The sequence below is a fragment of the Oncorhynchus masou genome, chromosome 17 (genome assembly GCF_036934945.1).
Source record: "Oncorhynchus masou masou isolate Uvic2021 chromosome 17, UVic_Omas_1.1, whole genome shotgun sequence".
Classification (NCBI taxonomy): Eukaryota; Metazoa; Chordata; class Actinopteri; order Salmoniformes; family Salmonidae; genus Oncorhynchus; species Oncorhynchus masou.
In genome coordinates this window covers 38,067,489-38,332,246 of record NC_088228.1, presented here as the reverse complement: position 1 = coordinate 38,332,246, position 264,758 = coordinate 38,067,489, and the positions used below count along the sequence as shown (strand labels likewise).

The 264,758-nt window shown below is 43.3% G+C and overlaps 11 protein-coding genes across 25 annotated transcripts; 5 read left to right on the top strand and 6 right to left on the bottom strand.

Annotated features, from left to right (window-relative positions):
• Positions 1-1,304: 1,304 nt before the first annotated feature.
• Positions 1,305-36,160, top strand: LOC135559002 (uncharacterized). 3 transcript variants are annotated; one of them, XM_064993292.1, is made up of 21 exons: positions 1,305-1,392; positions 21,813-21,884; positions 21,982-22,044; positions 22,130-22,201; positions 22,500-22,577; positions 22,663-22,734; positions 22,865-22,939; positions 24,511-24,588; positions 28,195-28,245; positions 28,352-28,429; positions 28,686-28,763; positions 28,853-28,912; positions 29,037-29,117; positions 29,371-29,424; positions 30,678-30,755; positions 30,973-31,032; positions 33,003-33,065; positions 33,737-33,811; positions 34,004-34,043; positions 34,124-34,175; positions 34,326-36,160. In XM_064993292.1, exons 1-21 carry the CDS (start codon positions 1,360-1,362, stop codon positions 35,290-35,292), a joined length of 2,280 nt encoding a protein of 759 aa, XP_064849364.1. In that variant the 5' UTR covers positions 1,305-1,359; the 3' UTR covers positions 35,293-36,160. The 3 variants fall into 3 exon arrangements, with proteins under 3 accessions (XP_064849364.1, XP_064849363.1, XP_064849365.1); XM_064993291.1 differs by having other exon boundaries at positions 34,001-34,043; XM_064993293.1 differs by lacking the exon at positions 29,371-29,424 and having other exon boundaries at positions 34,001-34,043.
• A 5,420-nt stretch (positions 36,161-41,580) lies between these two features.
• On the top strand, positions 41,581-70,718 carry LOC135559001 (uncharacterized). The gene is made up of 35 exons (XM_064993290.1): positions 41,581-41,698; positions 47,021-47,078; positions 47,386-47,415; positions 50,962-51,048; positions 51,223-51,282; positions 51,385-51,456; positions 51,625-51,690; positions 51,818-51,913; positions 52,040-52,111; positions 52,495-52,563; positions 52,659-52,733; positions 54,617-54,685; positions 54,798-54,869; positions 55,020-55,076; positions 55,164-55,235; positions 55,472-55,540; positions 55,618-55,689; positions 55,777-55,845; positions 55,955-56,029; positions 56,647-56,718; positions 56,810-56,878; positions 56,959-57,027; positions 65,075-65,122; positions 65,211-65,300; positions 65,395-65,463; positions 65,549-65,620; positions 66,022-66,081; positions 66,221-66,295; positions 66,482-66,541; positions 66,672-66,734; positions 66,822-66,899; positions 67,001-67,040; positions 67,167-67,218; positions 67,337-67,751; positions 67,881-70,718. The coding sequence occupies exons 2-35, from the start codon at positions 47,028-47,030 to the stop codon at positions 69,771-69,773; spliced, it is 4,458 nt and encodes a 1,485-aa protein (XP_064849362.1). The 5' UTR covers positions 41,581-41,698; positions 47,021-47,027; the 3' UTR covers positions 69,774-70,718.
• Positions 70,719-78,514: 7,796 nt separating this feature from the next.
• LOC135559000 (heterogeneous nuclear ribonucleoprotein C-like) lies at positions 78,515-95,330 on the bottom strand. 5 transcript variants are annotated; one of them, XM_064993284.1, is made up of 9 exons: positions 95,176-95,330; positions 88,504-88,664; positions 86,943-87,208; positions 86,647-86,731; positions 86,465-86,515; positions 82,428-82,594; positions 81,171-81,284; positions 80,707-80,843; positions 78,515-79,198 (listed from the first exon to the last, which is right to left on the bottom strand). In XM_064993284.1, exons 2-9 carry the CDS (start codon positions 88,506-88,508, stop codon positions 79,082-79,084), a joined length of 942 nt encoding a protein of 313 aa, XP_064849356.1. In that variant the 5' UTR covers positions 88,509-88,664; positions 95,176-95,330; the 3' UTR covers positions 78,515-79,081. The 5 variants fall into 5 exon arrangements, with proteins under 5 accessions (XP_064849356.1, XP_064849357.1, XP_064849355.1 ...); XM_064993285.1 differs by having other exon boundaries at positions 95,239-95,330; XM_064993283.1 differs by lacking the exon at positions 95,176-95,330 and adding an exon at positions 94,833-95,169.
• Positions 95,331-109,295: 13,965 nt separating this feature from the next.
• Positions 109,296-136,594, bottom strand: LOC135558998 (DDB1- and CUL4-associated factor 8-like). 2 transcript variants are annotated; one of them, XM_064993281.1, is made up of 13 exons: positions 136,369-136,594; positions 133,815-133,885; positions 118,304-118,393; positions 117,481-118,115; positions 117,165-117,305; positions 116,259-116,353; positions 115,981-116,091; positions 115,725-115,855; positions 115,491-115,598; positions 115,082-115,212; positions 114,811-114,930; positions 111,482-111,598; positions 109,296-111,370 (listed from the first exon to the last, which is right to left on the bottom strand). In XM_064993281.1, the coding sequence occupies exons 2-13, from the start codon at positions 133,849-133,851 to the stop codon at positions 111,263-111,265; spliced, it is 1,824 nt and encodes a 607-aa protein (XP_064849353.1). In that variant the 5' UTR covers positions 133,852-133,885; positions 136,369-136,594; the 3' UTR covers positions 109,296-111,262. The 2 variants fall into 2 exon arrangements, with proteins under 2 accessions (XP_064849353.1, XP_064849354.1); XM_064993282.1 differs by having other exon boundaries at positions 133,836-133,885.
• A 3,726-nt stretch (positions 136,595-140,320) lies between these two features.
• On the top strand, positions 140,321-159,319 carry LOC135558997 (calsequestrin-1-like). The gene is made up of 11 exons (XM_064993280.1): positions 140,321-140,718; positions 154,142-154,235; positions 154,730-154,830; positions 154,992-155,103; positions 155,290-155,363; positions 155,470-155,600; positions 156,903-156,948; positions 157,714-157,768; positions 157,893-157,993; positions 158,109-158,183; positions 158,308-159,319. The coding sequence occupies exons 1-11, from the start codon at positions 140,482-140,484 to the stop codon at positions 158,563-158,565; spliced, it is 1,284 nt and encodes a 427-aa protein (XP_064849352.1). The 5' UTR covers positions 140,321-140,481; the 3' UTR covers positions 158,566-159,319.
• A 304-nt stretch (positions 159,320-159,623) lies between these two features.
• LOC135558996 (zinc finger protein 773-like) lies at positions 159,624-163,131 on the top strand. 2 transcript variants are annotated; one of them, XM_064993279.1, is made up of 4 exons: positions 159,624-159,975; positions 160,418-160,443; positions 160,707-160,791; positions 160,914-163,131. In XM_064993279.1, the coding sequence occupies exons 1-4, from the start codon at positions 159,732-159,734 to the stop codon at positions 161,891-161,893; spliced, it is 1,335 nt and encodes a 444-aa protein (XP_064849351.1). In that variant the 5' UTR covers positions 159,624-159,731; the 3' UTR covers positions 161,894-163,131. The 2 variants fall into 2 exon arrangements, with proteins under 2 accessions (XP_064849351.1, XP_064849350.1); XM_064993278.1 differs by having other exon boundaries at positions 160,418-160,554.
• Positions 163,132-163,302: 171 nt separating this feature from the next.
• LOC135558995 (E3 ubiquitin/ISG15 ligase TRIM25-like) lies at positions 163,303-173,723 on the top strand. 2 transcript variants are annotated; one of them, XM_064993277.1, is made up of 8 exons: positions 163,303-163,387; positions 163,516-163,801; positions 169,167-169,484; positions 170,463-170,555; positions 170,647-170,731; positions 172,510-172,599; positions 172,836-172,895; positions 173,006-173,723. In XM_064993277.1, exons 2-8 carry the CDS (start codon positions 163,532-163,534, stop codon positions 173,536-173,538), a joined length of 1,449 nt encoding a protein of 482 aa, XP_064849349.1. In that variant the 5' UTR covers positions 163,303-163,387; positions 163,516-163,531; the 3' UTR covers positions 173,539-173,723. The 2 variants fall into 2 exon arrangements, with proteins under 2 accessions (XP_064849349.1, XP_064849348.1); XM_064993276.1 differs by having other exon boundaries at positions 163,309-163,387; positions 163,519-163,801.
• A 1,057-nt stretch (positions 173,724-174,780) lies between these two features.
• Positions 174,781-183,138, bottom strand: tox4a (TOX high mobility group box family member 4 a). Of its 5 annotated transcripts, none has more exons than XM_064993271.1 (10): positions 183,044-183,111; positions 181,646-181,705; positions 181,393-181,458; positions 180,959-181,255; positions 180,576-180,830; positions 178,190-178,540; positions 177,539-177,619; positions 176,671-177,423; positions 176,436-176,590; positions 174,781-176,265 (listed from the first exon to the last, which is right to left on the bottom strand). In XM_064993271.1, exons 1-10 carry the CDS (start codon positions 183,047-183,049, stop codon positions 176,208-176,210), a joined length of 2,082 nt encoding a protein of 693 aa, XP_064849343.1. In that variant the 5' UTR covers positions 183,050-183,111; the 3' UTR covers positions 174,781-176,207. The 5 variants fall into 5 exon arrangements, with proteins under 5 accessions (XP_064849343.1, XP_064849344.1, XP_064849346.1 ...); XM_064993272.1 differs by having other exon boundaries at positions 180,959-181,252; XM_064993274.1 differs by lacking the exon at positions 181,646-181,705 and having other exon boundaries at positions 183,044-183,138.
• A 2,451-nt stretch (positions 183,139-185,589) lies between these two features.
• Positions 185,590-213,987, bottom strand: LOC135558993 (chromodomain-helicase-DNA-binding protein 8-like). Of its 2 annotated transcripts, none has more exons than XM_064993268.1 (39): positions 213,886-213,987; positions 212,911-213,181; positions 211,790-212,820; positions 209,866-210,135; positions 209,638-209,748; positions 209,033-209,526; positions 208,829-208,943; positions 208,335-208,556; positions 208,169-208,237; positions 207,994-208,049; positions 207,727-207,844; positions 207,499-207,582; positions 205,952-206,089; positions 205,703-205,824; positions 201,713-201,956; positions 201,362-201,538; positions 200,418-200,660; positions 200,140-200,299; positions 199,710-199,920; positions 194,586-194,781; positions 194,290-194,460; positions 193,886-194,179; positions 193,576-193,796; positions 193,212-193,414; positions 192,863-193,019; positions 192,696-192,785; positions 192,508-192,611; positions 192,255-192,378; positions 192,041-192,116; positions 191,681-191,955; positions 191,259-191,488; positions 190,499-191,164; positions 190,285-190,397; positions 189,641-189,868; positions 189,335-189,430; positions 188,798-188,941; positions 188,560-188,664; positions 188,344-188,448; positions 185,590-186,688 (listed from the first exon to the last, which is right to left on the bottom strand). In XM_064993268.1, the coding sequence occupies exons 3-39, from the start codon at positions 212,717-212,719 to the stop codon at positions 186,344-186,346; spliced, it is 7,707 nt and encodes a 2,568-aa protein (XP_064849340.1). In that variant the 5' UTR covers positions 212,720-212,820; positions 212,911-213,181; positions 213,886-213,987; the 3' UTR covers positions 185,590-186,343. The 2 variants fall into 2 exon arrangements, with proteins under 2 accessions (XP_064849340.1, XP_064849341.1); XM_064993269.1 differs by having other exon boundaries at positions 211,790-212,712.
• A 13,790-nt stretch (positions 213,988-227,777) lies between these two features.
• On the bottom strand, positions 227,778-230,871 carry cbln12 (cerebellin 12). Its single transcript, XM_064993267.1, has 4 exons — positions 230,704-230,871; positions 228,992-229,864; positions 228,666-228,785; positions 227,778-228,551 (listed from the first exon to the last, which is right to left on the bottom strand). Exons 2-4 carry the CDS (start codon positions 229,280-229,282, stop codon positions 228,354-228,356), a joined length of 609 nt encoding a protein of 202 aa, XP_064849339.1. The 5' UTR covers positions 229,283-229,864; positions 230,704-230,871; the 3' UTR covers positions 227,778-228,353.
• Positions 230,872-231,724: 853 nt separating this feature from the next.
• LOC135558991 (E3 ubiquitin/ISG15 ligase TRIM25-like) lies at positions 231,725-243,305 on the bottom strand. The gene is made up of 7 exons (XM_064993266.1): positions 242,808-243,305; positions 242,635-242,730; positions 242,254-242,487; positions 239,959-239,981; positions 239,686-239,831; positions 239,298-239,569; positions 231,725-231,994 (listed from the first exon to the last, which is right to left on the bottom strand). Exons 1-7 carry the CDS (start codon positions 243,303-243,305, stop codon positions 231,725-231,727), a joined length of 1,539 nt encoding a protein of 512 aa, XP_064849338.1.
• Between the last annotated feature and the right edge of the window lie 21,453 nt (positions 243,306-264,758).

Genomic DNA, 264,758 nt, shown 5'->3' with positions numbered 1-264,758 from the left:
CCTCATTCCAAAATCATGGGCATTAATATGTAGTTGGTCCCCCTTTGTTGTGAAAACAGCCTCCACTATTCTGGGAAGGCTTTTCACTAGATGTTGGAACATTGCTGTGGGGACTTGCTTCCACTCAGCCACAAGAGCATTAGTGAGGTCTGGCACAATGTTATTGTATGCTGTAGCATTACGATTTCCCTTCACTGGAATTAAGGGGCCTAGCCCGAACCATGAAAAACAGCCCCAGCCCATTATTCCTCCTCCCTCAAACTTTACATTTGGCACTATGCATTTGGGAAGGTAGAGTTCTCCTGGCATCCGCGAAACACAGATTTGACCTTCGGACTGACAGATGTTGAATCTTGTTTCATCACTCCAGAGAACGCGTTTCCACTCCAGCCGACGCTTGGCATTGCATATTGTGATCTTAGGCTTGTGTGCGGATGCTCGGCCATAGAAACCCTTTTCAAGAAGCTCTCAACGAACTGTTCTTGTTCTGACTTTGTTTCCAGAGACAATATGTAACTCAGTAGTGAGTGTTGCAACCGAGGACAGGTGATTGTTATGCACTACGCGCTTCAGGACTCGGATGTCCCGTTCTGTGAGCTTTTGTGGTCTACCACTTCTCGCCTGAGCCGTTGTTGCTCCTTCACAATAACAGCATTTACATTTGATCGGGGCAGCTCTAGCAGGGCAGACAATTGACAAACTGACTTGTTGGAAAGGTGGCATCATATGACAGTGCCACGTTTAAAGTCACTGAGCTCGTCAGTAAGGCCATTCCACTGCCAATGTCTGTCAATGGAGATTGCATGGCTGTGTGCTCGATTTTATACACCTGTATGCAACAGGTCTGGCTGAAATAGGGTTTCTGCATACTTTTGTATATTTAGTGCATTTTTCTGACCACCATACGACCAGCTGGTCATAATTCTGACCACTATATTAAGTGCTATATTTTGTAGTCTACTGGCCATAGGGATAACGTCAGTGCTTGGACGTCCCATGGATCCCGTTTAGACTTTTCAAACAATCAAGTCCAGACAAAGAAACTATTCGGCACACCCTGCCTTTCAGCAACCACCAGCTAAGCGAGCAAATCGTATATTGCCATTAGTTCACAGACAAACAACCACTGCAGGTTGTCCGAATGGTAAGCGGCGGAGCGCTGCTCACACTTGAAACGACTCCTGTCATTTTGAATATTGGAACTATTATGGTTATACATTTAAGTGGTGTTAGCCGATGTACTATTTGTTGGGGGAAATACAATGTTTTAAATTGTAAACTGATGGTAAATTGCTCTTGAGTTCGCCTAACATTGGTTAACATTTGTGTTGACAGGATCTGAAAGGGCGATATGATGCTATGGTGGATTTGGAGTGTGAGGGAGAAGTTATGGTGAGCCTTGCACTGTTGAATAGCATAATTCTATTCTAATCTGAGTAGACTACATATGTTTTCTTTAATCCAAGACACAGGACCAATCCTTCTGTGTAATTTTATAAATCTGTGAATGAATATAGGCTACCTAGCCCAAGAATGTACTGTTAAGGAGTGTAGCCTACCCTTCCGAGTTGGTAAAACCTGACTGAATTACATAATATTCTTGTCGCAAACTGGTTGAAAATATAGATTTATTTCTTTACAGTTGGTCTTAATTGTGACCTATCTGACCAGCTGGTCATAATTCTGACCGTAATATTATGTAGGCTACTGGTCATAGTTAAGACCTCATAACCTGGTAATGACCACCTGACTACAGTTTATTACCTACTGTAAAAAGTATTGCAGAGGATAGTTGGATATTGAAAACACAATTCATTACATTTGTATTTGTTTCCATAGTCACCAATTTAAAGTTGAAATCTCCAACATTCTTACATTTAAAATAGATCAAGCAATGGCAAAAACAAATCTATACCACAATTTATGACACATCTGCATACAGTAATTGTTTCATAATTCACCCGCAGACATTACATGCATAGAAATACTGGGACACAGAGTATATAAAGGCTGATTGTTTTATTTGATTAATGATTAATAAAAGTGGTGTGATGGCGTAGATCCTCATCAAGGACCTCTGAGCACAGAAAGTGATCTGGTTTCTCTCTTGAAGAGTTGTGCATTTACAACTGTATCATCCCTGAATACATTTTTTGGACTCTGCTAAAGTATTTCCATGGTACTAGTTGAAGAAGCTTGTGGCAGTTATCACTAAGTTATATCTTCAAAAAATAGCAACTTTTTTATGCAGACTTTGCATCCTCCTCCACCACGGTGGTCAGGGGCATATTTTAGGACTTTCCAGAGGGCCTGCAACTCATTTTCTGGCTTTTCATGACACTTCAGCATACAAAGCGAAGAATATAAATTAACGAATGGCATATTGTGGGCATGCAGGACACAACAGTAACGCAGACTATAATATCTTTAAAAAGTTCAGAATCTACAAAGAAATTCTCATTGTCTATGTCAAATGTCTCAACTGCTTACATTTACTTACCAACTACAGCGGAGCACACACACGAGTGGTAGCGAAGGCATGTTTGCTCCTCTGTCCCTTCATATTGAAGTGGGACATGAATTCATTGGTCATCAATCTGAAACATTTTAAGAAAGAGGATATCAATATTAGATAGGAGTTGGATAATTATAATTTTGAACTAATCTCTACATTTAAATCTCTACAATTTGCTTATTGTAATATTCAAACAACTTTTTCTAAATGCACCACTCTGTATTCCTGAGGACATGGTCCGGGACAGAGGTTCCCCAAATTGAGGACAGCTTGGCAGTCTTAAACGGATACTTCAGGATTTTGGCAATGAGGCCCGTGATCTACTTCCCCAGAGTTAAATTAACTATTGGATACCACTTGCCTCTGTGTCCAGTATGAAGCATGTTAAGAACTAGTTTCCTGAGCCAATGTTAATTAGCGTTACCGCAATGCAAGCAGATATCCATAGACTTCCAGTCATTGAGCTATCGCTAGTCTGACTCTGGAGAAGTAGATAAAGGACCCAAAGTATCATTTAAAAAAAATAAAGGTAAAGAGGCAATAAAATACAATATTTTTCAAAAGCTATGTGACTGTCAAATCATTCCTGCAACAAACATTGTCAGGGAGAATGGGCAAGAGAAAAATGGGAGAAACTTTACATGACTCACCAAGGGAGGTGTCTGTTGAATCAGGACACAAGGGTTTTGCACCTAAAAAAAAAGGTGAGTTAAAATAGGATTTTATTTGCTTTACATAGACTTATATTATTAGAAGCAGTGCTAATTTAAGTTGGATCTACTTATACTACACTCTTAGAAAAAAGGGTCCCAAAAGAGTTCTTTGGCTGTCCCCATAGGAGAAACCTTTTTGGTTCCGCACATAACTCTTTTTTTGTTCCAGGTAGAACCCTTTTGGGTTCCATGTTGAACTTTGTGGAAAGGGTTCTACATGGAACCCAAAAGAGTACTACCTGGAACCAAAAAGGGTTATTCAAAGGGTTCTCCTACGGGGACAGCTGATGAACCCTTTTAGGTTCTAGCTAGCATCTTTATTGTTTTTGTGTAAGATCAAACAATCATGGGCAGCTGAATAGCAGGTCTCTTGGGAAATCCAGTCTCAGTGAGACCTGATGCAGAGAACATGTTCATGATCATCAGCATAGCCAGTACAACTCTACTGTAGTTTGTACAGAGCTGGTTAGTAGGAATCTATACACATTGAAGTTCATAGTATCAAACAGAAGGAAAAGAAAAGAAACAAAATTGCACAAAAAAACTTACTGCCAATACTGGATTTAAGGAGTAGTGGTGCTGCTCTCTCCTTTTGTGGCAGAATAGGTCACTAGTAATGAGTGGGCCATGCATTAGGTCATTGACATGTTTCAGGAACTGTAAAGCCCGAGAGGAATCACAATTAACCATTACCTAAGGCCTTCACTAAGTTAGCCTAGCAAGTTCATTGACTGTTGCCCCTCAGCAGTCTGGCAGACAGAGACACAGAGACACAGAGAGACAGAGAGACAGAGAGACAGAGAGACAGAGAGACAGAGACACAGAGACACAGAGAGACAGAGAGACAGAGAGACAGAGAGACAGAGAGACAGAGAGACAGAGAGACAGAGAGACAGAGAGACAGAGAGAGCAAAACAAATGCTATTTACATTTCTTAGTCAGCTGGCTGGATAACTTCTGTACTCCTTCCCTTTGTTCCCTCCTCCATCCTGGCATCCAAGCTAGAAGATTTCTGCAAAAAAAGTAACATTGGAATGAGTGTTGAGGGGGAGCAGGGATAGGAAAACTGTATCCTATTCTGTAATCATCAGGAACTCATTTTCTTATTTACAATGACTGCCTACCCTGGCCAAACCTGGACGATGCTGGGCCAATTGTGCGCCGCCCTATGGGACTCCCAATCAAGGCCGGATGTGATCTAGCCTGATATGCATACCTCCTTTATTTAGCTACTAAAATTAAAATAAAATGACTGCACGTATGTTAATTGCTTAAAAGCGTTAAATAGTCATTTTCAGGGTCAAATTCAGGTGCAATAATTTTTGACTGATTATTTATGGGAATAAATGTGATTAAAAATCTGGTTGTGTAAATCATGGTGGATTGTAGTAGGATATTGAAAGAAAAAAGACAGACCTAAGTGTTATTTGTTAAATTCTGAAAAATGTAGTTAGTCGTATTAGAACATCAAAACAGCATTCAGTGGAACAGAAGAAACATGCAGCACAATACAGTGCAATTAGCTAACACTGAAAAAAATATTACCATTAGAAGCCAACATACAGTAAGCTATCAGATATCATTAATTAAACCACCATTATTTAATTGTACTGCAGTTTTACGGCAAATAATTTTTTGTAAGGGTATCCTTTATTATTGTACATGGGGCGGCAGAGTAGCCTAGTGGTTAGAGCGTTGGACTAGTAACCGGAAGGTTGCGAGTTCAAATCCCAGAGTTGACAAGGTACAGCTCTGTCATTCTGCCACTGAACAGGCAGTTAACCCACTGTTCCTAGGCTGTCATTGAAAATAAGAATTTGTTCTTAACTGACTTGCCTGGTTAAATAAGGGTTAAAAAAAAAAAAAATTACATGCTGGTACCGAGAACAAATGTTATGGAAGTGAATGTGACCTTTCAAATTGGATGGACTGCAAACTACAAAAAACACTGCCATTGCCTGTAGTACCAGCAAAAGTTTTATAACATCAGAGATTCTCTAAATTAGGGGCCATCTCTGATAGCTATAGGACCAGAGACTGTCACAAATGTTTGCTTTTATTTTACCTAACAAATTCGCTGAATTGGAGGTGAAATATCAAATTTCTTTGATTTAAAAAAATATACACTGCTCAAAAAAATAAAGGGAACACTAAAATAACACATCCTAGATCTGAATGAATGAAATACTTTTTTCTTTACATAGTTGAATGTGCTGACAACAAAATCACACAATTATCAATTCATATCAAATGTATCAACCCATGGAGGTCTGCATTTGGAGTCACACTCAAAATTAAAGTGGGAAACCACACTACAGGCTGATCCAACTTTGATGTAATGTCCTTAAAACAAGTCAAAATGAGGCTCAGTAGTGTGTGTGGCCTCCACGTGCCTGTATTACCTCCCTACAACGCCTGGGCATGCTCCTGATGAGGTGGCGGATGGTCTCCTGAGGGATCTCCTCCCAGACCTGAACTAAAGCATCCGCCAACTCCTGGACAGTCTTTGGTGCAACGTGGCGTTGGTGGATGGAGCGAGACATGATGTCCCAGATGTGCTCAATTGGATTCAGGTCTGGGGAACGGGCGGGCCAGTCCATAGCATCAATGCCTTCCTCTTGCAGGAACTGCTGACACTCTCCAGCCACATGAGGTCTAGCATTGTCTTGCATTAGGAGGAACCCAGGGCCAACCGCACCAGCATATGGTCTCACAAGGGGTCTGAGGATCTCATCTCGGTACCTAATGGCAGTCAGGCTACCTCAGGCGAGCACATGGAGGGCTGTGCGGCCCCCCAAAGAAATGCCACCCCACACCATGACTGACCCACTGCCAAACCGGTTATGCTGGAGGATGTTGCAGGCAGTAGAACGTTCTCCACGGCGTCTTCAGACTCTGTCACGTCTGTCACATGTGCTCAGTGTGAACCTGCTTTCATCTGTGAAGAGCACAGGGCGCCAATGGCAAATTTGCCAATCTTGGTGTTCTCTGACAAATGCCAAACGTCCTGCACGGTGTTGGGCTGTAAGCACAACCCCCACCTGTGGACGTCGGGCCCTCATACCACCCTCATGGAGTCTGTTTCTGACCGTTTGAGCAGACACATGCACATTTGTGGCCTGCTGCAGGTCATTTTGCAGGGCTCTGGCAGTGCTCCTCCTTGCACAAAGGCAGAGGTAGCGGTCCTGCTGCTGGGTTGTTGCCCTCCTATGGCCTCCTCCACGTCTCCTGATGTACTGGCCTGTCTCTTGGTAGCGCCTCCATCCTCTGGACACTACGCTGACAGACAAACCTTCTTGCCACAGCTCGCATTGATGTGCCATCCTGGATGAGCTGCACTACCTGAGCCACTTGTGTGGGTTGTAGACTCAGTCTCATGCTACCACTAGAGTGAAAGCACCGCCAGCATTCAAGTGACCAAAACATCAGCCAGGAAGCATAGGAACTGAGAATTGGTCTGTGGTTATCACCTGCAGAACCACTCCTTTATTTGGGGTGTCTTGCTAATTGCCTATAATTTCCACCTGTTGTCTACTCCATTTGCACAATAGCACGTGAAATGTATTGTCAATCAGTGTTGCTTCCTAAGTGGACAGTTTGATTTCACAGAAGTGTGATTGACTTGGATTTACATTGTGTTGTATAAGTGTTCCCTTTATTTTTTTGAGCAGTGTATATATTTCATCACCTGGTGAGTAAAAACCTCAAATGGCCCTACTCCTGAAGATCTGTCTGGATAAGCTGAAGTGGACTCGGCCCGAATACCATTATCAAATAAAATTGTATTTGTCACATGCGCCAAATACAACCTTAGCGTGAAATGCTTACTTTACAAGCCATTAACCAACAATGCAGTTAAGAAAAATAAGGGTTAAGAAAATATTTACTGATTAAACTAAAGTATAGCACAAATAAGTCCCACAATAAAATAAGAATAACGAGGCAATATACAGGGGGTACTGGTATCAAGTCAATGTGCGGTGGGACATGTAGGTAGGGGTAAAGTGACTATGTATAGATAATAAACAGCGAGTAGCAGTAGCGTAAAAAAAGGGGGGTGTCATTACAAATAGTCCAGGTAGCCATTTGATGAACTTTTCAGAAATGCTACGGCCTGGGGGTAAAAGCTGTTAAGGAGCCTTTTTGACCTAGACTTTGTGCTCCAGTACTGCTTGCCGTCCGGTAGCAGAGAGAACAGTCTATGATTAGGGTGGCTGGAGTCTGACCATTTTTAGGGCCCTCCTCTGACACCGCCTGGTATAAAGGTCCCGGATGGCAGGAAGCTTAGCCCCAGTGATGTACTGGGCCATACGCATTACACTCTGTAGAGCATTGTGATCGGATGCCAAGCAGTTGCCATACCAGGCAGTGACGCAACCAGTCAGGATGCTCGATGGTGCAGCTGTAGACCCTTTTGTGGATCTGAGGACCTATGCCAAATCCTTTCAGCCTCCAAGGGGGAATGGGCAGTGTTGTGCCCTCTTTACGACTGTCTCGGTGTGTTTGGACCATGACAGTTTGCTCCACTACAGCCCCTGCTCCACTACAGCCCCATCGATGTGAATGGGGGCCGTGCTAGGTCCGCCTTCTCCTGTAGTCCATGATCATCTCCTTTGTCTTGATCACGTTGAGGGAGAAGTTGTTGTCCTGGCACCACTCTGCCAGGTCTCTGACCTCCTCCCTATAGGCTGTCTCATCTTTGTCGATTATCAGGCCTACCACCATTGTGTCATCGGCAAACTTAAGAATGGTGTTGGAGTCGTGCTTGGCCTCGCAGTCGTGGGTGAACTGTGAGTATAGGAAGGGACTAAGCACGCACCCTTAAAGCGCCTCCGTTTTGAGGATCAGCGTGGCAGATGTGTTGCTACCTACCCTCACCACCTGAGGGCGGCCCGTCAGGAAGTCCAGGATCCAGCTGCAGAGTTGTTTAGTCCCAAGCTCCTTAGTTTAATGATGAGCTTTGGAGGTCACTATGGTCTTGAATACTGAGCTGTAGTCAACGAACAACATTCTCACGTAGGTGCTCCTTTTGTCCAGGTGGGAAAGGGTAATGTGGAGACAGTGGCCCTTGTGTCTAACTGCATATCCAAGTCCTTTCCATACAAGGAATGTCTCTTTTAATGCCATTTTTCCCATTGGAGGTAGTGTAAGTTTGAACAACATAGCCTAGAGTAGTTTGAACAGCCTGTTTTAGTGCCCTGCCTGGATAAGAATATGCGTATTTATCAGATTAAGAATGAGTTGCCAATTCCTTATACAATTGCACATTTATAAAACACATACTAGACAGCTAGCACATAAGTCTGTGGCTAAAATACTGCTAGAGGTACATGGAACCGCATTGGCACACGCAACAGAAACTGAGCATTCATTTTCCACATCATGTTCATTGACACCCGTCTGCTCTGTTAAAAATGTTGGGAATTGAGACATAAAAAGGGTATCGTTAAGGTTAAGTTCTCCTTTATTACAGTAAAATAATGCCAATATGTTTCGGTGTCCATATAACCAATTATGTCACACCAACCCTCAAATGCAAATAGGGAGTTGAAACTGCTTGTCAGACAGGATAGTCTTTCATCTTTGTTGTTGTGAGTGGCAGGGGGTGGGGCTTGGTGTCTGTGTGTGAGTGGGAAGGTGCACAGATCCCACAGCACAAAAGGGGCGAAGGAGACGAGACCAAAAAGACAAAACACACATAAAAACGGAAAAAAATGAAACCTCAATTCTTGCGGTACAGGTGATTGGAACATACTGAAACATACATTTGAATTAATTCGATATATCACCCAGCAGCAAAGATTTCAAAGTAACGATAACACACCCTGACACTCAGTCCATTTTAAAGAAGGCAAGAACAGTGCTATGCGCATTGAAGGAAGCTGTGGACAACGAGATGGATATGCTCAAGGAAACAAAGATGACCAAATTCGTTCCAAAGAGTGTAACGATTATAAGACCACCATCAACCAGAGTGTGAAAGAGGCTTATCCCTTACCAAGCACAGTGAGGGACTTAAATCGCTCAACCTGCTGGATGTACATCAGTCAGCAAGTTGGATCCCTTGCACGCCTACCAGTTGGATGCAGATTCTGAGAAAAACCTGACAATCAACACTCACCTTGGGCTGTGCAAGTATCGTCGCCTTAGCCACGGTGTCTCAAGTGCTACTTACCTTTTTTTAGTTGGTCATGGACCTACAAGGAATCACTGTATGGTGTGGGCACTGATCTCCCACATCATGCACAACTGATAATAAAACCCCATTGTGTTTGCTTTGCGGACACTATTGGACACAGAAAAGAACTAGGCCCAGATTGAAAAAGAGGCCCTGCCAATCTTCGGAGTCAAGAAATTACATAAGTATCTATACGGACAAAAGTTCATGTTGATTACAGACCAAAAGCCTCTTCTGGCTATCTTGGGACGCAAGTCTGCTGTTCTAACCTTAGCAGCATTGAGAATGCAAAGATGCACCCATACTCATGCCGAACGACGACATCGAATAAAGAAAGTCATCTGTTCACAGAAACACAGACGTGTTGTCAGGACTACCAAGAGAAGACAAAGACATCACAGCTGAGGGGGGAAGCATATTATACTTCTCACATGTGGATGAGCTGCCAATTTTTGCAAAATACTGAGCAAAGTACAAGAAAAGATCCTCTACTCAGCAAAGTGTGGCTCACAGTAAATGGGTGGCCATGCTACGTGACAGGTGAAACCATACTTCGTGAGAAGACACGAGTTGTCTAAACATCCTGGCACCTGTCGTATGACGGCCTTAGCCCGTAGCTACATCTGATGGCCAGAGTTGGACAGTGACATTCGGAAGGAAGTGCAGAGTTGCCAAATCTGCCAAACAGTACAGAAGGTGCCGGCTGTCGCACCACTTCACCCTTAGAGAATTCACATTTGTTTCACTGAAAAGGACAAGCAGAACGTTTTAGAGATCATCAACAGCTATTCAAAGTGTTTGGAAGTTATTCATGTGACATCAGCAAACCTCATCAAAAAGCTACAAAGGCTGTTCGCAGCCTACAGATCGTGCAAAAAAAATCATCCCAGACAATGGACCCCAGCTGGTCTCTTCCGATCAAGAAAACAATTCCTGAAAAACAATGGCATCAAGCAGACCCTTCTTCCCACCTACCATCCCGCCTCGAACAGCCAGTACTTAATTTGTGTAACATATACACTGGGGGCCTCCCGGGTGGCGCAGTGGTTAAGGGCGCTGTACTGCAGCGCCAGCTGTGCCATCAGAGTCCCTGGGCTCGTGGCCAGGCTCTGTTGTAACCGGCCGTGACCAGGAGGTCTGTGGGGCAACGCACAATTGGCCTTGCGTTGTGCGGGTTAGGGAGGGCTTGGTCGGTAGGGGTGTCCCTGTCTCATCACGCACCAGCGACTCCTGTGGCAGGCCGGGTGCAGTGCGCACCAACCAAGGTGGTTGAGTGTTTCAAATCTCTCATCCACTCTCTCACAGAAGTCGACCACAATGTTGAAGTAGTTGACTTCAAGGTTTTTCAGTGCGTCAGTCACTGGTTCATCAGGAGCCTCATAGCTGAAATTCCTCTGGCTGTTTCTTAATCTCGTCTCTTTCAGAACAGCCTCCACGTTCATTTCTTCATAAATACTTTTGGCTGTTGTCTGGGCCTCAGAATCCAGTTATGTACTGAGGGAGGCCTTTGCATTTGAGATTAAATTCACTTCGATATCCAACTGCATTGAGGTGGATTAGAGGAGCTTGTTCACCTTGTTTGTCATTGTCAGTATCTCACCCCATACGACACAGAAAATCACGTAGCGGTAGAACCCAACTTCCTCTGCAAGTGCTTGTGCCTCCACTTTGGCTACAGGATCGTTGATCGTCTGTCTGGCTTCCAGTAATGCCTCCCGAACTTCAGAAGCCTGATACCTGTTTGCATGAACACTTTGGAGCCTATTCTCCCATCTTGTGTCACTTCCATGACTTGTGTCACTCCACACATCTGTGTGCCAGCTGAGAAGGTGAAGAGCTTTTGCACATGCCCAAAAAACCCAACTGCATCTTTTGAAGATTTGGCAGCATCTGCAATGACAAGGTTAAGAGTATGTGCTCCACATGGGATGAACATGGTTCTGGGATTTCTTTTGAGCAGTCTGGCTTGTACTCCTTGGTGATTGCCCTTCATATTGAGCCCCACTATCATAAGCTTGCCCTCTGCAATCTTCAAATGGAAACTTCAACTCGTTCAGCTTATCTAAGATGACAGTGGACAGATTCAAGCCTGTTGTAACCTCAACATTCACAATGCCGAGGAAGTGCTCCTTGATCGCTTGCTTTCCCTTTAAAGCCACGCTTCTCAGAATAATGGACATTTGCTCCTGGTGACTGTCAGGTGTACAGTCCAAGAGAGAAGTACATTGAGTCTCTTACATGAGTCACTATTGCGTCCAGAATCTTGTCACGCTCATACTGTGTGCGCTTCCCAAGGTAATGAGCATGTGTGTCTCCATCTTTAATTTTGCTGAGATGATTTTCCATAAATGAGTCATATTTTGCCAGTAATTCAACCTCTTTTAGGAAGTCTCCATTATCTGGTTGGAAGAGATTGTCTGATGAACCCCTGAATGCTAGGTTTCTTTCAGCCAGAGACTCGGTGATACTCATTAAACATGCATGGACATCCAGCCATTTCTTTCAACCTCCAAATTTGTCATTTGTATCTGGTCAAGAGTCTGTCCCCGACTTAGGCGCAGATCAAGTTCTCTCCACTTAATCATATTATCTGTGTTCAGGACTACCCTCACGGTGTTTCAGAATGACGTTGATATTTGACCAGTCATTCTCCTCTACTGACAAACTTAAGCATAGCACCTGTAAATTATAGCTGCATTAGGCCCATTCAGGCTCGCCCCATGGACTTCCCGGTCACGGCCGGCTGCGACAGAGCCTGGGCTCGAACCCAGAGTCTCTGGTGGCACAGCTATCACTGCAATGCAGTGCCTTAGCCCATTGTGCCACTGCTTTCCATCTTGCATTAGTCTAGAGTTGTAACTAAACCTTGATTGAGAGACTAGACAATCATTGCCTTGTTTTAAAATGATGTGCGTCTATGAGGAGTGCAATCACACTCATATATTGTCTGGACTGGTCCCCACAGAGGTTGCTGCTGGAAAGCGCAATTTTCATTTTGTGCACTCGCACACAGTTATCCTTTCCGTGCTGCAGTTTATAAACACCATTACCCGTTGGCGTTTATCAAAAGTAATAAATAGTTGTATTTCACTCTCACTTTTCTCAGGCATAAAGTCACAGAACACAGCCCTGGAAGTGGCTGGCAAGCAAGCGAGACACAGACAGACCAAGAGATATCACTGCCCAGCTAGGTTAGCAAGACAGACAGACTAGAGATATCACTGAGCTAGGTGCACAAGCTAGGTTCATCAAACTTGGAGAGGAGAGAACATAAGTTTACCTGATTGCTCTTTCCACAATTCCCTGGTTTTTTCTCTTTTCGTGACCAGAAGGATAGTTCTGCCTCATCCTCTCATCAAAGTTGTAAACATTGACACGAAAGGGAGACGGGGCCTTTGCGTAAATAGCAGGCCCCTACACAACTTGCGTATAGGGCCGCCCGGCTCTGTCCAACAGACCGCTCCAGTCCTGACCACTCACCAATGTTCCCACACAGCAACCTCAGCCCAAGTCAAGTTGCTCAACCAGCACTGGAAACTGGAAACTTACCAGCTCCAGTGAACTCAAAGATTGCCACGAAAGTCTGCAGAGCGCAGGTACCCTGAAAGGATCAGTATGGTTCCTAAAAAACTTGACCTATAAATAAACAGAAACAAAAGTGTGCTCAGTTAAGAGACTGAGTTCAAAGACTAGAAAATAAAAAAAACTAGACTAAAAAGGTAAAAGGAAACGTTCTTAGTTCAGTTGTTGAAGTTTATTGAAAAAAAATCTTTAAAAAGAAAATCAAAAGCATAAAAAAATAGAAATTTGTGGGGTTTTTTTTATTTTTAAATTGTATCTCAAACAGACCGTTGAGAAAATGATTGCTTTTGTCTCAGAGGATGATGTCATGAACTGGCCAATCAGCGATCAACTGTCGTTGTAAGGACAGACGCTGGAAGACGAGAAGCAAGTACAGGGAGTGAGGATTTAATGAAAAAACAGATAGGAAACAAACCACTGAGAGCGTCTGGACAAGGGAAATATAACGACATTAATGCTGACAACGGGGATCAAACTGAGGAATAGACAGATATAGAGGAGGCAATCAATAAAGTGATGGAGTCCAGGTGAGTCCAATGAAGCGCTGATGCATGTAACGATGGTGACAGGTGTGTGTAATGATGGACCGTCTAGCGCCCTCGAGTGCCAGAGAGGGGGAGTGGGAGAAGGTATGACAGTTATTGGGGTACGCCCACACCATTCCAACACACAAAAGCTGCTATTCAACATACCCAATAAAAAAAAGTTGGAAGGAAAACTATTTCTCTTTAATTGTAATGAATTATTGGTCATATTTCATAGAAATCTGGAAGGACAGTTACTGTAGGGGAAAAAGTGTAATAGATTGGTCTTTAATACCACTTTAATACCACTAATTCCACACCAGCGTAGCCTGAAAATATTTTTCCTATCACAGATTGCCAGAACAATCCTTACATATAGTACTTGAAGAAAGGAAAAACCCACACTCACTGAAATATTCTTTACGTTTTAATGTACTGTATATATTTATTTTATGGCAGGACAAATGCAAAACAAATGGACCTCGTTTCGGTGGCAGCCTTCATCAGCATTCTCACATAGTAACTTCATTGGGAGGAAGGATGTTTGACGTGCTTTTACTTTTTTTCATACCTTCATTTATTCAACATAAAGAATATTAATACTGTATTGGTATCTCAAAAGCACCCCTTTAGACATATTGTTTGTGACAATATAATCTTCAAACATGTCAAATTTTCAGTGTGGGGGCTCTGGTACTTTTAATGTATGACCCATTTTATACAGTGCCTTCAGAAAGTATTCAAACAAAAATGTCTAATTTGCATAACTATTTACACCCCTGAGTCAATACTTTGTAGAAGCACCTTTCTATTACAACTGAGTCTTTTTCGGTAAGTCTCTGAGCTTTGCACACCTGGATTGTACAATATTTGCCCTTTTTATTTTATTTTTATTCTTCAAGCTCTATCACGTTGATTGTTGATCATTGCTAGACAGCCATTCTCATGTCTTGCCATAGAGTTAAGCTGATTTAAGTTAAAACTAACTAAGCCACTCAGGAACATTCAATGTCATCTTGGTAAGCAAATCCAGTGTAGATTTGGTGTTGTGTTTTAGGTTTTTGTCCTTCTGAAAGTTGAATTAGTCTCCCAGTGTCTGTTGGAAAGCAGACTGAACTAGGTTTTCCTCTGAGCATATAGCTTTATTCGGTTTATTTCCCCCCCTAAAAAACTCCCTAGTCCTTGCTGATGACAAGCATACCCATAACATGATGCAGCCACCACCATGCTTCAAATATGAAGAGTGTAATCAGTATTGTGTTGACTTTTCCAAACATAATGCTTTGTATTCAGGATAAAAGGCTCATTTATTTGCCACTTTTTTTCAGTATTACTTAAGTGCCTTGTTGCAAATAGGATGCATGTTTTGGAATAGTTTTATTCTGCAGGCTTCCTTTCATTTAGGTTAATATTGTAGAGTAACTACAATGTTGTTGATCCATCCTCTGTTTTCTCAAATCCCTGAGCAGTTTGCTTCCTATCCAGCAACTGAGTTAGGAAGGACACCTGTATCTTTGTAGTGACTGGGTGTATTGATACACCATCCAATAGCCTAATTAATAACTTCACCATGCTGAAAGGGTTATTCAGTGTCTGCTTTTTATGTATGTAATTTTATACACACACAGTGCCTTGCGAAAGTATTCGGCCCCCTTGAACTTTGCGACCTTTTGACACATTTCAGGCTTCAAACATAAAGATATAAAACTATTTTTTTGTGAAGAATCAACAACAAGTGGGACACAATCATGAAGTGGAACGACATTTATTGGATATTTCAAACTTTTTTAACAAATCAAAAACTGAAAAATTGGGCGTGCAAAATTATTCAGCCCCCTTAAGTTAATACTTTGTAGCGCCACCTTTTGCTGCGATTACAGCTGTAAGTCGCTTGGGGTATGTCTATCAGTTTTGCACATCGAGAGACTGAAATTTTTTTCCATTCCTCCTTGCAAAACAGCTCGAGCTCAGTGAGGTTGGACGGAGAGCATTTGTGAGCAGCAGTTTTCAGTTCTTTCCACAGATTCTCAATTTGATTCAGGTCTGGACTTTGACTTGGCCATTCTAACACATGGATATGTTTATTTTTGAACCATTCCATTTTGCTTTATGTTTTGGATCATTGTCTTGTTGGAAGAAAAATCTCCGTCCCAGTCTCAGGTCTTTTGCAGACTCCATCAGGTTCTTCCAGAATGGTCCTGTATTTGGCTCCATCTTCCCATCAATTTTAACCATCTTCCCTGTCCCTGCTGAAGAAAAGCAGGCCCAAACCATGATGCTGCCACCACCATGTTTGACAGTGGGTATGGTGTGTTCAGGGTGATGAGCTGTGTTGCTTTTACGCCAAACATAACGTTTTGCATTGTTGCCAAAAAGTTCAATTTTGGTTTCATCTGACCAGAGCACCTTCTTCCACATGTTTGGTGTGTCTCCCAGGTGGCTTGTGGCAAACTTTAAACAACACTTTTTATGGATATCTTTAAGAAATGGCTTTATTCTTGCCACTCTTCCATAAAGGCCAGATTTGTGCAATATACGACTGATTGTTGTCCTATGGACAGAGTCTCCCACCTCAGCTGTAGATCTCTGCAGTTCATCCAGAGTGATCATGGGCCTCTTGGCTGCATCTCTGATCAGTCTTCTCCTTGTATGAGCTGAAAGTTTAGAGGGACGGCCAGGTCTTGGTAGATTTGCAGTGGTCTGATACTCCTTCCATTTCAATATTATCGCTTGCACAGTGCTCCTTGGGATGTTTAAAGCTTGGGAAATCTTTTTGTATCCAAATCCGGCTTTAAACTTCTTCACAACAGTATCTCGGACCTGCCTGGTGTGTTCCTTGTTCTTCATGATGCTCTCTGTGCTTTTAACGGACCTCTGAGACTATCACAGTGCAGGTGCATTTATACGGAGACTTGATTACGCACAGGTGGATTGTATTTATCATCATTAGTCATTTAGGTCAACATTGGATCATTCAGAGATCCTCACTGAACTTCTGGAGAGAGTAAAGGGGCTGAATAATTTTGCACGCCCAATTTTTCAGTTTTTGATTTGTTAAAAAAAGTTTGAAATATCCAATAAATGTCGTTCCACTTCATGATTGTGTCCCACTTGTTGTTGATTCTTCACAAAAAAATACAGTTTTATATCTTTATGTTTGAAGTCTGAAATGTGGCAAAAGGTTGCAAAGTTCAAGGGGGCCGAATACTTTCGCAAGGCACTGTACCAAACGATGCCCTTCTTTGCAAGGTATTGAAACACCTCTGGTCTTTGTGGTTGAATCTGTGCTTGAAATTCACTTCTAGATTGAGGAACCTTACAGATCATTGTATGTGTGGGGTACAAAGATGGGGTAGTTTTTCAAAAAATCATGTTAACCCTTATTATTGAACAGGAAATGAGTCCATGCAACTTAGTGCGATTTGTTAAGTATATTTTTTACTGCTGAACTTATTTAGGCTCACCATAACAAAGGGGTTGAATACTTATTGACTGAAGACATTACAGATTCTCTTTTTTATTAATTTCAAAACTGTATTGTGTGTAGATCAGTGACACAAATCTAAATGTAATCAATGTTACATTCAGGCTGTAACACAACATGTGGAAAATGTCAAAGGGTGTAAATACTTTCTGAAGACTGTACACAGGAATGGACATAATGGGCTCTATTTTTGGCTGGCGTAAGTGAGCACAATTATCAAATGCATGCTTGTTTGCAATTTCGACCTGTTACAGCAGTTCTTCTACACTGAACAAAAATATAAATGCAACATGTAAAGTGTTGGTCCCATGTTTCATGAGCTGAAATAAAAGATACCAGAAATGTTCCATATGCACAAAAAGCTTATTACTCTCAAATGTGTTTACATCCCTATTAGTGAGCATTTCTCCTTTGCCGAGATAATCCATCCACCTAACAGGTGTGGCATATCAAGAAGCTGATTAAACTTCTTATGGCTGCAATCCCGTTAACGGGAGCGATATGTCAGCCAGTGAAAGTGCAGGGCGCCAATTTCAAAATATCAAATCTCAATTAAAATTCCTCAAACATACATGTATCTCATACCATTTTAAAGCTAATCTCGTTGTTAATCCCATCACTGTCTGATTTCAAATATGCTTTACAGCAAAAGCACCACAAACAATTTAGGTCACCACATAGCTACAGAAAAACACAGCAATTTTTCCAGCAAAAGATTTTCCAGACAGAGTCACACAAACTACAAATAGAGAGAAAATGAATCACTAACCTTCGATGATCTTCATCAGTTGACACTCGTAGGACTTCATGTTACACAATACATGTATGTTTTGTTTCATAAAGTCAAAATATGAGTTTACATTGGCACATTACATTCACTAGTTCCAAAAGCATCCAGTGATTTTGCATAGCCACATCATTAAAAAGAAATACTCATCATAAATGTAGATGATAATATAAGTTATACACATGGAATGATAGATATACCTCTCCTTAATGCAACCGCTGTGTCAGAATTTAAAAAAACGGAATAAGAAACCCATGAAATAATCTGAGACGGCGCTCAGAAGTAAAAATCACAATAGCCGCAACGATGGCGCCAACATAAACAAGAAATTATGTGATAAATATTCCCTTACCTTTAATCTACATCAGAAAGCACTCCAGGTATCCCAGGTCCACAATAAATGTTTGTTTTGTTCGATAATATCCGTTATTTATGTCCAAATACCTTGTTTTGTTAGCGTGTTTGGTATACATATCCAAACGCTCATTCTGGTCAGCGTTACATCGGACAAAAACTTTAAAAAGTTATATTACAGGTCAAAGAAACATTTCAAACTAAGTACAGAATCAATCATTAGGATGTTTTTAACATATAGCTTCAATAAAGTTCCAACCGGAGTATTCCTTCGTGTCTTCATGAGCAATAGAACGCAAGTGGGTTCCATGAGGAATAAGCGTGGTCAGAAAAGGGCTGCTTGATAGACACCTGATAGATTCTGCTCTCATTCAGTCCCACAACAACGTAGAAGTCTCATTCAAATTTCTATTGATGGTTGACATCTAGTGGAACCCCTAGGCAGTGCAACATCGTTAATATCTCAAGGGGATTTCATTTTGGACTCTGGTGAATACATACTAAACTCAGATTTCTCACTTCTTGTTTTGATTTCTCCTTAGGATTTTGCCTGCTATATGAGTTCTGTTATACTCACAGACATCATTCAAACAGTTTTAGAAACGTTAGTGTTTCCTATTCAATACTAATAATAATATGCATATATTAGCAACTGAGACTGAGGAGCAGGCCGTTTACTTTGGACAACTTATTCATCCAAGCTACTCAATACTGCCCCCCAGCCATAAGAAGTTAAACAGCATGATCATTACACAGGTGCACCTTGTGCTGGGGACAATAAAAGGCTTCTCTAAAATGTGCAGTTTTGTCGCACAACACAATGCCACAGATGTCTCAAGTTTTGAGGGAGTGTGCAATTGGCATGCTGACTGCAGGAATGTCCAGCAGAGCTGCTGCCAGAGAATTTGATGTTAATTTCTCTATCATAAGCTGCTTCCAATGTCATTTTAGAGAATTTGGCAGTATGTCCAACCAGCCTCACAACCGCAGACCCACCTGTATGGTGTTGTCGGGGGAGCAGTTTGCTGATGTCCACGTTGTGAACAGAGTGCCCCATGTTTGGCGGTTGGGTCATGGCACAGTATGGGCAGGCATAAGCTACAGACAATGAACACAATTGCATTTTATTGATGGCAATTTGAATGCACAAAGATACTGTAACAAGAGGCCCATGTCATTGAGCATGTTTGGGATTATCTGCATCGACGTGTACGACAGCGTGTTCCAGTTCCCGCCATCATCCAGCAACTTTGCACAGCCATTGAAGAGGAGTGGGACAACATTCCACAGGCCACAATCAACAACCTGATCAACTTTATGCAAAGGAGATGTGTCGTAATGCATGATGCAAATGGTGGTCACACCAGATACTGACTGGTTTTCTGATCCACGCCACCACTTTTTGTTGAAGGTACTATATCTGTGACCAACAGATGCATATCTGTATTCGGTAAAATCTTTGAAAATATTGTATGTTGCGTTTTATATTTTTGTTCAGTATATTTTCAAACCCTAGCTCCAGGATTGATAATGTACCTGTTTTATATAAGCTTGCTTGCGCTAAGGTGAGAGGGGTGGCAATATCTGAGCTGTGTCCTTAAAACCGTGTGCCAAAGTTCCAATTTCAGTATTCATTGGTGGGGATATTTAAAACCAGCCTAAAGCTGGTTTTAGCAGTAACGTCGTTGATTATGGCATGGATTTTGACAACGGAAGCGTAACCTTTCCAACCGTGACGCACAGTGCCCATATGCACATGGAACAAGAGAGAGATGTGCTTTTTGTGCCTGTAAAAATTGAAAACAAATGTTTTTTTTCACAATTTTTTGTTTAATTTCATTAAAAACCAAGCATAGCTTCCCCTCCTCTCAATGAAGGCAGTTTTTTTGGTCATAGCCAATCCATTTGCCAAGTAGTCAAAACTATAGACCATAAAGTGTTTAGCTCATGATACCGCTTTGAAGTAAATCTTAATTACCAAAGCTTTATTAAAAGTTCAAGTTCGGTAGCAGCCAAACATCCCCTTTTTATCCATGTAGGCTATTACGTTATTGTAGCCAGCTCCTGTTATTATTTTGGATGTGTGTAAAAACTTCCATGTGGGCCACATGTGTCAAACTCATTCCACCAAGGTGTGTGCCTGTGGGTTTTCGCTCCTCCCTTGTACTTGATTGATGAATTAAGGTCACTAATAACTAAGGAACTCCCCTCACCTCATTGTCTAGGGCTTAATTGAAAGGAAAAGCAAAAACCCGCAGACACTAGGCCCTCCATGGAATTAGTTTGACACTCCTGATGTAGACTATATGCCCATCATGGAACGAGATATGAGATAATCTGATGACACTGGTATTTGGAAACATTGAAGTTATTTTCCTGTAACAATTGCTTGTTTTCCATGTAACTTGAAAAAAAAAACTATTACAACACTGTTGACTGTCAACACGTCAAACATATTGAGCAAACACTGCATGTTTTGTTTTGTGCTTTTGCTATCACGGTTGTTGAGCGGTACTGCAGGTATCTTTAGTGGAAAACAGGATCCCCATTATAGTGAATGGAAAAATTGCAATCTTCGTGTAAAATATATATATATATATATTCAAAGACACTCATGGTACCAATAGTTTCATGTAATACACCAGATGTATGTTCTTGAACAGATTCTTTAAAAATTGCACACAGATGAAGTTATATGGATAATTTAGTTTCTAAGGGCAGCCTGCAGTACCTCAGTCGGCCTTCAACTTCAGTTATTCAATGAGAGGGTGCAGCACTGAACTAGTCTGCAACGTCCCTTTCTGGTGTAGCTCAAACGAAGCATGTTATGTCTCCATGAGACGCAATCTTAACTGACTTAATTTGTCTTCAATGCGCTATTGGCTGCAGTCCAAACGCAAAGTAGACAGCCCTCGGCCCTTGAATGACGTTTTACATCGTCACATCTGAGTGTACTTCAAATGTCCCTTGCTCAAGCGAGGGAGAGTGATGATCGGAGAAGCAACCTAAAGCTATTAATGTACCTAGCAAGCTAACGTAGCTAGCTATCACTCCTGTCATCTAGGTAGCTACAGTTACCCATAGCTGGCTAGCTAGTTTTATAGTTTTGGTAATTTATTCCAATACATTTCAGAATTACACAAAATATGTTTATGAAGCTAGCTACGTTGTATAGGCTCCTTCCTATGAGACTAAGCCAATTTGAGTGTCATTCCCATTTGCCAACTCTAAAATCAATGTCATCTATATATTTTCTTTAGCAAGCTTTAGCAAGCTAGCGTCATAATTATGTCTCACATGCTGAAAATGCAGCCGTGTTGATTACATTTGACATTTCGTGGCCACCAGAGTTTGACACGACTACAGTTTGCATTCAACTGTGGGTCTTGTTATCAAAGTTATCAAAGTTCTTCACTCTCTAACTCGAGGGTCGAGGGGGCGATGTTTGTGAATTGGACCTCCACTTAATTAAGTTGGCAATCAAACTGCATCCAGTTTTAACGGGAATCTCTCCAAGGGAAAGTGGCGAGGGCGACGGCTGAGGGGGTAACATTAACTTGTTTGGACTGCAGCCATTGAGTCTTTAAATAGGAATGAATGGTGTCACGTGATCGATGGCTTTGTCCATTCATATATACAATCATTGATTTCTACTCTTACCCCACTCTTTCCCAGGAAAAAGGAGGAACATTCAGTGGGATGTTCAAAAGATCCTCTAAACCAGCAGAACACTCAGTACCTGTGCAGGTGATAATGATGTTAATATATTAAACTATTACAATGTATCTACATCTTGATTTGATGACGTCTGACTGTGTTGACTTAACATGCATCCTATTGATAGGATAATATGTCTGTAAACACTGAGCTCTCAGCCAGCAACGTCAGCCTCAACAACAACACTAAGGTATGTGTGAGGCTGGGGGAGACTTTCATCACTGCTCATTGATCAATGGGCAAAATTATCAACTTGCCTCCTACTTTTTTTTCAGGAGAAAGGAGGGATGTTCAAAGGAATTTTAAAGAAGTCTCCCAAGCCTTCCCAAGATGTAACACATGCTCAGGTGTGTGTGTCCATGTCTCAAGGCTTAAAAATCCTTCTTTAACCTGTCTCCTCCCCTTCAGCTACACTGATTGAAGTGGATTTAACAAGTGACATCAATAAGGGATCATACTGTAGCTTTCACTTGGATTCACCTGGTCAGTCTGTATCATGGAAAGAGGTGTCCTTAATGTTTTGTATACTCAGTGTATATTATCTTAACTGATATGTTTCAGTAATTGGAGGATATTGTATGAAAAATGTTTTTATGCACAAGTATATGTATTTTTAGAACACATGTACTGTTTACTGTGTCTCAGGATCATTTGTCAACAGACAGTGAGCTTTCATCCAGGCGAGGCAGCGATGACAGTCTCATTGTCAACATCAACACTAAGGTTAGTCTTGAGTTAACAGATTCCTCATTTGACTATTTCCAATGGCATACAGTGGGATCACCACTGACCTGCACTTATTTTACAGGAGAAGGGGGGAGTGTTCAGTGGAATGTTTAGAAAATCCCCCAAGCCCCTGGGGGATAGGACACATTCTCAGGTGAGTGTGATGTCTCTTCAGAGGTATAGTTTACCTAACAAACTGTAAACAACCTTGTAACGGAATAGTAGTTTTTCACGTGGCAACATTGATAGTCACAGGTAAACCTAAAATGCATATTGTCTTTTAGGGTAATCTGGATGACCTATCTACTCACAGTGATCTCTCAGCCAGCACTGCCAGTCTCTCGGAAAAGACCTCGAAGGCGAGTTTTACCCATAAACTTAGCATAGTCCTCATTTTACTTTTATGATTTCTGCTTCGCGTTGATTTATACTATTTGCTTGTACCTGTACTAATTCTCTGTAGAATTATTTGACTCAGTTAGTCCTACTATATGTAGGGTATCCACCCACTCTATCCAGAGACGGTGAAAATTAGCTTTGATGAAATTTTACTTCCTTATGTTAGAAAATACATTTAACCAAGACAAATATGATGATTCATGTTCTGAATTGTTCATTGGGGTCTTTCACTAACATTTGATGAATATTATATCAACAAATTCGGATTTCGTAATGTACTACATCAGATAATAAGCACCGAGCTCTGTTGACAGAGCGGTGCAGCTTTCTCGCAACTACTTTTGAGGATATTACATGTTGTGGGTGTTGTGTTCCAAAAAAAATTCAGCGGGTCACAAAAAGCTAAATTAGCTTGACACTAACTGAATTAAATGTAAAAGCATTTGAAAATAAAACGCTTGGGGTATGCTCAGTGATCCGTTGACATTTCACTGAGATACACTTGTTTTTGTGAGAAGCTTTTCATATTAATTTTGCATTACTATGAAAAGCGTATACTAAAATATGAAAATACCACATGTCATGTCCCAAATTGATATCTCTATATTGTTTTATGCCCTGCGGATTCAAGAAGACAGATTACGAGTTCAATTGGAAAGTAATGTGATCTGATTATAATAAACCAATGACTGTTCATCTGGGTAAGGGGGTGGCTCTAGACCATCCTATCAGGGCTGTGTATGTAAATATCTTCAAATTTGTTTCCTGATGCCCACACGATCAAAACTGAGCATTTCTAGGGCCAAAGGAGGCTCAGGGAAATAAAATATTGCAAATATATTTTGGAATTCTTTTCATTAAATAAACACATACGGGGATTATATTAGACATACAAAGCATTCTGAAAGTATTCAGACCCCTTTGATTTTTCCACATTTTGTTTCATTACAGCCTTGATCAAATATTTTTTTCCTCATCAATCTACAGACAATAACCCATGATGACGAAGAAAAAACAGTTTTTTATCAATTTTATGAAAATAATTTAACTGAACTATCACGGATTTCTGTTTAGTTTTTAAAATAAATGTTACAAACATTTCTAAAAACCTGTTTTTGCTTTGTCGTTATGGGAAAAGGTGAAGGGGTCTAAATACTTTCTGAATACTTTTTATTTAAAAATAAAATGACAAAAACTGCTTTGGGGTTTTAACTTTAGCTGACATAAAGCTGTGAAATTTTCCTTATTTTTGACCTGTTTTTTTTCTGTCCTCCATTGAGTTCGTCACCCTAATTTTGGCCATCCTACAAGGGTAAAAACTCTAATAGCTTTTGAACGAATTATGATAATGACATGAGGTTTGTACCATTGGTTTTCTTAGAGGATTATCTACACATTGGTCAAAATATACAGTTTTGATTGGACACCCTACTATATAAAAAGGACAACTAAACAATATCATCCAGTAGGCTTTAACTCCTCTAGATGCTTTTGATGTTGATGAGTGATGACATTTGATACTTTATTGCAGGATAAGGAAAGGGATGAAGACCTATCATGCTCTAGGGAGAAACTCACCTTTTCTGACAAACACTTTGAAGCCAAGCAGGTGAGGATTTTGGTGGGGTTTATTTTTGTACTATTTTTGGTACTCTTTATACTTCAATTGGGAACTTCAGTTCTCAAAACGTACTTAGTATTTATTTTTCATATAACAACCTTAGTGTTCAGGTCAAGTCTAAGGTACTTGTTCCCTCTCTGCGTGTGTCAGGGCGAACGTTCTACAAACAATGATCTCTCAGACAGCAATGAAAGTTTATCAGAAAAAACCTGCCCACCAACCGACACCAGTCCTTACATACACTATATATACAAAAGTATGTGGACATCCCTTTTTAAAATGGCCGATTCGACTATTTCAGCCACACGCGTTGCTGACAGGTACATAAAATCAAACACACTGCCATGCAATCTCCAAAGACAAACATTGGCAGTAAAATGGCCTTACTGAAGCGTTCAGTGACTTTCAACGTGGCACCGTCATAGGAAGCCAGCTTTCCAACAAGTCAGTTCCTCAAATTTCTGCCCTGCTAGAGCTGCCCCGGTCAACTGTAAGTGCTGTTATTGTGAAGTGGAAACGTTTAGGAGCAACAACTGCTCAGCCACGAAGTGCTAGGCCACACAATCTCACAGAATGGGACAGCCGAGTGCTGAAGTGCCTAGCGCTGTTGTCAGTTGCAACACTCACTACCAAGTTCCAAACTGGAAGCAACGTGAGCACAATAAATGTTTGTCGGGAGCTTCATGAAATGGGTTTCCATGGACGAGCAGCCACACACAAGCCTAAGATCACCATGCGCAATGCCAAGCGTCAGCTGGAGTAGTGTAAAGCTCGCCGCAATTGGACTCTGCAGCAGTGGAACTGGAGTGACAAATCATGCTTCACCATCTGGCAGTTCAACGGACTAATCTGGGTTTGTCAGATGCCAGGAGAACTCTACCTGACCGAATGCATAGTGCAACTGTAAAGTTTGGTGGATGAGGAATAATGGTCTGGAGCTGTTTTTCATCGTTCAGGCCAGGCACCTTAGTTCCACTGAAGGGAAATCTTAACGCTACAGAATACAATGACATTGTAGATGATTCTGTGCTTCCAACTTTGTGGCAACAGTTTGTGGAAGGCCCTTTCCTGTTTCAGCATGACAATGCCCTGTGCACAAAGCGAGGTACATACAGAAATGGTTGCCGACTGCGAGCCAGGCCTAATTGCACAACATCAGTGCTTGACCTCACTAATGCTCTTGTGGCTGAATCGAAGAAAGTCCCCACACAGAAGTGTTGACGCTGTTATAGCAGCAAAGGGGGGACCAATTTCATATTAATGGCCATGATTTTGGAATGAGATGTTTGACGAGCAGGTGTCCACATACTTTTTGTCATGTAATGTACCTTTTTTTATAATTAAATATTATTGATGCATCTTATTTACTTAGAGACCCATGCAGATTTGCGAAGGATATACGTGTTTATATCAAATCAAATTTTATTAGTCACATGCTCCGAATACAGCAGGTTACAGTCAAATGCTTACTTACGAGCCCCTAACCAACAATGCAGTTAAAAAAATACAGATAAGAATAAGAAATAAAAGTAGCGAGTAATTAAAGAGCAGCAGTAAAATAACAATAGTGAGACTATATACAGGGGGATATCATACCGGTACAGAGTCAATGTGTCAGAACAAATTCTTATTTTCAATGACGGCCTAGGAACGGTGGGTTAACTGCCTCGTTCAGGGGCAGAACGACAGATTTTCACCTTGTCAGCTCGGGGGATCCAATCTTGCAACCTTACAGTTAACTAGTCCAACGCAATAACGACCTGCCTCTTGTTGCACTCCACAAGGAGACTGACTGCCTGTTACTCGAATGCAGTAAGCCAAAGTAAGTTGCTAGCTAGCATTAAACTTACAATAAATCAATCATAATCACTAGTTAACTACACATGGTTGATGATATTACTAGATATTATTTAGCGTGTCATGCGTTGCGTATAATCTGACTGAGCATACAAGTATCTAAGTATCTGACTGAGCGGTGGTAGGCAGAAGCAGGCGTGTAAACATTCATTTAAACAGCACTTTCATGCGTTTTGCCAGCAGCTCTTCGTTGTGTGTCAAGCATTGCACTGTTTATGATTTCAAGCATATCAACTCCCGAGATGAGGCTGGTGTAACGAAGTGAAATGGCTGGCTAGTTAGCTCACGCTAAAAGCGTTTCAAACGTCACTCGCTTGCTCTGAGCCTTGGAGTGGTTGTTTCCCTTGCTCTGCATGGGTAACGCTGCTTCGAGGGTGGCTGTTGTCGTTGTGTTGCTGGTTCGAGCCCAGGGAGGAGCGAGGAGAGGGACGGAAGCTATACTGTTACACTGGCAATACTAAAGTGCCTATAAGAACATCCAATAGTCAAAGGTTAATGAAATACAAATGGTATAGAGAGAAATAGTCCTATAATTCCTATAATAACTACAACCTAAAACTTCTTACCTGGGAATATTGAAGACTCATGTTAAAAGGAACCACCAGCTTTCATATGTTCTCATGTTCTGAGCAAGGAACTTAAACGTTAGCCATCTTACATGGCACATATTGCACTTTTACTTTCTTCTCCAACACTTTGTATTTGCATTATTTAAACCAAATCGAACATGTTTCATTATTTCTTTGAGGCTAAATTGATTTTATTGATGTATTATATTAGGTTAAAATAAGTGTTCATTCAGTATTGTTGTAATTGTCATTATTACAAATAAAATAAAATAAATCAGCCGATTAATAGGTATCAGCTTTTTTGGTCCTCCAATAATCGGTATCGGCGTTGAAAAATCATAATCGGCCGACCTCTAGTCAGGATGCCCTCGATGGTGCAGCTATAGAACCTTTTGAGGATCTGAGAACCCATGCCAAATCTTTTCAGTCTCCTGAGGGGGAATAGGTTTTGTCGTGCCCTCTTCACAACTGTCTTGGTGTGCTTGGACCATGTTAGTTTGTTGGTGATGTGGACACAGCTCTCAACCTGCTCCACTACAGCCCTGTCGATGAGAATGGGGGTGTGCTCTGTCCTCCTTTTCCTGTAATCTACAATCATCTCCTTTGTCTTGATCATGTTGAGGGAGAGGTTGTTGTCCTGGCACCACACGCCCAGGTCTCTGACCTCCTCCCTATAGGCTGTTGCGTCGTTGTCGGTGATCTGGCCTACCACTATTGCGTCATCGGCAAACTTAATGATGGTGTTGGAGTCGTGCCTGGGCATACAGTCATGAGTGAACAGGGAGTACAGGAGGGGACTGAGCATTCACCCCTGAGGGGCCACTGTGTTGAGGATCAGCGTGGCGGATGTGTTGTTACCGACCCTTACCACCTGGGAGCGGTCTGTCAGGATGTCCAGGATCCAGTTGCAGAGGGAGGTGTTTAGTCCCAGGGTCCTTAGCTTATTGATGAGCTTTGAGGGCACTATGGTGTTGAACGCTGAGCTGTAGTCAATTAATAGCATTCTCACATTGGTGTTCCTTTTGTCCAGGTGGGACAGGACAGCTGTGCTTCCCTTTGTAGTCTGTAATGGTTTGCAAGCCCTGCCACATCCGACGAGCGTCGGAGCCGGTCTAGTACGAATCGATCTTTGCCTGTTTGATGGCTATTCAATCTTGTTTTGTTTTAGGGTGGCATAATGGGGAAGATGTTCAGGAATCCATTTAACTCCTCAACTCAGGTAATCCATTACTGTATAAAAATTACTAGACTGTCTGACCAAGTAGGCTTTCATTCTTCAAGTAATGGTATTTATGATGAGATTGATAACATTCCTTCAATCGCAGGATAAGGAGAGGACTGAAGACACATCAAGATCAAGGGACAAACTAATGTCATCTGATAAACATTCCAATGCCAAAGATGTAAGCATTTTAGTAGAATGTCTTTCAGTACTCTTCAATTGTACAATATGGTATCTCCATGCTGAATATATACTGTTACTTACCTTTGATAGAGTATATTTTTAATATGGCAACATAAATATTCAAATAAAATAAAAAACTGAGTTTGTTACTTAATTTATACAACACACACATTCCCAGCAGCCTTTGCTTCTCTCCAACTCCCACAAAAAAATACAGGACCAGAACAGTGAGTGACTGTGTGTGTCCTTGTCAGGTCAAAAGCAATCTTATCCAGAGAGATAGGAAGGAAGGAACTGAAATGCCAGCAGTTGCTCCTAGACTCACTGAAGAGGTAGGCAAAAAGATCAAACTGCTCCTCCTCACCGTATGTCTAATTGTATAACTTCTCTGCTCAGGTTGTCTGTCACTTCTCCTCAACAGGAGCTGAAGGGTACAGCCTTACATGACCGACTGAAGAAGAGAGAGATGGGCGACAATCAGGTGCGGTTTACACCAGTCATGTTAATTTGTTGATGTATGTGTAATAACATCTGTATGTAGCGTACCCGTATCTCTGTAAATTAATGCACAGGTTAGTGACTATTTGTCCTTCTTGCTAATTCAGGCTAACAGGAATATGATCCAGAGAGAGAGGACAGAGAGAACTGCTGAAACTCCTGAGGTTTCTCCCAGACCTACAGAAGAGGTAGGCGATTGATATTCATATCTAAATGATCTGTATCTATCAGTTGTCCTGTGTAATGGTGGCTCATAGGCTGCGTTTAGACAGGCAGCCCAATTCGGATATTTTTTTCACTAATTGCCATTGGTCTTTTGACCATTCAGATCTGAAGTAGGTCTGATGTGAAAAGATCTGATGTGATTGGTCAAAAGTAGATCAGAATTGGGTTGCCTGTCTAAATGCAGCAGTACAGGAGGATTTTGTCTTCTGATTCCAGGAGATTAACATACCAGCCAGACTTGGTCAGCAAAAAAATCAAAAAGACAATCAGGTACACACACACACACACACAACTACCCTTGTGGGAACCTACAATTTATTTCCATTCAAAATCCTATTTTCCTTAACCCCTAAACCTGACCTTAACCGCTAACCCTAACTCTAACTGTGATGAGGCTGCCTTTCACTGGCCTCATCACCAGTTTAAAATAGTGATGAAGTTTATATTATCTCAAATGCTTAAGTGTATACATGTGTGGTTTGGATAAAGTGCACTAGTCCATTGTCATGCATACCGTAGTTATCCACCAGTTTAGGTGTGCCTCACCCTAATTGTTTTTTAATGAGTTGATTGCTCCAGTTGAGTGCTTAGTTCACCCATGCTTTCTGAATAGTAGTTTTAATCATATTCTATTTAATGTAGCTCTGTCTTTGAAACTAAAGTGTAGTTGACCAAATATGGTCATTTAAACTAATTAATGCAATTAACTTAAATCGTGTTTTCCATAGTAGTTCCTGGTCTAATTAACAAAGTAACATTCAACTAATTAAATGTACAGTACATTCGCATTGGTTAATCATTATGGGCATTTGTGTGAATGTGTAAATGCTGTCTTTTTCTTATCAACTTGGAGTGTAACACCATTTTACAATATGCTCCATAGCAGTTTGTTTGTTGCGTCCTGTGTGTACAGTCAGTTGAATTTAGCTGTTCTGGTAGACTCTCTTTAGTCCCAGTAACGGGGAGAGTAAGGCTCTGTTTAGAGCTAGAAATGGGGTAAATCCCTAGTTATGCCACTTAGCATTTAGGCCTCGGTTTTTGCTGCAGTATGAACCCTATTGAGGGACTGAGCTATAGACTCGCCGTCATCTGTCATTTTTGTGAGTTTTCATATCCTGAATGATGCTGCTATGGACAACTGTTTGTCAAGCCATGTTTCCTAAAATCCTACATTTGCAATAAATCAAGTGCTATTTTTCTACCACCATGGCTCCTCCTCATTCCCACATATCACCTCCCTTGGCTACTCTGGGTCCACTATTCTACACTAACCCTAAACCAAACCCCTAAGCCTAAAATAGATTTTGTCCTTGTGGAAACATGGGAAATGTCCCCACAAGGGAGAAACTCTTGTTTTACTATCTTTGTGGGAATCTCCAGTACCCACGAAGATAGTAATACAAGCCCACAAGTGAAGCACACACAGAGACTCACACACACACACTCTTACTCTGTCATATTTTCTGTAATATGATTTTGCCTGACAATCTATCGGAATGACATTTGTTTGTTGGTTATTTCAGGACCAATCTGATGATCTTAAAGAGGGTGAATCTCTCCTCACTGGGGAAAAGGAGGAGGGAGAAGACAAGGATGGAGAGGTGGTGGTTAACCCTACGGATAGCACAGCTTCCACTAGACGAGTGTTCCTTACTGTGGCCATGCAATCTTGCAAATATCAGGGTTTTCGCTTGAATTTAGTTTGTTATTATTCCATTACAAAATGCTGGTATTTTCCAGATTTTCTCACAATGTTTCTCACTTCCCTTTAACTTTCCCTTTGAATTCATGTATAATGTTTTATTGTATTGTTCTTAGGCCAAGATGAAAAAACCTAGGCGACACAATCCGTTCATGCCACGCGGTGCAGGAGGCAAGGTAACATGTAAATGAGCTCCCATCATATTGTGTACACTATGTTTCACTTCCTCCCGGTGTTAACCGTAGTTTGTGTCTGGGTTTACAATATGCACAGTGCCTTCGGAAAGTATTCAAACCCCTTTACTTTTTATGTTTATAGCCTTATTCTAAAATGGATTAAATCATTTAAAAAAATCCTCAGCAATCTACACACAATACCACATAATGACAAAGTGAAAACAGTTTTTTAGAAATGTTTGCAAATGTATTAGAACTGAAAAACATATAAACCTTCTTTACATAAGTATTCAGACCATTTCCTTTGAGACTTGAAATTGAGCTCCGGTGCATCCTGTTTACATTGATCATCCTTGAGATGTTTTCACAACTTGACTGGAGTCCACCTGTGGTAAATTATATTGATTGGACATGATTTGGAAAGAAACACACCTGTCTATATAAGGTTCCCACTGGTAACAGTGCATGTCAGTGCAAAAAACCAAGCCATGAGGTCGAAGGAATTGTCCGTAGAGCTGCGAGACAGGATTGTGTCGAGGCACAGATCTGGAGAAGGGAACCAAAACATTTCTGCAGCATTGAAGGTCCCAAGAACACAGTGGCCTCCACCATTCTTGGAATTGGAAGAAGTTTGGAACCACCAAGTCTCTTACTACAGCTGGCAGCCCGGCCAAACTGAGCAATCAGGGGAGAAGGGCCTTGGTCAGGGAGGTGACCAAGAACCTGATGGTCACTCTGACAGAGCTCTAGAGTTCCTCTATGGAGATTAGAGAACCTTCCAGAAGGACAACCATCTCTGCAGCACTCTACCAATCAGGTATTTTATGGTAGAGTGGCCAGACTGAAACCCCTTCTCGGTAAAGGGCACATGACAGCCCTCTTGGAGCTTACCAAAAGGCAACTAATGACTCTCAGACCACGAGAAACAAGATTCTCTGGTCTGATGAAACAAGATTTAACTTTTTGGCCTGAATGCTGGAGGAAACCTGGCAGCATCCCTACAGTGAAGCATGGTGGTGACAAAATCATGCTGTGGGGATGTTTTTCAGTGGCAGGGACTGGAAGACTAGTCAGTATCGAGGCAAAGATGAATGGCGCAAAGTACAGAGAGATCCTTGATAGAAACCTGCTCCAGAGCTCTCAGGACCTCAGACTGGGGCGAAGGTTTACCTTCCAACAGGACAATTACCTTACCTTAAGCATACAGCCAAGACAACGCAGGAGTGGCTTTGGGACAAGTCTCTGAATGTCCTTGATTAGCCCAGCCAGAGCCCGGACTTAAACCTGATCGAACATCGCTGGAGAGGCCTGAAAATAGCTGTGCAGCATCCAACCTGACAGAGCTTGAGAGGATCTGCAGAGAGAAATGGGAGAAACTCCCCAAATACAGGTGTGCCAAGTCTGTAGTGTCATACCCAAGAGGACTCGAGGCTGTAAACGCTGCCTAAGGTGCTTCAGTACCTGAGTAAAGGTTCTGAATATACTTATGTACATTTATGTACATTTTTTTTATAAATGAGCAAAAATGTCTAAACCTGTTTTTGCTTTGTCATTATGGGGTATTGTGTGTGGATTGTTGAGGGAAAAAAACAATTGAATCAATTTTAGAATAAGGCTGTAATTTAACAAAATGTGGAAAAAGTGAAGGGTTATGAATACTTTCCAAAGGCACTATATGTTATGGTTGCGTTGTGGGAAAACTGTAGAGTAAAAGTCTTTATATTTGATTACATTTGAAACAGTGCCACTTGCCCCTAAGTGCATTTCTTATAGTTTTTGTTTTGAGGAAATGAGCATCCAACATCATTGTAAAACATCTACTACATTCTCTGCTGTTGTATCGCGCGTGCAATGATGTCCGAGGAAAAAAAATAAGTTTGTTGTTTGAGGTAACGTCTTTGTAATATAGCAAACGTACTTGGCAGTTTCACTGCTATGGATTCCACCTTTTAACAGAGTGTCTGTTTCAGGGTAAAGCCATGCCGAAGAAGGTTGAAACCCAGCCGGGAGCTACAGGCAGTGACTCAAAAGAGGTAACTCTACTCCATGATCCTCCTTCGAACGCTGTTCTTCCACATATCGGTACCGTTATAATGGATACCTAGGTTTTATTTTTGTATCTGAGGGCTTGACTGTCACGGCTGGCAGACTGAAAAGTTGTCCAGGATTGCAAAATGGCCGTCACATTGGCTGATCCATTAGATGACTCGGTTCTTTTTCTAGCCCTTTGACTCCTAACTAAGAACATTATGTTCAAGTGGTGTTCTTTTCTCTCCTGTTCTTTTTATTTCTTTCTCTACCTACCTAACTGCCACCCACACCACCACTCCCAGATTGTTGTGCCAATTCCTTTCCACTGCGGATTAGATTAGATTGCTATGTGCCCAAACTTGTTCCCTTGCTTCCTTGTTCCAGGAAGATTTTAATGTCCCACTTCTGCAAAACAGCAGAGCTAGTATGCACCATTTCCCTATTTCTGTATGTAATCTGAAATTGTCCACACATTTTCTATTTTCATTTTTGGCCTGTGAATGTGATCTCTGTATCATTCTTCTGTATCCCTCAGTACAATGTTGCTACCATGGCATGACAAACATTGTTTGCCAAGACATATTCTATGTTTCTCTAATGTGTTAAATGTATAGACAGACCTACAGTACATAACAGCATGTATTCATCACCCCCCCCCCCCTTCCTATCTCAGAATGACGGTGGAAATAAATCTTTATTCGACCAATTGGAGGAATTCCGTGTTAATCCGGCAGAGCCAGAGGAGCAGGTTGGTTGCTGTAAACAATGCTAAATAATGTCAATTTGTACTCTTTAAGATTACTTTTCAAACTTGGTTTCCTCTCACTGACTGCTAACTGCCATCGAGTTTTGCATTTGATTGAAATGGATTTTTTATTGAAAAGTATGGAGATTCTAAAGTGGCGATTCAAAGCTGACTTAGAGAAATGTCTCTCAGCAGGATATGGATGGCCTGATGGACTGGTGGGGCACAGTGGAGCGTGAGTCCAACCCACACACACACACACACACACACACACACACACTTCATCCAAATGATGCCATTTTTATTTTGCTACAGAGTGGGAAGACATGCCTCAAGATGATGACTTGACTGAAAAAGAGGAGGCCAAGTAAGTGATGCTATAGTTGGGTCTCACGTTGTGTACAGCCACACACAAGTACAGAAGAGCCTTGTTGTAAAGCCCCTGGGTAAACAGTAGTAAGCCCCTGGGTCACACTGTAGTATGCATTGATGATTGTTATATGAACTCGTTTTCCAGGGCGTTTGCAGTGACAGCTGAGAAGGTGCAGAAAGGTATCCGTGTGTTCAACAAGCTGTTCTCAGAGCGTGCAGAGAGCCTGTGGCAGCACGTCATTGACCTGAACAGCATCGCAGATGCCCTCGACTGCTTCAACAAGAAGACCAAGATCGCCCAAATCACTGGCGGCTCCACCAGCGCTGTAGGAGGCGTGTGTACCATTGTAGGCCTCGCCCTGGCCCCTGTCACCATGGGAACCTCCCTGATCATCACAGCAGTGGGACTGAGCGTGGCCACAGCGGGCGGCCTGACCTCAGCCGGAGCTGGACTCTCCAACACGGTCAACAACTCCATGGACCGTAAGAAGGTGGAGGCCATCGTGACGGACTACCAGACGAAGATGACCGACATCAACAAGTGCATGCTGTTCATCAAGCAAGGGATTGAGAGCCTGCGCAGGTTCGATCTGCTGAAGATGAAGAAGCACGCGTACAACCGTGACTTCCCGGGCCTCAACAACATCTACGAGGACGGTGCCATGGCCGGGAAGGCCATCCTCATCAACGCCAACGAGATCATGCGTGTGGTGCAGATAGCCAACGTGGCGGGCAGCACCGCGGCCAGAGCTGTCCAGATTGCCAGCATGGCCACCGGAGTGCTCACCGGCCTCTTTGTGGGCATGGACATCTACTTTGTGGCTAAGGACTCCAAGGAGCTGAAGAAGGGAGCCAAGTCAGAGTTTGCAGCCAAGATCAGGGAGGTGGCGACCCAGCTGCATGATGGACTGGTGGAACTTAATGGCATACGGGTTGAGCTGCAGTCCACAGATCCAGACAACACCAATGGCACCAACACCCCAGACAGTACCAATAATCAGAAAAAGTTGGACAGTGATGATGGCACAGACAATTATAAAACTTCTGACAGCAAAAGCATTGTTGATAACAGCAATACTGCAGATAACAGCCATAAGACCAGCAAAGCCTAAACTGTACTTCATTCCAACCCATCTCTACAACTACACAAACTATCCTGTCAGCATTAAAACGACTCGAAGCCGGAACTCTGATTTGTATGTCTCTCTTTGATGGCACAAGCACCAATGCCTGAAACGTTTTTGTTTGACATAGACTGCGCATAGGCAGGTGAAAAGATGACATCACCAGTCACCACTGGCTAGGGTGAATAATTATTATTAAAACTCTCTGTAATATCTGGGGAAATTATATGTTGTACGACAAGCCCATGTCCACATTTTGTAATTGTAGATGTGTGCATTGAGCCTGTCTTGACAACATTATCTACAGTACTTTATGAAACGTAAGGGTTGTGAGCTAAAGCAATTTGTTCGTGGAGGCAGGAAACTGTTCAGAGATGCAAATTATGAAATGAGGTTACAAAATGTTAAAAATACATTCTCAGACACATTATTGAAGTTTAGATTACTCATAGGCTATGTATTTACAGTATGAAGGGTATGGGTTTAGTCACTATTTGATTCCTAAGACTATTGCTTGTTACATTGCTTTGTTTTATTTTTAGGTTGGTAGAGGAATATTAGTTCATATTGAAACATTCAGGTTTTTATCAAGTCTAATTTGTATTTTAGATTAGGATTGTATGTTCTATTACTGTTGAGTGCCTTCCTCATTTATATGATGCCTTTCAAGCACTTTAGGATTATTCTATTTCCGTCTCGGGTTAAAACTATAATTTTGATGTCATGGATGGTCAGTCCTTGCATCTTTTGTTGTAATTTTTCATTGGCCAACTTTAGTAGTTTTTTTGTATTTATTTAAAGATATATGAAATGTAATAAGTTGCCAATAAACATACAGTTCTTTGAATTCCATGAACAGGGTTGCAGACATTTCCTTCTTTCTGCCGTGTCAATAGGCCTTTGATATTGTATTTGTTCAACAAATAGTTGAGCTCATTTGTCAAATTGACCTCCATAGTAATGTTTGCTGTGGCAAGCTGTATATTTGACCTTTATTTAACTAGGCAAGACAGTTAAGAACAAATTCTTATTTTCAATGACGGCCTAGGAACAGTGAGTTAACTGAAGGTTCAGGGGCAGAACAACAGATTTGTACTTTGTCAGCTCGGGGGTTTGAACTTGCAACCTTCCGGTTACTAGTCCAATGCTCTAACCACTAGGATTCCCTGTATGCGCTGCACTTGAAAGGCAAAGGTAAGCAATTGATTTAGTGGCTGCAGGGAAGGGGCAAAGGCAAGTGTGTTTTCATTTACTAACTCTAATTTCTCTAACAACTCTGGTTCATCCTTGGGAGCAATTTCCAAACGCCTGAAGGTACCACGTTCATCTGTACAAACAACAGTATGCAAGTATAAACACCATGGGACCACGCAGCCGTCATACTGCTCAGGAAGGAAACGCGTTCTATCTCCTAGACTTCGGTGCGAAAAGTGCAAATCAATCACAGAACAACAACAAAGGACCTTGTGAAGATGCTGGAGGAAACGGGTACAAAAGTATCTATATCCACAGTAAAAAGAGTCCTATATCACCATAACCTGAAAGGCCGCTCAGCAAGGAAGAAACCACTGCTCCAAAACTGCCATAAAAAAGCCAGACTCTGGTTTGCAACTGCACATGTGGACAAATATTGTACTTTTTGGAGAAATGTCCTCCAGTCTGATGAAACAAATATAGAACTGTTTGGTCATAATGATCATCGTTATGTTTGGAGGAAAAAGGCGGAGGCTTGCAAGTCGAAGAACACCATCCCTACCATGAAGCACGGGGGTGGCAGTATCATGTTGTTGGGGTGCTTTGCTGCAGGTGGGACTGGTGCACGTCACAAAGTAGATGGCATCATGAGGTAGGAAAATGATGTGGATATATTGGAGCAACGTTTAAAGACATCAGTCAGGAAGTTAAAGCTTGGTCGCAAATGGGTCTTCCAAATGGACAATGACTCCAAGCATACATCCAAAGTTGTGGCAAAATGGCTTAAGGACAACAAAGTCAAGGTATTGGAGTGGCCATCACAAAGCCCTGACCTCAATCCTATAGAAAATGTGTGGGCAGAGCTGAAAAAGCATGTGTGAGCAAGGAGGCCTACAAACCTGACTCAGTTACACCAGCTCTGTCAGGAGGAATGGGACAAAATTCACCCAACTTATTGTAGAAAGCTTGTGGAAGGCTACTCGAAAAGTTTGACCCAAGTTAAACAATTTAAAGGCAATGCTACTAAATACTAATTGAGTGTATGTACACTTCTGACCCAGTGGGAATGTGATGAAAGAAATAAAAGCTGAAATAAATAATTCTCTCAACTATTATTCTGACATTTCACCTTCTTAAAATAAAGTGGTGATCCTAACTGACCTCAAACAGGGAATTTTTACTAGGATTACATGTCAGGAATTGTGAAAAACTGAGTTTAGATGTATTTTGCTGAGGTGTATGTAAACTTCCGACTTCAACTGTAACATTGAAGGTTGTGCAATATAACAGCAGTATTTAGACTTAGGGTTGCCACCCGTTCGATAAAATACAGAAAGGTTCCGTATTTCACTGAAAGAATAAACGTTTTGCTTTTTCGAAATGATAGTTTCCGGATTTGACCATATTACTGACCAAAGGCTCGTATTTCTGTGTTTATTATATTATAATTAAGTCTATGATTTGATATTTGATAGAGCAGTCTGATTGAGCGGTGGTAGGCAGCAGCAGGCTCATAGGCATTCATTCAAACTTTACTGCATTTGCAAGCAGTACTAGCAAATACTAAAGCAATACTAAAGTGCCTATTAGAACATCCAAAAGTCAAAGGTATATGAAATACAAATGGTATAGAGAGAAAGTCGACAAGTCATAATTCCTATTATAACTAAAACCTAAAATGTCTTAACTGGGAATATTGAACCACCAGCTCTCATATGTTCTGAGCAAGGAACTTAAACGTTAGCTTTTTTACATGACACATATTGCACTTTTACTTACTTCTCCAACACTGTGCTTTTGCACTATTTAAATCAAATTGAGCATGTTTCATTATTTATTTGAGACTAAATAGATTTATTCATGTATTATATTTAGTTTTAAAAAAGTGTTCATTGTTCATTCAGTATTGTTGTAATTTTCATTATTACAAATATATACAGTATGTATGTGTGTGTGTGTGTATATATATATATATATATATATATATATATATATGACAGATTAATCGGTATCGGCTTTTTTTGGCCCTCCAATTATCGGTATCGTCATTAAAATCATAATCGGTTGACCTCTAGTCCACAGACCTATGTTTAACAGAACATAGGATCATAAGTACAGCAAAGTTTCTATGGCAGCATCCTCATCACCACTGACCTGGACACTACTGGACTACAGTGCCTTCGGGAAAGTATTCAGATGCCTTGACTTTTTCCACATTTTGTTAGATTACAGTCTTATTCTAAAATTGATTAAAATCGTTTTTCTTCATCAATACACACACAATACCCCATAATGACAAAGCTAAAACAGGTTTTAAGAAATATTTTTGTTGTGGAAATTTAAATCACATTTAAATAAGTATTCAAAAAGCACCTTTGGCAGCGATTACAGCCTAGAATCTTCATGGCTATGATGCTACAAGCTTGGCACACCTGTATTTGGCGAGTTTCTCCCATTCTTCTCTCAGATCCTCTCAAGCTCTGTCAGGTTGGATGGGGAGCATTGCTGCACAGCTATTTTCAGGTCTCTCCAGAGATGTTAGATCGGGTTCAAGTCCGGGCTCTGGCTGGGCAATTCAAGGACATTCAGAGACTTGTCCCGAAGCCACTCCTGCGTTGTCTTGGCTGGGGGCTTAGGGTAAACCTTCGCACCAGTCTGAGGTCCTGAGCACTCTGGAGTAGGTTCCCATCAAGGATCTCTCTGTACTTTGCTTCATTCATCTTTGCCTCGATCCTGACGAGTCTTCCCCGTCCCTGCCATTGAAAAACATCCCCCACAGCATGATGCTGCAACCACCATGCTTCACCGTAGGGATGGTACCAGGTTTCCCCCAGACATGATGATTGACATTCAGGCCAAAGAGTTCAATGTTGGTTTCATCATACCAGAGAATCTTGTTTCTCATGGTTTGAGAGTCTTTAGGTGCCTTTTTGACAAACTCCAAGATGGCTGTCGTACGCCTTTTACTGAGGCCTGATTGGTGGAGTGCTGCTGAGATGGTTGTCCTTCTGGAAGGTTCTCCCATCTCCACAGAGGAATGGTAGAGCTCTGTCAGTGTCACCTCCCTGACCAAGGCACTTCTCCCCCGATTGCTTAGTTTGGCCGTGCGGCCAGCTCTAGGAAGAGACTTGGTGGTTCCAAACTTTTTCCATTTAAGAATGATGGAGGCCACTGTGTTCTTGAGGACCTTCAATGCTGCAGAAATGTTTTGGTACCCTTCGCCAGGTCTGTGCCTCGACACAATCCTGTCTCGCAGCTCTACGGACAATTCCTGTGGGACCTTATAAAGACAGGTGTGTGTGCCTTTCCAAATCATGTCCAATCAAGTGAATTTACCACAGGTGGACTCCAATCAAGTTGCAGAAACATCTCAAGGATGATCAATGGAAACAGAATGCACCTGAGCTAAATTTCTAGTCTCATAGCAAAGGGTCTGAATACATATGTAAATAAGGTATTTCAGTTTTTTATCTTTTATAAATTTGCAACAATTTCTAAAAACCTGTATTCGCTTCATCTTTATGTGGTATAGTCTGTAGATTGCTGAGGACTTTTATTTTTAATCCATTTTAGACTAAGGATGTAAGATAACAAAATGTGGAAAAAGCCAAGGCTATGTATGGGCTTACTGGTTTGCCAACAATACTAGCATTTGATTTGAATTTTCCCAGATGGTCTCTCATCTTGGTAGCAACTATACCCAGCCCTTGAATCTAGCCAAAAAAGGTGAGGAGGATGTTTCAACTGCTGTTAATTTACTTTTAATCTTGTCTATTAAAATCTCATCTATTTATTTATTCCTGATAAGACCTTTCTTATTGCCAATGTATTTTTGAGACATAATCCATTGTTTAGATGGCAGACAGTGAAACTACAGTTATGAGTCAGAGTCACATAGGAAACCTAGCTCCTCTGTTACACTGGTCCACAGGTGACCAGGTAACCACGCCCCATTCCCCAGCCTGGTCTCATAGACTACCCGTAACATAGTAAATGTAAATCTGACACTAATTAGTATGATATGTTACATTTGGTATGGTTACAGTGAAGGAATACTCTCCTATTTTAATTGGTCAAGGGAATAAGGCAACCTCACACGTTATTGCCAAACAGGGGTATGGACATGGAAATGGTCTGAAAGGTACAGAGAATGGGAGATAATGTATATATATGGATGCAGTAAATACAACAGAATAACTATACATGTAATAACATGGATATAACAGTGCAAAGGAATGGAATAGAATATTGACTGCAATAGCACAACAGTGATAAATATACTGAACAAGAATAAAAACGCAACATGGAAAGTGTTGATCCTATGTCTCATGAGCTGAAATAAAAGATCCCAGATATTTTCCATACACACATCCCTGTTAGTGAACATTTTCCCTTTGCCAAGATAATCCATCCACCTGACAGGTGTGGCATATCAATAATCTGATTAAACAGCATGATCATTACACAGGTGCACCTTGTGCAGTTTTGTCACACAACATAATGTCGCAGATGTCTCAAGTTTTGAGGCAGCGTGCAATTGGCATGCTGACTGCAGGAATGTCCACCAGAGCTGTTGCCAGAGAATTGTTTGTTCATTTCGTTTTAGAGAATTTGGCTGGGGGAGGATGGCTCATAATAATCTCTGGAATGGAGCAAATGGAATGGCATCAAACAAATGGAACCCATATGTTTGTATTTGATACCATTCCACTTATTCCACAACCACAAGCCCGTCCTCCCAAATGAAGGTGTCACCAGCCTCCTGTGTCTCATAAAGCAAATTCATAACATATTGAATGAATTGCAATTCATAACATATTATATGAATTGTAATTTGTAAAATATTATATGAATTGTAATTTGTATCATATTATATCAATTGTAATTGGTAATATATCATATGACATGGTTGATGTACTTCCACAAATTAATATCCACCATATGAAACGCAATGTATAATACTAAATGGAGAGTTACCGATTTACGTTTACTACGTTACGTCTACCCCTGACTTCAGGTTGCAGCAGCCAGCCCAACCCATTCCCAGGTGAATTGGGGACGCAAGGCACAGAGGTAAGAAAAACAAAAAGGTGAGTTTCGTGTCTCACACCCTCATCACCAGAGAGGAACAACAAAGAAAGCGTTTTGACAAGTTTTGGACTGGGATCCCTCTTCACTGGATAGGGACCCTTTCCTGTCTGTAAGTCACTTCTAAAATAATCAAGTGTGCAGTGGTGTAAAGAACTTAAGTATAAATACCTTAAAGTACTACTTAAGTAGTTTTTTGGGGTAACTGTACTTTACTATTTATATTTTGTACAACGTTTACTTTTACTCCACTACATTCCTAAATATGTACATTTTACTCCAATACCGTTTCCCAGACACCCAAACCTACATGTTACATTCTGAATGCTCAGACAGGACAGCAATATGGTCTAATTCACACACCTACCAAGATAATGTGTTGCCATCCCCACTGCCTCTGATATGGCGGAATCATTAAACACAAATACTGAGTTTGTAAATTAGTGTTAGAGTTTGCCCCTCCGTCTGTCTGTAAAAAAAGAAAAATGAATTCATGCTGGCTGGTTTGCTTAATTAATATAAGTAATGTGATGTACAGCATTTACTTTAACTTGAAACTTTAACTCAAGTGTGAGAATTTAGTATTTTTTCGACCACTAATTAAGTACATTTAAAACCAGATACTTTTACTCAAGTAGGCTTGTATTATACTGGGTGACTCACTTCTACTTGAGTCATTTTCTATTAAGATATGTTTACTTTTATTTAAGTATGACAATTTAGTATATTTTCAACAACTGCAAATACTCTATAGTATTATGCAAAGGACTGGCTTGTTTTTCAAAGCTAGATTAGGCTATTTGACAAGGTGTTTTATTATAAGAATGTGTTGCTTGTTGCTGTGGGTTGGAACAACTTAACACAATACAGATGTGCCTGGCTGGCAGGCAGGTGCTGTTGGTATGAGCTTCTAAAAAAGATGAGTGATGCTGAAATTCTAGGAGTTGCCTCCCACTGATATATACACTGCTCGAAAAATAAAGGGAACACTAAAATAACACATCCTAGATCTGAATGAAGGACATTTTCTTATTAAATACTTTTTTCTTTACATAGTTGAATGTGCTGACAACAAAATCACACAAAAATGATCAATGGAAATCAAATTTATCAACCCATGGAGGTATGGATTTAGAGTCACACTCAAAATTAAAGTGGAAAACCACACTACAGGCTGATCCAACTTTGATGTAATGTCCTTAAAAGAAGTCCAAATAAGACTCAGTAGTGTGTGTGGCCTCCACATGCCTCTATGACCTCCCTACAACGCCTGGGCATGCTCCTGATGAGGTGGCGGATGGTCTCCTGAGGGATCTCCTCCCAGACCTGGACTAAAGCATCCGCCAACTCTTGGACAGTCTGTGGTGCAACATGGCGTTGGTGGATGGAGCGAGACATGATGTCCCAGATGTGCTCAATTGGATTCAGGTCAGGGGAACGGGCGGGCCAGTCCATAGCATCAATGCCTTCCTCTTGCAGGAACTGCTGACACACTCCAGCCACATGAGGTCTGGGCATTGTCTTGCATTAGGAGGAACCCAGGGCCAACCGCACCAGCATATGGTCTCACAAGGGGTCTGAGGATCTCATCTCAGTACCTAATGGCAGTCAGGCTACCTCTGGCGAGCACATGGAGGGCTGTGCTCCAGACTCACGTCTGTCACGTGCTCAGTGTGAACCTTCTTTAATCTGTGAAGAGCACAGGGTGCCAGTGGCGAATTTGCCAATCTTGGTGTTCTCTGGCAAATGCCAAACGTCCTGCACGGTGTTTGGCTGTAAGCACAACCCCCACCTGTGGACGTCGGGCCCTCATACCACCCTCATGGAGTCTGTTTCTGACCATTTGAGCAGACACATGCACATTTGTGGCCTGCTGGAGGCAGGGTAGCCTAGTTCTTTAGAGCGTTGGGACTAGTAACCCGGAAGGTTGCGAGTTCAAACCCCCGAGCTGACAAGGTGCAAATCTGTCGTTCTGCCCCTGAACAGGCAGTTAACCCACTGTTCCCAGGCCGTCATTGAAAATAAGAATTTGTTCTTAATTGACTTGCCTGGTTAAATAAAGGTAAAAAAAAATTAAACAAATGTTTGCAGTGCTCCTCCTGCTCCTCCTTGCACAAAGACGGAGGTAGCGGTCCTGCTGCTGGGTTGTTGCCCTCCTACGGCCTCCTTCACGTCTCCTGATGTACTGGCCTGTCTCCTGGTAGCGCCTCCATGCTCTGGACACTACGCTGACAGACACAGCAAACCTTCTTGCCACAGCTCGCATTGATGTGCCATCCTGGATGAGCGGCACTACCTGAGCCACTTGTGTGGGTTGTAGACTCCGTCTCATGCTACCACTAGAGTGAAAGCACCACCAGCATTCAAAAGTGACCAAAACATCATCCAGGAAGCATAGGAACTGAGAAGTGGTCTGTGGTCATCACCTGCAGAACCACTCCTTTATTGGGGATGTCTTGCTAATTGCCTATAATTTCCACCTGTTGTCTATTCCATTTGCACAACAGCATGTGAAATTTATTGTCAATCAGTGTTGCTTCCTAAGTGGACAGTTTGATTTCACAGAAGTGTGATTGACTTGGAGTTACATTGTGTTGTTTAAGTGTTCCCTTTATTTTTTTGAGCAGTGTATATTATTAATGTTGTAAATGACTATTGTAGCTGGAAACGGCTGATACATAGGCGTACAGAGGCCCATTATCAGCAACCATCAATCCTGTGTTCCAATGTCATGTTGTGTTAGCTAATCCAAGTTTATCATTTTATAAAGCTAATTGATCATTAGAAAACCCTTTTGCAATAATGTTAGCACAGCTGGAAACTGTTGTTCTGATTAAAGAAGCAATAAAACTGTCCTTCTTTAGACTAGTTGAGTATCTGGAGCATCAGCATTTGTGGGTTTGATAATAGGCTCACAATGGCCAGAAACAAATAACTTTCTTCTGATACTCGTCAGTCTATTCTTATTCTGAGAAATTAAGACTATTCAATGCGAGAAATTGCCAAGAAACTGAACATCTCGTACAACGCTGTGTACTACTCCCTTCACAGAACAGAGCAAACTGGCCCTAACCAGACTAGAAAGAGGAGTGGTGGGCCCTGGTGCATAACTGAGCAAGAGGACAAGTACACAAGTGTCTAGTTAAGGAAACAGATGCCTCAAGTCCTCAACTGACAGCTTCATTAAATAGTACCTGCAAAACACCAGTCTCAACATCGACAGTGAAGAGGCTACCCCGAGATGTTGGCCTTCTAGGCAGAGTTGCAAAAAAAGCCATATCTCAGACTGGCCAATAAAAAGAAAAGATTAAGATTGGCAAAAGAACATACACTGGACAGAGGAAGATTTGAAAAAAGTGTTAATGACAGACAAATCTACGTTTGAGGTGTTCGGATCACAGAGAACATTCGTGAGACGCAGAAAAAATGAAAATATGCTGGAAGAGTGCTTGATGCCATTTGTCAAGCATGGTGGGGGCAATGTGATGGTCTGGGGGTGCTTTGGTGGTGGTAAAGTGGAAGATTTGTACAGGGTAAAAGGGTTATTGAAGAAGGAATGCTAACACTCCATTTTCCAATGCCATGCCATACACAGTGGACGGCACTTAATTGGAGCCAATTTTCTCCTACAACAGGACAATGACCCAAAGGTCAGCTCCAAACTATGCAATAACTATTTAGGAAAGAAGCAGACAATTGGTATTCTGTCTATAATGGAGTGGCCAGCACAGTCACCAGATCTCAACCTTATTGAGCTGTTGTGAGAGCAGCTTGACCGTATGGTACGTAAGAAGTGCCCATCAAGCCAATCCAGTTTGTGGGAGGTGCTTCAGGAAGCATGGGGTGAAATCTCTTCAGATTACTTCAACAAATTGACAACTAGAATGCCAAAGGTCTGCAAGGCTGTAATTGCTGCAAATGGAGGATTCCTTGACTAAAGCAAAGTTTGAAGGACACAATCATTATTTCAATTACAAATCATTATTTATAACCTTGTCAACGTCTTGACTATATTTCCTATTCATTTTGCAACTCATTTCATGCATGTTTTCATGTTAAACAAGGACATTTCTAAGTGACCACAAACTTTATTTTTACTATTTTCTACATTGTAGAACAATAGTGAAGACATCAAAACTTTGAAATAACACATGTGGAATCATGTAGTAATCAAAAAAGTGTTAAACCAAATAAAAATATATTTTCTATTTGAGATTATTCAAAGTAGCCACCCTTTGCCTTGATGTCAGCTTTGCACACTCTTGGCATTCTCTCAACCAGCTTCATGAGGTAGTCACCAGGAATGCATTTCAATTAACAATTGGCTGGTACTGTATATATAGACACACTGAACAAAAATATAAATGCAACATGTAACAATTTCAAAGATTTTACTGAGTTACAGTTCATAGAAGGAAATCAGTCAATGGAAAAAAATGAATTAGGCCCTAATTTATTGATTTCACATGACTGGGCAGGGGCACAGCCATGGGGGTTCATAGGCCCACCTACTCACGAGCCAGGCCCACCCACACCCACTAGGGAGCCAGGCCCAGACAATCAGAACTAGTTTTTCTTCAGACGATCCCGCAGGTGAAGAAGCCGGATGTGGAGGTCCTGGACTGGCGTGGTTACACATGGACTGAGCTTGTGAGGCCAGTTGGATGTACTGCCAAATCCTCTAAAATGACGTTGGAGGTGGCTTATGGTAGAGAAATTAACATTCCATTATCTGACAACAGCTCTGGTGGACATTCCTGCAGTCAGCATGCCAATTGCACTTTCCCTCAAAACTTGAGACATCTGTGGCACAAAACTGCACATTTTAGAGTGTCCTTTTATTGTCCCCAACACAAGGTGCACCCTTGTGATGATAAGTATGTTTAATCAGCTTCTTGATATGCCACACCTGTCAGGTAGATTAATTATTTTGACAAAGGAGAAATACTCACTAACAGGGATGTAAACAAATGTGTACCAAAATTTTGAGAGAATTAAGCTTTTTGTGCGTATGGAAAATGTAAGGAATATTTTATTTCAGATCATGAAACATGGGAATAACACTTTACATGTTGTGTTTCATATACAGTAGGAGACAGAAATTGGGGTTCACAGCATGATCTCTCTTGGAATTGTCTCCATATCGAGACGTTATACCACTTTGTGCAGCCACAGTCTGTATTTTGTATAGTTTCAATAGTCACTGATATTTTAAAACTTCTGCTACTGTTAGGGAAGAAGTGGTCTCCGTGGGTTTCCTCTGAACTAAATTAGCATTTGTAGACACTGTTTTCGGATTGACCGACAAGATAATGATCTTGGTTCAGTTGTCTGTTGTGAGATCTGAGCGTCTTAAGCAAGCCCTATTCCCCTCCCTTTCCTTTTTGCTGCTTGCCCTGTACGATTTTACAAGCATATCACTGTGGTTTCCCAGAGGCAGGATGGAACAGTGCACGTTGAAGCCAGATGTGAAAAGAAATCAACAGAAACAGGTAAGAGCATACTACTACAGGAAAACAACTTATCTCTTATACCACACTTCTAAAACACTTCTACTTAAAAAAACAAGATTATAAAAACCTATCTGACCCTATAACACAAACCACCACATCAAAACTTTACTTGAATACATTACGAGACTCGTTACAAAACGAACACTGAAGACATAGTTCTATAAACACAATTTCAGATGAATAAACCAAGAAAGAACATTAAGCTGAACATAGGACTACTGTCAATACCGCATAGTTGAATACACTAACTCTTATCTCCTCTCTCGTTACATCCCTCTCTCCACAGCCTTTACCTCCACCGAAGCCTGCAAAGGAGGTATACTATAAAATTTAAAAGCTTTAGATTACAGAGGACTCCCCTTCCTCCTGAGTTATGTAATGTCATGTTTGAAACTTCTGTTCTGTTTGAGAAACCCTGCTGTAGGGTAGCACCATGGTGTAGGCGGAGGACAGCTAGTTTTTGTCCTCCTCTGGGTACATTGACTCAAATACAAAACCAAGGAGGCTCATGGTTCTCACCCCTTCCATATATTTACATTTGAATTAAGTCCTCCAACCTATCAGAGCTCTTGCAGCATGAACTGACATGTTGTCCACCCAATGACAGGATCTAGTACGCAAAGCATAAGCTAAAGCTAGCTAGCGCTGCAGTGCATAAAATGTGGTGAGTAGTTGACTCAAAGAGAAAGACAATAGTTGAACAGTTTTGAACAAATGTATTTCTTCAAAAATAAAGAAGCAATATTTAAAAAAAAATTCCACCCTCACTTTCTCTTATTTAGCTATCAAATGCAGCTAATGTAAGCTAGCTAGTTTAGACTACTCAAAAACCCGGTTCTAAACAGAGAGATGCTATTTATCTAGCTTGCTATGGGATATCCAACAGTGGAACTCTTCCAAGTCAAGGTAAGCTTTTGGTTTCATTAATTTATTGCCACCAGAGCCCGCCAGTGTAACTGCTAAACTACTTGCTAACTGTACACTGTACTGCCTGATTGTAGCTGGTTTACTAACCCATTATTATTATTAGCTATTATTATTATTATTAGCTATGTTGTTAACTTAAAATTAGTTAATGACAATGACAACGATATAGGCTGTATGTAGCGTTTAGTGTTTATCATATGACGGTTTGGCATGGAAAGGGTTTTCCACTTGGTCACAGACAGCTGATGTTTTGTGCACTGAACTCCACAAGTGAAGGGAAAAGTTGAGGAGAGCGCATAGATAGAATTATACAACGATCTGGCTGCTATGAAAGTGAACTGATTTTGCATGTGATCAGGGTGTATTCATTCCTCCGATTCTGTTGAAAAATGAAAGAAAGTGGATAAACGTACCTGAATGTGTCCAGTAGAACATCTTTTGCTACTGTTGGACTAATGATTACGCCCTAGATCAGCTAGATGCAGGCAAGATTGACACATTCAATACCGCTTTGCACAACGTCTGTCACATTGATTACTCAAATTTCTCTTGACCTGTGCACCTATGTTGTAAACGTTCATTCATAGGCTAGGTTATAGCAACCTCATGATGGGTATAGGTCAAGTTCGAGTATCATATAGTAAGTAGTAGGGATGTACGATATATCGGTGAACACATCAGAATCGGCCGATATTAGCTAAAAACAGTAACATCGGTATCGGCCAATGTCTAGCTTGACGCCCGATGTGCAAAACCATGTCAAAGCTGACATACATACCTATATAACATAGGTACATGCCTAATGACGGCATGTAAAATTTTGAGCTATATGTGCAACACAGCATTCCTAAACTAGCCCACAATGTCTGCTGTGTGGATCAAGCAATCAACAAGTCAAGCTGTCATTTGAAAAAGTAACAACTCAAAGGCGAAATCCATTAAAGCCAAGATAATGGAATTCATTGCCCTTGACAATCAACCTTTCTCTGTTGTGGGTGATGTTGGCTTTCGCAGACTGGTTGAGCACCGGTTAACACAACCAGGTGCGCTATTTTTCCGATGTTGCCCAACTGGAGTTACACAGTAATAGCATCACTGCTAATAGCTTCATTTGGAACGCAGTTTGGCTCTTTGTGTGTCAAAAAAGATACAGAAGCACTGTCAAAGCTGTACAAAAAGTCAGCAAACAAGCAAACACCGGCCACGACCGCAACTTCTGGGGTAGCTAGCTTTAGCTTGGTACCTAGCTAGCACCAATACAACCAGCATGAAGAGAATGGCCAGAAACTGCAGTCATTTTCATTATTCTTAGCAATGATTTAGGATTCTTTGTGAGTACATATTAGCTAGGTTGCCACTTGTTGTTCGCCTATTGAAATTGAACTTCAGTTCACGAAAATAACTAGCCTGCTAATTAACCCTGTTGCCCAATGCTACGTTATAAGCAGCCAACTCGCTTCATCTAGCAAATTGAGGCTCAACCGGACTGTGGTTATGTGTTGTGAAGCAAGCCATAATAAGGATTAGGCACACTAGTGGAATTTGCAGTTTGCCTTCAAAATAAAAGTATGTCATTGGCAGTGATACAAACGAATACAAATAGTAGCATTATGCAATACTTTTATTTTCAAGGCTAACCGCAAAGCCCACTTGTGGCCAATCCTTTTTGTGGCTAGTCTCACATAGACGGGTCCGACCACCATTAATCAAATATGAACTGTCGTATAAATTAGGGTTATTTTAGATGATGACACCTAGCTATAGCTACTGAAACAGATTATGTCGCTTTGCTATGTTCTTGGGAGGAGAACATTGTTTGCATCCATGAGCTAGCTAACTTTTTTTTATGACCATCACTGTTAAGTGTGCGAGACAACTTTAGCAGCATAGCATACATATAGATGAATCGTGACATATGAAATACGAGTGATAGTGTAATCAATGTGTAGTCACCACGTAAAAATGTATGAACGCTTTACATTATTATGTGACGTAGGTTCATATTCAGGTCCTGATTGGTCAACACATTTATTTGACAAGTCAAATAGTGTTAAATAGTATATTTTTTGACACGCAAAGACCCAAACGGCATACCATAGAAATCGTGGTTGAGAATTAAACTGAACAAATGAACAAGGAAACGGTAAGTAAGTGAAATAAATAGGTTTTGATTATGTTTTACCGGCAATGGGGACACACGTAAATGCCTTCAAAATAAGTGTTTGGTCAGTGTGGTGTGTGTGTGTGTAACGTTTAGTTAACTAGGAAGTCAGTTAAGTAAGTTAATTAAGAACTAATTCTTATTTACAAACCCGGACGACGTTGGGCAAATTGTGCGCCGCCCTATGGGACTCCCTATCACGGCTGGATGTGATACAGCCTGGATTCGAACCAGAGACTGTAGTGACGCCTCTTGCGCTGAGATGCAGTGCCTTAGACTTCTGCGTCCATGTGCGTGTGTGTTAACTATTTAACTGTACTAGAATGCTTAAAAGGCCACAATTTTGTTTTATATCAGTTATTTGTATCGTTTTTTTTGGCAAGGAAAATATCAGATATCAGCCAAAAACGCCATAATGGTGCATCACTAGTAAGTAGCCTAAACATATCCATGTTACATTGAGCTGGGTGACTGGAATATGAATGACAGTCATCGAATATGCTGTAATATAAAAAATAATCATCCTCCTCATCTTTAGGCACCGACTGCCACTGCTTGAATTCAGACATTGATTTATGTGGGATGTGTCTACCTCCTGGTTATATTTCATATATATTATATTTCATTTAGCAAAGATATAACGTTTTTTACCCGACAAAGATTTTCCTCATCAGAAATGATGAGAAAAATAATTTATCTGTGAGTGTTCAAATCAGTTGGATCGGGTATACAATTCAGCTGAAAATATAAGAACAGACTATTTTTGTCCGTCAGGCCAACAGGAACTTGATCCAGACAGAGACTAGAGGGAAACAAGCCAGAACTCCAGTGGTTCCATCCAGAGTTAGACCCACTGCAAAGGTAGGCCTATCAGCTCCCACCATAACCACCACACTACTGCATCCCTTACACACTGCTGGCATAAACTTGTACTGGCAGAGAGGTTCCATAGAGAGACATGACCAGTAAATCTCAAATGTTTCATATCTCATTGAAATTGTATCTTTTTCCGCATGGGTACGCGGGTAATATCAGGAACCAAATGTTATGGCCAGAAACGGCAGTCACAAGAGGATACAGGCAGAGCACATAAAGGTACATGCACACACACAGATTTTGACAATGACATGTCATGTTCCTCTGCCTTAGTTTGAACCTTCTCAGGCCTTTAGTCTCAAACCACTGTCTCTTCATCAGGGCTCAACAGAAATGGACATTTCACCGATTAAGGCCTCTGATCTCCGAGAAGATGAGACCGACTTCAAGCAGGTATGTTCGGTGCTTCTGGATTCATTGAAGAAAAATGTGTCATAGTATAAAACCATGTTTTCTACAGGTCTCTCTTATAAAATACATTTGATCTCAATTAGAATATCCTGTATAAATAAAGGTTGAATACAAATGCTTCCCTCTCTTTATCATGGATATCTTTTTTAGGACAAATTTGGGGGTCTTGGTGGAATGTTTCAGAAATTACAAAAAGAGCCAACCCCTACCTTTACAGTGAGTGGACAGGGCATTGTCTGACTATCTTTGTAGTGGTGTATGCAGAAACACCTGTCAGTTAGTTGGCACACCAATCACCTATGTTTTCCTTATGATTGATCTTATAGTTTCTCTTCTCTCTCAGAGCTACATGTCAGATAATGAGACGCCTGAAGAGCCCACCCCAGAAAAGGAGCAGACCTCTGAGAACACCAAGAAGAGGCTGAGTCAGGCCAAACAAGTGTGTGTGGGAGAGGAGAGCGATATCTATAGACTACTAAACATATGTGATTGCATTAGAGAAACAATGAGAGACAAAGTTTGTTATTAAATAGTGGACGATTTTCAACATATATCACTCTTTCAGGACAAAGGAGGACTGATGGGAGGAATGTTCCAGAAAGCAACTAAAGACAAACTCTCTTCTCCTTCACTGACGGTAACATTTTCTTATTTTCCACTCTTGTTTATCTGTAATTTAACTTTGCTGTTTGGGTGCTCTACTACAACTATGATTTTGAAGCGCTTACAAGGTGTCATTGTTTTCATTGGTCCTAAGTCAGTACAGTAAGTAGTGATCCCAATGACAAACAGGAGCAGACAGCTGAAAGCTATTTTGTCATCCTGAAATATGCAAATAAGTCCAACTGTATTCATGTATCTCCTCTATTGTTCTGGAGAAGGGGGGGGTTGTTCAGTGGAATCCAAAGAACCCCCCCCCAACTGCTGGAGAAGGGACACCTACACATGTGTGTAGCATATGTAGATGCCCAATTGTCCACTAATCTTTTTTTGTACTGGAATACAAATTTTCTGTTCCAGGACAATCTCTCAGTTCACAGTGAGCTTTTAGCCAGCAACAACAGTCTCTCTGACAACAACAACATCAAAGTAAGCTGGTTTAAGGAAGTTAAACTCTGCTAATTTGATCCCGCTGATAACTTCATGGTGGTGTTCTGTGTAAACGGTCCCTCTGTGTGTTTCAGGAGAAGGGAGGCATCTTCAGTGGAATGTTCAAGAAGTCTCCCAAACCTGTGGAAGAACCACCTCAAACAGAAGAGGTAAAGTAATATGGTATACTATTTACCTGTTGTAAATACAGTGCCTTGCGAAAGTATTCGGCCCCCTTGAACTTTGCGACCTTTTGCCACATTTCAGGCTTCAAACATAAAGATATAAAACTGTATTTTTTTGTGAAGAATCAACAACAAGTGGGACACAATCATGAAGTGGAACGACATTTATTGGATATTTCAAACTTTTTTAACAAATCAAAAACTGAAAAATTGGGCGTGCCAAATTATTCAGCCCTTTTAAGTTAATTAATACTTTGTAGCGCCTCCTTTTGCTGCGATTACAGCTGTAAGTCGCTTGGGGTATGTCTCTATCAGTTTTGCACATCGAGAGACTGAAATTTTTTCCCATTCCTCCTTGCAAAACAGCTCGAGCTCAGTGAGGTTGGATGGAGAGCATTTGTGAACAGCAGTTTTCAGTTCTTTCTTGTTGGAAGACAAATCTCCGTCCCAGTCTCAGGTCTTTTGCAGACTCCATCAGGTTTTCTTCCAGAATGGTCCTGTATTTGGCTCCATCCATCTTCCCACCAATTTTAACCATCTTCCCTGTCCCTGCTGAAGAAAAGCAGGCCCAAACCATGATGCTGCCACCACCATGTTTGACAGTGGGTATGGTGTGTCTTCTTCCACATGTTTGGTGTGTCTCCCAGGTGGCTTGTGGCAAACTTTAAACAACACTTTTTATGGATATCTTTAAGAAATGGCTTTCTTCTTGCGACTCTTCCATAAAGGCCAGATTTGTGCAATATACGACTGATTGTTCTCCTATGGACAGAGTCTCCCACCTCAGCTGTAGATCATGATCATGATCATGGGCCTCTTGGCTGCATCTCTGATCAGTCTTCTCCTTGTATGAGCTGAAAGTTTAGAGGGACGGCCAGGTCTTGGTAGATTTGCAGTGGTCTGATACTCCTTCCATTTCAATATTATCGCTTGCACAGTGCTCCTTGGGATGTTTAAAGCTTGGGAAATCTTTTTGTATCCAAATCCGGCTTTAAACTTCTTCACAACAGTATCTCGGACCTGCCTGGTGTGTTCCTTGTTCTTCATGATGCTCTCTGCGCTTTTAACGGACCTCTGAGACTATCACAGTGCAGGTGCATTTATACGGAGACTTGATTACACACAGGTGGATTGTATTTATCATCATTAGTCATTTAGGTCAACATTGGATCATTCAGAGATCCTCACTGAACTTCTGGAGAGAGTTTGCTGCACTGAAAGTAAGGGGCTGAATAATTTTGCACGCCCAATTTTTCAGTTTTTGATTTGTTAAAAAAGTTTAAAATATCCAATAAATGTCGTTCCACTTCATGATTGTGTCCCACTTGTTGTTGATTCTTCACAAAAAAATACAGTTTTATATCTTTATGTTTGAAGCCTGAAATATGGCAAAAGGTCGCAAAGTTCAAGGGGGCCGAATACTTTCCCAAGGCACTGTATGATGTATAAGATTTCTGTTCTCTTGACAAATCTGCAATCACAACACTTAAACTCTTAATGGCAATTTTATGTTGCCATTAAATTTGATTTAATATCAAGCAAATAGATTAAGAATTCATTTGTTCACGTATTGTCACTGTGCAGGTAACATAATTTGATGAAAAAAAGTAAACCCAAACTCTCTTCAGCCCAGCTTAAACAAAAAAGGGAATCAGGTGCTCAACTGAAGGACTTGAAAATCCCCAAAACATTCCTTACCCCAGGACACTTCAACTGGTGACTATCCAGGACAATAAAGAAAAATGATCACTCAGTTTTTGTATAAATCTGCCCGGACAAACAAACAATAGGCTTACGTTTCTGCATGGATCACCTTCTTCAGAGCATAACATCATTTCCTCTTTGTGTTGCCTGTCATTGTCATACAGGACCAGCAGTCACTACACAGTGAGCTCTCAGCCAGCAATGACAGTCTCTCTGACAACAACAACCCTAAGGTGAGGCAGAGTTGAGTACTATTCATGTGCTCAGTAAGAGGGTTATGACTAAAGTATTACGGATATTATCATAGAAATAGTTGACAACCTGATTATGTTCTGATGCCATTAGGCAAAAGGAGGACTTTTCAGTGGAATCCTCAAAAAATCCCCCAAAGCTCCTCGAGAGGGCACACTTGCAGAGGTGAGCGTTCTGGAGATCAACACGTGACTCAAAATATTATTTCCGACCTACTTGTAAATATGCTGACTTGTATAGAAAATGTACCCCATAGCAAATGTTATTATGCATTCTCGCTGGCTGAACAGATATCTTGATCTGTTTCTCAATCAGGCATTACACGGTGAACATTCAGGCAGCAATGACAGTCTTTCTAAAAACAACAGTAAAGTGAGTAAGGTTTGACAGTTCTTCACATCTGCTGAAGTGTTCTTCACAAATAGCTTCCATTGTTTATTGTAAACGATTGGGTTCCAGGAGAAAGGAGGCATATTCAGTGGAATGTTCATAAAATCCCCCAAGCCTGCTGCTGATGCTTCTCAACCTGAGGTAATATAGCGAAGTCAAGTGTTTGGCTTGGACCAGTCTTACATTTTCTATTTGTTCAGCATATTCTATGCGTACACACTACTGGTAGCTAGTTACGTAAGTGGCGTCTGCTCACATTACAACACACTTGTGAGTCCAAAACAACAATGTGTGTACAAAACAAGTGAACTAAACTAGAAGGGGTATCTTAAATTGGAGCACTGTTGTTTAAGTAACTCTTCCCCGTCATGTCTCAGGACAAGGGGTCATTACAGGGTGAGCTCTCATCCAGCAATGACAGTCTGGCTGACAACAGCAACCCTAAGGTGAGGCAGACTTACTGCATTTTGAGAAAACCACTTATTCAAATGGAAATTCAAATGACACTGTCTTCTTCTATCAGGGAAAAAAGGGGCTATTCAGTGGAATCCTTAAAAAGACCCCCAAATCATCTGGAGATGAAACACCTGCGCAGGTGAGATCAAACACGTCTGTTTGCTTCAGTTACTTCCTGTAAGAGTTTGTTACTTTTCTAAAACTACAGAACTGTGTTCTGTTCCAGGACAATCTTGCAACATGCAGTGAGCTCTCAGTCAGCAACAACAGCCTTTCTGATACCAACAACACCAGGGTGAGGAGGTTTGGTGGAGTATTATCTTCAGACAATACTACGTATCCAGATAACATTATGTCAACACAGTAAAACTAAAAAAAATCTAAACTGTCTTTTTGTATTTCAGGAGAAAGGAAGTTTATTCAGCGGAATGTTCAAGAAATCTCCTATTCCTGCCGATGAAGGCTCTCAACAAGAAGAGGTATCTAGAGATGACTATATTGGCTCTTAATTTGACAGTGGACTAATGATATTTCTAAGTCTATTATTATTAACCGTCGTTAATTGTTCTAGTAACACTTAATTGCCTCATAGGACAAGCGGCCATTACCAAGTGAGCTCTCAGCCAGTACATTTACATTTAAGTCATTTAGCAGACGCTCTTATCCAGAGCGACTTACAAATTGGTGAATTCACCTTCTGACATCCAGTGGAACAGCCACTTTACAAAAGTGCATCTAGATCATTTAAGGGGGGGGGTGAGAAGGATTACTTTATCCTATCCTAGGTATTCCTTGAAGAGGTGGGGTTTCAGGTGTCTCCGGAAGGTGGTGATTGACTCCGCTGTCCTGGCGTCGTGAGGGAGTTTGTTCCACCATTGGGGGGCCAGAGCAGCAAACAGTTTTGACTGGGCTGAGCGGGAACTGTACTTCCTCAGTGGTAGGGAGGCGAGCAGGCCAGAGGTGGATGAACGCAGTGCCCTTGTTTGGGTGTAGGGCCTGATAATGTAATGACAGCCTCTGACAGCAACACTATTGAGGTGAATAGATGTTCAGATACCTGGAGCAGGATATTACTACTATCACTTGTGTGTTTCAGGAGAGAGCTAAATTCAGTGGAATGTTCCAAAAATCACCTAAACCTGCCGATGAAGGCTGTCAACCAGAAGAGGTAACTACATTAGGTCTTAATTTGACCATGACTAGTCGGTAATATTTATAACTTTTGGTGAGTGTCACAGTAACACTCGATTGTCTCATAGGACAAGCGGTCATTACACAGTGAGCTCTCAGCCAGTAATGACAGTCTCTCTGACAACAGCAACCCAAAGGTGAGACTGAACTCCGCTAACTTGATCTCCAGGTGACATGATTTCAGTTGCTCTTTCTAAACTGCATCTGTGTGTTTCAGGGTAAAGGTATATTCAGTGGAATGTTCAAAAAGGCTCCTAAAACAGCTGAAGCCTCGCAACCAGAAGAGGTAAACATGTTAGTCCTAAGAATAATTTCTATTCAATCTCTATGGTATATACAGTGCATTCGGAAAGTATTCAGACCCCTTCCCCTTTTCCACATTTTGTTACGTTACAGCCTTATTCTAAAATAGATTCTTTAAAAATTAATCGTCATCCATTTACACACAATACCCCGTAATGACAAAGCGAAAACAGGCATGTGACATTTTTGCAAATGTATTCAAAATAAAAAACAGAAATACCTTATTTACATAAGTATTCAGACCCTTTGCTATGAGACTCAAAATTGAGATCAGGGGCATCATTGTTTCCATTGATCATCCTTGAGATGTTTCTACAACTAGATTGGAGTCCACCTGTGGTAAATTCAAATGACGACATGATTTGGAAAGGAACACACCTGTCTATATAAGGTCCCACAGTTGACAGTGCATGTCAGAGCAAAAACCAAGCCATGAGGTCGAAGGAATTATCTGTAGAGCTCCGAGACAGGATTGTGTCGAGGCACAGATTTGGGGAAGATTACCAAAACATTTATGCAGCAATTGAAGGTCCTCAAGAACACAGTAGCCTCCATCATTCTTAAAAACGGATCAAATTTGGAACCACCAAGACTCTTCCTAGAGCTGGTCAACCGGCCAAACTGAGCAATCAGCGGAGAAAGACCTTGGTCAGGGAGGTGACCAAGAACCCAATGGTCACTCAGACAGAGCTACAGAGTTCCTATGGGAGATGGGAGAACCTTCCAGAAGGTCAACCATCTCTGCAGCACTCCACCAATCACGCCTTTACGGTAGAGTATCCAGACGGAAGCCACTCCTCAGTAAAAGGCACATGACAGCCCGCTTCGAGTTTACCAAAAATACACAAAGGTATCTCAGACCATGAAAAACAAGATTATCTGGTCTGATGAAACCAAGATTGAAATCTTTGGTCTAAATGCCAAGCGTCACGTCTGGAGGAAACCTGGCACCATCCCTACGGTGAAGAATGGTGGTGGCAGCATCATGCTGTGGGGATGTTTTTCAGTTGCAGGGACTGGGAGACTTGTCAGGATTGAAGGAAAAGTGAATGGAGCAAAGTGCTGAGAGATCCTTGATGAAAACCTGCTCCAGCGCCTCAGGACCTCAGACTGCTGTGAGGGTTCCCCTTCCAACAGGACAACGACCTTAAGCACACAGCCAAGACAAAGCAGGAGTGGCTTCGGGACAAGTCTCTGAATGCCCTTGAGTGACCCAGCCAGAGCCCGGATATGAACGTGATTGAACATCTCTGGAGAGACCTGAAAATAGCTGTGCAGCAACACTCCCCATCCAACCTGACAGAGCTTGAGAGATATTTTTTTTTATTGATTTATTTAGCCTTTATTTAACTAGGCAAGCCAGTTAAGAACGGCCTACCCCGGCGAAGCCCTACCCCGGACGACGCTGGGCCAGTTGTGCGCCGCTCTATGGGACTCACAATCGCGGCTGGTTGTGATACAGCCTGCAATTGAATCAGGTCTGTAGTGACGCCTGTAGCACTGAGATGCAGTGCCTTAGAACGCTGCGCCACTCGGGAGCTCTGCAGAGAAGAATGGGAGAAACTCCCCAAATAGGATACACATGGTACTTGCAGGTTCCTTCTCGACAAGGTTATAACAATAAAAAATGATAAAATGTACGATTATGAACATGAAGTAAATGCCTCGGTAGATCATAATAAACATTTTAGCATATGTATAATACAGGGATGCACAATTTATAGTACAATATTTACACATGTATCGGGGAACGGGGGATTGGGGGGAAAGTGTTTAAATTGTGCAATATTAGCAATAGTAAATAAGAGTCTGGTAGCAGCAGTTGTGATGTCTGTGTAGCATGAATGTATATGTGTGCGTGAGTGAGTGCATGTGTGCGGAGAGTCAGTACAGGTGATCAGTCATTTTGAAGTATTCAACAGTCTGATGGCTTGTAGATAGAAACAGTTTCTGAGCCTGTTGGTACCAGACCTCATGCTCCGATACCGTCTGCTCTACGGTAAGTGAGTGAACAGCTCATGGCTGCGGGACTTCCTCAGGCACCATTTCAAGTAGATGTCCTGGATGGATGGGAGCACAGTCCCAGTGATGTACTGGACCGTCTTCAACAGGGCCTTGTGGTAGGGCCTTGCGGTCGTGGATGGAGTACCAGGCCGTGATGCAACCGGTCAGGACGCTCTCGATGGTGCAGCGGTACTATTTGGGAGGACCCGGGGTGGCATGCCAAATTTATTCAGCCGCCTTGACAAGTGTGGTGATGTTGTTGATCCATGTCAAGTCCTCTGATGTGGACACAGAGGATCTTAAACTGCTGACTCTCTCTACTGCAGTCCCGTTGATGTGGATCGGGGCGTGTTCCCCCTCCTCTGCTTCAACTCCTTTGTTTTGCTGACATTGAGGGAGAGGTTGTTGTCCTGGCACCACAATGCCAGTTCACCTACCTCCTCCCTATAGACTGACTCATGGTTTTTGGTTATCAGGCCTACAACGGTGGTGTCGTCAGAACTTGATGTGGAGTTGGTGTCGTGTAAAAACAAGGGCTGAGGACACACCCCTGAGGGGGCCCCTGTGTTAAGAGTCAGTGTGAAGAATATGTTGTTGCCGATCCTCACAGCCTGTGGTCTGCCTGTCAGGAAGTAGAGGATCCAGTTGCAGAGGATGGTGTCCAGAACCAGGGCTCTGAGCTTGGACGGAACAATAGTGTTGAATGCTGAACTGTAGTCAATGAACAGCATTCTCACATAGGTGTTCCTCTTGTCCAGATGTGTTAGGGTTGTGTGAATGGCGATGGAAATGTCATCTTCCGTGGCTCTGTTGGAGCGGTAGGCAAATTAGAGTGGATCCAGTGTGGCTGGCATGTTGGCATTGATCTCAAAGCACTTCATGGTGACAGGGGTGAGTGCGACGGGGCAACAGTCATTTGGGCATGTTGTAGTGGGCAGTAATATTTCCCATGTGTATATATGATATTATAAATACCTCACAATCGACTCATAACATGACTACACAATTATACTATTAAAATGTTTATCTGACTCCTGGGCCACCATTTACTGTAGTGGGCGGTAATATTTGATATTTGAATATATAGTATATGATATATACATCACATGCGACTCGTGATAATACTAAGCAATTGGCCTGTTCAAATGTTTATCTGACTGCATAAAGATTAGCAATATGCAAGAGACAATGGTTGAGTTACAGCAATACGCAATGAAGAAACGTCTGAGATCAGAATTCTAAATACAAGTGTATTGTAGCTTAAGTTACAAGACATTAACAAGCATTATGCAAGGCATTATTCTGAGCATGGTCAGAGAGAGAGAGAGAAATCATAACCTGAACGGCCATGCCCCAAAAGTCCATGGGGTGGAGAGAGAAAAAATAGTGAGTCTCACCATAGCAGTTCAGGATTTACAAAAAAAGAACGTTTTATAAGCATCTAAGTTATTTAGATTCAAAAACAGAGTTGTTGACCAATAGAATTACTGTAAAGTTCACCTCCAATCAGATATCAGACCTACATGATGTAACGTCTGTATCTCAGAGGTGACACAATGGAGGGTTGGGAGAGATAATACAGAGAATGCTGAATTCCTAAGACAACACAGGAAATGATTGCATACAGTTGATAAGAAGAGTCGCTTTGGATGCTGCCCTACAATGTGTCCTTGGTTTTCTTGGTCGCTGGAATGATGATAGTATCCTTGAAGCAAGTGGGGACTACAGCCTGGGACAAAGACAGGTTGAAGATGTCTGATCAGCGAACACACTAGCCTCATTTATACCTGGTGCTAACATGCTGCCTTTGTCCTCATCTTATCCACATTCTGATCTACATCGCATCTACACGTCAGTAAAATATGTATTTTATCTGTCCACAGTGTCATTATTGTGACCAAATATCCTGGTCCCTGCCTGTATGCCAATTGTTTGACAGATATTCTTTCAAAATAATATTTATTTTAAGACATTGATGCTTTAAGTCAATGGCATCACCTGTCCATGATTTTAGAGGGCGGGATAATGATGATTTAAATAGTTTCACTGTCCAGACCTGCCTACACTTCTAAGATATCCAAATAGAATGCGTGTCTGACTACCTCTAGAAAGATCTGATCACAATGAGTCTTTTTGTCATCTATACTTGCCCAAAAATGTGGGCACAATCTAAATGTGGAGAAGATCAGAACAAAGGACGTATGTTAGAACCAGGTATAAATGGGGCTTCTGAGGACATGGCCAGGATTTTTTGTTGGGGTATGTCCGGATTGTTATTGTGGGTACAACATCCTCAACACATTACCTAATGAAGCCTGTGACTGACTATGTATATTTGTCAGTGTTGATGGATGAGTTCTGGTTGGATGAATCTTTGAACATATTCCAATCAGTATTCTCAAAACACTCCTGCAGCATTGAGTCTGCCTCTTCTGTCCAGGCCCTCACTATTCTCTGTGTTAGTGGCTCCCTCTTGAGTTTGTTTGTGTACACATGGTCCAGCACGTTGTTTCCTCTCATCAAATCAAATTGTATTGGTCACATACACATATTTAGCTAATGTTATTGCGGGTGTAGCGAAATGCTTGTGTTCCTAGCTCCAACAGTGCACTAGTATCTAACAATTCACAACAATACACACAAATCTAAAAGTAAAAGATTGGAATTAAGAAATATAGAAATATTAGATTGAGCAATGTCAAAGAGGCACCTTTTATTGACCTCGCCCTCTGGATTGCAGCGGGGTAAACAGGCCGTGGCTTGCGTGGTTGATGTTCTTGATGATCTTCTTGGCCTTCCTGTGACATCGGGTGCTGTAGATGTCCTGGAGGGCAGTTAGTTTGCCCCCTGTGATGCGATGGGCAGACCACACCATCCTCTGGAGAGCCCTTCGGCTGTGGGCGGTGCGGTTGCCGTACCAGGCGGTGATAAAAGGGCCAAGCCAAATTCTCAGCCTCCTGAGGTTGAAGAGGTGTTGTTGCACCTTCTTCACCACACGGTCTGTGTGGATGGACCATTTCTGATCATTATTGATGTGTACGCCGAGGAACTTGAAGCTTTCCACCTTCTCCACTGCGGTCCCGTCTGTGGATAGGGGAGTGCTCCCTCTGCTGCTCCCTGAAGTCCACGATCAGCTCCTTTGTTTTGTTGACATTGAGTGAGAGGTTATTTTCCTGGTTATTAACCCTCACGGGGCAGGATACACGTAGGCAGAGTTGTGGAGTCTGACTCGAGTCACAAATTTGATGAATTGAGGCTCGAATTGATTGAAAATAAATTCATTTGAGACTTCACTTGGACTCGGGACTCGACTTTGACTTGAGACTGATGACTTGAAATGATCTGGCCAGGTTTTGTCATGTTTTGTCATTCATTCTATGGCACAGAGTCTCTGGATTACTCTCCACGAAGCCAAAGACAGTAGCCGCACCATCGGCCTTGCAAGAAAACATGCACAAGGATAGGGAAACGCACACTCTGCCCAATGACTGGACCAGCAAACTGTCAATCAACATAGGTTGGGTGAGCTAGCGAACAGATTGGGTGCGGCGCAAACATAAAAAATGTAGGGAGAGCTGAAAGAGAGCGACCGGGCTCCACGTATTTTACTGGTTTATTGATGACACCGCCCCCGGTTAGAGGGTAATTAAGTTGCTCAAGAGTTAATACATACAGGAACTTTATTCAAACACACGGAGGAAGATGAACATGGGGATGGTGCTGTAATGGACAAAAACTGAGAGATAATGAATATGCTATACAGGAGATAAATGCACTCGCCTGAATAGATATAGCCAGATAGGCCAATTTGACCCCCTCAATAATATACCATGATGAATTTGATGGATTGGAAATAAGTTTCCCACAAAAGCTACTGGCTTTCTGTGGCTTTACACTACACAGTACTACTCAATTCCTAATTTTATTATGCTTTTGGTTTGGCCCGGTCCTCAGAGGCCATGATTTTTTTGAAGGGAAAAAAAGTTGAGTAACGCTTGAAAGGGAAATGAAGCAATAGCTTCTCTGTAACAAATAAAGAAGTACAGTCATTAGTGTGAACAGTTTCTCAAAGCTAGTGATAATTGGTAATGTTCATATTGGGCTCAATTTGTTGAGTTCAAAGACAACTTTGGTAGTATTAAACTTTGAAACAACTTGTTTCTAGTAGGCTACATAATTAGAAAAGGCCTGTTTCTCTGAACCTCAGGCAGTAGGCTCGAGAACACCGTTCCCTCACCAGTCAAAGGCAGACAGACTCTGACCAGCAGCAGCATCCTATCCTCCTTATTTACAGTGCATTCGGAAAGTATTCAGACCCCTTCGCTTTTTCCACATTTTGTTAAGTTAACAGCAATATTCTAAAATGGATGAAAAAAAAGATCCTCAATCTACACACAATACCCCATAATGACAACGTGAAAAGGTTTTTAGAAATATTTGCAAATAAAACAGATTTAGGGGTTTCCGAATGCACCAAGATTGAATTGTTGGGCCTGAATGCCAAGCGTCACGTCTGGAGGAGACCAGGCACCGTTCATCACCTGGCCAGTCAAGATCAAGGGAAAGATGAATGAAGCAAAGTACAGAGAGATCCTTGATGAAAACCTTCTCCAGCGCGCTCAGGACCTAAGACTGGGGGTGAAGGTTCACCTTCCAACAGGACAACGACCCTAAGCACCCAGCCAAGACGATGCAGGAGTGGCTTCTGGACAAGTCTCTGAATGTCCTTGGGTGGCCCAGCCAGAGCCGGGCTGGAACCCGATCAAACTTCTCTGGAGAGACCTGAAAATAGCTGTGCAGCGACGCTCCCCATCCAACCGGACAGAGCTTGAGAGTATCTGCTGAGAAGAATGGGAGAAACTCCACAAATACAGGTGTGCCATAGCTTGTAGTGTCATATTGAAGAAGACTCGAGGCTGTAAAAGGCTGTAATCGCTGCCAAAAGTGCTTCAACAAACTACAGAGTAAAGGGTCTGAATACTTAAGTAAATGTGATACATTTATATATATATATATATATATATATATATATACATTTATATATATACATTTATATATATATATATATATATATATATATATATATATATATATATATATATATATATATATATATACACATACACACATTTGCTAAAAAAATCTAAAAACCTGTTTCTGCTTTGTCATTATGGTGTATTATGTGTAGATTGATGAGGGGGGGAAAAAACAATTTTAGACATTTTATAAGACTGTTAACGTAACAAAATGTGGAAAAAGTGAAGGGGTCTGAATACTTTCCGAATGCACTTTGTTTTAGAAAACACATTTGAAAGCCAAAATTGAGGGGGGAAAGCACTCAATGTTTATGCACCTAATGATCAACCCCTAAAAATACTTCCAGAACAACCTTTATATATTTATTTTCAAATGAGAAAATCTACAACAGAAATCAGCCCACCCTACTCGTCATTGATAGGGATGCGACATTGATAGGGATGTGACATTGATAGGGATGCGACATTGATAGGGATGTGACATTGATAGGGATGCGACATTGATAGGGATGCGACATTGATAGGGATGCGACATTGATAGGGATGCGACATTGATAGGGATGCGACATTGATAGGGATGCGACATTGTTAGGGATGCGACATTGATAGGGATGTGACATTGATAGGGATGCGACATTGATAGGGATGCGACATTGATAGGGATGCGACATTGATAGGGATGCGACATTGTTAGGGATGCGACATTGATAGGGATGCGACATTGATAGGGATGTGACATTGATAGGGATGCGACATTGATAGGGATGCGACATTGATAGGGATGCGACATTGATAGGGATGCGACATTGATAGGGATGCGACATTGATAGGAATGCGACATTGATAGGGATGTGACATTGTTAGGGATGTGACATTGCACAGCAGAAAGCTGGTTTATTTCGTTATTAGAGGGGAGAAAGAGGACTCTGCTTCAAGATATCGCTGCTTCATTCACATTGAAGGCTTACTGTGCTTTTGTTTTGAATTCAGGATTCAGATTTGGGAACAGACTGTAATGACAACTTCTCAGAAAGCAAGGTAATCTACCCTGAAAGGGTTGTCTCTTGTCTGGAACTTCTAGTGACGGTTCGTGCTAGTTTATTAACTCCCTCTGTATCTGATGTAGGAAAAAACAGGGATTTTGGGACTCACTGGGATTTTCAAAAGGTCTCCAAGACCATCGCCAAAGCCATCCCCACGCTTCACTGTTGATAAGGTAGTAAAGTTGTCACTCTCTGGTGTTCGTTGCAACAGTATCAATGTACAATCAAACAAATGTTTATAGTAACCCTGTGCTCTAAATATGTCAGGACCCTCTTACTGAGTACAAGGAACTCTCTGCCAGCAATGACAGCCTCTCAGACTTCACCACAATTAAGGTAAGATTTTGTATACTTACATTTATGTATAAATACATTTGATTTCATGTAATTATGTTTTAGAAAATGACTATTTTTGATGTAGGAAAATCTCTCTGCACAAAGAGAACTCTCAGTCAGCAATGGTAGTTTTTCCGACACTCCAACCACCAGCAAAGTGAGTCTTGCACCTTATTTTACCTACACCTAACTTTATCATCACTTTGTTAACCCACCAATGTGCCTTGTATGTTTACTGAGTATGTATTATTTGACCTACACCTAACTTTATCATCACTTTGTTAACCCACCAATGTGCCTTGTATGTTTACTGAGTATGTATTATTTGACCTACACCTAACTTTATTATCACTTTGTTAACCCACCAATGTGCCTTGTATGTTTACTGAGTATGTATTATTTGACCTACACCTAACTTTATCATCACTTTGTTAACCCACCAATGTGCCTTGTATGTTTACTGAGTATGTATTATTTGACCTACACCTAACTTTATCATCACTTTGTTAACCCACCAATGTGCCTTGTATGTTTACTGAGTATGTATTATTGACACAGGAGAAAAAAGGAGGGTTTGCAGGACTCTTCAGGAGAACTCCAAAACCTTTCGAGCAACAGGTAATTACAGTCATGTAACCTGAGCATTAGCATGTAGCATTAGCAACTGATACATGTTACTATGCAGTTTACACCCAGAACAGTAAACAATGTACACAACATGTCATGTTTACACGTCCTATCTTTCTCTCTCTATTAGGACAGTATAGACACAGAGCCACCTTTGAGAGGTAGTCAGCTGAAGCGCCGGAGGACAATCAAGAAGAAGAGACGGGTGAGTGATCAGTTATTTAGGTGAATTGACCCATGATTGACCTATGATTTCAGAGATTTCACTCACGTCGCTACTCAATATAATTACTTGTCTGGTCCCAGTTGGTTTTGAGGCCATACTTTTGTTATGTACTATGAATGATTTTGTTATTTTCATGTTGAATATTAAATCAAATTTGCTTCTCAGGTTGTGTCATTCCAAGTGAAAAGAACTCTCCCGAGGATTCCAAAACGTACTGCTGCTCGGGTATTGCTATTTCTTCTTGCGTTCCTCAACCCCTCCAACTCAGTCCATCACTTAATGCCCCTCTATGTAAAATAGTTTGTAATACAGTCGTAGTAAAATACATGCTGTGGTTTTCTGATTTCTCCCTCAGGACTCTGATAAGGAGCCTATCATTGAGGAGGCTGTGGAGCTGCAAGGGCTGGCCCCACTGCAGGTCAGCTATAGAACATGTGTATCATGTACACTGGTGCTTTATATGTTGCCTGTGTCCAGTGGTCTGATGTGTGTCTGTCTGTTCCAGGAGAGCACAGTGGAGATCCAGCCTGTGGAGATGGCAGCATACCCCACTGATGGAGTCAACCTTTTGGAGTCTGAAGAGGTATCTGTGTGTCTGTCTGTCTCTCGGTATCTGTCACTCATTCACACTCTCTGATTTGGAGATGACTCGGACATGTTTTCTCATTGTTGTTTGTTTTTCAGGAGAGCGACGGCCTGTTGGACTGGTGGAGATCAGTCGAAGGTGTGTTTCCACCTCAAACTATTTCTGTATGTCTGTGCGTGCATTTAAGTGGCTGAGGGAATATTTATGTGCTGGTGAATGTATGTGTTGGAGAAGTGTGACGACTCTTGTGTTGTGGGTTACCAGGTTGGGAGCAATGGAATGAAACATCCCATTTCCAAGAGGATGAAGCAGATATGTGAGTCATTCATCTCTCTGTGCCTTACGTTCAAATTCAAAACGTTATTGTCCATCTTCTGTTGACATGGAAAGTTCATTTTAAAATGCCTCTGTCCCTCCCTCTTTCCCTCCCTCAGGGCGGTGGAGCAGGTGGCTGACCGTGTGTTCATGGCGGCTCGGCTGTTTGTGCGTCTCTTCAACCAGCGGGGAGCGTCACTGCAGGGCCGTATCCTGGAGCTGCTGGCCCAGGCCGACGCTGCCGACCAGTTCCACAAGAGGACGGTGACGGCTGCTGTAGGGGGTGGCGTGGCCAGCGTGTGTGGCAGTGTGGCCACCATCACCGGCCTCATCCTTGCCCCCTTCACCTTCGGAGCCTCCATCATCGTCACCGCTGTAGGCATCTCCGTGGCGACCGCTGGAAGCATTGCCTCGGCAACGGCCAACATCACTGATACAGTGCACTCCAACATGGACTGTAAGAAAGTGGAGAAGATGATTCAGGGCTACCAGGAGGAGCTCAAGGACATCAGGGAGTGTATGGAGTTTGTACAGGTGGGTTACTGTTCTTTCTCTCTCGCTTACTCACTAACGGGCACACGCATGCATATTCACATCCTGTATACACATACACACTCCTCCCCCTCTGTCCCTCACGTGCCCTTTCTCTCTGTGTGTCTGCAGGAAGGTATGGAAGCTCTGCAGGAGGGGAACTTTGAAAAGTACACTGAGAGTGCAACCAAGAAGGCTCTGAACCACAACATTAAGCACGTGGTGAAGGAGGGGGGGAGGGCCGGAAAGAAACTGATGATCAACACAGACAAGCTCATCAGCACCGTGCAGGTTCTAGGCGTGGCAGGGGGGGCCGCCAAAGCAGTTAAGGCCATCAGCGTTACCACGGGCGTCATGTCCGCTCTCTTCCTCGCACTTGACGTCTTCTTCCTCGCCAAGGATTCCCATGAGCTGCGCAAGGGCGCCAAGACAAAGTTCGCCTCCGAGATCCGTGAGATGTGCAAGGACCTGCAGGATGGGCTACTGGAGCTGAACAAGGTGAAAACCCAGCTGCAGAAAACCATGGATGGGATCGAGCTGGAAGAGTACGAGGAGGAGGAGGAAGTGGAGGTGGAAGTGGATGATGACCTGGAGTCAGACCCAGTTAAACTCGCTCAGCTGGAGCAAGAGCTGGACCAGTTAGAGGAGAAGTTGGACAAGAAGGTCCAGGAGGAACATAAATGGAATAAAAGCAAGGAGGAGGCAGCTAAGAGTGAGGAAAGGGAAATGAAGGAGGAGAAGAATAGTAAAAAGAAGGATAGTAATAAAGAGGAGGGAAAGAAGGCGAGACCTAAAAGTAAAACAATTGAGTTGGGTGAGACTGAGAAAGTGGAGATGGAGAAAGAGAGGACGACTGAGAGGGGAGACACTAGTGGTAGTGTGAAAGGTGATACTAGCAGCGTCCAGAATAAAAAAGGGTCAGAGAAAGGGAAAAAGAAAGATAAAGGAATGGAGAGTAGAAACACCAATGAAAAAGGAAATGTTGAGGGCAAAAAAGAGAAAGGAAATGATAGAGGCAGTACAAATGAGGAGGGTAAAGAAAAGGCAAGAGAGACTGAAAAACAAAGAGGTAGAGGCAATAAAAATGAGGAGGGTAAAGAAAGGGCAAGAGAGACTGAAAAACAAAGAGGTAGAGGCAATAAAAATGAGGAGGGTAAAGAAAAGGCAAGAGAGACTGAAAAACAAAGAGGTAGAGGCAATAAAAATGAGGAGGGTAAAGAAAAGGCAAGAGAGACTGAAAAACAAAGAGGTAGAGGCAATAAAAATGAGCTGGCTGATACAAAGAAAGGGATTTCAAATGAAAATGTAGAGTCTGAAAGGGGGAAGAGTGAAAGATTGAAGGAACAAAAAGTAGCTGGATGGGAGACTAAGATGAGGGTGAGGGAAACTTCAGAAAGAGGAAACGCAAGCAGACATAGCAGCAAGACTGACAATGAGCAAATCCCGGAGAGGAGTCCGAGGGAGAGAGGCAGTAGAGATGAAATACCAGCGATTGCTCCAGGGAGAAGACACAGTAAAGATCTGAAGTGTGGGGGCATAACTGAAACGGGTGAGATGGAGAGAACGAGTAAGACTGAAAGGGGTGGGGTAGAGAGGGGGGTTAGGAACTGGAGAGCAGAGATGGGTAGGGGAAGTAAAGATAAGCACAGTGTTGACTTAAAGGGAGACTCAGAGAGGGGGAAGACAAAAGAGGAATCTGAGGTGAAAAGAACGAGTGGGGTTGGGAGAGGGACAGCTAAAGGGACCTCTAAGGAGGATGGAGTGATGGAGAGAATGTCCAGGAGGGAAAACAAAGACAGGGAGTTGGGGTGTAAGAGGGATAGAGCTGAGGAAAAGTGTGGGAGTAAGATTGAGAAAATGCAAAGAAAATTTGAAAGTGGTAGGGAGGGAGGCATCAGAAAGGAAGATGATGAGGTTCATCAGAGTGAAAGGGACAGGAAGGAGGGTGATGTTGAAAGGAAAAGGAGAGATGGTGGCCAAGGCGCTCATCCACGCTCCAAAGCCATCTGCCAATTTTACATCTGATGCATTATTAACTGAGTACTTAAAGAAGTATTTTAAAAGGGATTAACCTAGTGTTTGGTTTTATATTATTTACTTGGGGACAAATTGAGACAAAGACAGTCATTGTGTTTTAAATATTTGATAGAGCAATGGAACTCAAATGTGCCTTTTTATACACATTTTTCAAGACAAAGAGATTTTTTTTTTAACTGTAAAGATTGTTGTATGAAAATTAATTTCTCGTGGACAGACATACATCAACAATTGTCTGGAAGGAATGGGATGTATGGAATAACAAACAGCAGAAGTTCCGTTTTTTTTGTCACTGGTTATTTGAACAAGTCACAATTTCGCAGGTGTTAGCATGTTTAGAATTTCGGAAGTGAAGTGGACATTCGGCCATAACTTTCAAATATGGTGGAGCTCCTTGTTCCGCTCCTCATTCAAGCATCTCTTCCACCTCTTCACTTAACATGTGTGGACCTAGAAATTAATCGAGCACCTGACCAAATGCTGACGACTTTAGTTCTCGGTTAACCAACATTATATGAACAAATCGCTGTCCAAAAGCTGGTAGCAATTCATACAGATGTCAATTAACTCCATAGGAAGAGTCGCACTGACTCAAAGCACTTTATAGAGCAATGGCTGCTGCTCATTGGGCCGATTCTGACCCGAATTAAGCGCACATAAATGGAACGTAATTACTTTTTTTATGCATTTTTCTCTCTATGCGTATTCTGACCTAAACTTAAGCAAGAGAAAAGCATGCTATTCACCCACTATTTGTTCGGGGTGGAGATCTAATAAAATGGAGGTGTGGGAGAGGTGTGTTTGTAGATCCTCCATATTCTGATTTTGCCTTAATTCCCTCATAATTCCACCACCTTTATGCAAAGGAAATCATGAATAAGGTTAGAACGAACCTGCCGATTTCAAGTGGGAAAAGCATCTATGTTTATATATATATATTATATATAATATAACAGCACTGTAATACATACATTGATAAGAGCTATATAAGTGAGTAACCCGTTTGGAGAAAGTGATTGCAAATACACATAGCAATTGTTTTAGATCATTCATCGTTATGATCCCTGGAGAAGAACGTGAAACCAGTCATATGGAAGAAAACTGAAAATCATATCAACATGACATGTATTGCGGCACCTTTTCCAATGTGAAGTAGGCTCTAAAGTGCTGTACCGTTATTCTGAATTTTAATTGTGCGCCCTCATAATTTGCGTATATGAAATTTGGAGATCCAAGCTATAGGCTTCTGTAGAGCTGAACCTGACGATTTGATGCATGCGCTTTCAAATGTTTTAATGGTATGCCCGGGCATTTCTACGTTTTATTTTACAAATTGTATCATGTTAAATATGATCCACTATTGGGAACAACCACCAGTAATACCCACATACATTTACTACTGTCACTTTAATGTTCGTTTTCTTCCATTTTGCATCATTCCATTCCGTTTACGTGTCTTTCCCCTGTCACGTTTGTGGAGTTGTTCCCGAGGGTCGCTAGCGTTAGTGGTTCATATTAGGCTAATGTTGTGCAATAATTTGGGACATGTAGCCTATTTGAATCATTATGGAACTGACCACACGTAGCAGGTTAAACCTGGAGCTTGGCACACGGTTCACGACGACTGGACAGTTCCATGAGTGAGGAATAGGATAGATATAATTATTGTTCTTTCCTAATTGTGCACTTTCCTCCACCTTAAAATATTTCATGGATTGAATATGATAACTTTCAGGGTGTATTGTTTATTCATAAATGCATTCTGTGCGTAAATGTTCTCCAAACCTATTTTTTTTAATGATTCATACATACTTTAACCCTAAAATGTGTTTAAATAATCAGAGTATTTTTAAATCTACCAGTTGGTGCTGAAACGGAGACGAATATGCATATTATTTAGATGGCTTTCTTTATTGATCTCTATATTCTGAACCCATTCTCAATGTATTCTAGTCAGTCTGTTGACAGAATTTGAATTTAAAAAAAGGTACACAGTATTTAAAAGGGATGGCTTAAAATGAACGTAGGTTACTGAAAATCCTGTTGAAAGAAAACTGACCAGGAAGTGAGAGGGATTTCAGCAGTTGAATTAACCTTTTCATGGGTGAGTTCCAAATATCTTTAACGGTCCCCAGCGAGTTTTTTTTATGCACGTGATGTCAGAATGCACTCACTAGCTTGGTTTCCAACCAATTGGCAACAGATGTTCATTCAAAAATCAGTATAAAGAAAATATGGGCATTTGCCCACCAGTGGCGTTTCTACCAAATGGACTTGTGGATAAAAATCAGTGCGTGATGACGTAGTGCAGACGAAATGTACTTTTTTTTGCTTACGTTTTCATGTACGGAATAAAAATCTTAAATTCAATGTGTTTCCATTGCATTTTCTACTGTTGTGTTAAATAGCTCCATTGTGGCTACCTCGGTAGCTCTCGCTCACTAAACTCAACTTTATCGTAAATCATGGAGTTGCGAAGTGGCCCGTCTGGTTTGCTGACCAGACGGGCAACTTTGCTTTTCTAGCTAACCAGCTAGCTATAGAGTTAACAAAAGGGCTAATGTTAACCCACTGAATGATATTTCCTAAACATGTTAAGTTGAAGCCATTCTTTTTTTTGTGTGTGAGTGAGTGAGAAGTTCTGTTTTTTTTGCCACTGGTTATTTGGACAAGTCACAATTTCGCAGGTGTTAGCATGTGAGTGAGTGAGCGAGAGGAGAGAGAGCGAAAGAATGAATCTGGTGAAAATTTTGCCTATCATGGAATGTGATTATCACAATACTGTGTGCATGGCAACACAATGATGTCATGACACATTATTATGGGGTATAGTTAAGTTATCAGTTGTGTGTCTGTCTCTGTGTTATATCTTTATAGTGGCAGACACTTGAGCTAATTCCAGACCAGCTGGACAGGACATAATTCTATCAGCCTTCAAGGGGAACCCATCTTTAGCTTTTGTCAGGTCACACACAAGTTTACATACAGAGACGTGTTGTATATTTGTGTTCACCAGCCCAATCTAGTGACCACTATCCTCTGGACTCAACCAGCCTAAACGGAGAGGTATACACATCACTGGGACATTGTTGTTTCTAGGGCTGTCCTGGACTAATCTTGGTCGATCGAAAATAGTCTGTTCTTTTGACCAAATGTTTGTACAATCAACTATATGCATTGAGCTTGTCTGATGCTTTAAAGTTACGGTTTGGTGAAATAAGACACAAATGACTCAAGAGGGAGCCAGAGATCAAGATAACCAGAAGAAGAAAAAAACTTTACCTTAACCAACCATTCTCCTCCCGGCTTTCGCAAATAATGCCATTACTCTCCTAAAGTTGTCGGTAATAGGCTACAAGAAGAGTCTGCAACTTTTCTCATGTGGAATTCAAATGTATCTTACAATTTCTACCGATCTGTGTGCCAGTTATGGTTTTCATATGCACATTTTCATGGAATAGTTTAATTTAATGTATAACAGCCTAATGCCGTTTATATCTCAGTGTGATGTGATTCATCAAAATTCCATCCAAATCTAAATGAAAATGATAAACCTAAAAAGTAACTTCTATTGTCAGTCAACTATGTAATAGCCTACATAAGGAGAAAATATCCTGATGAAAATAAATATCATATAAATATATCATATAAACCATATTGGCTGCAACAAACTTGAAACATTGTATCAAGTATTAACTTGGGTCTGCCTGAAACTCAACAAATGTATAAAATATTCTGGGTTTCCTGCACCATTGAACTCAGGTCAAACACAGGTGTAGGCTATTTGCACAAGGGATAAGAAGCAGTGCTTGACATGGGCAGGAGCTCACAAGAGCAGAGTACTGACACCTCAAATGTTCTGCTGTTTGAGTTCCTGTTCCTCTTATAGAATATTATCTCTAAATAATTGTGAAGCACCTGCACATAAATATAAACAGTATCAGCACCCAAAATTAGTTCTGGAACCTATTTTAGTCAAAAATAAGCATTGATAAGAAGTAATCAGGTAGGCCTATTTTATGTTTCCACTGGATCAGAGCATGACCTTTTTCCCTTTATCGAAAGGGAGAGAGCTATAAATAGTCATACTCAATGGTTGAAAAAACACACTGTTTGCTTGCTGTTTGAGGTGAAGAAAACATTACTTTGAGAAGCTCCACAGCTCATTAGTGGTGGTGCCTTAAGCCAATCAGTAATACTATCAGATCCCCAGATGGGCACAATTACAGTGTTAATGTAAACTATTCAGACCCATTGACTTGTTCCACGTTATATTATGTTACAGCCTTATTCTAAAATGGATTAAATAAAACAAAATGTCCTCAGCAATCTACACCCAATACGCCATAATGACAAAGTGAAAACAGGTTTTCCATCATACTTAAATGGAAGAAGTTGGAAACCACCAAGACTCTTCCTAGAGTTAGCTGCCCAGTCAAACTGAGCAATCAGGGGAGAAGGGCCTTGGTCAGGGAGGTGACCAAGAACCCAATGGTCACTGACAGAGCTCCATCTGTGGAGATGGGAGAACCTTCCAGAAGGACAACCATCTCTGCAGAATTCCACCAATCAGGCCTTTATGGTAGAGTGGCCAAACGGAAGCCACTCCTCAGTAAAAAGGCACATGACAGCCCACTTGGAGTTTGCCAAAAGGCACCAAAAGATTCTCGGAACATTAGCAACAAGATTCTTTGCTTTGATGAAACAAGATGGAACTCTTTGGCCTGAATGCCAAGCGTCACGTCTAGAGGAAACCTGTCAGCATTCCTACGGTGAAGCATGGTGGTGGCAGCATCATGCTGCGAGGATGTTTTTCAGTGGCAGGGACTGGGAGACTATTCAGGATCAAGGAAAGATGAACAGAGCAACGTACAGAGACTCTTGATGAAAATCTACTCCAGAGCGCTCAGTACCTCAGACTGGGGGGGGGGCGAAGGTTCTCTTCCAATACGTCAACGACCCTAAGCACACAGCCAAGACAACGCAGGAGTGGCTTCGGGACAAGTCTCTGAATGTCCTTGGAGTGGCCCAGCCAGAGCCCGGACTTGAACCCGATCGAACATCTCTGGACAGACCTGAAAATAGCTGTGCAGTAACACTCCCCATCCAACCTGGCAGAGCTTGAGAGAATCTGCAGAGAATAATCGGATAATCTCCCCAAATACAGGTGTGCCAAGCTTGTGGTGTCATACCCAAGAAGATTCGAGGCTGTAATTGCTGCCGAATCTGCTTCAACAAAGTACTGAGTCAAGGGGTCTGAATACTTATGTAAATGTGATAGTTGAATTTGTAATAAATTAGCAACAAATTCTGCAAAACGGTTTATGCCTTGCCATTATAGGGTAATGTGTGTAGATTGAGGGGGGAAAACAATGTAATAATTTTTAGAATAAGGCTGTAACTTAAAATGTGGAAAAAGTGAAGAGGTCTGAATACTTCAGGAAGGGACTGTATATGCCTACATTTGCGTGCAGGCCTGGTAGGCGATAGGCCTACTTCTCTGCGTAATCAGGTGTGCGTCCTTACTCAACATTGATAGGAGCGCTCCAAACAAAAGACAATGACTAAATTGACAATGCAATGAAATAAACCAAAACGTGTTTCTCACAAGTGAGGCATAGGTTGTGCCGTCTGCAATGTGTCCACTCCGACATTGAGAATGATAAGACTGGAATACTAATATATTTAATGTATTAACAGAAATGTTCATAACCAAACAATGTAGATTTGGAATTATAGGAATTAACGGTAGATGTTTATTTATTTTATTTCACCTTTATTTAACCAGGTAGGCAAGTTGAGAACAAGTTCTCATTTACAATTGCGACCTGGCCAGGATAAAGCAAAGCAGTTCGACACATACTCCATGTGTAACTCTGTGTCGTTGTAAAACAAACATACAGTCAATAATACAGTATAAAACAAGTCTATATACGATGTGAGCAAATGAGGTGAGATAAGGGAGGTAAAGGCAAAAAAAGGCCATGGTGGCAAAGTAAATGCAATATAGCAAGTAAAACACGAATGGTAGATTTGCAATGGAAGAATGTGCAAAGTAGGAATACAAATAATGGGGTGCAAAGGAGCAAAATAAATAAATTAAATACAGTAGGGAAAGAGGTAGTTGTTTGGGCTAAAATATAGGTGGGCTATGTACAGGTGCAGTAATCTGTGAGCTGCTCTGACAGTTGGTGCTTAAAGCTAGTGAGGGAGATAAGTGTTTCCAGTTTCAGAGATTTTTGTAGTTCGTTCCAGTCATTGGCAGCAGAGAACTGGAAGGAGAGGCGGCCAAAGAAATAATTGGTTTTGGGGGTGACTAGAGGGATATACCTGCTGGAGCGTGTGCTACAGGTGGGAGATGCTATGGTGACCAGCGAGCTGAGATAAGGGGGGACTTTACCTAGTAGATGACATGGAGCCAGTGGGTTTGGCGACGAGTATGAAGCGAGGGCCAGCCAACGAGAGCGTACAGGTCGCAATGGTGGGTAGTATATGGGGCTTTGGTGACAAAACGGATTGCACTGTGATAGACTGCATCCAATTTGTTGAGTAGGGTATTGGAGGCTATTTTGTAAATGACATCGCCAAAGTCGAGGATTGGTAGGATGGTCAGTTTTACAAGGGTATGTTTGGCAGCATGAGTGAAGGATGCTTTGTTGCGAAATAGGAAGCCAATTCTAGATTTAACTTTGGATTGGAGATATTTGATATGGGTCTGGAAGGAGAGTTTACAGTCTAACCAGACACCTAAGTATTTGTAGTTGTCCACGTATTCTAAGTCAGAGCCGTCCAGAGTAGTGATGTTGGACAGGCGGGCAGCGATCGGTTGAAGAGCATGCATTTAGTTTTACTTGTATTTAAGAGCAATTGGAGGCCACGGAAGGAGAGTTGTATGGCATTGAAGCTTGCCTGGTAGGCTGTAGGCTACTACTGGTAGTAGGGAATAGACCCCAACAATCAAAACGCAAACAATTCACAGTGAAGTTATGAAACAATGAATGTGCACAAATTAGCGGGAGAGAGATAATTCTGTAGAGAGAAGTGCATTGTGTGCTGCATGGTCAATCTGACATCTGCATTGGCCATGCAACATTTACCGTGATATGGCCTCTGCAGAAGTCAAGGTATTCAGACTGTACTAATTGCGATTTGCGGAGCAGCACAGAGCTGTTGTGAAGGAAGTTGTCAAGGAAGTGAGTTTGATTATACAAGATGTACCGCCCCCACCTACTGTCACCAAATATGTCAATGCGGAGCTATTCAGAGCACTCATTCTTCTAACATTTGGGAGTTTGCACAGCGGTGTGGTACAGAGCTCAATTTTGCCTTTGTATGCCTCCACAATTGTCACACCTTCCATATGGACAATGGCAACCGTCATTCAGAGCAGGTGAGTCCCACCCGTTTAGCAAAAAAAATTAAATGTTTGTTTTACATGTTATTTTGTCCGTTTTTAAACAATGTATACAAATAAATTGAGTTAAAACACTTTGTTTCCTTGAGTAAGGCAACCCCAGTGTTTCGGCCAAGCACAGTGCTTTCTGTGCTGGTGGGGCAGCCAGCTGGAAAATATGAAGCGTGGGGGGTGGTATGTTCTCTAGTTGCGCCGTGATAGCCTCGGTGGTCTGTCACTCACTCAAGGAGTCATCATCATGAATCAAGTCAACAATCTACTTAGAAGGATTAACATTGACATGCCATGGACCAGGAAAGGTTGAATACATTGACCATGCTGTCAATCCAGTATAACTTCTGCCACGTCCAAAACAACTGGAAACTCTCAAAATCTCAGACTTGAGCGAGTTCAAGGCAACTGGGAACTACGGAAAGAAAAAAAAAAACACAGCACCGACTGGAAAAATAAGTTGAGTGTATAAGTCAGGAGCTCGGGCCTCTTTCTAGAGCTCCGACCTGAAGATCGCTGATGTCAGGATTCAGGCCGAAGTCCTGAACAAATAGTTATATTGACTACATCCGTCCTAGCTCACTCATTAAGGTCTTAATCGAAATTACAGATTGCCTCTTATCCGCTCGTCATTCCCGTATGCAGTTTGTACATCTCAATTGTCAGTAGAAACAACATTTGTTTAACTAAGTCAGCCATGGTTTTTTTTAAAGGCAGTGAATGAGGCTGAATGAACTGTTTCACTGCCAGACAAAGCTCTGCTGATAGCCAGGTATAGCAGTGGTAAGGATTCATTCCATGGTGCTGAAAAGAAGGCTCTGCTCTTGGGACAGCTTTATGTAGGCATTAACAGTTTGTGGGCACCTTTTGCCATATAGTGCAATTAATGCATTGTTTATTGGTTTTGCTGGCAGGCATCTAAAAATATGCATTTTAAAAATGATATGGGGAGCTTGCCCCAAGATTTACATGCTAAAATCACCACTTCATATGGAGACTCAGACCACATTTTCGGATCAAGCATAAATTGGCTTTTAGTCTAGGCTTCCGCAATGGGGACAGCCCTAGTGTACCTACTACCTATATGAACACCAACGCATCATCTGTTTGCATGCCTGGTTGAGAGGTTCTTGAAGTGGAACCATGATAAAGGATATGAGAAGGGACTGTTTAAAGTGATCTGATATCCAAACACGGTGCCCTCTGGTGATTCACAGAACATGCCAGTTATTTATTGTTGTGCTATCTTCACCCAAACACAATAATACCTGATAAATTAGGTGTGCATCTGAAAACCTGTTTAAATGAAATAAAGAAGCACTAATTAATTTGAATATTTAATTGCAATTTATTATTACAGTACAACTTAGACCGAGTAGTATAAAAGAGTAATGACATGAAAATCAGGAACATACAAACTCAAGTGGACAATTTCTTTTCTTCAAACGTTCACTCAATTTTTAAAGTTGTTGTCATTGCTTGATTACCAATGCTAGTAAAGCTAATGTGGTGGTTTGACTTGTGGCTCAGGTCAGAGAACAGCCATTTCTGCTCTCTGCTGGTCAAAAGAGCAACAGCAGCACAACAAATCACTTCATAACGCTCGCTATCTCCATCTCGTTTCAATGTACCTGGCTGCAAGACCATGCTAAATGAATAACACAATGATAGGAGTGGGATGAAACAGGGGTAAACTAAATTGCATCAAGAAAAATAAAAAGACCTGTGGGACAATGGAAGGGTGGTCGTCGGGGCAGGTGTTCTCTGAGTGTGTGCATTGACGTTCTCTCACATTTCGGAGTAGTGTGGGTATTAAAATAGGAGTCGGAGGAGCCACTGGAAGCCATGTGGATGCGTTGTCTGTACAAGGGTGCATCAGTCTGTGTGTGGTCTAAGAGTCCTCATCTCCGTTGACACTGTCACCATCGTCGTCTCCATCCACATGCTCTCCTTCCTCCTCCTCTTCATCATCATCCTCCTCCTCCTCCTCTCTTTGTTGACTCTTCACCTGCGAGAGCATATTAGGTGCTGTGCGTATAAACACTCAAATTACACTGAACAAATATAAAATGCAACATATAGTGTTGGTCCCATGTTTCATGAGCTGAAATAAAATATACCAGAAATGTTCCATACGCGTTCTCTCTCAGATTGTGTGCAAATTGGTTTAGGTCCCTGTTAGTGAGCATTTCTCCTTTGCCAAGATAATCCAGAGACCTGACAGGTAAGCTGATTAAAACAGCATGATTATTACAAAGGTGCACCTTGTCCTGGGGACAATAAAACATCACAAAAACGTGCCGTTTTGTCAACGCAATGCCACAGGTGTCTCAAGTTGAGGGAGCATGCAATTGGCATGCTGACTGCAGGAATGTCAATCAGAGCTGTTGTCAGAGAACTGAATGTTAATTTATCTACCATAAGCTGCCTTTCAACGTCGTTTCAGAGAATTTGGCAGTACGTCCAACCAGCCTCACAACCACAGACCATGTGTAACCAAGCCAGCCCAGGACCTCCACATCTGGCTTCTTCACCTGTGGGATAGTCTGAGACCAGCCACCCAGACAGCTGATGACACTGGGTTTGCACAACCAAAACATTTCTGCACAAACAGAAACCATCTAAGGAAAGCTCATCTGCGTGCTCGTTGTCCTCACCAGGGTCTTGACCTGACTGCAGATCGGGGGTCGTAAACGACTTCAGTGGGCAAATGCTCACCTTCGATGGCCACTGGACAAGTGTGCTCTTCACAGATTAATCCCAGTTTCAACTCTACCGGGGCAGATGGCGTCATGTGGGCAAGCAGTTTGCTGTGCCCATGGTGCCGGTGGTGTTATGGTTTGGGGAGGTATAAGATACTGACAATGAACACAACTGCATTTTATCAATGGCAATTTGAATGCACAGAGATACAGTGACGAGATCCTGAGGGCCATTGTCGTGCCATTCATCCGCCCCCATCATCTCATGTTTCAACATGATAATGCACGGCCACATGTCGCAAGGCCCTGTACACAATTCCCCCCGGAAGCTGAAAATGTCTCAGTTCTTCCATGGCCTGCATACTCAGACATGTCTCCCATTGAGCATGTTTGCGATCGATGTGTATGACTGTGTTCCAGTTCCCGCCAATATCCAGCGACTTCGCACAGCCATTGAAGAGGAGTGGGACAACATTCCACCGGCCAAAATCAACAGCCTGATCAACTATGCAAATGAGATGTCGCGGTGCATGAGGCTAATATTGGTCACCCCAGATATTGACTGGTTTCCTGATCCACGCCCCTACCTTTTATTAATGTATCTGTGACCAACAGTCATGTGAAATCCATAGATTAGGGCCAAATTAATTTATTGCAATTTACTGATTTCCTTATATGTACTGTAGCACAGTAAAATCTTTAAAGCTGTTGCATGTTGTGTTTACATTTTTGATCAGTGTTAAACACACTTCAACATACTGCCATTCATCAATATGTTTTCTCCTCTTCCCCTCCCTCGTTTCTTCCATCTCACCTCCTCCTCTTCCAGCAGATCCCCCTCCTCAGAGTCGTTGAGATCCTCCCTCTCCCTCTTGATGCTCTCCTCCTTCTTGATGCTGCAGTGCTGCTGTGAGGACACCTGTCCAGGCTCAGGCTTTGCACCCTTCTCATCTGCTCGCAGAAAGAGCATGATCCGGGTCAAACAAGCCAGAGAAAAAGTCGTCAAAAGTTGAAAAATGAAATCACTTATCTGTACATACAAGTCATAGGAATGCTGAGATTGCCGGTATACATACAGAGTACAAACCAGCTCATTCATGTTATAAAAGATGACTGTCCATGTAACCTGGTTCAAACATCTACCATATAACCCTGAAGGAGGCATTGTATGCCAATACATTGGTTGCTATACCCATTAAATGTTTGGGAGCATAGTGTGCGACTTTCTTTTTATAAAAGCATTGATCACATGGTTAAGGTGACACTCCTACACCCTACCTGACTTCTTCCTGTGGTCCTTCTCCATGCGTTCTAGGCTCTCCAGCAGGTAGTCTACTTTGTGTTTAATCATTGTCAGCTCCTTCTTGATGGTCTGCAGGTCATCTGTTTTCACTGAGAGAAAGAAAAGAGACGGATAAAGGTTTAAGAGATTGACCCCAATACCTTATGAAACTCTGTATGCGGTGCTGCGAGAGTAACCTTCATTAGCAACATACGATTAACCTCAAGCCCTGCACTGTGAGCATCAGGGCATAAAAAAAATATTTTTTGGTCCACCAGCCACACCTTCTTTTCTCTCTAAAATACAAAAAAAAAACGTGTATTATTTCTAAAACAAATGTATTACTAGTAAGAAGTAATGGGTTATTGTTTAATTTCATTATGTGACCTGAGTCTTAACCAAAATATCACAGATGAGACAAAACATTTCAGCTGCCCCTTAAGGACGGGAGGTTACCGTGGTAACACGACTTGTCATGTTTGTGCATGTGAGATTGAGTCTGACTAGTATAAGCATGGTCTTCTCTTCCCTAGCAGTTGAAACCCAAACATAGGTTGTTATTCTATCTTGTGAACAAAACAATGTAAATAGCCAAGAAACAAGGACAAGGTCTCACCTCAGTAGACTGGTTTCAAATAAATTAGACCAACTTTTATGCCTATTGCGCAGAGCTTCTAAAAATGAATCTGTCACTCAGCTCTTCAAATGCACACAGCCTCCAGCCAGGCAGTGATGCAGCGCGAGGAATAAGCTATTATAGGATTCGTAGAGCTTTGACTTTGTGCAATTAATTTACCAGCTATGAAGCAAAAATGGCCAGAAATACTTTATAACAGTTACTGCAGCATTTGACTATAAATGGGATCATACTGGACTTTCTATTCGCAAATGAAAGTGAAATGCTCGCACTGTGGAGCTCTTGACCACCCGCCAGGTGAAATAGTCATCTTACCCGCCAAAATCTACCCGCATTTAGCAGGTGTTAATTTTAGTCCCTGGTGAGCATTGGCAGCAGGTGTTAATTTTAGTCCCTGGTGAGCATTGGCAGCAGGTGTTAATTTTAGTCCCTGGTGAGCATTGGCAGCAGGTGTTAATTTTAGTCCCTGGTGAGCATTGGCAGCAGGTGTTAATTTTAGTCCCTGGTGAGCATTGGCAGCAGGTACTGCATGAAGGTGCTACAAATAGTCCACTGGGCAATGTGCAAGTTTACTGTGCTAGTTGAGTGGCTAGAGCAGAGGGGGCTGGGCACTGACTTGTTCTTGAGGATGCCCTCTGGCTGCTCTTGGAGGAAGAGGAGAAACTGGCCTTGCTGCGGCGGCTGCCCCCTCCAGTCATGCTGACCCGCGGGCGCTTGGACGGGATCACTGCTCGGGACAAGGGTGGAGGAGGAGGGGGCACACGGGATGGGTACGAGTACACTCTGAGAATAGAAGAGCGAGTATTGAATGAACAGACTACTGCCTTTACACTAATTCCTCTTGGATATTGAGTTATCTACACTGAACAAAAATATAAAAATGCAACGTGTTGGACCCAAATTTCACGAGCTGAAATATATCCCAGAAATTTTCCATACGCACAAAATGCTTCATTCTCTCATCTTGTGCACAAATTTGTTCACATCCCTGTTGGTGAGAATTTCTCCTTTGACAATATAATCCATCCACCTGACAGCTGTGGCATATCAAAAAGATGATTACACAGCTATGTTACACAGGTGTACCTTGTGCTAGGAACAATAAAAATCCACTAAAATGTGCAGTTGTCACATAACACAATGCCACAGATGTCTCAAGTTGAGGGAGCATGCAATTGGCATGCTGACTGCAGGAATGTCCACCAGAGCTGCTGCTAGATTTTAATGTTGTTATTTTCTCTACCAGAAGCCATGTCCAAAGTCGTTTTAGACGTCGTGTCCAACCAGCCTTACAACCGCAGACCATGTGCATGGCGTCGTGTGGGCGAGCGGTTTGCTGATGTCAATGTTGTCAACAGTGTCCCATGGTGGCGGTGGAGATATGGTATGGGCAGGCATAAGCTACTGAAAATTAAAACAATTGCATTTTATTGATGACAATTTGAATGTACAGAAATACTGTGACGGGATTGTGAGGCCCATTTTAAGGAATCTCTGAACAACAGATGTATATCTGTATTCCCAGTCAAGTGAAATCCATAGATTAGGGCCTAATTTATTTATTTCAATATATGAACTGTAACTAGGACTGCGGTGGTCACATTTCATCAGCCGGTGATTGTCAAGCAAATAACTGGTCAGTCTCACGGTAACTGACCGTTAATTAACATTAAGCATCTCCTGGCTTCCACACATAGCCTACAAGCCAATGATGCGGACCTTTGGAACATCTATATTTATAGCCTACACCTTCACAATAAATCCATTATTTATTTTAGACCAGTCTAAAGAAGAAAGATATGAAGAAAGTGTAGTCTATTTCAGAAGAACATAATGACAACTCAGAGTATGTTATGTCCTGATCTGGCTATGCCAAATGGCTGTGGGCTACACTAGTTCATTTAGCAGACAAGATTTTCTTAGAATTCCATGGCATTATTTTATAGTATGAAGAATACAATTGAACAAAGCTGAATGAAATAGAAAGGATATTTTCTCCAAACAATGAGGGAGTGCACCTCTTCTTGTTGAGAGGTTACGAAATAGCTATTCCTTTATGCTTAATTTAGAGTTCTTAATGTAACTTTAGTTGTTCTACAAACATTGCGCTATATGTTTAGATTTTTAACCCTTGTGTAGACTTATATTTCACTCAACCCCTAAAATAAAAGCAGCTTCATTGAATTTTAAACCCCAAATCTATTTTGCATCAAGAAACAACCCATCATTCATCAAACGTTGTGAATATCTGGGTTTTCCCTCTGCACAATGCAGAAAGACTGCATTTAATCAGTGGACACCACTCGTTTTTACTACAACACACCTGTCAATTATTATTATTACTGCATAGTTGTAAACAATAATATTTTAGCAAGAGATAGCACTTGTATAGCCTAAGAAAGTAGTTTAGAATGCATTTTATTGAAGGGAAACAGTCTTGAACTTTTTTTGCAACATAGTGATATATTCTTATATACTGTACAATGAGGAGCTCAACTACAAAATACTAGTCCATTTAAAAACAAAACAAAACATTGCCCCCACCCACAAGGTGTATGAACAATAAATATGATTAAAATAAGATACAAAACACAAAACAAAAATCAATAAACTCTAATCAGCACATGTAGGACAATATGCAAGTGAATGCATGGTCTTTGCAGATGTATTTCTCACATGTGCAGCACATAGTATTTATTTTACAGTCCTTCTTTGGGGGGGCAGAATTTGCATCTCCTCCTCTTGCCTGCCCCAGCTGCAGGGAGTGCCTGCCCCAGCTGAACAGCTTTCACAAGTGCTGCAGAGGCTGCTGTAGTCCAGGATAATGGCTGGCTTCCTGTCCTCACGATCACTGATCTCAGCCGTTTTGTGCAGTGTGTTTCAGGAGGACCACATTCTTGTTCCTCTTTGGGAGGTAAGAAACTAGAGTGGTGGGGGTGAAGGCAAGCTGATGAGAAGTTCTCTCTCCCCCTTGTTGCGAGGAGTGCAGGGGGAGCTCAGGCTTGTTCTTTCTAACTGTGCCAACCATGGTGATCTTCCTCTTCAGGAGCTACTGGCTGAGTTCAATCAGTAGCACACAATCTCAATTTCTCTGTGTGTGTCTTTGTGGTGTATAAATAATCAAAATTGACCCGAAGACAATCTTTATACCCTGGTGGTGTACAGCCTTCATGGAAATATGAACAAAGGCGATGTTTCACTTTTTCTAATGTTGGTCACTCTAGGAAAAGTCACCAACTGCGAGCGTCCTTATCCCGTTCCGACGTGCATATTGAAGATATTGGAAGAACAATCCACATTTACTTTGTCAGCCAACAAGATGAGTAAGCCTAACGAACAGCAAAAGCACTAGCCTGTCAATCTACTATCCCGCATAGTACATAGGTTGACCTATTCTATTCTGTGTGAGAAATAAATATTCCAAAAATAGTCTGGGACAGTTGTGGGATGCAGTAGATCCCAAATTAATACAACCATGACCATCAATTTTTTTTTTTTACATAATATGGCTGATGCAACAGATCAGAACGTTTAGCTTAAAATACTGATAAACTATTAGGCTATTTTTTCACATTATAAGTGCAGCAATGCACACAGGGTAGAAGGCTATATGCGCGCATATTCCATTAGCGGAAAACACCATTATCAAAAGTGTATTTTTATGGTGAAAATGATCTTCCCCAAACTTGAAATTCACACGCTGCATATGTATGCCAGTTAGGCTCTACACCCCTTGTAAAGCGGATTAATGTTCTTAATTTTAATAAGTTATTTTGCCACTTTAGTTGTGATACAAACCTTATTAAAACATATGGCTATGTGAAAGGTTACATGAGGTTCGGGACTATGAATCGAAAAAGGTCTCAAAAAAGGTCATTGTTTTTTATGCTGGGCATCATTCACAAGTGATAGGCTTTTATATTGTCATCTATCAGACTATTCTTGATTGAATCTGGTCTTTACATACACTAAATAATATGTGTGAAACTTGTTTTGATTTAGAATGGACCATTATCATGCACCTGTATCGAAACAGAGGCAGCGGAAAAAATACATGTAATCTATGCACTTAAATAGCGAATGGAGGATGCTTTTCCCCGTGGCTTATTTTCATGCCAGCCAGGCTATACTTCTGTTGTAAATATAAGCAACGTGCTTAATATTAGGAAAGTTGAGAAATAAATATAATAGGCCTAGCCTATAGAAAGCTGATTCTCCTATTTTTAGTAGAGGCCATCACTCCGTTTTCAGACAATTGCATAGCCTATTGAAATGTTGCGCAATATGAGCTCATGGGCTCTCATAAAGTGTTTGATTGGATTTTCGAATACATTTGTATTGATGTCAGAGTGATTAGAGGGACAGAGAGCTGAGTACCCGGCAGTTAGCAAGTTTGGTAGGCTACTAATGACCAGCATCAGAGCTTGGAGAAGCCTAATTACCGTGACTTAACGGTCACATGGAATTTGACTGCCTTCATGACTCGTGTGTGTGTGTGTGTGTGTGTGTGTGGCGGTAATACACACCGAAAACAGCCCCAACAGTAACTCTGTTAGTAAAATTTGTAAAATTGTTGCGTTTATATTTTTGTTCAGTATAGGTAAAATAGAGCTAAAACATAGGATGTGGGAACAGACAAAGCACTAGACTCACCGGTCATAGTAATCTCTGTGGAAGTCATAGTCCAGATCAAACGTGGGACTACTGTGGGAAGAAGAAAAAGAGCTGTCAAAATAAGATACACGTATGCAGTGGAGAAGAGGAATTATCAGAGTAAGATTTGGAGACCCAGAGGAGGTTCAAAATATTAGATATTTAAAAATGGGATTCTTTACATTGAATCAGACCTGTACATTTCTCCCGCCGAGCGCTTTGCGGTCTTTGACCTGTGGGGTTTGGGTTCTCCAGCCAAGTTAATGTCTGAGGAAGAGAGAGATAGTTGGCAGTTGGAAATACAATCTTTATTCATATTCAGTCTATTACAGAGGCACCTTTAAAAAAAATATATATAAAAAAATACTCTTATTCTCCACAAGCAGGTCGGGTTTGGTCAGGTCAGTTTTTCACAATACCCATAGAACCGTGAGTTTGAGGCATTGCTCACCAGCCCCAGGCTGGCATTAGTCCTTACCTAGCACCTGTCCCACGATCATGCGTCCATCCTCGGCCCCTACAGCGGCCCGGGCACATCTTTCGTTGGCGAACTGGACGAAGGCAAAGCCCTTGTGCACAGAACAGCCCACGATCTTGCCGTACTTGCTGAAGATTGCCTCCACGTCTGCCTTGGTGACCAGGAGCGTGTTGAGGTTCCCGATAAAGACCCGCGAGTTCAGCGAGCGCGGGTCCGTCTTGTTGGTCACGTTGCTGGCCATCAGGCTGCTGGTGGTGGGGGACAGACTGGTGGAGGAGGGGAGACGGGTGAAACCAATTATTAACTGTCAATACAAGATAAAACTACTCAACCATATTTATATACAAACAACACGAGTGTCAAGAAATGTTCAGAATGAACACAGTTGACCTTGTTCAGTGTAATATTATATCAACAGTATCACCAAAATATGTAAAATAGTTTAAGCATCTCATGCTCCAGCCATGTAGCTTGCACAAATGTGTTTGTGGCGTATCTTAATCAGTCTCTGATGTCCCATGTGTTGGTAATGTAACAACCATTAACCTTAAAGGGATACTTTGGATCTTGGCAATTAGACCCTATATCTACTTCCCCATAGTCAGGTTCATTTGTGGATACCATTGCTGTCTGTGTCCAGTATGAAGGAAGTTCAAGGTAGTTTTGCGAGCCAATGCTAACTAACGTTAGCCATAGACTTTGTCATTGCGCATTCTGATAGCATGTATAGTAGATACCAACGGACTTCCAGTCATTATGCTAACACTAGTTAGCATTGGTTCGGAAAACTACCTCGAACTTCCTTCATACTGGACACAGAGACATAACAATGGTATCCACAAGTTAATCTGATTCTGGGGAAGTAGATAAAGGGCCTCATTGCCAAAATCCCCAAGTATCCCTTTAATATTGGTAGTACATATGTCTAGTGTTGTGCATATGGCACAAATCCAGAAGGTCCTGCTGTAAAAAAAGATCCAGGATAAGCACAATAAGTAGTCAGACAACTTCTATTAGCATATGTGAAAAATACCATAACGTCGTATTTATGCAGACATACAGAAGCTGCACACCCCATTTCATTCACAAACCAAAACTCATTCAATAGCTTAATACAATTCACATTTCCAGGAAGAAACGGATGCACACGGGTGTCCATGACTTCAGACAACAGCAGTGTGGAAGGGGGCAATGTGTGTATTCCAATCCACCTGTAGCAGGTTGTTGCAGGGTTTGTTTCATATTGCCTGAATTGCACATCTAGGGCCATAGTTAACAAGTGTCTCAAAGTAGTAAATGGATAAGTGCTTGAACATTGAGAATGTCACGCTATGGCCTACTATTTAGCACTGTAAGCATATGGTCGGGAAAGGGCTTGAGTGTGTACAAATTAGGTGCTTATAATACTAGTGGCACATGTGGTAATTTAAGGAAAGCTGAGCAAAGGAGTTTGGGCACAATCGGACGTTAAGGAGTGAGATCTCACTGGCACTGCATACAACCTGAGTGTCAAAAAAGGAGACGTTAACAACCGTTTGGGGTTAAATAACCAATCACTCACTCCATAGCGTCTGTGTGCAGGGCGATCGTCTGTCAGTCAGTCAGTTCTGACACTGAGCGCAGGGCCAGTGTGTGCGGGCAGGTGTCTTGGGTGCTCTCAGCAAAAACTACAACTTCATCAGCACCCTCTCAGAACGCAGAACTTCGCCCCCACGACTTATACTGAGGCGGGCGACAGAGAACACACCTCAGTGACATTGTATGTACAGGGTTATTACAGTCTTACCTGGTTGGGTTTTGTACATAATTCAATTATGAGCCAAATGCAGAGAAAAACAGGGTTCAGGGCAATCCTATAGAGGAGCACATTCAGGGGACACTTTCTGCTATTGATGTGTAACTGCCTAGCCTATCAACTTGTTTAGGAGATGCAATATACTTCAAGTTATTTTAATGACAGATTATGCAACAGCAGCAATATGTTGATATATTTATTTTATTACGGGTCAGGCATCCATTGCAAGACTAAGTTCCAGCGACAGACAGTGGGCCTAGACATGCTTAGCTCTAATTGCAATTAAGGGAATAAGCAATAGGAGCTAATGTGGTAATAGCTAAGGAGTCATAAAATGTACTAGATGGGCAGTCATGTGTGATGCACACAGGGAAATAACATTGGGACATTATGTTGCATGAACACACTGAGAAGCTAAATAGTCTGAACGTAAAAGAGGACAAGCAGGCCTATGCCTACTTGAGGATTTCCCCACAGGGAATGTTCTATGCAGGGGCCACCAGAACACTCAAGCTGCTTATGGGCCTTCAGCAGGTGGTGTGCACTTCAAGGACTTGGTGTGAGTACTGTAGAGCTGAAGGTCCCGACTCCCTTATTTCAAGCAACCCAAGTGGACAATTATAACATTTGTCAGAGCAGGTATTTTGCATTTACCCCCCCCCTTGTTTTACACTGCTGCTACTCACTGGTTTGTTATCTATGCACTTTACCCCTACCTACACGTACAAATTCTCTCACCTAACCGGTACCACCCCCCCCACATCGACGCGGTACTAGTACCCCCTGTATATAGCCTTGTTATTTAAATGTTAATTTTTTTTAACCTTAGGTTTAGTAAATATTTTCTTAACTGCATTGCTGTGTGTAAAGGCTGTGTGTAAAGTCCATTTGCCCAAGGAGAGCTGCTGCATCAAAGGACATGGCCTCCACAATCACCCAACCTCAACCCAATTGAGATTGTTTGGGATGAGTTGGACCGCAGAGTGAAGGAGAAGCAGACACAAGCATTCCTGGTGAAAGTTGGTTGAGAGAATGCCAAGAGTGTGCAAAGCTGTCAAGGCAAAAGGTGGCTACTTTGAATAATATCAAATACAAAATATATTTTTGATTTGAGACACTTTTTTGGTTACTACATGATTCCATATATATGTTATTTCATAGTTTTGATGTAGCATAGACTCGTGATGTACCGATTACATTTTTGGCCGATATCTTCCTTCCCAAAAAAGAAATTGAGTGATAAAATTTTAGCAACATTTTAAGCATTCTAGAACAGTTAAATAATACACACACATAGCAGACATCACTACAGTCCATGGTTTGAATCCAGTCTATCACACCCGGCTGTGGTTGGTAGTCCCATAATTGGGATTGGGTGGTGCAAAATTTGCACAGCGTTTAGCCAGGGTAAGCCGGTGAAGAACAAATTCTTATGCCGACTTGCCTAGTTAAATAAAGGTTACACATACCAAAAAGTTATTTTGTTGGCATTTACATATGTACCCATTACTAGCAAAAAAAATCTAAACCTTTTTCACTTACTTGCTGTGTCGTTCATTTGTTCAGTCGTTTCATTCTCAACCAGGATTTCATCATACAGTACATGTCAAGCAGTGAAGCTACAGCTGTCGGTCCGTGGCCTCTTACTCGGTGCGCACTCTCACTGTGTCCGTTTCCAACTTGTCCAGCTGTGCATGTAACATTTCACATAAACCCTGTTGCTTGTCTGCGTCGACGTAGCGGTCCTTGTACATAGCATTGAGAATGGTGGCGACACAGTAGTGAGAATGCCACCGAATCGCTTGTTCACAGCCTGTGTGGACAGTTTTGCTGAGCAGGCATTTCAATGCCATGAGAGGGTATCACATCTGCTGCAAGGGCAGTTGATCTTTCGAGTCAGTTGTTCGCACATTCTTTAGCATGCAATATGGCATTCCTCAGTACGAAATCCATGATGACACACTGTGCTGTCGGACTCAGCATGCTCAGGGGGCTGATATAGCTGGTCCAAATGTCAGTCGTGAAGCTAATAGCAGCGTCGCTATTACTGTGTAACTCTGGTAGGGCAAAAAAAAAAATAGCGCACTTGGTAACGTTAAAAAGCAACGTCGGTATCGGCCCGATGTCTAGTTTAACACCGATGTGCAAAACCGATGTCCATACATATAATGTAGGTAATATAATATGACGTAATGTCCACTTAAAATGTATCCCTACACGTGCAACACAGCATTCCTAACCTAGCCCACAATGTCTGCTGTGTGGATCGAGCAGTCAACAAGTCAAGCAGTCATTTGAAAGAGTAAGAACATTTCAGCGAGACAACTCCATTAATGCCAAGATAATGGAATTCATTGCCCTTGACAATTAACCGTTCTCTGTCGTGGGTGATGTTGGCTTTCGCCGACTGGTCGAGCACCGGTACACACTAACGTTACCAAGTGCGCCATTTCAGATGTTGCCCTGCCGGAGTTACACAGGAATCGCACCACTACTATTAACTTCACAACTGGCATTTGGACCAGCGACATCAGCCCCATGAGCATGCTGAGTGACAGCACAGTGGGTCGTCGGATTTCGTACTGAGGAAAGTCATATTGCATGCTCATGAATGTGCTGGTTGACATACCGCTGCTGCCATTTCAATGGCATTTCAGAACATGAACACGCTAGCTCCATTCGAACAACTGACTCGAGAAATAAGCTCATCAACTGCGCTTGCAGCAGACGTGATACCCTTTGTTAAAGCATTGAAATGCCTGCTCAACAAAACTGTCCACACAGGCTGTGAACAAGCGAGGCAGTGGCATTCTCGCTTTACTGTGTCGCCACCATGCTCGATGCTCTGTACAAGAACCGCTACGTCGATGCAGACAAGCAACAGGGTTTATGTGAAATGTTACATGCACAGCTGGACAAGTTGGAAACGGACACAGTGAGAGTGAGCACAGAGGAAGAGAGGAGTCGGACAGACAGAAATGAAACTTCACTGCTTGACATGTCCTGTATGATAAAATCCTGGTTGAGAATAAAGCGACTGAACAACGAAACAGCACAGCAAGCAAAATAAATGGGTTTTGATTATGTTTTACTGGTAAAATGAGGACATACGTAAATGCCAACAAAATAACTATTGGGTCAGTGTGGTGTGTGTGTAACCAAGGCAAGTCAGTGAAGAACAAATGTATTAATTTATAATGACAGCCTACCCTGGCCAACGTTGGACCAATTGTGCACCGCCCTATGGGACTCCCAATCACAGACGGATGTGATACAGCCTGGTTTCGAACCAGGGTCTGTAGTGGATGCATCTGGCACCGAGTTTCAGTGTCTTAACACACATGGACGCAGTGGTCTAACTATTTAACTGTACTAGAATGCCGCTAAAATATCTGCAACTTTTTTTTGACAAGGAAAATTTTGGAATTTGACAAATTCCATCTTGGTGTTTCACTAATTTCATATCAAAGATCAAATGGATGTGGTAGGCCTCAAATCTTTTTATTCAGCTGAAGCAAGCCCACAAATTTACAGGAAATGTATATTCTAGTTTAGGCAATTTTAGCTACTTTAGAAGTGTTTACTTTTCAGACTGAGAAGCATCTATTGAGTTGCAATGCCCAACACATTGGATGCCCAACATCAGATGTTGCTCAAACGGAGTTTCACAGTATTTTTGGAAAGCACATCCATGAGCTACTTGCTATGGGTGTCACCGCTATTAGCTTCATGACTGACATCTGGACCAGCGATGTCAGCCTCGTGAGCATGCTGAGTCTGACAGCAAAGTAGGTCGACGAGGATTTCGTACTGAGGAGAGCTGTATGCATGCTCAAGAATGTGCTGGTTCTCATACCGCTGCTGCCATTTGAGAACATGAACACGCTAGCTCCATTCGAACAACTGCGTCTGCAGCAGATGCGATATCCTCTGTCATGGTATTGAAATGCCTGCTCAAAACTGCCAGTTATCACAAATTGCAAAAGTACTCTACCAGAGGCTGTGAACAAGCGATGCCGTGGCATTCTCTCAGCCTCTTTACGGTGTCGCCACCATGCTTGATGCTAGGTACAAGGACCGCTACTTCAATACAAGAAACAGGGCTTACATAAATGTTACACAGCTGGACAAGATAGAAACGGACACAGTGACACCGAGGAAGAGGCCATGGACAAACCTGAAACTTTACTGCTTCAAATCCTGGTTGCGACTGAACAACTGGACAATGAAACAGCAAGTAATTTAAATAAATAGGTTGATTATTTTACCGGTAATGGGGACATACGTAAATGCCAACAAAACAACTTTTTGATCAGAACGTTTCAACCAACTAAAATTTTAAATAAATCGGTATTGTTTTTTTGGCAAGGAAAATATTGGATATCGGTAAAAAAGAAAATATATTGGTGCTTCCCTAATGTGCAGGTAAAACAACCCAATGTTTTTCTCCCAGGACAAATTAGAATGCAACAGCAAGCTAACTAAATGTCCATGAATGTGTCTAGGGAGACAAATCAACATGCACACACAGACTGTTTAGTCATCATGTTAGAATGTTGAAGAAATAAATCCCTTTAAAAATTTGACAAAAAGCTTAGAGCAACTGCTCCTAAAACCTCTCATTTAGATAAGAGCATACGAGGAATAGATATGAGTCAGAAACACTACAAATTGACTACGTGTAAATAGGATAATTGGACATAAAGTAAAGTCTCATTCAAAACAGAGTTTTGTACCAAAGTATTTCACAAGGTAAATGAAAGTTGGGTTCATTTCAATCCTGCCCAAAGCACACAAGTAATTAAGAAAAGTATAAAATATATCAAAAAAAGTTGTCTACAAAGCACAATGATCCTGACCTCTACGCACATTTTAAAGTTCGAATTACACTTCTAGCTTAAACGTGTACGACAAATACCGCTTCAAATAACAATTAGTATGACAAATATTTAAAGTGGAACTTTTTCCTCACTTGTCCCAGTAATTAAACACCAACAACCTGATCATTCAATGCCGAGGTCTCTGGCAGGGAGGGGCCTGAGGGAAAGCACCACTTCCAAAGTAATTGTAACTACTGTGCTAGCTATTATCAAAATGGAGAGTGGACTGTCAATGTCGTTTGAGCTGCACCTACCGCACTATTTTTTAAGCCATCTGGAACAGTTTGAAAAACACACCCCTAGCCAGGAAGGTCTAAGTAAACTCACAATCTGCACACTGTAATAAAACATTAATATAAAAGCTGTGATCTAGCTAGCTATACCTTGGTTTAGGGTCCAGCAAAGTGAGACTGAGTAAGGACAGAGTACATAACTGCATTATTCATAAAGTAACGTTTAATTAGTGGTAACAAAAAGTACAAATGTCTTTGTTTTCTGCCACATTGTTAATATTATCTAAGTAAAATATAAAATGACGTAACTATGTGAAAAACGTGTCCAGAGAAAGGTGGCCAACCAGCATTTCTTGCAGAAAAAAATAATTCCCGCAAAAATAGCGTTCCTGTATCAGTCTTTCTGTGGACATCCAAGGACTCCAAAACCAGCTAATCAATCACAAAAATGTAAAAACCACCACAGGACAAAATCAAGGTTCAACAGGGAAGATTGCTAGTAAAAAATGTTAGCGTTAAAAACAGATTCCACAAGGTTAACTCGTTGGCTATGCTGCAAGCTAAAGTTAACCAGCCAAACTAACTAACGTTAGCTGCAAAACGGCTGCAGTGCAGCGTGTTATTGTCCAGACAAAGCGCGTTATTCGCAGATAGTCATAAAATTAACTAGCTCGGCTTACACAATCATGAACTCAATTTGCAAGACAAAGGAGATGGCAAAAAAGCTAGCAAAAATGTTAAGGATCCTTCTAGCCAGCATTTTGCCGGGCCAACTAGCTAGCTAGCTTGCTAAAACGCTAATGGAACCAAAGTCAGTAAGTATATCAGTATGTTTAGAAACTGTTATGGAACCATGATGAGCTAACTAAGTTAGCTAGCTAACCGCTCGCTCAAATAGAAAAATAAATGGCGTTAAAAAAATAAAATTCCAAAAGATATTGCAGTCAGAGAAAAAAAAACAGTCTTGAATCAAAATACTCACCAGGAGCTTAAAGGTTAAAATGACTTATTTCAGCAAAATGTCAATATAGTGCTGAGGTACTCTTCTTGTAGCTATAAGAAACTGGTTACACCCTGCACGAAATGGCGCCGCACATAAAGGGGAGGGAGTCAAGACATGTATTAAATCAAATATTATCTATATTGACAAGATAGTCGACTGACCGCTCTAACAATGGAATTACATGTCCGCAAAAGTAGAATGGAGGCGCGATCAGGTGGGAACATTCTAGCCAATGAGAGGGCAGATTCGCGTGTGAACGACGGTCACAACTCTGAAATAAAATCGTTTTTCTCAAAGTTACTGGAATGCCACGTGGACCCACCTATATCAGAATGTGTAACAACATAAACATTACGAAACGAGTAATCGATCAAATAAGCCTCACGTAGCGAATTCAATTCCATGTTTAGTTGACCAAATTCGACACTCTTCTCATAGTCCTCCGGTGGGGGGGACCACTTGGTCTACTTGTCGGGCGGATTTAAGCCTCTCGCTTCGCCTCTTCCTATCTGACTAAATCCGCCTTTGTAGACACCTATCTGATTGGCTACTCGTTATAAAACCCAAGCCGTTCCTGTCAGTGGTTGATTACAATGTCTGTCACCTGCTTTTTTTGTTATAACCTTGCAGCTGATAGGTCGTGTTGATCAGGGTCAAGCTTGTGTTCAAATCGCAAGACCTCTCCCAACAGAAGTGGTATTCCAATTTGGAGGACACAATTTCTTTCCAAAGGATTTCTCACGACGCACACACACAAAACATTTGCTTGAGGCGTCACTACCGACACCCTGGTTTGATTCCAGACTGTGTCACAGCCGGCTGTGATTGGGAGTCCAACAGGGCAGCGCACAATTGGCCCAGCGTCGTCTGGGTTTAGCCGGTGTAGGGCGTCATTGTAAATACGAATTTCAGAACTTACTTGCCTAATTAAATAAAGATTACATTAATAATAATAATACACAGAACTATAAACGCCACATGCAATTTTTTTTTTTTTTTTTACTGCGTTAAGGTTTATTTAACGAAATCAGTCCATTGAAATAAATACATTAGGCCTTAATTCATGGATTTTACAAGACTAGGAATACATATATGCATCTGTTGGTCACAGATACCTTTAAAAAAAGTAGGGGTGTGGATCAGAAAACCAGTCCGTATCTGGTTCGACCACCATTTGCCTCATGCAGTGCAACATAGCTGTACATAGCTCATCTGTAAATAGCCCATCCAATCTACCTCATCCCCATACAGTATTTATTTATCTTGCTCCTTTGCACCCTAGTATCTCTACTTGCACATTCATCTTCTGCACATTCTACCATTCCAGTGTTTAATTGCTATATTGTAATTACTTCGCCACCATGGCCTATTTATTGCCTTTCCTCTCCTATCCTACCTCATTTGCACATGCTGTATATACATTTTTCTATTGTATTATTGATTGTATGTGTGTTTATTCCATGTGGAACTCTATTGTTGTATGTGTCGAACTGCTTTGCTTTATCTTGGCCAGGTTGCAGTTGCAAAGGAGAACTTATTCTCAACTAGTCTACCTAGTTAAATAAAGGTGAAATAATATACAATGAAAACATATCTCCTTCACATAGAGTTGACCAAGCGGTTGATTGTGGCCTGTGGAATGTTGTCCCACTCCTCTTCAATGGCTGTGCAAAGTTACTGGATATTGGAGGGAACTGGAACATGCTGTCATACACATCGAGCCATACCATCCCAAACATGCTCACATGTCTGGTGAGTATGCAGCCCATGGAAGAACAAGGACATTTTCAGCTCCCAGGAATTGTGTACAGATCCTTGCGACATAGGGCTGAAAAATGAGGTGATCTTGTCACAGTATCTCTGTACATTCAAATTTCCATTGATAAAATGCAAACGTGTTTGTTGTCCATAGCTTATGCCTGCCCATATCATAACACCACTGCCACCATGGGGCACTCTGTTCACAAAGTTTACATCAACAAACAATGCCATACAGGCTGTTTGCCATATGCCTGGTACAGTTGAAACTGTGTTTCATCTGTGAAGACCACAATTCTCCAGCATGCCAGTGGCAATCAAAGGTGTGCATTTGCCCACTGTAGTCAGTTACGATGCCGAACTGCAGTCAGGTCAACACCCTGTAGATGAGCTTCCCTGAGACAGTTTCTGACAGTTTGTGCAAAAATTCTTTGGTTGTGCAAACCCACAGTTTCATCAGCTGTCTGGGTGGCTGGTCTAAGACAATCCCACATGTGAAGAAGCCGGGTGTGGAAATCTTGGGCTGGAGTGCTTACACGTGGTCTGCCAAAATCTCTGAAATGTCATTGGATGCGGCTTATGATAGAGAAATTAATATTAAATTCTCTGGCAACAGCACTGGTGGACATTTCCTTCAACAAAGTACTGAGTAAAGGGTCTGAATACTTATGTAAATGTGATATTTCAGTTTATTATTTTGAAAAACCTGTTTTCGCCCTGTCATTATGAGGTATGTGTGTAGATTTATTAGGAAGAACATTTATTAATTTCATTTTAGAATAAGGCTGTAATGTAATAAAATGTGGAAAAGTCAAGGGGTCTGAATACTTTCTGAATGCACTGTAAATACAGTACCAGTCAAAAGTTTGGATACACCTACTCATTCAAGGGTTTTTCTTTGTTTTTTACTATATTCTACATTGTAGAATAATAGTGATGACATAAAAACTATGAAATAACACGTGGAATCATGTACTAACCAAAAAAGGCTTAAACAAATCAAAATATATTTTATATTTCAGACTCTTCAAAGTAGCCACCCTTTGCCTTGATGACAGCTTTGCACACTTTTGGCATTCTCTCAATCAGCTTCATGATGTAGTCCCCTGAAATGCATTTCAATTAACAGGTGTCCCTTGTTAAAAGTTAATTTGTGTAATTTCTTTCCTTCTGAATGCGTTTCAACCAATCAGTTGTGTTGTGACAAGGTAGGGGTATTATACAGTAGATGACCCTATTTGGCAAATGACCAAGTCCATATTATGGCAAGAACAGCTCAACTAAACAAAGGGAAACGACAGTCCATCATAACTTTAAGACATGAAAGTCAGTCAATCCGGAAAATTTAAAAAACGTTTAAAGTTTCTTCAAGTGCATTCGCAAAAAACACGAGTGCTATGATGAAACTGGCTCTCACGAGAACTGCCACAGGAAAGGAAGACCCAGAGTTACTTCTGCTGCAGAGGATAAGTTCATTAGAGTTAACGGCACCTCTGATTGCAGCCAAAATAAATGCTTCACTGAGTTCAAGTAACAGACGCATTTTCATCATCAACTGTTCAGAGGAGACTGCGCGAATCAGGCCTTCTTGGTCTAAATGCTGCAAAGAAACCACTACTAAAGGACACTAATAATAATAAGAGACTTGCTTGGGCCAAGAAACACGAGCAATGGACATTAGACTGGTGGAAAACTGTTCTTTGGTCTGATGAGTCCAAATTTTAGATTTTTGGTTGCAACCGCCTTGTCTTTGTGAGATGCAGAATAGGTGAACGGATGATCTCCACATGTGTGGTTCCCACCATGAAGCATGGAGGAGGAGACGGTGTGATGGTGTGGGGCTGCTTTGCTGGTGACACTGTCAGTGATTTATTTAGAATTCAAGGCACAGTTAACCAGCATGGCTACCACAGCATTCTGCAGCGATATACCATCCCATCTGGTTTGCACTTAGTGGGACTATCATTTGTTTTTCAAACAGGACATTGACCCAAAACACACCTCCAGGCTGAAGGAGAGGGATGGAGTGCTGCATCAGATAACCTGACCTCTACAATAAATTGACCTCAACCCAATTGAGATGGTTTGGGATGAGTTGGACCGCAGAGTGAAGGAAAAGCAGCCAACAAGTGCTAGGCATATGTGGGAACTCCTTCAAGACTGTTGGAAAAGCATTCCTGGTGACTACCTAATGAAGCTGGTTGAGAAAATGCCAAGAGTGTGCAAAGCTGTTTTCAAGACAAAGGGTGGCTACTTTGAATTACCTCAAATATATTTGGATTTGTTTAACACTTTTTTGGTTAATAAATGATTCCATATGTTATTTCATCATTTTGATGTAGAAAAGTCAAAATTAAGAAAAAACATTGAATGAGTAGGTGTCCAAACTTTTGACTGGTACTGTAATTCATATAGGAACGGCTCAAGCTGCTTGCTATAACTAGCTAGCTAACTAGTTAGTCTGTCAGGCAAGAAAAGTTGTGTGTTTTGGTAAATTTGGGCAGCGCTCACTAAGCGTCAACTTCAGCTGTCACTTTCACTAGCTAGTAATACAGACAACCTGCTAACTAGCCACCGAAATGAAGGCTAGAGTAATTTGTGTTTATATCTGCTGAGCTTAGGTTATGGTTTGTCATGTTTACTAGGTGCAGATATTTATAGGCTATACATTGCCTAATTTTCCTTTTATTTGACAGCTTAGCTGTCGAGTTAAGGTAGATGCTCACGCAGTTTAGCTCATATGATGAGTTAGATATGTTTCCACTACCATTCTAAAGTTTGGGGTCACTAAACAATTCCCTTATTTTTTAAACGAAAGCACATTTTTTCTCCATTAAAATAACACGAAATTGATCAGAAATACAGTGTAGACATTAACATTGTAAATGACTATTGTACCTGGAAACAGCTGATTTTTAATGGAATATCTATAGGCATACAGAGGCCACATTATCAGCAACCATCACTCCTGTGTTCCAATGGCACGTTGTTAGCTAATCCAAGTTTACCATTTTAATAGGCGAATTGACCATTAGAAAACCCTTATGCAATTATGTTAGCACAGCTGAAAACTGTTGTTCTGAATAAAGAAGCAATAAAACTGGCCTTCTTCAGACTAGTTGAGTATCTGGAGAATCAGCACTTGTGGGTTGGATTACAGGCTCAAAATGGCTAGAAACAAAGACTTTCTTCTGAAACTCGTCAGTCTATCCTTGTTCTGAGAAATGAAGGCTATTCCATGCGAGAAATTGCCAAGAAACTGAAGATCTCGTACAATGCTGAATACTACTCCCTTCACAGAACAGTGCAAACTGGCGCTAACCAGACTAGAAAGAGGAGTGGGAGGCCCCGGTGTACATTAGTGTCTAGTTTGAGAAACAGACGCCTCACAAGTCCTCAACTGGCAGCTTCATTAAATAGACTCACAAAACACCAGTCTCAATGTCAACAGTGAAGAGGCGACTCCAGGATGATGGCCTTCTAAGCAGAGCTCCTCTGTCCAGTGTCTGTGTTCTTTTGCCCATCTTAATCTTTTCTTTTTATTGGCCAGTCTGAGATACGGCTTTTTCTTTACAACCCTGCCTAGAAGCCCATCATCCCGGAATCACCTCTTCACTGTCGACGTTGAGTCCCTCTTTTTAACGCATTTCATGATATATTTTATTTAACTAAATCACCAGTGCTGTGGAAAATGCCACCTCACCACAAGTTTCTGGCGGCCCAGTATGGGTGCAAATCCAATTCAAAAGTCGAACATGCACGAGATGGTGCACGTTAGCAAGATGAAACATCATTGCACATCATTGCACTGAGTCGACAGAGAAGAAATGTGGTCGAGCGAGCAGAGGACGGGTCCCACGAGTGCACATGCCAGTCGAGAGCGCTATAATTAAACTTGAGATCTTGTGTAACTTTAAGCGAGCAGAACATCATTGTCACAGATCAAAAATAAAAATGTCTTTAATAGTACATATAGAACAGTAAGCAAAGATCCGCGATTCAAATGTGTAAAACATTCATTTGGACGCATTTAATTGTCCACCAGAAAGTCACTTGCCATTGGCAAGTTTTCGCTTCAATTTCTCAAATTGCTTTCTCTAAAGTCTTGACACCTAATGGGTCACGTTCAGTGGAGTGATGGACGAACGTACAAATTCCTGCCATTGGCCAGTCCAGTGTTGTGATTGGCTATTACAGGCCTTCTGTTTGCGATGCACTGCAGAGCCGTCTATTTAGCTAGCTAGCCGGTTTGAGAAGCAAGCACCGAACATCTTGGGAAACCCAACATTCTCATAACCAAATTAACTGGGAAATAAATTCTAATGAATATACTATCCCTTGAGTGGAATCTACTTGCTGAGGGAGAGTTTACATTTACACAACAGTTCAGGGGTGCAACTTTGGTTTTAGAAGTGGGGGTACTTGTGTTTTTATATATATTTTTTTATCTGGACAGATAAACACTCCAAATATTTCCCCTGCAATATTTACCCAGAAGGAAATGGGGGAGGGTCATGCTTTTTCAATTTCAGTCAAGGGAAGGTTTTAGTATTTTGAAGCATATTTGTACTGAACTATGCATACCACAGTAAGTGATGGATATTCCAACCCTGAGCCCCGGCCTGCTCTGCTCTTGCTGATCAATTTTTTTGTGTGTGCACTGCCTAACCAATGGCTGTGCTGTGTAGGTCTACGGTGGCAGTTCAAGAGGAGTCAAAGGCTTCTTCCAAAAATAGTTTTTGATTAGGCCTTGTCCAAAACATTTATGCGGACTAGCCTACAACCTATGTTCTGTTCAATTTGAGAAGGAGAGTGTGAAGATGGGGAATATGTTTCTTGCTCATGATGTAGGCCTATTTATCAGAGTTATTGACCTCACAATAAGCCAGATTCGAGTAACTTACATTGTGGTGCTGAAACTTGAAGCAGCAGCTGGGCACAATCAATCGGAAATGGACAACTCACGGTGCTGAAAGTAGGCAAATTGCAGTAGGCATAATTAATTTAAACCCTCTTATTTTAGAGACTTACTAACAACAAGAGAGCTTTGTGTTGGAGTTTGTTTCTTCCTATTTAAGAAATAAGAGGTAAGCCTAGCTATTTGACAGATACAATTAGGCTATAGGCTGCTATATCCATAGATTTGATATAGCAGCCTGCATTCCTCCACCCACCGTAAAATAGTCTATCTCCGTGTCAGTGAAGGGCTGTTCAGTTAAAAACCAAGCCTCAAATTGAGGGAGTATGAGAGGGTATGCCATAGGCCTACTTTAGAAAATGGCAAAAAGCACAGAGCTACCCTTTGTTAGCTTACAATAAAACTGATCCAATTATATAACAGCACTTTGGTCTACAATGCTTTGTTAGAAACAAGCTGTAAAATACCTGGGAAAGACGTGACTCCGATGCATATGATGATATCATTGTTAGTTTCTTTTACATTCAGAGGCTGAGCTACAACTTTCTACAGCAGAGGAGACAAAACATTAACTTGCATGGGAAGTAATCTAATTCTGTCACTATCAATTGATTAAGATATTCACTTTCTGTACAATAGAAGATGTTTACACCCAGACAGCTTTTAGGAAAACAATTGTGACCTTCTCTTGTTGGGTTAAGCCACAGAAGCAGCCAGCAGAACTTCTTCAGGATTGGTGTCCCGTCTGCAGGAAGGTTGAGCTAATGTAGGCTAATGTGATTAGCATGAGGTTGTAAGAAACAAAAATAATTCACAGGACATAGATATATTTCTTATATGGGCAGAAAGCTTAAATTCTTCTTAATCGAACTGCACTGTCCAATTTACAGTAGCTATTAGAGTGAAAGAATACCATGCTATTGAGGAGAGTGCACAATTATGAACTTGAAAATGTATGAATCAACCAATTAGGCACATTTGGTCTTGATACAACATTTTGAATAGATATGCAAGATTTCACTGGATCACTCTAAAACTTTGCACTTACAGTGCTGCCATCTAGTGGCCAAAGTCTAAATTGCGTCTGCGCAAGAATAATTCATTTTGCCCTTTCTCTTGCATTTCAAAGATGGTACAATTATTATTCTTTTAAGTTGTTTTTTCCTTTGTATTATCTTTTACCAGATCTAATATGTTATATTCTCCTACATTCCTTTCACATTTAGACAAACTTCAAAAGTTTTTCCTTTCAAATGGTATCAATAATATGCATATCCTTACTTCAGGGCCTGAGCTTCAGGCAGTTAGATTTGGGTATGTCATTTTAGGCGAAAATTGAAAAAAAGGGGCAGATCCTTTCAAGCTTAAATATTTTTGCATCGGCAGGCCTAACTTTTGACAGTACTATTCTCAGATTCCTAATGACATCTCAGATTTCGTTGCAAACAAGACACACTGATTTGGCGTTGGAGAAAAATGATAAGATGAACACAGACCTATCTCTGTCCATTCTTAGCCTGTAATTTCTGTCATTTGTATGGCATAAAAAAAAATTGGGATATGTACAATCAAATGCAATTGCATGAAATGTTTGTAAAAGGCTAGTTTTTTTCCTCAGACCTGCAAATACAATGATAGATTCATGAAATGCTTTTACTATTAAGGAGATCTTTCCAACCCTACTCTTGTCCACACCGGTATGGGAACACACAACCTTCTGGCCCACAGCCCTGTGCGCTATCAAAATTCCTGCTTTGCTTTGCTTACAGGACAAAGAACAGTTTCTAAAACTGCAGTTCTAAGGCTCTCGTCTGTCCAAGAGGTGAGGGTAAATGGTAGAAATGTTCTCTGCTATCCATTTTATATTTTAATTATTATTTTGGGTATAGGGGAGGGTCACTTGTTTTTTTTTTCAAGCATTCAGGGACGGTTTAGGGAAAATACATTTGCTGAAGGGAGGGCCATCCATTTTCATTTCAGAGGTCAGATTTTCTCCATGTAACCCTTATTATAAATAACATTCACTCCCTCAGGTTCGGCAGGTTTTTTCTTTGCTTGCTTCTTGTTGTACTATATCTTGTAAAAATGTTCTTATTACTGTTATTAGTATTGTTATTTCAGTGAATTCAGAACAAAGTGGGACACATTTTGTATTTCTCTCTTGTTGTAACCTGTTCAGACATCTTATCCAACATATTAGCCCAACACATTTCTGAAATCCTCAAAGTTTCCTAATCACACAAAATGTAATTGACATTGAAGTCAAATTAAGACTATAATAATGTTGTCCCAGTTTATCTAATAATAATAATACATGGGACTTATGTAGTGCTTTTCAAGGACCCAAAGTCTTTTAACAATTAAAGAAATGAAACAGAAAAATAACAGAACAGGACTCAAAACAAAACACCAGACTTGACGAGACATGAATAAAAAGAGGGATGGGCTCAAAGAAGGGAAAGAGTGGGATGTATCAGTGTTTGGGGAGGTGAGGGTTGGGATTTGGATACGAACCCGGTTTCGGGTAGGGTAAGTGTTAGGTGCTGCTCAGTATGGTGCAGAGAGGAGTGTCTTTGTAGTGTATTTCTTTGCTTGCTTGTATGTGTCAAATCAAATCACATTTTATTGGTCACATACACATGGTTAGCAGATGTTAATGTGAGTGTAACGAAATGCTTGTGCTTCTAGTTCCGACAGTGCAGTAATATCTAACAAGTAATTTAACAATCTCACAACGACTACCTTATACACACAAATGTAAAGGGATGAATAAGAATATGTACATATACATATATGGATGAGCGATGGTCATGCAGTATAGGCAAGCTGCAGTAGATGGTATAGAATACAGTATATACATATGATTGACAGTCATCTGAGTCAGTTATTTCAGCTTCCTTCCACACCTGTGGACACACACTCCTTTAGTCATTGTTTAAAGACACAGCAAATAGGGTTGGCAATACAGTCTGCTACCATTCTCAATTGTTTCCTGTTAAGGTTGTCTATACCTGGTGGCTTATCATTATTGATGGACAACAACCGTTTTCCCACCTCTTCCACACAATCTTGACCAAATTCAAAACATCAATACTTCTCTTTCATTATTAGATCTTCAATACACAACTATGATGGTTCACTGTTCAATGTTGTCATTTCACTTCTCAGTTTGTCTACTTTACAGGTGAAATGATTGGCCATATCAAAAGGTTTTGTTAAAAATTACCCATCAACTTCAATGAACGATGGAATGGGTTTTCTGCCCATAATATCATTTAAGATATTCTAGTTTTTCCCCTTGTTTTTTTGTTTTGGTAATATAATTTATTTGTACAAAATTTCTCAATTTACAATGTGTCAACCAATCAGCTGAGCTGGTTGGTCACCTCCTTTGCATCACTTCTTTGAACCATACACATTTTCAATTCATCATCGGTCCAGGGGGATCTAACAGTTCTCACAGTTAGTTTCTTAACAGGTGCATGTTTGTCAACAATTGACAAGAATAATTGTACAAATACTCCAAGTGCTGCAACTGGATTCTCCTCCTTATACACATCAAACCAACAAAAATGTTTTTACATTAAATGTAATGTAAATGTACATCTTCAACAAAAGAGTCCTGAGAAATTTGATCTCTTATAGATAACTTTAGGCCCTACCTTTGGCTTTCCTTGTTATTGCCACAATGTAAGGGTCACTGCTACAGCCAGTGGGAGCTGATATTGCTTTGGAGCAAAGCTCTGCATCATTGGTGAAGACACAATCAATAGAAGAGGATGTGTCACAGATCCGACACCATGGTATAAACTAGTTGGTTGAGTGACAACCTGGGTTATGTTACAGGTATTAGTCACATTAAGAAGCTTCCTCTTGAGAGGACATCTAGATGATAACCAGTCAATGTTTAGGTCACCAAGAAAATACATTTCCTATAGCAGCACCCTAAAATAAGAGGCTTCAGATGAGGCAGGTAAACCTGCAACCACTAACAACTGTTGATGTAAAAAGGGCTTTATAATTGATTGAATTCTTGTCTTTATTCATGTCTTTATCTTGCTGATAAAAAAAAAGAGCAAGTGGTTTTCAATAGTGTGTGTGGAGTATGTTTGAGCTATTATGTGGGTAGCCTCTAGCCTAGTAGCTAGATCCTTTTGTGCATTAGCAAACTCCTTGTCCGCTCAATAAATAACAGAAGATGGCTAAAGGACACAGAGACCACCTGGGATATACATTGTTGTTTTGTTCCCAGACCTCGGACAAGTTTATACAAAAGCCACTGTTCAACCATGTGAAACGTAATGATTTGTTGGTGAATTTCTCTTATTTTTTAATGAGTTGTAATAAAACAAATGTTTTGCATCTCTGGTGGCTGAAGACTTCTATTCTAGTACATTTTAGACAAAATGTTTGACCAATGCGTGGGTCAAACGAGAACATCTGTGCTGACCTTGCTTTAAAAGAGTAAGCTCAACCTGGGGGGTATTCCTGAAAGATGGTTTAACTAATTCAGGATTCCCTGAACATATCCGGCTTTCCTTAACCAGATAAGGGAGTCCGGAATTTCTTGGTTCCAGAACGTCTGCTTCTCGTTTAAGTAATTAGGCTAAGCGAATCTCAGGTTGCATGCAACATTCAAAAAGGTAGATGATAGATATGGAGTCAAAAAAGACATAGCACCAAACAAGAAACAATTGTAACACACAACAAATATGTTCACATATTTACCAAAAAAAAAGTAATCCATCCCCTGCCGCAAAAGCCAGAGGGAGCCTGGCAGAAAATGACAGAGTAAACTTAATATCTAATAGGCCTAGCTTACACACATGACTGATTAGCAATAAAGCTTTCAATTTATAGAGAAGTGTTATTTCAACACTGGTGATATTACATGTCAAGGCTCTGGATAAATACTGTGTAAGTTGTAGTAGCCTGTCACAGTTGCAATGGTATGCCCATTCCATAGCCTATGTAGGATGAATAATAATTTTCATAACAACATGGGAAACAATGTGTACTATGTTCAGTTGTAACAACATGGGAAACAATGTGTACTATGTTCAGTTGTAACCCCATGGGAGTCGCAGACAAAAAAAGGAAGGAAGATCATTGAGTTGAATGACTGTTTCTGAAAATGACTTGGTTTGGTGAAGATGTAGGCTACACTATTCAATAGCTACCTGATTATGCTGTGAAAAGATGTTCTATTCACGTAGTCTCCATCTGGTTCAAAGGGTCTTTGACTGAGGATATGTCCCATCTATAGAACCAATGACGCTTGGAATCTGCAAGATAAATTAGGCTATTCGTCATGTTGTCTAGTCTTATCAATTTGAGATTAGCAAAGCATCACTGGCAGTCAAATGACCGGAGCCTACTGTACCTGCAATTCCGATGGCCAGGAAATGCAACAAAGACATGTCACCTGATTTGCCGCCTTTCACCCATGTGGACATAGATTACTTCGGCCCCATAGAGGTGAAGCGAGGCCGCGTTCATGTGAAGCGGTATGGTGTGATCTTTACTTTGTGAGTCGAGCTGCCCATCTAGAAGTTGCTAGTTATCTGGATGCTGATTCCTGCATCAATACCCTGCCCCCGTCGAAGGGGACCAGTAACAAGTATCAGAACAGACAATGGCACCAACTTTGTTGGAACACAGAGAGCTAGGAGAAGCTCTGAAAGAGCTGGATCACAACAAGATTCAAAATGAATTACTGAAGGAAGGAGTGATATGGTCATTCAACCCTCCCTCTGGAGCCCACCATGGGGGGGTATGGGAGAGGTTGATCCGACTGGTGAAAAAGATCCTCTATTCAGTCCTTAAAGAGCAAGTACTGGATGATGAGGCTTTGCAGACAGCCTTGTGTGAAGTTGAGGCGATTATGAACGACAGACCAATCACTACTGTAACAAATGACCCTAATGATCTAGAACCCCTGACTCCGAACCATCTGCTTCATCTGAAAGCTAAGCCAGTCCTGCCACCAGGACTATTCCAGAGAAGCTACCTATACTCATGAAGGAGATGGAAGCAAGTACAATATATCACTGACCTCTTCTGGAAGAGATGGATCAGGGAGTATCTTCCACTTATGCAGGAGCGGAACAAGTGGAACAAAACTAAGAGAAACTTCAGTCTTGGTGACCTAGTGGTCATCGTCGATGACACCGCCCCAAGGAACTCTTGGCTAATGGGGCGTGTGGTGGAGGCTTTGCCACGGGCCAAAGGTCTTTTCCGGAGAGTCATGGTTAAGACTAAGACCAATATCTTACAGAGACCTATCAATAAAGTGTCTGCTCCTTGAGGCGACGGAGTGACACACACACACACAGTGCTCCATCTTAGAATCACATGCATCTCTGATTCGTTGATGTCGTAGTCATACATTTTTGGACGTCAAACTCTTGACATTTTTGGAAGTTGAACACCTTTACACTTCAACTCAGACTGAGATCAATGGACTATTTTCCTATATGCCACCTTGTATATTTGTATATAGCTATGAACTGTAATAGTGCTCTGGTATAGAATGTTTTGTGTATTGGCTCTATGTCTGAATATTAAGTCATTGTTGTGCATTCAGGCCGTCAACAATTAGGGGCCGGTATGTTAGAGCCGATTTGGACATATTTGTGTAAAAGACTGAACATACCGAGCTCCATGTATATTTGTGTAAATATAGTAAATATTAATGTAAATGATGAAATATTAGATACGTACCTTTATGATTTATATTTACCTGATTGAGATATATTCATTTGTTGTTAGTGTAACTCAGTTTTTGCCCCCCCCCCTTGCCCATTCTTTGTATTGTGGTAAGTGTGTTAGAATAAAGGAAGGAAGTTGGGCCTTTGGGGGGGGGGTAATCTATGCTTTAAGTTGATTGGATAATGATTTCTTTGTTAGATATAAGAAGAATAAACATTTTTGTTGCACCATATCCCTGGATGTCGTTTGGCCGTTTGGAAACCTTGAGTGTGGACTGTATGCGTACCAAACAACCCCGCTTCAGGCTTGGCAGTGGCTGTGGTAAAGAGGATAGGAAGCCACTACAGGAACATCTCTACAATGCGAGGCAGACTTCTTACGGCTCTACACAGTTGCCAAATCGTTCCGCATTACCCACGTTGTACAGGAAACTTCCAGTGGATATTTTCTTTTTTAATCGCTAAGCAATACAGTTTGCGTTGCAGTCACAGCAAAACTGCTTTGGGTTACAGTGCTACTGGTTGAGTATGTTGGCCAGATATGATTAATTCTGCGGAAAAAAATATATAACGTTCCTAAAGAAAACCTTCTGAATGATCTAACGTAGTGGTTCCCAACCTATAGTATCGTGAGTCTTTTCAAGAACACCCAGGGGTCCTAGCACCCCTGGTTGAGAGCCACTGATCTAAAGGATCTACTCGAGGTCCAAGTAATTCCCTTTGTAATGCATTGGGGACAATGCAGGCTCCGATGTAATTTGGATTTTCCGCAAATGGACAGTCCATAGGGACGGACAAGAATCTGTGGCCGAGAGCCCTGTCTTTATTCACCAGGCCAGGCTAAGATCAAGTTAACCTAGTAGGTAGCATGCTTGCTTACAGAGCATTTGTTGCTATGGATTCTGATCAGGCTATACGTCAAGCTCTCTTTCTGGAAACAGGAAATTCTGAGTATGCTCAAATTCTGGTTTGACAGATCTCGCTAACTCATTAATCTGGCTTTCTGGAATAACCCTCTGATGCCTGAAACAACCAATGTCAAAATAACACAAGGGACACGGTCTTCTGTTTATTGCACAAATCGTACATGTTTCCAACTGCACCAGTAGAACACAATATTAGGCAGCAGTGGAATAACTCATTGATCAAAAGCCTAAAAGATGCATACAAGAACAAAGAAAAATAGGTCAAGATCTTGAAGGGAGAAAATTGAAAATGAAAAGGAACCAAACTCAATTCACTGTTCAACTGAATCCTGCCGATTTAGGCTAATGTAACAATTGGAGAGATAATTTACAAAAAAAGAAAAAACAAATTACGTCATCTTTGTCTCTTCATTTTAAAAGTACTTTGTCCTCATATATAATATAAACCTCTGCATCGATACCAATCAAATATTTTGACAAATTATTTCTTAAGTCAAACATAATTAGCTAAAGATGATTTCTTTACAGTTTTAATATATGTACATATCAATTGATCCAACTTTTATAATTCTCATACAAAATGAGAAAAAAGCTGGACTTTATCGCTTCCAGAAAAAAAAAAAAATGGCAAGCAGATCTATCCTCCCTTCTTCTGTCCCCCTGGCCTGAATGCTATAACAGACCCAGAGGCCTGAATGGGCAGATGGGCCCAGATATAGAGAATAATGGCTTCTGAAAGCCCACACAGGTCAAAAAGAGTGCCAAACAGCAGTCTCTACATCTGATCTCCAGAGCCTGATCAAACCTCGTTCCTTCTTTATGGAGTCTGATCTCTGGCAGAGGCTGACGGCTGGCATGAGCCGTGGATGTAGGTAGCAGGACCCGAGGCTTAGGGCCTCATCATCAGGGTTCCTTAAACAGAAAAGTGAGAAACCTTTTGGATGTATATACTGTATGCATTTTGCAATGAGACCATCCAGGTAGTCCTCAGTAGCCCTCCAGCTCACCGTCTCAGCGAAATGTACTCTCAACGGAAGAGAGGAGCTGAGGTCAGGGTGCTCGTCCAGGAGGAGTGTAAAGGAGAAGGATGGGGGAGGAATCTTTCTTTCTCTTTGCTCCAGCCGGAGCTGTTTCAGACATTCCCGCCAAGTGCAAATTCCAAACTAAACAACTAGAGTCAAATGTACTCTCAGAGAAAGAAAGTACACCTTGACGTCACTGAGGTTGTTCCGGGGGCCAATGTAGCCAATGTTTCATAACATCGCATGGTTGGCCGCCAAACGAACACTTTGTCTAAGAAACTCACACCATATATTCCTGATTAAAGTGCACTCAGTAGCGTGGTGGGGGTTGGGCTGAGGGATACGAAAAGCAACACAGCAGAGTGGAAGGGAAGAAGTCACCTGGTATAAGCCATCTGGAGGCTAAACTGATTGGCCACGTGCTGATGTTCTGAAACTAACTTCGAGAAGAAGAGGGTGTAGAAAGTGTAAAGGGCTCGGGTTTCAAATCTATGGAGTGAATCACATTTGGGGGATGATCAGAGGTTAGAAGGTGTATTTCCCATCCCTCCATTTCTGCCATCACCAACAGAAAAGTACGAGGGTGAGGGGTTGTTAAGGAGAGTGGGGTAAATGTGTGCTCTGATGTTCAGCAGATTGTAAAATGTGTGTGTTGTTGAAGTGGGTAAGTTCTTAGGGGCTTGGCAGAGCACATGTATGGGTGTATGAGTCCACGTGGTTGTCTAGGGATGTGAGCATTCATCAGCCTCCCTCTATTACAGATCAGAACAAAATCAGGGTTGAGACTATTTGCATCAGCAGACTGCATGAACAAAAATGTCTACAATTCAGTCCCTGTCGGATAAGAAATTCGATTTTGTGTCTTGGTTTATACGAGTCACCCTCCCTACCCCTTAGCTGTGTGTATGTACTTATGTCTGCCTGTGTGTGTATGCTGTGTGTGTATATGTGAATACCTTTACTGTTACTTATGGTCTCTCAGTGTTCATGTGTGTCAATAGTGCCTGCCTATGTGGATAAATTCTAGGGCAATAAAGAGTGTGTGTGTGTGTGTACTCTCACATGTCTCTTTGGCTCAAGAGGACATGCACTGGACGTGGTCTGGCCCTCCGTCCTCTTCATCAGAGGAATCTGGAGAGCTCCACGATTCATCAGTGTCTCCCTCTGCACCCTCGCGACGTGTCTGGAAAAGAAAAGGGAGGGAGAGAGGGAAAGCGAGAGCGCGGGGTGTAGTGATTTGATTACTGGAATAGAGATGACACATGGTGGGTGGGTTGTGGTGTGTTCAACTTACCCTCTGGGGCCGTCTGTTTCTCATGTGCCTCATGAGGAACCACAGGAGCTGTGTGTCGTACTGGTCTCCATGGCGAACACTGTCCTCATCACGCTCACGCTTGTTCTTCTTCATCACCTGAACGACCACAACAAGTCACATCAAAACTCACAGCTTTGGTATGCAGTATTCAAATCAAACTTTGTCACTTGCGCCGAATACAACAAGTGTAGACTTTACCGTGAAATGCCTACTTACAAGCTCTTAACCAACAGTGCAGTTCAAGAAGAGTTAAGAAATTATTTACAAAATAAAGTAAAAAGTAATCAAAAATAACACAATAAGAATAACGAGGCTATATACTGGGGGCACCAGTACCGAGTCAGTGTACAGACTAATTGAGGTAATCTGTACATGTAGGTGGGGGCAAATTGACTATGCATAGATAAACAGTGAGTAGCAGCAGTGTACAAAAGGGAGGGGGGGGGGGTCAATGTAAATTGTACGGTGGCGATTTTATTAATAGTTCAGCAGTCTTATGGCTTGGGGGTAGAAGCTGTTGAGGAGCCTTTTGGTCCCAGACTTGGCGCTCCGGTACCGCTTGCCGTGCTGTAGCAGAGAGAACAGTCAATGACTTGGGTGACTGGAGTCTCTGACAATTTTATGGGCTTTCCTCTGACACTGCCTATTATATAGATCTTGGATGGCAGAAAGCTTGGCCCAGTGATGTACTGGACCATTCGCACTACCCTCTGTAGCGCCTTGCGGTCAGATGCCGAGCAGTTGCCATGCCAGGTCGGTGATGCAACCAGTCAGGATGCTCTCGATGGTGCAGCTGTAGAACCTTTTGAGGATCTGGGGACCCATGCCAAATCTTTTAAGTCTTCTGAGGGGGAAAAGGTTTTGTCATGCCCTCTTCACGACTGTCTTGGTATGTTTGGACCATGATAGTTCATTGGTGATGTGGACACCAAGGAACTTGAAACACTCGACCCGCTCCACTACAGCCCCGTCGATGGTAATGGGGGCCTGTTCGGTCCACCTTTTCCTGTAGTCCACGATCAGCTCCTTTGTCTTGCTCACATTGAGGGAGAGGTTGTTGTCCTGGCACCACACTGCCAGTTCTCTGAACTCCTGCCTATAGGGCGTCTCATCGTTGTTGGTGATCAAGCATACCACTGTTGTGTCATCAGCAAACTTAATGATGGTGTTGGAGTCGTGTTTGGCCACAAAGTCATGGGTGAACAGGGAATACAGGAGGGAACTAAGTACACACCCCGAGGGGCCCCAGAGATAAGGATCAGCGTGGCAGATGTGTTGTTACCACCTGGGGTCGGCCCGTCAGGAAGTCCAGGGTCCAGTTGCAGAGGGAGGTGTTTAGTCCCAGAATCCTTAGCTTAGTGATGAGATTCGTGGGCACTATGGTGTTGAACGCTGAGCTGTAGTCAATGAACAGCATTCTCGCATATGTGTTCCTTTTGTCCAGGTTAGAAAGGGCAGTGTTGAGTGCGATTGAGATTGCATCATCTGTCGATTTGTTGGGGCGGTATTCGAATTAGAGTTGGTCTAGGTTTTCCGGGAGGATGCTGTTGATGTGAGCCATGACCAGCCTTTCAAAGCACTTCATGGCTACCGACGTGAGTGCCATGGGGCGGTAATCATCTAGGCAGGTTACCTTTGCTTCCTTGGGCACAGGGACTATGATGGTCTGCTTGAAACATGTAGGTATTACAGACTCGGTCAGGGAGAGGTTGAAAATATCAGTGAAGACACTTGACAGTTGGTCCGCGCATGCTTTGAGTACACGTCCTGGTAATCCATCTGGCCTCGCGGCTTTGTGAATGTTGACCTGTTTAAAGGTTTTGTCCACATGGGCTACCGAGAGCGTTATCACCCAGTCATCCAGAACAGCTGGTTCTTTTGTGCATGCTTCAGTGTTGCTTGCCTTGAAGCGAGCGTAAAAGGCATTTAGCTCATCTGGTAGGCCCACGTCACTGGGCAGCTTGCGTCTGGGTTTCCTTTTGTAGTCCGTAATAGTTTTCAAGCCCTGCCACATCCGACGGGCGTCAGAGATGGTGTAGTAGGATTTAATCTTAATCCTGCATTGACGCTTTTCTTGTTTGATGGTTCGTCAGAGGGCATAGCGGAATTTCTTATAAGAGTGCGGATTAGTCTCCCGCTCATTGAAAAAACGGCAGCCCTAGCCTTTAGCTCGATGTGGATGTTGCCAGTAGTCCATGGCTTCTAGTTGGGATATGTACATACAGTCACTGTGGGGACGACGTCGTCGATGCACTTATTGATGAAGCCGATGACTGAGGTGGTGTACTCCTCAATGTAATTGGATGAATCCTGGAACATATTCCAGTCTGTGCTAGCAAAACAGTCCTGTAGTGTAGCATCTGACCACTTTCGTATTGAGCGAGACACTGGTACTTGCTGCTTTAGTTTTTGCTTGTAATCAGGAGGATCAGATTTGCCAAATGGAGGTTGTACATGTGACATGCTGGTAAAAATGTTGTAAAACTGATTTAAGTTTGTCTGCATTAAAGTCCCCGGCCACCAGGAGCGCCACTCCACTTCTGGGTGAGCCTTTTCTTCTTTGCTTATTGCCTAGAGTTGGTTGAGAGCAGTCTTAGTGCCAGCTTCGTTCTGTGGTGGTAAATAGACGGCTACAAATAATAGATGAGAACTCTTGGTAGATAGTGTGGTCTACAGCTTATCATAAGGTACTCTACCTCATACCTCGAGACTTCATTCATTTGTAGACGTCGCGCACCAGCTGTTATTGACACACCACCACCCCTCGTCTTACCAGAGGTAGTGTCTCTGTTCTGCCGGTGTATGGAAAATCCTGCTAGCTCTATATTGTCCGTATCGTCTCGGTGAAACATAAGAGGTTACAGTTTTTATTGTCCCGTTGGTAGGATAATCGTAAATCATCAATTTTATTTTCCAATGATTGCACATTAACAAGAAGAACAGATGTCAGTGGGAGTTTCCTCGCTCGCCTACGGATTCTCAGAAGGCTGCCCGATCTGCAGCACCTTTTCAGGCGTCTTTTCACGCAAAAGGCGGGAATCTGGGCCTGTTCCAGTGAAAGCAGGATATCCTTCTCGTTGGACTTGTTAAAGGATCATAAGAGATGGTAGCAGCAACATTATGTACACAATAAGAAAAAAAAAAAGTTACACAAAACGCAAAATAAATAACTAAACTAGCACAATTGTTTGGGAGACTGTAAAACGTCAGCCATGTTCTTCGGCGCCATCAAGCCTATATGTCGTGGGAATGTTTGGGATATTGGTGACATGTTGTGGTTTGTGTGGATAGTATGGTATGAACCGTACGTCTTTGAGGCCCTTGAGCCCTGTGAGATTCTCGGCAGTGGGGGACCACAGTTTAACGTCATGATCCAGACCACTGGTGGCCAGACCTGGGAGGTGAGGGTGGGGCTCCAGGCAGTTGACCTGGGAACAGAGGATGACACAAAGTGTGAAGTGACAGATTGAGATGAATGAGTGAAACTGACACTGTACAATTTTGTTTGAGAGTGTTGCTTGCGCTCGCCAGCTTCTTCAAGCACCGCACACAGCTTCCCACCCACCATCCCTCTCTCACCACTCCTCCTCGGTCTCCCTCCATGAACTGGACAATGCGAGCGGAGACCTTGTCCCACAGGTAGATGTGTCCACAGTCACTGCCACTGATTACAAACTCACTGCTAGGGCCATAGAAGTTCACCCCTTTCACTGTGAAACGGAGAAATAGAGAGGTCCAGAGGTTAGAGCGTTGGGCCAGTAAGCAAAAGGTCGCTGGTGCGAATACCTGAGCCGACAAGATGAAAAATCTGTCAATGTGCCCTAGAGCGAGGCACATAGATCTAATTTGCACCAGGGGCGCCGTACTACAATGGCTGACCAGTAAAAATAACAAATTTCACTGCACCTATCCGGTGTATGTGTTTCTGTTTTCTTTACTTATAATTGACTAGTTCATAATCATTCCTTCCCCTTTTGTCCCCCAGTACCTGTAGCGTTGTTGCGATGGCCCTTGTATCTCCTGCGGTAGTCTGCACCGTCACTGTGGCTGGAGTCAAACAAGTAGATATCCTCATCGTTGTAACTAGTCAGGAGCTCTGAACAGACAGACCGAGAGAGACATGGTCACTGATGGGGAGAACAGACATGAGGACAGTCATAACAGCAAGAGTCAGAGGACCTCAGAGTTGTGAATAAAAATGTGTTTGAGTCATGTGCTTTACCTGTGCCATCATGACTGTACACTAAGCAGGTAATGTTCGTTTTGGACTCGCTGGATACCAGGTGAGATGGACAGAACTTCTTCAGTACGCCATTATTTTCATTCTCATTAATCTTCCTCTGGTCATATATCCTAAAAATGTTGAAGATGAGGAGAGGTAAGAGAGAGAACATAGTAAGAATGTGCAGAATCCAAAGAATGCACTTTGCACTTCCTCTGCTGTACGATACACCTATAAAAAGGGATTTGAGTCTTACCTAACATACTGATCTCTCCCACCCACAGCAAAGTGGTGTGTGTTGACAGGGTTCACAAATATGGTGTACAACCCCACTTTCTTATCCCCCTCCTTCACCACCACCAGTTTACTGAGAGAAAAGGAAAAGAGTAAAACAAAGTGGGTAAAGGGTTAAACGGCTGTTATGTTATACATTGGGCCTGGAGTTATTCCTGGTCTGGTCACATGGTCAAGGAAAACGAATGACCTTAGTACAGTAATGTCCAAGTGATCTTGCATTAAGGCGTTATCACTCACTTGGCAGGCCGGTCGAGGCGCAGGTCGATGGCAAACACTATGGCGTCCTCCCCAGCCGACAGGAAGGAGCAGGGAGAGTCTGGCTCCAGGGCCAGCTGACACACAGACAGAATAAACACAACACACTTAAATCACCTCAGGTCTCCGCTTAAAAAGGCTTAGAACTACTGCATCTCAAATGACAACCAGTTCCCCACATTGTGCCCTACTTTTGACCAAAGCTGCCATACACTGAGTGTACAAAACATTAAGAATACCTGCTCTTTCCATGACATAGACTGACCAGGTGAATCCAGGTGAAAGCTATGATCCATCTTGATGTCACTTGTTAAACCCACTTCAATCAGTATAGTTGAAGGGAGGAGACAGGTTAAAGAAGGATTTTTAAGCCTTGAAACAATTGAGAAATTGATTGTGTATGTGTGCCATTCAGAGGGTGAATGGGCAAGACAAAAGATGTGCCTTTTGAACAGGGTTTGGTAGTAGGTGCCAGGCGCACCGGTTTGTGTCAAGAACTGCAACGCTGCTGGGTTTTTCGAGCTCAACAGTTTCCCGTGTGTATCAAGAATGTTCTACCACCCAAAGGACATCCAGTCAACTGTGGAAAGCATTGGAGTCAACATGGGCCAGCATCCCTGTGGAATGCTTTTGATACCTTTAGAGTCCACGTCCTGACGAATTGAGGCTGTTCTGAGGGCAAGGGTGGGAACAACTCTATATTAGAAAGGTGTTCTTAGTAATGTTTTGTACACTCCTTGTAGGGTTCTGGTGGTCGAAAGTTATGCAATATACGTAGAATAGGGTTTCATTTGAGCCGCAAACTGAAGTCTGGCTTCTTGGACAAATGTTGAAACTCATTATCACGAATACAACCACACTCCTGAGGTATACACATGGTCTCCATACCTTGTGTGCTGCCCCTTTATGCTGAGCCACTCTCTTGGTGTTCTTGCAGCGCTGAGTGGCAGAGAGCTCAGCCACTCTGATCTGACCGTCCCGGGCACACATGGCCAGGGTGGAGTCTCCACTGTGTGGCAGGAACTTTGCCTGGGGAGGAAGAAAGGTACATTTCAACATCTCTCAAAAGTCCCCTACCACATTTATAGCTTACCTTTCTCAATTTACAATGACTTGTTAAAATGGCTGTCTGTCAACAACACAAGAAATGTTGCACTTTTCTACAATCCCATCCTATCCTAGCCTGATTGTCCTCTCCCCTAACCTGAAAGACGTTGCTCTTATGCCCGCTGTCAAACTCGAGCTCAGCACGGCGACGTGCCCAGTCCCACACTACCACCCGCAGGTCATCACTGCCGGAGGCCAGGCGTGTGCCTGAGGGGTTGAAGTGCAGGGTGTTCACACAGCCAGTGTGTCTCTCCAGGCGCCCCTGGAGCTCCAGCCTCTGGACCAAGCCTCGTGCACCACACACACGCCTCACAAACTGGTGCGAGCCCCGGCCAATCTCCCTTGATTTCAGGGAGGGCACCGCCCGCCATGACGGCCTGCTGAGGTCACGCAGCTCCGCCCCCAACCACGAGTCCATGGCCTGCTCGTCCTCTTCCTCCTCTTGATCTTCCTCCTCTTCCTCATCATCGTCATCCTCGTCAGAGCTGGAGGAGTGGTGGGCGGTGCCACCACTCGGGCGGTTCCTCTTTCTGGCGGCCCGCTTTCCTGCATCCCTCTCATTCACTCTCTCTCTTCTACCTCCCTCACTCTCTCGCTCCCCTTCCTCGGTCAGCGAGTAGAGGCCACTGCCGTCCATGCTGTCTGTGTCCTCCTCCTCCTCTCCAGGCACCCTTGCAACCTTAGCATCTGGCATTGGCTTGTTCTTAGCCTCGTCTCCTGCCTCTCTGGGAGCTAAGGGAAGCATTTGGGCAAGAGAGCAAGTTGTCACACATTGAGTAAAAAGAGTTACTGTCAAGAAGTTGAGGAAACTCATCCATTGTAAAACAAATATTAAGTGTATAATGTCAAAGTCATGGTGTCCTGTGTCGTGGCTAGATGTTGAACTATGACAGCTATTTGCTATAGTCCTCTCCTACTACCTGCTTGAGAGCCAGAGTGTCCCTCTGTGGCTGCGGAAGAATCTCCCTCCCTTCGCTGGTCTTCTCCTGGATCTGGCTCCTCAGACCCATCTGAAAAACAAACGTACAGAGATGCCCACATTAGTTTTACGTAGCAGGCTCTGGTGGAGTTAGTATTTCCAGTCAGCCAAAAGCAGAACATGGAGTAGCCAGCCAAATAGAAAAAGTAGCCAGCAAGGGAATTCCGGGCTTGGGCCAGAGGATGTGAATGGAGTGGAGCGGGCCGAGCGTCTGCCTTCTCTTTCGCTCCGGTACTGCTCAGCCACGAGCTCTGGGCATGCTCTGCACAGCATTTTTCATTTCCTTCATCATTGTTCTTTTAAATTAGATCTATTCTGTTGTATTTATTTAAAAAAATAGTTTAGCAGTTTCTAAGTTGTCTATCAACTGTAAGTTGGAAATCGCCACAGAGCAAGTTACATTTGTACATATTTGTTTTTTTAACACAGTGGCCGCATCTCACAAGGTAGGTCCTTGTTTAACAGCCTACGACATGAGGTTGAAATGTTGAAGCTTCTTACAATAGCCTACTTCAAAACCAAATGGTACATAGTCACAAAAGTAGATGGGGTGATTGTTAAATTATCTTTTCAAGCACCAACAAAAAAATGAATGGAGCTAATTTAGAGCTGCATTTTTCTTTCCTGTGAGCGCTGAGCTATTTTTGGGGAAGTGGAAAAGGACGTTGAGCGCCGGAGAGGTGCGCAAAGACCACTCCGTGAGCGATGAGTGTGTTTTCCAACAATTCCTCTGCTCTCATATTCTGGCTCAGAGGTCCGGGGGGGCATGCCCCCACAATAAACTGTAGTCTCTGGTACATTATGATGCCTAGATTCCATCTTAAACACACAGCTATTGAATACTTTAACTTTACCTCCCAAATTGGTACAATTAGTTGTGGTATTGAGTAGAAAGAGATGACTTTGCAATTAAAATGACTGAACATTTATGAATTCAGTGTGTTAGTTGTTTTGGATTACATCTAGGCCTATAACCGAACAAAAATATAAATGCAACAATTTCAACAATTTTACTGAGTTACAGTTCATATAAGGAACTCAGTCAATTGAAATTAATTAATTAGGCCCTAATCTATGGATTTCACACGACTGTGCTGGGGCCCAGCCATGCGTGTGCCTGGGAGGGCATAGTCCCACACACTGGGGAGCCAGGCCCGGCCAATCAGAATTAGTTTTTCCCCACAAAAGGGCTTAATTACAGACAGAAATACTCCTCCATTTCATCTGCTGTCCGTGTGGCTGGTCTCAGACGATCCCGCAGGTAAAGAAGCCAGATGTGGAGGTCCTGGACTGGTGTGTTTATAGATGGTCAGAGATTGTTAGGCCGGTAGGCCGTATTGCCAAATTCTCAAATTGTGTAGAGTGACAAAACTGCACATTTTAGAGTGTCCTTTTATTGTCCACAGCACAAGGCGCACCTGTGTAATGATAAAGCTGCTTAATCAGCTTCTAGATAAATCGATCCACCTGACAGGTGTGGCATATCTTGGCAAAGGAGAAATGCTCACTTACAGGGATGTAAACAAATGTGTGCGTACGGAACATTTCTGCTATCTTTTATTTCAGGTCATGAAAGATGGGGCGTTGCGTTTATATTTTTGTTCAGTATATATGATCAGGACTATTTTCTAAGTAAGACAGATTTAATGTTTTAAAAAAGTGATCTTCAAATCAAATCAAATTGTATTTGTCACATACACATGGTTAGCAGATGTTAATGCGAGTGTAGCGAAATGCTTGTGCTTCTAGTTCCGACAATGCAGTAATAACCAACAAGTAATCTAACTAACAATTCCTAAACTACTGTCTTATACACAGTGTAAGGGGATAAAGAATATGTACATAAGGATATATGAATGAGTGATGGTACAGAGCAGCATAGGCAAGATACAGTAGATGGTATCGAGTACAGTATATACATATGAGATGAGTATGTAAACAAAGTGGCATAGTTAAAGTGGCTAGTGATACATGTATTACATAAGGATGCAGTCGATGATATAGAGTACAGTATATACGTATGCATATGAGATGAATAATGTAGGGTAAGTAACATTATATAAGGTAGCATTGTTTAAAGTGGCTAGTGATATATTTACATCATTTCCCATCAATTCCCATTATTAAAGTGGCTGGAGTTGAGTCAATGTCAGTGTGTTGGCAGCAGCCACTCAATGTTAGTGGTGGCTGTTTAACAGTCTGATGGCCTTGAGATAGAAGCTGTTTTTCAGTCTCTCGGTCCCAGCTTTGATGCACCTGTACTGACATCGCCTTCTGGATGATAGCGGGGTGAACAGGCAGTGGCTCGGGTGGTTGATGTCCTTGATGATCTTTATGGCCTTCCTGTAACATCGGGTGGTGTAGGTGTCCTGGAGGGCAGGTAGTTTGCTTGTGCAGACCTCACTACCCTCTGGAGAGCCTTACGGTTGAGGGCGGAGCAGTTGCCGTACCAGGCGGTGATACAGCCCGACAGGATGCTCTCGATTGTGCATCTGTAGAAGTTTGTGAGTGCTTTTGGTGACAAGCCGAATTTCTTCAGCCTCCTGAGGTTGAAAAGGCGCTGCTGCGCCTTCTTCACGATGCTGTCTGTGTGAGTGTTCCAATTCAGTTTATCTGCGATGTGTATGCCGAGGAACTTAAAACTTGCTACTCTCTCCACTACTGTTCCATCGATGTGGATAGGGGGGTGTTCCCTCTGCTGTTTCCTGAAGTCCACAATCATCTCCTTAGTTTTGTTGACATTGAGTGTGAGGTTATTTTCCTGACACCACACTCCGAGGGCCCTCACCTCCTCCCTGTAGGCCGTCTTGTCGTTGTTGGTAATCAAGCCTACCACTGTTGTGTCGTCCGCAAACTTGATGATTGAGTTGGAGGCGTGCGTGGCCACGCAGTCGTGGGTGAACAGGGAGTACAGGAGAGGGCTCAGAACGCACCCTTGTGGGGCCCCAGTGTTGAGGATCAGCGGGGAGGAGATGTTGTTACCTACCCTCACCACCTGGGGGCGGCCCGTCAGGAAGTCCAGTACCCAGTTGCACAGGGCGGGGTCGAGACCCAGGGTCTCGAGCTTGATGACGAGCTTGGAGGGTACTATGGTGTTGAATGCCGAGCTGTAGTCGATGAACAGCATTCTCACATAGGTATTCCTCTTGTCCAGATGGGTTAGGGCAGTGTGCAGTGTGGTTGAGATTGCATCGTCTGTGGACCTATTTGGGCGGTAAGCAAATTGGAGTGGGTCTAGGGTGTCAGGTAGGGTGGAGGTGATATGGTCCTTGACTAGTCTCTCAAAGCACTTCATGATGACGGAAGTGAGTGCTACGGGGCGGTAGTCGTTTAGCTCAGTTACCTTAGCTTTCTTGGGAACAGGAACAATGGTGGCCCTCTTGAAGCATGTGGGAACAGCAGACTGGTATAGGGATTGATTGAATATGTCCATAAACACACCAGCCAGCTGGTCTGCGCATGCTCTGAGGGCGCGGCTGGGGATGCCGTCTGGGCCTGCAGCCTTGCGAGGGTTAACACGTTTAAATGTTTTACTCACCTCGGCTGCAGTGAAGGAGAGACCGCATGTTTCCGTTGCAGGCCGTGTCAGTGGCACTGTATTGTCCTCAAAGCGGGCAAAAAAGTTATTTAGTCTGCCTGGGAGCAAGACATCCTGGTCCGTGACTGGGCTGGATTTCTTCCTGTAGTCCGTGATTGACTGTAGACCCTGCCACATGCCTCTTGTGTCTGAGCCGTTGAATTGAGATTCTACTTTGTCTCTGTACTGACGCTTAGCTTGTTTGATAGCCTTACGGAGGGAATAGCTGCACTGTTTGTATTCAGTCATGTTACCAGACACCTTGCCCTGATTAAAAGCAGTGGTTCGCGCTTTCAGTTTCACGCGAATGCTGCCATCAATCCACGGTTTCTGGTTAGGGAATGTTTTAATCGTTGCTATGGGAACGACATCTTCAACGCACATTCTAATGAACTCGCACACCGAATCAGCGTATTCGTCAATGTTGTTATCTGACGCAATACGAAACATGTCCCAGTCCACGTGATGGAAGCAGTCTTAGAGTGTGGAGTCAGCTTGGTCGGACCAGCGTTGGACAGACCTCAGCGTGGGAGCTTCTTGTTTTAGTTTTTGTCTGTAGGCAGGTATCAGCAAAATGGAGTCGTGGTCAGCTTTTCCGAAAGGGGGTGGGGCAGGGCTTTATATGCGTCATGGAAGTTAGAGTAACAGTGATCCAAGGTTTTTCCACCCCTGGTTGCGCAATCGATATGCTGATAAAATTTAGGGAGTCTTGTTTTCAGATTAGCCTTGTTAAAATCCCCAGCAACAATGAATGCAGCCTCCGGATAAATGGTTTCCAGTTTGCAAAGAGTTAAATAAAGTTCGTTCAGAGCCATCGATGTGTCTGCTTGGGGGGTATATATACGGCTGTGATTATAATCGAAGAGAATTCTCTTGGTAGATAATGCGGTCTACATTTGATTGCGAGGAATTCTAAATCAGGTGAACAGAAGGATTTGAGTTCCTGTATGTTTCTTTCATTGCACCATGCCTCGTTAGCCATAAGGCATACGCCCCCACCCCTCTTCTTACCAGAAAGGTGTTTGTTTCTGTCGGCGCGATGCGTGGAGAAACCCGTTGGCTGCACCGCTTCGGATAGCGTCTCTCCAGTGAGCCATGTTTCCGTGAAGCACAGAACGTTACAGTCTCTGATGTCCCTCTGGAATGCTACCCTTGCTCGGATTTCATCAACCTTGTTGTCAAGAGACTGGACATTGGCAAGAAGAATGCTAGGAAGTGGGGCACGATGTGCCCGTCTCCGTAGTCTGACCAGAAGACCGCCTCGTTTCCCTCTTTTTCGGAGTTCGCTGCATGCGATCCATTCCGTTGTCCTGTTAGTAAGGCAGAACACAGGATCCGCGTCGCGAAAAACATATTCTTGATGGTGAGTTGACGCTGATCTTATATACAGTAGTTCTTCTCGACTGTATGTAATGAAACCTAAGATGACCTGGGGTACTAATGTAAGAAATAACACGTAAAAAAAACAAAAAACTGCATAGTTTCTCGAGGAACGCGAAGCGAGGCGGCCATCTCTGTCGGCGCCGGAAGTCTTCTCTTGAGATTCAAGTCATATTTACAGTTGGTAGGGTTTTAGACCGGTCAATCAATCACTGTGGGTGGAAGGTGGTAGATTAGTAATCTAGTCAGAAAAACTAATCTAATCTACCCTTTCAATTGTATTTATTGTGGCAAAGACTAAATCTTGTTTACTCTTTCAATTTAGTTTATTGTGGCATAAACCTAAAAAAAAGGGCTATGTTCTGTCAACTAAACATGGATTCCCTGTTGCGAAACAATATAGAATTGCAGGAAAATGGTTTGTGCAACACCACTTTTACACAAAGTCTGGCACCCATGAATAAACCTACAGGTAGGATGGAAGAATGAGGCAGGTGTTAAACATGAGCTTTGCTACACAGAAAGCAGCAGTTGACTACTCCATTGTCAACACTTTACTCAAATCAGTAGGCCTAGAGTAGCCAGCCAAATAAAAAAACTACAGGGTTCTACATATTTTTGCTGAAGGAGCTCTATTTTGGTGGCCTCTAGTACACAGCGAAATGACTAAATACTGTCATAACTGTCCTGTGAGGATCTGAAAGGGTCAGATCAGACAGTAACCAGACCCTCTCTCACCAACAGAAAAGTGGAGGGAGCTGGTGGGGGGTTGACACCTCACACCCTGTTGTAAATCAAGGAGAGAGAACATCCCTCTCCAAATTTCACAGAGGAATGTGCTTTGTCCACACAAAGGTTTCCCACCGAAACTAAGACGCTTTAAAGCGAATAATGGAAAAATATTCCTAACAGAGAATGTGAGGAATGGTCAGTAGTGAGCTATACAGTGTTTCCTCCTTTAAAAGTTGCATCATACTGCCACACACCTTGCAGGCTGCTGCAGCATTCTATAGCATGTTATTTAATTGTCAGCCATTTTTTACGTTAATGCAAGTTGGTGCTAGTTTGACCACCAGAGGGCATCTTTGAGAAACATTTTGATAGTCTCCCATATTGGCATTACTAGAGAATTTCAAACCTTTTTTGTAATAACATAGTACATGGGATTGATTAAGAAATTTGGCTTAATACATTTTATTAATATTATGGTCTCTCTATTTAGAGAAAAACGAAACCCTCGGGACCCTCTGGGTTTCCTTTAGGATGGAGTGGAAAACATGGCGCTGTACAACACGGCGGTCGGGAGTAGGCTACAGCACAAGAGGATTGGAGGATTCTAAATTGTTTGCCTTCATTAGACAACTTTGTTCCAATATTTCTGTAAATCAATGATATTTATTCGCATAGTAATTTGTTATGAATCCATAACTAAAATCAACATCTGCATTTTGAAAGAGTATTTTTATCATTATTTTATTGACGAAAGCATAAAGATGAAGAAATACAGTACTGTACAGTTTATGCTTTTATATTTGGATAATAAAGCATTGAAAGCATTTTGAAGATATAAACCACCTGCATTTGTTTATTAGGCTACTGTGCAGTCTGACAAGTAATCATAGTAAACATGCTTGTCTCAGAGCAGCGCGAAACGGTGCTGAAATAGACATCCACAGCGGGAAGGCATATATATATGCCATATATATAACAATATTTTGGAGATTATTTTGTTTAAAAAAAAGTGAGCTATTGTAATCTGAATAAAGGCCAAAATAATATTTATAAAGGCCATAATATAGCCCTTCTAATAGCCATAATGTGTAGTTTCGAACCAATGAATAATCTGACAAAGAATTTTGCGTCCTGCAGGCCTAGGCATGGATCAAAGCTGGCGAGACATTCAATGACTATAAACTAATCAAAATAAAGAAAGTCGCACACTCCATGTGTAATCTCCCAGCAATTTAATGGGTATTTACCAACGTTTTGGCATCACTGTGCCTTCCTCAGGGTAATGTCATGAATACTTGAACCAGGTTATGTAGAACCACAGTGCAATTAGTGTAACCAATGACAGTAGTGATGGGTGTGTCATAATGATTAAGTTAATTCAAATTAATTTGTGAAACTGTTTAAAAATAGTATATGACATTAAATATATTCTCCTGTTGTTACATAGAAACATAATAGAATATTGTACATCATATTAACATCAACATACATTATTGTTTCATTCAATTTCACATAATTCACATTTGTATTGAATTTTGTTACATGTAATCTTTTGGTTCAACAATATATATAATGAACATCATCAACAGAGGGAACATATTAGGTGTACACTAATCAGCTGTAAAAGTATTTTAGAAGAAAAAAGTGTTCATAAGAAGGGCGTGAGATCAAAGTCAATATTCAGACCACTAGGGGTCAATAGTTTTAGGATAGGATATCCAGTAAGTCTCCCTTTGTAGTAGTAGGATCTCGATGTTACCTCCTCTCCTTGGTAGGGGAACATGCTCAACGCCTGTGTGTTTGAGGGAGGAGATGGAATTGTTAGCTTCAACAAAGTGAGCTGCTACTGGATAGTCAATGTTCTTACACCTGATTGAGCTGCGTTGTTTTGTCTTTTCGTTTGTCCTACATAGGCTTTTCCACATGAACAGGTGATGATAGATTACTCCCTTGGTCTTGCATGAGATGATACCCCTAACAGTGATCTTTCTACCTGTATGTGGTTGTCTGAAGAAAGACATATCCTGCCTGTTTGGCCCTGTCTGGGGGTACCGTCGGACAGGGCCACAGTGTCTCCTGACCCCTCCTGTCTCAGCCTCCAGTATTTATGCTGCAGTAGTTTGTGTCGGCGGGGCTAGGGTCAGTCTGTTATATGTGGAGTATTTCTCCTGTCTTATCCGGTGTCCTGTGTGAATTTAAGTATGCTCTCTCTAATTATTTCTCTCTCCCTCTCTCTCAGGACCATGCCTCAGGACCACCTGGCCTGATGACTCCTTGCTGAACCCAGTCCACCCGGCTGTGCTGCTGCTCCAGTTAACTGTTCTGCCTGCGGCTATGGAACCCTGACCTGTTCACCGGATGTGCTACCTGTCCCAGACCTGCTGTTTTCAGTGGTAGAGATACTCTGAATGATTGGCTATGAAAAGCCAACTGACATTTACTGCTGAGGTGCTCATCTGTTGCACCCTCGACAACCACTGTGATTATTATTATTTGACCCTACTGGTCATCTATGAATATTTGAACATCTTGGTCATGTTCTGTTATAATCTCCACCTGGCACAGCCAGAAGAGGACTGGCCACCCCTCATAGCCTGGTTCCTCAAGGTTTCTTCCTAGGTTCTGGCCTTTCTGGGGAGTTTTTCCTAGCCACCGTGCTTCTACACCTGCATTGCTTGCTGTTTGGTGTTTTAGGCTGGGTTTCTGTACAGCACTTAGTGACATCAGCTGATGTAAGAAGGGATTTATAAATAAATACATTTGATTGATAGTGATATCGCTCTGTGCGCATGAGCCACATTTGTAGTTCCCATTTGGGATAGGTGTCAAGAGTGTCTCAGTGGGCATGTCAGATCTCACCAAACTATTTCCAATATTGTGACCACGCTTATAGACTACCATTGGGGGTTCCTTGAAGGGTTGTGCGATTTTTTGGTCTGATTGCAGAATATGCCACTGCTTTTTCAGGATTGCTTTCATTTTCTCCGAACCCTTGGTGTACCTAGTGCATGAGACGGTTGCGTTGTTTTTCTTCTTTGGTTGAGTTTAGTAATTCCACTCTTTTCGATATATTTTCATCATTGCAGCATCAAAGGTTTTGTCCTTGTGCCTCTTTTTTTTAGCATTGCTGTCACAATCTGACTGGTGGCCACAGATTCGTTTAACCCTGCATAACTGGCTATATGGTAGACCATTCTTGAGGGGAAGGGGATGCATACTATCCGCACATAGCAAGGTATTGCAATCTGTGGGCTTTGTGTACGAGAGTGTGTAATGCATCATTATATTTGATGATCCATAAGTCCAGGTAGTTTATTTCTCTCTCATCAGTCTGCATGGTGAATTTGAGGTATTCAGAGCTCTCGTTAAGTAGAGTTTGGAATTAATTTAGTTCCTGCTGACTTCCTTCCCAGAGCACAAAGACATCATCTATGTATCTCTTCCATAGAAGTATTTTAGAAAGTAAGGGGCATGTCTCTGTTTTAAAAAGGAATGCTTCTTCAAATTGTCCCACATACAGGTTTGAATAGTTGGGGGAAAAGGGGAGCCCATGGCTACACCCCGAATTTGAAGGAAAAAGTCTGACTCAAAGACAAAAGTAGTTATGGGATAATACCAGTTCAGTAAGTTGTAAGATGCAATCATTGGATGGAGCAAGGGTAGAGTCTCTCTGCTGAAGGAAGTGTTGCAGCGCCTGCAAGCCACAAGTGTATAGGATGTTAGTGTACAAGCTCTCCACATCAAGTGGCCAGCAGGGTGCCCCCTGGTATCCTTCCTAAGCCCTCTATCAATGAGATCATGTGACTAGTGTCTGACTTAAGATGGGAGATTCTCAACCATTGGTTTAATGTGGTACTCCACAAATGTAGAAATGTTGGATTTTAGACATTCAATGACGTCATCTTCACCGACTAATCAACCGTGGACATTGAGCAATTTGCTCAAAATTGCTACAGAAAAAAAGATCAAGCAAGCCGAGTCCCAAGCATCCGCTCACACTCCATGTGTGGGGGGGGGAATTTCTCGCCAGGGACCAGTCCCATATTTGATTTTTGATGGTAAGTTTGGCAATTTACAAAGCAAAAGGTACATAAAATATTGTAGCCTACACCTCACGGACTGTTATGTGTTCCACAATAATTTACTCTGGCCTCCTTTTTCAGGTATCATGGCTCAAGATTTCTTTGAGGAAGAAATCATCAAGAGATATGCTGGACCCTATGTCAGAGGTGTTTCTGGGACCACAGTTTCTATCAAGGTAGGATTATAGCGATATTTTGTTACGTTTAGGCCCATTTACATGTATATTTCTATTATTGTACCTAATGTTGGCTGTTAGGCTAAAGGTATTTTTTTCTTCTCCAAATGCAGACAATGACCCAAAACACACTGCCGGCCCCGGGTTTGCGTTGCAAACGAGGACATAAACGTGGTCAAGACGCCAGCAGAGTAAGTAGACCTTTATGTAGTAAAATAAAGGTTAAATTAAATGACAGACAACACCTTTGGTAGTCCTACAGTATATGTAAAAATATTTTTTCTCATCTCTACATGTAGGTCTCCTGATTTAAACCCGATCGAACTTGTTTGGCATCAACTGAAAACATTCATCCGTAACTTTGCCAAGCCGACAAGCAAAGATGAACTGGTCAAGGCCATCAAGATGTTTTGTTTAGAAAAATTGACAATACCGTAACTTTGCCAAGCCGACAAGCAAAGATGAACTGGTCAAGGCCATCAAGATGTTTTGTTTAGAAAAATTGACAATACAATGCAACAAATGCATTTGTAAATCCCAAACTCTAAATGTGCGCTTTTCATTATTAGCTACATTGCACATTCGAACGTGCAGACTTTTTTTCTTTAAATGATTGTTTTATGTAGGATTCTACATTATTGACCAGTTGCAATTGTAAGTAGGCCTAATATAGAAGTAGGATTTTTTTTAGGCTGTTAAGCCTACCTACCTAGATATTTTATATAGGTCTAGGCTCCGAGTAGACTCCAATTAAGCCCTCTTGTTGTTTGTAAAATCAAATTAAAATGAAGATTATTGTTGAAATGAATTACTCAACTGGTGTAGGTTCTCTCAATCTGTTGGTGTGCAACACTTACATAACAAGTTAGCTATATTTTCAGCACCAACCACTGTTTCCCTCCTATTGATTGCGCTAAGGTTGCCGCCAGTTGTTTTTTGAATTGAACCTTTATTTAACTAGGCAAGTCAGGTAAGAACAAATTCTTATTTACAATGACGGCCTACCCCGGCCAAACCCGGATGACGCTGGGTCAATTGTGCACCGCCCTATGGCACTCCCAATAATGGTCGGATGTGATAGAGCAGTGGTTCTTAACCTGGGTTCGATCGAACCCCAGGGGTTCGCTGAGTCAGTCTCAGGGGTCCGGCGGAGGTCAAGACACACATCCGACTCATGATGACATGCCCCGCTTGGCCATCATTGGCTGCAGGTGATCACGCTACATCGCTTGGCCTATCTGTGCTGCAGGGAATTTGGTGCGCTCAGTAGTCGACTTGTGACTGTCGTGATGGTACGTCTTGTGATTTCTTTCTTAATATTTTAATCCCTTCATACTTACTATGTCGAGCAAAAAAATAAAGTCGGACGAATATGTACAATATGGATTCACATGTATAACGGAACGTGATGGGAGTCAGCGTCCTAACTGCATGATTTGCAATGCCAAAATGAGCAATTCTAGTCTAGCACCGGCAAAACTAAGAGAACACTTCCTTAGAAGCTACATGGAGATGGAAAATACAAGAACACAACGCTCAAGGTGAAGAGAGCCAGATTCGATGAAAAGGCTACTCTGCCTGTTCTCGGCTTTGTACCCATCAACAAACTGATCCTCACAGCATCGTACGAAGTTGCTTACCTGATCGCAAAGCAGGGCAAACCACACACCATTGGTGAAACACTCATAAAACCAGCTGTGTTGAAGATGGCAAATATCATGCTGGGAAAAGAGGCTGAAGTTAAGTTATCCCAAATTCCTCTTTCAAATGCCACCATCAGTGACAGAATAGAGGACATGAGCAAAGACATCTTGGCATCTTCTCAATCTAAGCCAGCTTGCTGTATTCGTGCGCTATGTGATTTTTTATTTTGTAAGCCTCTTACAACAACAACTAAGGCAGCCAATGTGAAGAAACTTGTGGATGACTTCTTCAAAGACAACAATCTTTCGTGGGATATGGTTTCTGCAGTTTGTTCGGACGGAGCTCCAGTCATGCTGGCAAGAAAGTCTGGTTTTGGTGCGCTAGTGAAAGCCGATGCACCACACATCATTGTTACGCATTGTATTCTGCACAGGCATGCGTTGGCAACAAAAACCTTACCTCCAAAACTGGCAGAAGTATTAAAAATTGTAGTGGAATGCGTGAACTATGTGCGAACTAGTGCTCTGTGGCATCGCATCTTCAGTGAGCTGTGTAAAGAAATGGGCTCTGAATTCGAGGTACTTCTGTAACATTCTAACGTTCGGTGGTTATCCCGGGGACAGGTGCTGAATCGTGTTTTTGCCGTGCGTGTGGAATTAGCCCTGTTTTTGCAAGAGCACCAACATTGTCACGCAGATTGCTTCAAAAATTCTGAGTTCATTCTCATTTTAGCGTACATGGCCGATATCTTCGCAGCTCTCAATCAAAAGATGCAGAGCGGTGGAGTAAACATCAGAAGGCTTTTCCAAAAAAAAAAAATTCATTATTATGTTTTTGTTTTTGTGTGAATATCATGTTTTGATGATTTTGTTCTTTGAACACAGTGATGTTGATGCACGGTTCATTTTGTGCACCAGTAAAATATATACATATGTTTTGAATTTGAAAAAAATCATATTTTATTTTTCCAATTAAGAAGGGTTCAGTGAATGCGCATATGAAACTGGTGGGGTTCAGTACCTCCAACAAGGTTAAGAACCACTGTGATAGAGCCTGTATTCAAACCAGGGTCTGTAGTAAAGCCTCTTGCACCGAGATGCAGTGCCTTAGATCACTGCACCACTCGGGAGCCATATACAGTGGGGTAAAAAAGTATTTCGTCAGCCACCAATTGTGCAAGTTCTCCCACTTAAATAGATGAGAGGCCTTTAATTTTCATCATAGGTACACTTCAACTATGACAGACAAAATGAGAAAAAAAATCCAGAAAATCACATTGTAGGATTTTTCATGAATTTATTTGCAAATTATGGTGGAAAATAAGTATTTGGTCACCTCAAACAAAAAAGATTTCTGGCTCTCACAGACCTGTAACTTCTTCTTTAAGAGGCTTCTCTGTCCTCCACTCGTTATCTGTATTAATGGCACCTGTTTGAACTTGCTATCAGTATACAAGACACCTGTCCACAACCTCAAACAGTCACACTCCAAACTCCACTATGGCCAAGACCAAAGAGCTGTCAAAGGACACCAGACACAAAATTGTAGACCTGCACCAGGCTGGGAAGAATGAATCTGCAATAGGTAAGCAGCTTGGTTTGAAGAAATCAACTGTGGGAGCAATTAGGAAATGGAAGACATACAAGACCACTGATAATCTCCCTCGATCTGGGGCTCCACGCAAGATCTCACCCTATGGGGTCAAAATGATCACAAGAATGATGAGCAAAAATCCCAGAACCACACGGGGGGACCTAGTGAATGACCTGCAGAGAGCTGGGACCAAAGTAACAAAGCCTACCATCAGTAACACACTACGCCGCCAGGGACTCAAATCCTGCAGTGCCAGAAGTGTCCCCCTGCTTAAACCAGTACATGTCCAGGCCCGTCTGAAGTTTGCTAGAGAGCATTTGGATGATCCAGAAGAAGATTGGGAGAAGGCCATATGGTCAGATGAAACCAAAATAGAACGTTTTGGTAAAAACTCAACTCGTCGTGTTTGGAGGACAAAGAATGCTGAGTTGCATCCAAAGAACACCATACCTACTGAGAAGCATGGGGGTGGAAACATCAGGCTTTGGGGCTGTTTTTCTGCAAAGGGACCAGGACGACTGATCCGTGTAAAGGAAAGAATGAATCGGGCAATGTATCGTGAGATTTTGAGCGAAAACCTCCTTCCATCAGCAAGGGCATTGAAGATGAAACGTGGCTGGGTCTTTCAGCATGACAAAGATCCCAAACACACCATCCAGGCAATAAAGGATTGGCTTCGTAAGAAGCATTTCAAGGTTCTGGAGTGGCCTAGCCAGTCTCCAGATCTCAACCCCATAGAAAATCTTTGGAGGGAGTTGAAAGTCCGTGTTGCCCAGCAACAGCCCCAAAACATCACTGCTCTAGAAGAGATCTGCATGGAGGAATGGGCCGAAACACCAGCAACAGTGTGTGAAAACCTTGTGAAGACTTACAGAAAACATTTGACCTCTGTCATTGCCAACAAAGGGTATATAACAAAGTAATGAGAGAAACTTTTGTTATTAACCAAATACTTATTTTCCACCATCATTTGCAAATAAATTCCTTAAAAATCCTACAATGTGATTTTCTGGATTTTTTTCCCTCATTTTGTCTGTCATAGTTGAAGTGTACCTATGATAAATTACAGGCCTCTCATCTTTTTAAGTGGGAGAACTTGCACAATTGGTGGCTGACTAAATACTTTTTTGCCCCACTGTAGCTCGGCTATTAGACAATTCTTTAGTAAAGGTTGAATAGTCTATTGTTCAGCTAATAGCCCATCCTAGAAATGTTGTGAGCAGAATTCGCTTGTGAAAAACAAATAATATTTTTCTCCATTTTCACTCAGACAATGAGAAGACTGGAATAACAATATTGAATGCATTAAAATAATTACCATAACCAAAAGAAAAACATTGTAGGTTAGAAATTATAGGAGTTAACGGTAAATGTACTACAGGTGATCTATTAATGGGGAATTGATATACACTAACAATCAAACGCAAACAATTCACACAATGAAGTTATGAAACAATGAATGTGCACAAATTGGCGGAAGAGAGCACATTCTGGAGAGAGAAGTGCTTTGTGCATCTGGGTGCATGGTCAATCCGACGTCTGCATTGGCCATGCAGCATTTACGGTGATATGGCCTCAACAGAATTCAGGGCATTCATAAACTCAGAGGAAGAAAAAAAATCCCTTTTTCCAGGACCCTGTCTTTCAAAGATAATTCGTAACAAATCTTCACTAAAGGGTTTCCCATGCTTGTTCAATTAACCATAAACAATTAATGAACATGCACCTGTGGAACGGTCATTAAGACACTAACGGCTTACTGTTTGGTCATCAATCAAAGCACAGTAAATAGCCTATGGGTCCCGACTCAGTGGAATGCTATATGAATCTGCCACAAAACAATAATTAAGTGGATTTCAACTCATCGTTACCACTTACATTACACGGGACGTTTAAATTCACTCACAGGAGACTCATGCTCTCCCTCTGTGAAAATACATTTGACTACAGCCAACCACAGCGTACAAAAATAACTGGTAGCGAGAGGCGGGACAGACAGCAGACTGACAAACCAGCTGTGTTTCCTTGTTGCCGCTCGCTTTGTGACTGACAGGCGCCTGTCCCATCTATAGATCAGTAAAATATGTATATAGTTTATTCTAGCGGAAGACTTTTCTGACTGGCGAATTGAAACAATTTTATGAAATGATGCCTAGTTAATAAAGTGGCAAAAGTACCCGACTGACAATGGTTCTGTTACCGGCTGTTTAGCCGACAGCCAGCGCTTATGGAAAACTATGCAACAGTGAGGCCTGTGTGATCCCTCACCGTTAAGCACACTGGATTTACCATCTGCCTCTGCCATCCTGTTTCTTTCTTCCTGTGGACAGGAGGAGAGCCTGGAATGAACAGAGAGACAGGGTCAAGTGAATTACATTGTTGGCTGCTTTTGAAGACACCTAATTATATTGATTGTCATTGCAATATGTCCAAACAACTGACTTGACCTTCTAAGTTATAGCAATGTAGCAAGACATCACTCAAGACAGCTAGCCAGTTTTGTCAGCTAGCTAAGGTGACTAATGAACAAATTAAGCTATCATATGATTGAAATCTTGCAAAGTAGCTAGCTAAATACATCAGCAACTAGGCCTTAAAGGAAAATTCCACACAAAAACTATTTTGGTATTTGTTTCCATTGTTGATATAGTCTGAAAATGTTTTACATGTCAGCAATCAAGTTAAGATATATTTCCGTTTCAAAATGCAGACAGCAAAATGCATTATACCGGCTGTATTTCCGTACTTTGAAAGTTATTTATCTTGAAGACTTGATTGCTGACATGCAAAACATTTTGGGACTATATCAACAATGGACTAATTAAACAAATATCAAACGATAGATTTAGAGTGAAGTTTTCCATTAATGAAATCAAGTGTGCACTTACCTATAGACTGGCAGTTAGTTTCATGTGTATCTAACTTTGCAGCCAGTAGCTTGGAGTAAGCTAGCTGATTTAACGCCACTCCACAGTGAAGGAAGTTTCTGATGAAATCCACCAACGGACTAGAACAGAGACCAGGCTTTGTGTAATCTAGCTAAGACAACATTGATTCGCCCATGATCACTACTTAACGCTAACCTTGTACCTATGTTTGTCCTCTGTAATCTGTGTTAGATGAAATCCATACTTTTTCAATAAAACATTAATGAAAATGGCCCGCTGTTTCCTATTTGAGATTAAATTAGCACCTGCGCATTTGCAAAGGCACAACTACAGAGGACAAACATAGGTACACGGTTTGCGTTTCATAATTACAATGTTTTGAAGTATTGATCTGGGGTGAATCGTTGTAGTCTGAGCTAGATTCCACAAAGCCTGGTCTCTGCTCCATTTTGTTGGTGGTTCATCAGAAACTTCCCTCACCATGGAGTGGTTTAGTCCACTATGAGTAAGCTAGGCTGTAATAGACAATTATTTGGTATATACAGTCTGGAACTGCCTGCAAAATCGTGTAAATGTTCCTTACAAGTCAGAATGTTGAATACAATTACATTTGAATGTACTCTCCCGGTTATCTGTGCAGTTTACCCTTCAGATGCTCATAATTTGACACAAAATATCCACAAGAAATTATTGTTGACCCATTTCTATCACATGCACAAAACCATGTAAATACCTGCTGACTTCAGTTACTATGTATGCATCGCGTGCACTAGGACTGGGAATTTCCAGGGACCTCACGATATGATATTATCATGATACTATATATATTGCGATTCTCATGATTATATATGTATTGCGACTCAATGTGATTTTTATTGCAATTAGTTGTTCCAAACACATTGCTCATGTCTGCTGTAGAGGGACAAGAAAGAACCATGAGAAAACAAAAAAAAAATGACTTAAAAAAACAAGTTTTGGTCAGTCGAAATAAGTGCTAAAAACAAATTGGCTCACTATTTAAAAAGAAGATGGAGAAAAGCGTATGATGATGATGATGATTGGTGCAGGTACAGCCAATTTGAGCAAAATAATATTGTCAAGAAGATACATCCTCGAAAAAGAATATCCCGATAAGTAACTGTATGGATTGTTCCCCCGCTTGAACGTTTGCTACGTTGCTGAACAGTTTGTACTGAATGGCACCTTTTCCCAAAACGTTATTGTAGTTCTTGAACTGACAGGCTGTGGCTTGAAGCAATGAGTGACGTTTTACAAGGGTAGCGGTGCATTTTGAATCTACAACCCAACCCCTCCCCGTTTTTCAACTGCATCGTTTCCATTAATTGAACGTTCTATTACCTTTTAAATGTACTTAACGCTGCCTTGAAGTCGTTTAGATGGTTTTGCGCATGTGCCAGGTGATAGAAATGTCAACTTCAGTACTGGCGCTCTAAAAAGTCGGGTAATCATTGCTTTCCTGTCGATATTTTGTTTAAAACATGTCTACCATCTGAAGGACTAACACCACGGACAAACGATAGAGTACGTTAAAATGCAATTTTATAAAACATTCTGGCTTGTAAGGAACATTTATTTACACGATGTTGCAGTCATTAGTTTCAGGCTGTACATGCATACCAATGAATTATGTATTACAGCCTGATTAATCAGACGGAGTAAGCTAACGAAAAGTAACTATCAAACTAATCTTAGCTACTTGCTGCAGCAACACTGACATTTAACAAAACAGCTGACAGGCCATGTTACTTCAAATTAACCAGAAATAGCTAGCTAAGTATTAGCACGAAGTATTCTGTTGGTTGATTTGAAACGCTAATCTACACATGTTGGTACATTTAGTTAAATGTTGTTCAGGACTTTGACCAATTTCACGGTAGTTACCACATATAAACATGCTAGCTAGCTAATGTTACCTCTAGTCGTAGGCCCAACGAGGCGCACGTCGTTTAGTCCTAATCTTCGGTGTAATGTATTGTCTTCAAGCTATTACTTAGCTAGCTATAGCATATTGGGTACAAAATCTAGGAAAAACACACGACATGAGGAATGTGTGTATAAAGAGACAGTCAAATTAAAGACGACGCGTGTTTGCTCTGTTTATGTTTTGACGTTCAGCTTGTTTTTTTCATCATTCCTTTTCCGGCGAAAGACTTTTTTTCACCGGAAGTTTGTGTGTACAACAATGCACCGTTCTTATTGTACAGTGCAATGCACCGTTTAATCTAATCTAAATATTTTGACTATTTATACAATGTACTTTCTGTAATCGATCATATTTGTCCTACACATAACAATAAGTGAAGTGAAAATGGTTTCCCACCTGTAGTCCATAAACATGGCATCTTGATGCGCATAATAGCTGATATTATTACAATTTAATAACCTTTAGCGATGGGGAGGTCGAGCAGAGGGGTTTACTACAAAGCAGAATCAATGAGTTAGTCAGCTAACTTGTCTAAATATTCTGAAATACCTTTTTATGTTTTACAAGGATACGCTTGAAATGGGCATGGTTTAATTGACTCAACAACCAAAAACACATAACTAAGTTAAGCTTTCTTAATTAATCAGAACATCTATAGTTACAGTGCCTTCAGAAAGTATTCTTACCCTTTAATTTATTCCACATTTTATTGTGTTAAAGCCTAAATTAAAAAAAATAAGTCTCACCCATCTACACACATTACCCCAAAAAGTGAAAACGTATTTTATTTTAGCACATTTTTTGAAATGGTTGCGTTTATATTTTTTGTTCAGTGTGTGTATATATCCGACTCGCTCCCAGATAAATAACTAGTACTGATAGGTTTTACACGGTCAAATGTAACGAATCCCTACATTTTTTCTATAGTAATGTACAAATGATACGTGACATCAATATTTAATCAAAAGGGGACCTTCGCCCTCTCCCAGAAGTTTGGTTGGTGCGTAAAACCCGTAAATTTAGATAAGCAAAAAGGTTTGATGGGTCCACACTTAAAAAGATGTGGCATAAAGCTGAATTCATTTTTCCATTTTATTTAACTCAGGAGGAGATTGACATCGATCTGGAGGCCTCTGAAACGAAGGTTGCTTCCCTGGCCATACAGAACAAGTTCAGACATTTCCAAATGAAAAAGTAGTAGAGAAAGCTTTATATAGGAGAAAATTGTATGCTAATGAGAAACAGAAAGACTGAAAGGGAATGAGAGGGTCAAGATTAAATAGTAGGAATTACATTTCAGGTTTATCATCATGACCAAATAATAGTGATTCAGTTCCCCATGCTGAGATGCTGGTTAAAGATTAGGGATAAATGGAGGGTGATTGAATAATGCACATGACTTGAGTTTTTACTGCTTTTTCACAATTCACTATTATGTACTACTTTATCACTGAACTCACTTTCCTTGAAGAGTCAAGTGTAATTTCTGGTAGTTGTTTTAATAGGGATTTTTTGTCCCAAAATCCATTTACATTGACCAGTGGTGTTCTATATTAGTTGCTGACCAAAATAAAAGTTATTACAATTAATTCAAGTCTTGAGTTTATATTGGTTACATTTAAACTGCGTAGGTCTCACACATTATATCAAGTCAAAATATCAACGCAATCAAATTGTATCTGATTGAATTGTAAATGCATTTGGAAACAACAGTTCACTGGCTGAAGAAGATGAGCAACCATGGGAGACTGCCTCGTTGACGCGACTCTCGTGGTACAGAGCGAAGGAGAGCTATGACACATTGGTCTGGACAAGAGTCAGTTTGTTGGTGCAATATTTTCAGAAATTCTGACATAGATAAATGTAGTATATTTAATTCAACTGCTAATAATACTAGGTAAATTTCGTATTCACAAATGCAAATGGTCTAATTCAAAACCTAACTTTTTTTCACTTTATAAATTAGTTTAAACAATATGGCACTACTTTAACTAAAATGAAAAACAAAAAGACAATTAAAACTTGTTGTATTATTAATGAATATGATTGGTTTGTTTAGGATTCCTGGCAATGTTAATCGTTTGTTTGTATGCTTGTTTGCATGTGACTATTCCTCTTTTGTTTGTTGATATTTGTTAATAAAAAGTCAAATAAAAAATGTTGGTGCAATATTCGCGTAAACATTTACTCAACTTTGATTGGTTTTTATCTCAAACGTTTATTTTTTTTCAGGGGGTTGAGAACTCTTGTTGTTTGGATTTGAAAAAACATCAGTTGTGTTGAAAGCGGAGGATTCCAGAGGCTGTGTGTGCTTGTCCGTGTGGGTGTTTGAGTGAGAAAGACACAGAGGATAACCAATCAGTAAAAAAAGAACAGCCCCGTTTATTATCAACGCTTTGTGCCTACAACATCAAGGAGCCTTTCCAGGCTCTGAAGTCAGGAAGACTTCGAGTTTGGAGTCAGCCAGACTATGGGAGACTGCTTGGCTCCAAATTACTGCACATATTTTCTGCCATGTCATATCATGCCACTAGAGGCTGCTGTTGTCTAGACGTGGGCAATGCATTTCAGTAGCATGAATTTACATCAATCACAGTGGATATCACAGAAGGACCATGTAGCTGCTGAAATGTTGTGTTTTTCTCCTCTACAACTAACACCAATGAGGACACATTAGGATACACAGTTGTTTGAAATACACAAGGCTTACAAAAGCCATATTGTGTGAGTTTTCAAAGGACCTCCCCCCAAAATAACACTCCTTTCCCTTTATTTCTCTCAGATACAGTAACAAACGAAGCGTAACAGGACATGGGTTAAGCAAACGGCCTTCATTTTCTACAGTCAACCAGATATGCTTGGCATCCCAGTCAACACTCCTCCTGTCTCCCTGTCCCCTTACAGTACACATTCCCCATCTCTACATTCCGTTCCCCCTCATATCCCTCTCCACAAGGGCCGGAGGTGGCTAAATAGGAATTAGCACTGCTAGCCACTGAATACCTAAGGAGTGGGGAGTTAGTATGAGATCATGTAGCAGACTTGTATTTATAACTCACCTCTCCCCTTTCAATTTGTAAACTTATCTCACAGGCAACACACACACACATACACACAGACAGACACTTGCAAGTCGACAAATTCACAGAGCACAGACAAAATAAAAATGCTTTTACCATAGTAAAACTATCTGTTGGTTATCACGGAGTCAAGACTGATTAGCCCCCAGGGCAGGCTAACTGACCTATGTATTTTATGTCTAGTGACGCCAAACCAGAAGCGTCACCCTTACCTCTAAACCCCTGTCCCTGTGTATCCTAGTGCCACATTGTAGTGCCGGGCCAGTGCCAAGAGAAGCAAACTGGATACCAGCACCCCTGCCAACATGTCCCTCATCGTCCTACATCTATTATTTTTAGCCAGGATCGGAGCCCATCTTAACTAAATATGGGAAAAGTGTCTCTGATCTCCAGGACTATCTCTGACCATCCCACTGCCCATCATTCCTAGTCTCTCTTCATTTGTCTCCCTCTAGGTAGTGGACTGTCATTCAATCACTTCTTTCTATTTCAAACGCTCCGTCTTTCACAATCCTCTTCTTTATTGAAGAAGGGGAGGGGGGGCTGTTCCTCCTCTCTTATGCCACCTACTTTTAATCTGCCACACAAACACGCAGATGCAGGCACACGCACGCACACACACACTCATGCACGCATGCAGGATCGGTCCCTTACTCTCGCCAGCCCTGTCAGCCCTGTCACCTCAGCAGCCGCTCTAATCCCCTCCCACCTTATTTCACACACACACACACACACACACACACACACACACACACACACACACACACACACACACACACACACACACACACACACACACACACACACACATCCAGAATTAAGCCCACCCCCTCTCGCTCACTCTTCCCTGTCTCCAGCTCCCTGTGTCAGGGGGTTTAATAAGGGGGGCTCAAGAGTTGGTCTTGCTCTGTTCTGGGTGGTGGGGATTGGACGTCCTTCCTCATTTTTATCAAATTATTTATTTATTTATTCTTTTTTTTAACTAATTGAAACTATATTAATTCCCAAATAAGTAAGGAAACATGAATTGGAGCTGGGTGGTTGTGGCAGTCCTTCTGTCTTGCGGGGGACCGTCATGGGGTGAGGAGGGTTTGGACTTCCCTGAGTACGATGGCACGGACCGGGTCATCGAGCTGACTACCAAGAACTACAAGTCTGAGATGAAGAAGTATGATGTGATGGTTCTGTACTACCATGAGCATCCCGGAACAGACACCGTTTCCCAGAAACAGTTTGAGATCGAGGAACTGGCCCTAGAGGTTGGTCAGGGGACTGGGAGAACCTGATCAGGGGGCTGGGAGGGCTTGGTCAGAGGGCTGGGAGGACTTGGTCAGGGGACTGGGATAACAGGGTCAGGGGACTGGGAGAACCTGATCAGGGGCTGGGAGGGCTTGGTCAGATGGCTGGGAGGACTTGGTCAGGGGACTGGGAGGACTGGATCAGGGGACTGGGATAGAGGGCTGGGAGGACTTGGTCAGGGGACTGGGAGAACCTGATCAGGGGGCTGGGAGGGCTTGGTCAGAGGGCTGGGAGGACTTGGTCAGAGGGCTGGGAGGACTTGGTCAGGGGACTGGGATAACAGGGTCAGGGGACTGGGAGAACCTGATCAGGGGGCTGGGAGGGCTTGGTCAGAGGGCTGGGAGGACTTGGTCAGAGGGCTGGGAGGACTTGGTCAGAGGGCTGGGAGGACTTGGTCAGAGGGACTGGGATAACAGGGTCAGGGGCTGGGAGAACCTGGTCAGGGGGCTGGGAGGACTTGGTCAGAGGGCTGGGAGGACTTGGTCAGAGGGCTGGGAGGACTTGGTCAGAGGGCTGGGAGGACTTGGTCAGGGGGCTGGGAGGACTTGGTCAGAGGGCTGGGAGGACTTGGTCAGAGGGCTGGGAGGACTTGGTCAGAGGGCTGGGAGTACTTGGTCAGAGGGCTGGGAGGACTGGATCAGGGGGCTGGGACTTGGTCAGAGGGCTGGGAGGGGTCAGAGGGCTGGGAGTACTTGGTCAGAGGGCTGGGAGGACTTGGTCAGAGGGCTGGGAGGACTTGGTCAGGGGACTGGGAGGACTGGATCAGGGGACTGGGATAACAGGGTCAGGGGACTGGGACTGGGAGGACTGGATCAGGGGCTGGGAGGACTTGGTCAGAGGGCTGGGAAAACAGGGCCAGGGGACTAGAGGTTGGTCAGGGGACTGGGAGAACCTGATCAGGGGGCTGGGAGGGCTTGGTCAGAGGGATGGGAGGACTTGGTCAGAGGGCTGGGAGGACTTGGTCAGAGGGCTGGGAGGGCTTGGTCAGAGGGCTGGGAGGACTTGGTCAGGGGACTGGGAGGACTGGATCAGGGGACTGGGATAACAGGGTCAGGGGACTGGGACTGGGAGGACTGGATCAGGGGCTGGGAGGACTTGGTCAGAGGGCTGGGAAAACAGGGCCAGGGGACTGGGTCAGGGGGCTGGGAAAACAGGGTAAGTGGACTGGGTCAGGGGGCTGGGAAAACAGGGTAAGTGGACTGGGATAACAGGGTCAGGGGACTGGGACTGGGAGGACTGGATCAGGGGCTGGGAGGACTTGGTCAGAGGGCTGGGAAAACAGGGCCAGGGGACTGGGTCAGGGGGCTGGGAAAACAGGGTAAGTGGACTGGGAAAACAGGGTCAGGGGGCTGGGAGGATTGGATCAGGGGCTGGGAGGACTGGGTCAGAGGGCTGGGAAGACAGGGTCAGGTGTTTGCGAGGACTCGGGCAACTGGGTGGGGGATGGTGAGGAGAGGGAAGGGAAGGGGTAACTGGGAGGTAGAAGTGGGACACAGTGCCTGGGTAGGGATGCACCATCTCTGCTATAATTGATCAATGCGTTGAGGCATTATGGACTGTGAAAGAAGTGTGTAATAAGGGCTAGGTGGATACAGACAGCATTGACAGGTAACTAAGTGTTGTTGTTAAGGGCATAACAATTCAAATGTGACCTTTGCGACAATTTTCACAACAAAGAAGATGATTGAAATTAAGATGTTCAAGGCAAGAGATCAGAAGCAACAGTTGCAAGGGTCAGACTATTAAATTGATTTGGACAAAGTTAATTACATTTTAAAGGCTGTTTAGATGCTGAATTTAGTCATCAAGGTAGATGTGTAGAGGCAGACGAGATATAGTCCATGGGCCTGCAGAAACATTCATCCACTTTGGGGTGGCAAAGGTTTGATGGCATTAAATTGTTCTCCACAAGCCCCTGATCAAATTTATATATGATAGCCACTCCAAAATAGTATATTTTTTAGTTTTTCACACTTGTATATTGTTGCTGATAAAGGAATGTTCACATGCTTATTGAAAACGACTGTGTCAAACACCAATGACATTCTATTGGGTGGATCTCATCTTAAAAACCATGGAATTTGGTTCATTTTTGCTAACATATCTAATGATTTACCTAGACTGGCACATCATTGAAACAATGTTACAAAGTACGACAGATCAAAATCTAGTAGCGTATTGGTTTTATAGTTGCCACCTGTAATAGTACTCAGCATTACTCAGCTAAAATAAAAGGCGTGCACTGTCATTTGCTGAGTTGTCCCAGCAAGTTAACACAAATATTTTGGTAAACACAATCATCTCTAAAAAAGGAGCATTGGTGATTATAATCTCTTCTGTCCCTGACCATCAAGATTTTAAAATGATGCTCTCTGACCTTCAACTTTACAAGTTATTTAATGAAATACAGTGAGCTCCTTTTTTTGGCTCTGTACTCCAGCACTTTAGATTTGAAATGACACAATGACTATGAGGTTAAAGTGCAGACTGTCAGCTTTATTTTGAGGGTATTTTCGTCCATGTCAGGCGAATCGTTTAGAAATTACAGAACTTTCGGAACATTGTCTCCACATTTTAGAGGACCAAAAGTATTGGGACAAATTCCCTTCTATATTTTTTTAAGTAGTAAAAAGTGAAGTATTTGGCCCCATATTCATAACACACAATCACTAAATCAAGCGTACACATTTGTAGGGTGCTTTTGCTGTTTGTTTTAGTTGTGTTTCAGATTATTTTGTGCCCAATAGAAATGAATGGTAAATAATGTATGATATTTGTGCATCTGTAACTTTCTCTCTCATCATTATTCACAATTCATTTACGATTATCCGTAATCAGATTAGCATCCACATGAATGTAGAAGTGTTTGCAAACCCATTCTTTTCTTATTTACAATTAAAGTGATTCCAAAATGACACAATACATTATTTACCATTCATTTTTATTGGGCACAAAATAATACTTTTTGGAGCTTACTTTATGTTAGCTAATCATTTTGGAGCCATTAGTTCAGTGGCTGGTAGATGAATTTAATAGAAATGAGAAAAAATCCAGCTTTTTAGCAATTGGGCCATTGCTGATACCCTCGACAACCCTTAGCAGCCACTAATAATGCATATTTCAGTAGACCCTATACTACAATATACATGTTTTGCATAAATAGTGTAACAAGACACCATCTATAAACGGCTGTGAACCTAAGGCTTTAATACTTCACCAGCTATGTAAGTTGATGCCCTTATCCGGCAGTTTGTTAGAATGTTATGTTGGAATACAGTGTATATGACAGGATTCAAGACATAGATTTTATATTTAACTATATACAGCACCAGTCAAAAGTTTGGACACACCTACTCATTCAAGGGTTCTTTATTTTTACTATTTTCTACATTGTAGAATAATAGTGAAGACAACTATGAAATAACACAAGGAATCATGTAGCATCCAAAAAAGTGTTAAACAAATCAAAATATATTTAACATTTTAGATTATTCAAAGTAGCCACCCTTTGCCTTGATGACAGCTATGCACACTCTTGGCATTCTCTCAACCAGCTTCACCTGGAATGCTTTTCCAAAAGTCTTGAAGGAGTTCCCACAAATAAGCAAAGAAAAATGACAGTCCATCGTTACTTTAAGACATGAAGGTCAGACAATGTGGAACATTTCTTGAACTTTGAAAGTTTCTTCAATTGCAGTTGCAAAAACCATCAAGCGCTATGATGAAACTGGCTCTCACGAGGACTGCCACAGGATAGGAAGACCCAGAGATACCTCTGCTGCAGAGGATAAGTTCATTAGAGTTACCAGCCTTAGAAATTGCAGCCCAAATAAATGCATCACGGGGTTCAAGTAACAGACACATCTCAACATCAACTGTTCAGAGGTGACTGCATGAATTGCTGCAAAGAAACCACTACTAAAAGACACCAATAAGAAGAAGACGAGACTTGCTTGGGCCAAGAAACACGAGCAATGGACATTGGACAGGTGAAAATCTGTCCTTTGGTCTGATGAGTCCAAATTTGAGATTTTTGGTTCAACCCGCCATGTCTTTATGAGAACCAGAGTAGGTGAACGGATGATCTCCGCTTGTGTGGTTTCCACCGTGAAGCATGGAGGAGGTGTGATGGTGTGGAGGTGCTTTGCTGGTGACACTTTCTGTGATTTATTTATAATTTAAAGCACCCTTAACCAGTATGGCTACCACAGCATTTGCGCTTAGTGGGACTATCATTTGTTTTTCAACAAGGCAATGACCCAACACACCTCTAGGCTGTGTAAGGGTTATTTGACCAAGAAGTAGAGTGATGGAGTTGACCTGGCCTCCAAAATCACCTGACCTCAACCCAATTGAGATGGTTTGGGATGAGTTGGACCACAGAGTGAAGGAAAAGCAGCCAACAAGGGCTCAGCATATGTGGGAAGTCCTTCAAGACTTGGAAAAGCATTCCAGGTGAAGCTGGTTGAGAGAATGCCTAGCGTGTACAAAGCTGTCATCAAGGCAAAGGGGTGGCTACTTTGAAGATTCTCAAATATAAATATATTTTATATTTGGTTACAACATGATTCCATATGTGTTATTTCAAAGTTTTAGTGTCTTCACTATTATTCTACAATGTAAAAATAAAGAAAAAGCCTTGAAAGAGTAGGTGTGTCCAAACTTTTGACTGGTACTGTATATGTGTGTGTGTATATATATATATATTATTTCATACGCTATATATAATCATTAATACAAACCAGTGAATGATCATGTTATGAGTAATATAGACACATTTTTTAATGTTTTTTTATAAAATATCGATAAATTAGGAAACCAAATACTGACCTAAACGATCTCATGAATAGTGTTTTTGGCAAATTTTGAGAAAACGTTTGCTAATATTTTACAAATATCATATATTTTGCAAACCTGGCTAAATTGGTTGTGTCATCTGCATATCTATAATATACTTTTTATTATCATTAACCATATTCCACCTATTATTGAAAGAATTGTGGCAATGACAGACCAATCTCATTTAAACCAATGGAGCTAGTTGGCGGCCATATTGGAAAATGTGTACCCTATGGTTAAATTAGCAATAGCTTGGCATCATTGTTTAGACTTTTCCTAGCTTTATGTATTGTTTGGTGCTTAGCACAATTTATAGAATCATAATGCGTATTGTTTTAATTATTAGACATCAGTGAATGCTTCTAGAACATTTTCTACGTGTTTTAATCTAATGTACTTTAAGCGGATACAAAACTCGGCAACTCTGACAGGTTTTTTGGCATGTTTTTACCACTATTCTGGTAATAATTTTCTAAATACATTTAACTGACATACTTGGGACATCCTCATTGTAACACACATTTTAAGCCATTATTGGTCTTATTGCATCAATCATTAAGTTATGGCCATGCAAAATGTTACCTTTTATTAACTAGGCAAGTCAGTTCAGAACAAACTCTTATTTTACGATGACGGCCTACCGGGGAACAGTGGGTTAACTGCCTTGTTCAGTGGCAGAACAACAGATTTTTACCTTTTCAGCTCGGGGATTAGATTCAGCAACCACTAGGCTACCTGCCACCCCAAAATGCAGTTCCTTTCCATTGAAATGAATGGCGGCCATCTTGAAAATAGGCTCCTGGGACTGATCATTGACAAAATCTATGACGGCTCTATAAACCTAAAAAATAAATAAAAAATGTCTCTCCTTGTTCTGTGTGTAATCTGGTGTAGTTATCATCTAGGGTACCATGTGATAATAGAGCAAATCCCAATACTGTCCATTCTGGCTCAAAACTCCCCAAAATGAATACATGTATGACATTTGACCCCACCCCCGCACCAGGTGGGCCCATAGATATGTCATTACCATTCCAATTGTTTCATACCTTATGAAGGTAATAACATGTTAATTGCCTTGGATTCAGAAGATTGTTCCCTGATAATAGAAAATTACATTTCATACCCTCAATCCTGTTGGCCCAACTAACCGCATAAGGGTCATAACATATAATGTAGTGATAGCCACATTTAGCTACCTCCAACACATGGCTGTCATACCAAAATATAACCAACAGACATGGACCTTAATAATGAAAATCATCATTAAACTTTGTCCCCTCCAAAGTGGACCAATTTGTGGCCCTCTAGCCCATGGACTAATAGTAACAGGAATGAATAATCAGCTGATACTATACATTTCCAATTGAGTGCTACTGCCTGATGGGAAATGTTGGGGGTAGCATATTGACCCACCTGCTGATCCAGGAATCTCTTGGTTGCTGGAAATGTCCCTGAGATGTATTGTTTTAAGATTGACTCATGGTTTTGTGGTCTTAGATGAAATGGGATAATGGTAGGGATGGGCATGTCTTTGAGGAATGGTCAAACTGTCTTTGTCTCAAACATGACACGGACAGAAGTAGCAGGACCTCAAGTCATCAGCTGATCTGACATCTATCAGAAATGTGCATTACTGAATATTCTGTACATATTGGTATGTTGAGTTGACCCAGATGTGTGTACATGGGCATATTTCTATGTTGATATGTGTGTGTTGTATGACCGTGTGTGTGCATGTGTGTGTGAGTGTGAGTGTAAGTGTGTGTCTCCTTATGTGACCATGTTCTTTGAAGTACGCCCCTCACTACATATACTACATATACATATATCATATATCATATACCCTGGGGCGGCAGGGTAGCCTAGTGGTTAGAGCGTTGGACAAGTAACCAAAAGGTTGCAAGATCGAATCCCTGAGCTGACAATGTAAAAATCTGTTGTTCTGCCCCTGAACAAGGCAGTTAACCCACTGTCCCTAGGCCATCATTGAAAATAAAAATTGGTTCTTAACTGACTTGCCTAGTAAAATAAATAAAACATTCCTCACGTCTGTGGGTGGCAGGTAGTCTAGCGGTTAGAGGTGAACCAGCAACTGAAGGGTTGTCATTTCAAATCCCGGGTCTGATGGGAAAAATCTGTCAAGTGAGTTGGCAACCTTAGGGTTGCTGGTATCAAAACCTTGATTGCAGTGCCCTAAGCAAGGCACTTAACCACCCACAACAACAGCACCCTGGAAGCCCAATGTGGCACCCTCTCCAAAACCTGTATATGTACAGTGTCTATCTATGTATGTATATATGTGCACAAAACATTAGGAACACTGGCATTTTCCATGACATAGACTGACCAGGTGAACGCAATCAAGTGTAGTTAAAGGGGAGGGGACCAGTTAAAGAAGGAATTTTAGGCCTTGAGACAATTGAGACATTGATTGTATAAGCTTGCCATTTGCAGGGTGAATGGCAAGACAAAATATTTAAGTGCCTTTGAATGGGGTATGATAGTAGGTGCCAGGCGCACCGGTTTGAGTGTGTCAAGAACTGCAACGCTACTGGGTTTTTCGCACTCAACAGCTTTCTGTGTGTACCAAGAATGGTCCACCACCCAAAGGACATCCAGCCAACTTGACACAACTATGGGAAGCATTGGAGTCAATATGGGCCAGCATCCCTGTGGAATGCTTTGGACCCCTTGTTGAGTCCATGCCATGACAAGTTGAGGCTGTTCTGAAAGCAAAAGAGGGTGGAACTCAATATTAGGAAGGTGTTCCTAATGTTCTGTCCACTTTCAGAGGGGTTGGGTTAAAAGCAAAGTCAAATTTAGGTTGGAGTAATCTTCATCTGAGCAATACGGGGGACAAGAATATAAGGCATGAAACATTACCTCATTCAGCAGTGAGACCCATAGGCCCCCTGGATGCTGGGAAACTGAGAGGTGTGAAACTGAGAAGAAAAGGCTGTTATGGCGCTCCCGTGTGGCGCAACGGTCTAAGTTACTGCATCTCAATGATAGAGAGTTCACTACACCCTGGTTCGATTCCAGGCTGTATCACACCCGGCTGTGATTGAGAGTCCCATAGGGCGGTGTACAATTGGCCCAGCGTCGTCCGGGTTAGGATTTGGCTGGGGTAGGTCGCCATTGTAAATAAGAATTTGTTCTTAACTGACTTGCCTAGTTAAATAAAGGTTAAATAAAAATATATAAATAAAATATTGACTGGTGGCAATCAGTACATTTCTTAAAGAAGTGTATCTCTTAGGACTTTTGACATACAGGGCCTACCGTAGAGGCTGCCATTTTCTTTTGTCATGCTGGCCAATGAGCTAATCCTCTCAAATCCAGCTCTGCCAGGACTGGACCAGCTTTATAGGACTGCAATTTGACTACTTTGGACTACAACTCCCATCATTCCTGAAAGAGAAACACAACACAGCTCTGATGGTGGAGAATCTATTTTGAGACTGTTGCCTCTTAAGGAGTTGTATGGTTTTGCTTTCCTTGGGCTCATTTAATCAACAGGAGATTGAATAGTCAACAAATAGAGCAAAGTCTGGCGGAGATATAAAACACCTTTTGGAAATGGTGCCATGACAAGGTGCCACAGTTGGAAACAAACTTCAGGGAACAAACACGTGCATGTGTGGGTGTGTGTATTTGCATGTACGCAGGTGCGTGTGCGTGTGAGACATATGCCTACTCATCAGGTTGTTTTGATTAATGATATGTTAATCATCATCTGAGAATGCGTGTCCACCCCCCCCCCACCCCCCCTTCCTCTTTATGTTATAGACATTGAGGCCTAGCCCAAGGTTGGGGGCAGTACAGCAGGATTTGGCCTCAGTAATGCGGTGTCGGCTAACTGGGCTGGCTGACTGACAGATGCATTACTGTAACTGTCAGCAGATCCTAGAGACTTGAGCGTCACCAGCACCTTGCCAAAATAGTCCTGGGTCGGTGTGGCTTTGGGTCTATATTTATCCAGTGCTGCTGTTGTGGCTGTTTGTGCGTTCTGAGTATTCAGACCCCTTCCCTTTTTGCACATTTTCTTACATTACAGCCTTATTCTAAAATAGATTAAATATCGGAAATTGACAAAGTAAAAACAGGTTTTTACATAAGTATTCAGACCCTTTGCTATGAGACTCAAAATTGAGCTCAGGTGCATCCTGTTTCCATTGATCATCATTGAGATGTTTCTACAACTGGATTGGAGTCCACCTGTGGTAAATTCAATTGCTTGGACATGATTTGGAAAAGCACACACCTCTCTATATTTGGTCCCCCAGTTGACAGTGGATGTCAGAGCAAAAACCAAGCCATGAGGTCGAAGGAATTATCCATAGAGCCCGAGCCCGGATTGTGTCGAGGCACAGATCTGGGGAAGTGTACCAAAAAATGTCTGCTGCATTGAAGGTCCCCAAGAACACAATGGCCTCCATCATTCTTAAATGGAAGAAGTTTGGAACCACCAAGACTCTTCCTAGAGCTGGCCACCCAGCCAAACTGAGCATTCGGGGGCGAAGGGCCTTGGTCAGGGCGGTGACCAAAAACCTGATGGTCACTCTGACAGAGCTCCAGAGTTCCTCTGTGGAGATGGGAGAACCTTCCAGAAGGACAACCATCTCTGCAGCATTCCACCAATCAGGCCTCTATGTTAGAGTGGCCAGATGGAAGCCACTCCTCAGTAAAAGGCACACGACAGCCCGCTTTGACTTTGCCAAAAGGTACCTAAAGGACTCTCAGACCATGAGAAACAAGATTCTCTTGTCTGATGTAACCAAGATTGATCTCTTTGGTCTGAATGCCAAGTGTCACGTCTGGAGGAAACCTGGCACCATCCCTACGTTGAAGCAGGTGGTGTCAGCATCATGCTGTGGGGATGTTTTTCCGCGGCAGGGACTGGGAGACTATTCAGGATCGAGAGAATGCACGGAGCCAAATACAAAGAGCTTCTTGATGAAAACCTGCTCCAGAGCACTCATGACCTCAAACTGGGGCAAAGGTTCACCTTCAAACAGGACAACTACACTAAGCACACAGCCAAGACAACGCAGGACTTTATTCGGGACAAGTCTCTGAATGTCTTTGTGTGGCCCAGCCAGAGCCCGGACTTGAACCCGATCTAACATCTCTGTAGAGACTTGAAAATTGTTGTGCAGCGGCGCACCCCATCCAACCTGACAGAGCTTGAGGAGATCTGCAGATGAATGGGAGAAACTCCCCAAATACAGGTGTGCCAAGCTTGTAGCATCATACCCAAGAAGACTCGAAGCTGTAATCGCTGCCAACGAAGTACTGAGTAAAGGGTCTGAATACTTATGTGAATGTGACATTTCAGTTGTTCTTTTAATACATTTGCAAACATTTCTAATCCTGTTTTTGCTTTCCCATTATGGGGTATTGTGTGTAGATTGATGAGGGAAAAAAGCAATTGAATCAATTTTAGAATAAGGCTGTAACGTAACAAAATGTGGAAAGAGTCAAGGGGTCTGAATACATTCCAAATGCACTGTATACTGCTGTGTTGCTTCTTACAGAGTACATACACAATCTGGAGCATCTAGAGTCAACTCGGATTGCTGTTTGTTTGAGCACTAGTATGCTGTGTATCTTTTATATGTATATAGGGTAGATAGAACATTGTTAGCTGGGCCTGGGATCTTTTGCCCTGATTCCCCCCTATGGGGAATAGTGTTGTAAGCTAGATAGTAGTGTCATGACATTCTGTGAAACTAATGTGCTGTGCACTCTGTTTTGGTCTAATTGCTGAGAGAGAGAGAGTGTACTCTAGGTCAGTCAACGGGAATAGAAGAGGAGAAAGAGCATGTCAGCTCTTTTAGATCCCTTCCCTGATTTGTCATAAAGCGAACTCTCCCCTTGCAGTCAGGCATGAAATCTGTCCTCTTGTCAACTCATGGCCCCACACAGCAACCTTATATAGCTGTAGTAATCTGTTTGGCTAAAAGCCATTAGCTGAGTTTAGCCCTCAATCTGTTTATCAGGCATATCTAGGCCCTGACCCCCTTAGGACCTCTTCATTTGAATACCCCTCCCCATGACAAATATGGACAGATAACCCACTGGGCAGAGACGTCAGTTCAATGTCTAGTTTTGATTTATTTTTGATTTGAGTGGTCAACTAATGTGAAATCAACAGCAAAAATCGAACCATGTCATTGGATTTAGGTCAAAGGTTGGGTGAAAGGTTGATGACTTTTCCACGTTGATTCAACGTCATGAGATATGTTCATGCTGTTGAAATGACATAGGAACAACGTTGATTCAACCAGTTTGTGAGAAGTAAATAGTGTGGATAAACGTTGATTCAACGTCATGAGATATGTTCATGCTGTTGAAATGACATAGGAACAACGTTGATTCGACCAGTTTGTGCCCAGTGGGACGTGTCTACAGGGTAAAACCTATTAATCTGAGAAGTAAATAGTGTGGATACTGAAAATCAACTTTCCCGGGACAGTCTGCTATTTTACTATTATAACACTGTATAATAATTCAGCTCTGATATTCGGGCCACTGTTTTCTATCTACTCAGAACTAAAGATACATAATATCTTTAATATAATATCAAAACAGGTACATAATATCAAACTGCATAAAAAGACATAAAGCATGAGCAACTATTGCTTGCATCCTGTGGTTACTGGCTAGGATCTGTAGGCCTACAGTCGGTGCCAGGCCAGCTATTATCATTGTCCTGCGGTTACTGGCTAGGATCTATAGGCCTACAGTCGGTGCCAGGCCAGCTATTATCATTGTCCTGCGGTTACTGGCTAGGATCTGGCCTAGGCCAGGCCAGCTACAGTCCTGCGGTTACTGGCCAGGCCAGCTGCCAGGCCAGCTTATCATTGTCCTGCGGTTACTGGCTAGGATCTGTAGGCCTACAGTCGGTGCCAGGCCAGCTATTATCATTGTCCTGCGGTTACTGGCTAGGATCTGTAGGCCTACAGTCGGTGCCAGGCCAGCTATTATCATTGTCCTGCGGTTACTGGCTAGGATCTGTAGGCCTACAGTCGGTGCCAGGCCAGCTATTATCATTGTCCTGCGGTTACTGGCTAGGATCTGTAGGCCTACAGTCGGTGCCAGGCCAGCTATTATCATTGTCCTGCGGTTACTGGCTAGGATCTGTAGGCCTACAGTCGGTGCCAGGCCAGCTATTATCATTGTCCTGCGGTTACTGGCTAGGATCTGTAGGCCTACAGTCGGTGCCAGGCCAGCTATTATCATTGTCCTGCGGTTACTGGCTAGGATCTGTAGGCCTACAGTCGGTGCCAGGCCAGCTATTATCATTGTCCTGCGGTTACTGGCTAGGATCTGTAGGCCTACAGTCGGTGCCAGGCCAGCTATTATCATTGTCCTGCGGTTACTGGCTAGGATCTGTAGGCCTACAGTCGGTGCCAGGCCAGCTATTATCATTGTCCTGCGGTTACTGGCTAGGATCTGTAGGCCTACAGTCGGTGCCAGGCCAGCTATTATCATTGTCCTGCGGTTACTGGCTAGGATCTGTAGGCCTACAGTCGGTGCCAGGCCAGCTATTATCATTGTCCTGCGGTTACTGGCTAGGATCTGTAGGCCTACAGTCGGTGCCAGGCCAGCTATTATCATTGTCCTGCGGTTACTGGCTAGGATCTGTAGGCCTACAGTCGGTGCCAGGCCAGCTATTATCATTGTCCTGCGGTTACTGTGGATCTGTAGGCCTACAGTCGACCAGGCCAGCTACATTGCCTGGTTATGGCTAGGATCTTTAGGCTATGCCAGGCCAGCTAAATTGTCATGTAACATGACAGGAACATGCCTGGTCATGGAACTTTGCTATGCAATAAAAGTAACTGCACAGAAGCACTGATAAATTGTCCTTTGTGTGTGTGTGTGTGTGTGTGTGTGTGTGTGTGTGTGTGTGTGTGTGTGTGTGTGTGTGTGTGTGTGTGTGTGTGTGTGTGTGTGTGTGTGTGTGTGTGTGTGTGTGTGTTTGGGTGCCTGCACCTCCTTTATGAAGTGTGAGGAGAGGTCTGTGAAAGTAGGTTTGCACCTGTTGCTATCCGAACACCAAGTTACCCCAACACAGTCTGCAGAACTGTTATCCCGCCCCCTCTGTATGCATGCCACAGATGTGGCAACATCATTGGTTGAACTGGTTGTCAGACACAACGGTCAAGTTTCACACAGATTTAGAAAGTGCACGGACAGCGCTCTGAGTCCCAGGCTTTTATGGTGGTGGAACTGGAGGGAAATATGTGTGAAATAAGACCAGACATAAGAGAAGACAGCAACATGTTTGTTTACTTTAGTGTGTACACAGTAAACGGAGTACAACACCTATCCCTCCAGCAAACCCACAAAACTGAGGGCGTGGAAGTGAACGCATATATACATGTCCATACAGAACACTGATAAATAATCCTTGAAAACACTCCCCATAAGTCCTTATAAGTTGTCCACACACGACACAGAAGATATTCCTGCTCAGGTTTAAGGGTGCCACTGTATGTCTTCAGTTATATGACATGTTATCTTATTTCACAGCTTGCAGCTCAGGTCCTTGACGACCTTGACGATGAGGAAATTGGATTCTGCCTTGTTGATGAAAAGAAGGGCAGTATTGTTGCTAAGAAACTAGGTAAATACACACTGAAATGGACACTATTACCTTTATTCAGGATTGGTTTGACCATTTAAAGTTCTGAGGTCAGTTATGATGAAATGTTACCATCTTTCAACACGATCCATCTAAGCATCACCACTGACCAGGTGGACAAAACTACCTAATAAACTAAACTACCTGACCTGTCTCACTGGATGCATCTCAATAGTCATAAGTGGATTCCTCTCTGCGTCTTGCCTCTTTCATCTGCACCGACCAGGAAACATACTTTAAGAGAAAGGAATATGGTGGACGTCTGTCACCCACCGAGACATCACCTTTTTAATTATGTCATCTCCGTGATGATGAAGGAAAGGAAACAACGAATTTAAGCCACAAGACTATTGAGATGCACCCCTTGAGATGCACCCCTTGTGTCACTGTGCTAAGGCAGCCCATAAGAAAGCCTGACCTCTAGTGGATTTAAGGGTATATGTAACCCCTGAGTTGAACTTCTGTTTTCTCCTCAGGACTGGAGGAGGTCGACAGCATCTATATCTTCACCGAGGACGAGATCATTGAGTACGATGGGGAGCTTGCTGCAGACACAATTGTGGAGTTCATATTTGATGTACGTGAGAATAATGTCACCCAGGGATGCCCTCTTTTACCTAGCTGCAACTTGTAGAAACAGACTATTTGTCCACTTCTGATATATCCTGTACTGTTTATTTCTCTTTCCCATCACCATTATCTCCCTCCACCATGCATCTCCCTTTTACTCTGTTCTAGGTTCTTGAAGACCCCGTTGAGATCATTGAGAAAGATGGGGAAGTTAAAGGTTTCCACAACAATGAGGAGGACATCAAACTGGTGGGCTACTTTAAGAGTGAAAAGTCCGAACGTAAGAATCTATAATCTATTCCTTTGACATTGTAATTTCGCACATGTTTTTACTGTGTGGTATACGTCTGCTCATGTGTATAATATTTTATGGATAAAACAATGTATTTATAGTGTATTTGTCAAATAAATATTGGCATTATCAAGATATTTAATAGGGTCTTAACAGGTACCTGTAACATTTCAGATTATTTGGCCTATGTGGACGCGGCTGAGGAGTTCCATCCACACATCAAGTTCTTTGCTACATTCACTCCCAAGGTGAACAACCTTACCCACTAACAACTACATCCTCAAAATACAATGGAGCTGCACTCCACTCAAAAAGTAGCCCATTGCTCTTTCTGACCAATCCTCTGTGTTCCAGGTTGCCAAAGATCTGGGCCTGAAGGTGAATGAAGTGGACTTCTATGAGCCCTTCATAGATGAACCCATAGTCATCCCTGGAAAACCCTACACAGAGGAGGAACTTGTTGCATACATTGAGGATCATGACAGGTGGGATTCATGAACACGGTGGCCAGAATGGCACAATATACACTACTTGACCAGATGTGTGTGGACACCTGCTCGTCAAACATCTCATTCCAGAATCATGGGCATTCATATGGAGTTTGTCCCCCCCTATGCTGCTATAACAGCCTCCACTATTCTGGGAAGGCTTTCCACTAGATGTTGGAACATTGCTGCAGGGACTTGCTTCCATTCTGCCGCAAGAGCATTAGTGAGGTTGGGCACTGGTGTTGGTCGATTAGGCCTGGCTCGTAGTCGGCTTTCCAATACATCCCAAAGGTGTTGGAAGGAGTTGCGGTCAGGGCTCTGTGCAGGCCAGTCAAGTTCTTCCACACTGATCTCGACAAACCATTCCTGTATGGACCTCGCTTTGTGCATTGGGGCATTGTCATGCTGAAACAGGAAAACGCCTTCCCCAAACGGTTGCCAAAAAGTTGGAAACACAGAATGATCTAGAATGTCATTGTATGCTGTATCGTAAAGATTTCCCTTCACTGCAACTAAGGGGCCGAGTCCGAACAATAAAAAACAGCCCCAGACCATTATTCCTCCATCAAATTATACAGTTGTCACTATGCATTGGGGCAGGTAGTGTTCTCCTGGCATCCGCCAAACTCAGAATAGTCCATCAGACATTGCATGGCTGTGTGCTCGATTATGTTCACCTGTCAGCAACAGGTGTGGCTGAAATTGCCGAAACCACTCAAGGGGTGTCCACTTCCTTTTGAATATATAGTGTATGATGTGGAGAGCCAAGCATTTAGTCCTGGCTGTGTGATTTGACCTGTAAAAACCCCAGGTCCTATAACTAGGTGTAAAAGGAATTCTTAGGTGAACCAAAAGGCGAGCAGTCGTTGATAATATCAATCAAAATCAACAGTTGCAACTGAGAGACACCTCCAGGAAAAATGTCTAACGGGCTTCTTGGAGACAGTACTAAATGTTCTCTAAACATCAACCCGAGAGGTTTGTACGAAGTCAAAACAAAAGACAGTGACTTTGCCAGCTGCTACAGAATCACAGTGTGTCCTTGGTCCTTGTACCTTAAGTAGCTCTGGCGTCAATCATTGCCAAACGATAGGAGAATAATCCATAACATTCAGCAACAAGTCCAGCGACCACCAACCCATACACAACTTGTGTGTCACAAATAGAGCACTGGAAATCATGTACATTGCAGAAAAGGAAAACTTTGAAAATATGCTAATATGCTAATATGCAAATTTTAAAAGTGTAAACTTCCTCAATGAACAATAAAAAAATATCTTGCGTCCTATTTCTTTGCAGACCAACCATGAGGAAGATGGAACCAGATAACATGTATGATATCTGGGTAAGCTATACAAACTATTCCCATAAAAATCACCCTACAAAACAAAATGGAAGCATACCTCCCCAATTGTAATTGATAAGCTAAGCTAAGTATTTATGTGGCCTAAATGTGCAGATACTGATGGAAATATACTTGTAGGTACTCACTGGGCACAAACAGGTTGAATCAGTGTTGTTTACATCTGTGGCCAGTGGGTAGTCTATATGCATTTATCATGGATCCCCATTAGCTGCTGCCAAGGCAGTAGCTATTCTTCCTGGGGTCCAAACATATTAAGGTACTTACATTACATATAAAACAGTACATCATATAACATTATTACACCACTACATATCTACAATACAAATAGTATAATACCACCATACAACAATATTACAATGTACTGTATGTGTGTGTAAAGTGCGTGTGCTAGCGCTTGTGTGCGTATGCGTGTGTCTGTACCTTCGTGTTTGTCTCTTCACAGTTCCAGCTGTTCCATAAGGTATATTTTTAATCTTGATTTTTAAATCTGATTCTACTGCTTGCATCAGTTATCTGATGTGGAATAGAGTTCCATGTAGTCATGGCTGTATGTAGTGCTGTGCACCTCCCATAGTCTTTTCTGGACTTGGGGATTGTGAAGAGACCTCTGTTTTGTGGGGTATGCATGTCTTGTGGGGTATGCATGGGTGTCCGAGCTGTGTGCTAGTAGTTTAAACAGACAGCTCGGTGGATTCAGCTCGATGCATTCTATATTCCCCATCTCCCTTTGCATACTTTTCTTAGGAGGACGACATTGATGGCGAGCACATCATTGCATTCGCAGAGGAGGATGACCCAGGTACAGAACCAAAGGAGCAACTAATGAGTCAATAGGACTGGGTAGGGGAGGAATGAACCATTTTCAGCAAGAGGGGTTTCACAAGGCTGAATGTGCATTTAACCCTTGACCTTTGACTTCCCAGATGGTTTTGAGTTTCTGGAAATCCTGAAGGAAGTAGCAGAGGAGCACAATGATAATCCCAACCTCAGCATTGTCTGGATTGATCCAGATGATTTCCCCCTGGTAAGATCATGGTCATGGTTGGTCACTTATCAATACAATAAGATCCATCTATCCAAAGATATGAGATTCTAATTGCTGTTGCTTTCTTCCTGAAATATTTTCCTCCCTCTTTAAGCTTGTCCCATACTGGGAGAAGACCTTTGGAATTGACCTGGGCTCTCCCCAGATTGGTGTTGTGGATGTTGAAGATGTGAGTGACGTTCCTGTTATGATCCAAATTGTCATGTACGAGGAGCCATGTGGTTCCACTAGCTTTAAAAAAAAATCCAATAGTCTATTTTTGGCACCGAATTACTTTGTGTCTCTCTCTATAGGCTGACAGTGTATGGATGGAAATTGACGATGATGACGACCTGCCAAGCGCAGATGAGCTTGAGGAATGGATCGAAGATGTTCTGTCCAATGAAATTGATCCAGATGATGATGACGATGAAGATGATGATGATGATGATGAGGATGATGATGACGATGATGATAATGACGACGACGATGATGACGACGACGATGATGACGACGACGATGATGACGACGATGAGGATGACGACGACGATGATGATGATGATGATGAGTAAATTGTTGACGTCATCAATGTATAAATCTGGCCAATATAACATAATCTGGCCAATCAACATCATCACCTTCCTCAAAACTTCCTTGTTCTCTGTTGAAATAAGTCATTAGGTTAAATCTGTCAGCTCATATGGACATCTTCATGTTTTCAACATCCTCACTCGGAGCATCTTTCAAAAAGATTGTTCCATTTCCCAAGCTATCCTAAACTCCCTTTGCTTTGAATTCATAAAATACAGTACTTTCTCAAACTCCCAGTCAATTTTTTATTCACACCTGTAACTTTGCCATCAGTACAATATGAAAAGTGAAAACATAAAACATTGATTTAGAAAATAATATTTTCACAACTGAATTATTGTATATTCACTAGCACTTACCCTAAAAACACCTAATGCTTCTGATTTTATATTTCAGACAAATAGAAGGGTTAACTCTGTTAATGCATTTTAAGTCTAAGGCCATCTGTAAACTTGTTGTTTGGATGTATTTTATTTTTGTTTTATTTTCTCTGGAATAAATGTTCGCCCCTCTCCCAACTTGTAAAATCCAAGGGTGCAAGCCGGCTTTTCCTGCAGGTCAAAGGTCATACCAGCCTACTCAGTTAAATTATTGTAACTTTACTTGAAAAGGGCAGTTAGCTTTTTTTCTTCTTGTGCACTGAAAAGTGCTGTAAATCACATGGATGTTTTCTACTGATAAAGAAATATAACAACAACAGTATTCTATTTTTTTAAACAAGAAAACTTAAACATACTGTAAAGTCTTAAAATAAATGACAGCTTGGAAAAAGATACAAAAATGACTGGTGTTCTGGATTCTTGTGCGCATGTGTGCGAGAGAGACAGAGAGAATAAACCGTAATTTCTATTATTTGTCATGCATTGAAACTGTACCATAAAACGATAAAAGATCGAAGCAATATGTCTCACTATTAGAATTATTTTATTTTATATGACATGATGACATATGACCATATTACGCACCACGCTTTCCCGGAAATAAAGTGAATTTGGCGCGAGACGCTGAGCGAACTTGGTGAGAGACACGTCAGAGACACGCCCCCAGCTTCTCCTACCATGTGGTTGATATAAACACAGTTCACTTTCGTGACAAGCTTTTTGGCTTCAACATTTTCTTAACTGTGCGCTCATTAACAGCTGTCAGCATGTCTGTGTCCGTCGACGTGAATTTTCAAACCCAGATTGTGTCTGTTTTGGATTCCCTTACAAAGGTGGCCGTCGTGGAAATAACAAAACTGTTCGAGTGTCACTTCCGTGCTAAAGGAACCACGGTTCTCATTGAAGGACGGACAGAGCAAAATGAAATCCTGCAAACGTTGGACTCTGTCAAAAAGTCAGGCAAGAAATGTCTTCGCAGTATCGGAGTTCAAGTGGATGAGGAGTTAACTGGTATATGAAAGTGTTACTTCATCACACTTAACGTTGTTGCTGTTAAGATCCCAGTGAAACATAGTTTACAATCTCATCCAACGGATCTTGCTGCTTGATACTTTGATGCAACTAGCAAGTAGTACAATCATGTTCTCGGGGTAGCCATATATAAAATTGTGTCACATATGGATAAATAAACACGGGTTAGTTTGCGTGATGACTCAGTCTTATTATTCTCGCTGAATGTGACTGAAATGCAGTTTTTTTATGACATGTTGGAAGGAATTGGGATACTGCAAAATATAGATGACTGACAAATTGTCAACAAACATTTGAAGCAAAAAAAAAAGTTATGCACAATTTATGATTTATTTAACCTCTACATTGTTATGCATGTCAGTGCTGATCAAACCAATGGAATGTTTGTGTGCTTTTCTCTCCCCCCTTCCATTCCCTCTAGCCCCAAAACAGTGCTCTGTCTCAAAGGTGAGCAGTGAGGAGGGTCCTGCACATCATATCACCCTGCTGGAGGCTAATCAGCCTGCTGACCTAAAGTGCTATGTTCTAGAACACAAGATCAGTGAATCAGTGCTTGAGGTTAATGTGATTTGTGAACCATAATATGTATTTGGTGTTTGTTAAAATAACCCATGGTGTTTTGACCTGTAGTGTAGGCTAATTTGAGTTGCTGACACCTGTATTACAAGAGCTAAGTAGTTATATTTTTTGGCTTGTCATCCATCTGCCAGGATGTGGAGATGGTGAAGGGGAGCAGTCTGGAACCAGAATCCCCAACAACCACTGAGCCAGAAGGAGAACAAGTTATCTATTCCAGTAAACACATTAATTCTAGGTGGCGGTGAAGCTATAGATACATAAATATGTTTGTTAGAAAGACTTTGTATATAAAGGGTTGAGGTTACCATCTAACAACTATTTAATTTTCTGTCCTCTAGCCCCTAAGTATCCAAACCACCTCTCTGGTACTGTTCAAAGCTCCCCAACTAAGCAGAAACTCCAGCCCCTCAAGACAGAATCAGAGAATGGAATGAACACAGAATGGGTGACTAAAGTCATCTGTCAAATGGTCCCAAAGGCAGAAGAGCAGTATTCAACACCACAGGCAAATTGTAAAGAAAAGCCTATCCAGGTAGAGCCCCAGCAGGCCAGTGTCAGCACCGCAAAGGAGACAGCCTATAGCCCGTCCACCTCAGGTGGGGCTTTGGCTCCTGAACAGGCTAAGAGAAAGTTGACATCTATGGGTGCATTGGACCCTCCCTCTGCGGTGAAGAATAAAAAGGTGGACTTCAAGCTAGACCAGATGATGATGATGAAGAAGATGGATTTCAAGCTGGACCAGACCTCCCTGGAGCACAAATTGACGAGGGCCTGCTCAGTGCTGCTGGTGAACCTGCTTTTGGTGCCTGGAGGGAAGAAGGCTAATGGGAGCTACTGTCACAACAGCAAGAGGTTCCCCATGCCCAAGGACCTCAAGACCCACCAGGGCCTCCACACAGGCCGGCGCCTTTGCTGCTTCACTCAGTGTGGGAACGATGTCTGGCGGCTTCAAAGCGTCCTCTCCCCGAGCCACTCCTACGGTTGCAAGATCTGCGGGAAGAGTTTCAAACGCAGGAAGATCTTGAGGAGGCACGAGCGCTTCCACAACGGGGAGAAGCCCTATACATGCTACCAGTGCTCAAAGATGTTCGCCCTGCGGAAAAGCCTCCGCAGGCATGAGAGGTTCCACACGGGGGACAAGCCTCACAGCTGCCTCCAGTGTGGGAAAAGCTTCCGGCTTAGGGACAATCTGAAGGCTCACCTGCGCTTTCACACAGGTGAGAGACCTTTCACCTGCTCCTTCTGCTCCAAGAGCTTCAGAATCCTCAGGAACCTTGAGGAACACAGCGTTGATCACTTGGGAGTGACAGCGAAGTAGCTCACTTTCCGACAAAGAGAGCTGTTCCTAAGCATTAGCACCTAGCAGCCTTTATCGGCTGGTTGTGTAAGCCGCATTACAAAGCTTATCTACCTCTAACTGAAACTACTAAATGTCCATTCCTCATTTATAACCTATCGTTCAGCATTGGTTGTTTTTGAACGATACTATAATTGTAAATAACCATTATGACGGAAGATGGGGACAGTGGAAAGATCTGAAATGAGGCAGTCAACCATCCTGCGTAGGTTTGGATTGTCCAGACTGATCATCTGAGTAAAGATTTAGTGGACACTGATGTCATTAATAGCCATAATGTTTTTCCAGGCACCGATTTATGCCTACTCCTAAACCAAAAAGTTAATTGCAATGGAGATTTTCTATTGAGCATGCTGGACTAAGCTTAATCTGGGTCTGGAAAACTGGCCCTAGGTCTTTACACTATTTCTTTGGCCAAAACACTATGGACATGGAACTGTTGCATGTCTCTTTGAAGAATACATAGCGTTGTACATTGGCCAGGGCTGAGATTAGTGTGAGGTCTTTCTCAGACAATCTGCTTTCATGATACATCCTTTCACTTTGTAGTAAATACAAACAGATTGTTCCTTTGTCTATTTTGGTTTGTAAGTAGTTGTAAAGGTAGGCTTAAATTGTTTGTTTTATACTTTTATCTTGAACCATTATGCCAAATACTATAGTAATGCAGCAACTGTCTCTCCTTATCTTTGTTCATAGTGCTGTTTTTGTCAGGAAAACACCATCCTTAAACTTCCCTGACGTCTACACAGGAAAAAGTATCTAAAGACACATGACTTAGTTTAAAATTAAAAGAATAGGAAGTATGATGCAGCCTTTAATTTTGCAAATACACATTTGAATGTTATCTGTAGAGAGAAGTTATTTCATATTTTTTGATTGAAGCTGATGTCTGACTTGTGATTTGCTGAAGATATAACAAATATGACTACATGACTTTTATTTTTAATCCAAAATTGTTTGGGGGGAGTGTTCATCCATTTTAGAATAAGGCTGTAAACATAAGATGTGGAAAAGTCCAGGGTTCTGAAAACTTTCCAAATGCACTGTAATTCCCTGCGTTATCGTGAAAATGTCTGTTTTAAGGTATGTACTGTGGTTGGCCCTTTTGTCTGGCAATAAAAAAAACACCACTTGTATTATTGGTTTCACTAATGCCTTATAAAAATGGACACATCAGAAGTGTCTGGTTGTGTGAATCTCGTCTCTTTTGTTACAGATGTTAATGTATGTTACAGTAGTTTATTTTATAGCTTATTAAAGCTCATTATTAAAAAAGTAGCTCAAAAGATATACCTGCAGACTACTTCCCTGTTGTGAAGTGGCTCCAATGACAGTTGAGTCTAGCCCCGCCTCCAAAGGAAGTATACACAGAGAGCTTTGCTTTCACTTTTGAATGTTTGCACTGTATACAGTGAAGTACACACAGGCAAGGACCGAAAGCTGACTTTACAGGTAAATTATTGCATTTTGTGTGATTTAGCGGCAGTGCAGTCCTTCCCATGTCTATTTGCCTACTACGCTAACATGCCATTCACTTCAGCAGCTGGCTATTTTAACCTTATACTCCAACCTTTGAACAGCAGGAAAGGGAGCAAGATGGACGAAGACTGTACCATTCCTCTGTCAAGCAAAACCCAGCTTGAGGTGTTGCTGACATGCCCAGTGTGCCATGACATATTTAAAGACCCGCACCAGCTGTCCTGTGGGCACAGCTACTGTATGGTGTGTCTGGAGGGCATAATAGACTTCGGTTCAAACATGCCCTTCCGCTGCCCAGACTGCAGGGCCTACTTTGGATCCACGGTTGACGTCCAGAAGAGCTATACCCTGGCTAACATCGCAGAGGACTTCAGAGAAAACCTAAAGGTGCTCCTCTGAATTGGTTCACTGATCTGGTTTATTACTTTTGCCAAGACTTCTGTTCCATTTATCATAATTTGTGTCTCTATCGATCTGTCAGACCCGAGGCCAGTATGAATCACTACGCCGGGCAGACATTTGATTTCCATAGGCTGGCCAGCTATTTGTGAACGATTTTTAAAACGGGTGTTATAGTAAAGACCATAGGCAGTTCATGTGTTTCAAAGTTTTGGAAGCTTACCATTTATCCTACCATTTCTACTGATATGCACATGCTCGTGGAACAGTTTCCTTTTCTCTCAAAATCATTGTCACGTGGTGAATCATACAAATGACATCTAAAAGTTCAAATTCAACTATGGTGAGAGCACCAGCCTCTGACACATTGATACACTGATCCATTGGCGGCTAAATAAGTGAGAGCATAATAAGTGAGAGCATAGAACTCAAGAGAGAACTTCAATTATCAACTAATTAAAATACATAATAAAAACAGGTGAAAATATCCTGATGAAAATTCCGGTTGTTTCAATCACATTCATCTCTCTTCTCCGCCTGTCTGCCTCACTTTCTATCTGTCTAGATTTGAGTTTTTGCTAGTGAAGTTTTCACGTGGTCAGACCAGAAGCTGTAACGAACGAATTTGGAACAGTGGATCAATTCGCCTATTCCGGGAGCTCAACGTTTCCTTCGCCAGTGAGCTGCTTCTTCCTCGGTGGGGTTTATCGGGGTTGGCATCCAACGTTGTGGTGCATTACCGCCACCTACTGCAATGGAGTGTGGGCCAGCATGAGAAACTAAATCCAGCCCCGTTGGTCTTAAAAAAAGAACCACATATTTGAGACTATATCTAATGACGTTCTACTCGGTATTCTCTTTAAACTACTTCCCTGTATACCCTTCTGGTGAGCTTGGGAAAGAAAGCTGTTTTTATGGCATTTCCACTGGATATATGGGATCACCAGTTATTTTGCTCTTTCACACACTGGCTTGGTGATTATTGAGGCCGGGAGTGTTGGAATGATTTTCAAATAATGAGGATCATTCCCAATAGCTGTAAAATAAATTAAATAATAAAAAAAAAAGCTTTGTTGACTTGTGTGAGGCAAAGAAAACAGTGATGAGTTCGGACCAGTGGCAATTTTAGCATGTAATTCTTGGTGGGGCAAGCTCAACATATATTTTGTTTATATACAGGCCAGCAAAGCCAATAAACAATGCTAAATAATGCATTAATTGCACTATAACGGTGACAAACGGTGCCTACAAACTGTTAGGGCCTACATAAAGCTGTGCCAACAGCAGAGATTTCTTTTCAGCATCGTGGAGTGAATCCTTACCCCTTCTACACCTGGCTATCAACAGAACCTTGTCTAGCAGCGAAACAGTTCATTCAGCCTTGTTTACTGCCTTTAAAAAAAACATAGCTGATATGGCTGACTTGCTTAAACAAATGTGGTTTCTACTGACAATTGAGATGTAAAAACTATGGCATAAGGGAATGTTGAGCGGATAAGAAGCTATCTGTAACTTCGATTAAGACATTAATGAGCGAGCTAAGACCGGCGTAGTCAATATAACTATGTGTTGAGCACTTTTGAAATGTACAGCGACAGAATTCAGAATCCGTGGGCCTTGCTTACAGTATTCTCCCTGTACAAGTCAGAACCGTAGAATAAATAGAGGGGGCATGTCTTACAATATTCAATGATGGCATTTCTCTAAAACAGGCTATAGGCTACATGTGCACCACCAAGTCAGAACAGGCTTCAAACAGGCTTCAGGCTTCAAACATAAAGATATAAAACTGTATTTTTTTTGTGAAGAATCAACAACAAGTGGGACACAATCATGAAGTGGAACGACATTTATTGGATATTTCAAACTTTTTTAACAAATCAAAAACTGAAAAATTGGGCATGCAAAATTATTCAGCCCCCTTAAGTTAATACTTTGTAGCGCCACCTTTTGCTGCGAGTACAGCTGTAATTTGCTTGGGGTATGTCTCTTATCAGTTTTGCACATCGAGAGACAAATTTTTTCCCATTCCTCCTTGCAAAACAGCTCGAGCTCAGTGAGGTTGGATGGAGAGCATTTGTGAACAGCAGTTTTCAGTTATTTCCACAGATTCTCGATTGGATTCAGGTCTGGACTTTGACTTGGCCATTCTAACACCTGGATATGTTTATTTTTGAACCATTCCATTGTAGATTTTGCTTTATGTTTTGGATCATTGTCTTGTTGGAAGACAAATCTCTGTCCCAGTCTCAGGTCTTTTGCAGACTCCATCAGGTTTTCTTCCAGAATGGTCCTGTATTTGGCTCCATCCATCTTCCCATCAATTTTAACCATCTTCCCTGTCCCTGCTGAAGAAAAGCAGGCCCAAACCATGATGCTGCCGCCACCATGTTTGACAGTGGGGATGGTGTGTTCAGGGTGATGAGCTGTGTTGCTTTTACGCCAAACATAACGTTTTGCATTGTTGCCAAAAAGTTCAATTTTGGTTTCATCTGACCAGAGCACCTTCTTCCACATGTTTGGTGTGTCTCCCAGGTGGCTTGTGGCAAACTTTAAGACACTTTTTATGGATATTTTTAAGAAATGGCTTTCTTCTTGCCACTCTTCCATAAAGGCCAGATTTGTGCAATATACGACTGATTGTTGTCCTATGGACAGAGTCTCCCACCTCAGCTGTAGATCTCTGCAGTTCATCCAGAGTGATCATGGGCCTCTTGGCTGCATCTCTGATCAGTCTTCTCCTTGTATGAGCTGAAAGTTTAGAGGGACGGCCAGGTCTTGGTAGATTTGCAGTGGTCTGATACTCCTTCCATTTCAATATTATCGCTTGCACAGTGCTCCTTGGGATGTTTAAAGCTTGGGAAATCTTTTTGTATCCAAATCCGGCTTTAAACTTCTTCACAACAGTATCTCGGACCTGCCTGGTGTGTTCCTTGTTCTTCATGATGCTCTCTGCTCTTTTAACGGACCTCTTGAGACTATCACAGTGCAGGTGCATTTATACGGAGACTTGATTACACACAGGTGGATTGTATTTATCATCATTAGTCATTTAGGTCAACATTGGATCATTCAGAGATCCTCACTGAACTTCTGGAGAGAGTTTGCTGCACTGAAAGTAAAGGGGCTGAATAATTTTGCTCTGCCAATTTTTCAGTTTTTGATTTGTTAAAAAAGTTTGAAATATCCAATAAATGTTGTTCCACTTCATGATTGTGTCCCACTTGTTGTTGATTCTTCACAAAAAACATACAGTTTTATATCTTTATGTTTGAAGCCTGAAATGTGGCAAAAGGTCGCAAAGTTCAAGGGGGCCGAATATTTTCGCAAGGCACTGTAAATTATAAGGGGGAAAGTGCCCAAATTATTAGGGTGAGTCACATGGGCTACTAACAGCTTTCTACACAACATACAATTAGTATTACTTTCTTAACTACAATATAGATATCTCCCTGGCATATTACATACTTTATGCAGCAGCATATAATATATTTTTGCACTCACGGTTGTGCTGTGCTCACTTGAACAGGAAGGCGGAGCGGCTGTCCTTCTTGTGGGCAAAGTTTGTCATGGAACTCTGGCATTCTCTGTATTGATGGTGCTTTAAAGAAAACTGGTAACTCGGATAAAAACAAGGTCGAATCATGACGTCAGTGATCTTCAGGTCAGCGCTTCAAAGAGGCCAGAGTTCCCGACTTGGAATTCTGAGTTGGATGACCGTTCAAAATTTATTTTCCTAGACAGAGCTCGTTTTTTTCAGAGTTCTCAGTTGTCTTTAACATACTGAACTCTGAGATTTCCCAGTTCTGAGGTTCCAATTGTTTTGAACGCTGCAGAAGTCATGCTGGATTGACAGCATGGCCAATGTATTCAACATTTTCTGGAAATAGACCCTTAAACCCAGACTTGGACCACTACCCTCTCCACTGAATAGCAGGCAGAGGAAGCAAAATAGTGATTGCTTTGCAACGCTTGTAGTTAGCCACTGATTCCTTCCAAACCACTCAAACCACTGCGATTTCAAACTTGTTGTGTAATATTTATGTCCAATGGCCGATGAGCACTGATACCTTTTATCTCTAATTTCTCTTCATATGACAAGGACTGAAATGGATTTGCCAGTAGATTGTCGACGTGATTCCTGATGACTGCATGCTAGTTAAGACTTTGAAAGTATGATGTTGGCATGATCAGTCAAATCAAAGCTACGTTAGATATAACTTGATTTGTCATTTTATTTGTGGCCAATGACCTTGAGCCTTCTTGTATGGGCACTTCTAATGTAAATCTATGACAGCACCCAAGGGGCTTGAACTTTCTAGCTCTCCCTGTAGTTTTTGCGGTGACGTATTGTCCCCATGAGTGACAGAACACTGAGCCAATCCCGGACGTAATTAGAGAAGATTACCAACCTCTACGCTCTGTATTTTCCTCTGGCTGCCCCTCCACCACAGACAGCACTGAGCGAGGCTGCAACACCTGCAGCTTTATTAATTTATTTATTAACTTAGAAACTGATATTTGACACACATTAATGCCAAAATAACATGCAGAATAGGCACAACCTTTTTTGGAATTATTGTATACATTTTTATTTGAGCTAAACCGAAAGGACAAGGTAAAAATCTGTTGTCTACCCTTGAGCAAGGCGATTAACCCACTGTTCCCCGGGCGCCGAAGATGTGGATGTTGATTAAGTCAGCCCCCCGCACCTCTCTGATTCAGAGGGGTTGGGTTAAATGCGGAAGACACATTTCAGTTGAAGGCATTCAGTTGTACAACTGACTAGGTATCCCCCCTTTCCTAAACAGATGGGACTCAAAACCGAGATGCTCATGTCTCCGCCCTAACAATGGGAGTCTTTGTCCCAAAGGCGGGAAGACGGGCAACAAGCTTAGGTCTGCATATTATTCCCGTAGAAACACATTAGGCTTATACTGGACAGATTTTGCGAGCCCTCTCGCTTCGCCTCTTCCTCTCTGCTGAAACTAGATCACCGGAGAAAGCACTCGAGCGAGAGAAACAGCGCCCCCTATATATAGCCCATGTATCTGATGCTGTCTGGACAGAAATCGCATGACGTGCCATACTCTTTTGATTCAGACAGCATCAAATACATGGTCTACACATACTGAGACAGAGGGAACTTGCTTCGCTTGCTTGGATGCTTTAACTGAGATTGATGCGTCTCTCAGTCAAATAATTTATAAATATTTCAATATCTCATTTGGGAGGGCAAGGAAGTACGGTAGGGCGGGCCCATAACTCTGGCCCTGCTACCTGTCACTAGATTGGTTTTGCTGACTTATAAATTAACCATGATTAACTGATTGATTTTCTGATTTAATTGAAGGCTAAGAAGACAGAGAGTGCGTATTGTGACTGCTGTCCAGAGAAACAGAGCCTGGCAGTGAAGACGTGTCTGAAGTGTGAGGTGTCACTGTGTCAGGAGCATGTCCAGGATCACCTGCAACTCCCTGCCTACATGGGACACCCTCTGGTCAAACCCCTGGGGGACCTGAGCAGGAGGAGGTGCCCTGAGCATGACGATGAGGTGCTGAGGTACTACTGCTCCATGTCGAAAACCTACATCTGTAATATCTGTGCCATGGACAAGAAGCAGATGAACCTCACCGTTGACACCACCAACGTTCTGGGCAGAAAACTGACTGTGAGTTTTTCCCCTCTCTTCTTAAGGATAGCCATAGGAGAAATATATACAATGCTAGTTTTACATTCTTGATTTATTTTCTGTTACCCTCCTTCAACCAGAGTAAATGGGGTGTTGTGGCGGGGTAGGATTTGGGGGGCAGAGAGTTTCTCATACACATAGTACACTTCCAGGCAGGTACTGTAGAAATCCCGGGTTTGAGAATGAAGTGAGGTTCTTCCGGTCTTAATCCAAAAAATGTTGTCTCTCAAAAAACTATATCGACTTCATTATCCCACCAGGGGGAAATTTGTTTGTTCATGTGCTTAAAAGACACAAATAAATAAACCATAAAACACAGTGATACACACACCACCCAGAGACACTGCCCATGCAGAATGATTGGGACAATATTGTAATGTATATTATCGCTGACCATCAAACACATCGGTATAATAGCACTATTTAAGCACAAGTACATATACACGGAGTATACCAAACATTAAGAACATTTACCCTCAGAACAGCCTCAATTCGTCGGGACAAGAACTCTAAAAGGTGTTGAAAGTGTTCCACAGGGATGCTGGCCCATGTTGACTCCAATGCTTCCTACAGTTGTGTCAAGTTGGCTGGATGTCCTTTGGGTGGTGGACCATTCTTGATACACACGGGAAATTGTTGTGTGGAAAACCCAGCAGCGTTGCAGTTCTTAATAAAAGCCTGGCACCCACTACCATACCCCGTTCAAAGGCACTTCAATTATTTGTCTTGCCACTTCACCCTCTGAATGGCACACATACACAATCCATGTCTCAATTGTCTCAAGACTTAGAAATCCTTTAACCTTGTCTCCTCCCCTGATTGAAGGGGATTTAACAAATTACATCAATAAGGGATCATAGCTTTCACCCGGTCAGTCTGCCATGGAACAGAGCAGGTGTTCTTAATGTTTTGTATACAAGGTGTACAGCTGTGAGTACGTGTGTAAATGGGTTTCAGGCATTTATGGAGCAGCAGTTCCAGGTGCTAGAGGGAAAGCTCCAGGAATGCAAGGACTCTGTCAGCAAGTTGAAAGAAGACTTCAAAAATGAAGTTAGTCCTGCATTTGTGCACTCTACTGTAATGCTTTGATTTGTTTTTTTGATTTCTTGTGAGATTCATAGTTTTATTTCTCTGTGCACAGAGGCAGAACTCTAATTCCAAAGACTCCCGCATTAACAGTGTAACTGTGGTGTTGCTGTGCCTCTGGTTCATTGTCCTTTATTATGGTGAGTAGATCTGATAATGACGCAGTCAGTCACGACTTGGATTTCTTTTATATAGTATTAAATGAGTCATTTACTCTCTTACTTGCCCCAAATAACATTGTCAATCATTGACCTGCATACACTTGGACTTCAGCAAGGTGTATGTGTGGGTGTATCAAATCAAATTCTATGGGTCACATACATGTGATTAGCAGATGTTATTGCGGGTATAGCGAAATGCTTGTGCTTCTAGCTCCGACAGTGCAGTAATATCTAACAAGTAATGTCTAACAAAGTACACCACATATACCCAATACACAGAAATCTAAGTAGGAATGAATTAAGACTATATACATATGGACGAGCAATGTCAGAATGGAACGGACAAAGGTACAGTAGAATAGTATAGAAAAAACAGTATATACATATGAGATGAGTAATGTAAGATATGTAAGCATTATTAAGTGAATGAGGTACCGTATAATAGTATAGAAAACAGTATATAGACATGAGATGAGTAATGCCACATATGTAAACATTACTAAAGTGACTAGTGTTCCATACCTTAAAGTAGCCAATAATTCCTAGTCTATGCCTATAGGCAGCAGCCTCTAATGTGCTAGTGATGGATGTTTAACAGTCTGATGGCCTTGAGATAGAAGCTGTTTTTCAGTCTCTCTGTCCCAGCTTTGATGCACCTGTACTGACCTCGCCTTCTGTATGATAGCTGGCTGAACAGGCAGTGGCTTGGGTGGTTGTTGTCCTTGATGATCTTTTTGGCCTTCCTGTGACATCGGGTGCTGTAGGTGTCCTGGAGGTTGGGTAGTTTGACCCCGGTAATGCGTTGGGCAGACCGCACCACCCACTTTCAATTGTGCATCTGTAAAAATTTGTGAGGGTTTTAGGTGACAAGCCACATTTATTTAGCCTCCTGAGGTTGAAGAGGCTTTGTGCACCTTCTTCACCACACCGTCTGTGTGGGTGATCCATTTCAGTTTGTCAGTGATGTGTGCCTCAAGGAACTTGAAGCTTTCCACCTTCTCCACTGCGGTCCCTTCGATGTAGATCGGGGGGTGCACCCTCTGCTGTTTCTTGAAGTCCACGATCATCTCCTTTTTGTTTTGTTGACGTTGAGCACCACCCTCCAAGAGCTCACACCTCCTCCCTGTAGGTTGTCTCGTCATCGTTGGTAATCAAGCCTACTACTGTTGTGTCGTCTGCAAACTTGATGATTGAATTGGAGGCGTGCTTGGCCACGTAGTCATGGGTGAACAGGGACTACAGGAGGGGCTGAGCACGCACCCTTGTAGGGCCCCAGTGTTGAGGATTAGCGGAGTGGGGGTGATGTTTCCTACCTTCACCACCTGGGGGCGGCCCGTCAGGATGTCCAGGATCCAGTTGCACAGGGCGGGGTTCAGTCCCAGAGTCTTGAGTTTAATGATGAGCTTGGAGGGTACTATGGTGTTGAATGCTGAGCTATAGTCAGTGAACTGCATTCTTACATAGGTATTCCTCTTGTCCAGATGGGACAGGGCAATGTGCAGAGTGATGGCGATTGCATCGTCTGTGGATCTATTGGGGCGGTAATCAAACTGTAGTGTGTCTAGGGTGACAGGTAAGGTAGAGGTGATATGATCATTGACTGGTCTCTCAAAGCATTCATGATGACAGAAGTGAGTGCTGCGGGGCGATAGTCATTAAGCAGTTACCTTTGCATTCTTGGGCACAGGCATAATGGTGGCCATCTTGCCTGAGTGTGTGGGTGCATGTGTCTGATGAACATTTTGTCTCCATCACAGCATATAGTTCCTCTCTGGAAAATCAAAACCTCACAGACACACTGAAGAAACAGGAGACTCTCTTGCACGATGTCTACTCCTCCGTGGCAGGTGAGAAGCAAATAAATAACTTTTGTTCTTTGCGGATGATCAAACTTGAAGATTCCTGTACTGTAGAAATAAGTATAGCTGCACGATGTCTACTTCTCCGTGGCAGGTGAGAAGCAAATAAATAACTTTTGTTCTTTGCGGATGATCAAACTTGAAGATTCCTGTACTGTAGAAATAAGTATAGCAATACATCTTTGTTGCTGTGGTAATAAGCGATGTGATGTATTTGTTTACAGAATTCATAGTTGACAATCCACCAAAGGGCTACAGAAATGCAGACACCAGAGAAGCCCAACGTAAGCAGTGATACAGTGGGTCTATAGTGAGTGTGTGCGTCAGTCTTTCACTGATCTGATGTGCTTGTATGTGTGTCCCCCTGATCTGTGTCCCCATTTGTCTTTCTTAGGTGCGCTGACTCTGGACGTAGACTCGGCCAGCCCTTATCTCAAAGTGTCCCTTGATCTCCAGTCTGTGGAGAGAGTGGAGGACAAACTGTCCCTCCCCAGCCACCCCTCCCGCTTTGACAAAGCCCCCCAGGTTCTCACCACCCAGTGCTACTCCTCTGGGAGACATTACTGGGAGGTGGAGGCCAAGGGCTACTGGGACATCGCTGTGTCCTACCAGAGCATTAAGCGCAAGGGGACTGAGGGCCCTGTTTTTGGCCTCAACAAGGAATCCTGGAGCATCACACACAATGCAAAGGGAAATCTGTTTGCCTACCACAACAAGATGAAGAGGGAAATTGCCAATTCATTGAAAGGAAACAGAGTGACAGTGGTGGTAGACTTTGCAGAGGGAACCATCACTTTTTCTGAGGTGAATATCAACCTGACCAAGCTGCACCAGTTCAATGCTCAGCTCAGTCAGCCTGTGTGCCTGGGATTTGGCCTGTACCGCGTAGATCCTCCCAGTAGAGTCACCATTATAAAGACCCAGTAGTGGCCCTCCACGGCACCTTCATCACAAAGCACTGGACTGTAGAGAATAACCAAGTATTGTCTCTGTTGAAACAAATATGTAAATGTTTTACTACAATTCCCGTTGTCTCAGGTTTCTATTATACAAATCATGTTGACATGATTCTATTGCATCTTGATTAAATAAAAGTTTAAATGATTGTTTTACCTGATGTGTCCATCAACTTATTTTTTTTTACATTATAGTTGTTTAGCAGACGCTCTTATCCACAGCGACTTAAAGTTAGTGTATTCATCTTAGGATAGCTAGGTGGGACTACCACATCAGTCATAGTAGGTACATTTGTTTTCTCTCAAAGTAGCTATCAGTGAAATCTGTGCTAGTAGTAAAAAAAAATATTGCTCTATTCAACCGCATGGCGGAAGTTCAGCTTTACAGCTTGATTGCAGTTTAAAGGCAAAGTTCCGCTTTAGCGGAGACCCCATTCAAGATAAACGTGCCATTTGTCAGTTCAATCTCACAAAATCTGTAACTCTTTAGCTTTACAGATTAAAGTCAAGTGAGAGTTAAACAAAAAATAAAATCCTTACCTTTTCTAATGTACTTTTTGTGGGTGTTTTAATTAAGATACTCTTTGAAGAGGTAGGGTTTCAGATGTTTTCAGAAGATGGGCAGGGACTCTGCTGTCCGAGCGTCAGAGGGAAGCTTGTTCCACCATTGGGGTGACAGAACAGAAAAGGGCTTTGACTGGGACAAGATGGATATGCCCTCCCATAGGGGTGGGAGGGCCAGCAGACCCGAGGTGTTAAAACTAAGTACTCAGGGGTGTAGGGTGAGCATAGCCTGAAGGTAGGGAGGGGCAGTTCCCCTTGCTGCTCTTTGTAGTAGATGCATCAACTGGAAGCCAGTGGAGTGTGCGGAGGAGAGGATTGACATGGGAGAATTTAGGAAGGTTGAACACCAGGTGTGCTGGGCATTGATGACACAAGTGTGGAGCCCAGACAACAGCGAGTTGCAGTAGTCCAAACAGGAAATGACTAGGACCTGTGCTGTTTCCTGTGTGCATACCCATGGGAAGTAGCAACCCAATTAAAAAAAAAATAGGCCTTTATTACTCCTGTATGAGTGGAGAATATTTTTGTTTATTGTAAAGGATGTATTAAGTAAATTCAGTGAGAGGCTCATTAATTACTGTTTGTCTGTCGCAGCCATCCCTTTTAGCACAAACATTCACTGCTACTCACAGTAAATGAAACACCAGAGTTTGAGCTCTTTATCTTCATTTCTCTTTTATTTAAAAATAATGGAATAACATGAAAGTCAAATTGACCTTGATTTCTAGTCATTTATTCACACCGGACTAGACACAGTGGACTTTTATTTTACAATAATGAAAAGTAAGAAAGTCTCTAGAGCCCACTAAACTATATGTGAACAGAAACCAAGAGCCTAGCATGATACACCACTTTCCTCAATCTGATATTTTCACTATATCCTGACAGTTACTTAAAAAAGACGCTGAGAATTTTTTTCCGAGAACCTAAAGGCAACCAACAAAAGAAAGGTGGGTATCAAATATTTATCCAAATAGATAAGAATAAAGATGGAAAAATTTTATGAAGCTTTTGGCTGTCAAAACTGACTTCAAAAATAAAAAGTATGCGGACACCCCTTCAAATTAGTGTATTCGGCAATTTCATCCACACCGTTGCTGACCGGTGTATAAAATCGAGCACACAGTCATGTAATCTTCATAGACAAACATTGGCAGTAGGTTGGCCTTACTGAGCTCAGTGATTTTAAACGTGGCACTGTCATAAGATGCCACCTTCCCAACAAGTCAGGTTGTGAAATTTCAACCCTGCTAGAGCTGCCCTGGTCAAATGGAAGTGCTGTTATTGTGAAGTGGAAATGGTCTAGGAGCAACAACGGCTCAGACGTGAAGTGGTAGGCCACACAAGCTCACAGAACGGGACAGACGTATGCTGAAGTGCACAGAGCCCTGATCTCAACTCCATCGAACACCTTTGGGATGAATTGGAACGCCGACCGCGAGCCAGGCCTAATCGCCAAACATCAGTGCCCGACCTCACAAATGCTTTTGTGGCTGAATGGAAGCTCGTCCCTGCAACAATGTTCAAACATCTAATGGAAAACATTCCCAGAATAGTGAAGGCTGTTATTGCAGGAAAAGGGAGGACCAACTCCATATAAATGCCTATGACTTTGGAATGAATGTGTCAATGAGCAGGTGTCCACATACTTTTGGTCATGTAGTGTATGTCAACATGTGACAGCACTATGATCCAATGTACCGTCTGGAATAGAGCCCTTTAGAACCCCACTATGATTTCAGGTTCCTTCATATGGTATACATCCTCTCATAACACCATCATTGTGAATGGACCCGTTGAAAAAGTATGCACGTCCAAACAATACAACACACAAAAAAATATATACTTCACGCCCTGTCCGCGCACATTTTTATCTCGGCCACTGTCCATCTCTAAATGAATCCCATGTGTTATGTTGATCATTTCCTTCCACTGGATCGCTTGGTGGTACATGGCACTCTTCTCCAAACGCCATTTCTTCCTCTCATCCCACTCAGTCTACCTTAGGCCTGTTATCACCCCTGACCCAACAAGACGCAAATCACAATTCTCCTCTTGTCTGGGTGTGGCCGGTCTTTACTTGACAACCATGGTGTTGTGATTCCTGATGGAGCACCAGGCCATGAAGATATCCCTGAAGGAGAGAAAGGGGGGAAAAAAGACTTGAATTTTACATTTTTAAGTCAACATAATCAATCACGTTCCTTTTTCTATTCCAACAACTTCTACTTAAACTTCCCAAAAAAACGACAAACTTCTCACAGAGAGAAAGGAACACATAAGTTGATATCCAAACCCACAAACCTGCAGTGAGTGGCGACACATTCACTGCTGCAGTACTCTTTGTCCCAGTCCGTGCTCTCTATCGCAGGGTTGGTGCATCCTACTCGTACACAGAGAGTCAGGGGGCCAGAAGTAGCGTCAGTGGCACGTGGAGACACATTGAACTCCATTTCCATCTGAAGAAAAAGAGGTGAAAGTTGAGCAAGAAGCCGAGAGGAATATCATATTTAACAGTGGGTCAGAAACCACAGCTCACCTCTCCCGAAGTGAACTCTTCCGTAACCAAATCCTCATCCGCACTCGCCGTCAAGTCAGTGGACTTCGCCAACTGCAGAGCCACTGTAGGGGTACAGTAGGCCGATGCAGGCACAGCGGAAGTGGTGACACCAATTGAGTGGGCGGTTGCTGTTGTCGTAACAATAATAGGCAAGGATGAGTCTGCCTGCAAAGAGGCCGGGACTATCTTGATCTGTAGTGGAGGGGGAGGTGTGGCGGTGATGGACACAGGAAGCCCCGGCCCGGCATTCCCTCCTCGGGGCTTGGCCTGTAGGGGAGGCGGGGCTGGGGAGTGTACCATCTGCTGGAGCCGCGGGGGAGGAGGGGCGTGCTGCATTTGCAGCAGAGGTGGGGGCTGGCGTGGGGCTGAGGGCAGCAGGGTGCGCACGCCGCCAGGGAGCACCGTCACCATGGAGTTGGGTATCTGATGGAGCTTAGCCCCAGCCTGGAGCATCTGTTTGGAGATGATGATCTTGGTGATGGTGGGGGTCAGGGTCGGGGTGGCTGTGGGACCCAGGGTGGGTGGCTTGCAAGCTCCTGTGCGGGAACGCGTGGTGACTTGGGGGACGTCCAGAATAATGTTGGAGGCGCAGATGTTGGTGATGGTATTCTGGTCTGCAATGTGTTGGGGGAGACGGGGGGGGCGGGCGGGAGCCAGGGGGGCCAAAGGCACTGGCTCAGGTATTGGAGGGGGTGATGGTGAAGAAGCTGTGTCCATCACATCAATGGAGGCCTGGGGAAATGAGCACATTTATTGAAGAGGTAACAATACCTTCTAGACATTTACAGTAAAATATTGTCAGCGCTAGTCACGGTTTCCAAGCAAAGACAGGCCAAGAGCTTCTTACCTGTGAGAGCTGGTTGGCTCTGTAAGCTGCTAGTGCCTTCAGGTACTCTTTTTTCGCTGCTTCCGTCTTTCTCTTATACACCTAATAGTGACAGGGTATAATCACATAAGATGTGAGTAAAGGTTACATTTACCACAAACGTCCTTGAAATTTTGTAAATGTACAGTTAACTGACAAAATAAAGGAAACACCGACATAAAGTATCTTAATAGAGTGTCGGGCCACCACAAGCCACCAGAACAGCTTCAATGCGCCTTGGCATAGATTCTACAAGTGTTTGGAACTCTTTTGGAGGGATGCAACACCATTCTTCCACGAGTAATTCCATTATTTGGCGTTTTGTTGACGCTGGTGGAAAACACTGTCAGGCACCGCTCCAGAATCTCCTATAAGTGGTTCAATTGGGTTGAGATCTGGTGACTGACACACACCCTTTAAACCCTCTATGCTTCTTTGAGACCCCTCTTTCAAAGCCACAGATCTCTTTTTCTAGCCATGGTCATCAAAATAAAAGAATAACTAACTCAGGAACCACACCTGTGTGAAAGTACCTGCTTTTTAATCTATTTTGTATCCCTCATTCACGCAAGTGTTTCCTTTATTTTGGCTGTTACCTACATGTGTATTAGTCAAAGTGTATGTACTGTATACCTGTTTCTGCTCTTCCCCAAGACTGTCCCACATGGAGGCTACTATCGTGGACACCTCTCCAAATGTGGCGTTGGGGTTCTGGCCCTTGATGGCAGCCTGAGTGTCCCTGAAGAACAGGGCGTAGGCAGAGACGGGTTTCTGGGGCTCGTTGGGGTCTTTCTTCTTCTTCCCCTTCTTCCCTCCTCCAGGCCCTGCCGTAGCGGCCACCATGGCCGGCTTGCCCCCGCTGCGCCTCACCAAGGCAGGGGAGACTGAGGAGGAGAGCATGGGGGAAGAGGCTGGCATGGTGGAGAGGTGGGAGAGTACCGCAGGGGAGACAGACAGGGACATCGGAGAGTCGACCAGCACACTCTTCAGGGTGACAGCGGGACCAGTGGACAGAGAGAGACGGGGAAAGATACAAGGCTAGATCAGCAGATTTAGTAAGACTTAGCAAGACGCACCTTGACGAAATTATTCAGACCCCTTGGATTTCTTCCAAAGCGTGTGCTAAACTGGGATTAAAATTGATTTAATTGAAAAAAAAAAGCAAAAAATACTAATGGTAAAGTGGAAGAAAAATTAATTAAAAGAAATGTGACCCAATTAGGTACCGTTTAAATGACGCTTAGCTTATAAAGCCTTCATAAGTGCTACATAAATGTGTTACAAAGAATCTATAACCATTTGTCATGCTTTATAAAAGGGTTCATAAATGTAGCACAACTGTGAGACATATTCACCCATGTAAATTGTGACATAACCCAGTCAAATATGATATAAACATGTGCTTCATACAGCGTGACATTTCGTGCTGAAAGATGGCATACGCTCTAAAGTGAAGTCACGTTAGTCACATTACACCTAATTTCGTTCCCAGACACTTTCGTCCAAATGTGTAGGCCTGGTGGCCCAATGCATCAAACTTCATTAGTTAGGGTTTGGTTTAAAATACAATTTTAAAAATATAAATTGTAGAAATGGGTAGGGCTTATATATACTTATGACTTTTGACTGTGTAATGTTGTGCCGATTACAAAAATGACCAAAGATTTACAACTCAAATATATAGTCATTGCATAAGTATTCAGCCCCTTTGTTAAGGCAAGCCTAAATTAGTACAGGAGTCCAATTTGACTGTGAAATGAATAGGGGTTGATATGTTTAAATAACTAAACCTTCCTTCTGTCCCCCACACATACAAAATCTGCATGGTCCCTCAAGCACAGATTCAACTACAAATACCAGGGAGCTTTTCAAAAAGCCTCAGAAAAAAAGGGCACTGATAGGTAATAACCAATCTACCAACCAGACCTTGAATATCCATCTTAAAACATGGTCTAGTTAATAATTATGTTGTGCACCGTGTATTAAACCACCCAGACACTTCAAAGATACAGTCGTCCTTCTGAACTGCAGGACAGGAATGAAACCGCTCAGGGGTGTTACCATGAGGCCATTGGTGATTTCAAAACAGCTACAGAGTTCAATGGCTGGGATGGGAGAGAACTGGGGATGGCTCAACAACATTGCAGTGACTACACAATAATGACCTAAATGACAGAGTGAAAAGAAGAACACAAATGTACAAAATATTCCAAAACATGCATCTTGTATGCAACAAGGAACTAAAGTAATACTGTAAAAGAACATGGCAAAGGAACACACGTTTTGGCCTAAATGCAAAGCTCTAGGTTGGGGGAAATGCAACACAACACACCACTGATTAACTGCCTCCTTACTTTCAAGCTTAGTGGTGGCTGCATCATGGTATGGGTATGCTTGACATCGGCAAATACTGGGGGAGTTTTTCAGGATAAAAATAAACAGGATAGGGCTAAGCATAGGCAAAATACTAGAGGAAAACCTGCTTCAGTCTGCTTTTACACCCGACACTGGGAGAGGAACTAACCTTTCAGCAGAACAATAACCTACAGCACAAGTCTACACTGGAGTTGCTTATCAAGAAAACAGTGGATGTTCCAAGTTACAATTTTGACTTAAATCTGCTTGAAATCCTATGGCAAGACTTGGAAATTGCCGTCTAACCATGATCCCTAACATCTTGACAAAGCTTGAAGAATTTTGAAAATAATACAAATCGGCAAATATTGCACAATCCAGGTGTGCAAAGCTCCTAGAGACTTACCCAAGAAGACTCCCAGCTGTAATGGCTGCCAAAGGTGTTTCTAACATGTATGGACTCAGGGAGCTGAATACTTATGCAACAACTATATTTTACTTGTATTCATCTTTTAATAATGTTAGAATTTTTGTCCCACTTAGAGAGTATTGTGTGTAGATTGTTGACACACATGACTTTTGTAACACAAAATGTGAAGAAATCCAAGGGGTCTGAATAATTTTGCAAGGCACTGTATAAACAAACATACAAACAGACACTCACCCTGAAGTCATCCATGTCATCATCCTGGAGGGAGCCCGCTGGAGAGGGCGTGGCAGACAGCTGGTCAGGTGATTTGGAACGAGACAGAATGTTCCCGCCATGAAGGCCAAGCCCTAGCTGGGCGCTCAGATCTGATTGGTCAATAGTGGTTAGCTGATTGTGTCCCAATAGGCTATGATTCATGTCACCAAGTGGGACATCAATGGTCATTGGAGAGGAGCTGCTGAAATGGGAGCCAATGGAGTGGCCAAGTTCCTAGAGTGACAAGGCCAGGAGCGTTTACTTCGCATTAGCGCGTAACAAAAAGCATCTTAACAAAGCATTAGCATTTGAGAAAAACACGTTCTTGATGCACAAAGCTATTCATAAAGTACACTACTTACCACCCCTAGTGTTGAACTGAGCAGGGCCCCCCCTCCAGGCTGGCTCATCACCCCCAAGCTTAGGTGCTCCAGGCCCTGAGAGGTTGTGTTCACATAGGTGGAGGCAAAGGAGGGGTCATTGCCCCCCACCACAGCATTCCTCACCAGGCTTCCAGCACCCGCGAGGCCCCCTGCTCCACCTGAGAGTTCCCCAAAATGGGAAACCACGTCCCCCACACTGAGTGCCGTGTCCGGGTCCAGGGAGATTGGAGGGATCTCAAACACCTCATCACCAAGACTGGGGGTATGGAATGTCTGCTAAACAGAGAGAAGGAGAAGGACAACTGTTAATGGGAAAGATACATTGCATGAACATGTTAAATGTAAATACACTGCACAATGTCAATAATATGTAGTATGGAAACTGCGCAGGCTTCTAGGATCATGATACCCACCTCAGAGGATAGAAAAGGATGACCTGCCCCAGATATGGTAAGGTAATTATCACTGCCCCCTGGAAACTACAAAACAGAAATGGGATTTAGTACTTGTTTTCTCAGTACAGTGGATCACAGCTCCTTTCAGTCCCAACATATCAGGCTCAATTGGGACAGTCACTTGACTCGCCAGCGGACGCATACACGACATAGGTAATTTTCATTTCGTGTGAATACTCTTTCCCCCCTTGTTTAGAAATAGGCCCCATACCTTGTTAATTGGGTCGTATCCATTATAAGCCTGTGCTTCCAAGAACTCCGGGTCGACATTCTGACCAGTGCCATCAGAAAGTTCAGAGTAAAAGTTAAGATCCATCGTGACAGACCAATCAAAATTTTGCGACTTAACTTCGAATCAACCAAGATTGGCGAGCTCTTTGCAGCGAATGTAGCTAGCTAGAGATCACCATCATGCCAGACAAGACGAATCAATCGACACACGTTTTCAACTGGTGTGCTAGCTATAACCGCTAGCAGTACATAAATAAAGGTAGCACGTTCAACTAATGTTAGCTAAGTAACCTCAGTTCACAAAATTAAATTGCAAATAACTGATTTGTTCAGCATTCTCAGATAGATACTTGTAGCTCATCAAATGAAACTAAATTCTCTAACGTTAGCTAGCTAGCAGGCTAGCCAACAATGCTAACGCCAGCTTCCAATGAAACATTCGGATATAGCTCACGTTTGCTGTTATTTATTTTCTTACAAATTATTGGAAAGATCTTTGTTCCCCATAAGAACCGAAATCTGACCGTACGATATTTAGCTAGCTACCAGGCAATTTGTCAAAATCACGTTGCTCGGGCTAACTCAGGTCCATATTCAGCCAACTCGACCAGACTCGACGTTGTGATCTAGCCAATTAATATAGTAGTCGAACAAGTCTGTCTAATCGAGTAAACATAATCGATCGCGTACTCAGGACTAAAGAACATTTCAATGGGCATATCTCCATTTATTTAACCTTACTGGACAACATAGTAATACAACTCTGCTCAGACCTATCCAAAATGTATAGGAAATTGGGATATGGGTCAATTTTGAATTATGCCCAACAACTTCTCGAAGTGTACACTCCCCCTCGTGGAATTTTAAGGAATGGATTGTGTGAGAACGGAGGAAACTTCCTCAATGCCAATCCAACACTCTTTATTGTGATGGACATAAGACTAAATATATATTTCAAGACGATCTGATCATCCTAACTTGTAACGGTGTCCAATAAAATAGGTCGTTATACGTGTTCTTCGATCTAAGTGCGTGTGTGAGATCAGCTCGGGTGTAGGAGTTGCATGACAAAGCAAAGGAGTTGAGTCCAGCGAGAGAACCTCTTGTTTACATTGAAAAACTAGCTACTTATACAAGTTAGTTAAATATTGTCGTAGTAAAAAAGTGGTGTGATATGTAGGGTTTATTAGCTAAACAAATAACAGCCAGTGACGGTCGTGACTGTTGGTGAAGTTAACACAATCGTGGCAATTTTGGGAGATAAAATCAAAAGCTAGTTCAAGTGGCAAGATGGCAAAAAAGATGAAGGCGTTCAGTAGATTTAGCTAACAATCATACTCGATCTTCAATAACGAAATATTCGTAAACTATATCTTACCTCCATCCTCACTACATCGGTCCGCTGCTTTCCTAATTCTATTTTGTGTTTCCTCTTTTCGATACTTGGCTTCCGGGTTTCCTTGGATTTATTCTGGGGAAATGACGTCACCCTGTAGCGCTTTCTTAGACTTCTTGGTACCGATGATAAACTTAATTAAAACAAGTATGAAAAATCGTGCCATAAGAATGGTATTTACAACAGTTTTCACATACTTATTCAAATGAGTCAAACAGATCAGTGAAAGGTTGTTTAACAAAAACATGCTTTATTCCCTCATTCTCAACTTGAGGAAAACGAGTTGCCTATACAGTGCAAATCAAAGTAATACAAAAAGTAATGTCAGATCAGATAACGTTTGATCACATAACCCAATATACCTCAAAGAAATGGATGTGTGTGTACAGTCAGCTAATACTGTTTTTGCTAGACTACTAGAGCACGGGTCTTGGTTGCTGAATGAGGAGCCCGAAGCGTTTCTTCAGTGGCACTCCGTGCGGAGAGAACTTGTCGTCGGGGAAAAACCGAGCCGGATGGGCCAAGCTGGTGGGCTGGCCCAGAAGGTTCACCTTCTAAGATTGAAATAATGTGTTTGTTACAGCCATATGTAATGAAAAGCGGACAGTACTATGCAATCAGAATGGGTTAGTTAGTGCCATTTGGAATGAAAAGCGGACATAATTACGCAATTAATGGCATTCGAGTGTAATTAAACAGTTCAAATCCAGGGAAAGAAATATTGAAGAAAAAAAACGCAGATACGCATGAAATGCTTACCTTCAGCGTGTACAACCTCTCTCCTCTTTTCGTTAAGGTAAAACTTATGGAACATGGTCGCGCGCTCACGCTAAATATCTACAAGTTTGATGGATGCTTCCAAGGTGAGAAAAAACAAACAAGTGAAGGTACCAAATAAGATGGTAGACCAGATTCCATCCTTCCCAGTAGACTGGTCTCCAGTGACTACATTTAAATTGATAGTTACAACAAACACTCTTATTTATGCGGGAGCAAATTTCCACGTGTAACGAACTTCCAGTATACTTGTACTGTTCTTGTATCCTCACTGCCATGAACAACCGCGATATTGGACAATGGGGTTTTGCCGTTTACATTGGACTTTCCCAAATCACCTTCTAACTACATACAGTACCAGTCAAAAGTTTGGACACCTACTAATTCAAGGTTTTTATTTTAATTTTAACTGTTTTCTACATAGTAGAATAAGACAAAACTATGAAATCATGTAGTAAACAAAAAGAAGTGTTAAATCAAAATATTTTTTATATTTCGATTCTTCAAAGTAGCCACCCTTTTCTTTGAGCACTTGTTGGGTCCTTTCCTTCACTCTGCGGTCCAACTCAATTGGGTTGAGGTTGAGTGTTTGTGGAGGCCAGGCCATCTGATGCAGCACTCCATCACTCTCCTGGGTCAAATAGCCCTTACACAGCCTGGAGGTTTGTTTTGGGTCAATGTCCTGTTGAAAAACAAATGATAGTTCCACTAAAATGCAAACCAGAAGGGATGGCATATCGCAGCTGTATGCTGTGGTAGCCATGCTGTTTAAGTGGGCCTTGAATTCTAAATAAATCACTGACAGTGTCACCACACACACGCAAAGGTAATCCATTCACCTACTCTGCGTCTCACAAAGGCATAGTGGTTGGAACCAAAAATCTCAAATTTAGACTCATCAGACCAAAGGACAGATTTCCACTGGTCTAATGTCCACTGCTCGTGTTTCTTGGCCCATGCAAGTCTCTTCTTATTGGTGTCCTTTAGTAGTGGTTTCTTTGCAGCAATTCGACCATTAAGGCCTGTTTCACACAGTCTTCTCTGAACAGTTGATGTTGAGCTGCGTCTGTGACTTGATCTCTGTGAAACATTTATTTGTCCTGCAATCTGAGGTGCAGGTAATTGCTGATTTCTGAAGCTGGTAACTCTAATGAACTTATCCTCTGCAGCAGAGGTAACTCTGGGTCTTCCTTTCCTGTGGTGGTCCTCAGGAGAGCCCGTTTCATCATAGCGCTTGATGGTTTTTGCTACTGCACTTGATGAAACTTTGAAAGTTCTTGAAATTTTCCACATGCACCGACCTTGCCATGTCTTAAAGTAATGATGGACTGTCATTTCTCTTTGCTTATTTGAGCTGTTCTTGCCATTATATGGACTTGGTCTTATACCAAATAGGGCCATGTTCTTAACAAGGCACACCTGTTAATTGAAATGCATTCCAGGTGACTACCTCATGAAGCTGGTTGAGAGAATGCCAAGCGTGTGCAAAGCTGTCAAGGCAAAAGGGTGGCTACTTTGAAGAATCGCAAATATATTTGGATTTATTTAACACTTTTTTGGTTACTACACGGTTTCATAGTTTAGATGTCTTCACTATTATTCTACAATGTAGAAAATAGTAAATGTAAAGAAAAACCCTGTAATGAGTAGGTGTGTCCAAACGTTTGACTGGTACTGTAAGTGTAAACGGCAGAAGAAGAAAAAAACCTCAAACACATGCGGTCAAGAAAATTACACAAGGACCAGAGGACTCAGCTGCTTTCACTGTAGATTGCTGTAATTCATATCACAGATACAGTCAGGTCATAAAACAATAATAATAACTCATTGCAGTCATCTTTGCACCGTAGCACACAACTGACCTGCTCTACATTGTACAATACACCCATCTTTCTAGCACTGGATCAGTAACTAATATACCAGCATCCCCCCCCCCCTCTTACAGTTACCACATCCTTTCAGAAAAATGTACATCCACATATTGGACCCCTTCTAGTTCACTGACTCAACAGGGCGCAGAAAGGTCCTATGACATCAGACTCAGGCATCATGGGAGCAAAAGTTCTGGTCTGCTCAGTACATGTGTCCTCTCGTCCAGTTAAACTGGAGGACCAGCTTGGAGGTTCTTGGATAAAAAGGCTCCTAATACAGCAGGGCTCCCCTTAAAGATGAGGCTGGGAATGGGATGGGTTTGAGGGGTGGTTGAGCGAGAAGGAGAGAAGTGGTTGGGCATGGAGAAACAGAGTTGGGCATGGAGTCACTTTGTTGGGGTTCAGGCTGCCAAGTAGATGGTCATGGAGGGAGGAATATCATGAATGGAAAGAGTTGGGTGCAAACCTGCTCTTTTCCAAAAATCTACACAAAATAAATGATTAAAAAGAACAAAAAAAACCCAAATGAATCCATAATTCAATATAGATCATGATAAAAAATAAAATGAGGAATAGCATGAAAAGGAAAAATAACATGATTTTTCGGGGACTATATTAGACAAGACGGGCTTGGTCAATCCTCTGAGCTGGAGGAAGAGTCCGAGTCCTTCTGCGGCATAATGACGTCGTCCAAAAGGGCCTCCCTGTCAGAACTCTCGTATCCGCCTTGTGACAAGCTGTCGCCGCCTTCCATCTTAACATCAAAGGCTTGAGTCAGGAAAGAAGAATCCTCCAAGTCTTCGTCCTCCATCATGTAGGCCCCGTCTGAGACCAGGGTCTCTCCTTCACCTCCGCCCAGGAGTGGGTCCTCCAGTGGGTCAGGCTGGGGAGCGTGGTGGTGGCTGTGGTGACGGTCTCTCTTGGGAATGACAGAGTGTGCGGAGAGAAGCCGGTGGAAGAGGCTGTCTGGCAGAAAGCCCTGGAAGAAGAAGAAGATCTACAGTTGAAGTCGGAAGTTTACATACACCTTAGCCAAATACATTTAAACTCAGTTTCACAATTCCTGACATTTAATCCTTACAAAAAGTCCCTGTCTTAAGTCAGTAAGGATCACCACTTTATTTTAAAAATGTGAAATGTCAGAATAGTAGTAGAGAATTATTTCAGCTTTTATTTCTTTCATCACATACCCAGTGGGTCAGAAGTTTACATACTCAATTAATATTTGGTAGCATAGCCTTTAAATTGTTTAACTTGGGTAGCATTCCACCCAACGTTTTGGGTAGCCTAGTTGGGTGAATTTTGGCCCATTCCTCCCGACAGAGTTGGTGTAACCGAGTCGGGTTTGTAGGCCTCCTTGTTCGCACATGCTTTTTCAGTTCTGCCCACAAATTCTCTATAGGATTGAGGTCAGGGCTTTGTGATGGTCACTACAGTACCTTGACTTTGTTGTCCTTAAGCCATTTTGCCACAACTTTGGAAGTATACTTGGGGTCATTGTCCATTTGGAAGACCCATTTGCCACCAAGCTTTAACTTGTAACTGATGTCTTGATGTTGCTTCAATATATCCAGTTTTCCTACCTCATGATGCCATCTATTTTGTGTAGTGCACCAGTCCCTCCTGCAGCAAAGCACCCCCACGATGCTGCCACCCCCGTGCTTCACGGTTAGGATGGTGTTCTTCAGCTTGCAAGCCTCCCCCTTTTCCCTCCAAACATAACGATGGTCATTATGGCCAAACAGTTCTATTTTTGTTTCATCAGACCAGAGGACATTTCTCCAAAAAGTACAATCTTTGTCCCCATGTGCAGTTGCAAACTGTAGTCTGGCTTTTTTATGGCGGTTTTGAAGCAGTGACTTCTTCCTTGCTGTGCGGCCTTTCAGGTTATGTCGATATAGGACTCGTTTTTTGTGTGGATATTGATACTTTTGTACCCGTTTCCTCCAGCATCTTCACAAGGTCCTTTGCTGCTGTTCTGGGATTGATTTGCACTTTTCACACAAGTACGTTTATCTCTAGGAGACAGAACGTGTCTCCTTCCTGAGCGTTATGACGGCTGCGCGGTGTTTATACTTGCGTACTATTGTTTGTACAGACGGACTTGGTACCTTCAGGCATTTGGAAATTGCTCCCAAGGATGAACCAGTCATGTGGACGCTTACAATTTATTTTCTGAAGTCTTGGCTGATTTCTTTTGATTTTCGCATGATGTCAAGCAAAGACACACTGAGTTTGAAGGTAGGCCTTGAAATACATCCACAGGTATACCTCCAATTGACTCAAATGATGTCTATTAGCCTATCAGAAGCTTCTAAAGCCATGACATAATTCTCTGGAATTATGCTGTTTAAAGGCACAGTCAACTTACTTTATGTCAACTTCTAACCCAGTAGAATTGTGAAATAATCTGTCTGTAAACAATTGTTGGAAAAATTACCTGTGTCATGCACAAAGTAGATGTCCTAACAGACTTACCAAAACTATAGATTGTCAACAAGAAAATTGTGGAGTGGTTCTAAGACGAGTTTTAATGACTCCAACCTAAGTATATGTAAATGTCCAACTTCAATTGAATAAAAATATTTTACTATCTGAAATTGAACCTATCCCCTGTTAATAAAGGGTACTCACAGAGCACCGGGCAGTCTCAGCCCATTCTGGTGCAACTGCAGTGTCAGGATTCTCCTCCAGAAACTCCCTCAGATCCTGCAGCATAGGTCCATGCGCAGCCCCAACCTGAGCAAGAAAATAAAATAAATAAAAATGAACCCTCGGGCAACCAGCATCCACAAATCAATATTTATTTGAGAGAGGAACCCCCTGCACTCATCCTTTGCCATTTCTCACCTTCTTTCCTGTCCTCATATCAATTATGTTAATCTTCTCACTGCCCGACAGCGCTACTGCCTTCTCGGTCCTCTTCTTCTTCCTCTTGCTTCTGTTTACAAGGAGCTAGGGGTTCGCAGAAGACAGAGTCACTACAGCCGCAGTGGAAATCTCAAATTATTTGGCGTTTCTCACAGTGCACTACTTTTATCCAGAGTCTCGTTTGAGCCCCAGCCATAGTCTTCTAGATATAATATACCTCCAGCATGTCTCCCTCCATCTCATATTCTGGGTTCTCCTTCAGCCAGTTGGGCATGTCCCTACGTCGAGGGGCCCGCTCCCCACTCAGCACTGTGCCCGTCATGGCATTGACCACCGGGACCGCTCCGTCTGGATCTGACAACTAGGGGGAAGTGAGAGTGAGCGAGGCTTGATGAATGCAGACATTGAATGAACATTTGAGTATGTAGCTCGTTACTTATTATTGTCTACTGTTCTCAGACAAGTCTCTGTGTATTATGAGCCATCTTAACCACTGACTGCATGAGAATGTGGACAAGTATTGGATACACTGAGTATACAAAACACCTGCTCTTTCTCGACAGACTGACCAGGTGAAAGCTATGATCCCTTATTGATGTCACTTGTTAAATACATTTCAAAATCAGTGTAGATGAAGGGGAGAAGACAGGTTAAAGAAGGATTTTTAAAGCCTTGAGACATGGAATGTGCATGTGTGCAGCTCAATATTAGGAAGGTGTTCCTAATGTTTTGTATACTCAGTCTATATGCGTACTTCTTGGTCCCTACGCTTCCTGCGCCCGCTCCCCTCTCCCCCTGACCCGTTGGACATCAAGGCATGCTTAGAGAAGGTCAGCTTCAGCCCCTCCTCCTAAGAGAGTTGGACAGTAAAACAAAAGGGGGATGGAGAAAGAGGACAGACAACAATTTAGTCATCCCATCTGTACCTCAGTCACCCATGCTTTATCCCAATTTACTTCAATGGCTTAAAAAGCTGACTCAGCTGTTATTACAGGGCTAGAACAAAAGCCCAGGACCAGAATTGATTCAATCCCTCTTTTCCATGTTCCTCTCATCTCACCTTGAGGAGTTTGACCGTGAACTCAGATTCCTCTCCATCTGCTCCTTCTCCACCGGGTGTGCTGTTGCCTTTCCGCATGAGCCGTGCAAAGCTGAGCTCATCCCCTGCCCCTAGGTCGTCAGAGCCTGGGTTGAGCTGGGCGTCAGAGGCGTAGCGCCGCCCCGTCGGCCACTGCCCAGACAGCACCAGTGTACAGAGGCTGTCCAGACGGTTTATCAACACACGGTCCTGAGGGAGCAACCAGTCAATCACTCCACCGACACAACAAACCAAACCCTTTGCTGTTCAGTTTATTATTCTACGTCCCGTTATTACTGTATTTGAAGTACTAATGTGTAAGCTTTTACACAAACACAATACTGTTTGTTGAACCAGAACATCATCCACATACTGAATCTGGAACCCATCCATACTCAAAAGCAGTGGTTTCCAACCTGTTTCGGTTACTGTACCTCCAACTGAATTCTGCTCTGCCCGGAGTACCCCTGAAGTACCCCTTCATGTGCATTTTACCAGTAAGCCTATGGTCTTATGAATCTTCTCACGTACCCCCTGTGGAAAGGCCAAGTATTCCCAGGGGTCCTAGTACCCCTGGTTGGGAACCACCACTCTATAATTGCAGACAGTACACCTCCCCTACATACCTTGGGCCAGTCAACCCTGAAGGGGTCAGTGAGGGACTCCGGTGGCGCGCCATCTTGAGATGGAGTCATTGAGAGCAAGCTGTTCTCTCCATCTTCCTCCATCTTCAGAGCAGCTGAAAACAGGAAATAAATATATATACAAAAAGTATGTTCTACCCGTGTCGTCTTAACTCAATCCTCACTCTCTTCTAGATTCCTCTCAGCCATTACTCACCTCTCTCCCTCTCTGCGTCGCTGTCCACACTGTCGTCAGAGCTTTCTGATCGCCGGGAAGAGGTAGACGAGCCTGAATCAGAGTCTGAATCCAAATCAGACATCCCTCCTTCTCCACTTCCTCCGCCTTTCCTTCCTCCGCTTCTCGGGCCCCTCCCCCTGCTCTTCTTCCAGCCCAAGCCGGTGCGATCATGTCCCTTCCCATCAGGGCGAGAGAGGGGTGTTGTCTGTGTATCAGAGTGGCCGAGAGCCTCAGAAGCTCCAAGGAGGCCGGACTCCCTGTTCAGTCCCTCCTCCTCCTTGACGGCGGAGCCCTCCTCTGCCTGTGGTTGGCGGAGGGGACTGGCAGGGGCGGGCTGGTTCTGCTGGATCTCGAGGTAGTCGTGGCGGGCTTGACTGAAGGAGAACTGCGGGTCGGAGAAGACTGAAAGCTCGGTGCGGCTGACGCCGTGGAGGGCGGCGCCCAGCATGAGTTCCCGGTCGTGAGCCGGAGTGCTCCACCAGACAGGAAGCTCGGAGCTGAATGGGGCCAGCAGCAGGCTCTCCTCCATGGAGGGGTGGGGCAGGACACGCTCACGAAGACGGCGCAGCAGACTGATGCGGTACAGGGTGCGAGAGGCCCGCTCCTCGGTGATGGGGGCCATAGACTGTCCCAAATCTGACGGTTCTGGGGAGGGAGAGAGGGTTAGGGATCGGTGTCTCTCCAAGGGATTACACTTCTCAATATCCTGTATTTAATAATGCTGTGATGCGGTTCTGACCTTCTCCGCGGGCGGGCCGCAGGTTGCACACCCTCCGGCACATGGCCATGAAACAGCGGAAGTAGCGACTCAGACTCTCGTCCGTCTTCTTGTCCAGACGGGCGAAGGTCCGGAAGCGGGCCCATTCCAGTTTAGCATCCTTCCCCTCTTGGGCGTTTGGCTCTTTTATCCTCTCGACACCGAACGTGGACACCACACGGTAGAAATCACACTCCTCTCTACGGGTCCACCTAGGAGAGAAAGTCAAGACACACAAGACAGATGGTTAAAATAGTGGAACACTTAAAACCCACTCCGAGTCTTATACCAGATAATTGTGTAAGGTTACAGCATACGGACACATTAAACAAACACAACAACTGTACCTCAGATTCAGGACACATATGCTTGCAGAGTTAATAGTTGAGGGTAGTAGTTGGTACCTCTGTTGGCGTTCCTGGCGTGCAATCTCCTTCAGCTTACTGGCCTGCTCACACCTCCTGCGCTTGCGGTCACCCTTCTCTGCTGCCTCCACCTTCAGCTGCTCTCTCTTGTAGCTGCGCTGGTATGCGGTGATCAGACGCCGGAGCCGCGCAGTAAGTGACGAGCTGGTCGGCCACTCACAGGCTCCTGACAGGCCAGAAGGCGGTCCCTTGGTTTTAACAGGCCCCGGCTTGTCATCGACACAGATATCGTCACCCATGTTCATGGAGTCAGCCTGGGGGAGAGGGATTGTCATGAACATAAAAGCAATATTTTCTAACCAAAATCAATCTAGGAGAATATTAAGTCCGGATTCACACCTCCTCGTACAGGTCTTTGGTGTGCCTTGACGCAGGCTTGAACTCTGGGTCTTCAGAATACTTGTCATCGTCTCCTCTGGGGGGGGGCAAAAACAAAGTCTCAGCCACCAATTTGTCAAGTTAATGGGGGTGAGGCCAGCTCTAAAGAGTTCAGTGATATAAAGTTAGCGGGTTGTTCAACAAAGTGCTAATAAGGTTAGCTTGCGTAGCTCACCCGTCTCCCAGGTCTGCGTCTGCAGAGTGCTGCTCCGCATCAATGGCCTGGTCGTCAGGGCGACCAGCTCTCTCCAGGAAACAGAGACAGTCGTCGGCACGCATGGTGGTGTACATCTCATACCCTGGAGCAACAAGACAGGAGTTACTACAAACACTCACTAAAACACCTAGCACCACGTTCCTACTGATAAACAAAGGTATTCTGACAAGTAAACAAAACGCCTAAAGACTTTGACATTGAAAACGCAGACCGTGTTTGAAGACGCCGACGAGGAGGGAGCGGTCTGCCTCTGTATCCCACCAGCCTGATGGCACCTCCTGCTGCTCCATCTCAGGCATCCAGATGTCAATATCCCTACGAGGACACAGACAGATTCAGTATGTGTGTGTGTGTAGATATGCATGTAGCAAGTAATGAGTCATTTTAATAGGGTGATACCTGGCATCGGCTCCTCTCAGCACAGAATCGGCGTGTTCTCCAATGACTTCCTGTCTCAGGTAGTACAGCATACGCACTCTCAGCAACACCCTGAAGACAAGGAAAGGGTTAATGCTCTGATACTGTGCACAACACTTCAGTCCTCTCTAGGGTGAAAACACACAGACTTGTTGCACTGGTGCTTGAGATGTTTGCGGTAGCTGTCGTCCAGAAGCAGGGAGTCGGGGTTGTACTTGCGGATCCACTCCACCTTCTGAACGTCAAATGAGCTCTGGGCCTTCACCCTCTTCCCCTTCCTGCCCCGAGGAACAGGGATGGACAGACCTAGAAACACATTGGCACATTTAACTCACAACCCTGGAAGGCAACGCTAAAAACAGTAAATACATCAACACAAACATGTAAACAGTTACCCAAAACAGAGCAAGAAACATTTAGACAATGGGTGGATGGAGGTTGTAAGACACATTCACAGAGTGGTTGAAGAGTGTGTGGTTCTATAACGGTCATACATACCAGAGTGGTTGAGGAGTGTGTGTGGTTCCCGGCCGTTCTCTGGGGGGGTGATGAGCTCCCAGATGAAACTCTTGATGTTCTCGTCGCCACGGTAATGCAGCAGGCAGAAGACAAGGATTACCCTGCAGATGGTCTCCACGTCACGCTCCCCGAGGCGCCGCTTACAACGCGCATGAGACAGGATGTCCCGCCAGCGCCCCCACCTGGACAAGCACAGGAGGTGGCAGAGTGAGAAAGGAGACCTCGGCACAATAGCGTGGAGCTTGCTTTGGTAGAAAATCCGGTCATAACTTTACTCTCACATGTGTATTGTAACTACACCTGTCCAGAAAAAAACCTCTAGTCCTTAGTCAGGGCCACCTACCCGTAAACAAGAAGGTGTTTCTCCACACGGAAGCAATCGGTGCGGCCATAGCCATTTCCGGTGTGGCGCTCGGAGCGCCTTGAGGACCGGGACTGCCGGGAATTGGCGGGCGGGTACTCGTCGTCGCTGTCGGGGTCAGAGATCTCCCCGCCCTCGCCCCTCAGGGTAGCGAACTGACGGGTCTGCTTCCTTACTCTGGGTGTGTCAATCACCAGAGTGTTCTACAGGGAGGATGGGAGAAAAATGAGCTTTTCACAAAACACATTGAGAAAGGTAGTGCACACACACAGAATGGAGCCCTTCACATTACCTTCCTATTCATGGAATCAAAGTCTATGTCTGCCCTCTTGGCCCACTTCTGCCAGAACTCGGGGTCGTCCAGGGCGATGTCGGTCCTGTTTTCAGTGGCCACGAAGCTGGCCTTTGAGAAGGTGGAGCCCTTGCCCTCGCTCTCGATGGTGATGGTGGTTGCTCTCCTCTGGAGAATCTGGTCAATGTCCTCCTCGCAGAACTTGGAGCCCTCGTCCTCCTCGTCCATGATGGCAGCGTACGCCCCCTTCCTCAGGAGGTCCTCGATCTCCTTCTTAGAGAACTGCTGGATTTGCTGAGAAGCGGTTGGAAGAAGAGATATTAACCAGAGGTTTGGCATCCAAACAAACCGCAGGCTTAAAAATAATATAGTACGTAAGTAAATAATATTTTGGGCCTCCTTACTCCGTTGACGTTGCTCTCCTTGTTGCCACTCATGCTCTGCAGTACAGCCCGGTCCAGACCCAGTTTGAGGCTAGCCTTGTCCAACATCTCCCTCTCATAGGAGTTCCTGGTGATCAGACGGTACACCTTCACCGCCTTGGACTGGCCGATACGGTGACACCGCGCCTGAGCCTGTTGAGAGAAGGCAGGGTTAGTACAATCAGACGCTATTTGTACAGCGTGGTAAGGGAATTAGGATGAAACATTAGAAGAACCCAGACAAAAGAGGGAGCCTGAGGTCAAAGGTCAGACATCACCTGCAGATCATTCTGAGGGTTCCAGTCTGAGTCAAAGATGACGCAGGTGTCAGCAGCAGTCAGGTTGATGCCCAGGCCTCCAGCCCGGGTACACAACAGGAAGACGAAACGGTCCGAGTCTGGTTTGCTGAAGCGATCAATGGCTGCCTGACGCAGGTTCCCTCTCACTCTACCATCAATACGCTCGTACAGGTATCTGGGCAGAACAATGATAAAGGCAACGTCTTACTCATCTAGATTACTCTTCACAACAAAATCTAGTTTTTAAATCAACATGCCCATCTCTCTTGTTGATGAGGTAGTCTATCTACAGCTCCATAGACGGGTTGGTTGTTAAGCAACAAAACTGACATGCACAACTATGGGGAAAAACAGACAGGGTTGGCTTAGATTGTTGACAACATGAAAAATAGTTTACATCTCCAATATTTATTGAAAACATAAAAACAGGACTAAGATCGAATCCTACTACACCGACTCGGAGGCTCGTCGGATGTGCCAGGGCTTGCAAACTATCACGGATTACAAAGGGAAGCCCAGCCACAAGCTGCCCAGTGACGTGAGCCTACCAGATGAGCTAAATGCCTTTTTTTATAGTCACTTCAAGGGAAGCAACACTGAACCAAGCATAAGAGCACCAGCTATTGCGGACGACTGTGATCCCGCTCTCCGTAGCCAGTATGAGTAAGACCTTTAAAACCGGTTAACATTCAAGTCTGCAGGGCCAGATGGATAAACAGGATGCCTACTCAGAGCATGTGCTGACCAGCTGGCAAGTGTCTTCACTGACATTTTCAACCTCTCCCTGACCCATTCTGTGATACCTACATGTTTCAAGCAGACCACAAGGGTTGGACGATATAGTAGTAAATCAACTATGTTTGACAGACATCGTTGATGGCAACACGACAGACGATATAGTTGGTATACATTTATTTTTTTATAGACGATATAACCTATTTCAACATGACTTGCACCGCCGGAGTCGGGAAGCTCACAACAGTGCAGCTCACGGCCAGGTGTCAAGCCAAATGACCTACCTATTCCTATTTGCCTAAGCAGATCTTTCATGATCAACTTTCAAATGAATCCAGGAGGCCAGTTACAGAGTTCTCTCTCAGAAACTTGTGAATAGCCTAAATAAAATCATGATATTATAATAATAAAGAGAACCAACAAATGCAAGATAGAATCATTTAATGGGAAGTTTAAACAAACCTTAAGTTACCATCTACTGTATCTTGCCTATGCTGCTCTGTACCATCACTCATTCATATATCCTTATGTACATATTCTTTATCCCCTTACACTGTGTATAAGACAGTAGTTTAGGAATTGTTAGTTAGATTACTTGTTGGTTATTACTGCATTGTCGGAACTAGAAGCACAAGCATTTCGCTACACTCGCATTAACATCTGCTAACCATGTGTATGTGACAAATAAAATTTGATTTGATTTGAAAAAAAAGTTTCTGGCCTCCACCTAACCAAAGTTTTAGGAAAAACAAAGTGTGCTGCCAGAAAATCCCTGTAAACCAGAGACCATAATATAGTCCTACACTAGGCTACAGTCAATCAAATTGTAACTTCTAAACAGACATTTATATTATCGTGGAAGTATATATTCATATCCTTGAATTGCACAACGGGCATAACATAAGCTCCAACAGCAGCACTTTCGATATGCGGGATATTTTTTTTTAATGTTTCCCATATAAAAAAATAAACCACATTGGGTTGGCTAAAAAAAGACCAAATAAACAAGAAATTAACCAAATAAATTACAGTGCAAATAAATGTAAGGAACCCCACTGAATATTCTAGCCTACATTTATTTCAAATTAAGATGCATCTGTGAACAGGCTTTGAAAATTAAACAAATAAAAAAGTGCGATGAAAAAACAAAATTTGGATTATTTTTATTTTTCATTATATGAACCTACCTAAAGGTAACAATATTGCCTGCTATAGGCCTACTGAAAACATGTACAGACTGAACGCCTTTTGCACAGCTGCATCTGAGAGCGACATTGGCCAAAAGCGGAAAGCGACCCTCATTCCCTCTCCACGATGCCAGTGGGTCATCTTCTCCTCCGATTACATCTTAAGGTAGGTTGGATGTGAGCTCTGCGCTGGCCTAGTGTTGTGCACTGAGAATGACCGTTTGCTTAAATCTCTCAAGAAGACTGCCCAGCGATAGTCTGAAAATCACCATTGAAAGGGTCTCGTATCACACTGTAGGCCTACAATGTTTGGTTCCAAATCACCATTCAAAGTTATCGGTGCCACATATCACCATATAAATTGGCTTAAATTTATTTATACTGAACAAAAAATTCATTTGGCCCTAATCTATGGATATGACTAGGCAGGGGCGTAGCCATAAGCCCACCCACTTGGGAGCTAGTCCCACCCCCTGGGGAGTTTGGCTGGGCCTATCAGAATACATTTTTTTCCCCACAATAGGGCTTAATTACAGACAGAAATACTCTTCAGTTTCATCAGCTGTCCGGGTGGCTCGTCTCAGATGGATCGCTCAGGTTTAGAAGCTGGATGGGGAGGTCCTGGGCTGGCGTGGTTGCACGTGATCTGCGGTTGTGAGGCTGGTTGGAGGTGCTGCCAAATTCTAACAACGTTGGAGGCGGCAGATGGTATTGAAATTAACATTAAATTATCTGGAAACGGCTCTGGTGGACATACCTGCAGTCAGCAGGCCAATTGCATGCTCTCTCAAAACTTGAGGCATCTGTGGCTTTGTGTTGTGACCTTTCATTGTCCCCAGCACAAGGTGCATCTGTGTAATGATTGCCATTTAATCAGATTCTTGATATGTCACACCTGGCAGGTGGATGGATTATCTTGGTATAGAAGAAATAAGATTTTTGTGCATATGGAAAACATTTTAGGTCCTTTATTTCAGCTCAGGAAACACTTTACATGTTGAATTTATATTTTTGTTCAGTATATTTATTTATTTGCACACAAGAAAATACACTATTGGTATGATGATTTCCACATCGTAGTCTAATGATTTTTTTTTTTTATCTACATTTTTTTTGGTGGTTTGTATGACCGGCTGCATTACAGCTTGCTTAATGTGTTGCTAGGCAACGGAACGAGCGCTCCCCCCTGTCCCAGATAAATAAAGACAATACAATAGTATATCAACAATGTTTGGACAGGTCGATAGGACGATGTGTCATTCCAGACATCGCTCCACCCTACAGACAAACATAGTCCCTGTTCCCAAGAATGTCAAGGTAACCTGGCTAAATGGCGTAGTACATTAGTAGTACATACACATCTGCAGCCATGAAATGCTTTGAAAAGGCTAGTCATGGCTCACATCAACACCATCCCAGATACCCTGGACCCACTCAATCTACAGATGACACACTATTGCACTCCACACGGCCCTTTCCCACCTAGAGAAAAGGAACACCTACGTGAGAATGCTGTTCATTGACGACAGCTCAGCGTTCAACACCATAGCGGCCCTCCAAGGTCATCACTAAGCTAAGGACCCTGGGACTGAACACCTCCCTCTGCAACTGGATCCTGGACTTCCTGACAGGCAGCCCCCAGGTGGAGGGTAGATAACACCACATCAGTCACGCTGACCCTCAACACGGGGTCCTCTCAGGGGTGTGTGCTTAGTCCCTCCTGTACACCCACGACTGCGTGGCCACGCACGACTCCAACACCCTCATTAAGTTTGTTGATGACAAGACCGTGGTAGGCCTGCTCACCAACGATGATGAGACAGCCTATAGGGAAGAGGTCAGAGACCTGGCCGTGTGGTGCCAGGACAATAACCTCTCCCTCAACAAGACAAAGGAACGGATCGTAGACTAGAGGAAAATGAGGGCTGAGCACACACCCCATTCACATCAACAGGGCTGTAGTGGAGCGGGTCAAGAGCGTCAAGTTCGTTGGAATCCACATCACTAATAACCTTTCAGGGTCCAAATACACCAACACGGTTGTGAAGACAATGCTTCTTCCTCCTCAGGCGGCTGAAAAGACTTAGCATGGGACCTCATTTCCTCAAGTTCAACAGCTGCATAATCAATGTTGTGTCAGCTTGGTATGGCAACTGCTCGGCATCTGACCGCAAGGCGCTAGAGGGTAGTGCGTACGGCCCAGTACATCACTGGGGCCAAGTTTTCTTCCATCCAGGACCTATATACCAGGCGGTGTCAGAGGAAGGCCATAAAAATGGTCAAAGACTCCAGCCACCCAAGTCATACTGTTCTCTCTGCTACTGCATGGCAAGTAGTACCAGAGCACAAAGTCTGGGACCAAAAGGCTCCTAAACAGCTTCCACCCCCAAGCCATGACTGCTGAACAGTTAACCAAATGACTACCCACGCTACTTGTATTCTATTTATTATTTGTTTTGCACTGACTCGATGTACACACACACTACATTGACACCACACACACAATCCTTCTCACACACTGCTGCTACTCTGTTTAATATCACTTTACCCCTACCTACGTGTACATATTACATCGTATACCCCATTCCCTGCATATTGACTCTGTACCAGTACCCCTTGTAATATAGCCTCGTTATTTGTGTTGCCATTTTTCCTTTCGTTTATATAGCACATTTGACTTAATTATATACATTTTTTAAACTGCATTGTTGTTTAAGGCCTCATAAGTAAGCATTTCCCAGTTGTCCCACTTAACCATCTTAAGATGAATGCACTAAGTCGCTCTGGATAAGAGCGTCTGCTAAATTACTGAAATGTTAATGTCTACACCTGTTGTATTCAACGCATGTGATGAATACAATTTGATATGAAACACATTTGCATATTTGTCTCAAACACATCATTACAGTTGGTTAGCTAGCTAGTGAATTCTAGCCCTATTAGCATAAACATCAGTCAAAACAAGACAAGGTATCAAGAACCTAAAAAAAAAAGAGCTGAAACGAGCCACTTATGATTCACAGCATGGCAGCTCCTCGTCATTGTTGCTAGCTATCTGGCTAGCCAGAATCACAACACAAACATATCTGCCCCATTGAATTGCGGGCATCGTTTTCTTGACGTTGTCAGCTAACCCGACTATACCTCTTGTTGATGAGGCAGTCAATCTAGACATTCATACCTCTTGTTGATGAGGTAGTCCTCCAGGATGTCCAGGCAGCGCACCATCTGGGAGAAGATGAGCACCTTGTGTCCCCCGGCCTTCAGGCGAGGCAGCAGTTTGTCCAGCAGGACCAGCTTGCCTGCAGATCTCACCAGGGCCTGCAGGTGGAAGTCTGGCACCATGGGGTCGTACACCTCCCTCAGCTCAGCCACAATAGACTCCTCCGCCCCTGGACAAAAGAGAGGACGGGGGTTATTATATTAACATCCTGGGAATGGTATGAAGACAGGAGTTTTCCATGATGGGTTGTACTGATGTTAGTTCAATAGAACCTGTGGTAAGTCGCAGGTGATAGCAGGCTAGCTGCATTAAGAGGATATGCTATTGGGGTTGTGTTTTTGAAGGAGGAAGGGTATTGACGTGTATTGTAGTGTTGGGTGTGAGGTACCTGTGATGAGGTAGGGGTGGTTGCAGCACTTGCGCAGCTCCATCATGGTGTTGAGCAGATTGGGGACGTTGCTGTTGCTGGTTGCCCCCATGCTGAGGAAACTAAAGTTCCTCTCTAGGATGGCCCGGTAGTATTTCTTCTGCACATCTGTCAGCTCCACCTGTGTTGATCGGTTGTTATTGAGCTTGATGGTTATGATCCATTCCGAAAAAATAATATAATGCTCATATACAAGGTCACCTTGGTTATATGGTGCAACATTATGCATAAACTCTTACCTCAATGATGGTCTCCTGTTTTGGCGCCAAGTTCTTCTCCACATCCTCTTTGAGTCTGCGCAGCATCATAGGCTTCAGAATAGCTTGGAGCTTCTGGACCTGCTCCTCTGTTTTGAGGTCTCCAAAGTCACGTAAGAACTCGGACTCCGAGGAGAACTGAGCTGGCTCAAGAAAGTGCAGCAGACTGAAGAGCTCCTCCACTGTGTTCTGGAGGGGAGTGCCTGTCAGAAGCACCTTATGCTCCTGAGAACCAGGGAGGACAGGAACAGAGTGGAGCAGAGGAGAGAGAACGAAGAAGGGGTGAGTGGCAAAACAGGAGAGGGAGTCATTCTGTCGCTTCCACAAAAGACCAACGTTGTCACATCACAAGTAATACATTTGTCCCCCTGTCCCTTAGGCCTCAATTTCAAATCAGATTGAGCGTTAACCCGCATTGGAGGAAATCTGCATAGCGGCCGTTTTGGTGGTGCAACTGCGGTAAGAGCTGACAAATCGGTAAGCGGATGCTCGTGTCACGAACCACTCCCTTCCTTATTATCCCTACTGCGCTAAAAGTTTAATACGCCGATAGTTGACACTTTCTATCGTTGGCAGAAATAACCACAAGTTCACGCATGTTGTCAAGTTAATTTGGATGATGGGGGGGGTTAAAGCCTATCAGTCTAATTGAGGTGTAGTAGGCAATAGATCATTACACATTTGGGTGTTGGAACTTGTAACACGGCTGTATTAACTTCTGCACGGGATTTGTCAGATATTAAGTTGGGGGTGGTTTGGTTGCACCCAATAGCAGTGTTCGCAATAAGGTAACGCAAGGAGCCGCTTGTGGATTTGACAGATCTATCGCAGTTCCACCTCCGACACACCAAAACAACCGCTACGGAGATGTCGGCTAGCAAAGATCTGACAGAATCTTGCCCTTAGTCTATCTCATGAACACTCACCAGGTCCAGCATCTTGAGGCTGTCCAGCAGCTTGCAGTTGCGGTTCTTGAGGCGGTGGGCTTCGTCAATGATCACACAGCGCCAGGAGATCTCCCTCAGCTCAGGGCAGTCGGACAGAATCATCTCAAACGTCGTGATCAGGGCTTCAAATTTATATGCCCCTGGGATCAGATGGTCCTACAGAGAAAATGTAATACAACACCAGTTAGAGGAGCTAGATGACGATGTACCAAGAATCATTAAATCTGAAAACGAGAGAATCAATGTCTTCCAACAGCAGAATAACACTAGTACTCAACCACTGTAATCCATTCTTCTGTTCCACAAACAGAATGCAAGACAGACACACACCTTGTCGTCCTTGCAGTACATCTCGTACTGCTGGATCATCTGCCTGCTGGCCAGGCTGCCGTGGTAGACGATGGCATTCATGTCAGTCCAGGTGGCAAACTCCCTCTCCCAGTTGGTGATGGTGGAGAGGGGGGCGATGACCAGGAAGGGGCCTTGGACCCCAGCACCAAGCACCTCAGACAGCAGAGATATGGACTGGATGGTCTTCCCTAGACCCATCTCATCGGCCAGGATACAGTTCTGCCTGTAGGGCGAGAAGATGTGTCAATACAAGTGTGCGCGCACGCACACACAGCAAAAAAAAAGACACGTCCTATGTCAACTGCATTCATTTTCAGCAAACTTAACATGTGTAAATATTTGTATGAACATAAGATTCAACAACTGAGACAAACTGAACAGGTAACACAGACATGTGACGAGCAGTAATGGAATAATGTGTCCCTAAACAAAGGGGGGGTCTTCGCTGGCCATGGCAGAACACTGACATTTCTGTCTTGCAGGAAATCACACACAGAATGAGCAGTATGGCTGGTGGCATTGTCATGCTGGAGTGTCATGTCAAGATGAGCCTGCAGGAAGGGTACCACATGAGGGAGGAGGATGTCTTCCCTGTAACGCACAGCATTGAGATTGACTGCAATGGCAACAACTGCGGTCCGATGATGCTGTGAAACACCGCCTCAGACCATAACAGACCCTCCACCTCCAAATTGATCCCACTCTAGAATACAGGACTCGGTGTAATGCTCATTCCTTTGACGATAATCGCGAATCCGACCATCACCCCCGGTGAGACAAAACCGCGTTAAATCGCCGTTAAAGAGCACTTATTGCCAGTCCGGTTTGTGCCCACAGGCGACGTTGTTGCCGGTGATGTCGGTGATGTCTGGTGAGGACCTGATTTACAACAGGCTTACAAGCCCTCAGTCCAGTCTCTCTCAGCCTATTGCGGACAGTCTGAGCAATGATAAAGGGATTGTGCGTTCCTGGTGTACCTCGGGCAGTTAATGTTGCCAGCCTGTAGCTGTCCCACAGGTGTAATGTTCAGATCTACCGATCCTGTGCAGGTGTTGTTACACGTGGTCTGCCACTGCGAGGATGATCAGCTGTCCATCCTGTCTCCCTGTAGCGCTGTCTTAGGCGTCTCACAGTACGGACATTGCAATTTATTGCCCTGGCCACATCTGCAGTCCTCATGCCTCCTTGCAGCATGCCTAAGGCAAGTTCACACAGATGAGCAGGGACCCTGGGCATTTTTTCTTTTGGTGTTTTTTTAGAGTCAGTAGAAAGGCCTCTTTAGTGTCCTACGTTTTCAAAACTGTGACCTTAATTGCCTACCATCTATAAGCTGTTAGTGTCTTAAAACCTTTTAGGGCTTGGCGTCCCGCAAGCGGGACAACTTCCGGTGATACTGGAGGGCGAACAATTCAAATAAATAATCATAAAAATTATGGATATGAAACGTTTAGGTACATACAAGTGTCATATCGGTTGAAAGCTTAAATTCGTGTTAATCTAACCACACTGTCTGATTTACAGTAGCTAATACAGCGAAAACATGCCATGCGATTGTTTGAGGACGGTGCCCAACAAAATATTTTTCCACTGACACAGGTTTCATAAATAGCGATTTAAATATTCACTTTTTGAAAATCTTCCTCTGATTTGTCATCCAAAGGGTCCCAACTATAACATGTAGTGTCATTTTGTTAGATAAAATCCTTCTTTATATCCCAAAAGTCAGTTTAGTTGGCACCATGAGTAATCCACTCATTCAACATGCAGAGAAAGGATTCTGAAAATCTACCCCTAAACTGTTTCAACAAGTCAAAATACCTTTCTGTTTACTCTTCAGATGTAATCAAAACAATCATATTACTTACGGAAAGTATGAAACCGATTTTAGCAGGTGCGTCCTGTCTTCATGGTGCACGCAAACACAAATTTCCAAGAGTGTCCTTCTACTTAAACTGTTATTTATTTTCCGTTTTTTACGTTACAAGCCTGAAACCTTGAACATAGACCGCTGACACCCTGTTGAAGCCATAGGAATTTCATCCAGGGAGCTAATTTTCAGTATGACCTTATACTTGCCATTTTAAGAGGATGGTCCATCAAAAAAAAAAAAAAATCTGGTTGGTTTTTCTTTGGATTTTCTCCTACCATATGTATTGTTATATTCTCCTACATTATTTTAACATTTCTACAAACTACTAAAACTTTTCTTTCCAATGGTACCAATTACATGCATATCCTGGCTTCAGGGCCTAGGCAACAAAGTTTACTTTGGGCTCATCATTCAGGCGGAAAATGAGGAAAAAAAAGGGGCCAACCCTATTTATTAAAACGACTGTTCCACAGGTGCATGTTCATTAATTGTTTATGGTTCATTTAACAAGCATGGGAAATCTTTGAAAGACAGGGTCCTGAGAAAGGGACATTTATTTTTTTGCTGAGTAGACAGACCAGTCAAAAGTTTGGACACCTACTCATTCAACGGTTTTTCTTAATTTTTACATTGTAGAATATTAGTGAAGACATGAAAACTATGAAATAACACACATGGAATCATGTAATAACCAAGTGTTACATCAAAATATATTTGAGATTTGATGATCTTCAAAGTAGTAACCCTTTGCCTTGACAGCTTTACACACTCTTGGCATTCTCTCAACAGTCCTGAAGGAGGAGTTCCCACATATGCTGAGCGCTTGTTGGCTGCTTTTCCTTCCCTGCGGTCCAACTCATCCCAAATTGGGTTGAGGTTGGTTGATTGTGGAGGCCAGGTCATCTGATGCAGCACTCCATCACTCTCCTTCTTGGTCAAATAGCCCTTACACAGCCAGGAAGTGTGTTGGGTCATTGTCCTGTTGAAAAACAAATGATAGCGCAAACCAGATGGGATGGCATATAGCTGCAGAATGCTGTGGCAGCCATGCTGGTTAAATGTGCCTTGAATTTTAAATACGGTAGAAACCACACATGCAGAGATCATCTGTTCACCTACTTTGCATCTCATGAGTAGCATGAGTTGGAACCACAAAAAAAAATATATATATCTATCTCTCTTTGGACTCGGACAAAAGGGACACATTTCCACTGGTTTAATGTCCATTGCTCGGGTTTCTTGGCCCAAGCAAGTCTCTTCTTCTTATTGGTGTCCTTTAGTAGTGGTTTCTTTGCAGAAATTCGACCATGAAGGCTTGATTCACGCAGTCTTCTCTGAACAGTTGATGATGTGTCTGTTACTTGCACTTATTTGGGCTGCAATTTCTGAGGCTTGTAACTAATGAACATATTCTCTGCAGCAGAGGTAACTCTGGGTCTTCCTTTCCTGTGGCGGTCCTCATGAGAGCCAGTTTCAACATAGCGCCCGATGGTTTTTGCAACTGCACTTGAAGAAATGTTCAAAGTTCTTGAAATTTTCCACATTGACTGACCTTCATGTCTTAAAGTAATGATGGATTGTCATTTCTCTTGCTTATTTGAGCTGTTCTTGCCATAATATGGACTTGGTCTTATACCAAATAGGGCTATCTTCTGTATACCACCCCTACCTTGTCACAACACAACTGATTGTCTCTAACACATTAAAGAAAGAAATTCCACAAATGAACTTTTAACAAGGCACACCTGTTAATTGAAATGCATTCCAGGTGACTACCTCATGAAGCTGGTAGAAAGAATGCCAAGAGTGTGCAAAGCTGTCATCGAGGCAATGGGTGGCTATTTTGAAGAATCTCAAATATATTTTGATTTGCCTGACACTTTTTTGGTTACTACATGATTCCACATGTTATTTTATAGTTGATGTCTTTACTAGTATTCTACAATGTAGAAAATAGTAAAAATAAAGAAAAACTCTGGAATAAGTAGGTGTGTCCGAACTTTTGACTGGTACTGTATGCATGTGTGTATGCATGCATGCATGTAAATAATGGGATATGAAATGCATTCAAAAGCACATAAAGAAATGTCAGTCAGTACCTGTTGTACCAGTTGAAGAGCAGCCAGTTGACTCCCTCGAGCTGGTATTCTCGAAGTACGTTCCCACTCTTGTACTCTCGGAATTCCTCCAGCTTCTTCCATGCAGCCGCTTGGGGTCGGGGCTAATGAGATGAGTGAATGGTTTAGACTGAGGAATGATGACGTAGGAGTCTAGAGCACTGGCACTCACATGGAACGTGGCAAACACACACAACCAGTGAATACCCACACACAGCATCTGACACTCACCGTTCTCTTGAGCTGAGGTTGGCGGTCCTGGATCTTCCTAAACTCCACCACCTTGTCCTCATCCACGTCCTCCCTCAGCTCCCAGGTGGCGTCTTCATAGGGCAGAGAGCACCACTTCACCAAGTAATACACCACCGGCTAAGGAGACAATACACTTTTAGAGACATTTTTATTTTATTTTACCTTTATTTCACCAGGCAAGTCAGTTAACTTCTTCGATATAGGGGGCGCTCTTAATTTTTGGATAAAAAAAACGTTCCCGTTTTAAACAAGATATTTTATCATGAAAAGATGCTTGACTATGCATATAATTGACAGATTTGGAAAGAAAACACTGACGTTTCCAAAACTGCAAAGATATTATCTGTGAGTGCCACAGAACTGATGCTACAGGCGAAACCAAGATGAAATTTCAAACAGGAAATGGCCCAGATTCTGAAGGCGCTGTGTTCCAATGTCTCCTTATATGGCTGTGAATGTGCCAGGAATGAGCCTACACTTTCTGTCGTTTCCCCAAGGTGTCTGCAGCATTGTGACGTATTTGTAGGCATATCATTGGAAGATTGACCTACATTTACCAGGTGCCCGCTTGGTGTCCTCCGTCAAAATTGTTGCGTAATCTCCAGCTGCGTGCATTTTCCCATTTTCTTCACAGGAGAAACACAACTGCCACGAATGATTTATCATCGAATAGATATGTGAAAAACACCTTGAGGTTTGATTCTAAACAACGTTTGCCATGTTTCTGTCGATGTTATGGAGTTAATTTGGAAAAAAGTTTGGCGTTGTAATGACTGAATTATCGGGGGGTTTTCTTAGCCAAACGTGATGAACAAAACAGAGCGATTTCTCCTACACAAATAATGTTTTTGGAAAAACAGAAAATTGGCTAACTAACAGTCTCTCCTCATTGAAAACATCCGAAGTTCTTCAAAGGTAAATGATTTTATTGGAATGCTTTTCTTGTTTTTGTGAAAATGTTGCCTGCTGAATGCTAGGCTAATGCTATGCTAGCTATCAATACCTCTTACACAAATGCTTGTGTAGCGATGGTTGAAAAGCACATTTTGAAAATCTGAGATGACAGTGTTGTTAACAAAAGGCTAAGCTTGTGAGTGAAAATATTTCTTTCATTTCATTTGCGATTTTCATGAATAGTTAACGTTGCGTTATGTTAATGAACTTGAGGCTATGATTACGCTCCCGGATACGGGATTGCTCGACGCTAGACCCGTGTACTCATTTTCAATGACGGCCTAGGAAGTGGGTTAACTGCCTGTTCAGGGGCAGAACGACAGATTTGTACCTTGTCAGCTCGGGGGTTTGAACTTGCAACCTTCCGGTTACTAGTCCAACGCTCTAACCACTAGGCTACCCTGCCGCCCCAACCCAGAAATAATCCTGACTCTGAATTTTCACGAGATCAATTCGTGGTTTAAATTCATGGTGACAGATTTCAAGATTTGTCCTTGAGAAATCAGAATTTAGTCCGGCAGGAGTGCTGCATCCTCACAGATTTCAGAGGCATGGTGTGGGACTTCTCTCACCTCTCCATTGTCCTTGTCCACACTGTTGGATTCATCCAGGATCCGGTCCACCTCCACATAGTCTGGGTTGAAGGGCTCCTCCTCCTGGGGACAGGGGCACAGAAAGGAGAAGAAACAAAAGAGACACCGACTATGATCCCTGTAGTTCATCTCTATACACATTCCCATCTACTTGTCAAATCGGAGGGCTACCACTGTTCTGTGAAAGAGGCCATAGCATTCCCTTACCTCCTGTAACAGGAGTCTCATCTGTGCGTGTTTGATCTTGAATCTCTTCAGCTTCTGGTGGATCCTCTTGTCTCTCTCCAGCTGCTCCAGAGTGGCCCACTCACAGTGCATATAGGAGCTGAGAGTAGGAACAGGAGGGTTGAGGGGTTAGCTATGGATACTCCAAACAATTTAATGGATCCCACACCAGTATTTTGGTCAATAGACCGTAATAAGGGATTAGCACACCAAACTGTAATGAACATAAGGAAAGAGAGTGACACTTACTAGTTCTTATATTTGACAAAGAATTCCTCAGCATTTATATAATGTCCTGGAGACACCTTTAAAATAGGGAGAGAGGAACAAAGATACATAATGATTTGCAACTTCTTAAAATCAGCAAAGTCGATAAATACTAACAATTAAAAGAATAAATAAATAGCACAGTAAGCACACTCACCTCCTTCTTAGTTAGCCTCATGGACAAGACTTTGTCGACAATTGCTGCATCTTCCTCGTTGGGGTTTTCCTGTGACACATATACATGTGTGTTATACAGCTGTCATTTGCATGTGATAAACAAAACAGAACAGAACAGCCCAACCTTGATTAGATCTCCCACTCACCACAAAGAACTGCATGCTGGAAAGGCCATCCCCGTCCAACTGCAGCTCCTGTTTGAGCTGCTCTCCCATCAGCTGCCCCGCGGCCCCTCCGGTAATGGACGCCACCGCTGCCGTCGTGGTTACGTCCACATCCTCCTCCGGCTCATCCTCGTCGTCAGTGATTTTGATGTCCAAGTCCTCCGTGTACTTCTTCCTCTTCACCTGACGGTTAGAGCGCCTCTTCTGGTGTGTGTGTGTGGGGGGGGGGGTTGACATGCAAACAATTAAGACATCTGTCAGGAAGTCTAAGACAAACAGTCAGTACAACACTGAACGTACTATGTTCCTAAAATGTCAAATCAGGGATGTGCGTTTATTGAAGTGGCATTTACGAAGTGGTGATAGATTTAGAGATCATACTATACTGTAGTTTAGTGTAGCGTCATGCATGTTTGTGGGGGGAAAAGTGGTTGTGTTGTGTGTAGGTGTGTGTCAGTAGGAGGAATGTGTCTCACTGCTAACATGTCCTCCTCCAGGGCCTTAGAGGGAGAGGCAGGGCTCAAGTCCCCATCAGAGTGGTCTGAGGATGCATTCCTCTTCCTCTTCTTACCCCCCACTAGAGTGATCGTACTGGGGCGAGAGAGGATGAAAAAGATCAGTTTCGAAAAATAGATCTAACACTCAAAGTTCAATGACAAAACTGCTCCTAACAAACTTACTTGATCTTTGCCTTGCTTTTGCTGCCGCTGGTTCCAGCCACCCCTACAGGTGTCCCCACAGCAGCTCCACCTGCTGCCTTGGCCTTGCCTTTCTTCTCAGCACAAGCCATGCCCTTCCCCCCCAACCCTGGTGGGCTTTTCTTCTTACTCCCGCCTCCTCCCCCCTTCTTCTTGGCTCCAGGTGTGCCAGTGGTCGTTGCAACAGCCCCTTTGTCAGCAGCCTTCTGTCCAGGAGGCAGTTCGTCCTGGTTGAGGACTCGTGGAATGTTCCTCTCTCCCCGGGCCTTTGCTCTGGCAATGGCCTCGGCCACAATGCGGTTGGCCTTCTCCTGCTTGCCCAGGGTCTCCACACGCCGTACAGGCTCCTGGGCCTTGGCTAGCCGTATCCCTGTTGATGCCATGGTGGTGGTGGTGGAAGGGGCAGAGCCAGCAGCCAAGGTGTTGATGACCTTCACTACGGAGACGGTACCACCTGCTGTGGAGGTGGAGCTCATCTGGGGAAAGAGATGGACGAGTTAAGAGTAAGGGGAAAAAAAAAACACTGACTAGTGAGATGTGCAATTCAGGACTACATATATTGAGACATGAGGCATGTGTGTGTGTACCTGTGGTTGCAGCAGCAGTTTGAGGGGCATGGCCAGTCTCTGTCCACCTTGCCCCTGGGAGATCTGAACCACCTGTGGGCTGCTACCTTGCCCTCCAGACACCAGCTGAAACTGCAGGTCAGAGACAGTTCAAGTTACAGATCAAAGTCTTCATAGAACAGGTCAGTATTTCTGATTAGTTAAATGAGGATCATTTTGTAATGACTAATTCAGGCCACTCCTCCTTACCTTGGGTCCCCCCTGTTGGTTGGGTTGCTGCTGCACTTGCAGCTGGATGGTAAGTACTTTAGGCTGCGCCCCCGTCTGCCCTGCCCTGGCCTGGGTTAGAGCAGCCAGCTGACCCCCTTGGAGGACCAGCTTCCCTGGGAGGTTACCCAACACCAGCCTCTGCTGCTGGCCCTGCTGCAGCTGACCCGACCCACCCACCGTCACAGCACCCCCCTGGGTCGTGCCACCATGGGGCTGCTGCAGCACCAGGGTAATCCTCTTAGCTTCACCCTGAGGTGAGAGCAATTATCAATTAGAAATGAGAAGATGTTGATTAAATTACAAATGTACAATCTTGAGACCTGAGGTGGAGACCAGGTCACTGTATTCCTGACGAGAGGTCGACCGATTAATTGGAATGGCCGATTAATTAGGGCCGATTTCAAGTTTTCATAAGAATCGGATATCGGTATTGTTGGACACAGATTTGTCCGATTTAAAAAATAAATAATAATAATTATATATATATATATATATATATATATATATATATATAAATATATTTAACTAGGCAAGTACGTTAAGAACACATTCTTACTTTCAATGACGGCCTAGAAACGGTGGGTTAACTGCCTCGTTCAGGGGCAGATCGACAGATTTTTTTACCTTGTCAGCTCGGGGGATTCAATCTTGCAACCTTACAGTTAACTAGTCCAACGCTCTAACCACCTGCCTCTCATTGCACTCCATGAGGAGACTGCCTGTTACGCAAATGCAGTAGAAGCCAAGGTAAGTTGCTAGCTAGCATTAAACTTATCTTATAAAAAAAAAACAATCAAATCAATCATAATCACTAGTTAACGACACATGGTTGATGATATTACTAGTTTATCTAGCGTGTCCTGCGTTGCATATAATCGATGTGGTGCATAACGTTGCTCCAATGTGTACCTAACCATAAACATCAATGCCTTTCTTAAAATCAATACACAGAAGTATATATTTTTAAACCTGCATATTTAGCTAAAAGAAATCCAGGTTAGCAGGCAATATTAACCAAGTGAAAGTGTCATTTCTCTTGCGTTCATTGCACGCAGAGTCAGTGTATATGCAACAGTTCGGGCTGCCTAATTTGCCAGAATTCTACGTAATTATGACATTGCATTGAAGGTTGTGCAATGTAACAGGAATATTTAGACTTATGGATGCCACCCGTTAGATAAAATACGGAACGGTTCCGTATTTCACTGAAAGAATAAACGTCTTGTTTTCGAGATGATAGTTTCCAGATTCGGCCATATTAATGACCTACGGCTCGTATTTCTGTGTGTTATCATGTTATAACTAAGTCTATGATTTGATAGAGCAGACTGACTGCTCATTTAAACAGCACTTTTGTGGTTCTGCCAGCAGCTGTTTATGACTTCATGCCTATCAACTCCCGATATTAGGCTGGTGTAACAGATGTGAAATGGCTAGCTAGTTAGCAGGGTGCATAACAACAACCTAAAACTTCTTACCTGGGAATATTGAAGACTCATGTTAAAAGGAACCACCAGCTTTCATATGTTCTCATGTTCTGAGCAAGGAACTTAAATGTTAGCTTTCTTACATGGCACATATTGCACTTTTACTTTCTTCTCCCACACTTTGTTTTTGCATTATTTAAACCAAATTGAACATGTTTCATTATTTATTTGAGGCTAAATTGATTTTATTGATGTATTATATTAAAATAAGTGTTCATTCAGGTTTGTTGTAATTGTCATTATTACAAATGAAAAATGTAAATAAAAATCAACCGATTAAATCGGTATCGGCTTTTTTTGGTCCTCCGATAATCGGTATCGGCGTTGAAAAATCATAATCGGGCCGACCTCTATTCCTGACTACTCAAAACATAGCATTTGATCATTCTGATGGTAAAGTCAAAGGGCAGTCTTACCTGCTGTGGTACTGTAGTGAGGGTAACCCCTTGTGGTCGTACTGAAGTGGTGCCTGTAACAGTGGCGGTAACCTGTGTTTGCATGGTAGACTGCAGCTGCACCTGTGTCTGGGGTTGTAGCTGGATTTGCTGCGATTGGGCAAGCTGGGCCTGCGGTATTTGCATCTGGACAGTTTGCGTCTGACCCTGGGGCATGGAAATCAACTGCACCTGTTTCAGGGGTCCGTTGGGCGACTGAACTAGCCTCTGTATCCCAGTCCCCACCTTCACCGGTCCCTGCCCAGGAGACGCTTGGTTCAGGACCGTTCCCCCAGACAGTATCTGCATGCCAGGCCTAAGTTGGGTTCCAGACAGTACCCTGGCAAAGGTGACCTTCCCCGCTTGAGAGCCTGTCCCAGGAACAGTCTGCAGCACCTGTGCATGCCCCCCAGGTCCTTTCAGGATGACGATCTTGGAGCCTCCCTGCCCCCCGGCCTGCTGGGTGATGGAAGCTAGCTGCTGAGGAGTAAGCTGCTGTGCAATCTGTGTGAGCTGCTGTGTGGTGAATTGTTGTGTTGTGATCTGTTGTGTGGTGCCAGCAGAGCTATTGACAGTCAGAGGTGAGCCCAGCAGGACTGTGGCAGCCCGACTAGTGTTACTGGCTACAGAGAGTGTTGTCTGAGGTACTGTTGAAGCGATTGAAACAGTCTGAGGGAGGGCAAATGGGACGGAGGCCTGCTGCTGCACAGGGACTGGGTCTGGGATTATTGGAGCTGCGACTGGTGTGCAGAGAGCTGGGGTGGGTTCATAGGGGGGGTCAATCTGCCCCAGAGCCAGTTTCAGAGCCTCCTCCACAGGGTCTGAGGAACCCTGGGTGAAGGCATCGCCTGGCAGAGCATCCAGGTTGAACAGCGGCGTATCATCAAAGAGGTCCATGATGGGGTCTGCCATGTTGACCAGTCCACAGAAAATATAGAGAACAAAACAGCCTTGCTCTCAGTCAGAAAAGACAGGGAATCCAGAAAACTGCCCAGAATGTGCACGTTAAAAAACTATTGGAAAAACAAAAAATAATTTTAAATTAATCCAAGATCATCAATATTATTCAGAGTACACATATCAATAACATATAATTCACGTACTAAAATTGGTTTCAGTCCAGTGCAGAGAATTGACTTGGCCTTCGTCTGTGTATCCTCCAATGACAAATATTGGAGTGGTGGTGTAGATGGTGGGGAAAATGAGCTAGATACAAGAGAAAGACACTCAGGGAAGAGGAGAGTCCCCCTGTTTCTCCACTTCTTCCTCACCCCTTTCCTCTTCCTTGTTTTCAGTGCCTATTTCTCTCCTCTGCGCTGTGTGTAATGATGGGATGGATTCCCATCTGCGAGATCATTTGCTGATGTCTCTTTGCTAAAGCAGAAAAGGAGAAGATAAACACTTAGCTTAACCAGGAAAAAGTGGTTAAGCTAAAACTGCTCTCTTGGTGAGGTGAAATGGTCTGAATTGTCATGTGGTAGCTAGCTAGTAACGTTAGCTAGCTAGTAAGTTGGTTAACTAGTTAGCCATCTAGCTACCTATAACAACAAACACTTGTGGCTTCTGTTTTTTCTTGAATCAAACATGCCTTCATTATTATCATAGACCATTTTAAAAGCAGTATTTGTATGGACATTAATAATTTAAATGGCAAGTGGGAGAAACCCATCTGTCTATACATGGTCAGGCGTTTCTGACAGTGTTGTTCTCCGCAAAACGGTTACAGAGATAACGTTAGCATTGAATGGCTATTGGCATTGCATAACCCACATAAGGCGGTTTTGGGATTAAAATCTATTTCAAAAGGTATATAAATAACTACTGCAATATGTCAGTCAATAACTAACATCTTCATAATTTACTGCATACCATCCACTCTTTCAATCTCATCAACAAACCGGACCAAACCAAAGCAACGTGCCACAATAACCATACTAGCCTGTCTACGATCAGACACGGGTAAGGCCGCAATGGCATTTGGGATGGACTTCGTCTGTTATTCATTTAAAAAAAATACCACCTAATAACCATCCACTGCCTCGACTCTCTCAGTTATCATTTCGGGGTGCTACATTTACCTTTGCATCGACACACATGGCTTTCTCCGTCTCACAACACTGTACGATTACAGGAAACGGCCAGGAAAGAGCAGGAACTAACGTTCTTGCCAGCGAAAACGTTGAAAGTGTACCCCTCGAATACCATCCGCATGACTATCATTGGTCTGAATGTACACTAGTCGGCAGCCTTCCTACAAGGCATTGGCTAAAATGGATTGTCCATCATCCAATGAACGAAATCCTGGGCGGAAGACAGTAATGGACGTAGTTAGGTTGAGAAAACAATAAATGCGGCCTAGTTGGGACAATTTGGCTCAGCAGTCCTACACGTTGGATTTTGCTGTCAAACCAGCAGCTGAGTTTACTGCATGTTAAACTTTAGTACGATTTTAAGATATGTCGTATATTCCATAAATCATTTCTCTATCTATGGTGTTTTTTTGCAAACCATCAAACAATGTGCCCTCATAGTCTTACATTTTCAGACTCTACAAAAAGGAGACCATGTTTGCTCACTCACACATTGTTGAACCCATATTTAAAAGTGTAGCTATGCCCAGACCAGAGATGCTATACTTATTTTTAAAAGTGTTTCATTTTATTTTCATAGGCATTTTTACAGGCTAAATCAAAACAGAAATGCACCATGGCTTATGGGGCTCCCGAGTGGCGCAGCAGTCTAAGGTACTGCATCTCAGTGCTCGAGGTGACACTACAGGCCCTGGTTTGATCCCGGGCTGTATCACAACCGGCCGTGATTGGGAGTCCCATAGGGCGGTGCGTAATTGGCCCAGCGTCGTCCAGGCTAGGAATTGGTCGAGGTAGGCCGTCATTGTAAAATAAGAATTTGTTCTTAACTTGCCTAGTTAAATAAAGATAAAATATATATGTTTATCATGGATACAGTGTGTTTTAATAACATTATATCATTTTCATCTCTATAAGGTACCTTCATCCTATCATATCTTTGATTAGCACTGGATTCACTAACAAAATCACTGGCAGCATAGGAGTAAATGACACCTCATAATTACCTTTCAAATGCCATGTTGTCCAGTAACTGTCTCCTGAGGAGATGATGTCCATACCAGAAAGACTCAGGCCTTCGCCTCACTTTAGCCCAATTAGAAGAGTTTGTGTATGGCGCTCTCTTTTTAACTTTACACTGGGTATTGTCATGTGTGTTTATTTTTAGGGTACACACAAACTGAACTGGCACACTACCTACTAAAAGAGGCCTCCTACTTTAAAGATAGTTGGACAACAGAGTAAATATAATCACACACACACACAAACTAGATTTAACAACTCAACATTGCCGCCTAGAGGTGATTGTGTGGGTGAACTGTGAGAGTGAGCCTGTCCCTGTTTTGGAGGTCTCCAATGTCATGTACTGTACAGTAGGAACACACAAAATCTGTTACTGGATACACATTACTTGACTTCTTTTAAAATAAAAACTTGAACCTCATGTTTAATAAAAGCACAAAGAAGCATATTTAGAATTATTTTAATCTGTTCCATTTTATTTTCGTTAAACTCATTTTCTATGTAATCACGTGTAAAAGGTAGGCTAGCAGCATTATGTTAAAAAAAGAAAATGAAAAGTAGACATTTGCATTTAGCTAGTACATAACTCAATATTTTGAATAAGTATATATTTAAGCAATGCCCGAGGGGGTGTAGTACATGGCCAATATACCACAGCTAAGGGCTGTTTTTATGCAAGATGCAACACAGAATGCCTGAATACAGCCATAAACGACAAACCCCCGAGGCACCTTATTGCTATTATAAACTGGTTACCAACGTAACTAGAAGAGTAAAAAGTAATCTTTTGTCATACCCGTGGTATAATATATTTATAAACTGGGTGATTTGAGTCCAGATTATAAACTGGGTGGTTAGAGCCCTGAATGCTAGGCTACCCTGGGGTGGCAGGGTAGCCTAGTGGTTAGAGCATTGGACTAGTAACCGGAAGGTTGCAAGCTCAAATCCCTGAGCTGACAAGGTACAAATCTGTCGTTCTGCCCCTGAACAAGCAGTTAACCCACTGTTCCTAGGCCATCATTGAAAATAAGAATTTGTTCTTAATTAACTGACTTAACTGACTTGTTCATAGGCCGTCATAAATAAAGCTTTTTTTAAAAATGGTGATTGGCTGAAAGACATGGTATTTCAGAATGTATAGCACAGGTATTTTTACTGTTCTTACTACATTGGTAACCAGTTTATAATAGCAATAAGGCACCTCAGGGTTTGTGGTATATGGCCTCTGACCATTACATCACCGGGCCAAGCTTCCTGCCATCCAGGACCTCTATACCAGGCGGTGTCAGAGGAAAGCCCTAAAATAAAGACTCTAGCCACCCTAGTAATAGACTGTTCTCTCTGCTACCGCACGGCAAGCGGTACTGGAGCGCCAAGTCTAGGTCCAAAAGGCTTCTCAACAGCTTCTACCCCCAAGCCATAAGACTCCTGAACGTTGGCATTGTTGGTTAAGGGCTTGTAAGTAAGCATTTCAATGTAAGGTCTACCTGTTCTACCGCAGCACTCTGTGTTGCGTTGTGCCCTAAGAACAGCCCTTAGCTGTGGTATATTGGCCATAAACAGCACCCCCTCAGGCCTTATTGCTTAAATTTAGTCACGCCGACTAACATAAATATCTGTTTTAACCTCTGCACACACAGACTTTGATGACTTTTAAACAACATGTTCAATGTGAGCTTAACAAACACAACAAAGAATACACCCCTGATACCAGTGGAGGCTGGTGGGAGGAGCTGTAGGAGGACGGGCTCATTGTAATGGCTGGAATTAAATAGACGGAGCCGGAGTCAAACATCGTTTGCGCATGTTTGATGCGTTTGATATGGTTCCATTAAATCCATTCAAGCCATTACAATGAGCCCGTCCTCCTTTAGCCCCCCCCCCCCCACCAATCCTCCTTTGCCTGATACATGATCTGTGAAAAAAATCCCTTTACATTTTTACTCAGGGAATATTTTGTCCAGAGAGCATATTTTGCTGTTGTACCGCAAAAGGAGAACTTGCTCAAACTGATCATCAGTCAAACCATTCCTTCTAGGGGTGAGAATGTTCCCGTTATGACTGAAGAGGCGCTCCACAAGAACACGAGGTAGGATGGCATTGAATTTGAGGAACAACTTTCTCACTCTCTGGAAGTATTTCAGGCAACTGAGACTTTTGCTGGTTTCCTCGAGGTACCTCCGGACTTCCTCTTCTGTGTCACTGTTGCCAGTCCCAGGCCCAAAACTAAATAATTCGTCTTCTGACTGCACATTGTCGCTGCTGATTGGCGCACCACCAGTCGGCTCCAATCGGGTTGCCTCAGCCACCAGCATCAAATGCATGTCTTCTCTCTCAGCTTCTGGTAGCCACCACAAATGGAATTGTGGTGTAGTTGCTGTCGCCATTTTCTGTTTGAAACGGGAATCTATTGCGTCTAGAACAGGGTTGATGACGTCCAAGAGATAGAGCGCAAGAGTTTTCTTCTCACATAGCTTTTTCTTCAATGTGAGTACCGTTGGTATGACCAGTCCAAGAAAACATTTTTGCTCTCCTTGGAAGAGTTCCAGTGTAAAAGTAAGTGGCTTGAAGACATGTATGTATTCTTTTAAAAATGCTATCTCATAAGATAGCAGTCTTGGGACCCCAAAGCTGTCGCAAACATCCATTAGTTTTGTTTCAGGGAGAGAGACCATCTTTTCCACTGCAGAGTATTCAGAAATCCAGCGACTCACAGAAGGAGCAGTCAATTTCATTTTCTCTATGTCCTCCGCTGCTGCTATAGCCAATGGGGATTGGCGGACACTGTTCCATATGGCAAAACATTTGGCCATTGCACTGCAGTACACTTGGGCAGTTTCTCCCCGTGATAGAACTTGCACTAGATCGTGGGAGGCAATCAGATTCAATGCGTGCGATGCACATCTCTGGTGCGGCAGCAGAAAGAGGTGCATGGCCTCATCTGCTCCGTCAAGTATGGTGCCCACGTCCTGAAATTCAACAATGTCATCATCCTAGTTTTCATTGTCCCCCTTTGAAAACTCTTTGAAGACTTTGACAAAGTTGCTGCCATTATCAGTGACTGTAGCCTGAAGTTTGTTTTCAATATTGTAAGCCAAATGAATCTCGTGTATTTTGGCTGCAATTGTTTCAAATGTATGCGAGCCCCGTATTCTGGCACAGGCAAGTGCAGCAGACTTCCTCTCCAGCTCATTCTTCTCAATCCAATGACATGTCATCCCAATGTAGCTTCTGTTGTGAGCTGACCAGATATCAGCTGTAGTACACACAGATTGTACACTGTCCAGCTTTCCCTTTAGTTCCTCCTTCATTTTGGAGTATGCCATCAGAAATCCATTGATAAAAGTATTTCGGGTCATGGACATCTTCCCTCCACTTAAGCCCTCAATCAACTTCCTGAAAGCAGGCTGTTCCAAGACAGACAGCGACTGGACATTTTCCACCATAGAGTTGAAGATCAGGGTGTTCACTTTTGGCTGTGACATCATTTGATTGACAAGGTTTTCCAACTTGGATTTCTTGTAGCGTGGCCCCTTAGGAGACTCTGTGGGTGATCCATTGGGTCCATCCACCTCACCTTCAGGCGACTTCAGATGCATGATTGCATGCTTTCTCTGAAATAAAATCAAAAAGAAAATGTATTAATACACCTTCATTTACAGTATATCAGAACATCCCTGTTTTAACAGACAGGTAAATCCCCAAAGCATTTACCCAACCTATTTATTATCATATGTAGCAGAGCCAGATACTGTCGCATAATCTTTTGAATGTGCTTCAAGATTAAATCATCAAATTTAATTTAAAGCGGCAATCAGCAGTTGAAACGACAACAAAGCAAACTCCCCACCCGTTTCGGTAAAAAGCTGAGAGACAGGGCTGGAGAAATGTAACCACTCTCAAATTCATAGACAGAGCTATGAATGTGAGGACTGGTCATCCATTGTAGTTAAGGCTATGTAGTGTTTGTTTACATTTAATTTGATTACAAACATTGGTGTAAAACAAGCTTATATTTCAGCTTCTGAAGGAGTATGACATTTGAACTAACTAAGCTCATGAGGCATTTATAAGTTATATTCCTCAAGAACCAAGAATCAATATCATTAATTTAACAAATCTAAAAAATTGTGGCAACTGCTCATTTAAGATATATTTGTGGATTAATTTACTTCAAATCAAATTTTATTTGTCACATACACATGGTTAGCAGATGTTAATGCGAGTGTAGCGAAATGCTTGTGCTTCTAGTTCCGACAATGCAGTAATAACCAACGAGAAATCTAACTAACAATTTCAAAACTACTACCTTATACACACAAGTGTAAAGGGATAAAGAATATCTACATAAAGATATATGAATGAGTGATGGTACAGAACGGCATAGGCAAGATGCAGTAGATGGTATCGAGTACAGTATATACATATGAGATGAGTATGTAAACAAAGTGGCATAGTTTAAAGTGGCTAGTGATACATGTATTACATAAAGATGCAGTAGATGATATAGAGTACAGTATATACATAGACATATGAGATTAATAATGTAGGGTATGTAAACATTATATTAAGTAGCATTGTTTAAAGTGGCTAGTGATATATTTTACATAAATTCCCATTATTAAAATGGCTGGATTTGAGTCAGTGTGTTGGCAGCAGCCACTCAATGTTAGTGGTGGCTGTTTAACAGTCTGGTGGCCTTGAGATAGAAGCTGTTTTTCAGTCTCTCGGTCCCAGCTTTGATGCACCTGTACTGACCTCGCCTTCTGGATGATAGCGGGGTGAACAGGCAGTGGCTAGGGTGGTTGTTGTCCTTGATGATCTTTATGGCCTTCCTGTGACATCGGGTGGTGTAGGTGTCCTGGAGGGCAGGTAGTTTGCCCCCGGTGATGCGTTGTGCAGACCTCACTACCCTCTGGAGAGCCTTACGGTTGTGGGCGGAGCAGTTGCCGTACCAGGCGGTGATACAGCCCGACAGGATGCTCTCGATTGTGCATCTGTAGAAGTTTGTGAGTTCTTTTGGTGACAAGCCGCATTTCTTTAGCCTCCTGAGGTTGAAGAGGCGCTGCTGCGCCTTCTTCACGAATTGGTGGACCAATTCAGTTTGTCTGTGACGTGTACGCCGAGGAACTTAAAACTTACTACCCTCTCCACTACTGTTCCATCAATGTGGATAGGGGGGTGTTCCCTCTGCTGTTTCCTGAAGTCCACAATCATCTCCTTAGTTGTGTTGACATTGAGTGTGAGGTTATTTTCCTGACACCACACTCCAAGGGCCCTCACCTCCTCCCTGTAGGCCGTCTCGTCGTTGTTGGTAATCAAGCCTACCACTGTTGTGTCGTCCGCAAACTTGATGATTGAGTTGGAGGCGTGCGTGGCCACGCAGTCGTGGGTGAACAAGGAGTACAGGAGAGGGCTCAGAACGCACCCTTGTGGGGCCCCAGTGTTGAGGATCAGCGGGGTGGAGATGTTGTTACCTACCCTCACCACCTGGGGGCGGCCCGTCAGGAAGTCCAGTACCCAGTTGCACAGGGCGGGGTCGAGACCCAGGGTCTCGAGCTTGATGACGAGTTTGGAGGGTACTATGGTGTTAAATGCTGAGCTGTAGTCGATGAACAGCATTCTCACATAGGTATTCCTCTTGTCCAGATGGGTTAGGGCAGTGTGCAGTGTGCAGTGTGGTTGAGATTGCATCGTCTGTGGACCTATTTGGTCGGTAAGCAAATTGGAGTGGGTCTAGGGTGTCAGGTAGGGTGGAGGTGATATGGTCCTTGACTAGTCTCTCAAAGCACTTCATGATGACGGAAGTGAGTGCTACGGGGCGGTAGTCGTTTAGCTCAGTTACCTTAGCTTTCTTGGGAACAGGAACAATGGTGGCCCTCTTGAAGCATGTGGGAACAGCAGACTGGGATAGGGATTGATTGAATATGTCCGTAAACACACCAGCCAGCTGGTCTGCGCATGCTCTGAGGGCGCGGCTGGGGATGCCGTCTGGGCCTGCAGCCTTGCGAGGGTTAACACTTTTAAATGTTTTACTCACCTCTGCTGCAGTGAAGGAGAGTCCGCATGTTTTGGTTGCGGGCCGTGTCAGTGGCACTGTATTGTCCTCAAAGCATGCAAAAAAGTTATTTAGTCTGCCTGGGAGCAAGGCATCCTGGTCCGTGACTGGGCTGGTTTTCTTTTTGTAATCCGTGATTGACTGTAGACCCTGCCACATACCTCGTGTCGGAGCCGTTGAATTGCGATTGTACTTTGTCTCTATATTGACGCTTAGCTTGTTTGATTGTCTTGCGGAGGGAATAGCAACACTGTTTGTATTCGGTCATGTTTCCGGTCACCTTGCCCTGATTGTACCTTTTATGGAGATAATTTTTATGAAGAACATTTTCGTAATTTGTTGGCACATGAAGCCCATTCAAAAAACTACAAGGCTGAGAGGGCAGTTACACTGACCACCAGTAGTAGTACCCCATATGTCCATGATATACATTTCATTAAGGGTGCACCCCCCCCTTTTCGAGTAGGTGAAAATTATGATGCATTGCAATGTTTGAATATAATGTCTGTTAGAATTTCATTTCAAAGTGACTTTTTTTTGCCTGATTGTGTGATTGGTCCATGCTATACATTATCCTTGGGACTCCATTGACGTTCAACTGTGAAATGGTTATGGCAAGGTCGAGTGTGGTAAGAATATGGCGACGCATGAGGGAACCAATGGAATGTCCGTATAGGCTCGATGAAATGTACCGGCACCCAATCAAAACACAGTAAACCCGTCATTATTTTATTGTGAAAGAACGTTCGTAGCTCGGCCGGAGGTGGTTTATAAAGTTGGTACGGGACACATGTTTTACATCCGACCTGCTTTTTTAACCCACCATAGAACATGTTCATTGAAAGCATTAAACTCACCTCTAAATGTTTCTTCAGATTTGATGTCGAGTTCTTGGAGGTAGACAATATGCGGAATTTAGGTTTGCATAGAACACACTGGACGGTCATATTTTTTTCTCTTCATTCCTTGAAAATGAAATGTTGTCTATATTGCCAGACATGGAAAGATGTGGCATGAGCACCGGTATCCATTTTTTAAGAAATTATCCGCGCAATGTGTCGTATTTTCGTGCGAGACTGCAAGCGTTTAAACAGGGGTGTATTCATTTCGACAATTCTGTTGCAAAACTTTTCGTCTGTTACAACAGAAACAGTTTACTCCAAACTGAAAATTATTATTTTTTACGAAAACGGGACTTTCTATTGGACAGATTCAGCTAGGTCCTTCCCCGTTTGTTCCGCTTGCTCTGTTTGCACCTGATGTAGTCTAGTCTGGTGCTGTTAGATTATTTTAAACTGTAAACAGTTTCCGTTACAAGACGTAATGAATACACCCCATACAAAGCGCACTGCAATGGCCTGATTACGTAACGACGTAATCTGGATTACATGTAATGCGTTACTACGATTGGTTGCTTTTTAACCAAGTAACCCAGCCCCCTGCGTGTTTGTAGACATGTTCCAGGTTGTCTTTATTGCAGTCGGTATCAGGAGATATTGATGTGGCTCCTTTATTATTCCCCCAAAGAGTGTGTCCCTAATTATATTTTAAAATGAACTGAATGGCAATCATTTGACCAAATGTCACCATATAAAGATGATATTTTGATCTTGAGGCATATATCATAGAGTTTTTTTTTAGTTTCATTGAAACTTTTTTTTAAGTAACTGAAGAGCATTATTTTTTTGTATTTTCACATGCGCCAAATACAACTTGTGTACAGTTGTGGCCAAAAGTTTTGAGAATGACACAAATATACATTTTCACAAAGTCTGCTGCCTCAGTTTGTATGATGGCAATTTGCATATACTTCAGAATGTTATGAAGAGTGGTCAGATGAATTGCAATTATTTGATGGTCCCTCTTTGCCATGCAAATGAACTGAATCCCCAAAAACATTTCCACTGCATTTCAGCCCTGCCACAAAAGGACCAGCTGACACCATGTCAGTGATTCCCTAGTTAACAGAGGTGTGTGTGTTGATGAGGACAAGGCTGGAGATCATTCTGTCATGCTGATTGAGTTCGAATAACAGACTGGAACCTTCAAAAGGAGGGTGGTGCTTGGAATTGTTGTTCTTCCTCTGTCAACCATGGTTACCTGCAAGGAAGCACGTGCCGTCATCATTGCTTTGTGCCAAAAGGGCTTCACTGGCAAGGATATTGTTGCCATTATTTTATTTTTATTTTTTACCTTTATTTTACTAGGCATGTCAGTTAAGAACAAATTCTTATTTTCAATGACGGCCTAGGAACAGTGGGTTAACTGCCTGTTCAGGGGCAGAACGACAAATTTGTACCTTGTCAGCTCGGTGAGTCGAACTTGCAACCTTTCGGTTACTAGTCTAAAGCTCTAACCACTAGGCTACCCTGCACCTAAATCAACCATTTATCGGATCATCAAGGACTTCAAGGAGAGCGGTTTAATTGTTGTGAAGAAGGCTTCAGGGCACCCAAAAAAGTCCAGAAAGCGCCAGGACCGTCTCCTAAAGTTGATTCAGCTGTGGGATCGGGGCACCACTAGTACAGAGCTTGCTCAGGAATGGCAGCAGGCAAGTGTGAGTGCATTGCACGCACAGTGAGGCGAAGACTGTTGGAGGATGGCCTGGTGTCGAGAAGGGCAGCAAAGAAGCCACTTCTCTCCAGGAAAAACATCAGGGACAGACTGATATTCTGCAGAAGATACAGGATTTGGATTGCTGAGGACTTGGGTAAAGTCATTTTCTCTGATCAATCCCCTTTCCGATTGTTTGGGGCATCCGGAAAAAAGCTTGTCCGGAGAAGACAAGGTGAGCACTACCATCAGTCCTGTGTAATGCCAATAATAAAGCATCCTGAGACCATTCATGTGTGGGGTTGCTTCTCAGCCAAGGGAGTGGGCTCACTCACAATTTTGCTCAGGGAACAAAACATCGATATTTTGGGTCCATGACCAGGAAACTCCCCAGACCATAATCCCATTGAGAACTTGTGGTCAATCCTCAAGAGGTGGATGGACAAACAAAAACCCACAAATTCTGACAAACTCCAAGCATTGATTATGCAAGAATGGGCTGCCATCAGTCAGGATGTGGCTCAGAAGTTAATTGACAGCATGCCAGGGCGGATTGCAGAGGTCTTGAAAAAGAAGGGACAACACTGCAAATATTGACTCTTTGTATCAACTTCATGTAGTTGTCATTAACAGACTTTGACACGTATGAAATGCTTGTAATTATACTTCAGTATTCCATAGTAACATCTGACAAAAATATCTAAAGACACTGAAGCAGCAACATTTGTGGAAATTAATATTTGTGTCATTCTCAAAACTTTTGGCCACGACTGTACACCTTACCGTGAACTGCTTACTTATGAGCCCTTAACCAACAATGCAGAGTTTATAACAAGTAATAAAAATGTGCTAAATAAAGTAAAGGAAAAATAGTAAAATAGCAACAACAAAAAAGCAGCATATGTCTAGTGTGAATGAATGTGAATGTACAGTGCATTCAGAGAGTATGCAGGCCCCTTCACCTTTTCCACATTTTATGTTACAGCCTTAATCTAAAAATGCATTTTTAAAACAAAACTCATCAATCTACACACAATACCCCATACTAAGACAGCGAAAACAGGTTGGCCAATACCATCACCTGGCCAATAACATCCCTACGGTGAAGCATGGTAGTGGCGGCATCATGCTGTGGGGATGCTGTGGTTGATCCTCATTTGCAAGGAGGAATGGGAAAAAAATTCAGTCTCTCGATGTGCAAAACCGATAGAGACATACCCCAAGCGACTTACAGCTGTAATCGCAGCAAAAGGTGGCGCTACAAAGTATTAACTTAAGGGGGCTGAATAATTTTGCACGCCCAATTTTTCAGTTTTTGATTTGTTAAAGAAGTTTGAAATATCCAATAAATGTCGTTCCACTTCATGATTGTGTCCCACTTGTTGTTGATTCTTCACAAAAAAAATACAGTTTTATATCTTTATGTTTGAAGCCTGAAATGTGGCAAAAGTTCGCAAAGTTCAAGGGGGCCAAATACTTTCGCAAGGCACTGTAGGTCCTGGATGGCAGGACGCTCAGCCCGAGGGATGTACTGGGCCGTATGCACTACCCTCTGTAGCCAAATGTCACCATTTAAAGATGATATTTGATTTTAGGGAAATATAATGTAGGCCTAGTATCAGTACAATGTCATTGATCATTTTCATCCGAAAGCGCCACTGCTCTACAAACAATTTCTCGTCGGGAATGGCAAAGCATAAGCTGAAACGCAATTTTTTGCTACCTATAGAGGCGGTGATATAATGACAATGTGTCACTACCTACAGGGGAGGTGATAGGCCTACTTCGCAAGACTCTTCCACATTGTCCATCACGTGGACTGGGACATGTTTCGTATTGCGTCAGATAACAACATTGACGAATACGCTGATTCACTGCAGCCGAGGTGAGTAAAACGTTTAAATGTGTCAACCTTCGCAAGGCTGCAGGCCCAGACGGCATCCCCAGCCGCGCCCTCAGAGCATGCGCAGACCAGCTGGCTGGTGTGTTTACGGACATATTCAATCAATCCCTATACCAGTCTGCTGTTCCCACATGCTTCAAGAGGGCCACCATTGTTCCTGTTCCCAAGAAAGCTAAGGTAACTGAGCTAAACGACCCTGCCCCGTAGCACTCACTTCCGTCATCATGAAGTGCTTTGAGAGACTAGTCAAGGACCATATCACCTCCACCCTACCTGACACCCTAGACCCACTCCAATTTGCTTACCGCCCAAATAGGTCCACGGACGATGCAATCTCAACCACACTGCACACTGCCCTAACCCATCTGGACAAGAGGAATACCTATGTGAGAATGCTGTTCATCGACTACAGCTCGGCATTTAACACCATAGTACCCTCCTAGCTCGTCATCAAGCTCGAGACCCTGGGTCTCGACCCCGCCCTGTGCAACTGGGTACTGGACTTCCTGACAGGCCGCCCCCAGGTGGTGAGGGTAGGTAACAACATCTCCTCCCCGCTGATCCTCAACACTGGGGCCCCACAAGGGTGCGTTCTGAGCCCTCTCCTGTACTCCCTGTTCACCCACGACTGCGTGGCCACGCACGCCTCCAACTCAATCATCAAGTTTGCGGACGACACAACAGTGGTAGGCTTGATTACCAACAACGACGAGACGGCCTACAGGGAGGAGGTGAGGGCCCTCGGAGTGTGGTGTCAGGAAAATAACCTCACACTCAACGTCAACAACTAAGGAGATGATTGTGGACTTCAGGAAACAGCAGAGGGAACACCCCCCTATCCACATCGATGGAACAGTAGTGGAGAGAGTAGCAAGTTTTAATTTCCTCGGCATACACATCACAGACAAACTGAATTGGTCCACTCACACAGACAGCATCGTGAAGAAGGCGCAGCAGCGCCTCTTCAACCTCAGGAGGCTGAAGAAATTCGGCTTGTCACCAAAAGCACTCACAAACTTCTACAAATGCACAATCGAGAGCATTCTGGCAGGCTGTATCACCGCCTGGTACGGCAACTGCTCCGCCCTCAACCGTAAGGCTCTCCAAAGGCTAGTGAGGTCTGCACAACGCATCACCGGGGGAAAACTACCTGCCCTCCAGGACACCTACACCACCCGATGTTACAGGAAGGCCATAAAGATCATCAAGGACATCAACCACCCGAGCCACTGCCTGTTAACCCTGCTATCATCCAGAAGGCGAGGTCAGTACAGGTGCATCAAAGCTGGGACCGAGAGACTGAAAAACAGCTTCTATCTCAAGGCCATCAGACTGTTAAACAGCCACCACTAACATTGAGTGGCTGCTGCCAACACACTGACACTGACTCAACTCCAGCCACTTTAATAATGGGAATTGATGGGAAATTATGTAAATATATCACTAGCCACTTTAAACAATGCTACCTTATATAATGTTACTTACCCTACATTATTCATCTCATATGCATACGTATATACTGTACTCTATATCATCGACTGCATCCTTATGTAATACATGTATCACTAGCCACTTTAACTATGCCACTTTGTTTACATACTCATCTCATATGTATATACTGTACTCGATACCATCTACTGTATCTTGCCTATGCTGCTCTGTACCATCACTCATTCATATATCCTTATGTACATATTCTTTATCCCCTTACACTGTGTATAAAACAGTAGTTTAGGAATTGTTAGTTAGATTACTTGTTGGTTATTACTGCATTGTCGGAACTAGAAGCACAAGCATTTCGCTACACTCGCATTAACATCTGCTAACCATGTGTATGTGACAAATAAAATTTGATTTGATTTGTCTTGAAAAAGGTCAGTCCCACCCAATTGACTTTATATGCACGCTAATCATTTTTTTTTATTTTTCAAGTGCGCCCTCTAGCTTTTCTAATGCTGTGTCTTACTGTCTGTCATGAATTCAGGAAGCGTGACTGACTGGTTGTGACAGCACACCACACTTGATCCACAGGAGTCCGGCAGAGACGTGCCTGTGTGCTCGCCAAAGCTTCCATCTGTTTGTGCTGGTGAGGAGTGTCCGTTATTCACTATCCTTATGCTCTCCCCCCTTGCCAATGCCCTGCCACCATGCCAACTATGGTGGTGAGAGCTATATTTAAAATCAGTTGTCATGATACTGGTTCAATGAAAAGCAAGAGTAAAATATTGATACCTTGCAGCCTAATGTAATTGTCGAAATATGAAACTACCAACAATGAGAAAACAAATCTAATTCACATTGTACCACCATAGACTTCGAAACTGCTCACCAAAAAGAGACAAAGGGTTAATGTATATATTCATTTTAATATGACCTGTTTATATAAATCTTCCTAAGAGATGTGCACACTGCAAAACACATACTGGCAAATAGGGAATATAATTAGTTATGGGACAAGCAGGTTGAACAATGCAGTAAGCCAGGGTGGCTAGCCAGAATGGTAGGCAACAATGCCAGAGATTCAAAAGTCAATGAAATGTTGTAATCAGGTCTTGCCATATTTTAAGGGGCTACAGGATTTACTTTTCTTGTTATGTTTAAAAGTGTAAATGAAAAAGATACTACAAATTGATTGCACATTGCCATTTTTGTGCCATAGTGCGCATCAACTCTGGTGTCTGAACAAAAATAGTTTCTCCTCTACCCTGAAGGACAAGTTACACACAATCTGAACACATGAGACAATTCACATATCTACCATGCAAATTCTGTCTTTGTGTTTCCCTCCACCCCTCATCTTTTATTGTTTCTCTCAGACATTAAATTACATAAATGTTTCAGTCTCACCCTTTTCCCTACCCATTCCTCTTTCTCTCCATCTTTTCCCTCTGTCCTCCTCTCTCCATCATGCAGGCTGTCTCCCTATAGGGGGAAAACCAAGAACCCGGAGAAGGTGGAATACTTCCAGCCACCCATCAGGTTTCCCCTCTCTAGTTTGAGGTAGGCCTTGTCTCCCCTCTCCATGATCACTAGGCCTGCGTTGGTGGCTGCCTCCCGCGTCACATCCATGTCCCCAGCGAAGGCTGAGATCATTGGCCACCCATTCAACATCAGACTAACCTAGAAACAACCACACGGTTAGTCTCAATGTCAAACAACTAACTATTTGTGGGACATGCATGGTGCTATGCTACATGCTCTATGTTTACGGCATGTACAGTATGTCTCTCTCACCTGGATAGTTTGTCTGTTGTAAGCCTTCACTACATGGAAGTTGAAGCTGTAGACTCCCCTCCTGGGGGCTAGGAAGACACTGCTCTCCTGGTCAAAGTGATTGCCCACATTCACCAGGATCTGAGGTAAGAAGAGAAAGGGAGAGAATGAACACAGGAGAATAAGAGAGATAGGGAGTGATGGGGTATAGAAATCAATCATTCATCAATGATCAATCAAAGAGAAACAAATCAGTCAAAGATAATTAATGAATAAGAAATCATTGGTCAACTTCACCTGTTGATGTACTACTTTATATGGTCAATATTAATTTTGAATTTGCTCACCTGGTCGAAATAGATGATCATGGTGCGGTTGCTCATGTCTGTGGGCTCGTGGTTTGTCTGGCGGGTGGCAGAGAAGGCCACCCGGCCAGTGCCTGAGCGTACTGACATGCCCAGGGCATTTCCTGCTGGCTCAGAGTTGGGAGTGGAGTCACAGATCACCAAACACTTTCCTTCCAGGACTATAGGCTCAGTGTCATTCTGGGCCTGGGCCCCTAGAGGCCCCCATAGGAGCAGCAGCCCCAGTAACACTGTGGGCTCTAAGGTGGATGAACGAACCACCCTGGGATACATGCTTTTAACTGTCTTTGTTTTGATTGTATATCTGTTATTAATTCTAGTATGGAGGAGAGTCACTTTGGAAGATTACAGACATAGATAAATATGCCCAGGCTAAATAGATTTAAAACGCTAAATATTCCCTTGGATCACTCAGGTCCTAAAATGTCTCACAATTGATGTTGTAGCTGATATTCAGCAGGATCATTAGTATCCTCAATTGGTTGGACTTGGTCCACCACCCTGTTCTATGACAGCAGTCTCCTATCCCACCTAGTGGAGACGCTATGTAGGAAGTCTCCCAGTAATAAATATAGAGGTTTGTCAACAGGTAGGACTCACAGACTGACCACCAGGAGGGTTTGGAGTTATCAGTGTTCAGTAGAAGTCGACGAAGTCAACATACAGTCTCTCCCCCTGTTTACCCCACACTATCTGTCTGTCTGTCCTTCCCTCCCCCTATCTCTCTCACTCTGTTCTCATGGATATCTCTCCTGTGATTCTGTGCTGGTTTGCAACAGTGGCAGTAGGTGGCAGGATAGCATGGGCAAATAGACGTTTGTGTGCGTTCCAATCTACTGCATCATCACACAGGACCTGAGAGAAGGAAGGATACATAGTGGGAGGGATAGATGAAGAAAGGTAGAGTGAGGAATCTCGGCTACCATAGAAGAGGATGAAGAGGATGATGAAGAGGAGGATATTGTTAGGGGGAGGGAGAGGGAATGAGGTAACGTTCTGGACCGGTGTCAGGGGAGGATGTAGAATCCAGGAGGGAGTGAGAAAGAAAGAGGGAGTGGGGGAACAACTCCGCTGAGAGACCATCTGTCTTTCGCACGCACTCTCTACCTCCTGACGTTCCATAACATGCCCCCCCCCCCCCTTCCTCGTACCCGCCATGTTCACACGTAGTTTCTCCATCATCCTCTTGTATTTTCATACAAATTCCTTAGGTGTTTATCGTTTCACAATTACATAAATGGTTACTGTATATCACACGGACAAGAAAGCACTTTGTCCTCAATTGATATTATAGATAGAACAACATTTCAGACTGTACCCCCTCTTTATTATGGGATTTTCTCACTTTCCTTCTAAAATAATCTCGACATGTTGTCAATTCAAGTGCAAAAAAGACACTCTGACACACCTCTCTGATGATCACATTCTCTATGACACTAGTGATTAACACTGTTTAATCAACCACCTTATAAAATCACCACACACTCTTCTTCGAACACACACACCCACCCAAAATATATATTTTTTAGAGAGTTGGTCCCCAATATTCAACAATCAGAAGATTAGCAGTTTTCCTGAACAATTCAAGATGTTAACACAAGGAAATTGCAGGACTATGCGTTTATTCACTGAGTACTGTCAGGCAATCCTGGAGTCTAAGTTTAAGTTCATAAAGAAATAGTTGAGGGTATCACCTGTTTCAGTTTGAAAGGTGTCGTCCTTATTTTCCATATCGGGTGAAGTACAATTTCGCTCCTTGGAGATGGAGTGATGGTCACATATTCCTCATAACCACTTTCTACTCTGTTCTCTCACATTCTACAGGATCACAGAGACCTCCCTTTGAAACAGGCATCTAAATGGCCATGCCAGAGGACCCACTGTGTTATAATCTCTCTCTCTCTCTCTCTCTCTCTCTCTCTCTCTCTCTCTCTCTCTCTCTCTCTCTCTCTCTCTCTCTCTCACACTCTTTAATTCTCTGTCACTCACCCACCTACTCATTTTCTCTCTAACAATGAAAAGTGGCAGTGAAAGTATTGCATCTGAGATGTTTTAATGTTGAAGGTAATTTTGTGACATTGTTTAGTCTGACACGAACTATGACATTGATTTAAAGCATGTGAATCTACCTTGAGCATCTTCAAGCGAATCCCTTTCAATATAATGGCCTACATAATTTCACTTTTGTGAAAGATTCTAATGCCTGATGATTCTGTTATCTATACTACAATATGGTTCAGTCCACACACCTTCCATCTCTTTTTTCTCAACACTATTTGGGTTATTTAGCTTGGTACACGAGTGCCTCAAAGAACCCATTTTGATTATTATATGCATTAAAAAAAATGAAAATGGGACCCTATAGCTATGTTACATCACAAGAATCTAGAACTATATTGTCCTGTAGTTTGGATGTATTTGATTAAAACTCTCTCTTGGGTCCAAGTTGCTTGGGTCTTTCAAATTCCTCCAAACTATGATAAAAGTAGGACATACACATCCATTCCTTACTGATTCAAAGTCATAGTTCATAGTACTTTGAGTCCTGAGCTCTGTAAGAATGTAGTCTTACCATGTGTCATGCTCACACAAGCTCTATTGTTCATCGTCCAATCCCTCATGAGGTCCCGGGAGATGTTCCAGAAGGAAACCTCCCACAAAGTCTCTATCCTTGAGCTCCCACCCCATTCTAATTCTCTGGTTCCTGATGATCTCTCACACCCTCACTATGGAGATTCTGCTATGGAGTTCAGCTTTGTAGAGGCCAAAGCCCAGGCACACGGGCTGGCTGAAGGAGGTGGTGAAGTTGTGCAGGTGGATCAGGGTGTTGGATGGCCCCACCTCGGAGAAGGTGATGGTGCCTGCGCCATAGTCCAGGGCCACGCCAACACGGTTGCCCGACATTCGACTGTAGATGCGGGTCTTCCTGCGGTTGTGCCAGGCGGCTAGCTTTCTATCATGCTGCTGTGTCAAGCTCCAAGACATCTGCAAGTCAAAACATCATCTAACAGTCAATATAGAAAACCAACCATTTCATTTTTTTATCACCATTTGTTTCTCGTGATAAAAGTTCAATTCAAAGAGACCAATTAAAGTAATTAACGATGTCTCTATCCACAGTTTTTATGCGACTAAAGTAGTGGCATCGCCAGAAATCTGTTGGTGGGAGGGCCTACAGAAATGTGGGTGAATTGTTTTGCCATGGGGCAAGGAGAAAAATGTGCAGTTTTATAGCTAATCTCATGCTATTCTACACATTTTACCATGGGGTGGAGAGACTTTTTTTTAAGCTAATTAAAACTAAAATATGGGTATGATGACTGTGATGAAGGCACTGGATTATGAGCTGTGTTGTTTGCTAAATGAACAAATGAAATAGGAATTTGCATGGTGCATATAGCCATAGAAGCACAGTGACATATGCCTCAATGCAGTCAATTTGTAAGTCGCTCTGGATAAGAGCGTCTGCTAAATGACTTAAATGTAAATGTAAATGTCATATTCCTGACTTATTGGGTGGTGTGGCTTTCAGTTAGATATTTTTGGCAACCCATCCTGTGAGAGTGAATGTCATTCCAGGTAATCTGTTCTGTTATATTTAGTCAAATCTGGCTAAACCAGTGCACTGCTTCCTATGAAATCTATCTGACGGTGTTTAGGTAAATGACAAATAATGTCCCGTTTGGAACACAAGTAAAAGAGCAGATATTGCTCAATCTGATTGGGTGGACCTGGAGTAAAGTCATACCATATATATATATAATGTATATATATATATATATATATATAAAGTATATATATATATATATATTTACACTACCGTTCATAAGTTTGGGGTCACTTAGAAATGTCCTTGTTTTTGAAAGAAAAGCAAAAAAATGTTGTCCATTCAAATAACATCAAATTGATCAGAAATACAGTGTAGACATTGTTAATGTTGTAAATGACCATTGTAGCTGGAAACGGTTAAGTTTTTAATGGAATATCTACACAGGCATGTTCCAATTGTGTTAGCTAATCCAAATTTATAATTTTAAAAGGGTAATTGATCATTAGAAAACCCTTTAGCAATTATGTTAGCACAGATGAAAACTGTTGTTCTGATTTAAGAAGCAATAAATCTGTCCGCCTTTAGACGAGTTGAATATCTGGAGCATCAGCATTTGTGGGTTCGATTACAGGCACAAAATGACCAGAAACAAAGGACTTTCTTCCGATTCTTGTTCTTCTTTCTATTCTTGTTCTGAGAAATGAAGGCTATTCCATGCTGGAAATTGGCAAGAAACTGAAGAGCTCATACAGCGCTGTGTACTACTCCTTTCACAGAACAGCGCAAACTGGCTCTAACCAGAATAGAAAGAAGAGTGGGAGGTCCCGGTGCACAACTGAGCAAGAGGACAAGAACATTAGAGTGTCTAGTTTGAGAAACAGATGCTTCACAAGTCCTCAACTGGCAGCTTCATTAAATAGTACCCGCAAAACACCAGTCTCAACGTCAACAGCGAAGAGGTCACCCCGGGATGCTGGCCTAGGCAGAGTTCCTCTGTCCAGTGTCTGTGTTCTTTTGCCCGTATTAATCTTTTCTTTTTATAGGCCAGTCTGAGATATGGCTTTTTCTTTGCAACTCTGCCCAAAAGGCCAGCATCTCGGAGTTGCCTCTTCACTGTTGACGTTGAGACTTTTGCGAGTACTATTTAATGAAGCATCAAATTCAAGCATCAATAAATGACAGCATAGGTTTCAAGTTTCATGCTGGCTAGCCGTGGGTGTTATCCTGGGAGAAAGTTAGAGGAGAGACAGGTGTCAAGCCATGGAAATGTGATAAGCGTGATGAGTTTGCTATTTGTGAAGAGAATAAAAACAGTTACTCTATCAAGACACGAAGAACGTCCATGACAAGGACATCTGATTGTAGGGCTAAGTAGGAATTATCATTTGAAATTGTGAGAAAAAAAATCTCCAACTAAGTGCAATAAGAAAATTATGATTTAATATACCTTTTATGTAATCCCTTTTTTGTCCGAATAACCCTCCTGTCTCAGCCTCCAGTATTTATGTTGCAGTAGTTTATGTGTCGGGGGGCTAGGGTCAGTTTGTTATATCTGGAGTACTTCTCCTGTCCTATTCGGTGTCCTGTGTGAATCTAAGTGTGCGTTCTCTAATTCTCTCTTTCTTTCTCTAACTCTGAGGACCTGAGCCCTAGGACCATGCCCCAGGACTACCTGACATGATGACTCCTTGCTGTCCCCAGTCCACCTGACTGTGCTGCTGCTCCAGTTTCAACTGTTCTGCCTTATTATTATTCGACCATGCTGGTCATTTATGAACATTTGAACATCTTGGCCATGTTCTGTTATAATCTCCACCCGGCACAGCCAGAAGAAGACTGGCCACCCCACATAGCCTGGTTCCTCACTAGGTTTCTTCCTAGGTTTTGGCCTGTCTAGGGAGTTTTTCCGAGCCACCGTGCTTCTACACCTGCATTGCTTGCTGTTTGGGGTTTTAGGCAGGGTTTCTGTACAGCACTTTGAGATATCAGCTGATGTACGAAGGGCTATATAAATACATTTGATTTGATTTAATATTGTGAGGCAAAATGTAGTGGTTTGATCAACATTGCGACGTTGACACAGGATCATTTTCATAAATTTCGAACCTATAAGCATTAATTATTCAAATTGGCACAAACATGAAATGATGGCTGATAGTCAATTTGTTGAAAGTAACGAGCTTTACAAACCAGAAACAGATAAGAGAAGACAGTTATTGTGCATTTCTCACCCGCTGTTACTCACCGGCTGTGTTACTCCAGGCCAGTCGGCAGGTACAAAAGTAACGTTGCGGTAGTTCTGTTCTCGGTCTATTTAATTTAAACTCTTTTACCATAGAAATAAAATTACAGCTGCTAATGGTAGAGGACATGTATAAATTGTTTGTTGTAAAATATGGTCTTTCTAGTTCATCCCGGTTCTCCCCTAACCATCATATGGAAGTAAACATAGAGTCACACTATGATCATGTGGTGGTCCTCCCACTACGACTCGGGAAACCATGCATTTTATTAGGCTACACATTGAATACATTATGATGAACTTCACAGGGTGGTGAAAGTGCACAGCGATGAGCATGATGCTCCTTTCCAATAAATATTGAGGGTCTTATTCTGGCAACATGATGATCGATACATGACTGCCGTTTGACAAAACAAATATTCTCACTCTTATCCATAAGGATCTCATGATGTAAACTAGCCTACTCGCACACCACTGCAAGCTGTTTTTTGTTGTTGTTTTTTTTAAACTAGGCAAGTCGGTTAAGAACAAATTCTTATTTTCCAATGACAGCCTACACCAGCCAAACACAGACGACACTGGGCCAATTGTGGGACTCCCAGTCACGTCCAGTTGTGATGCAGCCTGGATTCGAACCATGGTGTCTGTAGTGACGTCTCTAGCACTGAGATGCAATGCCTTGCGCCACTCGGGAACCGACGTGCCAGAGTAGGCACATTTAAAGCAACAGTTTTTGTGACAAGTTTAAAATACGATTGATTTAAGATGTTTAATCTGTACATGAAACCATAAACGTAAAAGTACATTTTCTGTGCACTACATCATCACGCACTGATTTTTATCCCCAACAAGTCTGTTTGGTGGAAACACACCACTGGTGGGAAAATGCATATTTAATTTATGCATATCTTTATATTTTTGCTATAACGACACATGGCGAGACCCACATGCAGACACAGGAGGCCGGATGGCCGAAACAAGAGCTTAATCCTGGACACATGAAAGTGGGATGTATACGGAGGGTATGGGGCAACCAAAGACGAACAGCAGTGGGACTAAGGACTTTAGAGATGGGGAAAGGACCAATAAAACGTCGGGAAAGTTTACGCGACTCCACCTGGAGGGGCAGGTCCCGCATAGACAACCATACCCTCTGCCCAAGACGATAGCGGGGAGCCGGAGTCCAGTGGTGGTTGGCATGTCGATGATACCTGGAGGTGGCCTTGTGAAGAGCAGACCGAGCTCTCTTCCAGGTATGCCAACAGCGGCGGACGAACATCTGGGCTGAGGGTATGTTGACCTCTTCTTCTTGCTCTGGGAAGAGCGGGGCCTGATATCCCAAAGGGCGAAAGCCCAGTGGCCGGGCAGGGAAGAGTGGTCCGGGCACACTCCACCCATAAAAGTTGCCGGCTCCAGGTGGTGGGGTTGGTTGAGACGAGGCACCTAAGCGCAGTCTCCAGGTCTTGATTGGTGCGCTCCGATTGGCTGTTGGACTGGGGATGAAACCCGCAGGACAGGCTGGCCGACGACCCAATAAGGGTGCAGAACGCCTTCCAGAATCGGGATGAGAATTGAGGATCACGATCAGAGACTATGTCAACAGGGAGTCCATGGATTCGGAAGACGTGCTGCACCACGAGCTGGGCCTTTTACTTGGCTGGAGATAACTTGGGGAGAGGGATGACATTTGCGGCTTTAGAGAACCTATCCACTACTATCAGGATACTGGTCTTGCCATCAGACAGAGGAATCCCAGTGACAAAATCCAAGGATATATGGGACCAGGGGCGATGAGGAACAGGGAGTGGCTGAAGGAGGCCAGCCAGAGCTACCCGCGCAGTCTTATTCTGAGCACACACCTTGCATGCGGCGACGAAGGTTGAGACGTCAGGAACCATAGTGGGCCACCAGAAGTGTTGGTGGAGGAAGGCCAGGGTTCGATGGGAGCCGGGATGGCAGGTGGGCTTGGAGGAATGAGCCCATTCCAGGACCTGAGCTTGGGCCGAATGAGAGACAAACATTTGGTTAGCCGCCGCCCCCCCGGTTCTAAACTCTTATGACCGGTCAACACCAAAAATGGGTGTTCTGCCCCTTCCAGCCAGTGCCTCCACTCCTCTAACGCCATCTTGACTGCCAGAAGTTCTCAATTTCCTACGTCGTGGTTTCTCTCAACGGGGTTGAGACGATGGGACAGGAAGGCACAGGGATGCAGCTTTTGGTCCTGGGCAGACCGCTGGGACAGGACAGCCCCCACTCCAATGTCAGAAGCGTCGACCTCAAGCACGAACTGACGGGACGGATCTGGATGGATGAAGAAGGGTGCTTTAGTAAAACGACTCTTGAGGTCCAGAAACTCCATGTCAATAGCTGGAGACCATGTGAACAGCACCTTGGGAGAAGTAAGTGCTGAGAGGGGAGCCGCCAGGCTGCTGTAGCCCCGAATGAAGGGGGGGTTAAAAATGAGCAAATCCCAGGAAACATTGCAGCTGCACTCTGGATGTGGGTTGGGGCCAATCCACCACCGCTCTCACCTTTTCAGGATCCATCTGAACACTCCCTTCAGCGATGATGTATCCCAGAAAGGAGATAGTTGAGTGGTTGAATTCGTACTTCTCAGCTTTCACGAACAACTGGTTCTCTAAGAGGCGATGAAGGACTTGTCTGACATGGAGGACATGTTCTTGAGCAGAACGGGAGAAAACAAGGCTGTCGTCGAGGTAGACAAACACATCTATTCAACATGTGGCGGAGCACATCATTGACCCGGGCCTGGATGCACTGTGGGAGCATTAGTGAGTACAAACGGCATGACCAGGTACTCATAGTGTCCACTAGCTGTGTTGAAGGCCGTCTCCCACTTGTCTCCTTCGCATAGTCAAACTAGGTGGTAGGCATTCCGAAGGTCCAACTTGGAAAAGATGGTTTCCCCCTGGAGAGGTTTGAAAGCCAGGGAGAGGAGTGGTAGAGGGTAACGAATCTTCCCCTTGATGTCATTGAGGCCCCGGTAGTTGATACATGGACGCAGGGTCTTGTCCTTTTTTTCCACAAAGAAGAACCCTGTGCCAGCAGGGGAGGCAGAAGGACAAACGCTCCCAGCAGCCAGAGAGTCTGCCTCTGGAGCCATGAAAATCCCGAAACAACAGGAACATTGAAAGATTCAATGAGAAGAAGTTGTATGGACACACGCAGGTTAACGGGCACCGTACTATGAGTGACCCTGCCTATGGTGTTTCCGTCCAGTGCTCTGGCGTCCATGGGAACGGAGAGGGGTTGTGTGGAGATACCCAGCTCCGATACCAGAGTAGCGTTCATAAAACTCTCATCAGCTCCAGAGTCAATGAGCACCCGGAGAGATATAGACCAGTCACCACACAGCAGGACAGAAGAGAGTACTCTCACAGAAGAGAGTATGAGTAATGTGAGTTAGAAACCTCCCTGTATGTCCTACCATGGTACTCTTACCTAACTGATGAGTCCGGTCTTTTATTGGTACTGTAATGCCCTGTAGCACCACAATACAGGCAACTGTTGGAGTTAAGCCTCTGTAGTCATTTCTGAGGTGACAATCTAGATCTGCCTAAGCACTGTAGAAAACGAGTCGCTCATTCTCGATGATCCCGAGGTGACTTCAGATCCTCTCGAAAATGCAGGTGTCGGGTTCTTCGGGGGCGAGCAGGCAGCCGTGGACGAACGAGTGGGGCTGAAAACAGACCTCTCCTTCCTGCGCTCCCATAGACGTCCATCAATCCTTATTGTTAAGGATTGATGGACGACAGAGTATGGAGACCTTCCATAAGGCTCTGAAGTAGCTCCTCATGTTTTTCAATGGTGCCTCCCTGCAGGGAGACAGAGTTACAGAGCCGGTCCGAGTCTGCTGGGTCAGTCATGGCCAGTTCGTACTATAACGACACAGGGCGAGACCCAGATGCAGACACAGGAGGCAGATGGTTCGAGTCTCTGATATTTATTCAAATACAAGGGGTGGAAATAGGCTGGTCGAGGACAGGCAGACGTTCATTAACCAGGACAGAGTCCGAAGGGTACAGGGGGGCAGGCAGGCTCGAGGTCAGGGCAGGCTGAATGGTCAGGCAGGCGGGCTCAGTGTCAGGGAAGGTAGAACAGATGGGAACCGGGAGGGCTAGAAAACATGGACTAAGAAAACAGGAGCACGGAAAAACACACTGGTAAGCTCGACAAGATGAACTGGCAACAGACAAACAGAGAACACAGGTATCAATACACTGAGCATTATGGGGAAGATGAGCGACACCTGGAGGGGTTTGAGACAAGCACAAAGACAAGTGAAACAGATCAGCATGTGACAATTTCCATGAAAATCAGTTGCCAATTGGATGGAAAGCTAGTTATTTATTAACTTCCAGATCAGATTACAAATATAACAACTAACATGTCATGTTAGTCTTATTACCACAGTTCTTGCTACTATTAAATACCACATGAAGAAGAGCAAGGGGAGAAGAGTGATGACAATGTACCTTGTTATTTCCAAAGGCATTGCCCACCTTCCCCTTCCGCCCGATGCTCCGGTAGGACACCGCAATGTCCCAGAAGCCTTCTGCTTCCAGCTCCCAGTAATGGGTTCCAGAGGAGAATGTCTGGACAGTCAGGACTTGAGCCCAGTGATCGAAGCGGTCGGGGTGAATGGCACACGGAAGGCGGTGTTTGACCCGCATAGCTGACCGCAGGCCATCAGAAATGCTCAGGAGAGGATGGGCGGAGTTAGTGTCCAGAGTCAACGGACTTGTCACTATAGAAATAGAGAAAGAGACAGAAAGCACAGAGAGTGAATATAAATATGAATGAATAAACCTGAATTCATCCCATCTCAGATTTCTGCATTGAAGATTCAGCTTGTGCACTCACAGAGCTCTCTCTTGAGTTCGGTGAGACAGTGCAGCGTCTCGGTGATGAACTGTCGGTGCTTGCTCTCAATGTCCTCCACAATGTACTTCCTGTCCAGGTTGACAGGGTCAGGGGTGAACAAGGGGCAGTTCAGGTCCACAAGCAGCCTGTTATAGAGCACAGCAGGTTAGACACAAATCATGTTATACTCAAACATACGTACATACACAAGCGCACGCACACACAAACAGAAACAAACAATATCATACTAATGAAAAGCTATTCCTTATTTACCTTGAGTCATCAGAATGAAATGCCTGTGGACAGAACAAAGAAAAGGAGCCAAGGACTGTTGTAAGACTGTAATAATAATTATACAGTGCATTCGGAAAGTATTCAGACCCCTTGACTTTTTCCACATTTTGTTACGTTACAGCCTTATTCTAAAATATATATATTTTTTAATCGAATCTACAGACAATACCCCATAATGACAAAGCAAAAACAGGTTGTTAGACATTTCTGCCAATTTATAAAAAAGAAAAAACTGAAATACCTTATTTACATAAGTATTCAGACCCTTTGCTATGAGACTTGAAATTGAGCTCAGGTTCACCCTGTTTCCATTGATCATCCTCAAGACGTTTCAACAACTTGATTGGAGTCCATCTGTGGTTAATTCAATTGATTGGACATGTTTTGGAAAGGCACACACCTATCCATATAAGGTCCCACAGTTGACAGTGCATGTCAGAGTAAAAAACCAAGCCATGAGGTCGAAGGAATTGTCCGTAGAGCTCCGAGACAGGATTGTGTCAAGGCACAGATCTGGGGAAGGGTACCAAAACATTTCTGCAGCATTGAAGGTCCCCAAGAATACAGTGAACTCATTCTTAAATGGTAGAAGTTTGGAACCACCAAGACTCTTCCTAGATCTGGTCACCCGGCCAAGAACCCGATGGTCATGATGGTTCCTCTCTGGAGATGGGAGAACCTTCCAGAAGGACAACCATCTCCTCAGCACTCCACCAATCAGGCCTTATGGTAGTGGCCAGACGGAAGCCACTTCTCAGTAAAAGGCACATGACAGCCCGCTTGGTGTTTGTCAAAAGGCATCTAAAGGACTCTCAGACCATGAGAAACAAGATACTCTGGTCTGATGAAACCAAGATTGAACTCTTTGGACTGAATCCCAAGTGTCACGTCTGGAAACCTGGCACCATCCCTACAGTGAAGCATGGTGGTGGCAGCATCATGCTGTGGGGATGTTTTTCAGTGGCAGGTACTGGGAGACTAGTTAGGATCGAGGGAAATATTAATGGAGAAAAGTACAGAGAGATCCACGATGTAAACCTGCTCCAGAGCACTCGGGACTTTTGACTGGGGTGAAGGTTTACAACGACCCTAAGCACACAGCCAAGACAATGCAGGGGTGGCTTTGGGTCAAGTCTCAGAATGTCCTTAAGTGGCCCAGCCAGAGCCTGGACTTGAACCTGATCGAACATCTCTGGAGAGACCTGAAAAGAGCTGTGCATCGATGTTCCCCATCCAACCTGACAGAACTTGAGAGGATCTGTAGAGAAGAATGGGAGAAACTCCCCAAACACTGTTGTGCCAAACTTGTAGCTTCATACCCAAGAATACTCTAGGCTGTAATCGCTGCTAAAGGTGCTTCAACATAGTTCTGACGAAACGGTCTGAATAGTAAATATTATATTTCTGTTTAAAATTTTTCCCTGATTTGTATATTTGCTAAAAATTCTATAAACCTGTTTTGTTTGTCATTATGGGGTATTGTGTGTAGATTGATGAAGGGGAAAAAACAATTTAATCCATTTTAGAATAAGGCTGTAAACATAACAAAATGTGGAAAAAGTCAAAGGGTCTGAATACTTTCCGATGCACAGTAATTCACCGTTATTCATGGTTGTAAGACAATAACACAAAACTGTTAATAAAGTTATTCAAATGTACTATCTTAAAAAAAGAGGCATTCATTGACGACTAATCAATAAAAGCAGAAAGCCTTCATTGCCACAATACAAATCCTGCATGAATGGCACTGTGAATCACCCCCAGATGGACAGGGAGGTAAACAGATTAGTTGAAATCCTCCGCTATGCAGTGTACAACATATGCTGTCTTGTAAGTAAGTAGGTGGTTAAAACGTTGCAGTACAGTACAGAAGTGAATGTTCAGATTCAGAATGATTACCAGAATTGTGACCTATGCCATCAAATGATTTGAGAGGATGGCTTTGATCAATTCCGTTTGTTTGAGGATACTCAAAGGTTGTGTCGAACGCACAATTAACTGCCTGAAATGGTTATTGTGAAGTTGGATATGTATTGTTTTATTGCAAAACTGAGGTCCTAACTCCTAACTAAGGTCCTAACTCCTAACTGAGGTCCTAACTCTTGCGTGGTCACTAATGACACCATGGCACTTGTCCCAAAAGTAGGCTGTAAACTCCACTACCCTGGCGGAATATCCAACCTGTTTGCTCTTACTTCCATGGTATCCAAATCATCCTCTCCTCTCTCTAGTCATCTTGGTACCCTGTAAAAGGGTTCATAATAAACATCTCACCCAGATGAGCAGGAAGGGGTCCGTCTCCTCCAGCAAGGATGCCAGGTAGTGGTGAATGTCCTGGGTCTTACTCAGGTCCACCCTCACCCTGCTGCAGTCGTTCTGCAGGCGCTCCATGACCTTCTGCCTCTCCCTCAAGGTGCTCTCCCTCAGGGCCAGCACTAGCCTCTCCACCTGCAGCTGCAGATCTACACCCATACGTTCCACCTGGGAGTCATTTGCCACAGACATGTCCTGCTGGAGGACAACAACCCTCACTGTAGATTTTTAAGGTCAGGACAGGACTCAGCTTTCAGGCAGAATAGAAGCTTGGACCGATTAATATAAGCATGAACAGGAAATTGATGGACCTGCTATAAGAATGTGTGTGTGGTCACTCACTGTTATAGTGAGGTCAGTGTTCTGGTACTCTTGGAGGATCCGTTCACCTTCATTCAGCTTTTCATCTGCTTTCTGGAGAAGGCCCTTGAGGAGGACCTGTGGAAACACGGATTTAGAACTGTTATAGTCACACTATAACACCAGCTGTAGGGAACGACAGGTTGTTTACTGACCTTGAAGTCCTCCTCCACCTTCCTCAGTCCTTTAATGCGGTGCTGTGCATGGCCACCTTCCAATAGGCACTCTGAACACACGTACACCCGCTCGTCTGCACAGTAGTAGAGGAACATCTCCTTGTGGGCGGGACACCTGCGGTGAGACAGATCTCCCAGGGGTTCCACCAGCAGGTGTGTCTTAAAGGCGGGCCGCTCCAGGTGGGGCCGCAGGTGCTCTGCACACAGAGACACCTCACAGCGCAGGCAGGTCTTCACCGCCACGGTGGTCCCCGCCTCGTCCTTGTCCCCCACAGGTGGGCAACAGTCACACGCCACTACCCCTTGTTCCTTCTGGCACTGTGCGCAGGTGAAGCGACCCCTGACCCCAGCCTTCCTGTGCCCCCAGGTGTCCCGTACGCAGGCCGGGCAGAAGCTGTGGCCACACAGCAGGGACTGGACCTGGCTGAAGACGTCACGGCACAACGAACAGGTCAACTCTTCCTCCAGGGGCGCCATGGCAACCAATTTTGTCACCTCGAACACAAAAAGGGAAAAGGCACCTTTACACAAAAAAAATCAAAATAACGTCAAAATCATTGTCAATTTGTCCAAATAATTAGCAGTTGAAATCATTTTAATTCCCAGTCTTAATGCCCAACGTCTTATTTTCTAGCCACTTCATGTGTAATTGTTGCCTAGTTAACCATATTTTATTTTTGCCAACATAGCGTGTTGTTCCAGCAGCTAGATACATCACTACATGGCAAAAGACGGTAAATAACTAATGAAAACACTCCCTGAATCTGAATTTAGTTCAACTACCACCAAGCTACTGCAAAATGTAGTTAAATTATTAGTTGAACTACATGTAGTTCACTACTCCCCAACACTGGATAGTGACACTGTTTACTCATAGTTCACGCCAAAGTCACTTGTGTAAAAACTAACACTAGGAATTAGGTTTTAGGAACAGGGCTAAGTCAGTCCACTTCACTGGCGCCAACTCCTCTATTTATCTTCCTACTTATCAACCATTAAGCCTGTTTATAAGGTTTTTGGCCATTGTTCAATATTATTAGAACACCTCAAGATCTTCCCATTGTCTTAAGTGTCAGACATGACTACTTCTTCTCTAGTTAACTGGCATAACCTGCATCACTGAGTTTATTCTCATGCTACGGAGGAGTTACAACACTGCTTGACCTGAACCTTGTACCTATAGCGCATCCCAATCCCTGCCTGTTGCTATGGCGGGATCAAGACATCATCCTCCCCGCCTGCCCGTCTACATGTGCTCTTCCAATCTTGTTTACAACTGTCCTATATACGTACTGATATGTCTTTCTTGTGTGCTTTTTCAAATTGTTCAAAGGTCGAACAATACAGTATAGATTCCCCTTACCTGATTGTGTCCCAGGTCAGTCACACTGTGGCCATCGTTGGGTGTAGTGCTGTCAGTGTGTGTAGAAACCGGCTAATCCCATAAAAATGTCTGCTTTAAGCAGAGGGACTGACCTCTCATAGCACATAGTCACATGACCTACTCAGAGAGCGAGGGTGCATCTCAAGACTCTAAGGAGGCTTCCTATCCTTATCTCCTTTCCTTCACCTGCACTGCTATGAAGGAAGTGTAGGAGTGAAAGCAACTCTCCAGTAGGCAACTACCATATTACCTATCTTGGGTTTTCGGGTGAGAGCTGAAACACACACACTCAGAGAGAGAGAGAGAAAGATTATATTCTACAACCACCTAAAAGCAGTTCCCAATCCTTCCATGACAAAGCCATCACCTACAGAGAAATAAACCTGGAGAAGAGCCCCCTAAGCAAGCTGGTCCTGGGGCTCTGTTCACAAACAGAGCTCCAGGACAGTAACACAATTAGACCCAACCAAATCATGAGAAAAAAGAGAGAATTACTTGACACATTGGAAAGAATTTACAAAAAAACTGAGCAAACTAGAATGCTATTTGGCCCTAAACAAAGAGTACACAGTGGCAGAATACCTGACCACTGGGACTGACCAAAAATGAAGGAAATCTTTGACTATGCACAGACTCAGTGAGCATAGCCTTGCTATTGAGAAAGGCTGCCGACAGCAGACCTGGCTCTCAAGAGAAGACAGGCTATGTGCACACTGCCCACAAAATGAGGTGGAAACTGAGCTGCACTTCCTAACCTTCTGCCAAATGTATAACCATATTATGACCAAATTTAGATAAACTCCCATATCTATTGGGTGAAATACCACAGTGTGCCATCACAGCAGCAAGATGTGTGACCTGTTGCCACGAGAAAATGGCAACCAGTGAATAACAAACACCATGGTAAATACAACCTGTATTTATGTTGATTTATTTTCCCTTTTGTACTTGAACTATTTGCACATCATTACAACACTGTAAATAGACATAATATGACATTTGAAATGTCTTTATTCTTTTGGAACTTTTGTAAGTGTAATGTTGACTGTACATTTTTTCTTTATTCTTTTGGAACTTTTGTAAGTGTAATGTTGACTGTACATTTTTTCTTTATTCTTTTGGAACTTTTGTAAGTGTAATGTTGACTGTACATTTTTTTTCTTTATTTCACTAAGTGTTTGTCTATTTCACTTGCTTTGGCAATGCAAACATATGTTTCCCATGCCAATAAAGCCCTTAAATTGTATAGAAATTGAAATTGAGAGGGTGTGTCCGTGACGGCTGCCCTAAATCACGGCATTTGAGGCGCTTTACAACTGCAGCCTGAGACTCCCTGCTGTTTTTCAAAGCTCACCATTCAGCTTAGCTCTGCCTTGTGGCCATGGTGTGACATGTTTAACAGTAGGGGTGTGCATGCGGTCATTATATAGGCTTTTTTCCCCATATGCTCATCATCCCTTTTATGGCTCCTGCTTTATGGCATCATTATACACGTTATCATTTTGTTCGGCTGACAGGAGTGAATTGTTGTCAATGTTTTACAGTACACACAAATTGAATATGAAAAACTAAATCTAACCTGGTAGCCTATTGGCTGAGAGAGATGAATAGGAAGGAAGTGCAGCAGACAGAGTGATGTCAGACGCCCAGGCATACACTACATGACCAAAAGTAAGTGGACACCTGCTCGTCAAAAATCTCATTCCAAAATCATGGGCAAAAATATGGAGTTGTTCCCCCCCTTTGCTGCTATAACAGCCTCCACTCCTCTGGGAAGGCTTTCCACTAGATCTTGGAACATTTGCTGCAGGAACTTGCTTACACTCAGCCACAAGAACATTAGTAAGGTTGGGCACTGATGTTGGGTGATTAGCCCTGGCTCACAGTTCCAATTCATCCCAAAGGTGTTCGATGGGTTTGAGGTCAGGGCTCTGGGCAAGCCAGTCAAGTTCTTCCATACTGAACTTGACAAACGATTTCTGTATGAACCTCGCTTTGTGCACAGGGACATTGTCATGCTGAAACAGGAAAGGGCCTTCACCAAACTGTTGCCACAAAGTTGGAAGCACAGAATTTTCTAGAATGCCATTTTATGCTGTAGCGTTAAGATTTCCCTTCACTGGAACTAAGGGGCCTAGTCCAAACCAGGAAAAACAGCCCCAGACCATTATTCCTCCTCTACCAAACTTTACAGTACACTATGCATTCGGGCAGGTAGCGTTCTCCAGGCATCCGCCAAATCCAGATTAATCCATCGGACTGCTAGATGGTGAAGCGTGATTCATCACTCCAGAGAACGTGTTTCCAGTGCTCCAGAGTCTAATGGAGGCGAGTTTACAACACTTCAGCCGACACTTGGCATTGCACATGGTGATCTTAGGCTTGTGTGTGGCTGCTCTGCCATGGAAACCCATTTAATGAACTTCCTGACAAACAGTTATTGTGCTGATGTTGCTTCCAGAGGCAGTTTGGAACTCGGTAATGAGTGTTGCAACCGAGGGCAGACGATTTTTACTCTCTAAGCGTTTCAGCACTCAGTGGTCCCATTCTTTGAGCTTGTGTGGCCTACCACTTCACGGCTGAACCGCTATTGCTCCTAGACGTTTCCACACAATAACCGCACTTACAGTTGACCGGGGCAGCTCTAGCAGGGCACAAATTTGACGAACTGACTTGTTGTAAAGATGGCATCCTATGACGGTGCCATGTTGAAAGTCACTGAGCTCTTCAGTAAGGCCATTCTACTGCCAATGTTTGTCTATAGAGATTGCATGGCTGTGTGCTCGATTTTATACACCTGTCAGCAACGGTTTTGGCTGAAATAGCCGAATCCACTAATTTGAAAGGGTGTCCACATACCTTTGTGTATATATTGTGTATTTCCCTAACACTGAACCTTGCATGAATGCAGCGGTTCTGGCCAGGATGTGGATACTAATCTTCAGAACTAAATGCTGTCTAAAGAGAGAGGAGACTGCGTGACTAGTATTGATAGACGCAGGGAGGTAAGGTAAGCACATAACTATGTAAGTCAAAGTGAAACTTCAAGTGGTTATGTAGGTATCACGACTCAGTATATGACCCAGATGCAGACACAAGAGGTAGATTGTACAATACTCAATAATTTACTATAGCAAAGGACAGGTCGAGGACAGTTGAAACACATCAGGGTGTGACAATAAGGAAGTAGTTCTACCTTCTTAGATGGGAGATAGTTTGCAGTAAAGGAACAGCTGAGCAAAAACTGGATCACTGAATAGTGTTGGAGAATTTAGTTTAGTTTAAAATTCAATTTAACTTCTTACAGGGAATGGTAGAGGGGTTGGGTAAGACAGTTGCGCCTTAGCACTCATTGTTGAATATGCGATTTCCAACATATCCAATGGCCGATGAGCACCGATAATTTCTCTTCATATGACAAGGATTGAAAAGGATTTGCCAGTAGATTGCAGATTTGATGCATGATGATGACTGCTTGTCTAGCTTGCTAGCTAAGATTTCGAAAGTATGATGTTGACATGATCAGTCCAATCAAAGCTATGGTAGATATAACGTTTATTTGACATTATATTTGTGGTCAATAACCTTGAGCCTTCGTGGATGGGCACTCCTTATGTAAGTCTGTGGCAGCACCCAAGGGGTTTGAATTTACGAGCTCTACCCGTAGATTTTGCAGTGACGTAGTGTCCCCATGAGTGACAGAACACTGAGCCTATCACGGCGCAACTACATTTACATTTTACATTTAAGTCATTTAGCAGACGCTCTTATCCAGAGCGACTTACAAATTGGTGAATTCACCTTCTGACATCCAGTGGAACAGCCACTTTACAATAGTGCATCTAAATCATTAAGGGGGGGTGAGAAGGATTACTTATCCTATCCTAGGTATTCCTTGAAGAGGTGGGGTTTCAGGTGTCTCCGGAAGGTGGTGATTGACTCCGCTGTCCTGGCGTCGTGAGGGAGTTTGTTCCACCATTGGGGGCCAGAGCAGCGAACGGTTTTGACTGGGCTGAGCGGGAACTGTACTTCCTCAGTGGTAGGGAGGCGAGCAGGCCAGAGGTGGATGAACGCAGTGCCCTTGCTTGGGTGTAGGGCCTGATCAGAGCCTGGAGGTACTGCGGTGCCGTTCCCCTCACAGCTCCGTAGGCAAGCACCATGGTCTTGTAGCGGATGCGAGCTTCAACTGGAAGCCAGTGGAGAGAGCGGAGGAGCGGGGTGACGTGAGAGAACTTGGGAAGGTTGAACACCAGACGGGCTGCGGCGTTCTGGATGAGTTGTAGGGGTTTAATGGCACAGGCAGGGAGCCCAGCCAACAGCGAGTTGCAGTAATCCAGACGGGAGATGACAAGTGCCTGGATTAGGACCTGCGCCGCTTCCTGTGTGAGGCAGGGTCGTACTCTGCGGATGTTGTAGAGCATGAACCTACAGGAACGGGCCACCGCCATGATGTTGGTTGAGAACGACAGGGTGTTGTCCAGGATCACGCCAAGGTTCTTAGCGCTCTGGGAGGAGGACACAATGGAGTTGTCAACCGTGATGGCGAGATCATGGAACGGGCAGTCCTTCCCCGGGAGGAAGAGCAGCTCCGTCTTGCCGAGGTTCAGCTTGAGGTGGTGATCCGTCATCCACACTGATATGTCTGCCAGACATGCAGAGATGCGATTCGCCACCTGGTCATCAGAAGGGGGAAAGGAGAAGATTAATTGTGTGTCGTCTGCATAGCAATGATAGGAGAGACCATGTGAGGTTATGACAGAGCCAAGTGACTTGGTGTATAGCGAGAATAGGAGAGGGCCTAGAACAGAGCCCTGGGGACACCAGTGGTGAGAGCGCGTGGCGAGGAGACAGATTCTCGCCACGCCACCTGGTAGGAGCGACCTGTCAGGTAGGACGCAATCCAAGCGTGGGCCGCGCCGGAGATGCCCAACTCGGAGAGGGTGGAGAGGAGGATCTGATGGTTCACAGTATCGAAGGCAGCCGATAGGTCTAGAAGGATGAGAGCAGAGGAGAGAGAGTTAGCTTTAGCAGTGCGGAGCGCCTCCGTGATACAGAGAAGAGCAGTCTCAGTTGAATGACTAGTCTTGAAACCTGACTGATTTGGATCAAGAAGGTCATTCTCATTTACATTACATTTAAGTCATTTAGCAGACGCTCTTATCCAGAGCGACTTACAAATTGGTGAATTCACCTTCTGACATCAGTGGAACAGCCACTTTACAATAGTGCATCTAAATCATTTAAGGGGGGGGGTGAGAAGGATTGCTTTATCCTATCCTAGGTATTCCTTGAAGAGGTGGGGTTTCAGGTGTCTCCGGAAGGTGGTGATTGACTCCGCTGTCCTGGCGTCGTGAGGGAGTTTGTTCCACCATTGGGGGGCCAGAGCAGCAAACAGTTTTGACTGGGCTGAGCGGGAACTGTACTTCCTCAGTGGTAGGGAGGCGAGCAGGCCAGAGGTGGATGAACGCAGTGCCCTTGTTTGGGTGTAGGGCCTGATCAGAGCCTGGAGGTACTGCGGTGCCGTTCCCCTCACAGCTCCGTAGGCAAGCACCATAGTCTTGTAGCGGATGCGAGCTTCAACTGGAAGCCAGTGGAGAGAGCGGAGGAGCGGGGTGACGTGAGAGAACTTGGGAAGGTTGAACACCAGACGGGCTGCGGCGTTCTGGATGAGTTGTAGGGGTTTAATGGCACAGGCAGGGAGCCCAGCCAACAGCGAGTTGCAGTAATCCAGACGGGAGATGACAAGTGCCTGGATTAGGACCTGCGCCGCTTCCTGTGTGAGGCAGGGGCGTACTCTGCGGATGTTGTAGAGCATGAACCTACAGGAACGGGCCACCGCCTTGATGTTAGTTGAGAACGACAGGGTGTTGTCCAGGATCACGCCAAGGTTCTTAGCGCTCTGGGAGGAGGAAACAATGGAGTTGTCAACCGTGATGGCGAGATCATGGAACGGGCAGTCCTTCCCCGGGAGGAAGAGCAGCTCCGTCTTGCCGAGGTTCAGCTTGAGGTGGTGATCCGTCATCCACACTGATATGTCTGCCAGACATGCAGAGATGCGATTCGCCACCTGGTCATCAGAAGGGGGAAAGGAGAAGATTAATTGTGTGTCGTCTGCCTAGCAATGATAGGAGAGACCATGTGAGGTTATGACAGAGCCAAGTGACTTGGTGTATAGCGAGAATAGGAGAGGGCCTAGAACAGAGCCCTGGGGGACACCAGTGGTGAGAGCGCGTGGCGAGGAGACAGATTCTCGCCACGCCACCTGGTAGGAGCGACCTGTCAGGTAGGACGCAATCCAAGCGTGGGCCGCACCGGAGATGCCCAACTCGGAGAGGGTGGAGAGGAGGATCTGATGGTTCACAGTGTCGAAGGCAGCCGATAGGTCTAGAAGGATGAGAGCAGAGGAGAGAGAGTTAGCTTTAGCAGTGCGGAGCGCCTCCGTGATACAGAGAAGAGCAGTCTCAGTTGAATGACTAGTCTTGAAACCTGACTGATTTGGATCAAGAAGGTCATTCTGAGAGAGATAGCGGGAGAGCTGGCCAAGGACGGCACGTTCAAGAGTTTTGGAGAGAAAAGAAAGAAGGGATACTGGTCTGTAGTTGTTGACATCGGAGGGATCGAGTGTAGGTTTTTTCAGAAGGGGTGCAACTCTCGCTCTCTTGAAGACGGAAGGGACGTAGCCAGCGGTCAGGGATGAGTTGATGAGCGAGGTGAGGTAAGGAGAAGGTCTCCGGAAATGGTCTGGAGAAGAGAGGAGGGGATAGGGTCAAGCGGGCAGGTTGTTGGGCGGCCGGCCGCCACAAGAAGCGAGATTTCATCTGGAGAGAGAGGGGAGAAAGAGGTCAGAGCACAGGGTAGGGCAGTGTGAGCAGAACCAGCGGTGTCGTTTGACTTAGCAAACGAGGATCGGATGTCGTCGACCTTCTTTTCAAAATGGTTGACGAAGTCATCTGCAGAGAGGGAGGAGGGGGGGGGGAGGGGGAGGAGGATTCAGGAGGGAGGAGAAGGTGGCAAAGAGCTTCCTAGGGTTAGAGGCAGATGCTTGGAATTTAGAGTGGTAAAAAGTGGCTTTAGCAGCAGAGACAGAGGAGGAAAATGTAGCGAGGAGGGAGTGAAAGGATGCCAGGGCCGCAGGGAGGCGAGTTTTCCTCCATTTCCGCTCGGCTGCCCGGAGCTCTGTTCTGTGAGCTCGCAATGAGTCATCGAGCCACGGAGCGGGAGGGGAGGACCGAGCCGGCCTGGAGGATAGGGGACATAGAGAGTCAAAGGATGCAGAAAGGGAAGAGAGGAGGGTTGAGGAGGCAGAATCAGGAGATAGGTTGGAGAAGGTATGAGCAGAGGGAAGAGATGATAGGATGGAAGAGGAGAGAGTAGCGGGGAGAGAGAGCGAAGGTTGGGACGGCGCGATACCATCCGAGTAGGGGCAGTGTGGGAAGTGTTGGATGAGAGCGAGAGGGAAAAGGATACAAGGTAGTGGTCGGAGACTTGGAGGGGAGTTGCAATGAGGTTAGTGGAAGAACAGCATCTAGTAAAGATGAGGTCGAGCGTATTGCCTGCCTTGTGAGTAGGGGGAAGGTGAGAGGGTGAGGTCAAAAGAGGAGAGGAGTGGAAAGAAGGAGGCAGAGAGGAATGAGTCAAAGGTAGACGTGGGGAGGTTAAAGTCGCCCAGGACTGTGAGAGGTGAGCCGTCCTCAGGAAAGGAGCTTATCAAGGCATCAAGCTCATTGATGAACTCTCCGAGGGAACCTGGAGGGCGATAAATGATAAGGATGTTAAGCTTGAAAGGGCTGGTAACTGTGACAGCATGGAATTCAAAGGAGGCGATAGACAGATGGGTAAGGGGAGAGAGAGAGAATGACCACTTGGGAGAGATGAGGATCCCGGTGCCACCACCCCGCTGACCAGAAGCTCTCGGGGTAGAGAAAATTAGAGAAAATTACCAGCCCCTGCACTCCGTATTTTCTGCTGGCTGCTCCACAATCACAGGAAGCACTGAACTTGGCTGAAACACCTGCATTTGGCACAAATTAATGCCAATATAACATGCAAAAAAACAACAACAAAAAACAGAGTAACTCTGCCCCACCTGTCCTGAATGAGGCGACACCACTGATGACAATTATATTGTCTGTCTGACTCACCTACTACCATGTAGTTTGGACAACACACACACTTCGCTTGCTATGTGTGGCAATTAAAAACGAGGGTTACTGTAAAAATAACTCAGACAGGTGTGAGATGATGGGCGCACCTGTGTAATGCTGTTCTTATTCTGGGGTTCAGATTGAGTGCAGTAGTAAATGTGCTGCTCACAATTAATGAAAAGTATATTACAGAAAAAATACTTTACAATTTACATACATTTAAAACATTAACATGTAGTTAGTGTGTGTGTTTGTGAATCTATCAGTTACGCATACTGCACATGCCAGTACATACACACAAAAAAGCGTGGTTTAGGTGTGGCTTCCTTGTTTTAATTCTGTTAAGTGTGCATTTCTGTTTCTCATTCTGCCAGAGTTGACCTAGTATTTTATATTAAAACTACTGTACGCATCCAGTTGTTTCTCCGTTTGTAACTCACCCACCAAAAATCACAATATGCTGTTTTACATTTTAGGTTATTTTTGCTGGTCTAATTCCTAAAATGAAAAGGTAGAAGAATCTGTGCGATAATAATAGTTTATATGGTGTAATTCGATGTCCCAGGTTTGTGGAATTGATGAACATAGAATTTAATCTTTACTTCAAGTCAGATGTTTATACACCATATATACAAATGTATGTGGACACCTCTTCAAATTAGTGGATTCAGCTATTTCAGCCACACCCATTGCTGACAGGTGTGTAAAATCGAGCACACGGCCATGCAATCTCCATAGACAAACATTGGCAGTAGAATGGCCTTATGGAAGAGCTGAGTGACTTTCAACGTGGCAACGTCATAGGATGCCACCTTTCCAACAAGTCGGTTCGTCAAATTTGTGCCCTGCTACATCTGCCGCGGTTAACTGTAAGTGCGGTTATAGTTAAGTGGAAATGTCTAGGAGCAACAACAGTTCAGCTGTGAAGTGGAAGGCCACACAACTCACAGAACGGGACCGCCGAGTGCTGAAGCGCATAGAGCATAAAAATCGTCTGTCCTCGGTTGCAACACTCACTACCGAGTTCCAAACTGCCTCTGGAAACAATGTCAGCACAAGAACTGTTCATAGGGAGCTTCATGAAATGGGTTTCCATGGCCGAGCAGAAGCACACAAGCATAAGATCACCATGCGTAATGCCAAGCTTCGGCTGGAGTGATGTTATTTTCGCCGCCATTGGACTCTGGAGCAGTGGAAATGGATGCCAGGAGAACGCTACCTGCCCGAATGCATAGTGTGAACTGTAAAGTTTGGTGGAGGAGGAATAATGGTCTGGGGCTGTTTTTCATGGTTTGGGCAAGACCCCTTAGTTCCAGTGAAGGGAAATCTTAATGCTACAGCATACAATGACATTCTAGAAGATTCTGAGCTTCCAACTTTCTGGCAACAGTTTGAGGAAGGCCCTTTCCTGTACACAGCAGGATCCATACAGAAATGGTTTGTTGAGATTGGTGTGGAAGAACTTAACTGGCCTGCCCAGAGCCCTGACCTCAAGCCAATCGAACACCTTTGGGATGAATTGGAATGCTGACTGTGAGCTAGGCCTAATCGCCCAACATCAGTGCCCGTCCTCACTAATGCTCTTGGAGCTGAATGGAAGCAAGTCCCAGCAGCAATGTTTCAACATCTAGTGGAAAGCCTTCCCAGAAGAGTGGAGGCTGTTATAGCAGTTGGGTTACCAACTCCATATTAATGCCCATGATTTTGGAATGAGGTGTTTGACGAGCATACTTTTGGACATATAAAATATAAACGCAACATCTAAAGTCTTGGTCCCATGTTTCATGAGCTGAAATAGATCCCAGAAATGTTCCATATGCACAAAAAGCTTATTTCTCTCTTATTTTGTACACACATTTGTTTACATCCTTATTAGTGAGCATTTCTCCTTTGCCAAGATAATCCATCCACCTGACAGGTGTGGCATATCAATAAGCTGAATAAACAGCATGATCATTACACAGGTGCACCTTGTGCTGGGAACAATAAAAGGCCACTTTAAAATGTGCAGTTTTGTCACACAGCACAATGCCACAGATGTCTCAAATTTTGAAGGAGCATGCAATTGGCATTCTGACTGCAGGAAAGTCCACCAGAGTTGTTGCCAGAGAATTGAATGTTCATAAGCTGCCTCAAACGTAATTTTTGCGAATTTGGCAGTACGTCCAACGTGTAACCACGGCAGCCCTCCACATCTGGCTTCTTCACCTGCGGGATTGTCTGAGACAACCAAAGTATAAAGTATTTCTGCATAAACCATCTCAGGAAAGCTCATCTGCTTGCTCATCGTCCTCACCAGGGTCTTGACCTGACTTCAGTTTGGCTTGTCACCAAAAGCACTCAAAAACTTCTACAGATGCACAATCGAGAGTATCCTGTCGGGCTGTATCACCGCCTGGTACGGCAACTGCTCCGCCCACAAGGCTTTCCAGAGGGTAGTTAAGTCTGCACAACGCATCACCGGGGGCAAACTACCTGCCCTCCAGGACACCTACACCACCCGATGTCACAGGAAGGCCATAAAGATCATCAAGGACAACAACCACCCGAGCCACTGCCTGTTCACCCCGCTATCATCCAGAAGGCGAGGTCAGTACAGGTGCATCAAAGCAGGGACCGAGAGACTGAAAAACAGCTTCTATCTCAAGGTCATCAGCCTGTTAAGCAGCCACCACTAACACTGACTCATCTCCAGCCACTTTAATAATGGGAATTGATGGAAATTGATGTAAAATATATCACTAGCCACTTTAAACAATGCTACCTTAATATAATGTTTACATACCCTACATTATTCATCTCATATGTATATGTATATCCTGTACTCTATCATCTACTGCATATTGTGTAATACATGTATCACTAGCCACTTTAAACTATGCCACTTTGTTTACATACCTTACATTACTCATCTCATATGTATATACTGTACTCGATACCATCTACTGCATCTTGCCTATGCCGTTCTGTACCATCACTCATTCATATATCTTTATGTACATACTCTTTATCCCTTTACACTTGTGTGTATAAGGGAGTAGTTTTGGAATTGTTATTTAGATTACTCGTTGGTTATTACTGCATTGTTGGAACTAGAAGTACAAGCATTTCGCTACACTCACATTAACATCTGCTAACCATGTGTATGTGACAAATACATTTGATTTGATTTGACTTCAGTGGGCAAATGCTCACTTTCGATGGCCACTTGTACACTGGAGAAGTGTGCTCTTCACAAATTAATCCTGATTTCAACTGTACCGGGCAGATGGCAGACAGCGTGTATGGCATTGTGTTGGCGAGCAGTTTGCTGATGTTAACGTTGTGAACAGAGTGCCCCATGGTGGTTGTGGGTTTATGGTATGGGCAGGCATAAGCTACGGACAACAAACACAATTGCATTTTATCGATGGCAATTTGAATGCGATGACGAGATCCTGAGGAGGTAGGTCTCCAGTCCGGAGCCTCCAGCTACCTCCTTCAGTCCGGAGCCTCCAGCGACGGTCTCCAGTCCGGAGCCTCCAGAGACGGTCTCCAGTTCGGAGCCTCCAGAGACGGTCTCCAGTCCGGGACCCGCAACAAGGGTGCCCAGTCCGGGGCCCTCAACGAGGATGCCCAGTCCGGGGCCCGGAACGAGGATGCCCAGTCCTGGGCCCGCAACGGGGGTGACCAGTCCGGGGCACGCTACGAGGGTCCCCAGTCCGGGGCCCACAACGAGTGTCCCCAGTCCGGGGTCGTCGACGAGGGTCCCCGCACCAGAGGTGCCACCAAAGTGGGGTGAGCCAGTGGTGGAGCAGGGTCTGCGTCCCACACCTGAGCCGCCACCGCGGATAGATGCCCACCCAGACCCTCCCCTATAGGTTAAGGTTTTGCGGCTGGAGTCCGCACCTTTGGTGGGGGAGTACTGTCACGCCCTGACCTTAGAGATCCTGTTTATGTCTCTATTTTGGTTTGGTCAGGGTGTGAGTTGGGGTGGGTATTCTATACTCTATTATTTGTTTTTGCCGGTTGGGTTCTCAATCAGGGACAGCTGTCTATCGTTGTCTCTGATTGAGAAGCATACTTAGGTAGCCCTTTTTTCCACCTGTCTTTGTGGGAAGTTAACTTTGTTTGATGGCACTTGCCTGCCTGGTTAAATAAAGGTGAAATAAATAAATAAATAAACATAGCCTTAATCACAGTTCGTTTTGGTATTATTTATTGTTTTGTTGGCAACATCTACTATTAAAAGTATGTACGCTCACATGCGGCACCTTGGTCCTCTTCTTTTAACGGCCGTGACACAAGGATCTGTACACAATTCCTGGAAGCTGAAGATGTCCCAGTTCTTCCACGGCCTGCATACTCATCAGACATGTCACTCATTGAGCATGTTTGGGATGCTCTGGATTGACATGTACGTAAGCGTGTTCCAGTTTCCACCAATATCCAGCATCTTCGCACAGCCATTGAAGAGGAGTGGGACAACATTCCACAGGCCACAATCAACAGCCTGATCAACTCTATGTGAAGGAGATGTGTCGAGGCAAATGGTCACACCCAGATACTGACTGGTTTTCTGATCCACGCCCCTACCTTTTTTAAGGTATCTGTGACCAACAGATGCATTCCCAGTCCTGTATTCCCAGTCATGTGAAATCCATAGAATAGGGCCGAATGAATTTATTTCAATTGACTGATTTACTTATATGAACTTTAACTTAGTAAAACCTTTGAAATTGTTTCATCTTGCGTTTATATTTTGGTTCATTGTATAAAAAGCATCTGTATGCATTGTTTGCTACTAGATTTCTTCAAAACAATTTAATTGTTGTAGTTCTGGTGTTTGACTTGATTGATGGATGACTGGGTGCATTCTTAAATATATACAGAGTGTAAAACAAAAACATTAGAAACACCTTCCTAATATTAAGTTGCACCCCCTTTAGCCCTCAGAACAGCCTCAGTTCTTTGAGGGCATGGACTCAACAAGGTGCTGAAAGCGTTCCACAGGGATGCTGGCCCATGTTGACTCCAATTCTTCCCACAGTTGTGTCAAGTTGGCTGAATGTCCTTTGGATGGTGGACCATTCTTGATACACACAGGAAACTGTTGAGAGTGAAAAACCCAGCAGGGTTGCAGTTCTTGACACACTAAAACCGGTGCGCCTGTCACAATCTGTCAATCCTTTCCGTGTCCGGGCCGGGTGAGGTGAGGTTTCCCGTGTTGAGTCAAATTAAGCCGCAGGTTCCACTCCTGGTGGTGCCCATACCTTGTTTTAAGGCACTTGAAACTTTTTTCTTGCCTATTTACGACCCGCCCTTACTGTGTACCAATGGGATTCTCTGCCTCTAACCCTATTACGGGGGTGTGTCACTGGCTTACTCGTGCTCTTCCATGCCGTCCCTAGGAGGGGTGCGTCACTTGAGTGGGTTCAGTCACTGATGTGATCATCCTATCCAAGTTGGCGCGCGTTCATGCCATGGGGGAGATCTTCGTGGGCTTTACTCAGCCTTGTCTCGGGGTAGTAAGTTGATGGTTTGATGTTATCCCTCTAGTGGTGTGAGGGCTGTGCTTTGGCAAACTGGGTGGGGTTGTAATCATGCCTGGTTGGCCCTGTCCTGGTGTATCATCGGTCACAGTGTCCCCCGACCCCTCCTCTCTCAGCCTCCAGTATTTATGCTGCAATAGTTTGTGTCGGAGGGCTAGGGTCAGTCTGTTATATCTGTAGTATTTATCCTGTCTTATCCTGTGTCCCACTAATTATCTCCCTCTCCCTCCCCTACCGGAGGACCTAAGCTCTGGGACCATGCCTCAGGACTACCTGGCCTGATGACTTACTCCTTGCTGTCCCCTGTCTACCGGGTCTAGCTGCTGCTCCAGTTAACAACTGTTCTGCCTGCGTCTATGGAACCCTGACCTGTTCACCGGGCGTGCTACCTTGTCCTGGACCTGCTGTTTGCGACTCTCTCTCTCTACCGCACCTGCTGTCTCTAATTCTTGAATGCTCGGCTATGAAAAGCCAACTGACATTTACTCCTGAGGTGCTGACCTGTTGCAACCTCTACAACCACTGTGATGATTATTATTTGACCCTGCTGGTCATCTATGAACATTTGAACATCTTTGCAATGTACTGTTATAATCTCCATCCGGCGCAGGCAGAAGAGGACTGGCCACCCCTCAGAGCCTGGTTCCTCTCTAGGTTTCTATCTAGGTTCCTGCCTCTCTAGGGAGTTTTTCCTAGCCACTGTGCTACATCTGCATTGCTTGCTGTTTGGGGTTTTAGGCTGGGTTTCTGTATAGAAGTGTGTGACATCGGCTGATGTAAAAAGGGCTTTATAAATACATTTGATTGATTGATAGCTTTCACCTGGATTCACCTGGTCAGTCTATGTCATGGAAATGTTTTGTACACTCAGTCTATATGTTTATTCATGAATGATTATGGATACATTCTGCAATGAGTTAATCTGGCTTTGAATCTGCAACAGAACAGAATTGCTTTAATACAGCAGGGCATTCTGACACCTCAAATTGAAATAGATTTCACCTCGTTCATATAGTTGGCAGAAATGATAAGCGATTAAATATAGACTTCCAATGGGTGAAGGAGAAGAAGTTCTGTCAAAATAAGGCTTGCTAATAACTTCTATAGTATGTAGGGAGCTAGCTAGATAGTTTCTTTACAAAAAACTAGCCTAGTATTCATGGCACGTTGTAAATAGCTCTGTGCTATCTGGGATCCTTGGGACGTCCTTACACAATTTAAGTTGGAATTTAAAATAGTTAAGCTTAGGGTTAGGTAAGGGTTATGGTTAGGGTAAGGGTAGGGTTTAAGGTTAGGGTTTAGAGTTGGGACGTCCCAAGGATCGCGGATAGCACAGACCATTGTAAATATCTGACCGCTATTAAGAATTCAGTACAAGACACAAGATCAAATGCATAAATAGGCCAACAAATATTAGTTCAATAAAATATGGAACAATAAATTAAAGTGTTCAATATATATTTTGTTTTGGATCAAGGTAGCTAGCAAATCACTGGGCACACACTGGCTGAATCAACGTCGTTTTCACTTCATTTCAACGGAATAAAATTGAACCGAAGTGGAAAAGACATTGAATTGATGGGAAATGTGTCAGCTAGAGATGACGTGTAGGAGCTTACAGGGATTTGTAGTCTTGCATGATGTCTACTTTGATGCTAATTAGAATGTTTGAATCTGAGAGTAAATAGATCCATATATATGCAGTACCAGTCCAAAGTTTAGAACACCTACTCATTCAAGAGTTTTTCTTTATTTGGACTATTTTATACATTGTAGAATAATAGGGAAGACATCAAAACTACGAAATAACACATATGGAATCATGTAGTAACAAAAAAGAGTGTTACACAAATCAACATTTATTTTATATTTGTCATGCATAGGTGTCAGGGAAGTCAGGCGCAGGAGAGTCAAATGGAGTGTAAAATGGAGTCTTTTAAGTCCACGGAGTATGCTCCATAACACTAAATGTACATAAAACAAACATGGGTACGAGGACCCGACGCGCAGCTATACAACAATCACACTACACTGACAATAAAACAATCTCTGACAAAGACATGAGGGGAAACAGAGGGTTAAATACACAACAGGTAATGAATGGGATTGAAAACAGGTGTGTGGGAAGACAAGACAAAACCAATGGAAAATGAAAAAAGGATCAATGATGGCTAGAAGACCGGTGACGTCGAACGCCGAGCACCGCCCGAACAAGGAGAGGCAACGACTTCGGTAGAAGTCGTGACAATATTTGAGATTCTTCAAAGTAGCCATCCTTTGCCTTGATGACTGTCACGCCTGCTCCTGCTCTTCCCCCCTGGTGCTCGAGGGTGCCAGGCTCCCCAGCAATGCGCACTCCTGCCGTCATCACTACGCACACCTCCCTTCCCCCATCACGCACATCAGCGATTATTAGACTCACCTAAACTCAATCACTTCTGTCATTATCTTCCCTATATCTGTCTGGTTACCAGCTCTGTTCTCTGCTTCTGTATTAATGTTCATATGTCCTTGTATACCCATGTGCTGAGGCTGTTTCTGTCCTGTTACCTGTCTGTTCCTATTAAATGTTTGACTCCCCGTACCTGCTTTTCATCCCCGGCATCAGTCCTTATAATGACAACTTTGCCCACTTTTGGCATTCTCAGCTTCATGCGGTAGTCACCTGGAATGCATTTCAATTAACAGGTGTGCCTTGTTAAAAGTAAATTTGTGGATTTGTTTTCCTTCTTAATGCGTTTGAGCCAATCAGTTGTGTTGTGCAATTGGCTGTCATTAGGACCGCCACAGGAAAAGAAGACCCAGAGTGTCACGTTCTGACCATAGGTCTTGTGTGTTTCCCTTGTTTTAGTGTTGGTCAGGACGTGAGCTGGGTGGGCATTCTATGTTGTGTGTCTAGTTGGTTGGTTTCTGTGTTTGTCCTGATATGGTTCTCAATCAGAGGCAGGTGTTAGTCATTGTCTCTGATTGGGAACCATATTTAGGTAGCCTGTTTTGTGTTGGGTTTTGTGGGTGATTATTTCCGTGTCTGTGTTTGTTTCACCACACAGGACTGTTTCGGTTTTCACATTTATTGTTTGTACATTTGTAGTGTTTTCTCGGTATTCGTCTTTATTAGATATGTTTAACCTTAACCACGCTGCGTTTTGGTCCGCCTCTCCTTCCCAGGAAGAAAGCCGTTACAGAATCATCCACCAACCAAGGACCAAGCGGCGTGGTAAACAGAGGCAGCAGCAAAAGCAGCAGTAGGAGAAGCAACAGGTGCAGCAGGAGAAGCAGCAGGAGAAACAGCAGCAGCAGCAAAAGCAGCAGCAGGAGAAGCAACAGAGGCAGCAGCAGCAGCAGCAGTAGCAGTGGGAGAGGCTGCATTATTTGGAAGAATGGACTTGGGAGGAGATCCTAGACGGGAAAGGACCCTGGGCAGAGCCAGGGGAATATTGCCGCCCCAAAGCCGAGCTGGAGGCAGCGAAAGCAGAAAGGCGACATTATGAGGCGCTAGCATGGCAGAGCGGCTGGAAGCCAGAGAGGCAGCCCCAAAAATGTATTGGGGGGGGGGGGGGGGGTGGCACAGGCAGAGTCAGGAGCCAGACCTGAGCCAACTCCCCCTGTTTACCGTAAGGAGCCATGGATGTTATCGGAGCTATCGGCAAAGCTGAGGGCTGAGTCTGAGAGGGTCGAGGAGTTATTGGACAGAATGGAGGAGAGTGAACGGATGGGAGATGAGGAGACGCTCGAGGAGGTGTTAATAGAATTGGGGGAGTGTGAAGAGAGAGAGCAGTTGATTTGGCGTAGTATGCAAGGCATTCGCCCTGTGGTGCGTGTCCCCAGCACGGTACCACCAGTGCCTGCACCTCGCACCAGGCTGTCTCTCCGTCCCATCAATACAGGTGCTCTCGCCTGTCCGGCACTACCCGAGTTCCCGCCCCTCAGTCCAGAGGCGCCAGAGTCCCTCAGTCCAGAGGCGCCAGAGCTTCTCTGTCCAGCTCTGCTAGAGCCTTCCTCCTCTCCAGCGCAACCAGAGTCTCCCGCCTGTCCGGCGCTGCCAGAGCCTTCCTCCTCTCCAGCGCAGCCGGAGTCTCCCGCCTGTCCGGCACTGCCAGAGCCTTCCTCCTCCCCAGCGCAGCCGGAGTCTCCCGCCTGTCCGGCGCTGCCAGAGCTTCCGCACCTCAGTCCAGAGGCGCCAGAGCTCCCCTGTCCAGCGCTGCCAGAGCTTTCTTCCTCTCCAGCGTTGCCGGAGCTGCCCGTCTGCCCAGTGCCGCCTGAGCTGCCCATCTGTCCAGAGCCGCTAGAGTCTCCTGTCTGTCCAGAGCCGCTAGAGTCTCCCGTCTGTCCAGAGCTGTTAGAGTCTCCCGTCTGTCATGAGCCGCCAGAGCCACCAGTCAGCATGGAGCCGCCAGAGCCGCCAGTCAGCATGGAGCCGCCAGAGCCGCCAGTCAGCATGGAGCTACCAGAGCCGCCAGTCAGCCAGGATCTGCCAGAGCTGCCATTCAGCCAGGATCCGCCAGAGCCGCCAGTCAGCCAGGATCTGCCAGAGCCGCCATTCAGCCAGGATCTGCCAGAGCCGCCAGTCAGCCAGGATCCGCCAGAGCCGCCAATCAGCCAGGATCCGCCAGAGCCGCCAGTCAGCCAGGATCCGCCAGAGCCGCCAGTCAGCCAGGATCCGCCAGAGCCGCCAGTCAGCCAGGATCTGCCAGAGCTGCCAGTCAGCCAGGATCTGCCAGAGCCGCCAGTCAGCCAGGATCTGCCAGAGCCACCAGTCAGCCAGGATCTTCCAGAGCCGCCAGTCAGCCAGGATCTGCCAGAGCCGCCATTCAGCCAGGATCTGCCAGAGCCGCCAGTCAGCCAGGATCTGCCAGAGCCACCAGTCAGCCAGGATCTTCCAGAGCCGCCAGTCAGCCAGGATCTGCCAGAGCCGCCATTCAGCCAGGATCTGCCAGAGCCGCCATTCAGCCAGGATCTGCCAAAGCTGCCATTCAGCCAGGATCTGCCAGAGCTGCTATTCAGCCAGGATCTGCCAGAGCCGCCAGTTAGCCAGGATCTGCCAGAGCCGCCTTTCGGCCAGGATCTGCCAGAGCCGCCATTCGGCCAGGATCTGCCAGAGCCGCCAGTCAGCCAGGATCTGCCAGAGCCTCCATTCAGCCAGAAGCTGCCAGGGCCGTCAACCAGCCTGAGCTCCCTCTCAGTCCTGAGCCACCTCAGTCCGGAGCTGCCCCTCAGTCCGGAGCTGCCCCAGTCCAGTGGGGCCCTTTGTTAGGGTTACTGGGCCAAGATCGGCGGCGAGGATCGCCACTCAAAGGACGCTAAGGAGGTGGACTAAGGCTATTATGGAGTGGGGTCCACGTCCAGCGCCAGAGCCGCCAACGCGGACAGATGCTCACCCAGACCCTCCCCAATAGGTTTAGGTTGTGCGGTCGGAGTCCGCACCTTGAGGGTACTGTCACGTTCTGACCATAGGTCTTGTGTGTTTTCCTTGTTTTAGTGTTGGTCAGGATGTGAGATGGGTGTGCGTTCTATGTTGTGTGTCTGTCACGGTCGTCCTCCTCTTCATCGAAAGAGGAGAGGCGAGAAGGATCGGAGGACCAAAATGCGGCGTGGTATCTGTTCATCATGAATTTTAATAAAGAAAACACTAAACACTGAAACACACTATACAAAAACAATAAACAAAATAACAACCGTTATGCTAATGAGAACTGTGCTGACACCAGCAATCAACATAGACAATCACCCACAAACAAACAATGAAACCCAGGCTACCTAAGTATGATTCTCAATCAGAGACAACTAATGACACCATACTAGGCAGAAACAATAGAAATCCCAAAATCATAGAAAAACAAACATAGACTGCCCACCCCAACTCACGCCCTGACCATACTAAATAATGACAAAAACAACAGAAATAAAGGTCAGAACGTGACAGTGTCTAGTTGGTCTGTTTCTGTGTTTGTCCTGATATGGTTCTCAATCAGAGGCAGGTGTTAGTCATTGTCTCTGATTGGGAACCATATTTAGGTAGCCTGTTTTGTGTTGGGTTTTGTGGGTGATTATTTCCGTGTCTGTGTTTGTTTCACCACACAGGACTGTTTCGGTTTTCACATTTATTGTTTGTACATTTGTAGTGTTTTCTCGGTATTCGTCTTTATTAGATATGTTTAACCTTAACCACGCTGCGTTTTGGTCCGCCTTTCCTTCCCAGGAAGAAAGCCGTTACACAGAGTTACCTCTTCTGCAGAGGATAAGTTAATTAGAGTTAATTGCACCTCAGATTACAGCCCAAATAAATGCTTCACAGAGTTCAGGTAATCGACACAACTCAACATCATCTGTTCAGATGAGCCTGTGTGAACCAGGGCTTCATGGTCGAATTTCTGCAAAGAAACCTCTACTAAAGGACACCAATAATAAGAAGAGACTTGCTTGGGCCAAGAAACACGAGCAATGGACATTAGACCAGTGGAAATCTGTCCTTTGGTCTGATGAGTCCAAATCTGAGATTTTTGGTTCCAACCACAGTGTCTTTGTGAGACTCAGAGTAGGTGAACGGGTGATCTCTGCATGTGTGGTTCCCACCGTGAAGGATGGAGGAAGAGGTGTGATGGTGTGGGGGTGCTATGCAGGTGAGACTGTCAGTGATGTATTTAGAATTCAAGACACACTTAACCAGCATGGCTACCACAGCATTCTGCAGCGACACGCCATCCCATTTGGTTTGCACTTAGTTGGGCTATCATTTGTTTTTCACCAGGACAATGACCCACAACACACCTCCAGGCTGTGTAAGGGCTATTTGACCATGAAGGAGAGTGATGGAGTGCCACATCAGATGACCTGGCCTCCACAGTCACCCGACTTCAACCCAATTGAGATG

Excerpts from the sequence above, each read along its gene's own strand:
- cbln12 (XM_064993267.1), bottom strand. The coding sequence starts at position 229,282 with ATGTATCCCAGGGTGGTTCGTTCATCCACCTTAGAGCCCACAGTGTTA. Across the intron at positions 228,786-228,991 it reads TGATCATCTATTTCGACCAG|ATCCTGGTGAATGTGGGCAA; the intron begins GTGAGCAAATTC and ends TTCTTACCTCAG. Across the intron at positions 228,552-228,665 it reads ACAACAGACAAACTATCCAG|GTTAGTCTGATGTTGAATGG; the intron begins GTGAGAGAGACA and ends GGTTGTTTCTAG.
- tox4a (XM_064993270.1), bottom strand. The coding sequence starts at position 181,750 with ATGGATCTTAACTTTTACTCTGAACTTTCTGATGGCACTGGTCAGAAT. Across the intron at positions 181,256-181,392 it reads ATCCTTTTCTATCCTCTGAG|CAGACATTCCATACCCCCAG; the intron begins GTGGGTATCATG and ends CTCTCTGTTTAG. Across the intron at positions 176,591-176,670 it reads AAGAGTTCACTTCGGGAGAG|ATGGAAATGGAGTTCAATGT; the intron begins GTGAGCTGTGGT and ends CTTTTTCTTCAG.
- LOC135558991 (XM_064993266.1), bottom strand. The coding sequence starts at position 243,305 with ATGGCGCCCCTGGAGGAAGAGTTGACCTGTTCGTTGTGCCGTGACGTC. Across the intron at positions 239,832-239,958 it reads TTTCATTCTGATGACTCAAG|GCTGCTTGTGGACCTGAACT; the intron begins GTAAATAAGGAA and ends GCTCTATAACAG. Across the intron at positions 231,995-239,297 it reads ATGCCTTTGGAAATAACAAG|ATGTCTTGGAGCTTGACACA; the intron begins GTACATTGTCAT and ends TTTGACTTGCAG.
- LOC135558996 (XM_064993278.1), top strand. The coding sequence starts at position 159,732 with ATGTCTGTGTCCGTCGACGTGAATTTTCAAACCCAGATTGTGTCTGTT. Across the intron at positions 160,555-160,706 it reads TCAGTGAATCAGTGCTTGAG|GATGTGGAGATGGTGAAGGG; the intron begins GTTAATGTGATT and ends TCCATCTGCCAG. Across the intron at positions 160,792-160,913 it reads AGAACAAGTTATCTATTCCA|CCCCTAAGTATCCAAACCAC; the intron begins GTAAACACATTA and ends TCTGTCCTCTAG.
- LOC135558998 (XM_064993281.1), bottom strand. The coding sequence starts at position 133,851 with ATGGCAGAGGCAGATGGTAAATCCAGTGTGCTTAACG. Across the intron at positions 116,354-117,164 it reads ATAAAGGGGCAGCACACAAG|CTGGCCCTGGAGCCAGACTC; the intron begins GTATGGAGACCA and ends TCTGTGTGTCAG. Across the intron at positions 111,599-114,810 it reads GGCTCAAGGGCCTCAAAGAC|GTGATGAAGAAGAACAAGCG; the intron begins GTACGGTTCATA and ends GTGGTCGTTCAG.
- LOC135559001 (XM_064993290.1), top strand. The coding sequence starts at position 47,028 with ATGGAACAGTGCACGTTGAAGCCAGATGTGAAAAGAAATCAACAGAAA. Across the intron at positions 56,030-56,646 it reads AAGGCTCTCAACAAGAAGAG|GAGAGAGCTAAATTCAGTGG; the intron begins GTATCTAGAGAT and ends TGTGTGTTTCAG. Across the intron at positions 65,301-65,394 it reads CACGCTTCACTGTTGATAAG|GACCCTCTTACTGAGTACAA; the intron begins GTAGTAAAGTTG and ends TAAATATGTCAG.
- LOC135558997 (XM_064993280.1), top strand. The coding sequence starts at position 140,482 with ATGAATTGGAGCTGGGTGGTTGTGGCAGTCCTTCTGTCTTGCGGGGGA. Across the intron at positions 155,601-156,902 it reads TACATTGAGGATCATGACAG|ACCAACCATGAGGAAGATGG; the intron begins GTGGGATTCATG and ends ATTTCTTTGCAG. Across the intron at positions 156,949-157,713 it reads ATAACATGTATGATATCTGG|GAGGACGACATTGATGGCGA; the intron begins GTAAGCTATACA and ends TACTTTTCTTAG.
- LOC135558993 (XM_064993268.1), bottom strand. The coding sequence starts at position 212,719 with ATGGCAGACCCCATCATGGACCTCTTTGATGATACGCCGCTGTTCAAC. Across the intron at positions 208,238-208,334 it reads CCAGCATGCAGTTCTTTGTG|GAAAACCCCAACGAGGAAGA; the intron begins GTGAGTGGGAGA and ends TATGTGTCACAG. Across the intron at positions 194,461-194,585 it reads ACCCTCAGAATGATCTGCAG|GCTCAGGCGCGGTGTCACCG; the intron begins GTGATGTCTGAC and ends TTCTCTCAACAG.
- LOC135559002 (XM_064993291.1), top strand. The coding sequence starts at position 1,360 with ATGGTGGATTTGGAGTGTGAGGGAGAAGTTATG. Across the intron at positions 22,202-22,499 it reads AAGATGTAACACATGCTCAG|GATCATTTGTCAACAGACAG; the intron begins GTGTGTGTGTCC and ends ACTGTGTCTCAG. Across the intron at positions 24,589-28,194 it reads AACACTTTGAAGCCAAGCAG|GGTGGCATAATGGGGAAGAT; the intron begins GTGAGGATTTTG and ends GTTTTGTTTTAG.
- LOC135559000 (XM_064993284.1), bottom strand. Across the intron at positions 82,595-86,464 it reads CACAGAGATTACTATGACCG|AGTGTACTCGTACCCATCCC; the intron begins GTGAGTCTAGTG and ends TTCTATTCTCAG. Across the intron at positions 81,285-82,427 it reads GAGGGCATCCTCAAGAACAA|TGAAAACAGATGACCTGCAG; the intron begins GTCAGTGCCCAG and ends TCTTTCTCTCAG.
- LOC135558995 (XM_064993277.1), top strand. The coding sequence starts at position 163,532 with ATGGACGAAGACTGTACCATTCCTCTGTCAAGCAAAACCCAGCTTGAG. Across the intron at positions 170,732-172,509 it reads GTTCATTGTCCTTTATTATG|CATATAGTTCCTCTCTGGAA; the intron begins GTGAGTAGATCT and ends TCTCCATCACAG. Across the intron at positions 172,600-172,835 it reads TGTCTACTCCTCCGTGGCAG|AATTCATAGTTGACAATCCA; the intron begins GTGAGAAGCAAA and ends ATTTGTTTACAG.